At 42.9% G+C, this 279,984-nt stretch overlaps 6 protein-coding genes, 1 long non-coding RNA gene and 4 pseudogenes across 15 annotated transcripts; 7 read left to right on the forward strand and 4 right to left on the reverse strand.

The window, feature by feature from the left end:
• Nucleotides 1–3,686: 3,686 nt before the first annotated feature.
• LOC144322509 (ribosome biogenesis protein NSA2 homolog pseudogene) lies at nt 3,687–4,558 on the reverse strand (annotated as a pseudogene).
• A 5,737-nt stretch (nt 4,559–10,295) lies between these two features.
• On the forward strand, nt 10,296–19,729 carry LOC144322538 (uncharacterized). Its single transcript, XR_013388167.1, has 2 exons — nt 10,296–10,797; nt 19,452–19,729. It is a non-coding gene; the product is annotated as an uncharacterized LOC144322538 (long non-coding RNA).
• Nucleotides 19,730–20,417: 688 nt separating this feature from the next.
• LOC144322514 (mitochondrial import inner membrane translocase subunit Tim23 pseudogene) lies at nt 20,418–21,421 on the reverse strand (annotated as a pseudogene).
• A 5,379-nt stretch (nt 21,422–26,800) lies between these two features.
• On the forward strand, nt 26,801–41,200 carry LOC144322462 (uncharacterized). Its single transcript, XM_077912562.1, has 3 exons — nt 26,801–27,103; nt 29,671–29,797; nt 36,308–41,200. Exons 1-3 carry the CDS (start codon nt 27,071–27,073, stop codon nt 38,623–38,625), a joined length of 2,478 nt encoding a protein of 825 aa, XP_077768688.1. The 5' UTR covers nt 26,801–27,070; the 3' UTR covers nt 38,626–41,200.
• A 9,750-nt stretch (nt 41,201–50,950) lies between these two features.
• LOC144322452 (uncharacterized) lies at nt 50,951–78,180 on the forward strand. Of its 3 annotated transcripts, none has more exons than XM_077912532.1 (4): nt 50,951–51,181; nt 53,717–53,843; nt 67,071–75,876; nt 77,333–78,180. In XM_077912532.1, exons 1-3 carry the CDS (start codon nt 51,149–51,151, stop codon nt 69,866–69,868), a joined length of 2,958 nt encoding a protein of 985 aa, XP_077768658.1. In that variant the 5' UTR covers nt 50,951–51,148; the 3' UTR covers nt 69,869–75,876; nt 77,333–78,180. The 3 variants fall into 3 exon arrangements, with proteins under 3 accessions (XP_077768658.1, XP_077768677.1, XP_077768668.1); XM_077912542.1 differs by lacking the exon at nt 50,951–51,181 and adding an exon at nt 53,186–53,330; XM_077912551.1 differs by lacking the exon at nt 53,717–53,843.
• Nucleotides 78,181–82,597: 4,417 nt separating this feature from the next.
• LOC144322471 (uncharacterized) lies at nt 82,598–133,310 on the forward strand. 7 transcript variants are annotated; one of them, XM_077912589.1, is made up of 5 exons: nt 83,028–83,306; nt 85,002–85,144; nt 122,755–122,836; nt 127,682–128,000; nt 131,009–133,310. In XM_077912589.1, the coding sequence occupies exons 4-5, from the start codon at nt 127,751–127,753 to the stop codon at nt 132,289–132,291; spliced, it is 1,533 nt and encodes a 510-aa protein (XP_077768715.1). In that variant the 5' UTR covers nt 83,028–83,306; nt 85,002–85,144; nt 122,755–122,836; nt 127,682–127,750; the 3' UTR covers nt 132,292–133,310. The 7 variants fall into 7 exon arrangements, 1 of the variants encoding a protein (XP_077768715.1); XR_013388128.1 differs by lacking the exons at nt 122,755–122,836; nt 127,682–128,000; nt 131,009–133,310 and adding exons at nt 84,721–84,875; nt 87,895–90,558 and having other exon boundaries at nt 82,598–83,306; nt 85,026–85,144; XR_013388113.1 differs by lacking the exons at nt 122,755–122,836; nt 127,682–128,000; nt 131,009–133,310 and adding exons at nt 87,895–88,022; nt 99,809–100,382 and having other exon boundaries at nt 82,661–83,306.
• LOC144322525 (adenosine deaminase 2 pseudogene) lies at nt 91,764–93,619 on the reverse strand (annotated as a pseudogene).
• A 23,308-nt stretch (nt 133,311–156,618) lies between the features above and the next one.
• On the reverse strand, nt 156,619–164,576 carry LOC144322467 (uncharacterized). The gene is made up of 3 exons (XM_077912577.1): nt 164,322–164,576; nt 160,249–160,375; nt 156,619–159,014 (listed from the first exon to the last, which is right to left on the reverse strand). The coding sequence occupies exons 1-3, from the start codon at nt 164,352–164,354 to the stop codon at nt 157,528–157,530; spliced, it is 1,647 nt and encodes a 548-aa protein (XP_077768703.1). The 5' UTR covers nt 164,355–164,576; the 3' UTR covers nt 156,619–157,527.
• Nucleotides 164,577–190,679: 26,103 nt separating this feature from the next.
• LOC144295736 (uncharacterized) lies at nt 190,680–195,053 on the forward strand (annotated as a pseudogene).
• A 29,888-nt stretch (nt 195,054–224,941) lies between these two features.
• LOC144322503 (uncharacterized) lies at nt 224,942–231,881 on the forward strand. Its single transcript, XM_077912641.1, has 3 exons — nt 224,942–225,226; nt 229,391–229,490; nt 230,107–231,881. Exons 2-3 carry the CDS (start codon nt 229,451–229,453, stop codon nt 231,330–231,332), a joined length of 1,266 nt encoding a protein of 421 aa, XP_077768767.1. The 5' UTR covers nt 224,942–225,226; nt 229,391–229,450; the 3' UTR covers nt 231,333–231,881.
• Nucleotides 231,882–247,987: 16,106 nt separating this feature from the next.
• Nucleotides 247,988–260,650, forward strand: LOC144322569 (uncharacterized). Its single transcript, XM_077912757.1, has 4 exons — nt 247,988–248,226; nt 248,806–248,844; nt 249,466–249,592; nt 256,867–260,650. Exons 1-4 carry the CDS (start codon nt 248,194–248,196, stop codon nt 258,330–258,332), a joined length of 1,665 nt encoding a protein of 554 aa, XP_077768883.1. The 5' UTR covers nt 247,988–248,193; the 3' UTR covers nt 258,333–260,650.
• The last annotated feature ends 19,334 nt before the right edge of the window (nt 260,651–279,984 follow it).

A 279,984-nucleotide genomic window follows, 5' to 3' on the forward strand; every position in this document is an offset into this window, starting at 1 on the left:
TGGCCTGGGTGGCTCAGTGGTTTGGCGCCTGCCTTCATCCCAGGGCGTGACCCTGGAGACCCCTGATTGAGTCCCACGTCCAGCTCCCTGCATGAAGCCTGCTTCTCCCTCTGCCTCTCTCTCTGTCTCCTCTCTGTGTATTCTCATGAATAAATAATAAAATTAAAAAAAAATCAAAAATAAAACATCTGTGGTGGCATGTTGTGCTGATTGGCTATAACAGTATGTCTGTGAAAACTCTCTGTTATCAGTGTAATTCTCCATTTCCTTTATTATGGGCTGTGGGGAGTAGGATGTATTTTATTGCACCAGTAATTTCATCTCTGCGAAATTTCTGTGATCAGTGTGAAGTAAACTATATCGCCCACTTATTTTTTAAAGAGTTTATTTATTTATTTGCAAGAGACACCGAAAGAGAAACAGAGACATAGGCAGAGAGAGAAGCAGGCTCCGTGCAAGGCGCCCGATGTGGGATTCAATCCCGGGAACCCAGGATCATGCTCTGGGCCCAAGGCAGATGCTCAACCGCTGAGCTACCCAGGCATCCCTATATCCCCCATTTAATGAATTAGAAATCTCTCTCTCTCAGAGAGATTGCCAGGTTTAGTGAGGAGGAATAACCAGGGATTAAAGTGTGTTGATGTCTTAATGCCACTCTGACATGTAACCAGACTTAGAAATTTTTAAAAAAATTTTATTTATTTATGATAGTCACACAGAGAGAGAGAGAGAGAGAGGCAGAGACACAGGCAGAGGGAGAAGCAGGCTCCATGCACCGGGAGCCCGACGTGGGATTCGATCCTGGGTCTCCAGGATTGCGCCCTGGGCCAAAGGCAAGCGCCAAACCGCTGGGCCACCCAGGGATCCCTAGAAATGTTTTGATAGCCTGGGAACCTCTGCATCTGCCCCAGATCTGTTAAGATTTCTGAATTTGTCACCCCATTCAGTCATTGAGCATTGAAAACTTCATCTGTTCCAAGCCAGAAGACCTGTGGAGCAGGTATTTTCCTGTCACTGTGCCAGGAAGGAAAACTTAATCCCAAATTTAATTCCTAATTGTGCCTCCATAGAAAGAAAATGGTCTTTATTTTTCTATGGGTAACTGCTGTTCTGAAGGGCACCCAGATCCATAACCACAGCTGATCCAGGATTCAAATATTTTCTTGTTTGAAAACACTGACCAAAATTTTGTTGTTTTCCCTTTTACTCAGATTCATGATTTCTGAAAAGGGAAATTTAATTCCTACCTATATTCCTCTATAGGTAAGGTATTTTTTTCTTTCAGGACTTTTTTCTTTATCTTTGATTTTCTGTAAACTGAAAATAATACGCTGACATTTAGATTTTTTGGGCATTGATCTTGCTTAGTGTTCTCTGAGCTTTCTTTCCTTCCTCTCTCCCCTCCCTTCCTCTCCTCTTCCTCTTTCTACTGTTACCAGTACAGGATATTTGATGGTGTTGCACTTACTTACAAATTACATTGTTTTTACAGAATTCTATTTAACTGATAAAATTATTTGTTTATTTAAGGTAGGCTTCACACCCAGTGTAGAGCCCAGTGTAGGGTTTGAACTCAAGACTGAGATCAAGACTTGCTGAGATCAAGAGTCAGACACTTAATTGACTGAGCCACCCAGGCTCTCCAGTCAAATTATTTAAATATTGAAGCATTTTATGCAAGATAGTTGTTTCCCTGTGCATTTCTTTAGACCTTGTCTTAAGTTACTTTCTTGAAATATTTATTCCATATTTATTTAATTCTGTAGATCTGTCATTTTTTTTTAAAGATTTTGTTTATTTGAGAGAGCACGAGAGAGAGAGAGAGCACAAGCAGGAGGAAGGGCAGAGGGAGAGGGAGCATCGGACTTTCCACGGAGCAGGGAGCCCAACATGGGGCTCAGTCCCAGGACCGTGAGATCATGACCTGAGCTGAAGACAGATGCTTAACCTACTGCGCTACTCAGACACCATGTGGTTCTGTACATTTATACGCATTTTCTCAAAGCACTTTTTTCCCCATATTTTCAAATACAATACTATATCTACACAGAAACATCTATAAATTACTCATTTTACCTTAGCATTTGTATATTTTCTAAATCCATAAATATTAACTCTTTTTTTCCATTTACTAATTGCCTATTTATTCAGCAAGTAGTCAATTGTATAATCTCCACAGATTAAAAGGTAAATTTGTGATTGCCAAGAAATTCCGTATGGTTATACTTTTGCCTTGTCTTTGCTAGAGATATGTTAATCTTAAAAATGGTGGATTTCAACATTGTGGTCATATTTCTGGAAATTTTTCATATGCTGCTAGTTATAACTGCTCTAATAACTCTATACCGCTCTAATAATAATAAAGGATGCTCTTTATTTTTATTTATTGTAAATAAAATTTAATTAATATATACTGTATTATTAGTTTCAGAAGTAGAATTTAGTGATTCATCAGTTGCATATAATATACAGTGCTCATTCTATCAAATGTCCTCCTTAATGCCCATCACCCAGTTACTCCATCCCCTCACCAACCTCCCCTCCCACAAGAGGATGCCCTTTTTTTTTTAAAGGTTATTTATTTATTTATTTATTTATTCATGAGAGACACAGCTGCTCTGTTTATTTTGATGTTAAAGCAAAATTAAAAGATCTTAGTTTTTCCCACAGAACTTTTATATGTCAAAAGCCATATCGTCTAAATGTGATTCTTAAACAAATAGTGAATAATGTTTTAAATTTAGAAATTGGGTTTCTATTGTGGAAACATAGGAATGACTAATATTCTTTTTTAAAAAATAAGAGCATTTTGTAACATTTCTTGCAAGTCAGGTCTCCTGGCAACAAATTCCCTCGATTTTTGTCTGAGAAAGTCTTTATTTCTCTTTTACTTATTTTATTTTATTTTATTTTATTTTATTTTATTTTATTTTATTTTATTTTATTTATTTGAGAGAGTGAGTAAGCAAGAGAAAGAGAAAGAGAGAGCTAGCATGAGCTGGGAGAGAGGGAGAAGCAGGGAGCCCCATGTGGTGCTGGATCCCAGAATTCCAGGATCATGACCTGAGCTAAAGGCAAACATTTAACCGAGTCACTCAGGCACCTCTCTTTTACTTTTTAAAAAAAATGGTTTATTTATTTTAGGGAGAGGGAGAGAGATAGTTTAGGGAGAGAGAGGGAATCTCAAGCAGACTCCCTGCTGAGCATGGAGCTCAAGATGCTGGGCTCTTATCTGGGGACCCTGAGATCATGATCTGAGTTGAAATCAAGAGATGAACACTGACTGAGCCACCCAGGTCACTTTAATGATGGAAAGATTTATTTGCATTTTCTAAGCATACTAAGTGAAGGTCCTTTCAAATGGAAAGAAAAGCAATAGGAATATCCAGATTGTAGAGGCTTCTAAAGACTTCACAAAACTGAAAGGAGTTTAAAAATGTGTGTGTGTGTGTGAGAGAGAGAGAGAGAGACAGAGAGAGAGAGAGAGAGATAAAGCAGAGAAAGTGGTGATCATTTCCCTCTTAGGTTTTTTTTTTTATTTTAATAAATGTCTATTTCAACTTTTTTTACAGTAGAATAAATGTCTTGATGACTGTAGATATGTAAGGCTGTTTGGTAGCATCCAGAACCACAACAATGATGGTCTTCCTGACAGGTGTGTAGTCTTCAGTAATTATAAGGGATTACTTGTCAAACTGCTGTTAAACCAGCAGGACTGCATTTATGCATCCATCATTTTCAGGATTGTTGGTAACCTGGGCATGTTTTCCCCAAATAACTTTGCCTCCTTGTGTCACAAGGCCCAACTCACTCACGTTCACTTCAATGACAGTACCTTTGGTAATAACACCCAAAGTTGTATATAGTGGGGATGAGGGATTCTTTTTTACATCGAGTATTGGCAGGCAAAAGGTGGCTTTCAATTCAGGATGTGTTACATGGGCCTTTTTGAAACGTAAGCCCATTGGCCTAATGAATCTTTCGTATTTAGGTGGTTTTCTAGTAAAGCCATCTCCAACAAAGCAGACTTTAGTGACCATCCTCTTCCATGCTTTCTTTTTTCTCTTTCCTGTTCGAATGACTTTTAATACTTCTGTTTCTCCCTGAGCACGAACTTTGGGTAAAGGAACTTCCCACTTTCCTGCTTTCTCTTTTCACTTTTGTTTAATCATATTGGAAAGTACTTTATTTCGGGACTGCCCCTCCCTCTCCAGTAGATATGCAGGTACTGCTCCCTGTGGAGTCTTTTCATCATTCTTTTGTTTGGTGTTTCTCTTTTCATGCATCTTGATAGTCTTTTTCATTTGTATTTTCTCAGCATGGCGCTGTTTATGGTAGAGCTTAGCTTTCAGACCAATCATCTTTTTTGCTTTTTTTTAACGTTCATGAGCCTCTCGACCTTCTTTCTTTCTCTTTTTCTCATGGTAATCCAAACGATAGCCATAGCGCTTCCGGTGTAACTCAATATATTCATTTTGTGGCATGGTGACGGCCGCCGGGCCGCCGCGAGCAGCCGCCCGGCGCCAAGAGGCTCTCTAGCTTCGGGCTCCCGGCCCGCGAGCCCCTCTTAGGTTTTGATAGATATGCCAAAGATGAGAAACTTTACAGAGGAGACATGATGGGTCACTGAGTGTTTATTTACATAGGTGAAATGATTGGGTTTCTTTATAAAATTCAATTGAAATAAATTTATTTTATTGACTATTGCATTTTCCACCAATAAACTTCGATTTAAAATACTAAAGGTGGGGCACCCGGGTGGCTCAGCGGTTTAGCGCCGCCTTCGGCCGGGGGCCTGATCCTGGAGACCCTGGATGAGTCCCGCGTCGGGCTCCCTGCATGGAGCCTGCTTCTCCCTCTGCCTGTGTTTCTGCCTCTCTCTCTCTCTCTCTCTCTCTCTCTCTCTCTCATGAATAAATAAATAAATTAATTAATTAATTTAAAAAAATACTAAAGGTGGGGGCAGCCCAAGTGGCTCGGTGGTTTAGCCCCGCCTTCAGCCCAGGGTGTGATCCTGGAGACTGGGGATCGAGTTTCACTCGGGCACCCTGCATGGAGCCTGCTTCTCCCTTTGCCTGTGTCTCTGCCTCTCCCTCTCTCTCTCTCTCTTTCTCTCTCTCTGTGTCTCTCATGAATAAATAAATAAAATCTTTAAAAACAAAACAAAATCCCACTTTATCTAAATGTAAACAAAGCCCCACTTGAAGGATTGGTTTATGAAACTCTCAGAATCACTTTTCTTTTCCTCAAATGTAGGTTCTGGTTTTGGTAGAGCAACAGGGTCTGAGTGACACCCTGCACAGTAGAGAGCAGATGATGGGGTTAAGAGAGGAAGTAGGGGCCGAGAAGGACGTTCCTGCAATAGTCCAGGTAAACTGGTTATTGAGCAAGATGGTGGCTGTAGAAGTGAGGGAAGCGATTGGATTCTGGGTCCATTTTTAAAGAAGGGCCTAGTAGGGATACCTGGGTGGCTGGCTCAGTGGTTAAGCATCTGCCTCCAGCTCAGGGCGTGGTCCTGGGATCGAGCCCCTCATCGGGCTCCCTGCATGAAGCCTGCTTCTCCCTCTGCCTATGTTTCTCTGTCTCTGTGTTACTTATGAATGGATAAATAAAATCTTTAAAAAAGGGGGAGGGGGCCAAGTAGACTTGGATGTTGTAGGTGAGAGAGAGAAAGGAGGAGTCAGAAAGTACCCCAGGTGTTTTGGTTCCAGCATCTGAAGCAATGGAAGCTCTGTCAACCTGGATGGTGAAGTTGGTGAATGGTTAGTTTTCTTTGGGACTTTCAGGAGTTTTGTTTGGCCTGGTAAGAATCTGTGTTTCAGAGAATGGTGATTGAAGTCATCAAATAGCTGGGCACACAGGACTGGAAATCTGGGGAGCAGTTCAGGAGAGAGGTGTTCAAAAGTGGTGGCTCTGGGGACACCTGGGTGTCTCAGCAGTTGAGCATCTGCCTTTGGCTAAGGGTATGATCCCGGAGTCCCGGGATCCAGTCCCACATTGGACTCCTTGTGGGGAGCCTGCTTCTCCCTTTGCCTGTGTCTCTGCCTCTCATTCTCTCTGTCTCTCATGAATAAATAAATAAAATCTTAAAAAAAATGGCTCTGGTGTGGACCAGGGTGGATCTTTTTTATCACATGAAGGAGGGGAAATTCATGTTATGCTGTTGATGCTCTTAATAGGTTAGGAAAATGGTAAAGAGGACTGAGTCTGTTGCTCAGGCACATGACTGAGGGTGGTGGGCACACAAAGATAAAAGGCTTGTTTGGCAGGTGGCCAAGGCTTCCATGGAATGAGTGGACATGAGATGGCTATGGAGGCATGGGAGTCATTAAGACAAGAGGACGCTGAGGCCAGGCTCCTGCTTATTCACAGCTGTACAAAATTAGAATTTTGTGGTGAGATTTGGTGGGGCCTGGGGTGTTTCAGTCTTGCTGGTAGATAGGGTCTGGAGCCAAGGTTGTCCTCTGTGAGATCACTCTACTTGGCAGGAAGGTCAGCGGTGCTGGGAGTTTATTTTATTTTTTAAATTTTTATTTATTTATGATAGTCACACAAAGAGAGAGAGAGAGAGGCAGAGACACAGGCAGAAGGAGAAGCAGGCTCCATGCACCGGGATGCCCGACGTGGAATTCGATCCCGGGTCTCCAGGATCGCGCCCTGGGCCAAAGGCAGGCGCTAAACTGCTGCGCCACCCAGGGATCCCAGTGCTGGGATTTTAATGAAAACTTCTTAGAGAACGTGGATAATGGCTGCTGAGGGGAGGGCAAGTGCAGCACAGAAATAAAGAGGGAATGGGTATCTTAAAACTCACATGTAGGTCTGGGTAGTTAATATTGCAGAAAGGTTCAGAGGAAGGCTATGAGGCCTTCAAAACAGCATTCAGGGCTTTCCCGGGCCATGGGATCCATCAGAGGTCTGGGATTGTGCTGGATCATGTTTGAATTGGTCAAGCACTGCGGATGCCTTGTGCCGAGTACTTGAGTGAGTCCAGCTCTCCCTGATGAGTGGGGCAGGGGGAGATGATGGTGACTGTTAAAATGGGACTGTGGTGCCCAGAGATGTGAGATGTATGGTCCATAGAATGATGTGCCTATAGAAAGGAAGTGTTATCTGATGCTCCAGGGCCTTGCTGTTGGGGACTGAAGGTAGAGTTGTGAAGCCAGGTTTGGTTGTATCTGGGAGTCATGATCTTGGGGGCCCCAAGGTTATGACTGGCAGTAGGGTTTAGGCCCTGAAGGCCAGGTCCAGTGCTTAGGTAGCATCTGCCAACCTGCCTGTTGTTGTGAGGTCTGAGCTGAATATCAGTGTAACCATTTTTTTTTTTTTAAGATTTTATTTACTTATTCATGAGAGACACACAGAGAGGCAGAGACAGGAGAAGCAGACTCAATCCAAGGAGCCTGATATGGGACTCAATCCTGGGACTCTGGGATCACACCCTGAGCTGAAAGCAGACGTGCCCAACCGCTGAGCCACCCAGGTGTCCCTCAGTGTAACCATTAGGAGAGCACTGGCATCAATGGGACCAAGGACTGGTATTTCCTCTGAGATGTGGATCTCTGGAAGAAGATGATTTTTTTTTTTAAGATTTTTATTTATTTATTCATAAGAGACACCAAAAGAGAGGCAGAGACATAGGCTAAGGGAGAAGCAGGCTTCATGCAGGGAGCCCTATGCGGGACTCAATCCCGGGATTCCAGGATCACATCCTGGGCTGAAGGCAGATGCGCCCAATCACTGAGGTGTCCCAAGAAGATGAGTTTGTATTGTATTGTGGGACGTCAGAGAGGCTACTCCTGATTTCATCTGTCCCTATCATGACAGGTGCTATGAAATTTGAGGCCATGCTTGTATATTTGTGGGAGGAACGGGTTTCCTGGATGAGGTTCAGAGATGCCTGTACCACAATATGAATCTGAAGAACTTTGCACTTATATCCTGAAAGGGCAAGGTACTCATACCATCCCCAGTGCCTTGATCTAGGCTTCATATCGCCCCCCTCCCCAGCCTTACTTTCCCCAAAGGGTGCTCTGTCCTTCTCACATTGGCACCACAGACATTGTTTCTTTTTTTTTTAATATGTTTTTTTTAAAGATTTTATTTATTTATTCATGAGCAACACAGAGAGAGAGACAGAGAGAGAGGCTGAGACACAAGCAGGCTCCATGCAGGGAGCCCGATGTGGGACTCGATTCCGGGTCTCCAGGATCACTCCCTGGGCCATACGCGGCGCTAAACCGCTGAGCCACCCGGCTGCCTGACCTCTGCATAGCCTTAAATGTCACCAGCAGGTGGAAGAAGTTGTACATTTGCCTTGCTTCCCTGTGCCACACCCTGTCCTTGTGTTCTCCTGGTGAGGCCACTACCATTCTGTGACCTTATGGGTCCAGTAATACACAGCAGTCTTCTGCAACCAGAAACCCACTCCCATTTCTTGAAAAGCATCCCCTGGTTACATTTCAGTTGAGTAATTCAATTGATTCTAATTCAACAAATCAGTGTAGATGCATTCCTCCAGTAACATCAACACATACTATGTCAGTTTTAATCCGATCCGTAGTGAAATGAAATAGGCCAGGCAAAAGTTGGTCTAAACAGGCTTTTAATGGGACACGCTCTTGGGCAAGGTTCTGCGGTCCACCAGGAAGGGAGAGAGCAGAGGAAGTCTTGGGCAGGGGACTGCAAGCGGGCTTTTTTAGGGAGGGGTAAGGGGTTGTGAGCCTGTATGGGATGATAGGTATTAGGCATATTACTGGTGAAATCGGCCTGGGCAATAACTGCCCATGCCCTTATATGGGGTCTGGGTAAATTATGGTTCAGGTTTCCTGCATAGGTCCTGTCTCCCCCGATGACGTGCATGGAGCCTGCTTCTCCCTCTGCCTATCTCTGCCTCTCTCTTTTTCTCTCTGTGTCTATTCTCATGAATAAATAAATAAAATCTTAAAAAAAAAAAGCCTCTGTGGGTAGTCATCTGCCTGTTTGAATCTCATACATCTAAACCTCCATAAAGGGAAAATTCCCCATAAATTTCATTTATGTAGGAAGCATGTATGGCTATGTTGCACTTTCTAACTTGCCCAGGGCTTTTTGCATATTAATGTCACTTCCAGTGTCTGCAGCCAGACCTACTTCATCTCTGCCACCTGGCAGGTCCCCACAGTGTCAGTCACCACCACAGTGCACTCAGGGAAACTGACATCTGTCTTGTATTGGAGCAAAGTAGGAATAACATGATCCCTTAGAAGGTCCATGTTCCCTTCCCTCTGACTAGTTGGCAAGGACCTCACCCAGTTTTGGCCAAGAAACCAAATGAATTTTACTGGCAGCTCACTCAAAACTATCTTTTTCAGGCATGTTTGTCTCACATGATATACCTGTAGTGCATTTTTCCAGTTCCCAAGTCTCCAACCTGAGAATAGCCTACCACACTTTGGTTTGTACAGAAAGAAAGTCCTTATCATTTATTTTTTTAAAAGATTTTATTTATTCATTAGAGAGAAAGGGAGAGAGGAGCAGAGACACAGGTAGAGGGAGAAGCAGGCTCTATGTAGGGAGCCCGAGGCGGGACTCCATCCCGGGACTCCAGGATCATGGGCCCTGGGCCAAAGGCAGGCGCTAAACCGCTGAGCCACCCAGGGATCCCTGAAAGCCCTTATCATTTAAATCCTCTCTAAATTTGGGGGGTTCTAGTCACTATGCAGTGCTTTATAATAGGTTTGGGCCCTGCACGCATTATAATTTTTTGTCAGTATGGCAGAAAATGGCACCTCCGGACGCCTGGGCAGCTCAGTGGTTGAGCATCTGCCTTCAGATCAGGGCTTGATCCCAGGGTCCTGGGATCAAGTCCCGCATTGGGCTCCCCGCAGGAAGCCTGCTTCTCCCTCTATGTCTCTGCTTCTCCCTGTGTCTCTCATGAATAAATAAAAAATCAATAGAGAAAGAAAGAAAGAAAGAAAGAAAGAAAGAAAGAAAGAAAGAAAGAAGAAAGAAAGAAAGGAGAAAGAAAGAAAGAAAAGAGAAAGAAAAGAGAAAGAAAGAAAGAAAAGAAAAGAAAAGAAAGAAAAGAAAGAAAAAAGAAAAGAAAAAAAAGAAAGAAAGAGAAAGAAAGAAAGAAAAGAAAGAAAGAAAGAAAGAAAGAAAGAAAGAAAGAAAGAAAGAAAGAAAGAAAGAAAGAAAGAAAGAAAGAAAGAAAAGAAAACGCACTATTTTGGGCAAATTTGCATTGCTGCACAGGGCCTCCTGGTAGAGATTTGTCATTGTCATTCATGGCCTGGACGCCTAGGTGATGAGTCTCCAGATATCTGCATATGGCCCCTTTAAAGAACGGCAGCCAATCCTTAACCTTTGAGCAATGGCCTTCCATTTCCCAAAGCCCCTCTCAGTAAATGTTGGCCTTTTCTCCTGGGGCCAGATGGGGAACCCTCTTACTTAGACCTTGGGAATATATGGGAACTACATTTCCCAGAACGCCCTGCGTTGAAGGCAGCGTCGCTGAGCCAATGAAGGCTTAGAAAAGAGGTTTCCCATTCCCGAAAGGGTGAGGGTGGGGCTTCCGGCGTCCGGCTGGCTTCTTGCTGATTTCTTCACCGCGTGGGAGGTTGCGGAGGGCGAGGTCGGAGGCTAAAGGAGGCTTTGTCCCCACTGTAAGGAGGTGGGTCTAGTGTCGGGCACATTCACTGCCTGCTACGCCGGCCTGGAAACCTTGGTGCCCGGGACTGACCGGGTCGCTCAGCTGTCATCACTTCACTCCGCCCCCCGAGTCCGATGGGGGCAGTCGCGCCCAGGGCCCAGGCGCAGGTAAACGCTGGTCCCCCGGACCCTCCCACCCTGCCCCCAACCCAGATCCTCAAGGCCCGAGCGCGGGGCGCCTGCTCGCGTCCCTGCGGCTCCGGCCCGGGTGTCCGGGACAGGGAGGCGCCGGTGTGCGGGGACCCCGCGTGTGAGCGCGGGCGCCCTGGCGTGAGGGAGCCGGCTGCGGAGGAGCGTGAGGCGAGGTCACGCCGCGACTGGCGGCCCGAGATGTGCGGTACCTTCCGGTGAGGACTCTGAACGCCAGGAGTTTTGGCCAAAGGAGGGACAGGATCTCTGTGAGGGGTGAGGAGTGATGAGGACATTGAGGCCCTGGGAAGGTTAGTCTTTGTTCAAAGTCACACTACTGATAAAAGGCAAAATTAAGTACTTAGGCACAGAGAGTAGAAACCAGCCTGCGATAAGCTGGCTGATCAGAGTCAGGCAGAGATACAGTGAGTCTGTGGAATCCCACCATGGACACATTTCTTAAAGGCCTGCCTCAACAAACGTTCTCGTGGCTGGAGAAGTGCTTGGAACTTATAGAAGGAAGTGGATAATGCCCCAGTCCCTCACTGGCCCCAACCTCTCGCCCTCATGTTCTCTGGATTGTGGTGTCCTGGGGTTTTTAGTCCCATTCCTCCCTCCTTGAGTCTGGTGGGCATGGAGAATCCCTAAGCCCAGGGTCCTAAGTCTGTCAGCTGTTATATGCGGGCATTCCCTTTTCTAGTAACCATCGTATGTTCAAAAGCCACAGATCTCCTTTCTTTCAGGTAGGAATAAATAGCAAATGGATAGGAGTCCTGTCAAGAGCGACTGCCTGAGATGTTAGGTGTGTAATCTAGAAGTAATAAGAGTTTTCAGTCACAGGAAGGAGGTGATGTTACCAGAGTCTTAAAAGGCTTCATCTGGCTTTACAGTGGAAAACAGACTATGGGCTTGAGAGAGTAAGAACAATCATTGTGCAGGCTACTGCTATAGTCCAGGTGAGAGTTAATGGACCAGGGTTGTTGCTTAGGAAATGGTTGTATTCTGGCTGTTTTTAAAAGGGGCAGCCATCGGCTCAGGACATGATCCTGGGGTCCTGGGATCGAGTCCTGCATTGGGCTCCCTGCATGGAGCCTGCTTCTCCTCCCTCGGCCTATGTCTCGCCTCTAACTCTCTGTCTCTCATGAATAAGTAAATAATATCTTTTAAAAAATAAAAAAAGGGGCAGCTAGACTTTCTGATATGGACAGTGAGGGAAGGACAGAGATAATCAGGGATGATCTCAGAGCTTTTGGTCTTAAGTAGCTGTAGGAATGGAAGTTGCATCATTGTGTGTGTACTGGACTCCGGTCCTTGGACACAGTGACAGTAGAAACGAGGCTGGACCTACAATTTAAAAACAGACAAGGCTTTATTGGGGCAACAGCTGCAACAGAATGGAGACTTAGTCACAACAAAGGTGTCAGATTGGCTCTCCAAAAATAGGGAAAGTTTTAAGGACCTAGGGCAGAGGAAGAGTGACATCCAAGCATGTAGAGGTAATGAATTACAAGGAGTTAGGTGCTCAAGCATAGTTGTCAGAACATGCCTCTTCATACGTTGTTTCATTTGCAATTGTCTCCACCTCTGAGCATGATTTATATATAGCATTGTAATGAAGTAAAGTTAACTGCTGATCACTCTCTAGCCCATCTGCACAGGCATGAGTCCGGAGTTAAGCTCAAATTGGTCTGGGTGGTCTGAGCCACCAGAGAGGCCAGAACTCTTTAGTCCAGGCAGTTGTTATTACTTGAGAGGTAGTTTGGTTTCCATCCTGGGATGTTATGCCCCTTGGGTCTTTTGCCTGAGATAGGACATCAGCTAAGAGAAGACTAAGGAAAAATGTGGGACAAAGTTTGATGGTTAGAAGCAGGTGAGAAGTAAAGTTAGGTCTTGGGATCTAGCTGGTGGAAAATTCAAATGGGCAAGTCAGTATTCACTGAGGATATCAGGAGCTTTGTTTTGACCATTTTAAGCGTCTGAGGTGTTTCAAAAATCACTGATCAGAGGCATCAGATGAACAACTAATATACAGGGTGGGAAGTCTGGGGAGGGATTCAGGTTAGACACACCCAAAATGTGGTAACTACAGTGTGGACCAATATGAGTAAGCATTGAGGCAAATTTGAGGTTGTTGTGGCAAAGCTCTTCAAGAGCCAGGTGTAGAGAGTGGGGGCCCAGGCCTGGATCTCTTGCTTTGTTACCTGGGTTACCTTGGAGCCCTGGGTATGGGGCTTCACAAATGTAGGTAAGTGGACATGAAGTTTTGGTGTATCAGACAGGAAAGTCTGGTAGGTGGCCAAAGCTTCCAGGGGGAGAGTAGCTTTGCGATGGATGCAGAGACAAGGGGTAATGGACAAAAGATGACATTTAGGACAGAGCTGGTACTTCTTAGCCACTCTTTAGACTTAGCATGATATTGTGGGGACTTTGGTGGGACATGAAGTGTTTCAGCCTGGTCAGAGAAAAAATAGAATCACCTCTGAGAATCACTAGGCCTCCAATGGGCAATTAATGGGAGTGGTCTTGGAATGATGGTTGGGGGCAGAGATAATTTTTATTTGCTGAGGTGACAGCAAATGCATTAAGAAAATAGAATTGAACTATGCATATCTGAGATCCATACATAGTTCTGTGTATCTAAATCTAAGGCAAGGATCAAAGCCACAGAGTGAGGCCTTCATAAAATGATTTGGGACCCATGGGATCCTCTTTGAATTTGCCAAGTATACTGTGGATGCTATCTAGCAAATTGTGGCATAAGACCTAAACCCTATATGATGTGCTTCCTTGATGTTTGGTGATACCAAATGCTCTCAGATGGCCTGAGTGCCATCTCCCTGCACTGCTTCATGGGTAACATTTCCTAGCCTCATGACCTTTTTCAAAAAGGGAACATGGTGCTGTTCCTGGTCATCTCTTTGTAGCAGGTTCCAGTCCCCCACCAGCAAACAGACTTATTCAAAAAAACCAGTCACATCTTCCTGAGGGATTCAGAGCACTCCCAACCTTTTCATTCTTCAAGGAGAGCATCTCACATCCCCAGTTTGTTCACTCTTTTTCAGAATCCAGCTCCCTTGTGGGCCTTTATGGTGAGCAATATCCTATTCTTGGAGGTGTGAATTTATGTGATAAATAAACTACTGTCAGGCTTATCTTTCTAGTCTTAGGTGTCATGTGTTTGGCCATCACTATAATCTAAGAGTTGGGTCAGGAGGAAGCAGTAACATCTGGGTAGGTCAGGCAGATGCATATGGAAGAGGGTAAGGTGGCGGCAGCCGTGGTCAGTCAGCTGTAGGATATGGACATTGAGGGATATGCAGTCTAAAGAATGATGTATACTTGGAGAGGGAGCATTGTCAGATGGTCCCAGGGCCCTGCACTGATAGATACATGACAGTGACTGTATCAGGAGAATTGCTTGTCAGGAGGTCATGGATCCCTATATGCCAGGCCCACAGCTTAGATATGTATCTGTCCACCTGTTTCTTGCTGGTGGTTGAACCCAGTGTTCAATGGGACCATGGGACCATGAGAAAACAAAAACAGTGTTGATACCACAGCATGATTTCTAAGCTGAGAGGCTTGGGAGATGGATGGTCATTGGGTAGATGTGTGGGGGAAGGAATTATGGCTCCTCGGAAGTAGACTGTGATTTTTATCTGTCATCATCATAGCAGGACAGTGTGACCTTTCAAGATGTGGCTTATAGTTGTCTACACTATAAGCAAGATGAAACAGATTTACTATCACTGTTATTGAATTTTGAATCAAATTATCCTAGAAGACTAACTGACATGAAATGTGAGTCGATAAATATATAAAGTTGATTAAATAAATAGTAGGATGTTCTAGAGGGAACTTGAGCCTAGAGACTACTTGGAACATTTGTTTTTCTTACCCAGCAGGTAAAGCAGAACTGAGAGACCCATGTGTCACTGTCAAAGAGCATGAAGGGATGAATGTCGGGGAGCCTGAAGAGAACAGTGTAGAGGTGTTTGTCAGACCATGTTATAGGTTCATAACCAGGGTTATTCAAAAAGATAAGTGGAAGAAAGTAAAAGACCAACATATTCATCAGGATGAGATTGGCTTTTTTTTTTTTAAGATTTTATTGATTTATTCATGAGAGACAGAGAGAGAGAGGCGCAGAGACACAGGCAGAGGGAGAAGCAGGCAGAGGGAGAAGCAGGCTTCATGCAGGGAGCCCAATGTGGGACTCGATCCCCGGTCTCCAGGATCAGGCTCTGGGCTTAAAGGTGGCGCTAAACCGCTAAGCCACCTGGGCTGCCCGAGATTGGCTTTTGTTCCATTAATATGGTAATGGAGCTTGAGGCTTTGGTTTCACAGAAAGGTCTGGGGAAATAGCCATGGCTATGAATGTGTTGGGTTTGTGCTTGTGCATGAGCAGAACAAGGAGTTGGCGCCATTTGGTAGTTGAGGCCAGAAAATATAATGTCAATGGAGGACAACATACATAAATGCAGTGAGATACTATTTCTGGAATATCCGATGAACAGTACTGTATGTTTTTCATTAGTTTTTTGTTTGTTATTTTGGAGCCATTTGCTTTCATAGCAGTAAATTTATTTAATGGAGATGCAGGGTGCAGGAGAGGAAACAGCAGAAGCCAATGACACTTTGGGAACATCATTCTAAGCTCCATCCACTGCAAAGTATTGTGGCAATGCCTAAGGTTCTGAAAGCCACACAGAAAGCAGGTAATGCTGAGAAAAATCTGCCCTTTCTCTGAAAATAAAGATAAGTTAATATTCAACATCATTCCAGAAAATATTTCTGTTCAAAAGCTGCCATTGGCCGAGAAATCTAGTTAGAGGGAAATACGCAGATTTTAAAGTGAAATTGGCTTGGGGCATCTGGCTGGCTCAGTTGGTGGAACATAGGACTCTTGATCTCAGGGTCATGAATTTAACCCCATGTTGGGTGTAGAGCTTACTTAAAAAATATATTAATTAGAGACACCTGGGTGGCTCAGTGTTTGAGCGTTTGCCTTTGGCTAAGGGCGTGATGCCAGATTCCAGAGATCGAGTCCCGAGATCGAGTTCCGCATCAGGCTCCCTGCATGGAGCCTGCTTCTCCTCCCTCTGCCTGTGTCTCTGCCTCTCTCATGAATAAATAAATAAAGCCTTTAAAATATGTATATTATATATTAAATTAAAAATATTTTTGTAATATACATATTAATAAAATAAAATTGGCTTATTATTTCTTAAAGATTTTATTTAGGGATGCCTGGGTGGCTCAGCGGTTGAACGTCTGCCTTCAGCCCAGGGCCTGATCCCGGAGTCCTGGGATTGAGTCCCACATAGGGCTCCCTGCATGGAGCCTGCTTCTCCCTCTGTCTCTCTCTGTGTCCCTCATGAATAAATAAATAAAATCTTAAAAAAAAAAAAAGATTTTATTTATTTTAATAAATAAAAATATTTTATAATATATAAATATATAATAATAAAATTATATATTTTAATAAATCTTTAAAATACATATTTTATAATATGCATTAATAAAATAACATTGGCTTATTATTTTTAAAAAGATTTTACTTATTTATTCATGAGAGACGCAGAGAGAGGCAGAGACACAGGCAGAGGGAGGAGAAGCAGGCTGCATGTAGGGAGCCCAATGGGAGACTCTATCCCGGGTCTCCAGGATCAGGCCCTGGGCTGAAGGTGGCACTAAACCACTGAGCCACCCGGGCCGCCCTTATTTTGTATTTATGATCAATTTTTTACATTGCTAAGAAGATCATCAAATCCATATTATTATTTTTTTAAATTAGACTTTATTTTTTTAGGACAGTTTTAGGTTCACTGCAAAATTGCATGGAAACTACAGAGGTTTCTCATATATCCCTCCCCCACCTCCACTTAAACACAGACTCCCTTACTCTCAACATCCTACATCAAAATGGTATATTTGTTACAATCTATGAATCTGCACTGATACATCATTTTCACTCAAATTCCACAATTAACATTGGGATTCATTCTTGGTGTTGTGCATTCTGTGGATTTTGACAAATGTATCTACCATTACAGTATCATACATAGTTTCACTGTCCCCAAAATCAGTGCTCTGCCTGAATTCAGCTCTCTCTCCCTGCTGGCCCCTAGGAAACACCCATCCTTTTACTGTCTCCATAGTTCACCCTTTTCCAGAATGTCATATACTTGCAATTATAACAGTATATGCTCTTTTTAGATTGGCTTCTTTGACTTAGTAACATGCATTCAGGTTTCCTCCATGCCTTTTCATGATTTGGTAACTTCACTCCTTTCATATGTTTGTTTGCCATCCATATGTCATCTTTGGTGAGGTATCTGTTCATGGTTATGTTAAAAGAAACAATAACATAGTTTTAATAACCGCATTTAAGTTAATAGCACCTAAGCCATCTAAAATTTAGATGATTTCAGGGATCCCTGGGTGGCGCAGCGGTTTGGCGCCTGCCTTTGGCCCAGGGCGTGATCCCGGAGACCCGGGATCGAATCCCACGTCGGGCTCCCGGTGCATGGAGCCTGCTTCTCCCTCTGCCTGTGTCTCTGCCTCTCTCTCTCTCTCTCTCTCTGTAACTATCATAAATAAATTAAAAAAAAAAAAAGCAAAAAAATAAAATAAAATAAAATAAAATTTAGATGATTTCAGAGAATCAAATTAGGATTCATCATAGCTTCACTTACTTCAAATCTATAATAGTATTTTACTTGTTTAGAATAGTCAATAAATTATTAAATAACATTATTTTTTTTAAAGATTTTATTTATTTATTCATAGAGACAGAGAGAGAGAGAGGCAGAGACACAGGCAGAGGGAGAAGCAGGCATCATGCAGACGGCCTGACGTGGGACTCGATGCAGGGTCTCCAGGATCACGCTCTGGGCTGCAGGCGGCACTAAACCACTGCGCCACCGGGGCTGCCCCTATTAAATAACATTATTAATTGGAATTAGACGCAGGGACCATTAGACATGTAAACTACAGATTAGTTATTCTGTATGCTAACAAATACATTGGGGGCATGCTCAACAATTGATAGAATTTAACTCTTGCATTCTAGAGGATGAGGAATGGAATAGGAGAAAGGAAATACCATCTCTTGTACGTATATGCAAATAAATCTCAAAATTTTCCAAACTACTATTTTATACATATTGAAGAAAATAAGGAAAACTGATAAAATGTGTATGAAATTGACACATACAAATAAAAAATTATAGAGGAATTCTAAGAAATTACAAAATGAATTTAAATAATCAGATATCATTTAAATGGGAGTCGGAACCACAAAATGTGGGTAAATAATGGAGATCACAGTAGATCTTTGACTCTTGGACTAGTTGTGGTTGTGTCTCACCCCCATTTAGAACTGCAGTCATTTGCGAAAAAAATCAAGCTTGTCTCTTGTCTTTTTTTTTTTTTTTAATTTTGTTTATTTATTCATGAGAGAGAGAGAGAGAGAGAGGGCGGCAGAGACACAGGCAGAGGGAGAAGCAGGCCCCATGCAGGGAACCTGACTCCATCCCGGGACTCCAGGATCACACCTGGGGCTGGAGGCGGCGCTAAACCGCTGAGCCACCCAGGGCTGCCCGTCTCTGGTCTTTATCATACAGTTTCTGTGGAAGGACACTTAGGGACTAAACTGACACCTCTTATTTTCAGTGGAAGTGATGGGAGAATCCCTACCTCACAGCTTTGTAGTTTAAATTTTGGAGGTCAGATCAGACCAAGTTGTCAGTGCTCAAAGAATGGGGCAATTGCTTTAGAAATCCTAACAAATGTGGAGCAGGTGCTGATGTTCAGGGACCATCAAAGCACTTTTATATCTACCAGAGAAACACTTAGACCTTAATACCATTATACACCTTTATTATTCCTGCCTTCTAAGTTTGGCAATCTCATTCATTATTTTATCAAATGAAGTATTTATTTATTTTTTTAAGATTTATTTATTTGAGAGACAGAGAGAGAGGAAAAGAGAATCTCAAGCAGACTCTGTGGTAAGCATAGAGCCTGGCATGGGTCTTGATTTCAAGACCCTGAGATAACCTGAGCTGAAATCAAGAGTAGGACACTTAACCGAATGAGCCACGCAGATGTCCCTCAAATGAAGTGTTTATTATTCTAAGTGAGAAGCACATTTGGGTTTTGTTTTTTTTTTTTTTTTTTTTTTAAGATTTTATTTATTCATGAGAGACACAGAGAGGCAGAGACACAGATAGTGAGAAGCATTCTCCCTGCAGGGAGCCTGATGTGGTCTTGATCCCCGGACCTGGGACCATGACCTGAGCCAAAGGCAGACGCTCAACTGCTGAGCCACCCAGGCATCCCGAGAAGCACATTTGCAACCACTTCAGCTGGTCCTAAGGGTTAAGTTTCTTCAAGTTCACACATTCCTTACTGACTTGAGGTCCTTGATCTGTAACAGAACTAATGTATTTGAGATTTGCAGACCACTAACCTTGAGGAGTGAAGAGCCAGAACTTCCCAGGCCACAGAGGCCAGCAAGCCTGTTTGAAGCCTACCAGTTTTTTTTAGTATACTGTTTTCTTTTAGGTCATAGAAATGACTATACTGACCTCCATTTGTTCATCTGTAGAACTTGCCTTCCTTTGCAGAGTGAACAGAATACTCCTACATATCATGAACCAAGAATTGGACTCTTCACACAACTCTCGAGCACTGAGATAACATTTGTAACTGACACCATCAAGTCTGCCTGTAACTAAGAAATGTTGCAGGCCACAGCACTCCCTTTGCTTAATAACTACCTTAAAACCCTCTAAAGAACCCCTGGGCCAGGCAGAAACCTCAGAATTGGCTTTGGGACAAGAGTCCACTTTCTCTGCAGGTTGCCAGCCTCCTAAATAAAACTCAAATTCTTATCCAATCGAAACTTCTTTCATGAGTAATGGTCTTTCAGGTGACTGGCAGGTGAACTTGGGTTTAGTAACTCTTTGTACGGATCCCAGAAATTTGCTATAGACATTAAATTATTTTTTTTTAATTTTTATTTATTTATGATAGTCATACAGAGAGAGAGAGAGGCAGAGACATAGACAGAGGGAGAAGCAGGCTCCATGCACCGGGAGCCTGATGTGGGATTCGATCCCGGGTCTCCAGGATCGCGCCCTGGGCCAAAGGCAGGCGCTAAACCGCTGCGCCACCCACGGATCCCGACATGAAATTATTGATGAAATAAAGTATAGCCTGCTCCCCAGAACCAATAAGAAAGTACATGGGATGTACAGTTTTGTACTGATCATAGAGAGTTTTCAAAGACTATTCATCAGGGTTCTCCAGAATAACAGAACAAATATATAGACAGGGAAAGAGAAAATTGATATTTTTTTCCTTCAATAATATTGGCTTAATAGAGACACAAGAAAGAAAGGGAGAGAGATTTTTAATGAATTGACTTGCAAAAATGTGGAGGCTAGAAAGTCCAAATCTGGGGGGAAACTGGCAATCTGGAGATCCATGGAATAGAGGATATTCAGCTCTAGTCTGAAGACAATCTAGAGATGGAATTCCCTCTATGGAATTCCTGTCTATGCCCTTGTCAACTGAAAATATATTGCATATTGTTGTTTTTTTTTTTTCTATTTTCACCCTTTATTGGAAATACAAGGCAACATTACAGTTTCAGATCATTAAATAAATGTGGTGATACGGTACTGACAACAATCATGACCTGAATCCTGTAAGTAGTTTTCCAGTTCAGAGGGTAGGGAAGAACCACATTACTCAGCTACCAGAGGAGTTTGGGCTTCCACTCTGGCTAGAAGGAGGCATAGAACCTTACATGATCTTCACCACAGCAAACTGGAATCTCCAATTTTTAAAACTAATTGTAGGAAGAAAGAGCAACTCCAGACTGACATATAAATTGATCTGGATGACTACTAAAGTGTCCTCCACTCATAAGCTGGCGAAATCTTCAGAGTGACTGTTGGAGTAAGGAGCCTTTCATGTACTCCCAGTTGTTACATAGTGCATAGAGGCTGGTAAGCGTTAGTCCTGCTAGCCCACCTCGTGCTACCCCTTGTAGACCACCTGTACATTTATACAACATGCCTGTCATGGTTCCAGCTGCTACTGTGTTAAGGTCATCTTCTGCACCTCGTGTTTTCTCAATGATGACACCAAATGCACTATAAAGCAAAGCTAGAAAACCCAGAGTATTAGCCCAAAGTGCCCCTTGCCTAGTCACCATGTTCAAAATCTGTACATTTCTTGGTTTGGACCAGGACATGTTCTGGGTTTCCTTCAATCCTAGCCGTAGACAGTTCATTGTTCCAAATGCAGCCCCTGCCATACAACATCCTCCCATGGTAAAGAAGGCCAGTTCAAATCTGCCCCAGGTTTTATTAGCTCCAGTGGGTAAAATAAACTCATCAGTATCCTGTACCAGGTATCGTGGATCCACATTTAAATAAGGAGACAGAGGGTTCATACCAGTCAGCGGGACTCTGGCCAAATCCGTGTGCCAGAGTCCTGCCCCGCCGGCTCCGAAGAAGCCAGCCAAGCCCCCGGTGGTTTTGTTCCCGCTTCCCTGGCTGCTCTCCATGGTGTCGCAGCAAACTGCCCGTCTGCTTATCACCACTGCCTTAGGCCGGGTTCATCTGCTTGGCCCTTGCTCCCCTAAAACAGCAGGCATGGTGACCTTCCAGGAGCCCTATATTGCATATTGTATTTACGATTTGTTTTTCCTGAAGTTTGTCTTTCCTGATGATAACATCAGCTTAATAGAGTCAGGTTCTTTGTCAGATACTTTTCTTCCTGATACTACTCATATACAAGAATAATGTTTGATACACACATTACATGATTAATATGTACCTATTGAAGCAATGAATAAAAGTATAGCTACTTTGTCCGTGCTCATTTTTAAAAATATATATTTTTAAAAGATTTTATTTTTTTGACAGAGTGCACAAGCAGGGGGAGCAGCAGGCAGAAGGAGAGGGAAAAGCAGAGAGCCCTACGCAGGGCTCAGTCCCAGGACCCTGGGGTCATGACCTGAGTTAAAGGCAGACACTTAACTGACTGAGCCACCCAGGCGCCCCTCCAGGCATTTTAGATATGTTCTAACCTGGCAGTTTCTCTCTCAATAAATGACTTAATCACTTCTAATAGTTCTCAATAATGTGATCATTTTACAAGTGTCTCAGATCATCTCAAGTCCCGAAAACACTGCCATGGCATTGACATGAAATAATCTCTTCCCAGAAAGGAGATGACCTCCTGTTGTCCCAAAGCTTTATTTAAGGGGTAAAATGCTCCCTTTGCACATATTCAGAAATAGAAATTTGGAGGGTTAAAAAAAAAAAAAAAAGAAATTTGGAGGGTTTTGGCTTATAGTGGTATTTGTGCCATGACATTGGTTGAAATCACCAATAAAATGTGTATAGATTTTGAAGACAGAGATGACTAAAAATGGAGCCCTCAGGAATTCCATTACTACCGTTTGGGAGAAAAATGAAGAATCAGCAAAAGTAAGTTAAAAATTAAAATAAAGTTATTAAGAGTGTCAAGATCTGGTGAGAGGAGTTTTTAACCAAAATCTTTTTTTTTAACATTTTTTAAAAATTTTTATTTATTTATGATAGTCACACACAGAGAGAGAGAGAGAGAGAGAGAGAGAGAGGCAGAGACACAGGCAGAGGGAGAAGCAGGCTCCATGCACCGGGAGCCCGATGTGGGATTCAATCCCGGGTCTCCAGGATAGCGCCCTGGGCCAAAGGCAGGCGCTAAACCGCTGCGCCACCCAGGGATCCCTAACCAAAATCTTAAATGTGATTGTTCTGCTTAGAAGTTTGCTCATGACATTTGATCTGTGAAGATGAAGGTGTAAATAGAATTATACAGGAATTGAGATAACAGGGAAAAATACTCTTAAAAAGTTAAGTTGTAAAAAAAAAAAGAGTTGTAAAGGGAGTGAATGAGAAGTGGTAGAAGCAGGAAATGTACTGGATGGAAGAGTGAAGTGTAATTGTTTCCAAGTGTCCAACCTACGGGGGCCTGGGTGGCTCAGTCTTTTGGGCATCTGCCTGTGGTTCAGGTCCTGATCTCAGGGTCCTAGCGTTGAGCTCCAAGTCGGGCTCCCTGCTCAGTGGGGAGCCTGCTTCTCCCTCTCCTTCTGCCCCAGCCACTCACTTATGCTCTCTCTCTTTCTCAATGAATAAATAAAATCTTAAAAAAAAAAAAAAAAAGATGTCCAACAAAGTTATTTTCTTGTTTTTATTTGAGTAATTCTACACCCAACATGGGGCTCAAACTCATGACCCCAAGGTGAAGAGTTGCATGTTCTTCCAACTGAGCTAGCCAGATACCGCCAACATGAAGGTACTTTAAAAGATTCAAAGGAAAAAAAAAAAAAGATTCAAAGGGACTGAATACCAATGATACCTGTTAAGAGATTTGATTAAACAATTTGTTTTTGCCAACTCCTTAGGGCTTCTCTCCAAGGAGTTCCTTAAGACAATGGCATCTTTGGAAGGAAATATTTTCTGAGTGATGTTGGACATATACTTGTCCTTTATTTTCACAGAGGGCCAGAAGAATCTGTCTCAGGTGGCTTCCGGGCCAGTAGGCTTTGCCTCAGTATTATGAAGTGGGTGGAGCTAAGAATGATGTCCCCAAAATGCACTGGATTTTACTCTTTCCTCTGCTGGGTCCTGTAACTGCTACTAAATTCATGTATTGCTATGAATGGACTGGACCAATACAAAGGAAAAATACCAAAAATAAATTCATGGATATTGTCTTTCAGGCATTCCAGAAAGATGTATCATCACAGTATATGCATTTATGTTCTTTTAAGATTTTATTTATTTTTGTGAGAGAGAGCACAAGCAGGGGAGGGGCAGAGAGAGATGGAGAAGCAGACTCTGCTCTGAGCAAGGAGCCCAATGTGGGACTCCAACCCAGGACCCTGGGATCATGACCTGAGCAGAAGACAGACACTTAACTGACTGAGACACCCAGGCACCCACATTCATGTTGTTCTTTGTGAACATTTCATGTTCTTGCTTCATGATCTACCAAGTAGTCCAAAGTACTTCTGTACAGACACAAGCGGAGAACCCAACACATACATAACATCCTTTCCCCTAGACTTTCCCATAAGCAGCATTCTTATCCTGTGAGACAAAAGCCACTTAACCATTCTCATCCTGGTGAATGTTTGTTGTTTTATACTGTTCTATTTTTTTTTAATAACCCTAATAATGAACCTATACCATGGTTTGATGAATACCTACTCTTGTCTCTTCAGGCTCTTTAACATTCATTCCTTCATGCTCTTTGGCAGTGACACCCAGGTCTTTCAGTTATATTTTGCTTGCTGGGCAAGAAAACCAAATGCTTCAAGTGTAGTTCCTAAAGTTCTCTCTAGGACATCTGCCATTTTTTCAGTAAACTTTATATATTTGTGGGCTCAGACTTTATGTCATTTAATATTCTGGGATATTTTGGTGCGTGGGTGGCTCAGTGAATTAAGCATCTGCCTTGGGCTCAGGTCATGATCTCAGGACCCTGGGATTGAGCCCCATATCGAGCTTCCTGATCAGTGGGGATCCTGCTTCTCTCTCTGCCTGCCACTCCCATGCTTGTGTTCTAATAAATCTTTTAAAAAACATTCTGGGATATTTTGATTCAAAGGTGAATAACAAAGATCATGATACTGCTCTATATTGCTTATAGTGTATAAAACAGGAATGCTACTCATTCAAAAATAATTTTCTAAAATTGTATAATGTTATTCACTAGAGTTCAAGTAATTTTATGATACAGCATTGGGAATACTTAGAATATAGAACTTGAGAGTATAATACCACTTCTGATTAGAAATTTATGCTGACACTTAAAAGATTCATTCTAATTAACAAAGCATAGTTGGCAGGAAGGGGGGATATCATTTAGAGAGGCAAAAAAAGACCTGGGAATACTCTGAGTTGGAAGGGCACATATGGATTTCAAAGAGCTGAAGGAAGATCAGTGCATTCATAGTACAATGTATGGTGGGGACAGTGGTGAAAATAACATCATAGAAAGTAGTTGAGGCTTTACCAGGTATCAGAGTACACCTGAACTGTCAGAATGATCAAAACTTTTGGTAAAGGAGATGATGGGTTTGTGAAGGATTAATCAGGTGAGATAAACAGTACTGTTAATGATACAATTTTAAGTATTCAATTAAATTTATTAAACTACATTTTACCACTTTTTAATATCTGTTTTAATTGAAGGTTTGTTTTAAATCTTAAAAGAGCATTTACAGTATTTATGGGAAGTTTTTGGAAATTATATTTTTATCAAAGTCGATTTTAGTAATTATTGTGAACCACTGGCACCTGGATGATACTTTCAAAAAGTTGCTCTTTATTACATGCCTTTAGTAAGTCATTTGCCTTTCATTACCACTAAAACATTAACGTAATATTAATATGTTGAAACCCTAAGCCAGAATATATATTTGGAGAAAGAGCATTTGTAGAGGCAAAGTTAAATGAAATCATAAGGGTGGGGCATTATTTCATGAGGACCTATTTCCTTCTAAGAAGAATAGACACCAGGGGTATGTTCACAGGGAAGAAAGGGCCCTATGAGAGCACAAGAAGATGGTCATCCACAAGCCAAGGAGAGAGGCCTCAGGAGAAACCAAACCTGTTGACACCTTCAACTTCTAACATCCAGAATGTAAGAAAATTTCTGTTGATTAAACTACTTCAGTCCATAATATTTTGTTATAGCAGTCCTAGTAGACTAACACAATTGTCATTTAATGTGTTTTCCTCACCAAATAAAGTGGACATCCAAAAAGATACAGTTAGGGGACATACTTGATACAATTATAAAAAGGCTACAAGCACACCTACCTAGTTGGCTCAGTCAGTGGAGCATGTGACTTTTGACCTTATGGTTGTGGGTTCCAGCCCTACCTTGGGTGTAGAGATTACTTAAAAATAAAATTGGGATCCCTGGGTGGCTCAGCGGTTTAGCACCTGCCTTTGGCCCAGGGCATGATCCTGGAATCCCAGGATCGAGTCCCACATCGGGCTTCCTGCATGGGGCCTGCTTTTCCCTCTGCCCGTGTCCCTGCCTCTCTCTCTCTCTCTCTCTCTCTCTCTCTCTCTGTGTGTGTCTCTCATGAATAAATAAAATCTTTTTTAAAATAAAATATATTTTTTTAATCCCTAGCCGACTCCAGGATGAGAGTGAGCCCCAGTCAGGACTGGATCTCAGGACCCTGAGATCATTACCTAAGCCAACACAATAGCAGGGGATGTCAACCAACTGCCCTACCCAGGTGCCCCTAAAAAGAAAATCTTTTTTTTTTAAAGGCTACACAGTATAAATTAGCTTTTTACAAAATTTAGAGGATTTATTATAGAGCTTCTAATTTTGCTTCCACTTGTCAAAATCACTGAAGACGTAGGTAGTGGACTTTTTTGTGGGAACCAGAAATAAATCCTGTTTGCCCACCAGCGTGAGGGCAGCAGCCTAACATGCCTTTTCTTCCTCTTCTGTTATGGGCCTGGGTTAAGTCTTTTTTTTTTCCTTCCTAACAAACACAATACAAAACTGAGTAATGCTTCAGGCTATATACATTTGAAGAACAATACTAGAACGTTTCCAGCCACGGGTGAACTCTTAAAGTCTGAACGTCTGAACGATTCTACGGAATGAGATGTAGGTAGAGGATTTCGGAGCATCTTAAATATTTTTATCCTCTGGGATCAGGCTGAACTCTATAGAGTCGAAAAACGTCTCCAAGCCTTGTTTAACAACCAGCAAAATCCCTCCTTGCTTTGACGCAGGAGTACCACTAGCATTCTCAGGCTGCCTCCTGGAACATCTGGTAGAACGCCCTTTGCAAGTACTACAACTCCCAGAAGACTCTGCGATGGGAGGCCGCAGTCATGAGCCAATGAGGGACCAATATGAGGGATTTCCGAGCGTGCGCACCAATTCGGGGCGGGACTTCTGGCTTATCGTCATCCTGGTCTGCTTCTCGTTGATTCTTTCACTCGGTCAGAGGTTCTGGAGCTCCGGGTTTGGATTGTGGTAACGGGACCAGAGAAAGGGCGGGAGGAGGCGCTGTCCCCGCCTCACATCTTTGGGTCCACAGCTCGGCGACGCCGCCCGGGCTGCTCCGCACGTGGGCTCGGACAGGGATCTCCAGCCCCGGTGTCCGCCGTACCTCCTCCCCCCCCCACCGGCCCCGAGTCCAATGGCGGCAGCCGCGCCCAGGGCTCCAGCGCAGGTAAACTCTCGTCCCCGGGGCCCTCCCCACCTGGACCCTCAAGGCCCGAGCGCGGGACGCCTACTCGCGTCCCTGCGGCCCAGGCCCGGGTGCCCTGGACAGGCAGGCGCCGGTGGGCGGGGTCCTCGTGTGTGAGCACCGGCGCGTTGGCGTGCGGGAGCCGCCTGCGGTGGAGGGGCTGGCTGAGGCAGAGGTTGGGAGGGGGTGCTAAGGCGGGAGGACTCTGCAGTCGAACAGGGAGCGTGAGGCGGGGTCACCCCGGGCCTGGCGGCCCGAGGTGTGGTACTTTTTTCCGAGGACCCTGGAGAGTTGTGAAGAGAAGAGGGACACAGTTTGGGTGAGGCTGTAAACAGCTTTCCAAAAGCTGCTAAAGAGAGAGAACGGATTGGAATGGGCGTGATGAAGACAAGCAGGCCCTGGGAGTGGAGTCTTGTCCAAGGTCGCAGATCTGGTAGGAGGAAAACCGAGGCACAGAGGTTAGTCCATTAGCAGGTCAGCTGGTTGCCTTCCTCCTCCTACAGTTTCTGGAGGCTGAAAAGGCACTTATGGCACCTACACAAGGAGGGAGAGGGTTTCCCAGTCCTTCGCTTGCTCTGAGACCACCCGCATGATGTATTAGATTGTGGTAGCCTGAAACTTTCAAGTATTTTCCTAGCAATTGGGTCTGGGACCTTCGAGATATCCCGAGTTCAGGGTCCTGAATGCAGGCCAAGGGTTAATGGAGGTGTTCCCGGTTTGTCAGCCGATGTAAACAGGTGTAAAATGTTATCCCAGGAACAGATACCTGTTTGTAAATACTTGGTGTGCCTGAGTTAGAAATAGTATAGCAGGTCTTCATTCTTTCTTTTAAGAACAAAGAGAAGGAGATCAAGAATCAGGCCTGTAATGTGGGTGCCTGAGAATCTGAGCATCTGTTAGGGAAGTCATAAACTTAGGAGGAAAGAGTTGGTGATACCCAGGTTTAACAGGCTCCATGTGGCTGCACAGTGGAGAACGGATTATGGGGTTAAAGAAGGAGACAGGGATCCCAGGAGGAGACAATTGCTATAATCCAGGCGAGTACTGATGGATAGAAGTGGTGGTTGTGGAGGTGGAAGGAGTTGGACTTCTGTCCATTTTTTAAGAAGGGCCAAGTAGACTTTTGGATGTTGTAGATGAGGGAGAGAGAGGAGTCAGGGAGGATCTCTGGGCTTTTTGGTCCTAGCAGCTGAAGGTATGGAATGTCCATCAACTGGGATGGGAAGTTGGTGGTAGGTTATTTTCATTGGGAATATCTTAAAGTTTTTGGCTCTGTTCAGAGTCTGAGACATTTCAAAGAACTGAGTAAAAGCATCAAATGGGCCATTGAACATACAGGTCGGGAATCGGGGGAGAGGTCCAGGTTGGAGATGTCCAAGAATAATGGTTATAGTGTGGAGGAGGGTGGAGATTTGGATTACATATAGGAGGGATTATGCAGGTTCTGGTGTCATGGTGGCAATGCTATTAGTGAGTTAGAAAGAAGAGGGTGCATGTCAAGAGAGAAATTTGATAGTGGGAACAGTGTGGGAGAGGATGATCTGGCAGGCGGCCAAGACTTCCCTGGGATGAGTGGACGAGAGATGGCTATGGAGGCAGAGTAGAAATTGAATCAAGATGATGCTGCGTCCAGACCTGCTGTTTATTCACTACTGTTCAGGTTCACCAGAGTTTTGTGGTGAACTTTTATGGCGTCTGTGGTGTTCTAGTATTGCTGGTGGATAAGGTGTGGGGAAATTTGTTCATTTGTGAGGGTCTCTGTGCCTAGCATGGAGACCAATGGGGTTTTGATATGCTTTTAATGAAGGTTACATGAAGGAAGGAGGGTAATTGCTGCTGAGGGGACAGCAAGAGCAGCACAGAGGTCACAGGTATCTAAAATTTACTTGTGGTTCTGTGTGACTGATATAGAAATAGAAACAAAGATCACAGGTAGATGGGCAGGCCTTCAAAGCAGCCCTTAGGCCTTTCTTTGTCAGTGGGATCTATCGAAGGATAGGGGCTATATTAGATCATGTTTGAAGTTTTCAGGCACCCTGGATGCAGTGTGCCCAGTGCATGGGTGAGTCCAGGGTCATGCCTGTGGTGTGGGGTATGGAGAAGGCAGAGCAGTGAGAGTGCATTTGAGGGATCCAAAGATGTGAGATAGGTTTGGCCTACTGAATGATGTGTACATTGACAGTAAGTATGAGCTGAAGACCCTAGAGCCCTAGTATTGGGGACCTCAGGGTGAAGCATGAGCCCACATGGCTGTATCTTGCATGTATAATCTGTGAGATGTAGGGAAATTGGTTTGTAGAAGGGACGGAGCCCTCCAGGCCAGGCCCAGAGCTTACATGGCATTTCTCTGCCTCCTTGCCTATTGTTGCTGAGGGCTATGTACAGTGGTGAATTAGATCATGAAGAGAGAAGAGGCATCAGTGGTGATAGGGCCTGGTACCTCCTCTGGGGTAGGGAGTTCCAGAGGATACATGTGGAATAGATGTATGGGAGATGGATTATGCGTTCTCAGAGAGAGAATGTTCATGGTTTTGTCCCATTCTTGACAGGGTGGCATGACCTTTGAGGATGTTGCTGTGTATTTCTCCCAGGAGGAGTGGGATCTCCTTGATGAGGCTCAGAGACTCCTGTACCACGATGTAATGCTGGAGAACTTTGTACTTATATCCTCACTAGGTAAGACCCTCCCTTTCTCCAGTGATGTAAACGAAGTTTCACATTTCCCCAGACCCTTCTTTTCTCAGGGGTGCTCTGTTCTTTTCAGTATGTAGACCATAGATACTGCTTCCTTCAGCAGTTTCTTGGATAGATGCTGTCCTTTGTAGGGTTGTGTTTTTTGCTCTCCCCTCTTCTCTCCCCAACACTGTCTGTACTGAACCCTCACAGGAAGAATTTGAGTTCAGTAGTCTTGGAGTGAGACTAGTGGATGGCATCTTGTTTATCCCCTCCCTGGCCAGGTTATTTCTCTAGGTCTTTTGTGTCCCTGGTTTTGTTTCCTTTTTTTTTATCTGACATTTCATTGTGTTTCCCTGTGCTGGGAATTATCATGGTCATTACCTATCTGGGCCATGGACTGTCTTTTAAGACTATTCTGTACTGTTCTATTTATGGTGTTCAGATTTCTTTTTTTTTTTTTTCCAGCTCTATAAAGGTATAATTGACAAATAATATTGTATATATTTAAAGTATACAGTGTTATGACCTGATATCATATACATTATAAAATAAGTATTACAATGAACTTAAACATATCCATCACTTTACATAATTTACCTTTTGTGTATGTGTAAGAACACTTGCTATTCTCTTAGCAAATTTAAGTATACAACATAGCATTATTATTAACTATAATCATCATGCTGTACATTAGATTCACAGAGCTTAATCATCTTGTAACTGACCAGTATCTCCAGCCCCTGGCATTCCACTCTTTGCTTCTAGGTGTTGAACTTTTTTTTTTAATTCCACATATAAGTAATAACATATAGTATTTGTGTTTTCCTGACTTATTTCACTTTGCATTATGTTCTCCAAGTTTATCCATGTTATCATAAATGCATGATTTCCTTTTTTATGGCTGAACCATACTCCATTGTGTATATATACCAGGCTTTGTCTGTTCATCCATAGAAAGATACTTAGATTGTTTCCATACCTTGGCTATTGTGAATAATGCTGCAATTAACACAGGAGTGCAAATATCTGATTTCAGTTCCTTTGGACATGTACAGAGAAGTGGGATTGTTGAACCATATGATCTACTTTTAATTTTTTTTAAGATTTTTTACATTATTTTTAAGTAATCTCTATACCCAGTGTGGGGCTCAAACTCAAAATCCAGAGATCAAAAGTCACATGGTCTTCCAGCTAAGCCAGCCAGGCACCCCTATTTTTATTTCTTAAAGATCTTCCGTTCTTTACCAATGCCTGTACCAATTTATCTTACCGACTTTATATAAGGATTTCCTTTTTTTCACATTCCTCACCAACACTTGTTATATCTTGCTTTTTAGTATATGTGCTGCCGAAGCGAGCACTATATCTTGCTTTTTGATAATAGCCATCCTAATAGGCGTGAGGCATATTGTTATTTAGATTTGCATTTTTCTTATATTAGTGGTGTTGAGCATCTTTTCATGTACCTGTTGGCCATTTGTGTATCTTTGAATAAAGGTTTTTTGAGGTCCTTTGCCCATTTTTTTTTAGTTTTTTATTTTATTTAAGACTTTATTCATTCATTCATGAAAGACACAGAGAGAGAGAGGTAGAGGGAGAAGCAGGCTCCATGCAGGAAGCCCGATGTGGGACTTGGTCCCGGAACCCCAGGATCACACCCTGAGCTGAAGGCAGACGCTCAACCGCTGAGCCACGCAGGAGTCCCAACACTAGGATTTATTAAGCTGTGTCTTAGTAGAGGCTCTGGGTCTTGCCCATGGTGCTCTTAATGTATAAAGCCCAAATGTTCTGCCAATTCTTCTTGAGCGTTGACTTCAGAAAAGTGGCAGCTAAGTGGATGTTGTACACAAGCTCATATCTTCATATGGCCATTACCACTGCCAGACAAGGACCTTCTTCATCTAGAATTTTTTTTTTTTTTTTTTTCATCTAGAATTTGATTGTGGATTTAACTTCATCCACATTGGCCACCGTGTTCCCATTGTGAGTTAGCAAGGAAGGGAACTTGTTAGCCTTATTTAGGCCTCAGCCCAGGATTTGTGGGATCTGCTTGATCAGAGATTCTGAAGGCAAAAATGCATCATATTTCTAGGCCAGCTTCTTGGCTAATCTTTTATTCTTTTTTTAAAATTTTTTATTTATTTATGATAGGCACACAGTGAGAGAGAGAGAGGCAGAGACACAGGCAGAGGGAGAAGCAGGCTCCATGCACCGGGAGCCTCACGTGGGATTCGATCGCGGATCTCCAGGATCGCGCCCTGGGCCAAAGGCAGGCGCTAAACCGCTGCGCCACCCAGGGATCCCTAATCTTTTATTCTTGTTAAGCTTCTTCAGTGCCTCAGTGTCTGTGTGGGGAATATCGACAGCCTTGGCTTCATCACAGTGCTCTGGTCCCCCAAAATACATATGGAAATGTTGGTGGTGGAGTGAATGTAAGCCTAGAATGTCCACATTTACCAATAGGTAGTCTAGCTTCTCAAGTTAGCTGGGCTTGGCCAAGTTTTCCCTACACCTTCCCTCTTATTTTAAGAGCCAAAGTGGGGATCTCCTTTTTTCTTTTTCCATGTAGATACCCAGTTTTTCCATCACCATTTATTTATTTTATTATTGTTTTTTAAGATTTTATTTCTTCATGAGAAACAAAGAGGCAGAGACGTAGGCAGAGGGAGAAGCAGGCTTCCCGTGGGGAGCCTGATGCGGGATTCGATCCCAGGACCCTGGGACCACAACCAGAGATGAAGGCAGATGCCCAACCACTGGGCCATCCAGGTGTCCTGAGTATTTTACTCTTTTTGATACTACTTTAAGTGGGATTGTTTTCTCAATTTGTTTTCGGAGAGCTTTATTTTAGTGTATATAAATGCAGCTTAGTTTTGTATATTGATTTTTTTTTTTTTTTTTATCCTGCAACTATACTGAATTCATTTATTCTAACAGTGTTTTGGTAGATTCTTTAGTTTTCTATATGTAAGATTATGTCACTGGAAAAAGACAGTTTTACTTCTTCCATTCTGATTTGGATACCTTTATCTCTTTTTCTTCTTCTTTTTTTTTTTTTTTTCTTTTTCTTCTTTTTTTAAAAAAAATATTTGAGAGGGGGAGCAAGAGTACAAGTGAGGATGAGCAGGGGTAAAGGGGGGTAGAGGGTGAAGCAGATTTTCCACTGAGCAGGGAGCTGGACATGAGGCTTAGTCCTAGGACCCTGGAATCATGACACGAGCGGAAGGTAGATACTTAACTAAGCCCACCCAGGTGCCTTTCTTTTTCTTAATTACTCAGGGCTAGGACTTTCAGTATTATGTTGAATAAAAGTAAAGAGAGTGGGCACCTTGTCTTGTTCTGATGCTGGGGGTGGGGAGGTTTGGGAGGGATATCTTAGCTTTTGATAATAGAATATGATGCTAGCTGTGGGCGTGTCAGGTATGTTGAGGTTCTTTGCTTATTTGGTGGCTCAGTCTGTTAAGCATTTGTCTCTGGCTCGGGTCGTGATTCCAGGATCCTGGGATCTAGTCCCATATTGAGCTCCCTGCTCCACGGGGAGCCTGCTTCTTCCTCTGTCTCTGCCTCTCTCTCTCTCTCTCTCTCTCTCTCTTTCCTATTTCAAATGATCTCTTTATTTGGCATCCCATCTCTCTGTCTCTCATGAATAAATAAAATATTAAATATGTATCTGATTTGTTGATGATTTTCATTATAAAAGGATATTGAATTTTGCCAGGTGCTTTTTCTACATTTGTTGATATGGTTATATGATTTTTACCCTTTAAACCATTATTTACTTAAGGTGGTGTATCTTGTTTTGATTTGCACATGTCGATCTCTCCTTGGATCTCAGGGATAAGTCCTGATTATTGTAGTATATATTGTGTAATGTGCTTTTGGATTTGGTTTGCAAGAGTTTTGCATTTATGTTCATCAGAGATATTAGCCTGATTTTCTTCTTTTGTGTTGTCTTAAAATGGCTTTGATATCAGGCCTTATAAAATGAGTTTAGAAGTGTTCCCTCTTCAGTTTTCTTGTTGTTGTTGTTGTTGTTGTTGTTGTTGTTGCTTTTTGAGACCTTTAAGAAGGATGGTGGGGAACCTGGGCGGGTCAGTTGGTTGAGCATATGACTGTTGATTGCAACTCCGGTCATGATCTCAGGGTCATGAGATTGAGTTTGGCGTCAGGCTCCATGCTCAGTGGAGAGTCTGCCTGATATTCTCTGTTGCCCTCTCCCTCTGTCCCTCTTCCTGCTCATGCTTTCTTTCTCTCTCTAAAATAAATAGATATTTAGGATCCCTGGGTGGCTCAGTGGTTTAGCACCTGCCTTCAGCTTAGGGCGTGATCCTGGAGTCCCGGGATCGAGTCCTACATCATGCTCCCTGCATGTGTCTCTGCCCCTCTCTCTCACTCTCGCTGTGTGTGTCTCTTATGAATAAATAAATAAAATCTTTAAAAAAATAAAATAAATAGATCTTTTTTTTTTAAAGGATGAAAAAAAATAAAAAATTAAAAAATAAAAAGGATGGTGTTAATTCTTTAAATACGTAGTAGAATTCTCCATGGTTCTGTTTGTTTGGTCCTGGGCTTTTCTTTGTTAGGAGATTTCTCCTACCAGTTACGAGTCTATTCACGTTTTCTATTTCTTCATTATTTAGTATTGGCATGTTGTATGTTTCTTTCTTTTGAGAGGGAGGTGGAGGTTTGGCAGGTTGTATGTTTCTGTGAATTTATCCATTTCTTTTAGGTTATCCAATTTGTTGGCATGTAATTCTTCATTGTGGTCTCTTGATTGTATTCCTGCAGTATCAATTGTGATGTTTCCTCTTTTCCTCTTTCATTTCTGATTTTGAGTCTTTTCGCTTTTATTCTTAGTCTAACTAAAGGTTGTCAATTTGTTTATATTCTCCAAAACCCAACTCTTAGTTTCATGGGTCTTTTCTATTGTTTTTTGTTGTTGTTGTTGTTGTTTGTTTGTTTTTAAGATTTATTCATGAGAGAGAGAGAGAGAGAGAGAGAGACATAGGTTGAGGGAGTCAGACTCCTCACAGGTAGCCTGATGCAGGACTTGATCCCAGGACCCCAGGATCATGACCTGTACCAAAGGGAGATGCTCAACCACTGAGCCACCTAGGTGCTTCTTCTATTGTTTGTCTAGTGTCTATTTCATTTATTTCTGCTCTGGTGTTTGTTATTTTCTTCTTTTTGCTTTGACCTTAGTTTGTTTTTTTTTTTTTTCTCATACATTGAGATATTAAGTTGTTTTGAGATTTTTCTTTTTTCTTAATGTAGACGTTTATTACTGTAAGCTTCCCTCTTATAACTGATTTTCTTGCTTCTTATAAATTTTCATGTGTTGTGTTTCTATTTTTCTATTTTCATTTGTCTTCATATATTTTTTAATTTCTTCTTTGACCTGTTGTTCAGAATGTTGTTTAAATTCCACATGTTTGTGATATTTTCCAGCCTTCCTTTTGTTAATGACTTCTAGTTTCATATCTTGTAGTTGGAAAAGAAACTTGATATAATTTTAGTCTTCTTAAATGTTAAAAATTGTTTCATGGCCTAACAGGTAAGAGTCTAGAGAATCTTCTAGGTGTAATTGAAAAGAATGTATATTCTGCTACAGCTGAAAGGCATCTGTTTTATGTCTATTAGATGCCTTTGGTATTAAGTGCAGTTCAAATCCAACATTTCCTTACTGATTTTTTGTCTGAATCATCTGTCTATTGTTGCTACTGGGTTGTTGAAGTCCTCTACTGTTACTGCATTGCTGTCTATTTCTGAATTCCGATCTGTTAGTATTTGCTTAATAGGTGCTTGGATTTTTGGTACATATACTTATTATATCCTCTTGATGAATTTACTTCTTTATCATTCTGAAATGACCTTTTTTGTCTCTTGTGATAGTTTTTGACTTTTTTTATTTTAAATATTTCTTATTATTTTTAAGATTTTATTTATTTATTCATGAGAGGCAGAGACAGAGGGAGAAGCAGACTCCATGCAGGGAGCCCGATGTGGGACTCAATTCTGGGACCACGGGATCATGCCCTGAGCTGAAGGCAGATGCTCAACCACTGAGCCACCCAGGCGTCCCAGTTTTTTACTTTAAAGTATACTTTTTTTTTTTTTTTAAGTCTACTTTGACATAAGAATAGTTACTGTGGGGATCCCTGGGTGGCGCAGCGGTTTAGCACCTGCCTTTAGCCTAGGGCACGATCCTGGAGACCCGGGATCAAATCCCACGTCGGGCTCCCGGTGCATGGAGCCTGCTTCTCCCTCTGCCTATGTCTCTGCCTCTCTCTCTCTCTCTCTCTGTGATTATCATAAATAAATAAATAAAAATTATTATTATTATTTTTTTAAATAAAAATTATTTAAAAAAACAAATAAAAAGAATAGTTACTGTGTTTGTTTTTGGTTTCCTTTTTTTAATTTTTTTGGTTTTCATTTATATATTCATAATTGGGTTGCCCTCTTCCAGTAAAGTCAATGTGTTCTTCACAAGTGTTTCTTTGTATTTAGGTTGCTGCTGTGGAGTAGAGGATGCAGAGGCAATCTTTGAACAAAGCATTTCTGTAGGTGTGTCACAGCCTTGGACTCAGAAGGAACCTCGGTCTCCCCAGAAGACCCACCCCTGTGAGATGTGTAGTTCAGTCTTGAGAAATATTTTCCACTTGGTTGGGCACCAGGGAAAACAAAAGAGTCAGAAAATTTTCAAATATGGGACATGTGTGAAACAAATTTATTCCAGTGCAGACCTTCAGCAGCATGAGAAGCAGCAGGTGGGAGAAAAACCCTTTGTAAGCAGTGTGGACAGGGCATCATTTGTGAAGAGCAGCAATTTCCATGATTCAGGAAAGTCCTTCACCTGTGAGGTAGTTGAAGAGGACCTCTTGGCCCCCTCAGAACATCTCGAACACCAGTCCACTCATACTGGGGAGAATAAAATCACTGAGTCTGGGGTGTCTTCTCAAAGCTTAAAACATCATAACACCTGGGAAGAATGCAGGAAACCCTTTGGTCCCAAACACACACTTGGTCAGGACGAGGGTGTCCACACTGGAAGACAGTGTTTTGTGTGCCCTGAATGTGGAAAAACATTCAGGTACAAGTCCTCACTTATAATTCATCAGAGGGTCCACAATGGTGATAGGCTTCATGTGTGTAGTGACTGTGGAAAATCCTTTAGGGGAAGCTCAACCCTTAGTCAACATCGAAGAATTCATACTGGGCCAAGGCAGTACAAATGCAGCAAATGTGGGAAATCCTTTAGCCAAAAATTTGTCCTCATTTATCCTCAGAGAAATCACACTGAAGAAAATTGTTACGTGTGCCGTATATGTGCTCAGTCTTTTAGCCAGAACTCCATCCTTATTCGACAACGTACAATTCACACTGGAGAAGTGAGTTATGAGTGTACTGAATGTGAGAAATCTTTTAGACGAAAATCTGATCTTATTGAACATTGGAGAGTACATACAGGAGAAAGGCCTTATGAGTGTAGTGAATGTGGAAAATCTTTTACTTCTAGCTCTGCACTCCGTTATCATCAGAGAATTCACACTGGAGAAAAACCTTATAAGTGTAGTGAATGTGGAAAGTCTTTTACGTCTAGTTCTGGCCTCCGTTATCATCAAAGAATTCATACAGGAGAGAGACCATATGAGTGTAATGATTGTGGGAAATCTTTTACCCAAATAAATCACCTCATCATACACCGAAGAGTTCATACTGGAGAAAGGCCTTATGAATGTAGTGAATGTGGAAAATCTTTTAGCCACAAATCTTACCTCTCTCAACACCAGAGAGTTCACACCGGAGAAAGGCCCTATGAATGTAGTGAATGTGGAAAATCTTTTACCTCTGGCTCTGCCCTCTGTTATCATCAGAGAGTTCACACTGGAGAAAAACCTTATGAGTGTAGTGAATGTGGGAAATCTTTTACCAATGGACCAATACTTATTCGACACCGTAGAGTTCACACAGGAGAAAGACCTTATGAGTGCAGTGAATGTGGGAAATCCTTTACCCAAAGAAATCACCTCAATATACACCAGAGAGTTCACACAGGAGAAAGGCCTTATGAGTGCAATGAATGTGGAAAATCATTTACATCTGGCTCTGCCCTCCGTTATCATCAGAAGGTTCACATTGGAGAAAGGCCTTACGAGTGCAGAGAATGTGAGAAGTCTTTTACTTCTACCTCTGCCCTCCGTTGTCATCAGAGAGTTCACACAGGAGAAAGGCCTTTTGACTGCAGTGAATGTGGGAAATCTTTTAGGGATAGTTCCCAGTTGAATCAACACCAGAGAGTTCACACTGGAGAAAAGCCTTATGAGTGTAGTGATTGTGGGAGATCATTTAGTCAAAATTCATACCTCTCTAAACACCGGAGAGTTCACACTGGAGAAAGGCCTTATGAGTGCAGTGAATGTGGGAAATCTTTTACTTCTGTCTCTGCCCTTGGTTATCATCAGAGAGTTCACACTGGAGAAAGGCCTTACGAGTGTAGTGAATGTGGGAAATCTTTTACCAATAGCTCTATACTGATTCGACATCGCAGAGTTCACACAGGAGAAAGGCCTCATGAGTGCAGTGAATGTGGAAAATCCTTTACCCAAAGAATTCATCTCATTATTCACCGGAGAGTTCACACAGGAGAAAGGCCTTTTGAATGCAATGAGTGTGGGAAATCTTTTACCTCTCGTTCCACCCTACATTATCATCAAAGAGTTCACACAGGAGAGAGGCCTTATGACTGCAGTGAATGTGGGAAATCTTTTAGTCGAAAATCTAATCTTTCTCAGCATCGGAGAGTTCACACTGGAGAAAGGCCTTAGATGCATAGGAATGGAGTTTCCTTCTTCAGAGTAATGATACCAGAGGAAACTCTGTGAGGCACCATTTGTCTGAATTCAATCTACTACATCCAAATGCCAATAGTAAGGAGATTTCCCTTAAGTTTCAGTTATGTGGGAAGCATTGTGGCTATGTTGCATTTTCTAAACTGCCTAGGGCTCTTTCCAGATTTACATTACTGCCAGTCTTTGGCCAAAGCAATGTACTTCTACCATTTGGCATGTCTCCACAACATGCATCAGTCATCACCCCATTGTGCTCAGGGAAGATGACCTCTGCTTTCATTTGTTGAAGGAAATTAGGAGTAACCTGAGTCCTTAGGGGGACCCACATTTCCTTTTTTCTGACCAACTGGCATGGACCTGACCCATACTGTCCTAGAGAACCACCATATTGTCCTAGGACCACCGTTTGCAGGGACATGGTCTCCAGAGATATGTGTGATTAATTTTCCAGCTTCCAAGTCACTAACTCAAAAACTGCTAGCCCCTATTGGTTTGGTTTGTACAGTAACAAGTCCTTATTGTTTAAGTCCTCTTTAATTTTGGGTGTTCTCTTTACCATGTATGTGGTTTATTAAACATTTTGAGGTCTACAAGAATGCAGGAGTAAACAACTTTCATTGGGGAGGAGGGTCTCAAACTTTCGTATCTCAAGGTGTCAATATGGTGGCAGAAATTAGCTTACCAGTTTTTGCTAAATTTGTATTCCCTGTGGCTTCCTAGGGAAAACTGCAGGGTTTTCTGGTCCTGATTTGAGACCGGATGCAATGAGTTTTGGGAGTCTCCGAGGTCACCCCCAGGAGATCAGGTGTGAGAACCTCAGTTCCTTCTAGGAGCAGCATGAAAGTTTTTCCCTTGTTCACAGAGGATATCATAGAGGACGCCAGCACTGTTGAGGGGAACTTCTTCCCCAGGTCCTGCAAAGAGCCATTTGCCCTGATGTCCGCATTTCTGTAGGTGATGGTCACTGGTTGTAAGGCCATAAGGGTCAGGGGGAAACCAGAACTACTGCAGAAACACTGGCTTAATAGTGGAGGGGACTACAGCCAATTATATGGAATGTGCCTCTTCTAAAAGTGCACACAGAAATACTTCTGCAGTGAGGACTGCAGAGCTGGTGTGTGCACAAATCTGTGGACCTCCAGGTATATCTATTTTGTGTAGCTTATGTCATCATTGGAAAGAATTGAAAGGTATTTTGGATTCCTGTAGCCTAGTGATGTTCACCTCAAGACCATTGCTGCACAGGGAGGAAAACAGATCGAGAAAGCAGGGATCTGTAGTCCAGGGATGCGGCTTTCGTGACCCAGTCAGCAGTCTTTTTGGCTGTAGTGGAAAGTCTTTAATTGCTATATTTTCTTTCACTGAGCAAAACTGGCCTCCACAAGGCAAAAATGTGCGGTGAATGTAGGGTTGCAAAACCTATTTTCCAAAAAGAGTTGGACAGATTTTTAATCTTGAATCATTTTTTAAAGCTTTATTAAAGTATAATTTACATGTAATAAATTGTACATATTGGAAATGTAGTCTTCAGTAAGTTTTGACCTACTGATGACCCTGAAACATCATAGTCATGATAGTGAGCATATGTGTCATTGCATATTTACCTCATGTTCTTAGTAATTTCTCTACCTGTCTCCCCAGTCCTCTGAGTCACCATTGACTTACTTTCCATTGTAATAGAAAACTCTTATTTTCTATGATTTATATAATAGGAGTCTGAACTATTTCCTTCCTGTTTTTATGTTGCATAAATAATTGTAGAATCATCAGTGATATATAAGTAGCTTGTTTTGTGTTTGGTGGTTTGTGGTTTTTGTTTTGTTTTTTTGCTGAGAAATATTCTTGTTTTTGAGTATAACACTATTAGTTTACCCATTAATTTGTTAATGGACATTTGGGTATTTCTAATTTTTGCCTATGGAAAATAAAGATACAAACATTTGTGTGTAATTATTTATATGGACATGTGTTTCACTTAATCTTTTGTCAATAACTCAGTGGAAAGTCTGAGTCATAGAGTAGATCAGTGTTTAACTTAAATTAGTAAATTGTGATCTAAACGATTATACCTTTTTGCATTCTCACCAGCAGTGTATGAGAGTTGCATTTCCTGCATATCCTAGTGAATGGTTTAGTTTGATCAGTTGTTCTTAATTTTGACCCTTTTTATAAATGTGTAGTGCTGTCTTAGTGTTTGAACTGCATTTCTGTAAGGAGTCACCGTGACTATTTCAGATGTGCATTTGCTATCTATATTTTTGCTAAAATGTCTGTTCATATTTTCTGCCTATTCTATGAATTGTGAGTATTCTTTTACAAAAGAATGTGAAACAAAGATATGTTGGAATTTCACTCATTTTGTGACTTTTTTAACTTTTTGGAGTCCTTTTTAATACTGGAAGTGTATGTTCTCATTGTTTTCAGTTTTTTTATGCTATGTATAACGTAATGGACATATATATACTTTTAATTTTAATCTGCATTATTGACATTTTTGCTTTTAAAGTCCAGACATTTAAAAATACAATAAACCGTTGCTTTGTAGTGTTCACCCATTTTCCTGGTCTATTATGGAGGTTAGTGGGTTGGTTAGCAGGACTCTGGGGGCACCAGATAGACTCAAGATGGAGAAAGTGTTTTCGGAGTCCCAAACCCCAACAGAGACAGAAATAAAATGCTGATCAGGATCTTCAAGCCCTGGGTCCAGGCACCCTGGGCTTGAATACCAGATCCCCAGGACACACGGGCAAACTACCCACCCTCTGTGGGCCTCAGGTTCCGCCTGTGTAAAACGCATGTAAGGGGTAGTGTTTGGAGGTCAAGAGCTGAGGTACCCCTTCGCTGTGCAATGGCTGCACCTGTGGCCTCTCTAGGCCTGAGCAGCTTCAGTCTCTGCAGTGACGTGCCTAGGCCAAGCAATCTATTTCCCCAGTGCCCCAAAGGCCTTCTACCCCTGAGTATTTGAGAAAGAAATGGTGCTTCTTCAAACCTGCTGACCCACCCGTTGGGGAGGCCAGGGCTTCTCCACCAGGGAATCGGGGCAACTTGCTATTGTTCCCTAAGTCTTAGCTCCCTGACTGATGCCGAGGTGATGATGGTGCTTACACTGGCCCCCGTGAAGGTTACAAGGACTTGCACTCAGCACTTACTGGTGTCAGGACTCGAGGGTATGTGTTGTGAGCATCTTCTCTCATTCTCACAGCAACCTGAGAAGGTGGGAATAGGAATGATTATTTATTGTATTTCTAGGGAAGTCCAGGGTCAGAAAGATGAAGTTGGCTCCCCAAGGCCATACAAGAGACAGGCAATAGATTCCAGTAACCAGACTCAAACCTGAATGATTGGCTCCAGACCTGGGTGTTTAATCCTGTTAGCACAGCTCATGAAGCCCTCAGCCCAGGGAAGACGAAGGGCAAGGACCAAGGAGGCACTGCTGCTGTTGTTCTCTGTGGAATTACCATCATGAGCATATTCCCCACTTGCCCTCTGCCCACACAGTCCTTATGGGGAAGCCATGTTCATCTGCAGTGGCCTCCCCTGGGGGAGGGCTGTTCTCTTGGCCACAGCATTATGTACAGTGGCTGTGCCATGCTCCTCCTTGAGCCCAGCAGAGAGCCCAAACCTCAAGATGCCTTCGTGATTCAGGGTTCCATCTCTGCGTCGTTTATCAGCAATGGAGTGACAGCTCTGACCCCCACCCACCAACCCAAAGATCAGTATGATGTCTTAGGTTTAGTTTTTCAGGTGTTTATGACTTTAGCTCTGGTGAGCTGTACACAGCCCAAAGGATCTGGTAAGTGGAAGTGATGCTGGAGACCTTTGGGTTTCTGGTCTCGCTTAGGTAAGGGCTCACTTCTCCCAACGGGCATCTCTCTCCCTTGCTCCATCTCTGCTTTTTCCATAGGAGGCAGCACCGAGCTCTGGAAAGAACCAGAGGGGTAGCCAAATGAGTGAGGTCCCAATGCAGTCTCTATCTTTCTATAGCTGTGTGACCTTGACACACACTTGGTCCAGTAAAGAACTGGGCAGCAGCTTCTGAGGTTCCACCATCAGTAACTTGCTGTGCCTCAGAGCCTACAACACTGACATATAGAAGATGGAGGTCAAGGCTGTAATAGCAAAACATCAGGCCACAATGGCAGCAAGACAATACCCGGGGTAAAGTTGGAGATTATAAAATCAACAAATATTGGCTGTCACTTGCCTTAGATAAGGTTTGGGAAATCAGAAGTGCACAAGGGATACTGCAAGGGGTAGTGGAACCAAGTATAGAATCAAGCAGCAGATGACTCATGCCCTCTCTGGGCCATGCTGCTTGCTTGCTGTGTGACTGCAAGTAACTTACTTAGCCCCTCTAAACTTTGCTTCCTCATCTGCCCGGTGGAGATTATGCCTCTGCCCCCATCTACCTCACATGGCCATTATGAGAAAGTGAAGATGATGGTTGCAAAAGTTCCAAACCAGTATTAGTTATCCTTTTTTGCTACAACTTTGGTTTTAAGATCTGGTACTTGACCTGAAGGAGTTCACAGTCTCTTGTAAAAGACAAAGCATTTGCAGCAAGGAGAAAGCACAGAAGTCAAATCACTATGTTGTACACCTGATATTAAGGTAACATTGTATGTCAACTATACTCAGATTTTAAAAATTGAAAAGAAGGAAAGGAAGGACAGAATAGAGAGGAAAGAAGCAAGGGAGGGTGAGAGGGAAGCAGGGAGGGAGGAAGGAAGACAGACAGACACAGCACAGTTTCAGTGCCAGAGAAATGACATTGATAGTGTGTCCAACAGTTGCAGTCTGGGCCAGCGGGGTGATCCGGGTGGCTTAATGCATAACCTAACTGTAGTTTCAATCCCTGGAGGGATGTTACTTTTAACCAAACAGGAATTTCCTGGCCAGCACTAGGAATTAATCCCCTGATAGGTCCCTGTATTTCCCCTTAGAAGGGCAAGCTTTCCTAAAACAATGCATTCCTTGCTAATAAATTTCCATTTTCTGCACCATCTCTGCCTTTAAAAACTTGCCATTTTGTATATCTCCGGAGCTGCCCTCTACTTCCTAGATGGAATGCTGCCTCATTCATAAATCTTTAATAAAGCCAATTAGATCTTCAAATTTACTTGGTCAAAATTTTTAAACAGTTTTAACCCTATCAATATCTATTTTATTTTTAAGATTTTATGTATTTATTCATGAGAGACACAGAGGCAGAGAGAGAAGCAGGCTCCCTGCGGGCCCTGGGATCACAACCTGAGCCAAAGGCAGATCTCAAACACTGAGTCACCCAGGTGCCCCAATACCACTTTAAAATAATAATCCTGGGGGATCCCTGGGTGGTGCAGTGGTTTGGCGCCTGCCTTTGGCCCAGGGCACGATCCTGGAGACCCGGGATTGAATCCCACGTCGGGCTCCCGGTGCATGGAGCCTGCTTTTCTCTCTGCCTGTGTCTCTGCCTCTCTCTCTCTCTCTGTGTGACTATCATAAATAAATAAAGAAAAAAATATTTTAAAATAATAATCCTGGGCAGCCCCGGTGGCTCAGGGCAGCCTGGGTGGCTCAGCGGTTTAGCGCCGCCTTCTGCCCAGGGTGTGATCCTGGAGACCCGGGATGAGTCCCACATCGGGCTCCCTGCATGGAGCCTGCTTCTCCCTCTGCCTTTGTCTCTGCCTCTCTCTCTGTCTCTATGTGTGTCTCTCATGAATAAATAAGTAAAGTCTTTAAAAAATTAAAAAAATAATAATCCTTTTTTGTTCCATTCCTATCAATATTTGTTTTGTTCAAAAAAAAATATTTGTTTTGTTCACTTTATTCCTTAATAACTGTTTAAAAATTTCTGCCCTGCTAAAACGTCTACTGATTCTGTCTTCTGCTTTTTCCTACTTTTGTTAATTAATGTAATGTTTTTGTTATCGATAAGACCCACGAGGAAAAGCTGAAACAGCATTTTGATAAGGCTTCCTGACTTGTGCTTTGGTTTTAACAACAGTAGGTCTGTATGGGGTGTCCATATGAAAGGAGTCCCTTAAGCACAGCATTTACCATGACCTAGGCAACAGGCATAATTCAGTGTGTGAGTATCCCAAAGTCAGGCCCACATGGCTTGCATACCAAGTGTATCAGCTGCTTCACCTGGGTCGCTCCACTTGGCATTCATAGGAGGAAACAGACCCCTTCTCAGGACTAACACACCTTTCAGTGACTTATTCTGGTCCATCAGTTGGCTTTGCCCTAAGGAATACCTTCTGTGTCTCTATCACATACAGCCATCTGTGATTATTTCACAGTGAGCCATGGGTCCTGTATCAACAAAACATGCTCTTCCATTCTGCAGCATTCAAATCAGAGACATAGCCCCCAACTTATTCTCATCAGCCATTTAGGTACAGGTTCTCATGATACTGATCTATAAAATGAAGGAATTGGGGAAGCCCTGGTGGCGCAGTGGTTTAGCGCAGTCTGCAGCCCAGGGCGTGATCCTGGAGAACCTGGATCGAGTCCCACATCAGGCTCTCTGTATGATGCCTGCTTCTCCCTCTGCCTCTCTCTCTCTCTCTCTCTCTCTCTGTCTCTATGAATAAATAAATAAAATCTTTAAAAAAATAAAATGAAGGAACTTCTTTATATTATGCCCCCTTGGTTTCAAGTTTCTTGGTTTTGCCCCTCCACCATGATGATGAACATGGTGACCAGAGATCTTAGAATTACTTTGTTATCCCTGCACAATTTTTCCCTTGGGAGGCCGATTTGAGGCCAGGGAGCAGAGCTTAGACTCACTGAAATATGAGCTTGGTCTAGCATCGAAGTCTGACCCAGTATTCTCCTTTATTTTTAGTTTAACTCTATTTTGCCTGTTTCTTATTAGTTTGCACTTCCTTATGCATGCAATGAACCAATTCCTCAGGATTTGGATCCGTCTCTGAATTCCTTTGCTAAGTCTTACCGTTAGTAACTGATTACAGCACAGCTGCTGCTCCATATCACGTTGACCACTGTGACCATGTGTCCATTCAGGAATCAAAGGTTATTTATCCCTGACCCTTTCATCCTTTCTCTTCCCAAACCACATGTTTCCATGAGCAAGCACTGTGCTAGCAAATCCCATTTCATGACACCAACTACATTCTGCACCAACAGTTCCAATGAAAGGAACAAGAAGTCTCCAACACCAACTGGGTGTCCTAAAATTCAGCTCAATTATGACACTACCTGGAGATAACCCAGATCCCACAAGTTAAAGGCTCAGGTCCAAGGGACTGCCTCCCGCTTCAAATGCCAATTACAGGTGTAGTTTGTTACTTTTACTTCTGAGTGATCAGCTGTAAACCTGAGGTTCCTATGATGCCCCTATTCAAGTTGGATTAATTTTCTGGAGTGGCTCACAGAACTCAGGAAAACACATGTACCAGTTTATTAAAAGATGTGATACAAGACAAAGAGGAATAGCCAGATGAAGAGATACAGGGGATAAAGTCTGGGAGGGTTCCAAGTGCAAGAGCTTCCGTACCCATGGATATGGGATACTTCATTCTCCCAGGACATGGATATGCTGACTGACCTGGGAGCTCTCCCAACTCCATACTATTGGGATTTTTATGGAGGCTTCATCACATAGGCATGATCGATTATGAACTCCATTTCCAGCCCCTCTCTCCTCTCTGGAGAATGGGAACTCAGGCTGAAAACTCCAAGCTTTTGATTATGGCTTAGTTTTTCTGGTGGCTAGACCCCATCCAGGAGCCCACCAAGAGTCACTTATTAGAACAAAAGACTATCCTGATGCAAAGCTCCTAAAACCGTTATTACCAGGTAATTATAACGGTTTTAGGAGCTTTGCATCAGGAACCAGGGGCAGAGACTCTGTGTGTGTGTGTGTGTGTGTGTGTGTGTGTATTATTTTAGGTGTGAAGGTAGTATTGGATAAAGTCACCAAGAAGACATGACCACTAGGGATGCATGGGGGCTCAGCTGTTGAGCCTTTGCCTTTGGCTCAGGGTGTGATCCCGGAGTCCCAGGATCAAGTCCTACATCGGGCTCCCTGCATGGATCCTGCTTCTCCCTCTGACTGTGTCTCTGCCTCTCTCGCTTTCTGTGTCTGTCATGAATAAATAAAATCTTAAAAAAAAAAAAAAAGACCTGACCACTGATTGATGCAAGAGCTAGATCGGGGCAATCAGAGGCTTCTTACCCTCTCCCCTGTCCTTGGAATGTCCATTCTGCTTGCCTTCCCTGTACTAGAAGCTGCCCAAGGACACAGCCTTGAGATAATAAGGTGGTGTTGCTACCATCTGGATGGTATATCCAACTGAACCCAGTTAAAGCTTCTATGTAATTTTTTTTGCTTCTATATAAATTTTAAGATTCTGGCAGGCAGGTACAGAGATCTACTCATCTTGCAGTCACCCAAGTTAAGCTTCATATGTAAGTTCCCCTGCTTAAACCTGCCACCTACCAATGTGGAGTAGTTTGCCTCTGTCTTCCATGTATGGGGGCCAGTTTCAGATTCTACCCAGGAAGTTCCCAAAATAATGAATGAAAAGGTAGAAGCAATAAGTGTACTGGATGGAAGAATGAAAATGTAACTGCCTCAATGTGTCCAATATTATAAAGATATTTTAAAAAGAAACTCAGAGACCAAAAAACAAAACAAAACAAACAAACAAACAAAAAAAACCTCAGAGACAGAATAGCAATAATGGGGAGCTTACTTGTCAAGAGATTTGGTTAAACAGGGACCAGGTAGCTCAGTGGTTGAGCATCTGCCTTCAGCTCAAGGCTGGTCCCAGAGTCCCAGGATCAAGTCTCACATCGGGCTCTGCTTGGGGAGCCTGCTTCTCCCTCTGCCTCTCTCTCTGTGTCTCAAATAAATAAATAAATAAATAAATAAATAAATAAATAATTTTAAAAAGGTTTGGTTAAACAACTTGCCTTTGCCAACTACTTAGGGCTTCTCTCTAAGGAGTTCCTTAAGACAATGGCAATTTTGGAAGGAAATATTTTCTGAGTGATGTTGGACATAAACTTGTCCTTTATTTTCACAGAGGGCCAGAAGGATCTGTCTCAGCACTACCTGCTCTTAAGTGGCTTCTGGGCCAGTAAGCTTTGCCCCAGTATTATGAGGTGGGTGGAGCTAAGAATGATGTCCCCAAAGTGCATTAAATTTTACTCTTCCCTCTGTTGGGTCCTGTAACTGCTACTAAATTCATGTATTGCTATGAATGGACTAGACCAATACAAAGGAAAAATAACTACCAAAAAAAAAAATTCATGGATATTGTCTTTCAGGCATTCCAGAGAGATGTACTGTTCCAGGGTACACATTCATGTTGTTCTTCATTAACATGTGTTCCAACTTCATGGTTAACCAAGTGGCTTCAGGATCTTTGACCTGCACTGGCATAGGCAGCAAGGCCATCAAATTCACAGCAACAGCTTTTCCCCCAGCCTTTCCCCTGGGGCTGGAGTCCTCAGCACAGCTCTCATCGTGGTGGGTGTTTGTCTCCTTTTACTCTGTCTTCTATTTTATATTTTTACATAACCCTGATTATAAAGACACACCAGGTGTGATGAACAGCTCTGCCCTGGTGTCTTCAGGCCCCTTGACATTCATCCCTTCATGCTTTGGCAATGACACCCAGGTCTCTTGTTTTGCAAGCTGGGCAAAAAAACAAATGTTCTAAATGCAGTTTCTGGGCTACAAGTCCCCTCTAGAACACCCTATCATTTGTTTAGTCAACTTTATATATTTGTAGGCTCTCATTTTACATGATTTAATCTTCCAGGACATTTTGATTCAAAATTGAGTAATAATGTGGGCAGCCCGAGTGACTCAGCGGTTTAGCTCTGTGTTCAACCCAGGGCCTGATCCTAGAGTCCTGGGATCGAGTCCTACATCAGGCTCCCTGCATGGAGCCTGCTTCTCCCTCTGTGTCTCTGCCTCCCTCTCTCTCTCTCTCTCTCTCTCATGAAGATTATTAATAACTTTAAATTTTTAAAAATTAATTTACTAGAGAGAGAGAGCTTGAAGAGTGGCAGGGAAGGACAGGGAGAGGGAGAGAGCATTTATTATGCAGGCTCCAGACTCAGTGTGGAGCCTGATGACGGGCTCAATCTCACAACCCTGAGATTATGACCTGAGCCAAAGTCAAGAGTCAGATGCTTAACCAACTGAGCCATCCAGGCACCCCTTGATGATTATTTTTAAATAATTTTCTAAAATTGGGTGCCCGGGTGGCTTGGTGGTTGAGTGTCTGCCTTTGGCCCGGGTTTTGATCCTGGGGTCCTGGGATAGAGCCCCACATCAAGTTCCCCACAGGGAGCCTGTTTCTCCCTCGGCCTGTCTCTGCCTGTGTGTCTCTCATGAATAAATAAATAAAATCTTTAAAAAAAATAATTTTCTAAAATTGAATAATGTTAATCACTAAAGAGATTCAGGAAATTTTATGATAATGTAGGGAATCATTATACTAAATAAAACTGGAACAAACGAATTACTGGAAACTGAATTTATTCAGAAATAAGAAAGAAATGGAAATTCAGACACACAAAAGTAGCAAGATATAGGCAAGTCCATTGGGGGTTTTGAGCAGGCTGTATTTACCGGCATACTGTACAAAGACAGAGTCCAGCCAGAGTTCAAGCAGTAAGTTAATTGTCTTCAGGATGGAAAACATTCTTGGAGGATGTTCATTGGTCAGGTGATAAGTCTTCTGTAAATTGAACACTTACAGGAAACGAGTCTCAGTCGTTTTTTTCCTGGGTAGCTCAGCGGTTTAGTGCCGCCTTTGGCCCAGGGCGTGATCCTGGAGACCTGGGATCGCGTCCCACGTAGGGCTCCCTGCATGGAGCCTGCTTCTCCCTCTGCCTGTGTCTCTACATCTGTCTCTCTGTTTCTCATGAATAAATAAATAAAATCTTTAAAAAAGATAAACAATATTTGTTTTAAAAAAGATTTTATTTTTTTGACTGAGAGAGATCACGGAGGGAGAGGAAGAGAGGAAATCAGACTTGCCGCTGAACAGGAAGCCTGATATGAGACTAGATCCCAGGACCCAAGATCATGACCTGAGCTGAAGGCAGATGCTCAACCAACTGAGCCACTCAGGTGCCCCTAGTCTCAGTTCTTAAGTTCCATTCTCAGAGTGTGTACGTGAGATTCTCCATTTCATATCTTCCAGTTCCATTTGAAATTGAAATCCTTTCACAGAATGTTCATGATTTTGGAGCTTAGGGTGGAAAACCACTTCTGATTTGAAATTTATGCAGACACTTATACATAGACTTGTTTCAATTTACAGACCATAGTGGGGAAAAGTGTTTTAACACTTAACTTTCTTCAGTATCCCTTTATATTTCCCCAGAGGTATTTCTGACACTATCTTTAAACAGTATAAACATTATTACTAATTTTCTGAAATTTCCATTTCAAAACTGTTCTTCTAAAATAATCTTAATTCTCTATGCAGAACTGTACCGGCAGTCACTGATACGTGATGCCTCTAATCACTTACAGGCAAGGACATGAGAACATGGGGTTCAGTTGCCCCTTTGTCTGTAGGTTCAGACATTCTGCAACTGTGAAAGTTGTAGCCACTGACCCAAACTAAAATAGCATTAAGGCTGATCTCCATTTGAGATAGATGTCAGTGTGCTCAATAGAATTGAGTGTATCTTGGAGTACTGAGTAAGACATATTATATAAAAAAATGGGCAAGACACAATCACTGACCCACAATCAAGTGACACATTTTCTTTGGGAACCAGAGGCAGAGATCCTGCTTGTTCACCTGTATGAGGGCGGCCTAACAACTTTCTTTATTCTGAGTCATAGCCCTGCATAAAGTTTTTTCCCTTGCCCTTAGTCAATCATATTAGAACTCACAAAACTGACAAACTCATCAGGCTACACGCATTTCAAGAGGATTAAGAAAATGCCTTCAGCTATGCGTGGACTATTTTGTCTGAGTGACTCTACGGAATATGATCATTTAGATCAGTGGATCTCGGAGTACCTCAAAAACAATATTACCCTCTGGAGCATGCTGACCTTTACAGAGTATGAAATTAACGCCTTTTCACTGCAGTTCACAAGGAGCAAATCCTCTTCTCTGCATCCCGCCCAACCTTTAGGTTCCATCATCCCTTGAGGAGTCGCATGGCCAATGCTCTGATTGGTCAGAATAGAGAAACGCTCTTGCAGGGGCCACTAGAAAGCCGCCAACTACATTACCCAGAAGATCGTGCGCGGAATTGAGCCAATGGAATCATTTCCGCGGGAATACCTCGCCTAGGGGTGGGACTTCCGGCCTCCTCCTTGTGGCGGCCATTTTGCTGCTCTCGGGCGTGCCAGGGCGGGACCGAAGTGACGGAACTGTCAAGGCGCTGGAGTTGTCCCCCCCGGCAGAGAGGCGGGTCCGCGGCTGGCTACGCGGCCCGGGCTGCCCCGCACGTGGGCCAGGACAGGGACCGTCGGCCCCGGTGTTCGCCCCGCACCCCGAGTCCGATGGCTGCGGCCGTGCCCAGGGCCCCGGCGCAGGTAAACGCTCGTTGCCTCGCCTTCCCTCCTCCTCCCCCTCCTTCCCTTCTCCCCTCCCTCTCCCCCCTTCTCCCCTCCCTCTCCCCCCCTCCCTTTCCCTCCCTCACCCCTCTCCCCCAGACCTTCAAGGCCCGAGCGCGGGGCGCCTGCTCGCGTTCCTGCGGCCCAGGCCCCGGTGTCCCGGACAGGGAGGCAGTGGTGGGCTGGGGGGCCCGTATGTGAGCGCCGGTGCACTGGCGTGCGGGAGCGGGCTCCAGGGGAGGGGCCGGTTGGTAGAGAAGCTGCGGGGTGGCGGTGGGGGGCTGAGGCGGGAGGACTCTGCGTTTGCGGAACAGAGAGCGTGAGGCGGCGTCACGCGGGGCCTGGCGGGCGGAGGTGTGGTATCTCTGTTCCGAGGACCCTGGAACTCGTGAAAAAAAGAGGGACAGTCTGGGTGAGGGTCTTAACAACTTTCCAAAAGCTGCTTGAGGGAAAACAGGTTGAATGGGGGTGGTGAAACAAGGAAGCAGCGGGAGTGGAGTTGTTGGAGGTCGCAGAGCTTGTATGAGGAGCACTGAGGATTGAGACACAGGGGTTAGTTAGCCTGAGGTCACTGGGTTCCAGGCCTGGGCGGGATGCGGAGGAAGCCTGATCTCGTGGAACCCAGCCCTGGTTTCCTTACCTAAACCTCAAATTCTGAAGGTTGTGAAAGCACTTAGAAAACCTACAAAAGTATGGGGAGGTTGCCTCTGTCCCTTACTGGTCTGGACATCGCCAGTATGGTGTCTGGGATTGTGGTGTCTTAAGGCTCTTCCCTTGGTAGTTTTCCAGTTGCTGGGTTTGGGGACCCTGAGGATACCCCAAGCCCAGGGTCTTGAGTGCAGGCCAAGGGTTCCAGGCAGGTGTTCCTGTTGCTGTCAGCTAATATAAACAGATATGAGAAATTATCCCACAAATAAATACCAGAGTATGCAAATGCTTGAGATAACAGATCTTGAGGGTAAGGGAGGAGGCAGCTGCTATAATCCAGAGGAGTGTTGATGGACGAGAGTGGTCCCTGTAGAGGTGGGTGAAAAGTTGGACTCTGTGTCCATTTTTTAAAGAGTGGTAGATTTTTTGATGTTATAGTTGAGAGGGAGGGAGGAGACCAGGAATACCGCAGGGGTTTTGGTTCTAGCAGCTAAAGGGATGGAAGTTCCATCAACTGGGAAACTTTTTTTTTTGAGATTTAATTTATTTATTCATGAGAGGTAGAGAGAGAAGCAGGCTCCATGCAGGGAGCCCGATGCGGGATTTGATCCTGGGACTCCAGGATCATGCCCTGGGCCAAAGGTAGAGGCTCAACTGCGATGGATTGATTGTAGGTTAATTTTCTTTGGGACTAAGAAGAGTTTTGTTTGGTTCTGGTAAGAGTCTGAGATGTTTCAGAGAACAGTGAGTGAAGACAGCAAATAAGTAGCTGGATTCACAGGTCTGGAGATCTGGGGAGGTGGTTTTGGATAAAGATATCCAAAAGTGATGATTATTGTGTGGACCAGGGCAGAGCTGTGGATTACATTTATATTTGGAAATGCAGGTCATCATGACAATGCCTTAGCTTCAGAGGAAGATGCATGATGAGGAGTGATTGTCTTGCTGAGCACACAAATGCAGGTGAAGGAGAAAGGTGATCATGGTAACCATGTGGGAGAGAGAATGGTTTGACAAATGATCAAGGCTTCCATGGGATGAGTGGGCATGAGATGGCTATGGAGGCATGGGAATAATTGAGACAAGATGACACTGAGGCCAGGCTCCTCCTTTTATTCATTACTGTAGTTTCACTGGAATATTGTGGTGAGCTTTGATGGGGTCTGGGGTATTTAGTCTTGCTGGTAGATAAGATCTGGGGTCAATGTAGTCATTTGTGAGAGTCATGATGCCAGGGGAAACTCTAAGGACTGGGGTTTTAGGAAAAATTGAATGGAAGGTGGGGGAGTTGTGACTGCTGAGGGGACAGCAAGTCCACAGAAGTGGAAGTGGGTCACGGGCATTTGTAATCTGTATGTGCCTCTAGGTGTCTAGTATTGAAGCAAGGATCCGGTACAGAGAAGCCCTTAAGCAGCAATCAGGGCTTTGCCCAGAGTGGAGCTATGGGAGTGCAGCTGTGAGAACTAAAGATGTGAGAGAGGTACAGTTTACAGAACAATGTGCACAACAAGAGGAAGTGGGAGCTAAAGGCCTCAGGGTGTTAGAGGCTGAAGGGTAAAACAGGAGTCCACATTTCATTGTATCTTGGGAATCTCAAAGTAGAGACTCTGGGAGAATTGATGATGTAGAGGAGACCCTACAGGCCAGGACGAATTTGGATGACATCTCTGTTCCCCCTGCCTGATGTTGAGGGCAGAACACGGTGAATAAAGAGAACCTGAAGATAGGGTGGGCGTCAGGTGCACCTACTCCTGGCATTTCTGAAGTGGGGAGCTTTGAAGGAGGATGAGCATGGGATAGATGTGTGGTGAGATGGATTGTGGGATCTCAGAGAATGTTCATGGTTTCATCTGTCCATCATAACAGGATAGTGTGACCTTTGAGGACATTGCTGTGTACTTTTCCTGGGAGGAGTGGAGGCTCCTTGATGAGGCTCAGAGATTCCTGTACCATGATGTGATGCTGGAGAACTTTGCACTTATATCCTCACTGGGTAAGGCCCTCACCCTCCCCAGTGGCCTGAACTGTCTCTTTTCCCTCCCCACTCACCTTTTCTCAGTGTCTCTCATATGTGGACCATGAGCACTGCCTGCTTCTCAGCTTTCTGGGTAGTTGCTGTGTTGATAGGGCTGGTTTATTTGCACTGCCCTCTTCTCTCCCCTGCAGCCTCAAAACCTGGTATACTGAGCCCTCTTAGGAAAGGATTCAGGGTTAGTAGATTTTTAGTGAGCTTAATGGATTCTGTCATGCTTATTCTCTTTTTTGTTTGGGTCACTGTGTACAGATCCATGTCACTTCTGTATCCCAGGATTGGTTGGTTTGTTTGTTTTTAAAGTAAGCTCTACACCCTTGGGGCTTAAACTCACAACCATCAGATGAAGAATTGCATGCTCAGGGGCACTTGGGTGGCCCAGTCAGTTAAGTATCTGCCTTCGGCTCAGGTCATGATCTCAGGTTTCTGGGGTCGAGTACCACATCTGGCTCCTCTGCTCAATGGCAAGTCTGCTCCCTCTCACTCTCACTCTGATCTTTCTTGACTTCGCTCTCCCTCAAAAAAATAAATAAAATCTTAAAAAAAAGAATTGGATGCTTTACTGACTGAGCCAGCCAAGGCTCCCCTGTATCCCAGGTTTTGATCTCTCCTTTTAGCCAGCATTTCCTTGTGTCTGCTTGTGCCAGGTTTGCATGCATTGTCATAGTCACCACTTAACTTGAACCATAGGCTACTTTTCAACATACTCCTAAAGGTTTATAGTTTAAACATATTTTTTTCCCTCCAGCCTAGTAATATAAAATAATTAAAATGTACGAGGTGCACCTGGGTAGCTCAGTCAGTTGAGCATCTGACTCTTGGTTTCTGCTCAGGTCATGGTCTCAGGGATGTGGGATTGACCCTTGTGTGTGGCTCCACGCTTAGCACGGAGTCTGCTTGTCCCTCTTTTCATCCCTCACTTGTGTTCTGTCTCAAGTAAATATATAAAACCTTTATATTTAAAAAAATAAAAATGTACATACAGTGTGATGATTTGGTATATGCATCCTTTGTAATATAATTTTCACAATGGAAGTTCATGAAGTATCTACCACCTCATAAAATTACATTATTAATTTTTTTTAAAGATTTTATTTTAAAAAAAAGATTTTATTTGTTTATTCATGAGACACACACACACAGAGAGGCAGAGACACAGGCAGAGAGAAGCAGGCTCCATGCAGGGAGCCAGAGTGAGACTCGATCCCGGGACTCCAGGATCACGACCTGGGCTGAAGGCAGACGCTTAACCACTGAGCTACCCAGGTGTCCCTACGTTATTATTATTATTATCATTATTTTTTTTTTTTGTAGAAATACTTAAGATCTACTCTCATTTCACATATACAACATATTATTAACTGTAGTCACTATGCTGTATGTTTTATCTTTGTATCTTTTTCGTTTTATAACTGAACATTTGTACCTTTTGACTAACATGGTACATTTCCCCCACACCTTAGCTCCTGGCATTTTATAGGCATACCTTGGAGATACTGCAGGTTTGGTTCCAGTCCACCACAATATAGCAAACATCACAATAAATCAAGTCAAATGAGATTTTTGTTATCCCAGTACATATAAAAGTTAGGTTTATTACATATAGTCTTTTCTTGTTTGATTTTAGAGAAACCTCAAGCAGACAGGGAGGGGCAGAGGGAGCATCTTAAGCAGGCTCCACACACAGCACAGAGCCTGACACAGGGCTTGATATCAGGACCCTGAGATCATGACCTGAGCTGAAATCAAGAGTTGGACTCCTAACTGACTGAGCCACATGGTGCCCTGTTTACACTATAGCCTACTAAGTATGCCATAGCATTATGTCTAAAAAAAAAAAAAAAAAAAGTACACTTAAAAATATTTTAGTCCTGGGATCCCTGGGTGGCGCAGCGGTTTAGTGCCTGCCTTTGGCCCAGGGCACGATCCTGGAGACCCGGGATCAAATCCCACGTCGGGCTCCCGGTGCATGGAGCCTGCTTCTCCCTCTGCCTATGTCTCTGCCTCTCTCTCTCTCTCTCTGTGACTATCATAAATAAATAAAAATTTAAAAAAAAAAATATTTTAGTCCTAAAAAATGCTACCATCTGAAATTCTAGCAGGTTTCTTTTTGGTGGTGAAGGGTCTTGCCTTGATACTGATAGCTGCTGACTGGTCAGAGTGGTAGCTTGCAAGGTTGGGGCGGCTGTGGCAATTTCTTAAAATAACACAGTGGAGGGCAGCCCAGGTGGCTCAGCGGTTTAGTGCTGCTTTCAGCCCAGGGTGTGATCCTGGAGTCCTGGGATCGAGTCCCATGTCAGGCTCCCTGCATGGAGCCTGCTTCTCCCTCTGCCTATGTCTGTGCCTCTCTTTTTCTGTGTCTCTCATGAATGAATAAATAAAATCTTAAAAAAAAAAAAAAAAAAAAAGACAGTGGAGACGCCTGGGTGGCTCAGTGGTTTGGCGCCTGCCTTTGGCCCAGAGCATGATCCTAGAGACCCAGGATCGAGTCCTACATCCGGCTCCCTGCACGGAGCCTGCTTCTCTCTCTGCCTATCTCTGCCTCTCTCTCTCTCTGTGTGTGTTTCTCATGAATGAATAAATAAAATCTTTTTTTTTTTTCTTTAAGAAAATAAGACAACAATGACGCTTGGTGCATTGACTCTTCTTTTGTAAATGATTTCTCTCTAGCACGTGATGCTGTTTTATAGCATTTTACCCATAGTAGACCTTTCAGAATTGCAGTCAATCCTCTCAAACCCTATTGCTGCTTTATCAACTAAGTTTATATAATATTCTAAATTATCACTGTCATTTCCACAGTCTTCGCAGCATTTTCACCAGGAGTAGATTCCATCTTTTTTTTTTTCCGAATTTTATTTTATTAAGATTCTATCTACCTATCTATCTATCTCTATATCTATTTGAGACACAGAGAGAGAAGGGCAGAGACACAGCAGAGGGAGAAGCAGGCTCCATGCAGGGAGCCCTACGTGGGACTTGATCCTGGGTCTCCAGGATCAGGCCCTGGGCCAAAGGCAGTGCTAAACCACTGAGCCACCCAGGCTGTCCTTTTTTTCGAATTAAAAAAAAAAAAAAATTAACTCCAGTATAGTTAAATATAGTATTTTTTAAAACATGTTTGAATTTTAGGTTCCATCTGAATAAACAACTTTCTTTGCTCATCCATATGAAGTAATTTCTCATCCATTCAGGTTTTATCATGAGCTTGCATTCAATCATCTTCAGACTCCACCCACTTTTTTTTTAGATTTTACTTATTTGAGAATGAGAGAACAGGAGAAGAAAGAGAAGGAGAGGGATAAGTAGACTCCATGCTGAATGCAGGGCTCAATCTCAGGACCCTGACATTGTGACCTGAGCCAAAATCAAGAGTTGGATGCTTAACTGACTGAACCACCCAGGTGCCCCCAGGTTCCACTTCTAGTTCTAGTTCTCTTGCCATTTCTACCACATCTGCAGTTACTTTCTCCATGGAAGTCATGAACCCTTCAAAATCATCCATGAGGTTTGACATGAACTTCTTCCAGACTCCTGTTGATACTTTGACTTCTGGCACCCATGAATGCAGCTAGAATGTTGAATCCTTTCCAGAAGGTTCCTACTTACTTTGCCCAGATCCATCAGAAAACTCACTCTGGCAGCCCTGGCCTTACAAATTGTCTTCCTCCCTTCCTATTTGAGAGAGAGAGAGAAAGAGAGTGCATGCACAGTTGCATGTGAGGGGTAGGGGAGTAGAGGGAGAATGAGGTAGTCTTAAGCAGACTCCATGCTGAGCAGGGAGCCCGGTATGGGGCTCCATCCCAGGACCCTGAGATCATGACCTGAGCTAAAAGCAGATACTTAACTAATTGAGACACCTAGGCACCCCAACAAATTGTATTTCTTAAATAATAACACTTTGGAGTGTTGGGGTGCCTGAGTGGTGCAGTTTTTTCAGTGTCTGACTCTTAATTTCAGCTCAGGTCATGATCTCAGGGTCATGAGATCAAGTCCCATGTCAGGCTCTGTGCTCAGTTCAGGGTCTGTCCTCTACCCCTTGCACACAGGAACACACTCACTCTCTCTTTTTCTCTCTCTCCCAAACAAATCTTTGAAAAAGAAAAGAAAGAATGTCGAAATTACTTGGGCTACAGAATAGATGTTATGTTAGCAGGCATGAAAACATTAATGTCAGCGTGCCTGGGTGGCTCAGTCACTTAAGCATCTGCCTTTGACTCAGGTCATGATCCCAGGACCATAGGATTGGGCCCTGCATTGGGCTCCCTGCTCAACAGGAGTCTGCTTCTCCCTATCCTTCACGTGCACGCATGCACACTCTCTCTCGCTCTTGCTCTCTCAAGTAAATAAATAAAAATCTTAGCAAAAACAACATTAATGTCATTGTACATCTCCATCAGAGCTCTTGGGTGACCAGGTGCTTTGTCAATGACCAGTAATTTTTGAAACATTTTTTTCTGAGCAGTACGTCTCAACAATATGCTTAAAATATTCAATAAACCAGCACCAATAAACAGGGTGCTGTCATCCAGGCTTCGTTTTTCCATTGATAGCTCAGGCAGGATAGATTTAGCATAATTCTTAAGGATCCTAGGATTTTCAGAGTAATAAATGAGCACTGGTCCCTAACAAGAGAGTCCACCTGTCCTTTGAAGCCAGGCTTGATTGACATCTCTAGCTATGAAAGTGCTAGATGACATCTTCCAATAGAAGGCTGTTTTGTCTGCATTGAAACTGTATTGTTTAGCATAGCCACCTTCATGAATGATCTTAGCTAGATCTTCTGGATCACTTGCTGCAGCTTCTGCATCAGCACTAGCTGCTTCACCTTGTACTTTGATGATAGGGAGATGGTTTCTTTCCTTCAACCTCATGAAGCACCCTCTGCTTTCAACTTGTCTTCTGCCAACTCACCCCTCTCAGCATTCCTAGAATTGAAGAGAGTTAGGGCCTTGCTCTGGATTAGGTTTTGGCCTAAGGGAATGTTGTGGCCACTGATCTTCTATCCAGACTACTAAAACTTTATATCAGTAGTAAGGCTGTTTGCTTTCTTAACATTTGTGTGTTCACTGAAGTAGCACTTTTAATTCTCTTCAAAGACTTTTTGAGGGTTTTTGTGTGTGTGTGTGTGTTCACAGCTTGGCTACTTGGCTAGCTGTTGGGCTCAAGAGGCCTAGCTAGCTTTTGGCCTATCTTGGCTTTCAACATCCCTTCCTCACCAAGCTTAATCATTTCTGTCTTTTGATTTAAACTGAAAGATGTGACTCTAACTTGAACACCTGGAAACTATTGTAGGGTTATTAATTGCCATAATTTTAATACTGTTGTGACTCAGGGAATAGAGTGGCCCAAGAGAAAGAGATAGAGGAATGACTGGTCATGGAACAATTAGAAGAGACACAACTTTTATCATTTATTGATTATGTTAAATGTCATATGGGCGCAGTTTGTGGCGCTCCAGAACAATTAAATGGTAACAAAGGTCTCTGATCACAAATCATCATAACAAATACAGTTCTAACGGAAACATTTGAAATATTACAAAAATTATCAAAATGTGATACAGACATGAAGTGAGCAAGTGCCATTGGAAAAATGGCACCAATAGACTTGCTCCTTGCAGCATTGCCATAGACCTTCACTATGTTAGAAACACAGTATCTGTGAAGCATCATAAACCAAAATACCATAAAACTAAAATATAAATAAAAATGCCTGTACTCTCTGTTTCTGTGATTTTGGCTTTTTTATTTTTTATTTTTTTTAAACATGCCAACCTCAGTATACAAGGGTTCCTTCAACCTTCACCCTCACTAACACCTATCTCTGCTCTTTTTGAAGGTAGCCATCTTACCAAGTGTCGAGTGATACATTGTGGTTTTGGTTTGCATTTTCCTGTTGATTAGTGGGGAAGAACATTTTTTCACATACCTGTTGGCCATTTGTAGATTTTTTTTGATAAAATGTCTATTTATGATCTTTGCCAATATATATTTTTTAAGATTTTAATTATTTATTCATGAGAGACATACAGAGAGAGGCAGAGAGACACAGGCAGAGGGAGAAGCAGGCTCCATCCAGGGAGCCCGATGTGGGACTCGATCCCTGGACTCCAGGATCACACCCTGGGCGAAAGGCAGACGCTCAACCACTGAGCCACCCAGGCATCCCTCTTTGCCAATATTTTAATCTGATTGTTTCATTGTTACTGATTTGTATGAGCACCTATATATTTTGGATATTAACCATTATAAGGTAAAGCATTTGCAAATATTTTCTCCCATTATATTTTGTTGATTATTTCCTTTGCTGTGCAGAAGATTTTTAGTTTGATGTAGCTTGACTTGTTTATTTTTGCCTTTGTTGCCTGTGTGTTTTGTTTCCTGTCAGAAGACTCATTGTTGGGATCCCTGGGTGGCGCAGCGGTTTGGCGCCTGCCTTTGGCCCAGGGCGCGATCCTGGAGACCCGGGATCGAGTCCCACGTCGGGCTCCCGGTGCATGGAGCCTGCTTCTCCCTCTGCCTGTGTCTCTGCCTCTCTCTCTCTCTCTGTGTGACTGTCATAAATAAATAAATAAATAAATAAATAAATAAATTAATTAATTAATTAAAAAAAAAAGACGACTCATTGTTAAGACCAGTTTCAAGGGACCTTTTTTTCCCCCCAAGAAGTTTTACATTTTCATTTTCATGTCTACATTGAAACCTTTAACCCATTTTGAGGTAATTTTTGTGAGTGGTGTAAGGTAGGGTCCCATTTTCTTTTTTTTTTTTCTCTTTTTGGCATATGCATATCCAGTTTCCTCAGCACCATTTATTAAAGAGATTGTCCTTTTCCTATGTGTGTTTTTGGCACCCTTGGTAGTTGATTATATATGTGTTGGTTTATTTCTGGGCTTTTTATCATGTTTCTGTATGTCTGTTTTTATTCTAGTACCATAGAGTTTTGATTACTGTTTTGTTTTTTTTTGTTTTGTTTAAGATTTTATTTATTCATGAGAGACACACAGAGAGAGAGGCCGAGACACAGGCAGAGGGAGAAGCAGGCTCCATGCAGGGAGCCCAACGTGGGACTCAATCCCGGGTCTCCAGGATCATACCCTGGGCTGAACGCGGCACTAAACCACTGAGCCACCAGGGCTGCCCTTGTGTTTTTTTAAAGATTTAATTTATTTATTCATGAGAGACACAGAGAGATGCAGAGATACAGGCAAAGGGAGAAGCAGGCTCCGTGCAGGGAGCCTGATGTGGGACTTGATCCCAGGACTCCAGGATCATGCCCTGGGCCTAAGGGAGGTGCTCAGCCACTGAGCCACCCAGGCATCCCGATTACTATTGTTTTGTAGTATAGTTTGAAATCTCTAAATGTGATTCCTCTAACTTTGATCTTCATAATCAAGGTTTCTTTGGCTATTTGAAGTCATTTGTGGTTCAAATTTTAGGATTCTTTCTCTGTTTCTGGTAAAAATACCATTGGAATTTTGGTAAAGATTGCATTGAATATTAGGTTGCTTTATATAGTAGAAGTATTTTAATAATAATTCTTTCAGTCTAGAAATATGGGCTATCTTTCCATTTATCTGTGTCTTCAGTTTCTTTCATTGGTGTGTTACAGTTTTCATTGTACACATCTTGCATCTCCTTAGCTACATTTATTTGCAAGCGTTTTATTTTTTTAATGCTATTGCAAATGGAATTGATTTCTTAATTTCTTATTGAGATACCTCATTGTGGGGCAGCCTGGGTGGCTCAGGGGTGAGCGGCTCAGCACCGTCTTCAGCCCAGGGTGTCACCCTGGAGACCCGGGATCGAGTCCCACGTAGGGCTCCCTGCATGGAGCTTGCTTCAGCCTTTGCCTGTGCCTCTGCTTCTCTCTGTCTCTCTCTGTGTCTCTCATGAATAAATAAATAAAATCTTTTAAAAAAGAGATTTCATTGTTAGTAATAGGCACATCTAATTTTTTATTTTTCCTTTGGCCAATTGATTGGATAGGCATTTGTTGTTTAATGCCCACATATTTGAATGGTTAAGCTTCCTGATGCTTTTTTTTTAAGAGTATATTTATTTATTGAAGATTTTATGTATTTATTCATGAGAGACACAGAGGCAGAGACACAGGCAGAGGAAGAAGCAGGCTCCCTGCAGAGAATCGGATATGGATTCCCATCCCGGGATTCCAGGATCACACCCTGAGCTGAAGGCAGAGCTGCGGAGCCACCCTGGCATCCCCAGAATATCTTTTTATAGCATACTCACCCTTCTTGTGACGGTGTGAAGTGATAGAATGCCTACACGATGAAATGAAGTGACGTGAATGACATAGGCTTTGTGACATAGCATTAGGCTACTATTCCTCCTGACAATACGTTACAATGAAGAAGGATCATTTGTTTTTGGACCATGGTTGACTATGGTAACTGAGACCGTGGAAAGTTAGATAAGGAAGGACTCCTATATTTTGAATATGATTATACAATTGCATTTATTAGAGTATTCTATATTTTCATGTTACTAATTAGCATACTTTCATTTCAGTTTGAAGAACTGTGTTTAGTATCTTTTGTAGGGTAGGTCAAGTGGTGTTGAACTCCCTCAGCTTCTGTTTGGGAAAGTCTTTCTCCTTCATTTCTGAAGGACAACTTTACTGGTAAAGATTTTTGGTTTGCGGTTTCTTTGTTGCAGCATTTAGAACATATCATCCCATTTATTCCTTGTATTCAGTGTTACAGCGAAGAAAACTGCTCATATCCTTATGAAGGGGAGGGGAGTTCCCCCCCCCCCCATATGAGTTTCTTTTCTCAAGGCTGTCAAATTCTCTTTGTCATTACATTTAGACTTTTATCATATAGTTGACCTTTGAGCAACGTGGGGTTAGGGGTGCTAATCTCTGTATAGCCAGAAATCTGTGTATAACTTTTGACAGTCCCCAGAACTTAGCTACAAATAGCCTCTTCTTCACCAAAGCCTTCCTAATTAGAGTCAATTAGCCCATGTTTTGTATGTTATATGTGTACTGTATTCTTACATTAAAGTAAGCTAGAGAGGGACGCCTGGGTGGCTCAGTGGTTGAGCATTTGCCTTTGGCTCAGGGCCTGATCCCGGAGTCCCAGAATCGAGTCCTGCATCGGGTTTCCTGCGTAGGACCTGCTTCTCTCTCTGCCTGTGTCTCTGCCCCCCTCCCCGCATCTCTGTCTGTCTCTCATGAATGAATGAATGAATGAATGAATGAATAAATAAATAAATAAATAAATAAATAAATAAAATCTTTGAAATGGACAAGTAAGTAAGCTAGAGAAAATAAGATTTCTGTCCCTGCCCATCTGCCTTCTTCAGGCCCCCATAATGCAAATATTGCTCTGTTTCTTCTTTTTTTTTTTTTTTTTTTTTTTTATGATAGTCACAGAGAGAGAAAGGGAGAGAGGCACAGACATAGGCAGAGGGAGAGGCAGGCTCCATGCACCGGGAGCCTGATGTGGGATTCGATCCTGGGTCTCCAGGATCGTGCCCTGGGCCAAAGGCAGGCGCCAAACCGCTGCGCCACCCAGGGATCCCTGTTTCTTGATGTCCTATAGTCCACACAGACTTTCTTTATTTACCCTTTTTAAGTTGTCTTTTTTATAATTTGACTGGATGATTTCAAAAGGCATATCTTTAATTTCAGATTCATTTTTTTTGATTGATCAGGCTGGCTATTGATCCTCTCTTGCATTTTTCTTTTCTTTCTTTTCTTTCTTTTTTTTTTTTTTTTTAAGAAAGAGGATATCAAGCAGGCTTGGTGATATAGGGCTCCCATCTCACAACTCTGAGATCATGACTTGAGCTGAAATCAAGAGACATGTAACTGACTGAGCCACCCAGGCGCCCCTGCATTTTTCATTTCATTCATTGTATTCTTCACCATAACTTTTTCTATTAAGTTGTAATACCAGTATAATTAACATACTATGTTCTATTTGTTGCAGGTATACAGTACAGTTATCTATCGAAAATCTTGCATTGTTTATAATTGTTTTCCTTATTTCATTGAATTGTCTGTGTTTTCTTATAGCTCACTGAGCCCCCTTGAAAAATTATTTTGATGGGACGTCTGGGTGGCTCAGCAGTTTAGTGCCTGCCTTTGGCCCAAGGCCTGATCTCGAAGTCCTGGGATCAAGTCCCACATCGGGCTCCCTACATGGAGCCTGCTTCTCCCTCTTCCTATGTCTGCCTCTTTTCTGTGTCTGTCATGAATAAATAAAATAAAATCTTTAAAAAAAGTTATTTTGAATTCTTTAACAATTCCTAGATTTGCATTTCTTTGGGGTGACTGATCAATTACTGTGTTCCTTTGGAGGTGTCCTGTTTCCTTGATATTCTTGTGTTTCTTGTAGCCTTGCGTTGATGTCTGTACATTTCATGGAGTAGTCACTTTTTCCAGACTTTACAGAAAGGTTTTGAACAGGAAAATCTTTGTCTGTCTGTTGATGTGAATGCACCAGCTTGGTGGAGTGTGGCAAGTCTGAGTATAAGATGGTCAAGAGGCTTAGTGTCTGTGCAGCTGTTACCTGAGATCAGTGTCAGCAAAGATTGTAGGAATCCAAGGCTGTGTGTGTCCATAGTAGTAGAGAATGTTACTGGGAACCTCCTGATCTCTCTCTCTCACTGGAAGTGTTTTGGCTGTGGTGTTCCTTTGATGCCAAGTCCAGCTCTTGGGTGTCTTTGTGGTGGTTTTATTTATTTTTTATTTTTTTATTTTTAAAAGATTTTATTTATTTATTCATTAGAATACACAGAGAGGAGAAAGAAAGGCAGAAACACAGGCAGAGGGAGAAGCAAGCTCCATGCAGGGAGCCTGACGTGGGACTCAATCCCGGGTCTCCAGGATCATGCCCTGGGCTGAAGGCAGTGCTAAACCACTGAGCCACCGGGGCTGCCCTTTGTGGTGGTTTTAACATTGGAGTGTGATGTGCAGGCACCAGTGGATCAGGTAAGGGTCTGGGTTCTAGAATGTGAATAGATAGAGCAATAGCAGTTCTAGGATCCCAGATTCTGAATAGCCTATAGTAGTGATGACTTGCTGTGTGAGATGCAGTTGTACACTAAGCATTGATGGAGTCTGTGACTGGAGCATAGGTACTCTGTCTCTGGTCCTAAGGAGCTCACTAGCCCACAACAGCCATGGAACTGGTGCCTCGACCTGGGCACTCAGGTGACAGCCATGCAGTCAGGTTATGAAATATAGGCATCCATGGAATAGTTGCAATGCTGGCATCCAGGGTATATGCAGTGTTGATGTGAGTGGCAGCTCTGCCCCTGGAATGGAAAATGGCTCCCTTTTCGGGGGGAGAGGGCAAGTCAGCATATTATTCTCTGGCGGGTTTCTGGTGATAGCTTTCGATTACCTTAGTGCAAAAGCTGCTGGGGTCTTCTGCAGAGCAGGCATATGGGGTCCATGCCTATAAACACTTGGACCCCTCTGCTGTGTAATCTGTGATGTTCTGCTACTGTAGCAGGACTTATTGAGGTTCTCTGCAGCAAAGGATGCTGAAGTCCCCTGCATAGTAGGGGACTGTAATGGCATCAGCTCTTTGGCTGACACAGTCGCCATCCTTCTTATTTTCTGCCTATATCCATATGTCTTCACTAAGCCAGTGTCCCCATTGATCCTTTTTGTGTGGTGGTTATTATTGTGTGCTCTGTTGTGTCACTGTGTATTTAATATTTTATTTATTTATTTGAGAGAGAGAGAGCACATGCATAAGCAGGGAGAATGACAGAGGGAGAGGGATAAGCAGGCTCTCTGCTGAGGAGGGAGCTGGATGTGGGGCTCAATCCCAGGACCCCAAGATCATGACCTGAGCTGAAGGCAGGTATTAACTGAGCCACCACCCAGGTGCCCTTTTTAAAAATTTTTTTTTATTATTTATTTATTCATGAGAGAGACAGAGAGAGAGAGAGAGAGTCACAGACACAGGCACAGGGAGAAGCAGGCCCCATTCCATGCAGGGAGCCCAACATGGGACTCAATCCCGGGTCTCCAGGACCACACCTAGGACTGAAGGTGGCGCTAAGTCACTGAGCCACCCGGGCTGCCCTTAATTGGCCACTTAAACCTTCCAAGGGCAAAGGCTGTTATGCTGACATTACTTACCTTGCTCTTTTGTGCTGAATAGCCCTGGGGCGGGGCTGGCTATTCATTTGTCCTGTTTTTCCCTTAGGACTTGTATTGTCCATGTCCCATGTAGTTGTCCAAGGCTTATAGGGAAGAATCTTTTTTTTTTTTACAAACAAATTGTGGGGGTTATTCCTACCATTACCCCACTTATTGTCTTTTTTTTTTTTTTTTAAGATTTTATTTATTTATTCATGAGACACACACACACAGAGAAACAGACACACAGGCAGGGGGAGAAGCAGGCTCCATGCAGGGAGCCTGACGTGGGACTTGATCCTGGGTCTCCAGGGCTGAAGGTGGCACTAAACCTCTGAGCCACCAGGGCTGCCCAGGGAAGAATCTTTTATGTATCACAGGATGGACAGGACTCCAGACATGGCAAAGTAGACTCAGAGCAATGTGGTCCTGGTCAATGACTGGAAAGAGTGTTCAGGTCATACCAGATCCCCCATGGTGAACCTGTCTTTATTCACCCACACTTTCATGCCATTTCAAGTGGCCACACTTCATTGCTACCTTTTCTTCTCCATTTTGACATTTTGCCAATCCCCTGACTTCCAGCACAGGGATAATCTCCACTTCTCTGGACCCCACATTGTACCCATTTCTCCCACTGTTCTTTCTGTGTACTCCAGCATTGGCCATGAGATGTTCATGTATCCCTAAATTGACACTGAACAGTAGCTAATCTGTTGGCAGTTAGATTTTAATGGGCTTGGATGCATGCTTTTACCCAGCCTCACATCAGCAGTAGCAAAGGTCCTGCCAAAGACTGTTGACAGGGAAATCAGTTGTAATCCTTGCCTCTTTTTCTTGTCTCATACCCTGTCTTTGTATCCTTCCCCTGGTGAGGTCACCATTCTGTGACCTTTGGGGTCAAGTAATGCACAGTGGCTGCCCCTACAACTGAATTCCAACTACGGTGTCTGGAAAAGTATGCCATAGACTCATGCCTAAATGAGATGGATGTATATATGTCATGTGCTCATCCCCTCGCTATGATCACGTATCTCACCAGTGTATCTTTGCGTTCAGGTTGCTGCTGTGGAGCAGAGGATGTGGAGGCACCTTGTGAACAGAGCATTTCTGTAGGTGTGTCACAGGACAGAACGCCCAGGGCAGCTCTGACTTTCCGGAAGACCCACCCCTGTGAGATGTGTGGTCCAGTCTTGAGAGACATTTTCCACTTGGCTGAGCACCAAGGAAAAGAAAACAGCCAGAAACTGTTGAGGTGTGGGGCATGTACAAAAAGATTTTATTTCAGCATAAAGTTTCAACAGCAGCAGGAGGAGCATGTGGGAGAGAAACTGTTGAGAAACAGTGTGGACAGGGCCTCTTTTGTGAAGAGTTGCGGAATCTTTGATTCAGGAAAGCCCTTTACCTGTGGAGAGGTTGAGAAGGACTTCCTGCCTGGCTCAGGGCATCTGCAGCAAGAGGCCACTCATGCTGGGGAGAAGCCAAACACAATCACACAGTGCAGGGGAACTTTACAAAGCAGAAAAAGTCATTACACCTGGGGAGAATGCAAGAAGGACTTTGGTCCAAAACACACACTTGTTCAGGACCACTGTTTTGTATGCAGTGAATGTGGGAAAACATTCAGGTACAAGTCTTCATTTGCTATACACCAGAGATTCCATACTGGAAAAAGACATCATGAGTTTGGTGAATGTGAAAAATCCCTTCGGCAAAGCTCAACCCTCAGTCAACATGGAAAGACTCACACTGGGTCCAGGCAATACAAGTGTAGCAAATGTGGGAAGTCCTTTTGCCACAAATCTGTCCTCATTCATCCCCAGAGATGGCATAATGGAGAAAATGTGTGCAGTGAATGTGCAGAGTCTTTTAGCCATAGCTCAGTGTTGATTCCATGTAGAGTTCAAACTGGAGAGAGGCCTTATAAGTGTAATGACTGTGCAAAATCTTTTACCTCTGTCTCTGCCCTCAGTTATCATCAGAGATCTCACACAGGAGAAAGGCCTTATGAGTGCAGTGAATGTGGGAAATCTTTTATCTCTAGGTCTGACCTCCGTTATCATCAGAGAGTTCATTCTGGAGAAAGGCCTTATGAGTGCAGTGAATGTGGGAAATCTTTTATCACTCGTACTGCTCTCCGTTATCATCACAGAGTTCACACTGGAGAAAGGCCTTATGAGTGTAGTGAATGTGGCAAATCCTTTACTCGAAGAAATAACCTCATTATACATCTAAGAGTTCACTCAGGTGAAAGACCTTATGAGTGTAGTGAATGTGGGAAATCTTTTACCTTTAGCTCCAGCCTGCGTTATCACCACAGAGTTCACACTGGAGAAAGACCTTATGAATGTAGTGAATGTGGGAAATCTTTTAACAATAGGTGGACACTCATTCGACACCGAAGAATTCACACAGGAGAAAAGCCTTATGTGTGCAGTAAATGTGGGAAGTCTTTTACTTGTAGCTCTACTCTCCAGTATCATCATCGAGGTCATCTTGGAGAAAGACCTTATGAGTGTAATGAATGTGGGAGATCTTTTACCACTAGTTCTGCCCTCCGTTATCACCAGAGAGTTCATACTGGAGAAAGGCCTTATGAGTGCAGTGAATGTGGGAAATCTTTCATTTCTAGGTCTGACCTGCATTATCATCATAGAGTTCATTCTGGAGAAAGGCCTTATGAGTGTAATGAATGTGGGAAATCCTTTATCCGAAGAAATAACCTCATTTTACATCAGAGAGTTCACACAGGAGAAAGGCCTTACAAGTGTAGTGAATGTGGGAAATCTTTTAATAATAGGTGGACACTTATTCAACACCAGAGAGTTCACACAGGAGAAAAACCATATGTGTGCAGTGAATGTGGGAAATCTTTTACCTGCAGCTCCACACTTTGTTACCATCAGAGAGTTCATGAAGGTAAAAGGCCTTATGAATGCAGTGAGTGTGGGAAATCCTTTACCTCCAGTTCTACTCTCCGTTATCATCAGAGAGTTCACACAGGAGAAAGGCCTTACAAATGCAGTGAATGTGGGAAATCTTTTACCTTTAGTGCCAGCCTTCGTTATCATCACAGAGTTCACAGTGGAGAAAGGCCTTATGAGTGCACTGAATGTGGGAAATCCTTTAAAGATAGATCACAATTCAATAAACACCAGAGAACTCACACGGGTGAAAGACCTTACGAGTGCAGTGAATGTGGGAAGACTTTTAGCCAAAAATCTTCTCTGTCAATACACCAGAGAATTCATAATAGTGAACGATCTTATGAGTGTAGTGCTTGTGGGAAATCTTTTACATCTATCTCTGGCCTTGGTTATCATCATAGAGTTCATAAGGGAGAAAAGCCTTATCAGTGTAGTGAATGTGGGAAATCTTTTACCAATAGCTCAATACTGATTCGACACCAGAGAGTTCACACAGGAGAAAGACCTTATGTGTGCAGTGAATGTGGGAAATCTTTTACCAGTAGCGCTACCCTTTCTTATCATCAGAGAGTTCATGCAGGTAAAAGGCCTTATGAATGCAGTGAATGTGGGAAGTCTTTTACCTCCAGTTCCACTCTCCGTTATCATCAGAGAGTTCATGCAGGAGATAGGCCTTATGGGTGTAGTGAATGTGGGAAATCTTTTATCTCTAGCTCCAAACTACGTTATCATCAGAGAGTTCACACTGGAGAAAGGCCTTATGAGTGCAGTGAATGTGGAAAATCCTTCAGGGATAGTTCACAATTCAGTCAGCACCGGAGAGGTCACACTGGAGAAAGGCCTTATGAGTGTGGTGAATGTGGGAAATTTTTTACAAGAAAATCTACACTCTCTCAACATCAGAGAGTTCACACTAGAGAGAAGCCTTAGGTGTGCAGGGAATGTGCAATTTCCTATTCACTATAACAACACTGGAGGGAACTCTGAGGAGCCATCTCTCTGAACTAAAACTCAGCTAAACATGCAGTGGTATATTCCTTGTAAGTTTTAGTTCTGTAATAAATTTGTGTAAATATGTTGCACTTTCTAAACCGTCCAGGGCTCTTTTCCAGATTTAGCTCACTGCTAGATTTTGTAGCCAAAGCCTTTTCACCTCTCCCACTTCGGAGGTCTACAAAGTGTGCATCAGTCACCACTACAATGTATTCAGGGAAGCTGACCTTTGTTCTCCCATGATTTAGAACAAATTAGAAGTAACCTGAGCCCTGAGGGATCAGCTTTCCTGTCTCCTTAACTACCTTAGGCATGGACCTGAATCAGTGATGACCCAGAGAAAATGAGTTTGGCTGGCAGCTTACAGAGAATGACTACCTTTTTTCAGGGACATGTTGGTCTCCTGTGACGCGATGTTTTTCCAGCTTCCCAGTGAAACAGTAACTACTGCACATTGCTTTGGCTTATGTGATGTTCAAGGCCTTACTTTTTAAGTCTTAATTTTGGATGTTCTGCTTACTGTTTGGGGTAGTTTATAAATGGATCTGGGCTCAACAAGCAGTACTGGGTGAGCTTTTTAGGAGTCTCAAATTGTGCTTGAGGAGGGAGAGGAGGATGGCAGAAAATAGCTTGCCAGTGTTGATCAAATGTGCATTGCTGCCCCACAGCCTCTGAAAAACTGCAGGGCTTTCTGGTTTTCATTTGAAATCCTAGATGCTTCGTGTTTTAGGAGTCTCAGTGATTGGGACGCCTGGGTGGCTCAGCAGTTGAGTGTTTGCCTTTGGCTTACAGTGTGGTCCTGGAGTCCTGAGATCGAGTCCCACATGGGGCTCCCTGCTTGGAGCCTGCTTCTCCCTCTGCCTATGTCTCTGTCTCTCTGTCTCATGAAAAAATAAAATCTTAAAAAAAAAAAAAAAAGATGACTCAAGGAGGAGGCAAGTGTGAGACCCTCAGGTGCTTCTGAAAGCAGCATAAATTTTTTCTCCTTACTCAAAGGAGACATCACAGGGGATGTCAGCACTGTTGAGTTATCTTCCCTAGCTTTACAAACAGCCATGTGCCCTGATGTCCACAGCCTAATTGGGCTAGGGTCACTGGTTGTAAGATCACAGGGGGCAGGGGAAACCATAATTGCTACAGAAACACTGCTTAATAGGAAGTGGAGGAGACCGCAGCCAACTAGATGGAATATGCCTCTTCTAAAAATGGATCCGGACACGTTTCTGTAACAGTGATTTTGCAAGGTTAGTGTGTACACAAATCTCAGGACCTCCAGGTATGATTATCTTGTGTTAGGTATAGTTATTGTTAGAGAAAAAAATAAAAACTAAAATAATCCAAAGGTTCTGTGGTTTCCTCTCTGTGATGTCTGCTTCAAAGCCACTACCACTGAGTCAGGGGAAAAAAAGATAAAGGGTAATCTATATTCCTGGAATATGACACTTGTGACCCAGGAAGCATTCCTGTTGACTTGTATGGAAATACTCTGTTGTTCTCCACATTTGCTGCCACTAAGGTAATACCTCATAGGCATGAGAAAGAGGGATGGAATCGGTGTGGGGTGGCCAAACCAATTTCCCAAAAAGAGTGGGACATAGACATTTTGAGCCATTTTTAAAGCTTTGTTAAGTAAGGCATAGTTTATATTTTCTAGCCTGCATGTATTTACCGTGTGATTTGGTAAATTTTGACATAGTTATGAACTTCTGAAACCATCATCATAGTCCTGTTAATAACTTTATCTGTCACATGTTTACCTCCTGTTCTTTTATAATCTCCCCTGCCCCTCCTACTTCTCCAGGTAACTACTGATTTACTTGCTTTTACAATAGATGGATAGTTTTGAATTTTTTAAATTTATGTTTGGTATTGATACTGTTTTGATTTTTTGTTTTTATTGAAAATTACTTTGAGATTCATCAGTGATATATGAGTAGTGGGTTTTTTGTTTTTTGTTTTTTTGCTGAGTAATATTTTTGGATATACCAGTTTATCCATTTATCTGTGTTTGAGGATTTGGTTTATTTCTAGATTCTGACTATTGAAGGTAAAGCTAGTGTAAACATCTGTGTTCTTTATGTGAATGTATGTTTCTTTGATGTTTTGTCAGTAACTTAGTGTATAATGTCTGGGTCATAGAGTAGGTAAATGTTTTACTTTTTGATTGTATCGTTTGCCTTTTCCCAGCAGTGTAGGAGTTCCAGTTCATCCACATTCTGAACATTTGGTTTGGCTAATTATTTAATTTTAGGCCTTTTAATAAGTTTTTAGTGTTATGTTATTTTGTTTTAATTACATTTCTGTAAGGATTCACAATCATTTTTTCCAATGCTTATTTACTGTCTACACCTTTGGTAAAATGCATGTACCTTTTTCCTATTCTTTGAGCTTTAGCTATTTTCCTTTAACAGATACAACAATGAAACAAGTGTGTTTCTGCGTGCATGCGCTACTCACAATGGAATGGACAGCTGTATGCTTTCAAATTTTTTCTGCATTGTTAACATATTCTTTGTCACATTCTTTTAAAAAAGATTTTATTTGGGGAGAGAGTGAGCGAGCGGTGGGGGAAAGGGCAGAGGGAGAGGGAGAGGGAGAAGCAGCTTCCTTGATGAACAGGGACCCCAGCCCAGAGCTCAATCCCAGGACCCTAGGATCATGACCTAAGCCGACGGCAGACTCTCAACTGACTGAGCTACCCAGGCGCCCCTCTCCATCACATTAAGTCCAGTCATTGGGGAATGCATTAAAGCCTTGCTTTTTAGTGGCTACCTATTTTCCTTTTTTATCACCATTGGGGTTGGTGGGTTGGAGCAGATGGGGGACAAGATTGGATCAGTATGGGCTGGGTTTTCCTTTGAGTCCCAAAGCCTGCCTAGGGGGTGATGTAGAGGTCACTAATCAGATTTCCCAAGTCTTTGTCCAGGGTCCCTAGGTTTAATTCCTGGATTTCGGGCCACTGTAAGGACCCGCAGGCAAAAGCCCCTATCCAGGGCCTGTTTCAAAAACCCAATGTACAGTGGGATTAGGAGTGGCCCTATCCCTGATCCATTGGGAATTGTGAAGAGCTGAGGTATTCATTCCTATATAGCTGTACCTGTGGGGAACATCCTAGAGCCAGGCACCTGTAGCTCTCCCTGTTACCACCAGACTGCTATGCCACCAGGTGTGTCAGAAAGAAATAGAGCTGCTCAAGAGCCCCTGATCCAGGTCAGTCCCTAGGGGGAGGAGGGTCTGCACAGTAGGTCTCAGTGTGGTTTACTGGGAATATCTGGACAACTCTCTAGAGCCCCTTGAGCCTCAGTCTGCTATGACACAGAGGTGATGGTGTTTACCCTGGCCCCTGGGGCCATTAATAAAAATAAAACACTGAGCACTTAAAGAATTCCATGGGATTTTGAGCTTGTATACGATGTTTTTATATCAAGTTTTTAATATAAATATTTCCATAACTTTCCTTTTCACATTTCTCTTACTCTGCTTCACTCTTACTGGTGTTTGTATCACAATAATATCCTAGTGTTTGTTTTTTAAGATTTATTCATGAAAGACAGGCAGAGACATAGGCAGAGAGAGAAGCGGGCTCTTCACAGGAGCCCAATGTGGAACTCGATCCTGGATCCCAGGATCACGACCTGAGCCAAAGGCAGCAACCCAACTGCTGAGCCACCCAGGTGTCCCTAATATCCTAGTTTTGTCCATTCTATAGAGTACCACTCAAATCAATATATTTACAGTGGAGTTTTGTCCAATCCATGTGTGTATGACCTAGCTTATTTTCTCTTCTGAATCACTCTATAACTGAGACCAAGATCATGCTCATCAATTGGTGGATTATCACAAATATTTTGAATCATTTTCTTTTTTTAAATTTATCTGAGAGAACACCCCAGCAGGGGGTGGGGGGGATTGGGAGAAGGACAAATCTATAGTTAACTGACTGAGCCACCCAGGTGCTCCAATTCATTGTCTTATGTACTGGGAGAGCTCTTCTTATGGACCTCTACTTGCCTTAACTGCCAGATTAATCCTCTTCAGGTCCTCTTTAAACAAATTCGATTTATGATGCTTAATGCAAAACATTCAATACTATTAAGGTATGTTATTCCACACACCATAGATTCTTTTTCACCTACATAGTTATATTTTGGTTCATTAAGAGTCTTTCTTTACTAAAAATTCAACATGAGTTTTAAACTTAAATAGCTTAATATGTATGTAACAGAGGACTACTTACTATTTTAATGAATTCTGTTAGAGTGTACTGGAAAGTTTCCAAATATATTTTTAAAGAATTCAGTGAAAGTGGCTGATATAAAGTAGAAATGATAAATATATAACTATATACGTTTTCTACAATTAGAATGTTTTTGAAACATTTAAAAATTTCAGTCCACCTTAGTTCTGAATGGGCTAAAGGTAAATTTTGACATCAAAAATGAAATTTCCACAAATTAATATATTGTATAGTGTGTATCTCCATATGCTGGATAGTTTTCACAATAATTGCCTGTTTTAAATTTTTGCCTAATATTTTATGGCTTGTATGAGTGTTGAAAATATTATACTACTTTTTTACATTATATAAGTTATTTTTGTGATTTTTCTAGCTGTCTTTGTATTTTGCATATGTTTCTATTTTTTAAAAAGTGAAAAGCATATTTTGTGGTTTTAAATTGGGGTCTTGTTTTGTAATGACTTGCACATTTCAAGTGCAGGTTTGTTAAAATCTTTGTCTTCGGGTCACCTGGGTGGCTCAGCAGTTGGGCACCTGTCTTCAGCCCAGGGCATGATCCCAGAGTCCCAGGATCAAGTTCTGCATCAGGCTTCCTGCATGGAGCCTGCTTCTCCCTCTGCCTGTGTCTGCCTCTCTATGTCTCTCATGAATAAATAAATAAAATCTTTTAAAAATAATAAAATACATTTTAAAAAATTTTAATTGAGGTATAGTTGACGTGTAATATATTAGTTTCAGATGTACAACATAGTGATTTGACACATACATTGTGAAATGCTTACCATACATGTAGTTACCATCTGTCATACAGAATCATTACAATATTATTGACTATATTCCCTATGCTGTACTTTTTATCTCTGTGACTTCCATATTTTATGATGGGAAGTTTGTACTAATTAATCACCTATTTTGCCCATCCCCCTACCCCTTCCTCCCTGACATCCACTGGTTTTCTCTGAGTCAGTTTCTCTCCTTTGTTGTTTCAGATTCCACATGTAAGTGAAGTCACAGGGTATCTGTCTTTCTCTGACATATTTCACTTAGCATAATGCCTTTATGTCCATCTTAAAAAAAAAAAAAAAGCCTAGGGAAATGGAATTTAGACTACTAGGAAACCACAACCTTGAGAATACTCCAGCAGGGCCAATGACCAGTTCTCTCAGAAGCTGGGGAAGGGCTGGACTAGTGTCTTCCGATTCAAGATCCCGTGGCTCCCAAGGCCCTGGGAACAGAGGTCCGGCACCTGGGGCCACCAGTCCCTGACCCCGCCTCACGCTCCCTGTTCCCGAATGACAGATCCTTCCAGCCTCAGATCCTTCTGCAGCCTCTGCTCCAGCCCGCTCCCGCACGCCTGTGCAGGGGCACTCACAACGAGCCCTGGGCCACAGGGATGCGAGCTCGGGTCTTCTTGAGGGTCTGGGTGGTGGGAGGGCGGCGAGGGACCAGGGGACGAGCATCTACCGGGACCCTGGGCACGGCCTTCGCCATCGGACTCGGGAGGCGGGGCGGACACCCGGGCCGATGGCCCTAGTCCCAGGCCCTGTGAGGGGCAGCCTGGACGGCGACATCAACCTGGGGCCCGCCTCTCTGCCGTGGGGACGACTCCAGCACCTTGACAGTTCCGTCACGTCGGCCCGGCCCTGGCAGCCCGAGGGCAGCAAGAAGGAAGCCGCCAGGAGGAGACCGGGATTCCCCACCGTCAGCGGTAAATTACCACGGAAATGATTCCTTTGGCTCAACTGCGCGCTTGATCTTGTGGGTAATGTGTTGGAGGCCCCATAGAGCCCAATGGACGGGTTTTCTCCATTCTGACCAATTAGTGCATCAGCCAGGGCTTTCTCAAAGGATGCTGGAAACCTAAAGGGAGGGAGGGGATTTGCTTCTTGTGAACTGCAGTGAGGAGGCATAATTTAGAGAGAATACATGCCAGGGAGATAGATGATTATGAACAGGATAATTCCTCATGTTTGGAGTGCACTGTGGAGCCATGGTCTCTAAGACCCAGACCAAGAAGTCTGAGAAAGACCTTGTAGAAGAAGTCACCTTTTAAGCTACCAAGCGGATTGTTCCATGATCTGTAATTGAGTTTCAACTTCTGCAAATGTTAATCCAGGTACAATAGGTGGTGTTGGTCACAACAGCACAGATACCTCCTTGCTCAGCTAAAAGATTTAAGAACTCTTCTATTATTAACAACCACTTTGGGGGGACACCTGGGTGGCTCAGTCAATTAAGCATCTGACTCTTGATTCTGACTCAGGTAATGATCTCAGGGTCCTGAGATTGTGCTCCCCTCCCCACATGCTCACTCTGTCTAAATAAATAAAATATTTGAAAACAACCTTGGTCAGAGTCTAAAGATCTTTTTTTAAAGCTATTAGGAACAAATTCTATAATATCTTTCAGAGTTAAGGCGGGGTTTCTGATCATAATTCCCCTTTACATTTACTCCTAACAACTATGGCCTTGCCAAAGGAAGCAAAACCTGAGCCATGAATGCCTCCTGGTAGGTATGTCTCAACAATGTAAATCCAGCGGAATTGATTGATAAGATGTCTTAGTTTGCTTGCAAAAAGTTTTAGCACATATGGGAAGAAACTCTCCTAGCCTAAAGATTGAGTCATTCTAAATACCTTGCAAAGATGCTTACTGCTGGTTGAAATCTCTTAGTAAGGATAGATCTGATCTAGATAATCATGGGAGGGTGATGGTGCAAATGTACTAAGATATATGTTAAGTATTTGTGTCTAATTTGGTACATATAGTTATAATTGAAGAAAGGTAAAAACAAGGCACAGGTTGTTCTGGCCATAAAAGTGGAACTTGGTAAGAGACTTCTGCAGGGGCAGTGGAGGTGGGAGGATTGATTGTAGTTTGCATTTACATTGGAAATAGAAGAGTAGTTGGTCGCAGGGACGACCAAGGAGTCTTGAGCATCATGGGAAGATTGGGATCATTGATGGATCTAGAAGTCTGAAAGGTACCCCTTAGCAATGGCCAGGGAAATACTAAAGCCATTATTTTTCCAGTTCAATGCCACAGTAAAGGAAAGAAAATGAAAAAAGAAAAGATTTCATTCTTGAGTCTTGATCTGACATCTTTGGTGGAAGCAGTGTACCTCAGTGTCAGCTGCTTCTCTTATTTGTTGATTTTATTTGAAGGTCTCCAGCGTCTGTGCGGGACCAGAAGTCAGTTGGTGACCTTTGTGAGCTGCCTGCCCAACTGAGAGGAGTCTCCCCACTTTCCCTTGTTACTGCCACTTTACAACAACTAGATGACCAAGCACCTGTACTGAAGAGTCTTTTTTTTTTTTTCTTTAACTTCTTCTTCGATCTGACTAAAAGAAATGAGAACCTAAATAACATCTAGGTCATACTTTTCGAACCTCCTTGTTCCTCAAATGTGGCAGTGAGACTCAACCAGAATGTTTGTTGAACATAACAGGTTATCAGCCAACTATAAAATTCCCCTCTGAGCGGCATGGTGGACCCAAAGCAGGCTGCCAATCACTCCCACAATGAAATGGGACTATACAGTCATAAAATTGGTCATCAATGCTTTCCTGCCAGAAAGATCTCAACCAAGAGGATAAAATGTGAAAGGAGCATCAAAATGGAGTAAGCACTGCTAGTGGAATCACTCAAAACAGAGTCAGAAGGACATTGAGGAAGTAGGGCCTATGCAAGTCTCCTGTTTCTTGGAACATTGTGAACTTTTGACTTTTGTCAGTTGCAAACTTAGCCACCTCCTGGAATACATCCTTCTATTCTGGACTAAAACAGAGATAATGCAACGCCTGTTTGCCAACTTGCCAACCATCTATTAGATAGATTAAACTCTGCCAGCACCAATCATAATTCTTTCAAAATGACATGTAACTTTGTGGTTTTTGCTTTTATAAACCTGCACTCCCTCCTGGCAATTTGGAGCATGCTTTTGATTTTGGTTGACTGTGTCTTCTGGATTGTAATCTCTAAGCCCCCAAATAAATGCTCTTGCGTTTATCAGCCTCATTGTCTTCGTGGTCAACACTGCATGAGGTGAAATATTGGGTCACCCTGAAGCAGGAATATAAATATGGGTATATTTCTGTGGTTCCCACATATCTCCTCTGTATATCCAGTGACTGCATGTCTCTCAATGAGCAGCATTTTTATCCATTTAATATCTCTTACTTGAGGGGCGTCTGGGTGGTTCAGTGGTTGAGTGTCTGCCTTTGGCTCAGGTTGTGATCCTGGGGTCCTGGCATCAAGTCCTGAATTAGGCTCCCCACGGGAAGCCTGCTTCTCCCTCTGCCTATGTCTCTGCCTTTCTTTTTCTGTCTCTCATGAATAAATAAAATCTTGTTTAAAATAAAATCTCTTGGGGATCTCTGGGTGGCTCAGCAGTTTGGCGCCTGCCTTTGGCCCGGGGCGCGATCCTGGAGATCGAGTCCCACGTCAGGCTCCCGGCATGGAGCCTGCTTCTCCCTCCTCCTGTGTCTCTGCCTCTCTCTCTCTCTCTCTCTCTCTCTCTCTCTGTGACTCTCATGAATAAATAAATAAAATCTTAAAAAAAAATAAAAAATCACTTGAAGAGTGAAGAGTAAGACAGATTCCAGGGCCTGACTTCCAGAGTTACTGATTTAGTTGGTCTGCATTCAGAAATGAGAAGATGCAAAAAAAGAAAAAAAAAAAAAAAAGAAAGAAAAAAGAAAAAAAAAATAAATGAGAAGATGCATTTCCAGTAGGTTCCCAAGTGACTGTGAAGGCAAAAGTCCAAAGATCAAACTGGGAAAACCAAGGTTGTATGAAATCCAGCCTGGTTCTGGCCCAGAGTCCACCAAGGTGGGGAATTGTAGGCTTCAAGAGGTACACCCAAGTGTTCTTACCTGCATCCTCTGAGTATCTCTACAGTGAGGAAAGCAGATGAATGAACTGGGCTCAAGTCCTGCACCCTCCACTGCTGTTGAACCTTGTGAGGGCTCTACCCAGCAAAGCCAGTCACCTGCTTCTTCTGCTCCAAACTTATTTCAAAAACACCCATATGGTTCATTCCTTATCTCTTTAAAATGTTTTCTCAATGGACTTATGAAGAAGAATCTCCCCCCCCTTACTGTGTTATGTAATATTACATTCTATTGATCTCTTGTTTTCATTGTTTTACCACATGCTAACCTACTATGTTACTTCATGATTTTCTTTCATATTACCTGCCTATTTTATTTGAAGAATGTAAGCTGCAGCCCGGGTGGCTTGGCAGTTTGGTGCCACCTTCTGCCCGGGGCGTGATCCTGGGGACCTGACATTGGGTCCCGTGTCGGGCTCCCTGCATGGAGCCTGCTTCTCCCTCTGCCTGCATCTCTGCCTCTCTCTCTGTCTCTCATGAATAAATTAAAAAAAAAAAAAAAGACTGTAAGCTGCATGTAGACAATGGTTTTTGTCTCTGTGTCCCAATGTCTCCCATTCACGTATAGTACTACCTGAAACTGAGTACTTGCTCAATGAACACTTGTTGAAGCTGTGAATAAATAGGACACCTCAGCTTCTTATTCATTTTTACTAATCTGGCTACAGTAAATATCCCCTTCAAGTCTCCCTGCAAGCTGGTATTTCTCAATGTTTTCAGGAATAAAAGCCCTGATAAAAATTCTCCATGATCCTAACTTTCTTCAGACTTTCCTGATGTTTCCTCAGAGCTGTGTCTGACACTGTCTTGAATAACTGCATAAACCTTATAACTAATGTTCTGAAATTTGCATTTAAAAACACTTTTGAGATAATCTCAATTCCCCATTCAGAACGATCCCTGCAACCACTGGAAGATAATAATCACTTTGGAGCAAAAAGAGGAGATCATGGGATTCAGGTGCCTCATCTCAGAATTCAGATGCTCCCTTTCTACCTTGACCTTTACAAAATAGCAACATTAGAGTAAGAGAGGGTTTTGTGTTGGTCTCAGCCTATCAATAATGAGGCAATCAGCTAGGAATGCCTGAGGTTCAGTACTACTTGTGGCAAGCCCTCATAGATATATCTCTGGAGCTAATGTCGTGGCTGGACTACCCCTCATGATTTTTTATTATGATTGCAGGACACACCTCAGGGAAAACCACCAAGAACTTTGAAAAACCAAGATTTATTACTCACAGGTAGTGAAGGATACAAGGCACACACAAGGGCCACACAAGGGGGTCACCAGTAGAGATAGGGATGGGTGTGAACCTGGAGCTCTGCCTTGATTATGGCCATGTATGGGCTGCCAAGGGTTTCACAGGTCCCCTCTTTGTTGGAGAATTTAAAACATAAGAGTGGGAATTGTGTCACAAAGGGAAAAACAGGGTCACTTAAGTGATCGGTTATTTAGGCTGCCTGGGACTTTACACCAGTCATTTGACTAGTAGCTATGTTAAAAAGCCAGCAATATGGGATGCCTCAGTGGCTCAGCGGTTGAGCGTCTGCCTTTGGCTCAGGGCGTAATCCTGGAATCCCGGAATCCTGGAATCCCGGAATCAAGTCCTCCACAGGCTTCCTGCACGGAACCTGCTTCTTTCTCTCTCTCTCTCTCTCTCTGTCTCTCGTGAATAAATAGATAAAATCTAAAAAAAAAAAAAAAAAAAAAAAAAAAGCTGGCAATATGCTTTTTCCAGATGGATGTCTTTGAAATTGATGTCTTGGCAATCAAAAGTTTATTGTCAAGTCCTAGCACTACAGGGAGGGGTGAATAGGTGGAGCACAAAGAATTTTTGGATCAGGGAAACATCTCTATATGATATTATAATGGTGGATACTTGTCAGTATACATTTGTCTAAATCCATATACTGTATACCATGAGTGAATCCGTATACAACTGTGGGCTTTGGGTTATAATGATATGTCAGTGAAGGTTCATAAACTGCAACAAATACAACACTCTGGTGGAGGTATACTGGTAATGGGGGAGCTTCGGTTGGGGGAGGGGGCAGAGATATAGGGAAAATCTCTGTACCTTTTGCTTAATTTTGTTGTGATCCTAAAACTGGTATAAAAAAATAAAATCTAGGGGGGATCCCTGGGTGGCGCAGCGGTTTAGCGCCTGCCTTTGGCCCAGGGCGCGATCCTGGAGACCCGGGATCGAATCCCACGTCGTGCTCCCGGTGCATGGAGCCTGCTTCTCCCTCTGCCTGTGTCTCTGCTTCTCTCTCTCTCTCTCTGTGACTATCATAAATAAATAAAAATTAAAAAAAATAAAATAAAATCTAGGGATACCTGGGTGGCTCAGTGGTTGAGCGTCTGCCTTCAGCTCATGGTGTGGTCCTGGAGTCCTGGTATCAAGTCCCACATTGGGCTCCCTGCATGGAGCCTGCTTCTCCTCTGTCTCTCTCTCTCTCTCTCCTCTCTCATGAAAAATAAATAAAATCTTTAAAAAATAGGGGATCCCTGGGTAGCTCAGGGGTTTAGCACCTGCCTTTGGCCCAGGGCATGATCCTGGAGTCCCGAGATCAAATCCTGCTTTGGGCTTCCTGCATGGAGCCTGCTTCTCTCTCTGCCTCTCTCTCTCTCTCTCTCTGTGTGTCTCTCATGAATGAATAAAATCTTAAAGAAATAAATTTATTACAAAAAAAAGATAGCATTGGTTAAGTTGCTCTCAGATTGAGATGTTTCTCAGATTGCTAAAAGAATCGAGTGTATCTTAGTATATGGAGTAAAAAAGTGGATAAAAAGTGTTTTTCAGTATGTGGGTCACAATCCTTGATGATATAGGCAAAGGAGAAATTTTCTATGGGATTCAGACACAGAGCTTGTCCACCGGCTTCAGGCGGTCTAACATCCCTCTTCTTCCTTCCCAGTCATGGCCCTCTTTGGAGTCTTTTCTATTCTTCCTGACCAAACATAATGAAATGCTGAATAGCACTTCAAGCCACAGCATTTGAAGAGCAATAACATAACGTTTCCAGCTATTCAAGGACTCATTGTATTTATTTTTTTTTCTATTTTTTAAAAAAATTTATTTATCCATTCATAGACACACAGAGAGAGAGGCAAAGACACAGGCAGAGGGAGAAGCAGGCTCCATGCAGGAAGCTCGATGTGGGACTCGATTCCGGGTCTCCAGGATCACACCCCAGGCTGCAGTCGGCGCCAAACCTCTGCGCCACCAGGGCTGCCCTCATTGTATTTATTTTTAAAAGATTTTATTTATTTATTCATGAGAGACACAGACACAGGCAGAGGGAGAAGCCGACTCCATGCAGGGAGCGCGATGAGGGACTCTATCCTGGGACTCCAGGATCACGCCCTGAGCCAAAGGCAGCCTCTCAACCGCTGAGTCACCCAGACGTCCCATCTACGACTCATTTTATGACTGACTGATTATGGGATGATTAGGCCATTTATGTTAAATAGATCTGGGAGCATCTCAAATAAGATTTTTATCCTCTTTTTTTTAAAGATTTTATTTATTTATTCACGAGACCGAGAGAGAGAGAGAGAGAGAGAGAGAGAAAGAGGCAGAGACACACCAGAGGGAGAAGCAGGCTCCATGCAGGGAGCCCGACGTGGGACTCGATCTCAGGACTCCAGGATCACGCCCTGGGCCGAAGGCAGGCTCTAAACCGCTGAGCCACCCAGGGATCCCCGATTTTTATCCTCTTGAGGCATGCTGACTTTATGGAGTCTGAAACAATGCCTTTTCTCCGCCTTTGACACAGGCAAAGCCTCTACCTTCCTTGAGGTAGGAGAAGTACTACTTTCCAGCTTCCCTCCTAGTGCCGCGCAGTCAATGCTCTGGTTGGTCAGGATGGAGAACACCCTTCCCAGCCACCTCCAGAGCTCCGGGACTACATTACCCAGAAGATTCTGCGTTGAGAGGAGGCGATAACTGATCAGGACGACGCGTATCTGTGCTTGCGCATGGCATCGGGGCGGAACTTCCGGCTTTCTGCGGCTGGTTGGCGTAGTTTGCAGTTTTCGGAGATCCTTTCCGCAGGGCTGAGGAGTAGGTGACGGAGCCGAGTAGATGTGAAAAGAGTCGTCCTCAGGGCAGAGACTTGGCGCACGGCTCTGCGACGCCGCCCGGGCTGCGCCTCACGGGGTCGGGGACAGGGACCCCCAGCCCGGTGTCCGCTTCGTCCACAGAGTCCGATGGCGGCGGCCGAGCCCAGGGCCCCAGCGCAGGTAAACGCTCGTCCCCGGGCCCTCCTCGCCCTCCCCCGACCCAGACCCTCAAGGCCGGAGCACGGGGCGCCTGCTCGGGTCCCTGCGGCCCAGGCCCGGGTGTTCCGGACAGGGAGGCGCCGGTGGGTGGGGGCCCCGCGTGTGAGCGCTGGCGTGCGGGAGCGGGCTGCAGGGGAGAGGCGGGCTGGGGCAGAGGCTGCGGCTTCGGGGGTCGGGGGGCTGAGGCGGGAGGAGTCTGAGGTCTGGGAACAGGGAGCGTGAGGCGGGGTCACTCAGGAGCTGGCGGTCCGAGACTTGCGGCACCTTTATGTAAGGACTCTGGACGCCAGGGGGAGTTTTGGCCAAAGGAGGGACAGGATCTCCGTAAGGGGTGAGGAGTGATGAGGACATTGAGGCCCTGGTAGGTTGAGTCTTTGTTCAGGGTCACACAGCTGGTAAAAGGCAACACTGAGCCCTGAGGCCCACTGGTTAGACGGCCAGCCTGAGGTCACTTGGCTCCACGGCCGCGGGAGGGTACACAGAGGCATGAATTTCCCTTTCAATTTCCCTTTCCCCCGTGGTCACATTTTTAAAATTTTAAAATTTAAAAATTTTAAAGTTTTGCCTTTTCCCGCAAAGCCCCAGGACTACAGAAGTATACTTATGGAACCAACAGGGATGTATAAAGGGTGTCCGCGTCCCTTACTGGCCATGACTGCCGCTCAGATGTTCTCTGGATTGTGGTGTCCTGGGACTCTTACCTGCCACTTTCCCAGTCCTTGGGTCTGAGGACTCTAGAGAAACCCCGATCTCAGAGTTCTAAGTTCATGTCAGGGGTTATAGTAAGGCGTTCCCATTCCTGGCAACCAACATAAATGAGTGTTAAGGGTTAAGCCAGGAGCAGATACCAGGATATGCAAATACATGGAGGTAAAGCTGAGCTGGGGGTGTTTAGGAACCACAGCTTGCTCTCTCTCTCTCTCTCTTTTTTAAAGATTGTATTTGTTTATTCATGAGAGAGACAGACAGAGGGAGAAGTAGGCTTCCTGCAGAGAGCCTGATGTGGGACTCAATCCCAGGACCCCTGGATCATGTTCTGAGCCACCCAGGTGCCTCACAGGTCTCCTTTTATGATATGAATAAAGAATAGGAGGTTAGGTGTTGGGACAGGAATGACTGCCTGAAAAATTGAGTCTATTCAGGAGGTAATGGGAGGTTTGGGTCAGAGGAAAGGGATAATATTAGGAAAGTCGAAACAGTCTTCCTGAATGTAAAGTGGAGAACAGATCATGGGAAATCAGGGCAGAGGCTACTAACATAGGCTGGTGACGGTTAATCATCCAGGACTGTGATTTAGAGTGGTTGCGTTTCTGGATGCAACATGGGATGCATGTTTTAAAAATGGGAAACTAGATTTTCTTTTTTTTTTTTTAAGATTTTTATTTTTTTTATTATTTGACAAGAGCATGCACGTGCACGCACAAGTAGACAGAGCAGCAGGCAGAGAGAGGAAAAGCAAGCTCCCCATTGAGCAGAGAGCCCAACATGGGGCTCAGTCTCAGGACCCTGGGATCACCACCTAAGCTGAAGGTAGACGCTTAACTGACTTAGCCACCCAGGCATCCGAAACTAAATTTTCTCTCTTTTCCTTTCTTTTCTTTTGTTTTCTTTTTTCTTTTCTTTCTTTTTTTTCTTCTTTTCTTTCTTTTTTTTAAGATTTTTTTAATTCATTCATGACAGAGAGAGAGAGGCGGAGACATCGGCAGAGGGAGAAGCAGGTTCCATGCAGGGAGCCCAATGTGGGACTTGATCCTGGGACTCCAGGATCACACCCTGGCCTGAAGGCAGGCGCTAAACCGGTGAGCCACCCAGGGATCCCCTAGATTTTTATTTATTTATGAGAGACACAGAGAGAGAGAGACTGAGGGAGAGAGAGAGAGAGGCAGAGACACAGGCAGAGGGAGAAGCAGGCTCCATGCAGGGAGCCTGATGTGGGACTCGATCCCAGGACTCCAGGATCACACCCTGGGCCGAAGGCAGGCGCTCAACCGCCGAGCCACCCGGGGATCCCCGAAACTAGATTTTCTAATATGTGTGATGAGGGAAGAAAACAGAGGTATCAGGGATAACCACAGGGGATTTGATCTTTGCTACTGTAGGGATGGCAGTTCCAACTGAGATGAGGAAGTTGATAGTAGGAGTAATAATCACTGGGGATATCAGGAGCTTTGTTTGGCCACATTGAGAATCTGAGGTATTTCAGAGACCACTGAGTGGAGGCATCAAATTGGCAACTGGAAACACAAGTTGGGAAATCAAAGAGTGGTTCAAATTGGAGACCTTCAAAATGTGGTATTTACTGTGTGGACCCAATTAATCTGTGGTTACATATAAGAGGTATAGTCTTGTTAATGATTGTGAAGCTGTTTATAGGCCAGGATGTAGAGGGTAAGGGCTGAGCACTGGGTCTCTCATTTGGGTACCTTAGTGATGGTATTAGAATTCATAAATGCAGGTGAGGGTGGTATGTATCCCTAACGTAGGCTGTATCAGACTGACTAGTCTAGCAGATGGCCAGGGCTTCCAAGATAAGAATGGAGATGAGAAAGATTCAGAGATAAGGGGTAAATGAGGCAAGATGTCACTCAGGCCAGAGCTCTTGCTTATTCTCTATGATTTGTGAGGACTTTGGTGGGACCTGGGGTGTTTCATTCAGCCTGGTGGGTGTAGTTGGGGCAAATATGGTCATCTGTAAGAATCAGTAGGACTGGGGTGGGTGATAAATGGACTGAACTTTGAATGAGGGTTAGGTGGACAGAGAAGGTTGTCATTGCTGAGGGGACAGCAAGCACAACACAAGGTGCAAGAGGGCCATGGGTTTCTGAGATCCACAACTGGCTCTGTGTGGCTTAGTGTCAGGCATGGAACAGAGCCAGGAGGGAGGCCTTCATAGAAGGATTAGGTGTTTCCAACTCCCAACAGGAGCCATGGGAACTCTGGGGTAGTATTGGGTCCTGTTTGAATTTGCCAAGCAACTCTGGCTGTTTTCTGCTAAGTTGTATTTCATGGCCTAAAATTAAGACCCATTGTTATGTGCTCCCTTGACACCTCATGAAACTCCCAAGTGCTTCACATGGCCTGAGTGCAAGTTCTCCCCACTCTTAGATAAAGTTTCCTAGCCAAGCATCCCTTTTCATCAAGAGGACCAGAGCAGTTCCTGCTTATGCCTTTATTTTTATTTTTATTTTTTTAAATATTTTTTTAAAAAGATTTATTTATTTATTTATGATAGACAGAGAGAGAGGGGGGCACAGAGACAGGAGGAGGGAGAAGCAGGCTCCATGCCGGGAGCCTGATGTGGGACTCGATCCCGGGACTCCAGGATCGCACCCCAGGCCAAAGGCAGGCGCTAAACCACTGAGCCACCCAGGGATCCCCCCTGCTTATGCCTTTAAAATGGGTTTCACTTCTCTGCTAGGCCATGGGGTTATTCACACAAGCCATTCACATCATCCTGTGGGAACCAGATTGTACCCCACCTCTTGATCTTGTAAAACTTGCATCTCACAGCCCCTGGTTGTTTACTCTTACACAGTGTACAACGTTCATGTGGCCCTATAAGGTTGTGGTGTCCTCCTCTCCCTGGCTGTGAGTATATGTAATTAATAAACTACCTTTGACCTTGTCTGTCCAGTATTAGGTACTTTGTGTTTGGCCATCCCCTTAACCCTAGGATGGGAATTCTGCTCTTCTCGCAGTGGTGTAAAGGAGGGATGACTAACACAAGAGTGACTTATAGGGAGACCAGGGAGATGCCTGTGCTGTGGGGCATTGAGGTATGGCCATGGGCATATGGCTGTGGTGTCCAGGAATGTGAGGGCTGTGCATTCTAAAGAGAGTGTGTCTGATGGTTTCAGAGACCTAGTATTGAGATTTACAGGACTTTGATAACATCAGAGGAATAGCTTGACAGAAGTGTGTGGATTCATCTAGTGAGGGCAACAGCTTAGACATCCATTTGTTCACCTGCCTCTTTTTGCTGATGATTGGACCTGACCAGTGAGCCCATGAGGAGACAGCAGTGCAAGTTGTACCAAGGCCTGATTCATTCCCTGAGTTGGAGGGCTTGGGAGGAGAATGGGTATGGGGTATTCGTGTATGGATGAATTGTGGGTACTCTGGAGAAGGGCTGTTGGTGGTTTCATGTGTCACCATCATGATAGGGCACTGTGACCCTTGAAGACATGGCTATGTACTTGTTCTGGCAGGAGTAGGGTCTCCTTGAGGTTCAGAGACACTCATACAATAATGTGATGCTGGAAAGCTTTGAACTTATAATCTCAGGACGCCAGGGTGGCTCAGTGGTCGAGCGTCTGCCTTTGGCTCCGAGTGTGATCCTGGAGTCCTGGGATCAAGTCCTGCATTGGGCTCCCTGCAAGGAGCCTGCTTCTCCCTCTGCCTGTGTCTCTGCCTCTCTCTGTGTATCTCTCATAAATGAATAAATAAAATCTTTAAAAAGAAAAAAAAGGAACTTACAGTCTCTCTGGGTAAGGCCCTCATACCCATCACGGTACCCTTAGATGTTCTCTGCTCTTCTCTTTTTCCCCAGGCACTGGTCTCTCCTTCCCATAGCAGGACCATGGACACTGCTTGTTTCCCCAATTCCCTAAGCCTGTGCTGTGGCTGAGAAGTCTGAGGTGTGTGCACTGCCCTCTCCCTGAGCAGCCCCAACACAAGGTTAGGCATATAGTGGTCATTGTAATTGATTTTACTTTGCTTGCCCTTTCCCTGGCCTGGTGACTTTGTGCAGGTCCAAGGCACCTGAATACCAGTTGCTACTTCTTTCCTCTAGCTGACATTTTTTCATGACTGCTTGTGCCAGGAATTGCTAACACCAGCACAGTTACAGTTGTGTGGACCACGGTCTTTTTCTTGCAACTCCTCTACTGTTTTCTGTATTTTTTTTCCTCCTGTGTGCTATCACATGCTGAGTTGTTCTGACCCAGTACTGTCTGCTCTTCTCTAATGTGTTCTCCTTACATCATCCAGGTGCCATGTATTTGGTCATCTTGGGGGTAGGTTGTAGAGCCTTTATTTAAATGCTTCACAAATGGCTCTGATCAAGCCACAGCAAGATGGAGGATCCTGATCTGGAGGGTTGGTACCTGGAGAAGGACATAATATCAAGGTTGTGCTTAAATTGTAGCAGAAATCGGGGCACCCAGGTAGAGTTCAGTGGTTGAGCATCTACCTTTGGTTCAAGTCATGATCCCGGGGTCCTGAGATCGAGTCCCACATCGGGTTCCTGCATGGAGCCTGCTTCTCCCTCTGCCTGTATCTGTCTCTTTCTGTGTCTCTAATGAATAAATAAATAAAATCTTTAAAATAAATAAATTGTAGCAGAAATCTATTCTATTTGGTTAGTGTTCAGTGCCAGGGGGCACACCTCATTTCTGGTGTTTCTTCAGTCTTGATGCTTTGCCTACTTATCAACTCTACATGTCACTTCTATTCTTATGTTCTGTGCAGGACCAGTCCATACCTTTCTGGACTCCATGTCTTACCTACTTTTCTCACTCCTCCATCTGCAGTGTTTCCCAACATTGACTTCTACATGAGGTGTGCATATATCTTCAAATAGTCCTTGAACATGAGGTGTGCATATATCTTCAAATAGTCCTTGTCATGAGGTGTGCATATATCTTCAAATAGTCCTTGAACATGAGCTACTCTGTTGCAGTTGGATTTTCTTGGTCCTGGACTTACCTTTCTATATAGTGCTCATGTGTCACTCATAAACAAGAACTTGTTGGAAGTTATTTGCAGAAAAACGGGGCATAGGCCTCCTCTCCTCCACTTGTCATACATCAGAGTTGTGTCCTCCACCATTTGAGACCTTCCCCATTTTATGCTCTTCATTTCCCTGGAACAAAGGCTGTCTTCAGCCCAAACCAATCCTGGTTCTGCAGACAAGCCCATGGACTTGTCCTGAGTTTGTCAAACGCATTCTTGTGAATGGGTAGTTGACTCCAACCAGAGTCAACAGGGACTCCTCCAGCATTTTATTCCTTTCAGGTTGTTGATATGACTCTCGTGATGGAGTTTTCCAGCCTTCAAATAAAAAAGCTTGGAACAGCCTGCCTTCTGTGTTTCTGGTTTGTGTGATAATGAAGGCCTTATTTAAGGCACCTTTAACCTTGGGGATTCTGTTCACTGTGTATGTGGCAGTTTGAAAATAACTATTTGAGTTCTGCTAGCATGAAGGTGTAGCCAGCTTGTGTTGGGACCAAACTTTGTTAGGATAGGATAATATTATAATAATATTAGGTGGATCCCTGGGTGGCTCAGCGGTTTAGTGCCTGCCTTTGGCCCAGGGCATGATCCTGGATCGAGTCCCACATCAGACTCCCTGCATGGAGCCTGCTTCTCCCTCTGTCTGTGTCTCTGCCTCTCTCTCTCTCTCTCTGTCTCTCATGAATAAATAAAATCTTTTAAAAAATAAAAAGCACATAATAGATATGAACCAGGGGCAGCCCAGGTGGCTCACTGGTTTAGTGCCGCCTTCGGCCCAGGGCATGATCCTGGAGACCCGGGATTGAGTCCCACGTTGGGCTCCCTGCATGGACCCTGCTTCTCCCTATGCCTGTGTATCTGCCTCTCTCTGTGTGTCTCTCATGAATAAATAAATTTAAAAAAAAAAAAAACAAATAAGGAAAGGTTATAGATAGAAATAACTACATTAAGATAAAAGCTAGATCTCCAATAAGCAACCTTACTTTACATTTCCAGGAACTAGAAAAACAATGAACTAAGCCCAAAGTTAGTTGAAGAAAATAAATGATACAGATTAGAACAGAAATAAGTGAAAAAGATACTAGAAAGACAGTGGAAATGATCAATGAAGCCAAGAGGGTGTGTGTGTGTGTGTGTGTGTGTGTGTGAAGAAAAGCAAAATTGATAAAACTAGTTACCCAATGTAAAAAAGAGAAAGGATCCAATTAAAACTGTATAAAAAGTCTAGGCTTTACAGCGGATACCAGAGAAATAAAAGAATCACAAGAGACTACTGTGAACAAGCACAGTGCAGTGATTAAGAAAACTAAAGCTGAGTGAAGTAAGTCAGTCGGAGAAGGACAAACATTATATGTTCTCATTCATTTGGGGAATATAAATAATAGTGAAAGGGAATATAAGGGAAGGGAGAAGAAATGTGTGGGAAATATCAGAAAGGGAGACAGAATGTAAAGACTGCTAACTCTGGGAAACGAACTAGGGGTGGTAGAAGGGGAGGAGGGCGGGGGGTGGGAGTGAATGGGTGACGGGCACTGGGGGTTATTCTGTATGTTAGTAAATTGAACACCAATAAAAAATAATTAAAAAAAAAAAAAAACTAAAGCAGTAAGGTTTGGTGTTTTGAGGTCCATCTATTGACCGCAGTGACTGAGAAAAACCTACCCTGTGCTCTTGATGAGAGCTGTTGAAATCCTAGTTATATAGATAAAACCAAACACATTCATATTTTTCAAAAGTTGGGAAGACAGCTTTCCTTATCACAAATGATATTTGTGTGTTCTTGCGCATGCATGTTCTGTCAGGACAATTCCATGGTTCCTTAGGTGTTAGGTGGTTTTGTTTTATTTGAGACAGTATTTCTTCTTTCTTTCTTTTTTTTTTTTTTCCATTTTCACCATTTATTAAACATAAGTTGGCAGAGTTGGGACCTATATACTATCTACTGGGGTTGGTTAAGGCAATAAATCAAAGATTGTCAGAATTGGACAGGAGCTGAAAGGTCATCTTGTTCCATCTGGGTACCAGCCTGTGGTTGAGGACCTCTAATCACCAAGAGTTTTTCCAGTGTCATGAGCCAAATAGTGATAAACTACTAATGGAGAGAGGGTTGGCTGCGGCCTTTGAGCTCAGGTGCAGGTGATGGGTGATGAAAGAGCAGACACTTGAATCCTCTGGGGACTTCTAATGAATTCTTTGATCCTCCTACACTTCTTTTAGTCAAGTGAAGACAGGGCTGGCTTCTTGCCTTACTTCTCCTGAAAACCAGGTCAGGAGCCAGAATTTGATCACGGGAGGTCTTTTCTTTGGGGGAGACTCTGCTCTGTTCTCTCCTGCTTCAGCAACCAGCTCAAAACATACAGGTTATATCCATTCGTTCAACATATCCTTTATTGAGTACTGACTAGGTTTGGGGCATGGAGCAAGGCTCTGGGTTCACAATCATCAGTACTTGCCCACAGGGAGCTTACAGTCTGGTAGAAGTGAAGACTATAAACACAGAAATAAATACGTAATTACAAATTATGGTAAGATAATACCATATTATTATGGTATTTCCTTCCTTGAAGAAAAAAAGCAAGGTGCCATGAGAGATATTAACAGGTTAGGGGTCTAGGAAACTTTTCTGACACAGGGACATTAAAAGTGAAGCCTGAAGGGTGAACAGGAGTCTGTTAGGCAAAAGTGGAAAGAAAGACTCTCCCAGGCAATGAGAATGAGAAAAGACTCTGATGCAGGATAGAGTTTGAGATATTTGAGGAACAAAGGACCAATGTGGCCAGAATCTGGTGCTCTAGAGGAGCCTAGGGTGGGATGCTGCTGGAAGGAATCCAGGTTACGGAGGATGCTATATGCCCTGTTGAAACATTTGAGTTTTTCTAAGTGCACTGAGTAGTAAACAATGGAGTAATCTGAATTAATTTTTAAAAAGTCATTGCTCTGTGAAAAATGTAATGAAGTAAGCAAAGAGAAGAAAGGAGAGATCAACTAAGAGGCTATTATAACTTAGACAAGAAGTGATAGCGGCTTGAACTCAGCCAACAGCAATACAGATAGAGAGGTGTGCAGAATTCAAGGTACATTTTGATGTAGGGAACAGGGAAGAAAGCAGTATCAAGAATTTTGCTGAGAAATTCTACTTAGAGCAACTCGGTGGGATGGGATGGAGGTGCCATTTACCAAGATGAGAAAGACCAGGAAAAGATTGAAAGGAGAGATTGAAAGTTCAGAATTGCACATAGGTTTCTGAGATTCCTGTGAACCATCCAAGTGAATAAACTGGGGATCATCAGCAAATAAATGATATTTAAAAGCAAAGGAATGGATGAGACTACCTAGAAAAAGACTATTGAGTAGAGAGAAAAGTAGAGGAGAGAAGCAGAGATGTGAACAGAAAAGCAAAAAGCAGCAAAACTGAGCCCTGAAGAATTCCAACACAGAGATCTGATAGAGAAGACCCTCTGGAAAAGGGACCCTGGAAGGAATGGCCAGAGAGAAAGGAGGAAACCAAGAAAATTGATGGCCTGAGGTTGAGAGAAAATAATATTTCAAAAAGATGAGTTTGGTAGACTGTTTAAGTGTTTCTGAGAGTCAAGCAACGTGGAGGCCATTGATGACCTTCATGAGGCAGTTTTGATAAAGAAATGGAGATAGAAACCATACTGAAGTGGGTTCAAGACTGACTGACCGAAGGTGAAAACAGCTTGCAGAGGAAAGCAGAGGAATATGGTAATAAATGGCTATCTTCTCACTTTGGCCACCTGGCCAGGTCGGCTACAAACTTATCCCATCTCTCCTCCCAGGTTTTCATGGCAGCCTTTTTATCAATATCCAACAAGGTGCTGAACTTGATGGAGTTCATGGCCAGCTGTTTGTCCTCAGATCAGCCTCCATTCCCCCAATGCCCATGAAGGCCTCATAGAAATCATAGGATAAGCCTTTGGCACCAAAGATAGCTGGGTCATCAGAGCTGATCACCATGGGATACCCACTGGCCATCAGGACAGCAGCAGGGTGGTTTCGCAGGTCAGACACCAGTTTCAGAACCTGATTGGAGATGGGACAGACTTCTATGGGAATGTTCTTCTTCCGGGAGTCAGCCCAGACTGCTGGGTGTTTGGTCAAAGCAAATCCATGGCCAATCCTGGTAGAGTTCAGTATTAGAGCATCCAGAAGGTTTCTATCTATGGAAGTACCCAGCCAATCTGTCTCTCCAGGATGGAAAAAGTAAGGCAGTTTAACACCATGCAAGGTGGGAATCATCAAAGCCTCCTTGTAGTCAAACAAGGAGTAGCCAGTGTCTTCATGCCCCACCAGGTCAAACCCTGCCACCATCCTGGGGAACATGATTCGAAGCGCCATGGCTGTTTGCACGGATTTCATTATGAAGGACACATTTTTAAATCTGTGATCCGTATAAATGAGTTTGATTCCAATGAACCCAGGATGCTTTTTCGCAAACATATAAGCCACTTCTCTATAAGTCCTCACTGACCACTCTCGGCTATGGACGGTCCCATTCAGTTCATACACCACCAGTGTGATCTTGATCGAGCCCTTGGACCCTCTACGCCTCAGTTTCCTGCCTATACGGCACAAGCTTGCTATGCAGCCCGAGTGCTTTGTAAAGGTCAAGGTAGAGAAGGCCCTTGCTGCCAGTGTGCTCTGGGTCAGACCATCTGCCAGTATTTCTTCTTTCAAACACTTAAGTTTCCTACAAGATTTTAAATGTATAATTCATGACCACATACACCATTTGTAAAACAAATGAACTTTTAGCAAACATCAGTTGCCTCATCCACTCAGTCACTCAGACCAGAAGTAAAAGATTTAAGAGATATTTGTAAGTAGGAAGAATGGAAAGAGCAAACATGTCAAGAGACAGGATGAGATTAGATTAAAGCGGTTTAAGTTAGGAAAAGCATCTTAGGAAAACATTTGAATTTTGAAACTGATAAAACCACATACAACCTTTTACCTGAAATAACTAAGTCTCTTCCTTAAATTTATGTTTTCTCTGTTTAAGAGGGGAGGGAAGGTTTTTCTTTTTTTGCAGTTCATATAATTCTTCCATGGAAGTATAATCCTGATTTCTTAAGTGTGTCCTCAGAGAAACAGTCATATTCTGGATGGTGTCATAAGATTTGGAGTTTCTCTGAATTGGGAGCCTCCCACATACTGTGTTACATTTTAATTTTTATTTTTATTTAAGAGAGAAAGCACAGGGGTTGGGGAAAGCAGAGGGAGAAGCAGACTCTCTGCTGAGCAGGGAGCCTGATGAGCTGGATCTCAGGAACCTGAAATCATGATCTGAGCCAAGGGCAGATGCTTAACCAACTGAACCACCCAGGTGCCCCATACTGTTATCTTGCCATCATCTACAAGAGTTTAATTTTTTTTTTAATTTATTTATGATAGTCACAGAGAGAGAGAGAGAGAGGAGGAGACACAGGCAGAGGGAGAAGCAGGCTCCATGCACCAGGAGCCTGATGTGGGATTCGATCCCGGGTCTCCAGGATCGTGCCCTGGGCCAAAGGCAGGCGCCAAACCGCTGCGCCACCCAGGGATCCCATCTACAAGAGTTTTATAAAAATGTTCATGATTCTGCAGTGTGAAGAGGCAACGTGAGGATTTCGAACGGCAGGTGGAACAGCAGATAGAAGGCAAAAATAACAATCTAGCTATAGATTAGGTTTTGGGACACCTGGATGGTTCAGCAGTTGCGTGTCTGCCTTTGGCTCAGGTCGTGGTCCCGGAGTCCCAGGATCAAGTCCCGCGTTGGGCTTTCTGCATGGAGCCTGCTTCTCCCTTTGCCTGTGTGTCTGCTTCTCTCTCTCTCTGTCTTTCATGAATAAATAAATAAAATCTTAAAAAAAAAAAAGATTAGGTTTCATTACTACATCAAAACTCCTACGACTCCATTCTTGAAGATTCCACTAAATAATATAAAAGAGAAAATGTCCGACATCTAGGACCTGTCCTAAATTCAACTCAGTCATATTTCCTCTTCATTTGCCAGGAATAAATCCATATGAAGAATATTCCAAGTCTAGGAAGCCACTCCAGATGGCTCATCATTTTCCTGTGTCTCTCTTTCATAAAAGTTTAGTACATGGTCACTGCATACATTTAGTAAATTATCCTGTGGCTAGGGACACCTGGGTGGCACAGTGGTTGGGCGTCTGCCTTCGGCTCAGGGTGTGATCCTGGAGTCCCTGGATTGAGTCCCGCATCCGGCTTCCTGCATGGAGCCTGCTTCTCTCTCTGCCTATGTCTCTGCCTCTCTCTTTCTGTCTCTTGTGAATAAATAAATAAATAAAGTCTTGGGCAGCCCTGTGGCTCAGCAGTTTAGCGCTTCCTTCAGCCCAGGGTGTGATCCTGGAGACCCAGGATCGAGTTCCACATTGGGCTTCGTGCATGGAGCCTGCTTCTCCCTCTGCTTGTGTCTCTGCCTCTCTCTCTCTCTCTCTGTCTCTCTGTCTCTTGTGAATAACTAAAAAAAATCTTAAAAAACCCCAGCAATTATAGGAATGGCCCTGGTGTACCGTGCTCCTTATTGGGGTGTTCCTCTCTGAATCCCAGTCTCTTTTGGGTTCTAAACCTGATACTCCTCCTCTCATGAGGATAACATCCAAGGTTCTGTTGTTGGACAGGGCAGATGGCATGGCTATGCATTGAAAATCTTGATGTATGTGACTAGGATCCTCCTCCATCTTCTTTCTAGAATCATGTGCTAATATATTAAGACTCAGATTCAAAATATACTTGGATGATAGTCATTGATCAGTTTCTTGAATCTGGAGGTTCTGAATAATTATGAAGAGCTAAGAGTAAGTAGAGAAGACTTTTGTGGGCAGCCGTGGTGGCTCAGCAGTTTAGCACCGCCTTCAGCCCAGGGTGTGATCCTGGAGACCCAGGATCGAGTCCTGCGTCGGGCTCCCTGCATGGAGCCTGCTTCTCCCTTTGCCTGTGTCTCAGCCTCTCTCTCTCGGTGTGTGTCTCTCATGAATAAATAAAATCTTAAAAAAAAAAAAAAAAAAGACTTTGTCCTCATACTCTACAATCTAACAGTATGGTAGGTAATGCCTAAATTTTTTTCTTAAGTAACTAGCTCTAGGAAATTTTTACTATAAGCCTATTTTTGACTCATCTTTCACCCAGAGATCAAAGGGAAAAGAAGAGCTACTCAAACTCCTCTACATTCCATGCCTTTAAATGTATGTTTTCCTCTTTAATTATGTAAAAGCTTTAAAGTGTGATAATCTATTTTTAATTTTATTTTTTTAATTTTAATTAGGCTCCACACCCAATACGGAGCTCAAGCTCATGGTCTTGCAATCAAGAATTGCATGCTCTATCAACTGAGCCAGCCAGGTGCCTATTTTCACTTATTTGTATTTATTTTTAAGATTTTATTTATTTATTCATGAGGGATACACAAAGAGGCAGAGACACAGGCAGAGGGAGAAACAGGCTCCATGTATAGAGCCCGATGTGGGACTCAACCCAGGAACCTCTGGACCACACCATGAGCTGATGGCAGACGCTCAACCACTGAGCCATCCAGGCATCTCTATCTATCTATCTATCTATCTATCTATCTATCTATCTATCTATCTATCTACCTATCTATCTATATTTTTAAAAAGATTTTATTTATTCATGAGAGACAGAGAGAGAGAGAGAGAGACAGGCAGAGGGAGAAGCAGGCTTCTCACAAGAAGCCCAATGCGGGACTCGATCCTGGATCCTGGGATCACGCCTTGAGCTGAAAGCAGATGTTCAACTGCTGAGCCACCCAGGCGTGCCTATTTTTAATTTTTTAAAATAAACTTATTTGAGAGCAGTTTTAGGTTCATAGCAAAATAGAGCAGAAAGTACAGGGAGTTTCTGTATACTGTCTGCTTGTCCCCAGATGCACAGCCTTCCCAACTATGAGCACCCTATATTAGAGTGGTTCATTTGTTACAATCAATGAACCTAAGTTGATACATCATTATCACCGAAGTTCATAGTTTAAATTAGAGTTTGCTTTTGGTGTTGTACATTCTATGGATTTGGCAAACATATAATGATATCATTATCATACAGAATAATTTTGCTGCCCTAAAAGTTCTTCATGCTCTGCATATTCATCCATTCCTAACCTTAATCCCTGGCAACCACTGATCTTTTTACTGTCTCCAACGTTTTGCCTTTTTCTAAATGTTATATAACTGGAATCACACAGTGTGTAGCCTTTTCAGATTATCCTCTTTCACTTAGTAATATGCATTTTTGATTCCTTTGTGTCTTTTCAAGGCTTGAGAGTTCATTTCTTCTTAGTGCTGAATAATATTCCATTGTTAAATATACTAGGGTTTATGTATCCATTTATCTATTAAAGTGAATCTTGGTTGCTTCCCAGTTTGGCAACTATGAATAAAGCTGCTATACCATCTGTTTGCAGGTTTTTGTGTGGATGTGTTTTTAGCCCATTTGGGTAAATACCAAGGAATGTGATTGATTACTGAATCAATGTATTAAGAGTATGTTTAGTTTTGTTAGACACTGTCAGACTATATTCCAAAGTAGTTATGCAAGTGTGCATTGCTACCAGAAATGAATGATAATTCCTGTCGTGCCACCTTCTCCCCAGCATTTGATATTGTCAGTGTTTTTGATATTGGCAATTCTGTTAGGTGTGTAGTAGCATCTCGTTTCAATATTCATTTTTAATATTCATTTTAAAAGATTTTTATTTATTTGAAAAAAATTTTTATTTATTTGAGAGAGAGTAGAGCAGGAGAGAAAAAGCACAAGTGAGGGTGAAGGACAGAGGGAGAGGGACAAGCAGACAGGGACTGTTGAGCTGGAAGCCCAATGCAGAGCTCGATCCCAAGATCCTGAGATCATGACCTGAGCCAAAGGCAGATAGATGCTTAACCGACTGAGCCACCAGGGACCCCTAATTTGCAGTTTCTTAATGACCTATGATGTAGAACATCATTTCATATGCTCAGTGGTGGTATGTGTATCTTATTTAGTGAAGTTTCTGTTAAGGTCTTTTGCCCTTTTTTGTTTGTTTGGTATTTTTTTGCCCATTTTTTGAGTGTTTTGTTACTCTTGGGTTTTAAGAGTTCTTTGTATATTTTTGATAGCAGTCTTTTATCAGATGTGTCTTTTACAAATGTTTTCTTATGGTTTGTGACTTGTCTTCTTGTTCTCTTTACATTGTCATTTGCTGAGCAGAAGTTTTGAATTTAATGAAGTCTTTATCAATTATTTCTGTAGTGAATTATGCCTTTGGTTTTGTATTGAAAAAGTTATCAAGGTTATCTAAGTTTTCTTCTATGTTATCATCTAGGAATTTTTTTTTTTTTTTTTTTTTTTTTTTTTTTTTTTATTTATTTATGATAGTCACAGAGAGAGAGAGAGAGAGGCAGAGACACAGGCAGAGGGAGAAGCAGGCTCCATGCACCGGGAGCCCGATGTGGGATTCGATCCCGGGTCTCCGGGATCGCGCCCTGGGCCAAAGGCAGGCGCCAAACCGCTGCGCCACCCAGGGATCCCTAGGAATTTTTTTTTAAAGATTTTATTCCTTTATTCATGAGAGAGACAGAGAGGCAGAGACACAGGCAGAGGAAGAAGCAGGCTTCATGCAGGGAGCCCGATGTGGGACTTGATCCCGGGACTCCAGGATCACACCCTCAGCCAAAGGTAGATGCTCAGCCACTGAGCCACCAAGGTGTCCCTCATCTAGGAATTTTATAGTTGTTCTTGCTATACATAGGTCTGTGATCCACTTTGAGTTCATTTTTAAAGTGAAGGGAATAAAGGCTATGTCTAGATCCTTTCTTTTTTTTTTTTCACATGTAGATGTCCAGTTGTTCCAGCATATTTGTTGAACATATTTTTTTGTTGTTGTTGTTGAACATATTATTTGTGCTCCATTGCATTGCTTTTGTTACTTTGTCAAAGATCAGTTGACTATGTGGGTCTATTTCTTTTTCTTTTTTTTTTTTTAAGATTTTATTTTTTCATGAGAGACAGAGAGAGAGAGGCAGAGACACAGGCAGAGGGAGAAGCAGGCTCCATGCAGGGAGCCTGACGTGGAACTCGATCCCGGGTCTCCAGGATCATGCCCTGGGCTGAAAGCTGTGCTAAACCGCTGAGCCACCTGGGCTGCCCTGTGGGTCTATTTCTAAGATGACTATTCTGTTCCATTAATCTTTTTATCCTTTAGCCAGTTACACACTGTCTTCACTGTAGCTCTATAGTAATCTTAAAGTTAGGTAGTGTCACTCTTCAACTCTGTTGTTCTTCAATATTGGGTTAGTTAGCTATTTTTGCTCTTTTTCTTCTCCATACAAGCTTTAGAATCTGTTTGTCAATATCTGCACAATAATTTGCTGGGATTTTTTATTAAGATTCTGTTGAATATAGATAAATTTGAGGAAAATGCATCTAGACAATGTTGAGTCTTCCTGTTCATGAACATGGTATACCTCTCCATTTTTTTTTTAGTTCTTCTTTGATATCTTTCATCAGAATTTTGTAATTTTCCCCCATGTATATCTTCTACATGTTTTGTTAGATTGATACTTAAGTATTCCATTTTGAGGGTATTATGTAAACAGTAACTTTTTTTATTTCAAATTCCATTTGTTGCTGGTATGATACAATGATTTATAAGAAATATTGTATTATTATATAGTATATAATTTCTCAGATATATTTGTCTTCGTCCGCAGATCCTGAAAACACTTCAGAGCCATAAAGGTAAAATGAGTGTTTTGTTATTAATGAAGGTGATTTTTCCTTTCCAAACCCACCCAAGGTTCAGAGGCAATTTGCCAGGAGGAGCAATCACATGATGAACTTTCAGTCCCTATCCTTAGTCCCCCACCTCCAGGGAATGAGAGGGGCTGGAAGGTTGCATCAGCTAATGGCCAATGACTTGGCAATCATGACTGTAATAAAGCCTTCATAAAGACCCAAGAGGACATGTCTTTTGGTCATTTTGGAGAGGTTTCACACTTGGAGAACCGGAACATTTCTGTGTGTCAGGCCCTAAGCTCCATGAGAACAAAAGGGCCTCATTGAATGATGTAAGAATTCTCGAGATGGGTAGTCTTAATGGTTGCACAACAATGTAAATGTACTTACTGCCACTGAATTGTACACTTAAAATGGTTAAAATGGTAAATTTTTATTATGTATATTTTATTATAAAAATGTTTAAATAATTATTACTCAAAGATGACTTTCTAAAATGTTAGAAATGGATTTTAATTTTTGAAATAAACCTGTTTTATTTTTAGAAAAGATTTATTTATTTATTTATTCATGAGAGAGACAGAGAGAGGCAGAGACATAGGTAGAGGGAGAAGCAGGTTCCCTGCCGGGAGCCTGATGCGGGACTCAATCCCAGGATGCTGGGATCACAACGTGAGCCAAAGGCTGATGCTCAACCACTAAGCCACACAGGTGCCCCTGAAATAAAATTCTTTTAGAGCAGTTTTAGGTTCATAACTATGAAAGATCAGAAAGTACAGGGAGTTCCTATATGCCTGCCTGTGCCTATATGAACAGTCTCCCCAGCTATGAACATCCTATATAAGTGGTTCATTTGTTACAATGGATGCACCTAAATTGACATATCATTATCATCCAAAGTTAATAGTTGAGAGTTCACTTTTGGGGTTGTACATTCAGCATTTTGGAGTTCTGAGGTAGGAGGATCTACTGGGGAAACAAAATATCCTGCTTACCCAGAAAATCTTTGCACACAGTAGAAGAGAAAGAACAGTTTTATTATTAGTAAGCATTAAAAGAGATGTGATGTGCATCACAGGCAATCTAATAAAGATATTGTGAAGTCAGTAAGAAATCTCACCTTTTTATACAGTCAGGCAGATACAACCTATTACGTACATGTTCTCAAGAAAATGTGAACTAGTCCTCAAGTAAGAGGACTAGACAGCACCATTTACTAAATAGTGCATTAGAAATTCATTGGGGTGGGCATTTGCATTTGTTAAGTGCCTTTGTCTACGTGTACAGTAACACACCTGCCATAAGTAACTATAAAAAGGGCAAAATACATGGAGTTCCTGCTTCACATGTGGGACAGCACACAGCATGGGGCTGTGTTCTTTTTTTTTTTTTAATTTTTATTTATTTATGATAGTCACACACACAGAGAGAGAGAGAGAGGCAGAGACACAGGCAGAGGGAGAAGCAGGCTCCATGCACCGGGAGCCTGACGTGGGATTCGATCCCGGGTCTCCAGGATCGCGCCCTGGGCCAAAGGCAGGCGCCAAACCGCTGCGCCACCCAGGGATCCCATGGGGCTGTGTTCTTTGACGGAATGACAGCACAGCAGATGAGATGTCTTCTGCCAGGGCAAGGGCACTTTCTAACCCTATTATAGGGAAGTGGAGCCCAGACAACAGAGATGAGGGTAACAGATCAGAACCCAGTGCTCCAGAGGGAGCTAGAATCCTGTGTCTGTCTTTTCCGGGGAGTCCTACCCAGGAGGGTTCTGAAACCTCAGGCTGGCCTCTCTCAAACCTCAGCCCCAGAGGTGAAGACCCTCACTCTAGCATCAGAGGTCAGGTGTAGGCAGTTGCCACCAGCTAGCTGCTGCATCCCAGCTTCCTCCTACAGAGACAGTGTCCTTATTTCAGGCTCAGAAGCTGAGGTCCCACTCCTACTCAAGAAGTTGATACCCCTTGTGCAGTTGAGCAGTGCTAGCTCCTCTCTTGCACATGCAATCTTGGGGACCTGCCCTTGTGTCAGGATGCAGCCTCATGGACTCTGCATCAGGAATGTCTGCTAATTCTGAGAACTAGGACACAGCTGCCAGCCTCTGGACCTTCATGCTATCATTACTTGGTCTGGTGTTTCTGCCCACAGGGAACTTACAGAGGAGCTTGATCAGCACTTGGAGCACTCTAGTTGCCTCTGAGGAGTTTCTTTGGCCTTGGAGAAGGGGGCCTTGGAGAAAGGGGATTGAAAGGTGATGAATAGCCATAAGCCCTGCTCCCTCACAGCAGCTGGCCAGTTATAGTACATGCCAGTGCACAAAATGCAAAACAGTCTTTAAAAGAAGGCAGCTTTAGGTCTACAAAGTTTCAAGAGAAGGAAATATCAGATATTGAGTGTAAAATGAGAAAGTAGCTTTAGATGTATTGAGAAAAATCAAAATATGGATTGGTGTATAAAGTCTGACTTAATTTTTACTGAGAAAAACTATAAAGGAATGTATTTGAACTCAGACACAAAGTGATACATGTGCAGACACAATTCTGAAAAGATAATGCTGTACTCTAAATATTTTTCTCCAGGAGGTACAACTATTAGACTTTTCACATTGTATTTTTTAATAGACTTTAATTGTTTTAGAGAGAGCGGGGTGAGGGACAGAGGGAGAGCGAGAAAGCATCTTGAGATTCCGTTCTGAGCACAGAACCTGACAGGTGGCTTGATCTTACAATCATGACATGAGCTGAAACCAAGAGTTGGATACTTAACCAACTGAGCCACCCAGGTGTGCCTTTACATTCTATTTTGTAATTGTATATAATGTTCTTTATTAGGGAAAATAACCTGTACTGATCCGTTCTTTTTTTTTATATCAGTTCAAAAATCCTGCAGATTTTAGAGGATTTTCCTGTTATTTTCAGGAACACTGTGACCTGGTCCACAGAAACCACAACAGTACAGTGGAATGTTATATCAGAATCACCTGGAAAATTGTTAAAACATGGAAGCTAGGTCTTGATCCACAGAATCTCTGTTTCACTAGGTTAGTTTCTGAAATGAGAATGAATAGTTCAAACAAGTCACCAGGTGACATGAATGGTAAAGGTCTAGGAATCAAACTTGAAAACCAGGATCCTGTGAAAAATTAGGCTACCTAGTTCCAGGTCTTGGAGTCCACCACAGTGAAATATTGCAGATTCCCAGAGGCAGAGCCAAGGTTTCTCACATACATATGTCTCTGCAGTGAGCAAGTCAGGCTAATGGCCAACTTGGCTGGAGTCCTCAAATGCTTAGGAGCCCTGTGAGGGTTCCACCTACCAAACCTATCCAGTTCCCTGCATATTTTGCCTAGAACTTATTCTAAAAATACCCATATAGTTATTCCTCATATCCTTCAAGTTTTTGTTCAATGACCCTATTATCAGAGGTCCACCTTACTGTGTTTTGTAATATAAATACCATATTATTAAGTGCATTCACCTATGTTCTTCCCTTGTGCCTACCACATTCCAAGATGCTATATGACTTAGGCTTTTTTTTTTTTTTTTCCATGATTTCTGTGACCTCCTTGTATATAACATAACACCCAGGAGGGTAGAAGTCTTTTGTCTCTTTGTTTGGATGTCTCTTATGCATCTACAATAAGTTCTTGAAGCCGAATACTCTGATTATTTGTTAGAAAAGTGGATAAACAAGATATGTTAGCTTCCCTTTGTATTTTTATGATTCTACCTATTCCTTTTTTTTCTTTTCTTTTTTTTTTTTTTTTTAAAGATTCTGTTTATTCATGAGACACATGGAGGTAGAGACACAGGCAGAAGGAGAAGCAGGCTCTGTGCAGGGAGCCCAACATGGGACTCCATCCTGGGTCTCCAGGATCATGTCCTGGGCTGAAGACGGTGCTAAACTGCTGAGCCACTCAGGCTGCCCAATTCTACCTATTCCTAATATCCCTGTTCACTCTCCCTGAATGCTGGTATTGCTTAATTTCAAGAATGAATAAGAATCAAATTTGGAGGGAGAGTCTGCAGCATGATTTAGTCACGTGCTCAGGTTAATTGCATCTTTTCTCAGACATCACTTATAAAATTTCTCTACGATCTTCACATTTTTACCATTCACTGGTATTTCCACTAAGACATTTCTGACACAATCTCTGAATCATTATGTGGCCATTGTTATTATTTTTTAATATTTCATTTATTTATTCAGGAGAGAAAGAGAGAGAGAGAGAGGCAGAGACACAGGCAGAGGAAGAAGCAGGCCCCATGCAGGGAGCTCTACGTGGGACTCCATCCCGGGTCTCCAGGGCCACGCCCTGGGCCGAAGGCGCCAAACCATCCAGGGATCCCCTTATGTGGCTATTATTAATAGCTTTGTATAATTTGCATTTTACAACTGTGTTTCTCAGATAATACCAGTTCCTCATGTAGAATACTCTCTGTAATCAAAGGGGAAATGATAACCACTTTCCAGTAACGTGATGAGATCATAGATTTAAGTTACTTCCTACATTTTGGAAATCAGAGAGCCCTTTTCATACATGCTAACACCTGTGAACACTGAAGCCACTGTCTGGTATCAAAATAGCACATCTTTCACAGTTCTGTTTTTGAGATTAATGTCAGAGAGATAAATGTGTTGCTAAGTTGGACACAATTTATAGTCAAGGGAAATGTTTTCTGTGGTAATTACAGAGATCACCTTTGTATTCCTGCTTCAGAGTACCCCAACATCCCCCTCAGTATTTCCTGTCATGACCTGATCTATTTTTTCTCTCGTCCCTGATCAAACATAGAACAACTGATAAAACTGGCTCTAACACTTCATGGTGTATGGATTTAAACTGCAACGTGACATGTTAGCTTCTGCTACCCGTGGACACATTTTGAGCCCTCATGACTACGGATGATAAATGTTATTTGGATCTGTAGCCTTTGGGAGTATCTGAAATAATGTTTTTGCCTCTGGGAGCAAGCTGAACTTCACGGAGTCCAAAAGAACATGTCCCCAAACGCTTGGGTGAACAGCTACAGGCAACACACAACACTCCCCCAAAACTTGAGCAATACTTCTTTAAGAAGGGGCAAAGACAAAAAAAAAAAAGGGGGGGGGGGCGCAAAGACCTTTCTAATCTCTCGGACTCGCCGTCTCCTAGTGCAGCTCGCTGGCCGACTGCAGGTCCGTTGTGGAGAGCCCTTATCAACGGGATCCGAATCCGCAGGAACTACCTTACCCTGTGTGCTCCGCGTCTAATGGCCACCTCGCTGAGCCAGTGAAGGTCTAGAACAGAGGCCTTCCGTGTGTGACACCCAGCGCAAGGCGGGACTTCCGGCGTCCTCCTCCGGGCGGTCATTTTGGCTTCTCCCCTGTGTTCATCTGGGCAGAAGTTCCGGAGCGCTGGGTCTGCACGGAGGTGGCTTGCGGGAGAAGGACTCAGAGGAGTCGTTGACCACACAGAGGCAGGTCTGAGGCTCGGCGACGCCGCCCGGGGTGCCCTGCACCAGGGCCGGTCTGAGAAACCCCTGCCCGCTCCCGGCCCCGCTCCGCCCACAGGGCCGGATGGCGGCAGCCACGCTGAGGGACTCGGCTCAGGTAAATGCTGCGTTCTGCGGCCCCTCATCGCCTCCCAGACCCTGAAGCTCCGGGGGGAGTAGCGCCTGCTGGCGTCCTCGAACCCAGGTCTTACTGTCTGGGACGATGAGGCACTAGTAGGTGGGGTCCCGTTTCTGACAATAGCTCTGAATAAAGCTGACACCTCAGCTCCTCTGTTTAATTTTACTGATGTGGTGTGATTAGGTGTGGGGGGTGTTAGAGGCAGAGGAACCCCCTTGTACAAAGGCCTGGAGGTGCCACTGAGCCAGGAGTATTCGGGAAAGCTGTGGACCCTGGTGCCTTTGAGGAACCGTGTTCGAGGCGGAGTCACACCTGGAATAACAAGCCGAGGGTTCTGCTGGCATTCTCAGGACTCTGGAAGCTCTAGAGAATTTTAAACAAAAGAGCACTACGAATTCCGTTAGGGTGTTAAAAGCTTTCTAAAGGTTGTGGATTGGAAAAATGGACTGAAGAATGGTGCTGGCGACATTGAGGGCATTAAGAGGTTGAATATTTCCTCGAGGACACAGAACTAGTAAGATAAACAGCAGGCATAGATTTACCTGGCCTACCTACCAGGTATGAGTACACAGGAGCGCGAGCCCATTGAAACCGGACATTGTATTTATCTATAGACTGCCCGTTAAAACATGGTTACAGACGCACTTATGGAACCTACACAGGTACATGTGTATTCATGTATCCACTGGGAGAGTATCCCAGTCCCTCACTGACTCCTACTCCCACTCATATATTTTCTGTATTGTAGTGTTTGGGGACTCTTAAGTGCCATTATTCCAGACCTTGGGTGTAGGGACCCTGGAGAAACCCAAGGCTCCGCCCTGGGTCCATATCAGGGATTATACGGAGGTATTTTCATTTTTTGCACCTGATGTAATCAGGTGTAGAAAGGTTGTCGATACCAAGATGTAAAAATGCTTGGAGGTAGAGGTAATCTTTGAGCATTAAGGAAACCATAGATTCTCTTTCCTTCAGGTGGGGAAAAAAAGAGCAGTAAGATGGGATTCAGAACTGGAATGGCTGCTGGTGAAGTTGGTTATCTGTTCTGGAGGTGATGAGAATTTTGGATTAGAGGAGGGAGGTGATTTTAACCAGGTCTTAACAGGCTTCATCTGGCTGCATTGTAGAGAACAGATCCTAAGTATGAGGGAAGAGGAAGGAAAACTAGGGTGGAGTCCACTGTAGTGGCCCAGTTGAAGGTTCATGGGACAGAGTGGTGGCTTAGGAGAAGTGGCTGGATTCTGGATCTATTTTTAAGAGTCAACTAGATTTCCTAATGTGCAAGGGAAGTCACACTTGGTCTGCTTGTATTGCTGTAACAAAATACCACAAACTAGGTGATTTATACACCACAGATATTTATTTCTCACAGTTCTGGAGGCTAGAAGTCTAGGATCAGGATGCCTTCATGGTCAGATTCTGTCTAGTGAAGGCCTCCTTCCTAATTTCTGCCTAAAGGTCCCAGCTCCTAATATCATCAAGTTGTATGTGTGTGTGTGTGTGTGTGGGGGGGGTAGAGTGTCAAAATACGAATGGAGGGGGCGACATAAACCGTTTTTCTAGAACAGTGAGAAAGTGAAGCACAGGATTCAGCCCTTAGGGTTTTGATTAAAGCAACACGAAGAATGAAAATTTCAACTGATATGGGGAAATTGATCATAGAGTAATTTTCACTAGGGATATCAGGAACTTTCTTTTGGCTATATTAAGATTTGAGATGTTTCAGAGACCACTGAATGAAGGCATCAAGTAGGCAGCTGGACACTCCTATCTGGAATTCTGGGGAGGGCTTCAGGATGGAGACATCCAACATATTGTGGCTATTAGGTCAGTTGTATTTGGGAGGGGCATTCTGTAGGTAATGATGATAAAACTGTTTTCAGACTAGGAAAGGAAAGGTGATGGCTGAGAACTGGACCTCTTGCTTGGATATCTGGTTGAGGACATTGAGTTTCACTTACTCAAGGTAAGAGAAGTAAGTGGCATGGAGGGAAGACATGTCAAGGGCAGGGTAGACTCATAGCTGATGAAGGGTACCAGTAGAAGAGTGGATACAGAGGTATAGGAGTTGGTACATTAATACTCTGTCCTTGGAGCTAGTGTTTATTCCATTCAAAGGACTTCATGAATTTTGTGGTGACTTTGATGGGATCTGGGAAATTTCATTCAGTCTGGAGGATAAGGTTAGGGAGAAATCTTTGAGAACCACTAGGACTCAGATGGGTCACTAGTGGGGCTGGGCTTTGGATGAGGGTTAAGTCAAAGAGGAAATTTCTGACTGTATAGGGCAAAGCAAGAGCAGCACAGAAATGGAATGAGGTCATGGGTATTTGAAATCTGAAGGTCATTCTGCGTTGTAGAGGTTGTAGCAACAAACAGTTAAGCAGGGAGGACTACTTAGCAGGTTTCAGAGCTGCCTCTGACAGTGAAGATATCAGAGGACCAATTGGATCTTGATTGGATTTATAAAAACCTCTTTGGTTACTATGCAGCAGGTATGGTATGGGGAGGCGAGGGAGATGCCTGTGCCTTCCTGTGGGGGTAGGAAGTGGCTGTGGCTTCTAAGAAGAAGCAAGGGAGAGCCTCTCCAGGAAACTAAAAAATTTTTTTTTTTTGAAACTAAAATATTTAAAAGCAATCATATATGCAGTTAACACACACAAGCATTGGGAATGTGCATTCCCAGAAGAGATTTGAGTGACCCCAGAACCTCTAAGCTAGAGAAATTAGTGAAGGTCTTCCCCTGCACAGGGCCAGTTCTTAGTGACTGGAGGAGTTGGCTATTTTTTCAGATGCCCAAATCTCAACAAAAGATCGCAAAGCATACAGAGAAATGAGGAAACATGGCCTAATCAAAAGGACAAAACACATGTCTGGAAACTGGACCTGTAAAAATGTAGGCCTCTGAGTTATTTGACAGAAATTTAAAACAACTGCTAAAGATGCTCATGGACTTGAGAGAACACAGACAACAATATCAGAAAACAATTCATAGATAATATGAGAATATCAACAGAGATAGAAGCAGTAAAAGAAAACCAACCAGAAATGATAGAGCTGAGCAATTTTTCTAAACTGAAAAAATTTACTAGAGAGGCTCAGTAGCAGAGTTGATCAGGTAGAATAAAGAATCTGTAAAAAGATAGGTCATTTGACATTGTCAAGTCAGAGCAGCAAAAAGAATGAAGGAAAGAGCTTAAGGGACTTAGGGATACCAGCAGGCTGACCAATGTATGCATTATGGCAGACCCAGAAGAACAGAGGGACTTTATTTGGAAAACATATTCAACAGGGACACCTGGATGGCTCAGTGGTCCCGCGTCTGTCTTTGGCTCAGGTCGTGATCCTGGGGTCCTGGATTGGGCTCCCTGCGGGGAGCCTGCTTCTCCTTCTGCCTATGTCTCTGCCTCTCTGTGTGTCTCTCATGAAGAAATAAATAAAATCTTAAAAAAAAAATTCAACAGAGGACAAGCATCTAAAATATAGAAAGAACATTTATAACTCAATTTTTTTTTTAAAGATTTTATTTATTTCTTCACGAGAGACACACAGAGAGAGAGGCAGAGACACAGGCAGAGGGAGAAGCAGGCTCCTTGCAAGGAGCCCGATGCGGGACTTGATCCTGGATCCCGAGATCAGGACCTGAGCCAAAAGCAGACACTTAATTACTGAGCCATCTAGGTGTCCCTATTATCAATAGTTTTTTTTTCCCTATAATCAATAGTTATAAATAATTTTTAAAAAACAGTCAAAAGTATGAATAGATATTTAAAAAAGTTACGGCAAAAATTTACATAAAGAGAAGCTGGAGTCATTAGGAAAATGAAAAATTAAACCCACAATGACTTAACCACTGTGTACTTTTAGAATCAGTATTTAAAAACTCTGACCATACCAAATGTTGTCAAGCATGTAGAGCAGATGGAACTCTGATCCACTGACAGTAGGAATGGAAATTGTACAAGCACTTTGGAAAGCATTTGGCAGTGTCTCTATCATTAAACATAAGCTTTCATACAACCCAGCCATCCCATTCCTAGGTATTTATCCAAGGGAAATAAAAGCATATGTTTATGCAAAGATCTATGAAAAAAAAAAACAAAAAAAAAACAAACAAAGATCTATGAACAGAAGATCTATGAAAGCAGCTGTATTTTTAGTGGTAAAAGGGGAAAAAAACCAAAGTCCACCAAAAACAGTTGAATGAATAAACAAATTGTAGTTATCTCTATATAATGGAATACCACTCAGGAATAAACAGGAATTGTCTTAGGTGTAACAAAATATTATAAAAAAAAATACTATAGACTGGATACTTGAAGAACAGTAATTTTTTGTTTACAATTCTGGAAGCTGAAAAGGACGTCCAGATCAAGGCGCTTCCTGCTTTGGTTCCTGGTGAGGACTCTTGGTTTGCAGATGGCTTTCTTGTGTCTTAACATGACTGAAACACAGAAAGTGCAAGTTCTCTGATGTTCCCACCTTCCTCTTTTTTATTGAAGTATAGTTGACATTAATATCAGTTTTAGGTGTACAACATAATGATTTAACTATTATATGCATTACAAAAGGGTCACCTGGGTGGCTCAGTCAGTGTCTGCCTTTGGCCCAGGCCATGATTTTGAGGTCCTAGAATCAAGCTCTGAGTTGGGCTCCCTGCTTAGCAGGGAGTCTGCTTCTCCCTCTCCCTCCAAATGCTCATTGTAAGTATACTTTTTTATCTGTCACTAAACAGAGTTATTACAATATTATTGACGATTGTCTATGCTGTACTTCTAATCCTTGTGATTTTTTTAGTGCTAGAATTTTCATCCTCTTAATCTCCTTCCCCTATTTTGCCCATATCCCTCACTCCTCTTCTTTGGCAACCACCAGTTCTCTGTATTTATAAAACTGCTTTTGTTGTTGTTATTTGGTTGTTTTGTTTTTTAGATTGCACATATAACGGAAATCATATGGTATTTGTCTTTCTCTGACTTATTTCACTTAGCATAATACCCCATAGATTCATCAGTGCTGTGAATGGCAAGATGTTTTGTCCTTTTTTTTTTTTTTTCAAATAATCTCTATGCCCAATGTGGGCCTTGAACTCATGACCTGGAGATTGAGGTGCATGCTCTAGCAACAGAGCCAGCCAGGTGCCCCATGATTTCATTTTTTTTAAATGGCTAAGTAATACTCCCTTCCATGCACACACACCACATCTTTGTTCATTAATCTATCAGTGGATACTTAGTTGTGTCCATATTTTATCTGTTGCAAATAATGCTGTGGTAAACAGGGATGAATTAGTGTTCTCATTTTCTTCAGGCAGATTCTCAGAATTGGAATTACTGGATCATGTATATTTCTAGTTTTCTAGAGTGGCTGCTCCATTCCCCCCCTCCTCGCTCTCCCCCTGCACACACACAAAATGCAGAAGAGTTCTCTTTAATATACTTCATCGTCAACACTTGTTATTTCTCATCTTTTTGATACTAGCCATTTTGACTGGTGTGAGGTGATGAGACTCATTGTGGATTTGATTTGCATTTCCCTGATGATCAGTGATGTGGAGCATCTTTTATATCTGTTGGCCATTTGTCTGTCCTCTTTGGGAAAATGTCCATTCATATCTTCTGCCAATTTGTAATTGGGTTGTTTGGGGGAGTTTTTTGGTGTTGAGGTGTGTGAGTTCTTTATATATTGGATATCTTACTGGCAAATATCTTTTCTAATTCAGTAGATTGCCTTTTCATTTTTTTAAAAGGATTTTTTTTATTCATTCATGAGAGACAGAGAGAGAGGCAGAGACATAGGCAGAGGGAGAAGCAGGCTCCATGCAGGGAGCCCGAGGCAGGACTTGATCCCGAGACCCCAGGTTCATGCCCTGAGCCAAAGGCAGGCGTTTAACCACTGAGCCACCCAGGCATCCCATGCATTTTCATTTTGTTGATGGTTTGCTTTGCTGTGCACAAGTTTTTTTAGTTTTATGTAATTCCAGTTATTCATTTTTCTTTTGTTTCCCTTTTTTGAGGAAACATATCTAGAAAAATCTAGAAAAATGTTGCTAAGGCTGATGTCAGAGAAATTACTGCATATGTCTTCTTTTAGTTTTGTGGTTTTAAGACTTACATCTAGGTCTTTAATCCATTTTGGATTTACTTTTGTGTATGGTGTAAGAATATGGTCCCGTTTCATTCTTTGTATGTAGCTGTCCAGTTTTCCCAACATGATTTATTGAAGAGACTTTTGTCTTTCCCCATTGTATATTCTTGCCTTCTTTGTTGTTAACTAAATGAGCATATAAACATGGGCTTATTTCTGGGCTCTATTCTGTTCCATTGAGCTGTGTCTATTTTTGTGCCAGTACCATACTATTTTGATTACTATAGCTTTGTAGTATAGTTTGAAATCTGGTATTATGATACTTCAGTGTTGTTCTTTCTCCAGCTTGCTTGGCTATTTGTAGTCTTTTCTGGTTCTTTTTTTTTTTCTTTTTTAAAGATTTTATTTATTTATTCATGAGAGACACAGAGAGAGGGAGGCAGAGATCTAGGCAGAGGGAGAAGCAGGCTCCATGCAGGGAGTCCGATGTGGGACTCGATCCTGGGACTCCAGGATCATGCCCTGGGCTGAAGGCAGACGCTCAACTGCTGAGCCACTCAGGTGTCCCATCCCGTCTTTTGTGGCTCTGTACAAATTTTAGGATTCTTTGTTCTGTGGAAAATACTGTTGATATTTTGAAGGGGCTTGCATTGAATCTGCAGATTACTTGGGGTAGTGTAGACATTTTGACAATATTAATTCTTTCACTCCATGAACATGGTATATGGTATATCTTTCTATTTATTTGTATTGTCTTCAGAGTCTTTCATCAGTGTCTTATAGTTTTCAGAATACAAGTCTTTCACCTCCTTGCCTAAATTTATTACTAGGTACTTTATTCTTTTTGGTGTAGTCATAAAAGGAATTGTTTTTCCTAATTTCTCTTTATTTTTTTAAACGTATTTTCTTTTACTGCTGGGTTGTTGTTAGTGTATAAAAACAACAGATTTTTTTTTCTTAAGATTTATTTACCTTTTTTAAAAAAATATTTATTCATGAGAGATGCAGAGAGAGAGAGAGAGAGAGGCAGAGGCAGAGACACAGGCAGAGGGAGAAGCAGGCTCCCTGCAGGGAGCCTGACGTGGGACTTGATCCCGGGTCTCCAGGATGCCCTGAGCCGGAGGTAGGCGCTAAACTGCTGAGCCACCCAGGCGTCCCAATATTTACCTACTAAAAAAAAATATTTATTCATAAGAGACACAGAGAGAGAGAGAGAGGCAGAGACACAGGCAGAGGGAGAAGCAGGCTCCCTGAAAGGAGCCTGATGCGGGACTCGATCCTTAATCATGTCCTGGACAAAAGACAGACGCTCAACTGCTGAGCCACCCAGGTGTCCCTATTCACGTATTTTAGAGAGCACAAGAGCATGAGTTGGAGGAGCAGAAGGAGAAGGAGTGAATCTTAAACAGACTTTGCACTGAGCACGGAGCCCGATGAAGGGCTCAATTTCATCACCCTGAGATTACAACCTGAGCCAAAACCAAGAATTAGATGCTCAACTGATTGTGCCACCCAGGTGCTCTTCCCCCTCCATTAAAAAAAATATTTGTTCTTCTGTTTTATAGAGAGAGCAAGTATGAGCAGGAGAAGCAGAGGGAAGAGGAAACTCAACAGATTTCTGTATATTAGTTTTGTATCCTGTAACTTTACTGAATTAATTAGTTGGCATCTTTAGGTTTCTCTCTCTATATATAGTATCATGTTATCTACAAATAGTGACAGTTTTGCTTTTTTATTCCAACTTGGATGCCTTTTAATTCTTTTTCTTCTCTGAATTCTGTGGCTAGTACTTGCAGTACTATTTTGAATAAAGGTGGTGAGAGTGGGCATCCTTGTCTTGTTCTTGATCTTAGAGGAAAAGCTTTCAGTTTTTCATCATTGAGTATGATGTTAGCTGTGATTTTTTTCATCTATGGCCTTTATTATGTTGAAGTATTTTCCCTTGTAACTCACTTTGTTGAGTTTTTATTATGAACGGATGTTAAATTTTGTCAAATGCTATTTCAGCATCTCTTGAGATGATCATGATTTTTATCCTTCATTTAGTTAATATGTTGTATTACGGGGACACCTGGGTGGCTCAGCAGTTGACATCTGCCTTTGGCTCAGGGCATGATCCTGGAATCCCGGGATTGAGTCCCACATCAGGCTCCTTGCAGAGAGCCTGCTTCTCCCTCTGCCTGTGTCTCTGCCTCTCTCTCTGTGTCTCTCACGATTAATAAATAAAATCTTTAAAAAAAACATGTTGTACTGATTGATTTGCAGATAGTGAACCATCCTTACATCCCTGAAATAAATCCCACTTGATCATGGTGAATGTATATTGGATTCAGTTTGGTAATTTGTTGAAGATTTTTGCATTTGTGTTCATCAGGGATATTGGTCTGTAGTTTTCTTTTCTTTTCTTTCTTTTCTTTTCTTTTCTTTACTATCTTTTCTTTCTTTCTTTCTTTTCTTTACTATCTTTTCTTTCTTTCTTTCTTTTTTTTTTTTTGCAATGTCTTCATCTAGTTTTGAGGAATGAATTTGGAAGCACTTCTTTTCTATTTTTTGTAGTGGTTTGAGAAGGATAGGTGCTAATGCTTCTTTAAATGTTTGGTAGAATTCACCTGTGAAGCCATCTGGTCCTGGACTTTTGTTTGTTGGGAGTTGTGGGTTGTTTTTTTTTTTGGGGGGGGAGGAGTGGGAGGAGGGAGGGAGAGAGAATCTTAGCACCCTCCATGCCCAGCCTAGAGTCCCAACGTGGGGGCTCAATTTCATGTCCCTAAAATCTTGATCTGAACCAAAATCAAGAGTCAGGTGCTTAACCAATAGAGCAACCCAGGCACTTTTATTGGGAGCTTTTTTTTTTTTTTTTTTTTTTAAGATTTTATTTATTTATTCATTAGAGACAGAGAGAGGCAGAGACACAGGCAGAGGGAGAAGCAGGCTCTGTGCAGAGAGCCTGATGTGGGACTCGATCCCGGGACTCCAGGATCATGCCATGAGAGACACACAGAGAGAGGCAGAGACGTGAGGCAGAAGCAGGCTCCTTAGGGAGCCTGATAGGGGACTTGATCCTGATCCTGGGATCACTCTCTGAGTGGAAGGCAGATGCTCTACTGCTGAGCCACCCAGGTGTCCCTCCTGGACTTTTTTTTTTTTTTTTTATTGCTTTTTAGTCTATTTCACCTATTTTCACTCTGATCTTTATAATTTTTTTCATTCTACTAACTTTGGACCTTGTTTATTCTGTTTCTAGTTACCTTAGATATAAGGTTAGATAGTTTGAGATTTTTCTTGTTTCTTGAGGTAGGTTTGTATTGCTGTAAACTTCCTTCTGAGAACTGTTTTTGCTTCATATGAAAGATTTTGAACTGTTATATTTCTGTTTTCATTTGTCTCCAGCTGTTTTTCAATTTTCTCTTTGACTAATTCATTGGTTAGTCTCCATGTGTTTGTTTTTTCCCTTTTTTCCCCCCTTGTAATTGATTCCTAGTTTCATACTTTTGTGGCTGGAAAAGATACTTGATATGATTTCAGTCATCTTTAAATTTATTGAGACTTGTTTTGTAGCCTAACATATGATCTGTCTTGGAGAATGTTTCATGTGCATTTGCAAAGGTTGTGTATTATTCTGTTTCGATATAGAATGTTCTGTATATGTCTGTTAAATTTGTGTGATCTATCATTGATCAAAGTGACTATTATTGATTTTCTGTGTAGATGATTTATCAGTTGATATAAGTGAGGTATTGAAGTCCCTTTCTATTATTATTATTATATTTAAAGATTTTATTTATTCATGAGAGAGACAAAGAGAGAGGCAGAGACACAGGCAGAGGGAGAAGCAGGCTCCCTACAGGGAGCCCGATGTGGGACTCAATCCCAGGACACTAGGATCATGCCCTGAGCCAAAGGCAGATAGATGCTCAACTGCTGAGCCACTCAGGTGTCCCAGTCCCCTTCTGTTATTGTATCCTGTTAGTTTCTCCCTCTATGTCTGCTGAATGTTTGCTTTATGTTTTTAGTTGCTCCTGTGTTGGTTGCATAGATTTTTACAATTGTTATATCTTCTTGTTGGATTAATTTCATTATAATTATGCAATGGTTTTGTCTTTATTAAAATCTTTTTTAATTAAAGTTTTTTTTTTTTTTTTAAGATTTTATTTATTCATGAGAGACGCAGAGAGAGAGTCAGAGACATAGGTAGAGAGAGAAGCAGGCTCCCTTTAGGGAGACTGATGTGGGACTCAATCTCCGAACTCCAGGATCACTCCCTGAGCCTAAGGCACTCAACTGCTGAGGCACCCAGACGTCCCTATTACAATCCATGTTTTAAACTCTACTTTGTTTATTATAAGTATTGCTACCCCAACTTGTTTTTCACTTCTATTTGCATAGAATATGTTTTCCCATTCCTTCACTTTCAGTTTGTTATGTCTTTATGTCTGAAGTGAGTCTGTTGTAGGCAGCATATAGATGGGTCTTTATTTTTATTTTTTAAAAATCCATTCAGTCACCCTATGTCTTTTTATTTTTATTTTTTTAAGATTTTATTTATTTATTCGTGAGAGACACAGAAAGAGAGAGGCAGAGACACAGGCAGAGGGAGAAGCAGGCTCCATGCAGGAAGCCCGACCCAGGACTTGATCCCAGGTCCTCAGGACCACACCCCGGGCCGAAGGTGGTGCTAAACCGCTGGGCCACCGGGGCTGCCCTCACCCTGTGTCTTTTTTTTTTTTCTTTTTTTTTTTTTTAATTTTTATTTATTTATGATAGTCACACAGAGAGAGAAAGAGAGAGAGAGAGGCAGAGACACAGGCAGAGGGAGAAGCAGGCTCCATGCACCAGGAGCCCGACGTGGAATTTGAAGAATTTTTTTTTTTTTTAATTTTTATTTATTTATGATAGTCACACAGAGAGAGAGAGAGAGAGGCAGAGACACAGGCAGAGGGAGAAGCAGGCTCCATGCACCGGGAGCCCGATGTGGGATTCGATCCCGGGTCTTCAGGATCGCGCCCTGAGCCAAAGGCAGGCGCCAAACCGCTGCGCCACCCAGGGATCCCCTCCCTGTGTCTTTTGATTGGAGCAATTAGTCCATTTACATTTAAAGTAATTACTGGTAAGTATGTACTTAATGCATTTTGTTGATTTTTTTTTTTGTCCCCCCCTTATTTTTTTGGTAATTTTTCTGTGCTCCTTTCTTTTGTGCTTTTGTGATTTGATGACTTTTTAGTACTGTAGGTTTCTGCTTTGTGGTTACCATGAGAATCCTATAATATCCCAAGCATGTAGTTGTCTATATTAAGTTGATGGTCACTTAAATTCAAACGAATTCTAAAAGCACTACATTTATTACTCCTCTGCCCCAGTTTATGTATATGATGTCATATTTTACATCTTTTTTGCGTGTATTACTTATTTTTGAGGTAATATTGATTTTACTGATTTTGCTACTTCGTATTCATACTAGCTTTACAAGTCACTGATTCTACCTTTATTATATATTTATTTTTACCAAAGGTACTTTTTTCCTTTCATGGTTTTCTTCTAGTTATGTTTTTGTCTTTTCTGCTGAAAGAAATCCTTTTAATTTTACTGTAAAGCCAGTTTAGTGGTGATGGACTTTAACTTTTGTTTGTCTGGGAAATCTTTAATTCTTCAAAAAAATTTTTTAAAGGATTTTATTTATTTGAGAGAAGAAAGAGTATGAGCAGGGGGTGGCAGAGGGAGAAGCCAACTCCCGCTGAGCAGGGAGCCTAATGTGAGGCTTGATCCCAGGCCCTGGGATCATCATCTGAGACGAAGGCAGTTGCTTAACTGACTGAGCAATCCGGCACCCCATCTCCTTCAATTCTGAATTATAATCCTGCTGGGCAAAGTATTTCTTGGTTGTAGAGTTTTTTCCTTTCAGTACTTTGAATATATCATGATACTACCTTCTGACCATAAATGTTTCTGCTGAAAATTCTGCTGATATGTAACTCTTAGCTTTTCTTGATTTTTTTTTTTTTTTTTTAAGATTTTATTTGAGCAGCGTGGGTGGCTCAGCGGTTTAGTGCCGCCTTCAGCTCAGGTTGTGGTCCTGGGATCGAGTTCCGCGTCAGGCTCCAGGGAGCCTGCTTTACCCTCTGCCTGTGTCTCTGCCTCTCTCTGTCTCTCATGAATAAATAAATAAAATCATAAAAAAAGATTTTATTTATTAACTTGAAGGTGAGGGGGAGAGATCATGAGTGGGGGTGGTGGTGGGGGAAGCAGAGGGAGAAGCAGATTCCCCATTGAGCAGGGAGCCTGATGTGAGACTCAATTCCAGGATCATGACTCATGCTGAAGGCAGGTGCTCAGCCGACTAAGCCATGCAAGTACCCTCCTTTCTTGCTTTAAGATCATCTCTTTATTTAGTGTTTTTTCTATTTTATTTTTTAAAAGATTTTATTTACTTGAGAGAGAGTGGGAGGATGAGGGAGAGAGAATCTGAAGCAGACTCCATGCTGAGCAGAGAGCCTGACTCAGGGCTTAATCCCATGACTGCAAGATGATGACCTGAGCTGAAACCAAGAGTCAGAGGTTTAACTGACTGAGTCTCTCAGGCACCCCAGGTTTTTCTCTATCTTAATTATTATGTGTCTTATGTGGATCTACTTGGGCTCATCTTGTTTGGGGCTCTCTGTGCTTCCTGGGATTGGATGTTAGTTTTCCTCTTCCCAGGTTAAGGAAGTTTTCAGTACCCATTCTTTCTTCTGAGAGTCCTGTAATGAGAATGTTGCCCCAGAGTTCCCTTAATTTATTCCAGTTTAAATAATTACTTTTTTTGTTGTACAACTTGGGTGCTTTTCACTGCCATATCTTCTACGTCACTGATCTGTTCTGCTGCAGCCTCTAGTCTGTTGATTCCTCTAGTGTAGTTTTCATTTCATTTATTGTATTCTTCATCTCTGGTTCTTTTTTATATCTTGCATCTTGTTTTTGAAGTTCTCACTGAACTCATCTACTTTTCTGTCAAGATCAGTGAGCATCTTTAGGACTGTTACTTTGAACTCTTCATCAGATAGATTGTTTCATTTAGTTCTTTTTTCTGTCCTGTTTTATTTGAAACATATTCCTCTTTCCACATTTTGTCTGACTCCTTGTTTGTTTGTATGTATTAGGTCAGCCACAGGTCCTGGTCTTGAAGGTAGTGACCCCTTATGTGGAAGGCATCCTGTGGGTCCCAGGAGTGCAGTCCCTCCAGTCACCAAAACAATTCACTCCAGGGTGTGTCTCCTGTGTATGCTTTATGAGCTCTTTTATAACTGGTCTGGGACTGCTGTGGGTATGCTGGTGGGTGGGGCTGGCTCTCAGCCCATCTCTCTGCAATGACCAGCCATGATTACTGCAAACACACTAGTGGACAGGGCTAGTCCCTGCTGTGGCTGGCTGAGAGACCATCCTGTAGCTGCTGCTGGTATGCTGGTGGGTTGGACCAGTCTCTCCTCCCAAGGGTAGAAGTTGCTTTGGAGAGATGCCTGACCCAGCTGGAGCTGCCTATGGGCTGTCGCAGGACAGGAATTGCTTTGGAAGGGTACCTGCTGGGGATGGGTAGCTTAGGTGGGGTGGGTTTGCAAAGGAATGCTAGGGTGGAGGTGCTAGCAAGATAGAGGGAGAGGGTCAGAACTGGCTGTCACAAGCATCCAGCCAGTTAGGCTGAAGGAGAACCAGAAGAATAGCCCCTACTAGCACTTCTTTTCTTTGAGAAGGCTTCTACACATCTCTGCTCCTCTGGCACATGCTCCAAAATTAGTTAATCTTCATCTATGACTCAGGTACTTTTCAAACTGCTGCCTTTTGTGTTGGGTTTCAGACTGTGTGTTATAGTATGTTGGACCTTTAAGAATAGAATCTCAGTTTCCTATAGCCTTCTGGCTTTCCCATTACCATAGTTAAGCCCTGTTGATTTTCAGTAGGAAGTATACTTCTCTCTCTCTCTGCTCCCACCTCTTGTGCATACACTCTCTGAGGGAGAGAGAGAGAGAACACAACTGGGGAGTTGCAGAGGGAGAAGGAGAAGCAGGTTCCCTCCCCCACCAAGCAGGGAGCCCAACATGGGGCTCATTCCCAGGACTCCAGGATCATGACCTGAGCTGAAGGCAGACGCTTAACCAACTGAGCCACCTGGGCAGCCTAACATTGACTGTTTCCCTATTCTGTATCTTTCATCCTTGTGACTTATTCATTCCATAATTGGAATAATGTGCTTCCCACTCCCCTTCACCCCTTTTGTCTATTCCTCCACAACCCTTATTTCCTTTAAGTTAAAATGATATTTGGAGACAATAGATGTATAAAGGTATACTGATAAAGAAGCGGACAGCTCTAAGTAGATATATACATTAGAAAACAAACTGGGTTTTGTTTAGTGAGAAGAGAGAGAAAAGAGAGTGTGAGCAGAAGGAGGGAGGAAGTGAGGGCGAAAGAGAGAATGAATCTTATACAGGCTCAGCACAGAGCCCAGTCTCATGACCCCCCCGACCATGACCCAAGCTAACATCAAGAGTTGGACACTCAACCAACTGAGCCACCCAGATGCCCTGAAGATAAGTTGTTTTTTTACAACATTGTTAGGTAAATGTTTTCTATTTGGTGGTTAATATGAGTTATATTGTTGAATTAATTAATTAATTGATTTTTAAGTATTTTATTTAATAAATAAAGAGAAAAAGAGGTAGAGACACAGGCAGAGGGAGAAGCAGGCCCCCATAGGCAGAGGGAGAAGCAGGTAGAGACACAGGCATAGGTAGAGACACAGGCAGAGGGAGAAGCAGGAAACCCGACATGGGACTTGATCCCAGTTCTCCAGGATCACACCCTGGGCCAAAGACGGTGCTAAACCGCTGAGCCACCTGGGCTGCCCATATTTTTTAATTTAAAATTAACTTTTCTTGGGGTGCCTGAGTGGCTCAGCCGGTTAAGCATCTGCCTTTGGCTCAGGTGATGATCTTTGGGTCCTGGGCTATAGAGCCCCACATTGGGCTCCTTGCTCAGTGGGGAGTCTGCTCCTCCCTCTCCCTTTGTCCCTCTCCCCTACTTGTGTGCACACACACGTTCTCTCTCAAATTAATGAAAAAAACATCTTTAAGAAAAAAATCTTTTTGTAAAAGATTTTATTTATTCATGAGAGACACGAGAGAGAGGCAGAGACAGGCAGAGGGAGAAGCAGGCTTCTCACAGGGAGCCCAATGCGGGACGCGATCCCCAATTCTTGGATCATGACCTGGGCTGAAGGCAGGCGCCCAACCACTGAGCCACCCAAGTGTCCCTAGCTTTTTAATTTTATTTTTATTTTTTAAAGATTTTATTTATTTATTCATAGAGAGAGGCAGAGGGAGAAGCAGGGAACCTGACGCAGGACTTGATCCTGGGGCTCCAGGATCACATTCCCGGCTGCAGGCAGCACCAAACCGCTGCGCCACTGGGGCTGCCCTAGCTTTTTTATTTTTAAGTAAATATAGATCTCAGGAAATTACATAGTCTAAAAGCCCCATGTTCCCTTCACCCAGCCTCCCCAAATGATGACATATTAGATAGCTATAGATTTTACTTAGTTTTCACCATTTTTTAACTTGCATGTAGTGTTACAAAATTTTTCCCATACACAGAGATTCACTTTACCACCAATGCAATCAAGATACCAAACTGGGGATCCCTGGGTGGCGCAGCGGTTTGGCGCCTGCCTTTGGCCCAGGGCGTGATCCTGGAGACCCGGGATCGAATCCCACATCAGGCTCCCGGTGCATGGAGCCTGCTTCTCCCTCTGCCTATGTCTCTGCCTCTCTCTCCTTCTCTCTCTCTGACTATCATAAAAAAAAAAAAAAAAAAAAAGATACCAAACTGGTCTGGGACCGTAAAAACTTCCTCATGCTATTTGTATTCACACTAATTCACATTCTATCTCCTCCCTATCCTCTGAAAAGCACTGATCCAGTCTCCATCTCTATAGTTCTATGAATTTATTTTCTACTAAACCTAACATGCTTGAGGTCCATCCAGGTTATTGCATGTGTCAGTTATTCACTCCTTACTGTTGAGTAGTCTTCCATTGTACAGATGTTAGAGAATTTATTCAGTTACTCATCCTTGAAGTTTCTTCCTAGTGTTGTGCTATATATAATGAGTAAAGATTTTGTGAATATAAGCTTCATTTATTTTTTTTTTAGGAATTGTATTTTAAAATACTTCATCATAAATATGCAAAAGGAATCTTTCATCCTGTTTACTCTACTTTTCCCCCCTCCTCTCTTAGATACCATTCTTTTAAGTTTTTAAAAATCTGGTATATAACCATACATTTTCCATACAATTTATCTTCCAGTGTTGAGGAAAAAGAGCTAATTACAGATGATATTCTGATACCTTTTTTAATGTGAGATGATGACCTGAAATTTAAGCAGTAGGGAAAGTTTATTGATCATATCCACAACTGCCTAATGCTCATGAGGATTTATTCAATTCCTGGTTGATAGATACTAATTTGATTCTTTGATACTAATCTTTATTAAAAGCAATCCAGTGAAGTAGCTTTGTAATTATGAAAGACTTGCTTTTATGATTATTATTAGTTGAAACAATTTGTTATGTTCACATAACAAAGAAATTTTCTGGTATAATGATAATGACCCACTATTCATTCTTTGTCACTAAATTCTTATTCAACTAAAATTAGCTTTTAATCATGTTCTCTAAATTGATAAGGTAGTTTCAACTAACTTAAGTTTGAATATTATCTTTCTCACTTAGACTAGAGTTCAGATCTTTGGAAATTCCTCACCCTTCTTTTTAGACATTCCTATGAGAGTGCCAGTTGTGTTAAGAAGCAGAAATACTGGGATGCCTGGGTGGCCCAGTGGTTTAGTGCCTGCCTTCAGCCCAGGACGTGATCCTGGAGTCCCGGGATCGAGTCCCACATAGGGCTCCCTGCATGGAGCCTGCTTCTCCCTCTGCCTATGTCTCTGCCTCTCTCTCTCTCTCTCTCTCTCTCTGTCTCTGTGTGTGTGTGTGTGTCTTTCATGAATAAATACAAATAAAATCTTAAAAAAAAAAAGCAGAAACATAAGTATCGGGGGAAATGTAATACATTTTCCCTGGGATATTACAGACAGATTGAGAAGCTTAGGGAGGCATAGAAAATTTACAGCATCTGTGATATCGATGTAATATGTTTGAGCCTCATGGTGTGGGCTTGACTCCACATTGTCTTTGTTCTTTACAGATACAAGCAGTGGATTCAGTACCCTCTCAGCAGTAAACTCTCTTTTTGTGAAGCCAGAGCCATATACACCATCCTGATCCTGGTGAGAATGTTTGACTCCTTTTACTCATTCACTTTTATCCTTTTGGATAACCCTGATTATGAATCCAATCTGTCGGCTCACAACCACCTGTCTTCCCTTCTGTCTTCATGTTTCTCAACATTTCCTTCCTTTGTACTCATTAGCAGTGACAAACCCATTCCTTGGTTCTGTTTTGGAGGCATAGAAAACATCTTTTTCCAAATAGAGTCTCTGGGCTCTTAAATTCCCTCCAGAACACTCAATTGTATATTTAGTAACACTTTAAAAAATATTTATAGTCTCATAAACTATGGCAGTTAATCTGCTGGGAATTTTGCATTCAGTGTTGAATAATAGTTGTAGGATACAAAAGAAACCATTGTGTAAGCACTTACTCAAAGACAGAATTTCATGAAAATGTAATGTATGGCTTTTTCAGGTTTTGGGAGTTCTGACAGTAAATATCCCGTGCCGATCTGAATTTTAAGCTAGTACCCAAAATATGTATCTTATAAACATTGGGTGAAGGGTCAATGCATATGGACCATGGTGAATAAAAATGTCTAAATTGTCTAAGTATCATTTTTAATCTAATGCTATGAATGATAGAGAAAAGATTACATTTCTTGAGTAGGGACCTCTTTCCCTTTATACTCTTAGCAGAAGAGAGTAAAAATGTGAGAAAGCTAGAGGTTAGTTTGTGTAGTTTGATCTCAGTTCAACTTTCTGAAGGAGGGAAGATTGTCGATATTCCTCTTTTCTAAAAAGTTTCTGCTTGTATCATGTAATGTATGCTCCAGGAAAGCTTTTTTCTGCCTATGTTGATTCTTATGCCAAAGCAGCATATTTTAGTCCCATCACCAGAAACACTACAAGCACAGATTTGGTTCTAGACCACTGGAATAAAGCAAGTCAAATGAAGGTTTTGGTTTCCTAGTGCATACATAAAAATTATGTTTTTTAAAATTTTTATTTTTTAAAAAGATTTATTTATTCACGAGAGACACAGAGAGAGAGAGAGGTAGAGATAGGCAGAGAGAGAAGCAGGCTCTATGCAGGGAGCCCAATGTGGCACTCGATCCCAGGACTCCAGGATCACACCGTGGTCTGAAGGCAGGTGCCCAACTGCTTGAGCCACCCAGGTGTCCCTAAAAATTATGTTTAGTGTAGTCTTTTATGTCTAACTCCCCTTCCCCGCTTCCATATACAGACCTTAATTAAGAAATACTTTCTTTTTTTTCTTTTAAGATTTTATTTATTTATTCATGAGAGAAAGAGAGAGGCAGACTCAGTCAGGCAGAGGGAGAAGCAGGCTCCACCCAGGGAGCCCGATGTGGGACTCGATCCCGGGACTCAAGGATCACGCCCTGCCCCAAAGGCAGGCGCCAAACCGCTGAGCCACCCTGGGATCCTATTGTTACTTTTTTTACAGAAGTCTTAAATGAGGGTTAGAATCAACTTCTTCCAAACTCCCATTCATACTTTGACTCTGCCACCCATAAATGGCTGCTAGAATGGAATTTTCAGTTTAGTTTACTTCTCTGGTAAACTTAATTCTCTAGCCTTACACATTGTATTTCATAAACAATAAGACTTGAAAGTCAAAATTGCTCCTTGATCCAGGGGCTACAGAATGGATGTTGTGTTAGCATCGCCATCAGAGCTCTTGAGTGACGAGGTAGGTACACTGAGCAGTAGGTCTCAGCAGTGGACTTAAAATATTCAGTAAACCATATTATAAACAGATGCGCTGTCATCCAGGCTTTGTTTTTCCATTGATAGCTCAGGCAGGATAGATTTAGCATAATTTTTTTTAAAAAATATTTTATTTGTTTATTTATGAGAGAGAGAGAGAGAGAGAAGCAGGCTCCACACAGGGAACCTGATGTGGGACCTGATCCCGGGACTCCAGGATCATGCCCTGGGCCGAAGACAGGCGCTAACCTGCTGAGCCACCCAGGGATCCCCAGATTTAGCATAATTCATAAGAGCCCTAGGATTTTCAAAATGATAAATGAGCACTGGTCCCTAATGAGAGTCTTCCTGTCCTTTGAAGCAAGGCTTGATGTCTCTAGCTGCGAAAGTACTAGATGGTCGTCACTTTGACAGCACATTACTGAAAGTGCTAGATGGCATCTTCCAATAGAAGGCTGTTTAGTCTGCATTGAAACTGTATTGTTTAGCATAGCCACCTTCATGAATGATCTTAGCTAGATCTTCTGGATCACTTGCTGCAGCTTCTGCATCAGCACTAGCTGCTTCACCTTGTACTTTGATGATAGGGAGATGGTTTCTTTCCTTCAACCTCATGAAGCACCCTCTGCTTTCAACTTGTCTTCTGCCAACTCACCCCTCTCAGCATTCCTAGAATTGAAGAGAGTTAGGGCCTTGCTCTGGATTAGGTTTTGGCCTAAGGGAATGTTGTGGCCACTGATCTTCTATCCAGACTACTAAAACTTTATATCAGTAGTAAGGCTGTTTGCTTTCTTAACATTTGTGTGTTCACTGAAGTAGCACTTTTAATTCTCTTCAAAGACTTTTTGAGGGTTTTTGTGTGTGTGTGTGTGTTCACAGCTTGGCTACTTGGCTAGCTGTTGGGCTCAAGAGGCCTAGCTAGCTTTTGGCCTATCTTGGCTTTCAACATCCCTTCCTCACCAAGCTTAATCATTTCTATCTTTTTTTTTTTTCAACACAGTTTGACAAATTTATTTTTTTTAAAGGTTTGTTTGTTTATTTATTTATTTATTTATTTATTTATTTATGAGAGAGAGAGAGAGAGATACACACAGGCAGAGACACAGGCAGAGGGAGAAGCAGGCTCCATGCACGGAGCCTGATGTGGGACTCAATCCCTGGTCTCTGGGTTCACACCCCGGGCTGAAGGCGGTGCTAAACCGCTAAGCCACTGGGGCTGCTCTCATTTCTATCTTTTGATTTAAACTGAAAAATTGGGGATCCCTGAGTGGTCAGCGGTTTAGCGCCTGCCTTTGGCCCAGGGCGCGATCCTGGAGTCCCGGGATCGAGTCCCACATCGGGCTCCCGGCATGGAGCCTGCCTCTCCCTCCTCCTGTGTCTCTGCCTCTCTCTCTCTCTATGTCTATCATAAATAAATAAATCTTAAAAAAAAAAAAAAGATTAAAAAAAATAAACTGAAAAATGTATGATTCTTCCTTCCACTTGAATACATAGAGGTCGTTCTTAATTTATTTTTTATTATTTTTTTTTAAAGATTCCATTTATTCATGAGAGACACACATACACACAGAGAGACAGAGAGGCAGAGACACTGGCAGAGGGAGAAGCAGGCTCCATGCAGGGAGCCCGATGCGAGACTGGATCCCAGGACTCCTGGATCACGTCCTGGGCTCAAGGCGGGTGCCAAACTGCTGAGCCACCCGGGATCCCCGATAGAGGTCGTTTTAATATTAATTTTCATAATTTCAATGCTGTCGTGTCTTAGGGACTAAGGAAGCCTGAAGATGGTGCAGTCAGAACAGACACCACAGCATTTATCAATTCTAGATGGCCCTTGAAAGAGGGCTTCATTACCTGGAAATATCAAACCTGTTAATTGTTCCACAAGAGAGAGATGAGCTTTAGAGTATTTTCTAATTTAAGAGCCAAAAAAATTCTTGATGCACTTACTGTTTCTTACTCCCAATAATTTACTTGTTTGGGTAATGTTCTTTGTGCTTGTATGTATGCACACACAGACTTGTGGGAGAGCTTGTCTTTCCCAGGTGCCTCAATTTTACATAGAATCTTTGATGCGATATCATTTATATACCTGCAGATTAGCAAATCACTGTGACACAGTAAGTGTAGGTGTGCTCTTTGGCACCTCAACTCAGGAGTATGTCCCTCACAATATCTTTAATGGATATCTTCATCTGTTTAACCCCCCTAGGAGATAAGATATATGGTTTTATTTGCTCCTTTAATTCAGATGCACTCTGTAACTCCGAGCCATCTCTCCAGAAGTGAGAACTCATTTATTCTCAGTCCTTGCATGTGTATCGCTTTTACAGTGGGTTCTACGTAAAGCCATATAAGCTAGTGAGCCCAACTGATATGAGTGAATCTGGTTTGGAGCTTTACGTTTTATTTTATCTTATTTATTTACTTTTTAAAAAGATTTTATTTATTCATAAGAGAGAGAGAGAGGCAGAGACACAGGCAGAGGGAGAAGCAGGCTACATGCAGGGAGCCTGACATGGGACTCGATCCTGGGTCTCCAGGATCATGCCCTGGGCCAAAGGCAGTGCTAAACCGCTGAACCACTTGGCCTGCCCCGAAGCTTTACATTTTATAACCTACTCTCTTAATAGCCCTACCATTTGCAAAGTTTAGAGCAAGCTCTGCACTGAGAATATGGTTTTGAAAGCTTTAGAATCACTTTCATTTTTATCAAGTGTGTCCTTGCTTCTGGCTGTGAAGCTAGAGCAGTCTCCCTCACTCTCCTTCTGTAAGTGACTATAAAACTGGACCAAATACCAGTGGCTTTCTGATGTTGGACAAAAGCACTGATTGAACAATGAGCCTTGAGAAAACAAAAATATAGGAGATGAGGTCACATTATTCCCAGTTCCCTCCAGAGGTCAGACACACTATTATGAGTGACTCTATGGAGTGCCACATCCATTTGGATTTGTAACCTTTGGAGAGCATCTGGAAGCCTGCTATTGTAAAGTCTGAATTAGCATCAGTGTTGCTAAACATTCAAGTGATCAGTTGTCGGGAACTCCCTGGAATCTGGGCACAACCTCCCAACCCCGCACTCAGAGCCAGCACAACACTTCCCAGTGCCCCTTGTGGTGCTGCTTTGCCTGTGTTCCAGAAGGTTCTGATGTGCTGCGCCCTTTGCAGAAGCCTGCAGAGCGGTAGCAACTGCATTGCCCAGAGGACCCCGTGCCAAGTGACGCCATCGTGGAGCCAATGAAGGTCCAGGAGACGGGCGTTTCTGTGTGTGCCATCACATCAGAGTGGGACTTCCAGGGTCCTCGTGGCAGTTGTTTTGGCAGCTCTGGGGTCCATTTCCTGTTTGGAGGTTCCAGAGCACAGGGTCAGGACGAGGCAAGGACTGGTGCCGCTGGAGAGGAGGCATCCCTGCAGCACTGGGCTGCTCCTGGCCCCGCTCCACCCACCAAGTCTGATGGCGGCGGCCGAGCCCAGGGATCCAGCTCAGGTAAACACTTGTCTCATCTCTCTCAGGCCTTCCTGCCACCCACTTGCGGGCAGGGTGCCTGCTCCCTGCCCAGGCTCTGATGTCAGGGGGCCCTGTGTCTTGAGCGCCACTGTTGTGGCTCCAGGCTGGGGGAAACCTGGTGTCAGTTTTATGTCTACACGGTAAGCAGGGTGTGAGGCAGAGGCATGCCTGGACTCACAGGCAGAGAGGTGGTCACAGAAGCAGTGGAGACCAGAGCTCTACTGATGAAGTACTTTTGGAAGCTACCCATAAAGGGGAGGGTGTCCAGGACCCTGGAAAGACATCCAGGTGTAGCAAAAGCCAGTAAAATGAGGTTTTCATGGGGTACAGGTACCAGTATGGCTGAGCTTTGAGTATTCAGGGAAATGCAGGTGTTCTTTCTTTATGATGGTTTGGATCTTACCTTACCAATGCTTTGTTACTGCAGCAAACACAAAGGGAAGGTTAGGGGTGGGTGCAACATAGATGTAAATTACAGCCCTGGGGATGAGAGAAAATGTTGGATTTTAAATTCCTTTTTTTTTTTTTTTTTTAATATTTTTATTTATTTATTCATGGGAGACACAGAGAGGCAGAGACCCAGGCAGAGGGAGGAGAAACAGTCTCCATGCAAGGACCACAATGTGGGACTCGATTCTGGGAATCTGGGATCATGCCCTGAGTCAAAGGCAGTCGCTCAACCGCTGAGCCACCCAGGCATCCCTAAATTCCTTTTTTAAAGTAGAACCAGATTTTCTAATGTAGGAAATAAGAGACAGGGATGACCCCTAGGGCTTTTGTCTCAGCAACCATGTTGAGTCTGACATCTTTAGAAAACAATGCAGAGCATTAGGAGGGCAGCTGGATATAAAAGTCTGTAAATTTGAGTTGGGGTTCAGCATTAGATGCATAGGTGGACCTTTGTGTCACATTAGGAAGGCAAATTCAAATGATGGAGAGAAGATTAAGAGGCCAGGAAGAAGAGGGTGTGTACTGCATAACCTCTCAAACACACATAAGGGGTGGAAGACTTACAGAAGAGGAGACTGGAGCAGGATGTAGAGGCAAGAGGGGGCTGCTGCCTATTTGTGGCAACCTTACTTGGAACCTGGAAGATGAGCCTAATTCAAGGGCAGAGGTCATCATCTGTTAATTACTAGACCTAGTATTATGTTTACTTATTAATTCTCAATATTTAGAGATAGTGGATATTACAGTGAGGTTTTTCTTTTTTTTAAGATTTTATTTATTAAAAAAAAAAAGATTTTATTTATTGATGAGAGACACAGATAGAGTCAGAGATACAGGGGATCCCTGGGTGGCGCAGCGGTTTGGCGCCTGCCTTTGGCCCAGGGCGCGATCCTGGAGACCCGGGATCGAATCCCACATCAGGCTCCCGGTGCATGGAGCCTGCTTCTCCCTCTGCCTGTTGTGTCTCTGCCTCTCTCTCTCTCTCTCTGTATGACTATCATAAATAAAAAAAAAATTAAAAAAAAAAAAAAGAGATACAGGCAGAAGGAGAAGCAGGCTCTATGCAGGGAGCCTGACATGGGACTTGACTCAGGGCTCCAGAATCACACCCTGGGCTGAAGGCGGCGCTAAACCGCTGAGCCACGTGGGCTGCCCTAAAGTGAGGTTTTTCAGGTAGGCTCTAAATCCCATGTGATTAGTGTCCTTGAACACTGGAGACTTGAGGCTGCCCTAGGAAGTGGGGTGCTACTTGCCAAGAACTCTTGATGCCATAAAGGTATAAAAGAGGTATATGAGCTGATGGGCCCCAGATCCTTGGTATTAGGGACTTAGGAACAGTGGTTGAGGCTATGTTTTATGATACCTGGTAGATACACTGTGGAGGATTTCAGGGAAATTGCATGGTTGGGGACTGGCCATGAACTTAAGATTCTATCTGCCCACCTGACTGTTGTTGCAGAGGGCTGGACATAGTCATTACTGGCACCAGGGATTGGTATATCCTTTGAGTTGGGTGCCCTGGGAGGAGGAGGAACATGGGATAGATTGGGGTGGGGTGGGATGGTGGGGGGGGACTGGAATGTGGGTCCTATGGAGAAGGGATGTTTGTGGTTTCATCTCTCCCCATCATGGCAGGGTAGTGTGACCTTTGAAGATGTGGTTGTATACTTTTCCTGGGAAGAGTGGGGTCTCCTTGATGAGACTCAGAGATGCCTATACCATGATGTGATGCTGGAGAACTTTGCACTTGTGATCTCACTGGGTAAGACCCTCATGCCCACCCCAGTGCCCTGGGCTAGACTCTGCTCTTTTTCTCACATTTGGATTGTGGGCACTGCCATCACTAGGTCTAGGCTCAGCACTTGCCCTCTGGTTGAGCCTGCAAACCCCCCATGAGCCTGATGGATCAGCCTCCAGCACTCTTATCCAGATCCATGGCACTTTCCCAGGTTTTCTTCCTCCTCACCTGGAGGCCCAGGGGCTATTTTTAGATGTTCCTCTGTGGGTCTGCATATAGTATTTATTTGTGTTTCCTCTCCTGGGTCGTATGCAGAATTGCTCTGGGGCATGGCCAGTCCTCTGCCTGTCCTGTCGTTGTGTCATCCAAATCCCAGTTAATTCAACTGTGGTTTAGAGGAGTCAAGAACCCCTCACAGGATGGCCTACCAGTGTGTTGATGCCAGTGCCCACCCCTCCTTTCTACCTTTCTTTCCTTCTGCCTCAGTTTTTGATCCCTAATCAGTTGCAACTAGATATTCCTGGGCCTGGACCTAAACTTACATACAGCCCCAGTGAAGACCATTGGCAGAGGAATGAATTGGAGACCCTGCTTCTTCCTATGGGGCCTCCCCAAGTCTTGTGACTTTAGAGTCCCAGGACTACAGCCCTTTGATCAGCCTAACCCCAACACCCTCTTCTTGAAAACAAATGCAGTGACCTATTATTTAGTGTACCCAGCAGATGTTTATGATGAGGTCAGCTCCTTCCCCCAAAGATAATATAATATGCACATCACACTGGCATTTCTGTATTTCCAGGTTGTTGGTATGGAATGGAGGATGAGGCGGCAGTTTCTGTGCAACGAATGTCACTGGGCAAGACTTCAAGTCCAGATCCATCCATTTGGAAAGCTCAGCCCTGTGAGAAGTGTGTCTTGCTTGGGAGAGACATTTTGTACCTGGCTGAGGACCAAGAATCACATCATGGGCAGAAATCGTACACCTGTGAGGCATGTGGGAAACAGTTGTGGTTCAGTGCGAATCTTCGCCAGCACCAGAAGCACAATGAAGAGAAGCCATTCAGATGGGACATGGAGTTTGTGACAAGCTACAAATTGCATGTGTCAGGGAAGCCTTTCCCCTGTGGGGAAATTGGGAAGGACTTCCTGGCCATATTGAGTCTTCTCCAGCATCAGGCCACCCTCAAAGGGGCCAAACCGCCCAGCAGCTTTGAACATAGGGAGTCCTTTCATGGTAGGAAAAGTCCTCACACATGCAGTGACACTGGGAAATCATTCAGCTATGAACATAAACTTTTCCAGCCTCAGCAACTTCACACTAGAGAAAGTTATCATGACTGGGATGACTGTGAGAAACCTTTTAACCAAAGCTCCATCCTTAGTAATTGTCAGAGAGCTTACCCAGGAACAAGGTCTTATGAGTGTAACGAATGTGGGAAATCCTTTAGCCAAAGCTACAACCTCATTCAACACCACAGAATTCACACTGGTGCAAGGCCTTATAAATGCAGTGAATGTGGAAAAGCCTTCAGCTTCAAATTCAGACTTGTCCAGCACCTGCAGATTCACACTAGAGTGAGGCCTTATGCATGTGGTGAATGTGGGAAAGCCTTTAGCTACAGCTCTACTCTCATTAAACACCAGAGGGTTCACACAAGAGAAAAGCCTTACAAGTGTGGTGAGTGTGGGAATTCCTTCAGCCAAAGCTCCAACCTCATTCAACACCAGAAAATTCACAGTGGAGCAAGGCCCTATAAATGCAATGAATGTGCAAAATCCTTCAGCTACAAATGCAAACTGGTTCAGCACCTGCGCATTCACACCGGAGAAAGGCCTTATGAGTGTGGGGAATGTGGGAAATCCTTTAGCCACAGGTCCACTCTCAATCAACACCAGAGAATTCACACTGGAGCCAGACCTTATAAGTGCAATGAGTGTGAGAAATCCTTTAGCCAAAAGTCCAACCTTATCCAGCACCGGAGAGTCCACACAGGAGAAAAGCCTTACGAGTGTGGGGAATGTGGGAAATCCTTCAGCCAAAGCTCCCACATCATTCAACACCGAAAACTTCATACCAGATAACCTTGTGAATGCAATGAGTGTGGCAAAATGTTCATAACCCAGGTCTGTGTTACATATGTGCAGCACATATAGGTGGAAAACCTTCATCTACAGGCCTAACCTGGTTGGGTACCAGAAGACCCTGCACAGAATGTGGTATATTTCATAGAGCAAGACTCACTGTGAGGGAGCCATCTCCTGGAAATTGAACATCACATCTATGAACATCCAACACTGGCAGATTCCCCAAGACTTGTAGGTTTATGGGCAAGCTTTCTGGAGCCCTGCATAGCCCTCTGCTCTGCCAGGTTCCTCAGTGGGTGTAGTAGTCAAGGGAGGTGTTCTCTCTTGACCATCATGAATGATTGGGGATGGGGGTTACACAGCAATTTCTTTCTTCCTCATTAGGGTTCTGACCCAGTTTTGACAAAGCTAAGGGGTTGATAATACTTTTTACCTTCCAGGCCTAGAGTGCCATGAGAACAGTATATTTCTCTTAAGACCACCTTTAGAGCTCCTAGGGGAGTGGTTCTTTTTCTCCAGGGCTGTCAAATGTTGAGCACTATTGTGGGGGAGCTATTCCCCAAATACTGCAAAGAAATCATGTGCCTTCGTGTGTAGGTTCACTTTTCTGGTGTTATTGTTTGTAAGACTACTTATAGGGGCCAGGTGATGTGTACAGAAATAGGACTGCAGGAAGTGATGTATTTGTCTACTGAAACTTGCATCCCCAGGTGTTCCAGTGACCATGCCTGTGGTTCAGTTTATACACTCCACGTGCATGTTCTTTCTGTAGCTGAGGAACTTGAGGCCATTGTCAATCTTATTTTTCTAGTCTGTCTCAAGGATATTACTGCACGGGCAAGAAAATGGCAATAGGATAGAGATAAAAATCCTGTTGGTGGGGCCTTGCAGCTTTTTGATCAGCTGCAGACCCAAATAGAAATTATCTTGAAATTTTCAGTGATGCAGGGCATTGGACTCCTTGTGCAAAAATAAAATAAAATAAAATAAAATAAAATAAAATAAAATAAAATAAATTGGGGGACCCAAGACCTCGATTTGATTTTTAAGTAAAGCTTTATTGAGGTTAATTAACATGCTGTAAAACTGCACATATTTAAAGTTGTATACAAAACTGTGGATGGTAAATCTATATAAACTCCTTTTCCTTGTGCCCTTTAAAAAACTTCTCCCCCACAGTAAATTATTTTGTATTTTTTACATTAGACTCAAATGTTTATTTTTTTTAACTGTGGTTTCCTTTACACTGAGTAATTGTTTTGAAAGAACCAAGATGTTTTTACTCATCCTACTACTAATCTATGCTGCTCACTCACCACAAATAAAACTTCAAATATATATATAACAACCCTCCCCCATGAATCCTTCCCCCATGTAGTCATTGTCTTTCCCTTACTGTATTACCCTGTAGCCCCTTTAACCACTTAGAAATCACTCTTGATTTTTACAAATGTGTGATGGATATAAACTTTGGAGACTTCTCTAAAATGAATGTTGCTGCTAAAAATGCTGCTTTGTGTAGGGTAAAAAGTTGAAAAACTGTCTTATCCCCAGACCCATGAAATGGCAGATTTGTAAGTATATATAAGGAAAAAAAACAAAAAAACCCCACACTACAATACGCAAACTGGGGAATCCATACCACATTCACTGCTCCCTTTCCCCAATTTGTAGACATTTTGGTAGCATTTCTAAAACTAACATCACTGCCCCAAGATTGTGGCTGAAACACCAAGACAGATCTCACTCAGAAATCCTACACAGATGGGACACCTGAGTGGCTCAGATGTTGAATGCCTGCCTTCATGCCCAGGGCATGACCCTGGAGTCTCAGGATCAAGCCCTGCATCGGGCTCCCTGCATGGAGCCTGCTTCTCTCTGTGTGTCTCTCATGAATAAATAAGTAAAATCTTAAAAAAAAAAAAAAAAAGCCCCAGCTCACTGCACGATATGAAGATGATAGCACACCCTAGAATTTGGTTCCTAGTTTAGACCCTGAGCAGGAAATTCTGCGTTTGTCTAACCTCATCGTTCAACAGCATGAGTGTTATATTATCGCCTTCAACTTATAAAAGGCTAAGCTTTCTTTGGTTTCCAACAGCACCAAGGAACAGGGACACCTGGCCCTTTTGGGGCCAAAGAAGTCTATTTGCTTATTTTTTAAGTTACTAAAAAAGATCCATTGGGCCAGCAGCAAACATTGATCTACACCCCCTTTTTTCCTCGCTGAAATTTACTCTGTAAAGAGTAAAACCTACCAACCTACCACACTCCATTCTCAGCCCCTACTTACATGCTGTGTGTCCCACACCATGAACCTAAGGACCTAGAAAAATCCTCTTGCTTCCCTCCTTAAAGATGCAACACAGGCTCAAAAATAACCAACCCAAGCCAGTCCACCCCCAATCCCCTTAAACCACTGGTGTAGGAGGGGGAATTGTCAGAGTGGCATGTTTATGGGGCTTCCTCAGAGCCTGGGCAGGTACGTTGTAGGGATTTAAAATAATCAAATAGGGCAGCCCTGGTGGCGCAGCGGTTTAGTGCCTCCTGAAGCCCGGGGTGTGATCCCGGAGACCCGGGATCGAGTCCCACGTCAGGATCCCTGCATGGAGCCTGCTTCTCCCTCTGCCTGTGTCTCTGCCTCTCTCTCTCAATCTGTGTGTCTCTCATTAATAAATAAATAAAATCTTAAAAAAAAATAAAATAAAATAATCAAATATATACATACACTTTTTAAGAGCTTAAGTACTTGGGAAACAATTTGTAAAAATCCTTCTGTCTTGTTAATTGATTTCCCCAATTGATCTGTTCTCTTGCATTAAAAGTGGAAGGAATTTATAATTGACCCATATCCAACCCAATGTATTGATCATAAGAACATAACATTATGTGTCCTACCTTGTTTTAAAACGAATACCGTTTTTAAAAAGTTTTATTTATTCATTAGAGGTAGAAGCAGGCTCTCTGCAGGAGCTGGATGTGGGACTCGATCCCAGATCACACCCTGAGTCAAAGGCAGAGAGGCTCAACTAAGCCACCGAGGTGTCCCCCTAATACCAGTACTTTCACGTGTTCTCTAAATTGGGTCAAATAAGCAGCACTAAAAGGGCAAAAATAGCAAGGCATATTCTTTAAATACCTGTAATACATTAAGCCATAAAAAAGCTTTGTATGCAAGCTTCCTTTAAAGGAGCTAGTGGTTTACAGAATCCTAAAGGTGTATTTGCAAATAGACTTCTGGTGAGAACATTAAAAAAATGGGAAAGAAAACCAAAATGAAGCGAAAGCCATCATTTTTTTTTTTTTTTTTTAAGATTTAATTTACTCATGAGACCCAGGGAGAAGCAGGCTCCTGGCAGGGAATCTGATGGGGACTTAGATCCCAGGATCCGCGACCACTCCCTGAGCCAAAGGTAATATGCTCAACCACTGAGCCACACAGGTGCCCCCGCCCCCGCCCCCGCCCCCGCCCCCGCCCCCGCCCCGGAGAGTTCGTTTTTACTGTCCATGTCAAGTTTGTCAAATTTGTCAAATGTAAAGTTCCCAACGAAGCCCTAGGGCGTCGCTAGACCAAACTCTCTGCCTTCCCACGCCCAGGTCTGTCCTTCCGCTCTTGCGTCCTAACCCCGGGCGCTCACGTTCAGTTCCACAAACTGGGGGGTGCTGCTCCCTGGGCTGGCTGTGGGAGCCTTGAGACCCCACCTCCCCAGGCAGCGTCCCAGCCCCCACGGCTTCCCAGCGAGGCCCTGACTCGCTCACATGGAATGGGCTTGGGCTTCCAAGCTGGCCCGGTGTGAAGCCACCCCGGCCCTCCAACACCCTCATGTCACCTGTAACAATCCCCAGGACCCAAACGCCCAAGGCCACCTTCCAACATGCACCCATCACCGCGAACGCCCCTTGGTGAGCAGCAAGCACCATGGGCGGGGCGCGCCTGGTGCCCTGCCTGCCCGAGCCCCTCCGCCGGGAATACGGGACGGGCGCGGGGGGTTGGGGGGGAGGGGGAATGCGCTTGGCTCTAAAAGCGCTTCACGCTCTCAAGTTCTCTTGCAGCAAGTGCTTTCCAGCTTCCCCACAAGACCGTTTTTCACGATCGGCTCTCGCGCTAGCGTCGAGCCTCAGCCGGAACCTACACACCCACACCACCAGGCGCTGTGGGCCGCATTCCCCAAGCGCTCCAACTCCGGAGGGCGCAGCCGGCTCGCCACAGTCCGGTCTCCCCCCAACTCCCGACTTCCCCTGGGCACACCGCTCCAACTGGAGGCGGAAAGGGGACCACCAGGCCTCCAAATTGCCATGTCAACCTAAACTACACAACACCAGGCGAGGCCCCTCCCATGCCCCCCTCGACCGGCACCAGGCTGCTTCTGAGGTCGACTCCCGGCGTCCTCTCCCTGCACCCGCGCCCTAGCCTCTCTACCGGGAGGGTGCAGGGCTTCGGTGGAAAGCCGGGAGCAAGCAGACACGGCTGGGGTGCGGAGGAGGGCTGGGGTGGGGGATGTCCCGCCGGGGCCCCAACGCGTGGAGAGCTTCGGGGGAATCCGGGCAGATGGATGGAGACGGAACCACGGGGGAGAAGGGAGCGCCCTGCGAGCCTACGCTTCAGGACGCACCTGCGGTATGGACGACCCGGTTCGCAGGGGCAGGGATGACGAACGTGGGAAACTACACATGCCTCGTGGGGTGACACAGCAGCCAGTGACTGCAGAGGCGGGAAGAGCGATGACTCGCCCCTGCGGCCGCGGACCGCCCGGGGTCGGGCGGGGGAGGCCTCAGGCACAGCCCAGCGATCGCTCCCGCCCCTTCAAGGTTCACCTACAGAAACTGAGACCTCTCCTACCTCTCAAGGTCGACTAGGTTAGCGCTCTGCCACGGCCGCGGCCCATCTGGGGGGCTCCCTAACCTGCCCGGGCTGGTGTACAAAGGGCAGGACTTGTGACCCTACGCACCGGGAATTCGGATTCGACAGCCAGAGGCAGTGGCACTTCTCGACCTAAGGGCTCAGCGAGTGGAGCACGAGCAGCCCACCAGAGAGCATCCCGCACATGTTAGGGCTCAAGCTGGGGGGAATGGGCGACTACACCACTTGTTCCCCTAAAAAGTTGCCGCATTCCAGTTGGCCGCGGGGGTCACATCTAGTACTCATTCCAGTCTCCAGTATCTGGATTAGCCACTCCATCCTCCAAGCACCACCCCCTAACAATGGGGGGAGAGCAAACGGCCAGTGCTGCCCGTGTCCAGCCTGGGTGTGGCCCCCATGTTAGGCCAAGCCACCAGCTCCACCCGAATGCTGACCATGCGTCGGGTCCAGCTTCGCAGCCATGCACGCCTGAAGGGCAGAGAGCTGGTTCTCCCTGCAGGTGCCTGGGTGGAGGGTTCACGGGGTCACCGTCGCTTTGTCCGAGGGCATCATTCAGGACAGAGCGAGGATGGGACTGCCGTTCTCAACAAACCGTTTTGGCAAACGTGCTCACTCCAGTCCTTCCTCGAACACTCCAGTGTCCCTCCTCTGGGAACAGAAGATGAAAGTCCCCCACCCCTCGTCGACCACAGTCTGGGGTCTCACGGTCCACAGGCACCGGCTTCGAGATGCAGGGCCGGCCTGGTGAGTGTCTACGGAGGTTCGGGGGGCGGCGAGGAACGTGGCTGGGGAGGGGTGCAGAAGCAGGGGTTGGGGGGGGAGGCGCACAGGGGCCAGGGGTGGGGACGGCAGCGGCTCCCTCCGCCCTGCAAGGCCACCTCGGAGCTGGTCGTCCTCCACCGCCCAGAGCGGCATCCCCACGGCTGCCGGCTCCATCCTCGCCCGCCTGCTGAAGGAGCTAAAAAGCGGCCTCGCTCCCAGTACACGGCCCCCCAAACGTCCTCCACGACGTCACCCCAGGTCTGCAGCTGGGAGCGGGGTACGTGAGCCCCCGCTGCGGCCCTCCGACTTGGTGGCAGTTTTTTTTGGCTCCCTCCCCGGATCCCCCATCACCACCTCGAGAGAGTTACAAGAACTGCCACCACGATCTGCAATAGGAGGGAAGGGGCCTGTATACCCGGCGCGCTAAGCCCTAGAAGACGCTCTTTTCCAGGGGAGAAACAAGCAACCAGGGGAACGAGATTGGGGTTTCTCGCGCCTTTACTGAGCACCAGCACACCCTCCTCCCACGAAGCTGCCCCGACAGCGGCGCAGAAGCCATGGGGTGCCGGGCGATCCCGTCGAGGCCAGCGTCTCGCACGGACGAAGGTCAGCCCACGGCCCAGTCCCGGGAGCGCCGGGCCCTCGAACCAGGACGGGTGGACAGGACTCCACCCGCGTTCCCTCAGCAGAAGGAGCGGTGAGAGAAGCGTCCTTGCCGCCCACACATCGCCGCTGTCGAACTGACAGTAGACCGACACGGAGGGAGCCTCGGGGGGCAGGGTAAGATGCCCTGGACCGCGGCCTCAGGTGGGCAGCGAGGCGGGAGGGACGGGGCGGTGAGGGGACAAGGGGCCTCGAGCCACACCCGCGGATTGGCAGCACCGCGGCTGTAAGTCGGCCACTGGGCACTCGAGAGTTTCAGGCCTTAAAAGGCTCTAGGACGAAGGGGTGGGGGCTCTGAGCACCAAGAACACCCACATTGGCCTTTGTGACCCCTGCACGTCTGGAGGCTCAGCCCTTCCCCCAACCCCAGCCGCCACCGTGCCCTGGAGAGCTCTCCCGACCACGTGCACCTCGCCCGCAGCGCGGGGCCCACCCACATCATGCCAACCGCACCCGGGATGCTACCAGCCGGTGTGTGTGGGGGGAAGACCAGGGTGACATCCGCGCGCCAGGGCTGGCTGCGGGAGCAGGCGGGGTTCACGCGGGTCCTTTGGCAGACGGAGAGTCAGCGCTGACGGGCAGGAAACGCACAGGAAGACTCAGAGGAACGGGCGCACACACTGAGAAGGCGGAGGAAGAACCTCCAATTCGGTTGCGCTCTGGCCAACTTGGTCTGAACAACAGCCACGGGAGCTGTCCGCGGATGCCTGGGGCGCACGCCCGCCTCAACGGCAGCCGCTGAAGCAATCCGGGGATACCTGGGGCGCACGTCGGCCTCGGCACCCTCCTTCCCTGCCTGGTGGCCCCGCTGTGGGGCCACCCGGAGCTCCGCTCTGGGACTGTGTCCGGGAAACACCCCCAGCGAGGTGGCCCGAGCTGGGCTCACTAGCCATCCGCCAGGTCAGGGGCCAGGAGCAGCCGAGAGCAGGGGTCAGGGTGCTGGAGACAGACTCAGGGCCCCGAAAAGGAGACCGGTACGCACGGCCCTTGCTGGTCCAGCTTCGGCAGGCCATGCCCGGCCTTGGAGGCGGCTTCACAGTTCACGACAGGGAAAGCTGTGCTCGGCCCCCACCGAGGGCCCTGTGGGGTCAACGGCGGGAAAAGGCCTTTGCCCACTCGCAACGGCGTGCCCCCAAGTGGTACTCGGCATGGGGGTGGTGGCCGCAAGGGTGTCAGGGCCCTGAAAGTTGGGGGGAATGGTCTCTGCGCATCCCCCCAGGTCAGCGCCGGGCAGGGCGGCAGAGATGTCCAGACGCACGGGCTGGGGACTCCCTGTTGCCGGTGAGCGCACTGGGGCCTTTCAGCGGCTGAGGAACTGTGCTGCCTTGGGAGCTCATCCGTTCGCTGCTCAGACTCTATTCCCAGAAGCGGTAAAACTCCGGAACAAGGCTGTCGAACCCCACATCGTCGCCTCCGGCTTGCCACCGGTGCAGCCAAGCGAGGTGCCCACCCCACATGGGAATGGCGCATCTTCCTCGCCCACTCGATTCCCGATTCCCGCTCAGACGCACGGGAGAGCAAGTGGTTGAGGGGCCACTGTGAACGGCCCCCTGGTAGTGGACCTCGGGGAGCACACAGGGCAGCAGGTTGGCGTCTCCACCGCGGAGATAACCAGGAAACGAAGGGAAGTATCTGCTGGTACGAGGCCCTGACCCGAGTGTGGCCGAGAGCAGAGCGAGGCTGGCTGGGCCCCGCACCGCCCCTACCCCGGCGGGGAAAGAGGAAGAGTGTCCCAGGCCGCAGATATTCCAATATTCGTCTCCCCTCCGCCTGGAGCTGGGCTTAGTGCGGAAGAGCCGCTCCCCACCGCGGCGGGCTCCAGGAGCCTGAAGGGTGCCCAGCAGAGACAAGCGTCCTGGGCCTGTTTTGGCCCCCAGCCCTGTGTCGTCGAGAAAAGATCGGTAGTCTGGAGACGGTCACCTGACAGCCCTGAACCATGAGGGATGGCAGAGCAGGTTTGCGAAGGCAACCAAGTACCTGCAGCAGGACATCACCCCCAACCTCCTGCACCACGTTTGGGAGGCCTGAGCTCACGGATGACTCAGGCGAACAGCTCAAACAGGAACAAAATCAAGCCTCAAAGCTCCCACACGCGATCTGAGATCTAGCTTCTTTTGCTAGCTGCCGAGACCCCTGACCCCGGCTACACAGCCACAAAAAGTGTCAATTTCACGTGAAAAAAAATTACTCTGTTCGGAGATGGAGCGGACTCACAGATTCCGTGGGTTTCTTGTAACCGTAGGTCAACCACTGGTCCCCAGCAGGACCCCATCTTCACAACTCCAGATGCGGCCATCTGGTTGACCCTGGAGCATGGGCACAGACCCCCCAACGCTATAGAGGTTTCAGACCTTCTTCCCAGCTGCCCGTGCATTTGGGGCCCATCCACTGGGGTCCTGGATCGGAGCGTGAGTCCCACGGAGGTACCACCGACCTGGAAAGCTTAGGTGATCCCCTTCCCTCGCGGGATGCCTGCGAGTCCCCGCTTCCAGATTGGGGCCTGAGGAGAACCGCAGAGGCACCCCCAACTCCCCGACCCCACGCAGAGCCGCGGGCGGCCCTGGTCCCTCAGCCTGGCCACCCTGCACACCCCGTGACCGTCTTCACTTCTGGATCAAAACAAACCTCGGAAAACCGAGCGTAACCGCCTGGAACCGACGCGGGTACGTGCACCGCCAAGGCGTGCCCTCTCCCCAGCCGTGTGGGGTGTGGCCGTCCATGCACGTCTACCCGTTGGGACCTGGAAGAACTTCCGCAGAAGCGTCCCCAACCACCGGACCCCACGAGGAACCGCAGCCGGGCCCTTGGCAATTTATCCCGGCCTCCCGGCAGGGTCCCCGCCTGTATCCACCTCCAGGAGCAGCCGGCCCTGGGTGCAGGTCTCTCTCTCTTGTTCCCCCGCGGGATCGCAGCCAGTTCCTGGGGGCGAAGGACCCGCAAGCAGGGGCTGTTCGAGGCCCCTGCGGCCCCACAAGTCCGTTCTTCACCGCAGCTACGACTCCGTGGAGCTGCGCATCCAATCTCCAGCGAATAGATGGCGACGACGCGCCGGCGAGACCCGGAGGATCCGGCCAGCGCCGCCGGCCTCCTGTGACCCTACCTCGCGTGTCGCAACCGAATCCCGTCCCTCGTCGATTTCGCCGGCGCTCCGGAGGGAGGAAAGTCTAAGCGCGGGCGGCCCCCACCAGATGGCGCCCGAGAACCGCGCGAACGTCAGCGGGACGGATCATCACCGCCGGCCGTCGAGGGAGCACTGCCTGCCGCACCGACGTCTGAGCTCCTTCCGCCCCATCTTGGACTGCGTTTTTCCAGCCCTGCCTCGGGCGTCCGCCTCAAAGTCCCCAGACCGCACGCCGGGAGCCCTAGAGGCCCCGCTGACGGGCGTGGTCTTCCCTGAGCACCGGAGCGCTTCCGAGGCTCCCGAGAGGGCTTAGAAAACTTTTGCGGGTGGGCATTGTAAAACAAACAAACAAACAAACACAAACACGCAAGTGCTTGCAGAGTGACCAGGGACGGTTGAATCGTTTTAGTTCTATCATTTCCGGCGGAGGAAATGATAAAGCATGAAGACAAAGCCCAGAAGCCTCGAAGTTGATTGATAGACGACACCTTAGAAGATCTTTCCCTGCGTATACAACGAAATCCAAAGACACAAATACATGTTTGGAATATCAGTGCAAATGTAGTTTAAAAACATAAATTTCGGTGTTACTTACCATAATAATAAAAAAATTAAGGAGCATAAATAGCCAGTTTACTAAATACAGTACTTACCCATCCATGCAATGCAACACTATGTGTGTGTGTTTGAAATGAAGGGTTGAACTATTCTGTGAATAAAAAACGTAGAACTTTTTTGCTGTAAGGAAACAAAAAGAAGTATTTCTCTTAAAAATGGGTGTGCCAAAGTAGAATCACTACAGTAATTTCAAAAGACAAGAATAAAATTAGCAGACAGACACACTGATCAATAGAAAAGAAGAAACTCAAATAAATAGACTGTTGGAGAAGGTCTGATTTACCCTTGAGTTGAACCCCAACAATTGGAGTTTCCTCACTTCTCCTGTCCTTGGAATGTATGCTGTGCCTACTGTCCCCAGTGGGAGCTATTTCAAGGACACGGCCTTAGGGGGAATATAGTGTTGTTGAGACCATCTGGATGGTATATATGACTGAATGCAGTCAAGATTTGGTGGATGGGTAAGGAGATCTACTCCTCTGGTGGCATCCAAGACAAGCCTCATATATTATTTCCCTTGCTTATTAAACCTGCCATCTACCCATCTGGGTGGCCTTACCCTTTGGTTGGTCTCTTCCTGCCCTCTGTATATAGGGGCTCGTTTCAGATTATACCCAGGAAGCTCCCAAGGAGCTTGCAAATTGATATTTGCCCAAGCCCAACTGATTTTTGGCAAATATGCAAAAGCAATTCACAGAGGAAAGATGGCTTCTCCATAAAATGGGATTAGGGCCATCAGACATCAACAGGAAAACATGTAAGCAAGCAACCAACCAAAACCCTCTTGACCTAAACACTCAGCCTCCTACACACAAACATAATCTCAAAAATGGATATTGCAATTCAATATGTATTGAAATGTAAAACTAGAACACACTTAGGGAGAAAAGTTCTAAGAAAAATTTGTGATATAGGGTCAGGCAAAGAGATTATAACACTTGCCATAAGATGATCCATAAAAAGAATGGAGACAGAGGAAGTCATCAAAATTAAAAATCTAGGCTATATAAAACATCTTTGAGGAGGACAAAACAACAAAGTACAGAGGCTGTGAAAAAATTTATAAATCAAACATTCACTAGGAATGTGTAAAGAACTCTCAAAACACATCAATATTTTCTTAAACAAAAAACCCCTTCAAATGCAAAATGGACAAAAGACACAGAACAGACATTTCACCTGAGAGGAAAAGATCCAGTTGGATGACAAATGATCACATGAAAAAATGCGAGCTGTTTCCAGGGAATGCAAATAAAAATCATAGCAAGATATCAGGACACATCCATCAGGATGCCTTAAACAAAATGGGGGAACAGTATCAAAACGCTGGTGAGGTTGTACAGATATTGTGTCACTCATGCATCACTGGTGATGTAAAATGGTACAGCTGCTCTGGAAAACAGTGTTGCAGTTTTGAACACACAACAAAAACAAAAACTACAAACTTATTAGTGTCTTACAACCCAGAATCTCAACCTCTGGGCTTTGATCCCAGACAAATGAAAACAGATTATGCAGTAAAGGGTTGCCTGAGCAGGTCTGGGATATTCAGAACCTACACATTCCAATGAATCATCTGATCTCTCCTGGCTCCTGGGAGGAAACCCCTAAACTGTTGGAATGTCATGCCTAGTGACTGTCTTGTTTAGCTGGGCTCTTGGGTACTTAAGGCTAATAATGTGATTTTATGGTGGTGGCCCTGGGCCATGTATCAGTTTGACCTCCAGGAGGTCAGCTTCTGTGGAGTCCTAGAAGTCCTTCTAGGAAGTGAGGCATCAAACCCAAGGCTGGTCTGGAGGACTCCATCTCTGGGCCTGACAACACATGTTCACAGAAAATCCTGGACATGAATGTTATTAGCAGCTCTGTTCACCACAGCCCTGAACTGGCAACAACCCTGATGTCCTTCAGGATCATGTGGTTAAACAAATAGTTGTGGGGAGTAGCCACAGAAATGGAAATAAATGTTTGGGTATACATATCAAGGGAAGAAACAGGCAGGACTAGGCAATGGATTATCTATGGTATGGGGAGATACAGGATAAAGAAACACTTCCAGAGTATGGAACAGGGTCACTAGGTAAATAGTACTAAAAGCCATTCATATGGGAAATCTGGGACAGCCAAGGCAAGGAAGGAAGAAGGCCATGATTTTATATCTGAACCATTTTTAATATGTGTGTTATGACGCATCCAATTCAGAAAACCAGTCAGGTGGTTGTATATCCAAATCTGAATGGAGATGGAATCTGGGGTTTAGAGAGTTCATTATTAATGTCTTACAAATGGACTGGATCACCTAGAGATTGCTTTTAAAAAATAAATAACAATGACAGACTCTGGTAAGGCCCTGGGTTGAGCTATGGATGCACTTTAAATTTTAACACCCAGGCAGAGGAGCCTATGCCAGCAAACAGTGCTATGGAGGGGCATCAAGAAAGGCAGGAATTAAAGGAGAAGCTTTTGGTTGTCAAGAGCCAGCGATGAGAGTGTCCTAAGGAAAAATAAGATGAGTGGGCCATTTACCTGGACTCTTCTGAAGGAAACCAGAACGTAACACTCCAAAAAGGTGCCTCTTTGGCACATGGAGTCTTTCATATTCATGAGCCTTAAGATATAGAAGATGCAAGAAGAATGCTCTGAAAAGATACCCTTCGTGTACCACAAAGGAGGAAGAAATCATTAGTCACCAGAGATGGCAGATGGATGCAGGAACTGGGATGAACAATTCATACCAACAAACCTTATTAAACTAGCCTCTATCTTTCACTTCTTCACCATGAACTACCCCAACCCTTTGTCTTGTCAGATCTTCACAAATTTATTGATTATTTGTCTTGAAGGTATAAATATTTCCTGCTCTGGTCACTTCTTCAGGTTTTCATTCTCTTCTGAAGGCTCCCTCCTTTGTACCTTAACACTTACTAAAATGTGTATGCTTTTCTCCTATTAATGTCTTAAGTCATTTCCTATCTTAGGTCCAACCAGAGTCTAAGAGGGCAGAGGAGACGTTTTCCTCTCCTACAGGTGCTAGAATGTCCAGTAATCTGGTAAATAGGAAGTGGGCATTAGATGTTCGCCACAGAACTCATTGGTGTTTATGGCAAGAGAGAGCAGTTTTTGGAGCAATCTGGTGGATGACTTGAGTGTAGTGAAGAACGGATGTCAGGTGAAGAGGTTGGAAGGAGCCATGCTGAAAAGGCAAGTAGTCACAGAGGTTTGACTTTGAAGTGGCTCAGACAAATTGGGATCTCAAAGAGGACCAGCTATGTGGTAGTACTGGAATTTTTAAAAAGATTTATCTATTTATTTTAGAGAAAGTGTGAGGACATGGATCAAGTGGCAGAAGGAGAGGGAGAGACAGAATCTTAGACTCTGTACCAATCAGGGAGCCTGATGCAAGGGCTCGACCTCATGATCCTGAGATTACAACCTGGGCCAAAACCAAGAGTTGGACATGCAACCAACTGAGCCACCCAGCTGTCTCTGGAATAGTTTTTTAAAAACCCATAGGTTTGGGCAGTCCTGGTGGCCCAGCAGTTTAGCTCCGCCTCTGGCTTGGGGTGTGATCCTGGAGACCCAGGATCGAGTCCCACATTGGGCTCCCTGCATGGAGCCTGCTTCTCCCTCTGCCTGTGTCTCTGCCTCTCTCTCTCTCTCTCTCTCTCTCTCTCTGTGTGTCTCTCATGAATGAATGAATGAATAAATAAATAAATCTTTAAAAAAAACACATAGGTTTTATTATGGGTGTGTTTTTTTATTTTTTAAAAGATTTTATTTACTTATTCATGAGAGTCACAGAGAGAGGCAGAGAGAGAGGCAGAGACAGGAGAAGCAGGCTTCATGCAAGGAGCCTGATATGGGACTCGAACCCAGGACTCTGGGATCACACCCCAAGCTGAAGGCAGACACTCAACCACTAAGCCACCCAGGCATTCTTTTTTTTTTTTTTAAAGAAAGATTTTATTTATTTATTCATGAGAGACACAGAGAGAGAGAGAGAGAGAGGCAGAGGCATAGGCATAGGAAGAAGCAGGCTCCATGTAGGGAGCCCAATGCAGGAATTGATCCCAGGACCCTGGGATTATGCCTTGAGCTGAAGGCAGATGCTCAACTACTGAGCCACCCAGGTGTCCCTGTGTGTGTGTTTTAAAGAACAGTTTTGGGTTTCTAGCAAAACTGAGCAGAGAGTACAGAGATTTCCCATATGCTCTCTGCTCTGCCTTCACTGCTCCCTGCCCACCAAATACACACACACACACACACACACACATGCACTCAGAGCCCCATCCCACCCCCACATGAGCCTATCAACATCCTCCACCAGAACAATGTGTTGGTTCCTCCTGAAGGACATCTTGGTTGCTTCCAACCAAGTTCTGGCAGTTATGAATAAAGTTATAAACATTGGTGCACAGGTTTCTGTGTGAACATACTTTTTTGACTCATTCGGGATCAATAAATACCAATTTATTGCTGGATCCTATGGTAAGAGTATGTTTTATTTTGAAAGACACTGTGATAAAGGACTAGTACCTAAAATCTTTTTTTTTTTAATTTTTATTTATTTATGATAGTCACACACAGAGAGAGAGAGAGAGGCAGAGACATAGGCAGAGGGAGAAGCAGGCTCCATGCTCCGGGAGCCCAACGTGGGATTCGATCGCGGGTCTCCAAGATCGAGCCCTGGGCCAAAGGCAGGCGCCAAACCGCTGCACCACCCAGGGATCCCTAGTACCTAAAATCTATGAAGAACTTACCAACTCAACACCCAAAGAACAAATAATCAAGGGGGCAGAAGATATGAAAAGACATTTCTCCAAAGGAGACATACACAAGAAAAAATGTTCAACATCACTCTGCATCAGGGAAATATAAATCAAAACCACAATGAGATATCACCTCACACTACTTAGAATGTCTAAAATCAACAAGCAGGAAATGACAGATGTTGGTGAGGATGAAGAGAAAGGGGAACCCTCGCATACTGTTGATGGGAATGCAAGCTGGTTCAGCCACTCTGGAAAACAGTATAGAGGTTCCTCGAAAAAGTTGAAAATAGAGCTACCCTATGACCTAGCAATTGCACTACTGGAGATTTACTCCAAAGATACAAATACAGTGATTCAAAGGGCTGTACAGAATTTTCTTATTCTCAGCTTCCTGTCTTTGACAGGAATGTCACTCTCCTGACATAAGGAAGACAATTTCCCATGGATCTCAGGGTCCTGTGATGTAGTCTCACTTTGGGCTCCCTGGTCTGTGAGGAGCTTGCCTCTCCCTCTGCCTCTGCCTCCCTTTCTCTCTCATGAATAAATAAAATCTTAAAGAAACAAAACAAAATACTGCAGAGCAACTAAAGCTGCTGTCAAATCTTCCATCAAGGCCCACGTACTTAGGCTGTGTGTAACCCCAAGGATGTAAAGAAAATTGGTGAGGGGGTAGGGAAGACTTTTTTGGTGTTATGTCTACATTCAGCAGGTGTAGGGAAAAGAAAAATGATGTTCCTTCTATTACCCTTCTGTGTTTTTGGCTGAGGTCCATGTAACAGAAAGACATATTAGAGGGAGAGAAGGAGGAAGGGGGAGAAAGAAAGAGAGAGAGAGAGAGAGAGAGAGGAAGTTTAGTAGGCCATGCAGTGCACATCTCCAGGAGAAACTTAAACCAGAAGTAACTCAAAATGGTGGCTCAAAATTCCAGTTTCTATAGCATCAACAAAGAACAATTAAGTTGTAGAGAAATGTCAAAAGAAAAGCAGCTTTAGGGTTCCCAGGTTGGCATTTTTTTAAAAGATTTTATTTATTCATAGAGATGCAGAGAGAGAGAGGCAGAGACACAGGCAGAGGGAGAAGCAGGCTCCATGCAGAGAGCCTGATGTGGGGCTCGATCCCGGGACTCCAGGATCATGCCCTGGGCTGCAGGTGGCGCTAAACCGCTGCGCCACCGGGACTGCCCCCAGGTTGGCATTTGTGAGAAGGGAAATATATGGGAGGAGACTAATGTAAGGTTTTGAGTATAGGTTTCTCTGGTGCTTTCTCTAGGCTGATAACAATATCTTCTTTCTTCCTGGTCCAGAGAGGGTACCCTTTTTTTTTTTTTAAAGATTCTATTTATTTATTTGAGAGAGACAGAGTGAGTGCATGAGTAGAGGGAGGGGGTAGAGGCAGAGCAGGGAGCCCACAGCGGAGTTGGATCCCAGGACCCCAAGATGATGACCTGAGCTCCACCAACTGAGACAGCCAGCTAGATTAATTTTTAAAAAAGATAGCTGAGCCAGTACACAGTTTATAAACATACATCTCTATAAATTATTACAAAATTTAAGTTACTATAAGTGCTGGAAAGTCAACTAGGTGAATATGATAAAGTATAACCAGTGTACTTGACCTAGCCTGAAGGCTCAAGGAAACAATTCTTGAGAATATATTTTTTATGTCTGGAATAAATATTGTGCAATGATCTACAAAATGTAGAGTGTTGGGAAGAGTATTCCAAAAAAGAGAAAGTGCCTGAGAAAGAATGGTGCTAGGAAGCCATGTGAACATTCTAGAAACAGAAAGGTCCAGATGGAATGAAGGATACTTCATGTGCACATTATCAAGCGTCCTTTGTAAATGTTTCAAAGCATTTTTAGTTCTTTTATTTTTTAAACATTTTTTCTTTTTTTAATTTTATTTATTTATGATAGTCACAGAGAGAGAGAGAGAGAGAGAGGCAGAGACACAGGCAGAGGGAGAAGCAGGCTCCACGCAGGGAGCCCGATGTGGGACTCGATTCTAGGTCTCCAGGATCACACTCTGGGCTGCAGGCGGCACTAAAACACTGAGCCACAGGGGCTGCCCTTTTTTTTTTTTTTAAGATTTTATTTATTTATTCATGAGAGAGAGAGAGAGAGAGAGGCAGAGACACAGGCTGAGAGAATCAGGCTCCATGCAGGGAACCCAATGTGGGACTCAATCCCTGGACTCCAGGATCACACTCTGGGCTGCAGGCGGCACTAAAACACTGAGCCACAGGGGCTGCCCTTTTTTTTTTTTTTTTTTTTTTTAAGATTTTATTTATTTATTCATGAGAGAGAGAGAGAGAGAGAGAGGCAGAGACACAGGCTGAGAGAATCAGGCTCCATGCAGGGAACCCAATGTGGGACTCAATCCCTGGACTCCAGGATCACACCCTGGGCCAAAGGCAGGCACTTAACTGCTGAGCCACCCAGGCATCCCTAAACATTAAAGTTTCATTAATCTTGACATATTTTAAAGTCAGGCCTACTGGACTCTTTCCAACCATGTTTTTGCATCTCTTGGCTCAATCAGAAGATAGATTGATTCCTGGAGAGTGTATGCACAGAAGAAGAATGACTTAGCCAACTTCTTCTACTTGGGATTTGGGAAGTCTTTGACAATGCGACAGATTTTAACATAACCAGGTTGATGTCCATTTTCAGGAATGTCTCCTCTATAAGGAAGTTACAAACTCAAGGGACATGGAGGCATTTCAGCCAATTCAGAATACTGTAGAGGGAAGGAAAAGAAAGGAAAGCAGGGGTAAAAGTAGGACAAAGAGGGACAGGTTTAGGAGGATTCACCAGTGATGAAGGTTTGCGCTTATCATAAATTACCTAATGCCAGAGTTCCTAAGTGGCCCCTGCAATATTGTTTATTTGCAGGACAAAAAGGAAATAAAATTCTGATTAATTGATGACCCTCTTTCTATACTTGATATGGAGAGGCTCCAAAGCAGTTTACACTCAAACTTGCCTCCCTGAAAGATGTTTAGATAAGGGTACATTCTTAGATAGATCCATTGCCAAAATGTCAATAACCTAAGATGAAAGTGAAAGGCAACAAGTAAACTTAACACTATTGCTAATAAATCCTTGTAAAAAAGTCACAGTCAAAATTATTTTAAATCAATTTACAACATATATTTTGAGGACGATATCTAAGAGCTATGGAGAATAGATGAACCAACCAATGAGAACTTTCAAGGGCTTTTTATTCAGACCTTGCTGCAACAAGGTTGTCAGGACCCATCACTTGCATTTCGGCAGGTTCTCAAAGGCAAGCAGAGGAGTGGTAAAGCCTTACAGTTTAAAAAGGTAAGACTTCAGGTATGCCTTGATTGGGAAGCTGTAGGTGGGCTAAATAGAATATGCATCCTACATGTTTGGTTAAGGGTACATAATTGGTCTTCTCTGGTCGGTATTATGTTGCAAACAAAAATGAAGGAATTTGTCCATCATTAATTATGTCCTGGCTCTGACACCATTGTTACTGGGGTCATCCTTTGGCGTCCTGAATTGTTGTTAGGTATAGTGGTATAATTTCCTATAGGTTTCACTTCTAGATAGCTGACATCTCAGGCTGGTCATATAGATAATGAGTTGGTTTTCTGTGCTGGTTACCAGCAACTGTAGGTCTGAGTTCTATTTTTCTATGTGGTCTGGCAATTGTCTGTTTCCATATTCTCTCAGTCCCACTCTGGTCAGAGAAGTTGACCAATTTGGGGAAAATGCGAGATTCAAATCTTCACTGCTTAGAGATTGTTCATCTTCATAATGGTATTGCAAGATTGGCTTAACCTTTTTATTGATGCATCATCATGGTGATCATCTGACAACAGTGCAGTTGCACAGAAGCATTTAAGACTCTGGTCAAGCAGACTAGTATCATGATCACTAGGACAAAAGCAAGCAGTTAATAGTCCCTTGTCTGTTTCATAGATCCAAGTACAAAAAAGTATTAGCAATAGCACAGATTCCACCATGACTAGTCAACAAGAAATCTAGAGCAATGAGACTGTCCATCACTTGTGTCAATGAGTTGAGATAAATGTTTACTACATCTAGAGCAGAAGTGGTGTCATTTAAAACTTCTGCCAAGGCTAGTGATAGATTTATTGGTCTTTTTTTAAAGATTTTATTTATTTATTCATGAGAGACACACAGAGGCAGAGATAGGCAGAGGGAGAAGCAGGCTCCCTCCAGGGAGCCTGATGCGGAACTCGATTTCAGGACCCCAGGATCACGACCTGAGCCAAAGGCAGATGCTCAACCACTGAGCCACCAAAGTGTCCTAGGCTTATTAGTTTTTCCCATTTGTAGGATTCCCACTGATGGCAACACTGCTCACATTGTTCATATAAATAATGAATTAGTAATTGCCTCAGTGTGCTGAATAATAGAATAGACCTCATTTTGGAAATTACATGAGTTGGATTTCCAACGTTGGTGATTTATAGAACTAGGGTCCTTCATGTATGGACAAGTCTCAGGATATTATTCCTACAGTACACGAGGTGGTAGTCTGAATCCTACGGGTCCCGGCCACAAAAGAAGTGATTATCTGTCATGGGCACAAAGACATCTGAGAACAAAGGATTTCATGACATAAGGTCAGAACTAGGCGCTTACATGACTGTGTTACATTTTTGGATCTCTATCGTTCTCTTCCAGGTATTAAGTATTGGGGACATTGCTCTATGAAGATTGTTGAAATCAAACTTAGAATCACCTGGGGTCTGATAAATAGATTGAAATAATCAGTTATTTTTCTGGGAGAGAAGGACACTAGCAATGTCACACATTGATTTATGTAAAATTAACCTTCATGTCTGTTCAAGTGGAAATGTCATCCACTGTAATTCCCTATAGTCTCATTTGATGCAACCTGCATGGCCCAGAGGTTTTATTATGGCAGGCTGGTGATGAATGGCATATTCAGCAGTAAGACTGAGGGCAGTGGCTACTGTTAGGGATAATCTAATAAAGGTGTTAGAATGAGTATGTTCTGACCTAACCTAAACTTATAATAGAAGAACGAATAAAAGGGCCATTAGTGGTGATGACAAGGGGTCTGTGGAAAATGAGAAGAGGAACAATTATAGGCAGGCAGATTAAAAAACTAAAACAGTAATTTATTAAAAAAATAAAACAGTAATTTATTAGATGTCTTGCTCTGAGATATTGAGTGGAAGCTGGCATCTGTTTGTTCTGAAAGTCTTGAGTCACCTGTCTGCTTTTGAAGATCAGCTTAGAATCCTGTTTGCAGTCTTGGATTGGAGGAGACTTCCAACTGTGTGGAATTCCAAAATTTGTGAAACATGAACCAGAGTGATATCCCGGAGTTTCACTGCTTTATTTGTTGTGAATAGCACCTGGTAGATTCCTTCCAATGAGACTTAAGAGTAGTTACTCTCTGAGGTCTATTCTGATAAATGCAATCTACTAGGTGAAGATCATAAAAAAGCTCTTTAAGACATATTTTCAGGAAGTGGCCTTAATCAGTTCGTGATAGCACTAGATATAGTATGTGAACACCTGGTAATATTTTGCCATGTCTGCATGTAGCGGAGCAGCGACTAGTATTGGAAATGAAATCCCTCGACACATGCATGGGTCTTCCACATTAGTGATTCATAGGAGGATAACTGAATGAGTGGACTACATGGCCATAGGTCTAGAGGGAACACTTTTGGCCAAGGGAGCTCAAAGGTTTCTGAAAGTTTTGCTGATGTTAATAATGCCAGTGGTCTGTTCAACTTTTCTAGATTTTGAGTGATAAAAAGAAGTGCTGTTTTTGAGTCAGGGCAACTGCCTTATAGAGTTTTTTTTTTTTTTTTTTTTTTAAATGTTTATTTATTTATGATAGTCACAGAGAGAGAAAGAGAGAGAGGCAGAGACACAGGCAGAGGGAGAAGCAGGCTCCATGCACCGGAAGCCCGATGTGGGATTCGATCCCGGGTCTCCAGGATCGTGCCCTGGGCCAAAGGCAGGCGCCAAACCGCTGCGCCACCCAGGGATCCCTGCCTTATAGAGTTCTTTTTTTTTTTTTTTTTCCTTATAGAGTTCTTATATAAAGTTTCCCGTAAAATGTGTGACATGATCACTTGATGTAGATGTAAACATTGGGATGACCCGGGTTTGGAAACAAAATCAGCTTTTCAGTGACTAGAAGAGCTGTAGCTTTTCAGCAAAGAAATGCTTTAATCCATTCTGCAAATAGACATAAAATAACCAAAACATTTAAGTCCCATGGAGGGTAGAAAATCCATTTGAAAGTGTTCAAAGGGCCCTTGAGGTGTGGCCACCACTTATCCAGGTCTCCATGGTGATGTTTGCCTGGTCCAAGCCATGCAGTCGCTATTTGCCACGCCAGTAGGGACCAGAGCTTCAGGAAGAGCCAGGTAGGAACCTTACCCACCCCCTTATGTCAACCTCAGCCCCTGCAAGTCCCCCTCAGGTATAAATATCCCAACACTGGGATGCCTGGGTGGCTCAGCGTGAGCATATGCCTTCGGCTCAGGGCCATCTGCCTTCAGATTCCCAGGATCAGGTCCCGCATCAGGCTCCTTGCATGGAGCCTGGTTCTCCTCCCTCTGCCTATGTCTCTGCCTCTCTGTGTCTCTCATGAATAAATAAATAAAACCTTAAAAAAATAAATATCCCAACACTCTCCCCCAGTGGTCTTTTGTCCCCCTCTCCAAAGGCACTGGTGCACTGGCTCCCCACCCTTAGGACAATCATCGCTCTTCAAAGACTCTCCATCTGAGCCCCTTTCCTAGGCCATGAGTTCTTTACACCCTCAAATAGCCCCACAGGCAGGTTTGCTCATCATCTCCATTTTATACAGCTGGAAGCTAAACCCAGGCAGGGCAGAAAGCTTCTCTTTGTGATCTCCAGTGAAAGGTGGGGATGGAGGAATCAATCCCAAGCCCATTCTTCTTTCTGGGTTCCAAGTACTCTAAGGATCCCAATCAGCTTCCTCCCTCTGTCCCTAGGGCACCCTGCAGACCCTCTCCTTCCTAGATGCTGATGGCCCCCATAAGACTTTGCTAAGGCCACCATAACACATTACTTCAGACTGGGTGGCTTTAACAACAGAAATGTATTTTCTTACATATTCGGAGGCTACATAGCTGAGATCAGGGTGTCAGCAGCACTAATTTCTCCTGAGACCTCTCTCCTTGGCTTGTGGGTGGGCATTTTCTCCTTGTCTTTTTTTTTTTTTTTTTAAGATTTTATTTATTTATTCATGAAAGAGAGAGAGAGAGAGAGGTGCAGAGACACAGGCAGAGGGAGAAGCAGGCTCCATGTAGGAAGCCCGACGTGGGACTCAATCCTGGGACTCCAGGATCACGCCCTGGGCTGAAGGCAGGTGCTAAACCACTGAGCCACCCAGGTGTCCCTCTCCCAGTGTCTTCACATGGACTTTCTCCTGTATGTCTGTGTACTAATTTCCTCTTAAGGACACTAATCACACTGGATTAGTGTCCACAGAATTGCCTTTATTTTTACTTAAAAAAAAAACCCTATTTCTAAATACAATGACATTCTGAGGTACTAGAGATTAGAACTTCAACATGTGAATTTGGGAACATACAATTCAGCCCATAACGAACATCTTTTCATAGGGAACTAACAGGGAGGAGTTTTCATGATGATATCCTCGTTTAACAGTCCTCAAATCACAGCCCTGTAATTCAGGTATTGCATTCTGAGGTTAAGTTAACACAAGAGAATTAAAACATATCCATATGAAGAATCGTAAATATCTATACAACTGTTTGATAAAGCCCAAAACTAGTAACAGCTCAAATATCTGAAAAGGATGTATAGTGGTTTATCCATAGAACATTACATTTCTTGACAACATTAAAAGAATGAACTAATTATATAGACCCATCAACAAATCTCAAAATAAATATACCAGATTAGGACACCCAGAGAAAAAAAAACTAAACATTTTATTTTCATGTAAAATTACAGAAAATACATATGAACCATAGAAGAAAGTAAAGCCACATTTTCCTGGAGGGCAGAGAAAAAGAGATAATTAAAGGGCATGAGTGAATATGGAGTGACATATGCACATTGTTGATTGTGAAGATGGTTTCATGGGTTTACATGAATGTCAAAACTCATCAAATGATACAGTTTACATATGGACAATTTATTAACTATACCAAGAAGACATTAACAGAATTATAAAAAAAATTCTTTGGTTTCAAAAAATAAAGTTTGGCAAACCTATATTGACCCTACCATATCCCTTATAATGCCGAGGTCAGCACCTTGCCTCAGTGGCAGCAAATACAGGGGAGTAATGAAACCCATTTCCACATGAGTCCTCAGGAATTCAGGCTAGGTAACAAAGCCTGCACTGTTGGACTCAGATCTTCCTTCTACCTTTGTTTTCCTTCCTGTGCAGCAATGGCCTGATGGTGAACAATGCAGATAAACTACAGGAATCTGTAAAACTCTTAGTTTTTTTTGTGGGGGGAGCAGGGGAAGAGCGCACATGTGAAAGTGTGAATGAGGAGGCAGGGAGCGCACAGGGAGGAGAGAGAATCCCAAGCAGGCTCCATACTGAGACTTGATCTGTACATAGAACTTGATCTCACAACCCTGAATCATGACCCAAGTGGAAACCAAGAGCCAGCCGCTTAGCCAACTGAGCCCCCCAGGCAGCCCCCCCACCTCCCAGATTATTTCCTGACAAGTCCCTCAACTACACAAGACTCACAGCTCAGGAGAATCTGAGAACTGGACCTGCTTATCTTTCACAGCCATACTGACTGAAACAAGCAAATGCCTATTCATTCATTCATTCATTCATTCATTCATGAGAGACACAGAGAGAGGCAGAGACATAGGGAGAGGGAGAAGCAGGCTCCATGCAGGGAGCCCGATGTGGGACTCAATCCGGGGACTCCAGGATCATGCCCTGGGCCGAAGGCAGGTGCTAAACCGCTGAGCCACCCGGGCTGCCCACAAGTGCCCTTTTAAAAAAGGCACATTTCAACCAGTTTGGTGCAGTCTCCTGTACTCTCTATTCATCTACTACTTGCGTACAATTAGGATTCCTCCTATAATCTTTCAGCCACTGGCACCACCACACAGAATTCTGGACATTGGTGTCCATCACTCCTCTGCAGGACCTGGGAACAGATTTCTTCCCCAGTGCTGAGCACAATGCCATATTCCCAGCAAACCAAAGAACAATTTTATGTTGTTCCCAGAAGTACTGGAGGTTGTCACCATTGCACCCCTTCAGGGGGAGCTCTGACACCACAAAATGTCCTGCCACCCAGGCTACAATTTAAAATTTTTTTTTTTTAATTTTTATTTATTTATGATAGTCACACACACACAGAGAGAGAGATTGGCAGAGACATAGGCAGAGGGAGAAGCAGGCTCCATGCACCAGGAGCCCGACGTGGGATTCGATCCCGGGTCTCCAGGATCGCGCCCTGGGCCAAAGGCAGGCGCCAAACCGCTGCGCCACCCAGGGATCCCCAGGCTACAATTTAACCACAAAATCCAATGTAATTTCCTTTGAGGCATGGGGCAACAACACAAACAAGAGCCAAACCAGAGAGAGGACTACCACTCTTCCAGCCCTCTGATGCACACAAACATTGGGGTGCTCACAGGAGCTGTTTCTCCTGTCTTTCTGTTGCTCCAAATCCATCCCATAGAGTGAATAACTCTCAAAATAAAGGTGACTTACACAATAAGGGCTTTGTTATAGCACAAATCAGATTAATGGAGGAAGGCTGTTCCTGGGTTGGTGACTTGGGGGCTAGAAATGCCATCACAAGAGTCACCAGACCAATAATATCCCTAAAAAAGGTGACTTTTCAGGTCATCAGCAGAACTCAGATGGTGTCCTCTGGACCACAACTGGGCCATCCATGCCTTAACTAATCAGAGAGAAAGGAATGAGTACTCTGGCTTCCCACACGTTTACCAGTGAATGGGCAAATACCAAGGTTAACTTCCCTGAACAGGTCAGGGTAGATAAATGATGCACGTGTGGACATCTGCAGGTGGTAGAGGTAAACGGGTGCTGCTACAGAACCAACAGTAATAAAAATCTGACACAGGACTATGCTCAACATACCTGGAATTTTTTTTTAAGATTTGATTTATTTATTCATGAGACACAGAGAGAGAGAGGCAGGGACACAGGCAGAGGGAGAAGCAGGCTCAATGCAGGGAGCCCCATGTGGGATTTGATCCCAGGAGCCCAGGATCACACCCTGAGCCGAAGGCAGACGCTTAAGCACTGAGCCACCCAGGCGTCCCCATACCTGGAATTTATTTTGATGTTTGGATGTATGAGACTCAATTTAGGCAGATGGCACCCTCAAAAGAGATCTCCTTGAGTGTTGTTATACTGAACAAGGAAATACATTTGCTACACATCTAAGTTGTTTTTCCCATGTGAATTTTGTGGTAATCAATGAGGTAATAAGGCCTTTGGCTAATGGCTTTCTCATTCAAGACATTTATGATGCCCAAACCAGTATGAATTCTCTGGTGTCGAGTGAGGCCAGAGCTTTTACTAAAAGATTTCCCACACTGGTTACACTTATAAGGCCTTTCTCCAGTGTGAACTCTCCGATGGTCACTGAAGTTGGAGCTTCGTCTAAAGGACTTCCCACACTCACTGCACTCATATGGCCTTTCTCCAGTGTGAACTCTATGGTGTTTAAGGAGTGCAGAGCTTTGGCTAAAAGATTTTCCACATTTGCTGCACTCATAAGGCCTTTCTCCAGTGTGAACTCTCAGGTGTAGAACAAGGCTGCAATTCTGGCTAAAAGATTTCCTACATTCACTGCACTCATAAGGCTTTGATCCTGTGTGGACTTTCTGATGTTTTAAGAGACTGGAATTGTAGGTAAAGGATTTCCCACATTCATTGCACTCATAGGGCCGTTCTCCAGTATGAATGGTATGGTGCTGCAAGAGTGCAGAGCTTTGATTAAAGGACTTCCCACATTCACTGCACTCGTAAGGTTTTTCTCCAGTGTGAATTCTCTGATGTTGAATGAGGTTAGATCTTTGACTAAAGGATTTGCCACATTCTCCACACTCAAATGGCCTTTCTCCAGTGTGAACTTTCCGATGGTTATTGAGGCTGTAGCTCTGGCTAAAAGATTTCCCACATTCACTGCACTCATAAGGCCTTTCTCCAGTGTGAACTCTCCGATGCTGAAAGAGGTTGGAGCTTTGGCTAAAGGATTTCCCACATTCCCCACACTCATAAGGCCTTTCTCCTGTGTGAACTCTTTGGTGTTTAATAAGGCTCGAGTTATGGCTAAAAGATTTCCCACATTCACTGCACATGTAACATCTTTCTCCAGGGCGGACTCTCTGGTGATGGGTAAATGTGTGCTTGTGGCTGAAAGCTTCTGTGCAGTCTCCCCAGTGGTGTTGAGTCTTTCCCTTGGGGAAGGCCATCCTGCATTCAGTTCCACTGTTTGACTTCTCTCCAGTGTGTGTGGCTGGTTGCTGGAGGAATCCTGAGCTGGCCAGGAAGTCCTTTCCAACCTCCCCACAGATAAAGAGCTTCCCTGAAACTTGCAATCTGCAACTCTTGACCACCACTGAAGCTCTGCTTATGTTGCTTCCAAAGGGCTGATCTCTCACGTGCTGCTTTTTGTGATGAAGGTTTTCACTGAAATAGAATCTTTTCCCATGTGTCCCATTGGTATATAGTTTCTCACTGAATTGTGTTTTCCAGTGCTCAGCCAAGTGAAAACTGTCTTTCAAGATTGGACCACACACCTCATAGGGGTTGGCCTTCTGGGAAAGAAGACCTGTTTTGGGAATCCTGACCTGTGATACTCCTTCTACAGAAACGCTCTGCTCAGAAGGGGCCTTCTCATCCTCTGCTCCATGCTCACAACCTGAAAGCAGGAAATGCTGGTGAAGTGCACAGTGACTTTCATGGGTAGGCAGCTGGTACACAAGTGTGTCTAACAAACCCAGAAATGAGTCCACAAGACTGTTTACAGGATTTGAGGTTTGAATTCAGCAGCCTTGGGCCACTAATGATCACAAAACAGGGGTACAGGAGCATTTGTGAGGTGAAAGAAACACACTGGGGAGAGACAAGGTCTACACATAACTTTCAACAGGACCTAGTCTGCTGTGCAGAAGGGTGTGTTCAGGCCCAGGAGAATTCAATAGTGAAAGAGAGGCCAGAGTTCAAGAATGTACATACACCTCATGACACAATACATAGGAGCCAATGAGAAGAGTACCCTAAATGGAGTAGTGACTAAAATGGTCCAGATGTGGAGTCCAGAGAGGTGCAGATTAGGCCTGGACAGGAAGTAAGAGTATAAGCGATGAACAGCAGTTGACTAGTCACCTAAGTGTGAAGAATGGGGAAGAAAAGGCAGATATGAAGTGTGGGGACCATTCTCATTACCAACAAAAGACCAGTCATGTGGGATAAGTTTCTGGTGTTATGTGTACACAGCCCTGTTCAGAGCCAGGCTTCCTCTGAGCCCATCTTGCTGCAGCTGGGTTCGTATCTAATGTGTGAACCACAACGGACTCTCCACCACAACCACAAGACAAGCAACTACGTGGTCCTGGGATGATGCAAGTACTAATAAGAGAAAGACTGGGGAGATAACCGAGCACTGGCCAAGAACAGCTCAGCACATGCAGCATACAGGAAAGAAAACTTCCAAAGAGGGTCTTGCAAGAACAAACTGGTCTATGTAACAGTGATGGTCAGTGATGGCAATTTATGGCACGAAAAGGAATGAGGATATGTCAGCCAGAGGAAGAGAGTAGAAAGTGGAACCTTTGGAGAAATTGGATACTCAGGTGCTTTGTAACTGAATGTCACCTGGAGGGGAGAAAGCACGAAAAGTGGGATCCCCTGGGCCGACTGGAACACTCCTGACCCCGGTTCCTTTTCTGAGAGGTTTAGGAGTAGCTGGTGTCAGGGCTGTTCAAGGAGTAGCAGTGCACACACATCTCAGCCCAGCCCAGTACACTGCCTACTTGAGGAAGTGGGGAAAGAAACAGAGACCATGATCATGATGGGAGGACAGACCTGCCCTTGGCAAAAAAGGAAAAGGGAGAGAATCGTTCAGGGCAGAAAGGTGGGGTTGAGGGTCTTACCCAAGGAGGTTATAAGTGCTAAGTTCTCCAGCATCACATCCTGGTACAGGTGTCTCTGAGCCTCATCAAGAAGATCCCATTCTTCCCAGGAGAAATACATGGCGATATCCTCAAAGGTCACAGTGCCCTGTAAGATGGAGACAGATGAAACCATAAATAGCCTTTCCCTAAAAAATGGCAATCCATCCCCTCCACACCTGCCCCTCACTCACCCTCCTCTTAAGTATCCAACACAGAAGAGAAACCAGGCCCCAGCACTGCTGATGCCGCTGTCTCCTCACAGGCCCGTTGATCATAGGCACCGGCCATCAGTGACAAGACAAGGCAGGTGGATAAAAAGGTATCAAACAAAGGTCTGGCACAGAGGCACTCACTCATTTCTTTTCGTTTCATTTTTTAAGATTTTATTTATTTATTTGACAGAGAAAGAGAGCATTGTAGGTAGAATAATAGTCACAGGGAAATAGAAAACAGGCCCTCCACGGAGCAGGGAGCCTGATGTGGGGCTGGATCCCAGGACCCTGGGATTGTAACCTGAGCCAGAGGCAGATGCTTCACTGACTGAGCCACCCAGGCACCCCACTCAGTCCTTTCTGCTAAGCAATTCCCCTAGTATGGACAAACCATGCAATTCTCAATACCAGGGCCTGGGGCATCAGGCATACTCCCTCTATAAGTACACATCATTCTTTAGATTGCATATCTCCCACTTTTCCAGACACTGCCATATGCCCATGGCTACCAACAGCTTACTGCCCTGCATATCTTAGGCATCTCTTTGGCTTTACAATTATACATAACTGTACTTCAATCACCTCCTCTTCACCCCACTAGTGAGGATGGGATTGAGTGCTAGGTTTACAGGGATGGCCAAACATAGACACCTAACACTGGACAGATGAAATTGACAGCACTTTTCTAACCATACATATTCACAATGTGGGAGAGGAGGATGCCACAAGCCACACAGGGCCACATGGGGGTTCCACTCTGGGAAAGAGTGAACAGCTAGTGGTTTTTAGACCCAAGCTTTGTAATATCAACAGAAAGAGGGATCCCTGGGTGGCGCAGCGGTTTGGCGCCTGCCTTTGGCCCAGGGCGCGATCCTGGAGACCCGGGATCGAGTCCCACATCGGGCTCCCGGTGCGTGGAGCCTGCTTCTCCCTCTGCTTGTGTCTCTGCCCCTCTCTCTCTCTCTCTCTGTGTGACTATCATAAATAATTTAAAAAAAAAAAAAAAAAAAAAAAAAAAAAAAAAAAAAGAAAGAGGTCCTCCTGTCTCCCCTGGGAAGATGCTGCTGACTTATCCTAGTAACTCCATGAGCAGGTAGAGAACTGAAACCAACTACAGAGGGATAAGCAGGAACTGCTTCAGATCCCTTTGGTAAAAACGCTGTTTGGTTAGGAGATCTTATTTCTGGGAGCAGAGTGGGAGGAGAAGCAGCACTGTGGCCATTTGAGATCCTCAAGGTTTCTAGACATCAGTGCTGCACATAATATTGGGACTTAATTTTAGACCTGGCACTGAAACCTGACAACAGCATCCACAGGACTCCTTGCAAATTCAAACAGGACTGAATGCTACTGACTTCCCAGGATGCCCACTAGCAGTCACAGCCCTAAATCCTTCTACGAAGGCTTCACTTCTGGAGTCTGTTCCTTGCCTCAGACATGAGGATCTCAGAAAACCATGGCCCTATTCCACCATATGCTGCACTTTGTGTCCACCCCCCGCTCCCCAAAGCAATCACAACTTCCTTCATTCAAAGGCTAGCTTCATCAGTGGTCGACCCCAAGCCTTACTGACTCTCACAAATGACCACATTTGCCATTTGCCCTTGACCTTATCTTCCTGGCTGAATGAAACAGGGCCCCAACAAGTCCTCACAAGGCTCTGGTGACTGCACAGAGTGATGAATAAGCACCCAATCCAGTCTACACAACATCTTGCCTCAGTTATCTCTTGCCTCCTTGTCCACCTCATTCATGCCCACCCTTGCCTTGGAAGCCTTGGCCATGTGCCAGAATATCCTATCCCTGACACACACACTCCTTTCAGGGCCATTTACCTGCCTCACTTGTGTTTTTTTTTTTTTTTAATTTTTATTTATTTATGATAGTCACACACACACACACACACACACACACAGAGAGAGAGAGAGAGAGAGAGAGAGAGAGAGGCAGAGACACAGGCAGAAGGAGAAGCAGGCTCCATGCACCGGGAGCCCGACATGGGATTCGATCCCGGGTCTCCAGGTTTGCGCCCTGGGCCAAAGGCAGGCACTAAACCACTGTGCCACCCAGGGATCCCCTCACTTGTGTTTGTGAAGCTTCAACCCATCACCAAGGTACCTAGGCAAGAGGACCAGTCCACAGTCCCCACTCTCCTGCACCTGGTCCCCTAATAGGTTTACAATCATAACCCGACAATTACCCACCCCAATCGTGAACACTCTGAACCCTTCCCCAGACTCCTGGATCTGTATACAACTACCCCCACCATGCACCCATTCAGTGGTTTCTGAAACACTCCAGACTGTCAATTACCTCAATCAAAGCTCCTAACATCCCCTTCCCCACAAAGAGTATTACTTCTACTATATTCTTCATCTTAGATAATGGACCTTCCACTTCTACAACTGCTCAGACCTAAAACACTGGGGTTATCCCTGAGTCCTATATTTCACTCCTCCCTCATCAGAGAATCTAGTTGCCCCTTTTAAAACATGCATCCAGAATCCAACTACTTTTCTGAAACCACAACTCCGGGCCTTTAACTCTCACCTGAGCTTTGGCAGTAGCCTGATCTTCCTTCCTTCTTCTGTCTCACAGTCTGTTCTACACTCTGCAGTGAGGTGGGGTCTGGTAAGACCTTGTAAGATCACTTTCTGCCTCCAATTCACACCTCCCCATCACCTCCAAAAGACACACCCAACTGCTGAGTCATTCGTCTTGACTCCTGTCCCCCTGCTCTTTGTTCCCACCTAAAAGGACACTTGTGGTTTTTTTCTTTTTTTAGACACACACACACACAGAGAGAGAGAGAGGGGCTGAGCCACAGGCAGAGGGAGAAGCACGCCCCCCGCAGGGGGCCCGATGTGGGACTGGATCCCGGAGCCCGGGATCACGCCCTGGGCTAAAGGCAAACGCTCAACCACTGAGCCACTCAGGCATCCCAAAAGGACACCTGTGTTTTTCTGCACACTCTCGGTTCAGTTACACCTCTAGGCATCTGCATATCGTGGAACCAGTTCCTGGTGCAACAGTTGCCAGAAATAGGAACATTTCTATATAAAGCCTGCCATGGACTTAGGGCCCTGTGCTTGGGGTTTCCCCAGGACCCCCAGACCCAGGCCTGGGGGAATGACACTTAAAAGCCCCAGGACACCATAATCCAGAGATCATGTGGGTGGTGGCCAAGGCCAGTGAGTGGTTGCGACATTCTCCACCGACCTGTGTAATGGGAGCCCCTCTGCCACAATGGGAACCTGTGCAGAGGCTGGCAGTGGGGGAAAGGGTGCAGGGTTTGTTGGGCTCATGTTTCCCGTCTCCTTCCCTGGCCCTGGAGTACAGGTGACTTCATGTGGCTGAGCCTCAATGCTGTGTCCCCTCTTGCCGACTGTGCCACCTGAACTAAGATCCAACCTCCCACGGCCTCAATGCCCTCTTCAAGGCCATCCGGTCTACTCTTCCACTGAACCGCCTTCGGGAAAAGTTTAAATCCCTAACGGAGACGGTGTCTCTCCTTTGGACAAAACCCCTCCTGGTATCCAGAGTCCTTACCCGAAGGTACCGCAACTCCGCCCGCCAGTTCTGACATGACCCGCCTCACGCTCCCTGTTCCCCGACCTGAGTCCTCCCGCCTCAGGGCCCCCTGCAGCCTCTGCCCCAGCCTGCCCCTCCCCTGCAGGCCGCTCCCGCACGCCAGCGCGCTGGCGCTCAGAACGCGGGCCCCCGCCCACCGGCGCCTCCCTGTCCGGAACACCCGGGTCTGGGCCGCAGGGACGCGACCAGGCGCCCAGTGCTCGGGCCTTGAGGGTCTGGGTGGGGAGGGCCCGGGGGACGAGCGTTTACCTGCGCCGGGGCCCTGGGCGCGGCCGCCGCCATCGGACTCGGGGGGCGGGGCGGACGGACACCCGGGCTGGGGGGTCTCTGTCCTGGACCCCGTGCGGGGCAGTCTGGGCGGCGTCGCCGAGCCGTGGACCCCAGTCTGTGCGGTGGGGACAGCGGCTCCCTTAGCACCTTCTCGGTTAGTCACCCGGACCCTGAACCTGCGCTCCAGAACATTAGCAGATGGACAGCTATGAAAGAGGCAAAAAGACCGCCAGGGGGATGAGGCCGGAAGTCCCGCCTCGACTTTAGGCGCATATGCAGAAACGATTCTTTTTCTTTACCTTCATAGGTCAGGGATGTAGTCCATCGACGTGCGCTCTTCTGGGTAATGTAGTTCGCAGACACACAGGACGAGGATAGGACACTCCCATTGACCTCTGAGAGGAAAGGCCACGCCCCCAAGAGGGCTCTGGCAATTGGGGTCTCACGTCCCAGGCCAGAAGGGCTTGGCTCTTCCGTCAATGATCCGTACCCGGATTTCTGGAGAGTGGTTTAGAGACATTATTTCAGACTCCTTGATGCTCAGCGTGGTCCCAAACTAAAAATATTTTATATGCTCCCAAAACCTACAGATCGAAATGCACATATCATTCTATAGAGTCGTTTACATACAAAATGTGTTCCTGGAAGCAGAACCTAGGTAACGTCAAAGTCAAGTACACCCAGAAGCATTAGAGACAGTTTTGTTAGTCTGTGTATGTTTGGTCAGGAACAAGGCAAAAATACTTCATATAGAGACATGACAGAGAAGATATAGAATGGATGTGAGGCAACCCTGAAGCAAAAGTTTTAAAAAAGAAATGCATCCGTAGAAAACATCTTTCTAGTCTAATTATTAATTTTTGTGTTTAATTCATTGAACAAGACTTTTATCCATTTAATATCTTACTTTACATCCTAGCATAAACCTAGTTCCTTTTATGAAGCTACCATCCATCAAAAAAAAAAATAATTTTTTTTGGAAGGGAACAATGGCTGCAGTGTACAAAGATGGGGCATGTATGCAAAGGTAGCTCTTCTTTTCCAAAGAATTGGGGTACTTAAAACCCTGATTTCTGGACGCCTGGGTGGCTCAGCGGTTGGGCGTCTGCCTTCGGCTCCGGGCATGATCCTGGGATGCCGGGTTGAGTCCACATCGGGCTCCCACTGAGGAGCCTGCTTCTCCTTCTGCCTATGTCTCTGCCTCTCTCTCTCTCATGAATAAATAAATAAATCTTAAAAAAAAAAAAAAAAAACCCCTGATTTCATCTCATTGTTTGGAAGTGATTAATCATTTCTCTTGCAGGGACTGGTCTTTTTTTTTTTTTTTTTTTAAGATTTTTTTTTTTTTTTTATCTGACAGAGAGAAAGAGAGCACAACCAGGTGGAGCAGCAGGCAGAGAGAGAGAGAGAGAGAGAGAGAGAGAAAGAGGAAGAAGCAGGCTCCCCTCTCAGCAGCCAATATAGGGCTCCATCCCAGGACCTTGGGATCATAACCTGGATGGAAGGATGACACTTAACCGACTGAGCCACCCAGACACCCCGCAGGGACAGTTCTGCATGAAGAATTGGTTTTACAGTATTACCTCAGAACTATAGTTGCAAAATGAAAATTATAGAAAGCTACTACCAATGGCTATGTAGTGATTCAAAGGTGGTGGCAGCCAGAGCATTGGTGAGACATCAGTGGATGGGGAAAAAGTTAAGACCTCAGAGAAGATTTAGCAGTGATGTCTTGAGAATAGGAATATTTAGGTTGAATGCATGACTAGAATGATCACTCTGAAGATTTTCTCCAAAATGAACTCTTTCTTCATTCTTGAAAACATTGTGCAGTATCAGTGGAGGAAAGAAACAATGTAGACAGAGTAGACAGAATTACAAAAATATACAGAAAAGCTGAGGCTTACTGTATAGTGTTATCCTTTTAGAATTGTGTCTGCACATGTGTGTGTCATTCTGTCTGGGTCCTTAATTCAATTTGTTTTTATAAAAGTTGTTTGTTGTGGCAAAAGTAAAGACACACTTTGTATACCAATCTGCACTATGCTTTTCTCACTTAATATATATCTTGGACAACCTAAAGCCACTTCCTCATTTTATATCCACACTTCCTTATTTCCACATATATGAGACCTAAATCTGATTCTTTTAAAGGACTGCTGTGCAGTTCGTGGTCCTTTTGTTCCATGGCTAGCCAGCTGGCTCAGCTACGAATCTCTCCTATGGGTCCCAAGATCCTTCTTCCAAGCCCACAGAAAACTCTGTGAAGACTTCGACGGTAGTCCCTTGTCCATCTGGCCACTCTCAGGGGTCTCCTGTACTGAGAACTGGAGCAGGTATTAAAGGTATTAAGGCCAGGAGGTTGGTGACACTGACACAGGCCTTAGCTTCCAGATCCTTATGTTTGGGGTGCTGCTTGGTTGGAGTGCCTTCCTTAGGGTCCAGAAGGCAGAAGCAAGGACCACATTATACTGGCTGCATCCTGTCCATAAGAGAGTGTAGCCAAACCAAAGGACAGTTCATCTGCCAAATGCACAGCAAGCCAATAAAAGTTTCCAAAGTGAAGAAAAACAGGTCTTTTATTGGTGTGGCACCACCCAGGAGAACAGGGAGCTAATGCTTGAAGTCCTGAACTCCCTAATGGGAAGAGGGGTCTCCAGAAAAGGTGGATGCTATTGACTGGAAGCCCATGAAGTCATGTTAACAGATGTTACTTCTGGTGCCCTTTCATCTGGTCCCACAGAGGTCTGTTCTATCTCACAAGACTTAAAATCTGAAAAATATATTAATTTCTTATATTACAGATTTCATTAGGTACATCTGGTGATTATGTGTTTAGGATAGTGCTGATCAGCTGCTTGTATGTGCCTAAACTAACCATTTATCCATGCCTAAGTTAGCAGGGTTGCATTCCTTTATGTTCTTTTGAATGATGAGCAAGTATTCATACCTCTTGGGCCTGTGTCTACATGTTCTATGACCAGTCCAGTTGTGCATGGAGACAATATGACTTACAGTGTTCCTTCTTTCATCCAAACTAACAAGATGGATGCTAGCTTCAACAGGTGCTCAAGATTGTCCCACATGCAAGGACACTGCCAGGTGTCACAGTGGAGTGACACTGGAGGGAGTTAGCCTCTAGAGTGAGAATTGAGGATTCAGCCTCTGGAAGAGGAACATGGAATTCAGTGGATGGTGTCACCTGTCTGCACCTGACCTCTGAGCGGAAAGAGTGATGGTCCCTACTTCTGTGAAGGGGACCTAAAGAGCCCAGACTGAGTTTACACATCAGTCCTGTCCCTGGGAATCTCCTCCCCCAAGCACTAAGCAGTGGGATTTACTGTTGCCTTCATATCCCTTGGCTATGATCTCTGTTGCCTCTATCCTCTACTCTCTTGCTCCCCACCCATGTATAGCTTTGGGAAATGCCCTGAAAGGAGGATGTGACCTCACCTTTCTTGCTTTCTCTCTGCCAGCCCTCTCTTTTAATTACATTTAACTATTACATGTAACAATAATCAAGGGATTGCATACTTTTTCTTATTCCTTTCCATATTTAAAAATGTATCCATAAAACCAAGTCTCCAGCAGTTGGATCCCCTTGTAAGTTCCATTGGTAGCTTTACCTTTAGTAACTGAGTGCAACACAGCTCTGCTCCATACCATGGATAACCAGGGGGTCACCCAAGAATTCGTTTCTTGACCCCTACCCTTACACTTTTTATTTTCCCAAGATACGTGTTTCCGTGAGCCAAGGCTAGTCTCACAAATTCCACTTCTTCAGCATCAAGGAATGACCTTGAGCATCTGCACACAGTTTTCCATGGCTGTTGAGGAGGGACCTTGATAGGACGGAGGGAAGATCAGTAGGTAGGCCCAGCTCCCTCGTGCAGCTGGGCAGCTATGGAGCATGCAGTGAGATACAAACAGTCTTCAGAGTCTAAGTGTGGCCTTTAGGAGGTAGCAGGTGTAAAAGGTTGAAGTAGCTTTCAGTTGTCCAAGATACATTGTTAAGTGAGACAGCAGAGTGCTGATATGTATACAAAATATGACTTTATTTTTACTAAGGAAAACAGCTTGTACAGGAACACTTTTTAACATATAGACATACACACAGTGGAATCCATGTGCAAAAGCCATTTTAGAAGGATACCATACTGCAAACTTTGTTTTCTTCAGGAGATTTGATTATCTGAGATCTTTGACATACTACTTTATAATTGTATATGGTATAGGACTCTTTCAGTAAAAGATAAAAGACATTTTATACCTTCGTTTGTATTAGGAAAACAAATATGTATTTTTTGTTTTTCTCTATGTTTTTTTTAAGATTTTTAAAAATTTATTTATTCATGAGAGACCTAACAAAAGAGACAGAGACATAGGGAGAGGGAGAAGCAGGCTCCCTGTGGGGACCCAAATGTGGGACTCAATCCCAGGACCCCAGGATCACGACCTGAACCAATGGCAGATGCTCAACCACTGAGCCACCCAGGCACTCTTTTTGTTTTTGCCAACTTCAGTTAAAAAACCCTACAGATTTAGACAGAATGTCGGTAATCACAAGAAATGCAGGTACATGTTTCTGCATGACACAGTGGAATGGTGGAGATTTCTTGAATATGTATCAGAATCACTTGGAAGCTTGTTACAATACAGATACTTGGGCCTGATCCACAAAGTGCTTGATTCAGTAGATCTGGGTTCTGGATTCGGAATGTAAATTTCAAAAGAGTCCCTAGGTAACACCGTGGGTTAAGGTCTAGGGATCAGACTGAAAATCAGAATTCTAGGAAAGGTGACGTTGACTGGTTCCTTGTCCCAGTCCAACATGGTGGAGATTTGCAGGCTCTGAGAGACAGAACCAAAACTTCTCATCCACATGCCAGGAGTAGAACTGTAGTGAGCCAAGGTAAAGGAATGGCCAACTGGACTCGAGTCCCATGCTGTCCACTGCTAAGAACTGTGAAGCCTGCACTGACTGAATAACCTAGACAACTGGTTTATTCTGCCCAGAATGGGGTTGCAAACATATCCACAAAGCTCATCTCTTAAAATTTCAAGTGTTTTCTCCTCTTATTAAGGAGGCCTCCCTTATTAGGCTGAGTAATATTACATTCCATACTTGACTTCTCAGGAGACTCACCTTGTTTTCCCCTTCCACTTTATCTGCTCCATTCTAGCATAGTACATATTTCTGTAGTTACTATTTTTTCTGTTCCTGGTCTTTCTTCCTTGACAACACAGATCCCAGAGTGCAAGGGTTTTTGTCTCTCTTAGGACTCAATGTTTCCCATGCACAATAAGTGCCTAAAACCAAATTTTTTCATTGATCATCAGTGAGACCAGGAATAAACAAGACATCTCAATTTCCCTATAAATTTTACAATTCTGGGTACTCTAAATGTCCCCTTTAACTCTTTTTTTCTATGTTGATATTGTTCAGACTTTACAAGAATGGAGATTTGTATTTTGGAGACAAAATTTCAAAATACCCATTTTGGTCCTTGCTCAGCTTAATCTGATCTCACACATCACTGTTAAAACTTCTCCGAGGTCATACATTTTCTCATCTTCTACAGATATTTCACCAAAGCTATTCCTGCCACTACCTTTGAAGCACTACAAGGACGCTGGTAGTAGATCTTTGTAATTTGTATTTTATAGCTGTTTTTCTGAGATTATATCAATTCTTAGTGCAAAACGCTCCCTGCATCACAGGAGAAACAATAATCAGTTTGCAGCAGTAAAATAATGAATTTAAGATACTCCCAGTATCTCCAGGTAGAAAGAATCCCTCGCATACAACTTCAACGTGGAACACTGGAGCCACTGTACCATAGCAAAATAGCATTTTTTGCATTGATCTTATTTTGAGATTGATGTTGTATTCTTAAAGGAATTTTTTTTCTTAAAGGAATTGAATGTAATCAGGATATCAAGTAAGACATATTAAATGGATAAAAGTGTTTCTCAGTGAATGGGACAGAATAATGAACTCTACAGGCAAGGGAAATGTATTCTTTGGAATACACAGAGTGTTAAAGAAAAATTTTACTGTGACACTTGTAGAAACAGTAACACAGACTTTATTCAGGACCATCCCACAGGTGCTGGGATAAGGGGAACTTGCAGTAGGGGGGAAAGACATTGGACTCAACTTCAACTTTTTTTTAAGAGTTGGGATTTATAGCCAAGGAACACAGTTGTGGGAGGAGGGTCAGTGGACAGAAAACCATAAGGAGTTTAGGGAAATTCCTCCCAAGCTAAACTAAAAGATCCTTGCTGAAGGACAGGTCATTATGATCTGATCACATTGCCATGGTGCCCACAACTGTCTGAACTCTACTAAATGGAAAAAGATTGAGGAGATGGGAGAGAGCTTTTCAATTCTCACTGGTCATCTCCACCAAAGTTATCAATCTCCCTTTCCCGCCTGTTCTGTCTCAGACTCTGTCCCATCTGCTTCATTTTATATGAGCTGCACCATTTCCCAGTGTGGAAATTCTGGCCTCTCTCTGCCACTCCTGCCACCCTCTGTACATACATCCTCTGGTCACATCGTCATGGTACCCACAACAATGGTCACCTGTACATCCCTTGTTCTTGTCCCCTGATTCACACATAGTGTGCGTCTTTCTGCCTCATCCCTGAATTTCTTCTACCACCTCCTCTCACATGCCTCAGAGTCCAGCAACTTCAGGATCTCGTGTCCAGGCCCAACTTAAACCGCTGAAACTCCTACCCATGTGTTTTCTGCTGGGTCATCACAAAAATTTCTCCTCTTTTGGGGACTACTTGCATCTAGATCTTGGTAACTCTCATTTTCTTTATGTATTCCGCAATAATATTTAGTAGCATTACGTGTTAGCCACTGATTCAGAAGCATAAAGCAGAAGAATATCCCTTCCCACAGTTGGATCATGACCTTTCCTCTTTTTTAAAAAAAAATATTTTATTTATTTATTCATGAGAGACACAGAGAGAAAGAGAGGCAGAGACACAGGCAGAGAGAGAAGCAGGCTCCATGCAGGGAGCCCGACATGGGACTCAATCACGGATCTCCAGGATCATGCCCTGGGCTGAAGGCGGCACTAGACCACTGAGCCAGTCATACTGCCCAGACCTTTTCCTCTTTTATGCTTTGACTTGATTCTTGTATCCTTTGCCTTTCAGATATCATCTTCAATCTTATCATCTGACTCACTAGTTAATTCTTTAAATATCTCATTCTCCTATTTATTCTACCTAGTCCTATCTTTATAAACATTTTCCATGATAAATATTTTCCTATTTTTTTAAACATATCTTCTTCTTCCTATGGTCTTTGTTTCTCTTCATCTCCGTGATTTTTAAAAAAGATTTATTCATTTATTTTAAAGAGAGAGCAAGCAAGCGGGGAAAGGGGCAGAGGGAGAAAGAGTATCCTGAAGCAGACTCGCCACTGATTGTGGAGCCCAACACAGGGCTTGATCTCACAATCCTGAGATCATGACCTGAGCCAACACCAAGACTTAACCAACTAAGCCGTCCAGGCAACCTTCTTCGATTATTTTATCTGCTTGTTTGAATTTCTTTGTACTTGTCTGACATCACTGTTTTCCAGATGTCATATTCACTATGGTTTTTTGTGTTGTTCCCATATCTATGTATGTATGAGTTGTTCTGCCTCATATGTGCATGGAGGAAAGGCCTAGGTCAGGCAAGTGCTCTGGCAGATGCAGTGAGTATGAAACAGGGGGAGGGGGGAGGGAAAGGAGCCCTGCTCCCAGTATACTAGGTCATCCGTTTGCAGCATATCTTGGCCAGGGTGCAGGCATCACCTAAACTGTCATCCCAAGGTCTGTGGGCTGAAAGAGGATGGCACAACAGCCCAGGGGCAGCTGGTCAGCCTGACTGAATGCTCCTCAAATCCTCTTGCCCTGATATTACTGCTTACTGCAGCACCACAAAAGGGAGGTGGTACAGGAAAGTATGACTGTCCTGAGGCCCTGTAGGTGGTAAATGAAGCCACTTTCTTTAGCTTGTCCTCAGCTCTGGGCTCTCATCCAGACAAGTCTGAGATCAGCTCGACTTCCCCATATTTTGGAACAGGACTCTGGAACTTGCTGTCATCTGTGCTTCCCTATAACTTTTCATTTCTCTACCTTGAAAGATCACCACCCCTCCTGGACCCTGAAGGCGTCTTGATGTTTCTGCCCTATATACCCTTCTGCAGTTCAATTAATTCTGCCCTCCCTGCAGCTGCCATGTTAGTTTAAGCCACACCCTCTCACATTTGGAATATTCATTTCAAATAGACACACAATTAGTGAGAACTTCCAAGGGCCCAGATCTATATAAACCACTCAAGATACAGTATAGACAAAAACAAAAAGAAAGGAAAATTTCATCTGTGAGTCAGTTAAACTCTACGGAGAGTGACAGATAAGAAATAAGACAAGTAAGAATAATATAGTTTTTCTGATGAAGGTCATTTCTATGGAGAAAAATAAAGCAAAGAAAGTGACTAAAGACTGCCTGGTAGGAATGAGGCACTGAGATGTGACGAAACACATCCAGTGCAGGCCTGGAGAGAAGTGAGGAGAACTATGGGTCCCTTTCCCATGGACAAAGGGAAGGGAGAATAAAGATGCAAGGTGGGAGTGAGGCTGCCAGTGGGAGCTATGGGGGGAGCTGTGAGGCTGTGGCAGAGGGGGCTGCTGAGGCAGACAGACCACTGGAGCCAGATCAACAGGTCTCTAGGCCACTGTCAGGAAGCTGGTTTCACACTGTGTGTGTGACACTTAGAGGGTGGTCCAAGGGCACTGCCCTTCTCCACACTTGCTCCTGTCTTTGGTGAGGAAAGTACCTAAGCAGAGAGTAAGTATATAAACTCAGAGCACATTACAGATGTTTCACGTCCTTTGAATCTGATGACATAAAAGCCCTTGCACTTTGTATGCCTTTGTTTTCTTGTTGGTTTCACATTTCTGTTCATTCATTTTTATTGTATTTTGTGAAACTGTGAGTCTGTGACATTTTGAGGAGTGGGTAAGTCCTTCACCAAGGGTGGTGTGTACTCTGGCAGAATGACTTTGGAAGCCACCAGGGAGCTTCTGCAGAGGAGGGATGTGGTCAGACAATTATAAAAGGGTCCTTGTTGACAGCTGCTTTGAGGATAGAAAACTGGCAGGAGGAGAGGAGGCCAGGCAGGAGCCAACCCCACCATGGGATGATAAGAGCTGCACAGTAGAAGGTGAAAGTGGTGTGACTCTGGATATGACTTGAAAGTGAAGGTCAGACATGATGTTTGGATTGCTCCACAGGTCCCTTCCTTAAAGAAACCCATTCGATCTGCTTCTCCAACTCTCTTTCATGTTGTACTGGGTGGTCATTTCCACTACAAAGAGTCAGGAAACAGAAATGCTGAGTTTCCCAAAATCTATTCCTGCCACTTTTCCCTAGTGAGTACAGGCTGGCCCTCCCAGCCACATTTCAAAACAGGGGCCTCTCACCATTGTAATTCTTCCCTCTCTGACAGATGGGTCTTCACAATTATAGGATCTAGTTTTCTAACACAGAGACCAAAATACACATAGGATCCACTGTACTGCTATGTTCTGTTCACCTGTCTGATTATATTCTCTCTCTCTCTTTTTAAACTTTTTTTTTTTATTTTTCAGCTTCAGGTCTCTTCTGATTTGTTTAGAATATATTTCTCTGGGGCTGTTGTTGCCTTTTTAGTATTTTGTTCTCTTGTTCATCTATTTTTTCTCCAGACAGAACTACAAGATGGAAAAACTCACCTCAAGAAAGAGAACAAGAGGCAGTACTGACTGACAGGGACCTAATCAGTATGGATATAAGATGTCAGAAATATAGTTCAGATTAACAATTATAAAGATATTAGCTGGGCTTGAAAAAAGCATAGAGGACACTAGAGAATCCCTTTCTGGAGAAATAAAAGAACTGAAGTTTAATCAAGTTGAAATAAAAAAGGCTATTAATGAGAAGCAATAAAAATGGAGGCTCTAGCTACTAGGATAAATGAATTAGAAAAGAGAATTAGTGACATAGAGGACAAAATGATGGAGAATGAAGATGAAAAAAGAAAGATGAACAACTACTGGATCACAAGGGGAGAATTCCAAAGATAAGTGATACCATAAAGCAAATCAATATTAGAATAATTGGCATCCCAGAAGAAGAGGAAAGGAGGGTATGCAGAAGGTATATAGGAGCAATTTATAGCAGAGAACTTCCCTAATCTGGGGAAGGAAAGAGGAATCCAAGTCCAGGAAGCACAGAGACCCCCCCCCCCACAAAAATCAATAAAAGTAGGTCAACAGCTCCACATATAATACTGAAACTCGCAAATCTTAGAGAAAAAGAGAAAATGCTGAAAGCAGTTCAAGACAAGAGGTCCATAACCTACAAGGGTAGAAACATTAGACTGGCAGCAGACCTATGCCCAGAGACCTGACAGGCCACAAAAGACTGGAATGATATATTCAGGGTGCTAAATGAGAAAAATATGTTGCCAAGAATACCTTATCCAGCTAGGCTGTCTTTCAAAATAGAAGGAGATACAAAAAAGCTTCTATGACAAAGAAAAACTGAAAGAAGTTGTGAACACTAAACCAGCCCTACAAGAAATATTAAAAGGGATCCTTTAAGTGAAGAGGTAAGATAGACCAGAATGAGGCAGAGACTATATCCAGAAACAGTGACTCTACAGGTAATAAAATGGCACTAAATTCATACTTTCAATGTTACTCTGAATGCAAATGAGCTAAATGCCCCAATCAAAAGACACATGGTAACAGATTGGATAAAACAGCAAGACCCATGGATGCTGTCTGCAAGAGACTCACTTGAGACACAAAGACACCTGCATATTAAAAGTGAGGAGGTGGAAAACCGTTTATCACGCTCATGGACATCAAAAGAATGCTGGGATAGCAATCCTTACACCAGACAAATTAGATTTTAAACCAGACTGTAATACAAGATGAAGGACACTATGTCATAATTAAAGGCTCTATCTAGGGACATCTTGGTGGCTCAGTGGATGAGCATCTCCTTCAGCTCAGGGCATGATCCCAGGATCTGGGATTGAGTCCCACATCAGGCTTCCTGTGGGGAGCCTGCTTCTGCTTCTGCCTCTGCCTCTGCTTCTGCCTCTGTCTCTGTGTCTTATGAATAAATAAATAAATCTTTAAAAAAAGGTCTACCTAACAAGAAGATCTATCAATTGTAAAAATTTATGCTCCTAACATGGGAGCAGCCGATTATATAAACCAATTAATAACATAATTAAATAAACATATTGATAATAATACAATAATAGTAGGAGACTTTAACACCTGACTCACTGCAATGGACAGATAATCTAAGTAGAAGATCAACAAGGAAACAAGGGCTTTGAATGACACACTGGACCAAATGGACTTCACAGACATATTCAGAGCATTCCAACCTAAAGCAACAGGATACATATTCTTCTTGGGTTAACATGGAACATTCTCCAGAATGTGACTCATATCTGGGTCACAAATCAGGTTTCAACTGGTACCAAAAGACTGGGATCATTCCTTGCATATTTTCAGACCATAATGCTTTGAAACTGGAACTCAATCAAAAGAGGAAATTGGAAAGAACTCAAATAAATGGAAGCGAAAGAGCTTCCTACTAACGAATGGGTCAACCAGGAAATTAAAGAAGAATTTAAAAAATTCATGGAAACGAATGAAAATGAAAACACAACTGTTCCATGAAACATAACCTTTGGGATCCAGGAAAAGCGGTCCTAAGAGGAAAGTATATCGTAATACCTTTCTCAAGAAACAACAAATGTCTCATATACTTAACCTAATCTTACACTGAAAGAAGCTGGAGAAAGAACAGCAAATAAAGCCTAAATCCAGTAGGAGAAGGGAATTAATAAGGAGTAGAGCAGAAATCAATGAAATAAAAACCAGAAGAACAGTAGAACAGATCAAGGAAACCAGGAGTTGGTTTTTTGAACAAATTAATAAGATTGATAAACTCCTGGCTCAACTCATCAAAAAGAAAAGACAAAGGACCCAAATAAAATACAATCATGAATGAAAGAGGAGAGATCACAACCAACACTGAAGAAATACAGTTATAACAACATATTATGAGCAACTATATGCCAACAAATTGAGCAATCTGAAAGAAATGGATGCATTGCTAGACATGTATAAACTACCAAAACTGAAACAGGGAGAAACAGAAAACCTGAATAAGAACCGTACCAGCAAAAAAATGAAGCAGTCATCAAAAATCTCTCAAGAAACAAGAGTCCAGGACCAGATGGCTTCCCAGGGGAATGGTTTTTTTTTTTTTTTTTTTAAGATTTTACTTCTTTATTCATGAGAGATACACAAAGAGAGGTAGAGACATAGGCAGAGGGAGAAGCAGGCTCCCTGAAGGGAGCCTGATATGGGACTGGATCCCAGGACCCCTGGATCATGCCCTGAGCCAAATGCAGACGCTCAACCACTGAGCCACCCAGGCATCCCTTCCCAGGGGAATTCTACCAAACATTTAAAAAAGAATTAGTACCTATTCTTCTGAAGCTGTTTCAAACAACAGAAATGGAAAGAAACCTTCCAAAGTCTTTCTATGAGGACAACATTACCTTGATCCCAAAATCAGACAAAGACCCTATCAAAAAGCAGAATTACAGACCAATATCTCTGATGAACATGGATACAAAAATGCTCACCAAGATATTAGCCAGTAGGATCCAACTGTACATTAGAAGGATTATTCACCACGACCAAGTGGGATTTATTCCTGGACTGCAGGGGTGGTTCAACATCTGCAAATCAATCAGCGTGATGCACTATATTAATAAAATAAAGGACAAGAACCATATGATCTTCTCACAGATGCAGAAAAAGTATTTGACAATGTACAGCATCCTTTCTTGATTAAAACTCTTCAAAGTGTAGGGATAGAGGGAATATACTTCAATAGCATAAAAGCCATTATGTGAAAGTCCACAGCAAGTAGAATATCATTCTTAATCTCTTTCAAACTAAGAGCTTCCACCCACTAAGGCCAGGAATGGCAGGGATGTCCACTATCACTACTGTTGTTCAACATAGTACTAGAAATCCTACCCTCAGCTATCAGATAACAAAAAGAAATAAAAGGCATCTGAATCAGCAAAGAAGAAGTCAAACTCTCACTCTTTGCAGATGACATGATACTGTATTTGGAAAACCCACGGACTCCACCCCCAAATTGCTAGAACTCACACAGGAATTCAGCAAAGTGGCAGGATAGAAAATCAGTGCACAGAAATCAGTTGCATTTCTAAACACTGACAATGAGACAGAAGAAAGAGAAATTAAGGAGTCTTCCATTTACAATTGCACTCAAAGCCTTAAGATACCTAGGAATAAACCTAACCAAAGAGGCAAAGGATCTGTACTCAGCAAAGTATAAAACACTCACGAAAGAAATTAAGGAAGGCACAAAGAAATGGAAAAATGTTCCATGCTCATGGATTGGAAAAACAAATATTGTTCAAATGTCTATGCTACCAAGAGCAACTATACATTCAATGCAATCCCTATCAAAATACCATCAACTTCTGTTACAGAATTGCAACAAATAATCCTAAAATTTGTATAGAACCAGAAAAGACTCCAAAAAGCCAAAGAAAAGTTGGGAAAAAAACATAAGCTGGTGGCATCACAATTCCACACTTTAAATTCCATTACAAATCTGTAATCATCAAGACAGTACGGTACTGGCACTAAAACAGACATATAGATCAATGGACCAGAATAGAGAACCCAGAAATGGACCCTCAATTCTATGGTCAACTAATCTTTGACAAAGCAGGAAAGAATATCCAATGGAAAAAGACAGTCTCTTTGAGAAACAGTGTTGGGACAATTGGACAGCCACATGCAGAAGAATGAAACTGGACCAATTCCTTACACCATACACAAAAATAGATTCAAAATGGATGAAAGACCTGAATGTGAGACAGGAATCCATCAAAATCCCAGCGAAGAACACAGGCAGCAACCTCTGTCACCTTGGCCAGAACAACTTCCTACTAGACATGTCTCCAAAGGCAAGGGAAACAAAAGCAAAAATGAACTATTGGGACTCTATCAAGATAAAAAGCTTTTGCACAGCAAAGGAAACAGTCAACAAAACCAAAAGAGAATGGACAGAATGGGGGAAGATATTCACAAACGTCTTATCAGATAGAGGGCTAGTATCCAAAATTTATGAAGAACTTCTCAAACTCAACACCCAAAGAACTAATAATCCAATCAAGATGTGGGAAGAAGATATGAACAGACATTTCTCCAAAGAAGACATACACATAGCCAACAGACACGAAAAAATGCTCAACATCACTCGGCGTCAGAGAAATACAAATCAAAACCACAATGAGATACCACCTCACACCAGTAAGAATGGCTAAAATTAACAAGTCAGGTAATGCAAGCTGGTGCAGCCACTCTAGAAAACATTACAGAGGTTCCTCAAAACGTACTACAGACCAAGGACATAGTCTAGGTAAACTATGTGCTTCCATGATAAGGTCTCTTCCAAATTTAATATCAATATTAATGATTCTTCAGACCTCAGAGAACCATCCTCATTCATGATGTGGGCAGAAAAATAGAATCTTACAAAAGAACCAGAAAATGAGCTGTTGATAGATAAGGGGGGAAAGGAAAAATGGGGGAGTGAAGAAAGAGCCTAAGGGCATCAAAAAGGTACTAGAGTGGGGATCCCTGGGTGGTGCAGCGGTTTGGCGCCAGGGCGTGATCCTGGGGACCCGAGATCGAATCCCATGTCGGGCTCCCAGTGCATGGAGCCTGCTTCTCCCTCTGCCTATGTCTCTGCCTCTCTCTCTCTCACTGTGTGCCTATCATAAAAAAAAAAAAAAAAAAGGTACTAGAGTGGCTACTTTAAAAAGACGTGGAAGTGACCATCACATTTAGTGATCATAAACTTTCGCTTCCCAAGCTAACAGTAGGCCTGCAGGACTTGTAGGAGGAAGCCCATTAGCAGTAGGTGGCAGCCTGCCATGAGACAGGGGCAGAGTGCAGACAACCACTTAGCTATTGAAGGAAAAGGCATGAAAATCTCTCCCTCAAGTCCAACTGGAAAACAATAAGTTTTCAATAAGAAATGTACAAGAAGTGAAGACAGAAAAAAAATGGTCAACTCTTCAACTCACCAGTCAGCATTACTTTGTCAGTGAATGAGTCAGAAAATGTCAATCTTTTGGTTAAAACCTTGCAATGTTTCCCAGCTTTTCTGAGAAAACGCAAAATCCTTGCAGAGTTCTGAGGACCTTCATGGGACTTGGCCCCATGTCGTTTCCCTAACATCTTCTCTGGTAAGTTCCTTCTGCTCTCCTGCTCACCTGTGCCCTGGCTGCTTGTTTCCTCCCCTTTGATCTCACCTCCCCAACTACCCTGGTGAGCCTCCCCCCCTCATCTTTTCAAGTCTTGCCTAACAGATCTCCTCGATATGGCCTCCCCTGATCATCTCACTCAACACCTCCTTCTATTCCCACCCCTGCCCCATTCTTTCCCCCGATGGTTTGGTCCCAGTTTTCTAGTTTTCGTCCGTGATCTTTCTCACATGCTGCGAATAATGGGTGATGCATTAGGTACTGTGTAGAGTTGATGCAAAGGGTGCCTAAAGGTTTCTCCACGTTCATCTCTAACGCCGGCAGTTCCTTTTAATTTTCCCCTCATTATTCTCCTCTTCCAGGTTGTTATTGCACGTGGTTCTCAGAAATAAAACATAATCCCATTTGGGAGACACAACCCTCAGCTTGGCCACAAACACAGTCCTGCCTTGTTCTCAGCTTCCTTCTCCCCCTGCCTAGGTCTCGCTGCCCTCATCTTCCCCTGTTTCTTTCATCTGGCCATTTCAGGCACAGTGATGCCTTGCTCTCGCTGCTCCTGTCTCAGTTCTCTCTGGATAAGTTAATCAGTACTTATTAACCACATACAGCAATTTACACACTTCACAGATATTCTCAGAAGATTATCTCAACTCCCTATATAGGCATGGTCAGTGCAGTTACAGATGAGATGATAATTACTTCCCAGGAAGGGGCTGACCTTATGGTGGCCCAAACCTTTATCCTGAGGAAAAAATTCCCCCTTTCCATATGTGCTCTGTGTCCATGATGGCCACTGTTCCTCCAAGGAAATGTAATTTAAACAGACCTTCTCTTTAGGCAAAACACAGAAATAGGGTATTTGCTAGAAAACCTAGTACACCTGAAACTAATATAGCACTGTATGTTAATTACACTAGAATTTCTTTTAAAAAGGAAAAAGAGAAAAAGAAAACCTAATAAATACCATGTGAAAATTTAATTATCTTGTTTCTCCTGAGGTTGCAATATGAACCCTGATAAATATTAGTAGGAAGCATATTTTCTAAGGGTTCCTGAAATGTTCAGTCCTTACCTTCCTGTCCTTAGGGTGCCTGATACTTAACCTCTGTCTTCTCTACTATTGCTGCATCTGGAGTCTTCTTCCTAAATAAATGCACTGAACTCAAAGTCTTGATCCTCTTACATATAAGGTGTGTAAGAGCATGCTCAGCTCGTAATTTATGAGTATACATCTATTGTCCTATGATAGGTGAATGAATCAGTGTGTGTATGTGTTGTCAATGGGATAGTAAATACCCCTTGTGGGAACTTTAAGGATCACTCCAACAGTGTTGCAGAAATTATACTTGGGGAGGCATATGAAAGTAAGGGATTTATTTATTTTTATTTTTTTTAAAGATTTTATTTATTTATCCATGAGAAAGAAAGAGAGAAAGAGACAGAGACACAGACAGAGGGAGAAGCAGAGGGAGAAGCAGGCTCCATGCAGGGAGCCCAATGCAGGACTTGATCCTCGGTCTCCAGGATCACGCCCTGGGCTGAAGGCGGTGTTAAACCGCTGAGCCACCCGGGCTGCCCAAGGACTTATTTTTAAAAAAACATTTATTTGAGATGGAGAAAGAGCATGCACATACAAGCAGGGGGGAGGGGCGGAAGAACAGGGAGAAGCAGACATCCCTCTGAGCCAGGAGCCCCACATGGGACTCAATCCCAGGACCTTGGGATTGACCGACTGAGCCACCCAGGTTGTGGCTTAGTAGAGGATTTATTATACTCACAAGTCCTAGAGGAAGGAGGCACCATACCCTATTCAGGAAGCCATACGGGGAAGTACCCAGGGAACCAGCTCAAGCAAGCATGTGGAGCTCAAGCAAGCAGAGAGTGAGGACCCCTAAGCAAGTGCCTTAATTGGGGGAGAAGGGAATACACAAGCAAAAAGTCTCACACTTTTTGGGATTTCACTGGTGTGATTGTCCCTAGGTCACAGCTGGGGGAGGGGAGCAAGAAGAGGAACAGTGACCAGGCTTATTATCCTGGTGCAACTTGTCATTTGGGGGGTGCTCATAGCTTGTTTGTGGGGATACTGAAGCATCAGAAAAACTTGTGGTTTTATCAATTTACAATGCAATCTATTCTGTGTTGCCTCAACATTATTAACAATTCTAATTAGGGTGGATGCTACTTGCCATCTGGGTTGTGGAGATATTAAGAGTGAAGGGGCACTTGCGTGGCTCAGTTGGTTCAATGTCTGACTCTTGATCTCAGCCCATGTCTTGATCTCAGGATTGTGCATTTAAGTCCCACATTGGGCTCCCAAGAGTGAGGGAAGTCTGGTCAAGTGTGCTGTTCCTTAGTTCTACCTTTGTCAGGGACAACCTAGCTAAGGGGTGGAAAGCGGCGACGTTCCACTGGGCTTCATCACCTATGATGGTTAGCAATGTCCTTCACATAGTCTACCAAGTCCCATGTCTGTTCATGCAGTCAATCCCAGGGGGTTCCCTGGGTGGCTAAGGGGTCTAGGGGAGAGTTGACCACTAGCACTCTGGAATCTGGAAAGGGACTGAGGATGGAAGAGGCCACCCCCTTTGACTAATGGAATATTCCAGATGGCCCAGGTTTGGTTCCATCCTATCTTAGGGAGGCCTCTGTAGTTGCCCAGTGCTTCCTAGAACATAATGGGAAGCTGATTTTTGGAGGGTCAGAGGTTCTCCTGTAAGAGTCTCTATTTCCAGCAAAGCTCAGTAGGTAGCCAGTTATTTGTTGTTTTAATGATGTATATCCCAAAGCTGAGAAGGATGTTTTTTTTTTTTTTTTTAATCAGAGGCTCTGGGACAACTAGTATCTATCATACTGGTTCAGACACTCCAAGAGGCATGAAAAGAGGTTGCCAAAGCCTCTTAGTGGAGTTTCTGAGGGCACTAGCCAAAGTGGCTGTTGAGTTTAACTTACAAGCTAAATTTGTAAATGAGGAATATGTTGTCACCAAACCCCAAGAACTAAAAATGTCAGACTAAAGTGTCATTAATAAGTGCATCAACTAGGCAACCAGGGTGTCTCAGCGGTTTAGCGCCGCCTTCAGTCCGGGGCGTGATCCTGGAGTCCCGGGATCGAGTCCTGCATCAGGCTCCTTGCATGGAGCCTGCTTCTCCCTCTGCTGTGTCTCTGCCTCTCTCTGTGTGTGTCTCTTATGAAAAAATAAATTTAAAAAATCTTTTAAACGATAAGTGCATCAACTGAATCTCCTTGGAGGAGAATGTCATCAGTGTAATGTCACATCTGTGCTTGTGGAGAAAGGTGGTTGTGCACAGATTATGTGTGATGGTAAAGCTGTTGTGATAGTCCAGGAGTGGATTGGAAAAGGTGTATTGGGTCCCTTTGGAAGTGAAAGCAAACTGCATTTGAGAGGCTGTTAAAATAGGCTGAGCTAAACAAAATATGTTAAGCAAATCTATAAGTGCAAAATATCCACCAGTTATTGATTGAGTAGAATTGGTAATTTTAATAATACTGGGTATTGAGTGTGGGCCCTTGATAGATGGGACCACAGCTTCAAGGTTGTAGACATCCACAATGAACGTCCTCTCCCCTCAATCAAGATTTAATAGCAGGCAATTCTGGATTGGGGGCTCAGTGGAATAATGATCTCTTTATTAATTAGGTTTCATATAATAAATCTCAATCCTGAAGGCACTGGTTTAACTTATATTGGGCCATATTAACTATTTTAGCTGAGTGTTCATGGGGTCTCATGTGTCCCGTCAACTTATAAGTGTGAAAAATGCCTTTAATTTAATGTTTCTATTTATTATGTAGAGCATTCTGCCCAATATGAAATAATTTACAGCAATGGATACTATAACCTTGGAAAAGACTACAGCTAAAGTGAGGCATGGCCATTTAAAAAATTTTCTATTTAGTTACTTTCTTTAGTTTATAGGGGTACAATGTTTAAACTGAATGGGACCCTCAGGTAAAACTACAATTTGAGCCCCAGTAACGATTATGTCCATAATGTTTTGTCTATTGGTGCATTTCAGCAAATTTTAATTCTATTTTAGAGCGTAGATTGGGCAGGAAAGCCAATCTGCACCAGGTCGATCTGTTTTGTTATAGAAATTCTATAGTATGTAAAATTTTGATCCTATTAGGTCAGATTATGGAAACTTGTTTTAGTCATATATACATGTGCATACAAAATTTATTTAATCACCTTTTCTTTTTCTTCCCCTGCATTTAGGGGTCTGTTTTTAAACCAATAAGTAATCTAGAGCTAGCATTATGCTTGGCACACCTGCATTTGCTTAGTGCCTGGAGTGTAAAGTTCTTTTTTTTTCTCCATCTTGGGCCTCCTAAAAGTGGCACACTCCCCCCCCCCCTCCCCCGCCACCTCCTCCCCTCGCGCCGCCCTGAGGCTTTGCTCCTGTCTCCGGTTAATAAGCTGAAAACGGGAGGAGAAAGAGCCTTGGTCTCTCCAGGCAGTTGCCTCCCCTGGGAAGGCCCCAACCGCGGAATAATCAGTCCTTTCTGCCTTTTTACTTTTTCTTTCTTTTCTTTTCCTTCTCCTCCTCCTAGCAAAACCTTTTAGAATGGCTCTTATCTATCTGTAAGCAGCTAGTTGGCTGTCCATCTGACCATTTCTCCAAGCGGTAGGTTCCCTCTCTAGGGCGTCCAGGTCGGCCTCAGAGGGGCTGGGACCACGAGCGACCACGTGAGGGATGCAGGGTGGGGTGGGGGAGGCCCCGGGCGAGGCCCCGGGCCCTTGGGTAGGATCTTGCGAGCTACGCGCCACCGGCTCCCAGGGGAGGGGCGAGCGATCGTCCTCAAGGGTTACTGTAGAGCACAGAGCGCTGCGCATCCGTCTCCCTCCCGTCCAGCTCCAGCCCCGCGAGCGGTGTGGCTCCGAGGAGGTGCGTGCTCCTCGGCCGAGACATCTCCCGAAATCACCCTCACCAGAGGCGGGCTGAGAAGTATCGCTTCACCTGCCGGGTGGCTGGGAGTCCGGGAGCCCGAGGATCATGACCCCGAGGATCATGATCGCCCCTGGAGAGCCGCTGAATCGCCGCTGGAGAGCCGTATCCTGGATGCATTGTTGGGACCGGGACACCGTCCGCACTATGAGACGCAGACCTGGCTGCACTTGGAAGGAAGGGGCATCTCAGAGCAGCGACAGGCAGCGCCCTGAAGGCCGAAACAGGGAGCGTTCCCGGACGGTGCAAACAGTCGGGGGGCGGGGCGGGGGTGGGGTGGAGGGGAGCCGAGCAGTAAGTGCGCCTCAAAGACATTTCTTGGGGACTTTCACCAGAGTTCAGAATCATCAAATGGAGAAGTAATTCCCCTTGTGGAGTCTTTAAGGATCACTCCAACAGTAATTACACTTGGAGTACATGAAATTAAAGAATTTATTATACTCCCAGGTCCTAGAAGAGGGAGGCCAGGTACAGACTAGGGGCCATATGGGAGGAGAGCCCAAGAAGCCGGCTCAACCTAGCAGGAGGGGAGCAGAGAGAGACAGAGACACAGAGCAGAGAAAGACCCAACAGGAGTCAGGGGCAGGAGAAAGCAAGAAAGGGAATTTGTGTCGGGGGCCAGCCTTATCAGGCAGGTACGTTTAGTCCCCTGGTGTGCACAGCCTTTGTGGGGATGTTGAAGCTTCAGGAAATTATGAAATTTAAAAATGCTGGCATACAGAATGTGTGCATATGTTGTTTGATTGTTTTATTTTATGGACCATGTTGTGTTTGGGTGTTTGTAATAGCATGTCTCTAAAAAAAGTGAGTGATTAAGCATGAGACTGGAAACCTCCACTTTCTTTCTCTTTTGTTTATGGGTATAGGATTCTCTTTATTGTGCTTGTGACATTACATTTGTAGTAAATATCTGTGGCCAGTGCAAAGTAGATTGAACTTCATCTCCTGTTTAGAGAAATAGAAGTCATGTTAAATAAAAAGTAAAAGAAAGGTTGCACAAGTTGGAATGAGCAGGAATTGTAAGTAGGTTAAGTTCTCCATGCGACCCTGACATGTAATCACGTGTAAAAGTGCTTTGATAGATTCTGAATTCAGCACTTACTTTGGATCTGTTGAATTCCCAGCTTAGACCCTAGTTGCCTTCACAGTAAGTACTTTGATGGAGGAAATGAGATAGGACTTTATTTGTCCGTGAATGACTGCAGTTCCTAAATAGCGTGTTAATCTAGGATTCACTGAGATTCACCAAATGTAGACTCAATTCACCTTTTTTATTTTTACGTTTTGTAATGACTTTCATCTTAGGGAAGTTGTATACTTTTATCTACTCTCATTTAATCAAGTTATTTTTAGTTTCTATTTTTGGCATTGCTTACTAAGTATTTGCCATAACTCCTGCGTGAAATACACACACTTTTTTTTTTTTTTTAAATACACACACTTCTAAGTGCTCAATACACACTTGGTAGAGCAGTGAGTAAACATGACACCTCGGATTCCCCATTTATGTTTACTCTTCTGGCTACTCTAAATGCCCTCTTCACCTCTCTCTCCATGCTGGTATTGCTCAATGTGTTCCTGAATGAAAAAGAATCACCTTTTGCAAACAAAATCCTCAGTGTGACCAAGGTTCCAACACAGACACATGCTTAATGGATTCCCTCATACCTAAGTGACTTCTCAAATTCACTGAGGTCTTAAATTTTTTCTCCCTTCCCTGATGTTTCTCCAGAGCTTCCTGCCACAATTTTTAAAGAACTACATAAACATTATCAATAACTCTGTCATTTTTATTTCACTACTGTCTTTCTGAGGTAATCTGAATTCCCCTTGCAGAATTTTCCCATTCAGTAACAGCAGAAATGATCATTATTTCCCAGCAAGATGATGAGACCATGCAGTTCAGGTGCTCCTTTCCTTCTGAGATTCAGATACCCCCATAATATTAGGGTTCAGATGCCCCTTTTGCACTTGTGCTACAAGTGTGAAAACGGCAGCCACTGTCCCATACCAAAATAGTGTTTGTTTAGTTGCTCTCCATTTGAAATACATGTCACATTCCTGAAAGGACTTGGATACCTTGGAATATGTGGAAAGAACTATCCTGTGGATTGAACTGTTCCTCACTGGGTGGGACACAATCACAATATATAGGCAGGAGAGAGGTTTTCTGTGAGGAGGAGAGACAAAACTTTACCCTTGTGCAGTTTCTTCAGGACAGCCCCATATCACTCTTCTATCTTTCTGTCCTGAATCTGTCTAGGGTCTTTTCCTCTTGTTCCTAACCTAACATATAGAAACTCACAAAACTCACTTTAACGGTTGATGTTTCATGCATGTGAAGAACAGTAAGATGATGTTTATTAGTTTACAGCTAAGAATGTACATATTTTATGTCAAAATGACTTTATGGAATATGTCCACTTGTATCAGTAGCCTTTGGAGGCACCTAAAATATTGGGCTTTTTAAAAGATTTTATTTATATATTCAAGAGAGACAGAGACATAGGCAGAGGGAGAAACAGGCTTCCTGGTGGGAGCCTGTGGTAGGACTCTATCCCAGGATGCCCAGGATCATGACCTGAGCCAAAGGCAGATGTTCAACCACTGTGCCACCCAGGTGCCCCTAAAATATTGTTTTTAGTCTCTGGGAGACTGCTAAATTTCATGGGGTCTGAAATCATGTTTCTTCTAAGAATTTTTGATCACTTGCAGACAGCACTCCCTCTAAGTCTGCATAAATCCCTTAAGGAAACCTCTGGAACCTAAATAGACCCCTTGCAGAATCTCTGAGCCTTTGGATGGTTCTGGTGGGGAACATCTTTCCTACCGCCTCTACTGCATTACCCAGAGGGCACGGCTCCGAGAGGCTGTGGATGAAGCCCATGAAGGCCAGAGATAAGAGCTCTTCCGGCCTCTTATTTTTATTTTCTTATTTTTGTTGTTCCTTGTGTTTTTTATTTTAGCCATTCTGACAGGTATGAGGTGATTATCTCATTGTAATTTTGATTTGCATTTTCCTTTTTTAAATTTTATTTTATTATTTTTTTATTGGAGTTCAATTTGCCAACATATAGCATAACACCCAGTGCTCATCCTGCCAAATGCCCCCCTCAGTGCCCATCATCCAGTCACCCCAACCCCTCCCCCCCTCCACTTCTCCTTCCACTACCCCTTGTTCATTTCCCAGAGTTAGGTGTCTCTCATGTTTTGTCACCCTCACTGATATTTTCACTCATTTTCTCTCCTTTCCCTTTATTCCCTTTCACTAACGGTCTTGGGGCCTAACAGCGCTTCGGGAGTTACTTCCAGCGTCCGGTTGTGAAGGTGCTTTTGGGTGTTTCTGGGTTTCCCAGCACCTTCAGGCGGGGTCGGGACTGAAAAGGCACGAGGGGAGGCGCTGTTCCCACCGCACAGACGGGGGTCCACGGCTTGGACAGAGACCCCCCAGCCCGGGTGTCCGCTCCCCTGTCCCCCGAAGGAAGGCGGCGGCCGCGCCCTAGGCCCCGGCGCAGGTAAGTGCTCGTCCCCCGGGCCCTCCCCACCCTCCCCCGACCTAGACCCTCAAGGCCGAAGCGCGGGGTGTCTGCTCGCGTCCCTGCGGCCCAGGCCCGGGTGTCCGGGACAGGGAGGAGCCGGTGGGTGGGGGCCGTATGTGAGCGCTGGCGTGCGGGAGCGGGCTGCAGGGGAGAGGCTGCGGAGGCGCCTGGGCGAGAGGGCTCTGCAGTCGGGGAACAGGGAGCGTGAGGCGGGGTCACGCCGGGACTGGCGGGCGGAGGTGTGGTACCTCAGTTACGAGGACCCTGGAGGGTTGTGAAGAGAAGAGGGACACGGTCTGATTAGGGTTTTAAAAGTTTTCTCAGGGCAGCCCGGGTGGTTAGGCGGTTTAGCGACGCCTTCAGCCCAGGGCCTAATCCTGGATACCTGGGATGGAGTCCCATGTCAGGCTCCCTGCATGGAGCCTGCTTCTCCCTCTGCCTGTGTCTCTGCCTCTCTCTCTGTGTGTGTTTCTCATTAATAAACAAATACAATCTTTAAAATAAATAAATAAAAGTTTTCCCAGAGCTGCTCAGAGGGAGAACAGACTGGACTGAGGGTGATTGAGTCCAGGGTCATAGAACTGGGAAGAGGGAGCACTGAGAACTGAAATACAGTTTTTAGCCTTTCAGCCCAAGTTCTGGCCTCCAGGGCTGGGCAGAGGTACAGGGGAGGTTCGAGCGCATTGAAATACACTATGGTGCGCAGCCTCCATGACTGGCTTCTGCCCACAGGACCCATAGGCTGAAGTAGCACTTAGGGAACACACAGTGAAGTGGAGGGTGTCCCTGGCCTGCACTGGTTGGGATCCTGCCCATGTCATCTTTGCGATTGTGGTGTCCTGGGACTCTTCACCTGCTTTCCTGACAGCTCTTTTGGTTTGGGGATCTGGGAGAGACCACAAGGCCAGGGAGTCATCTCCTAGATTCATTCTGAGTCCAGGCTGAGGGTTATATGGAGTTCTTATTTCTGGCCACCAATGGAAAGAGGTGTAGACACTTATCCATGTGCAAATGTTTGTTAGTGTGGGAACAGGGCACAGTAGGTCTTCTTTCTCTTAGGAACAAAGAGCAGGGGGACTGGAGTTAGTTTTGGAAATGGCTGCTGGAGAAGTTGGGCAACTATACTGGATTTAATGAGAAATTTGGAACAGAGGAGGGAGATGATCTTATCCAGGTCTAAATAGGCTTCATCTAGTTGTAGAGTGGAAAACAGACGTTGGGATTGAGGGAGGAGGAAGGATGACCAGGGAAGAGGCTACTGCGATAGTCCGTGGACCAGAGTGCTGGTTGGAGATGGGAGAAGTGGTTGGATTCTGAATCTAATTTTTCAGGAAGGGCTGATTTTGAGGGTGAGAGAGAGAAAGGAAGGAGTCAGAGATGACTCTAAAATTTTGGTCTTAGCAGCAAGAAGGGTGGAAGTTGGACCAACTGAGATGGGAAAATCAGTAGTCAGAGTGATTTTCACTGAGGATATCAGGAGCTTTGTTATTGGCCATGTTAAGATTCTGAGATACTTCAGAGAACAAATGAGTAGTGGCATCAAGTGGGCAAGTGGACATGGGTCTCAAAATCTTGAGTAGGGTTTAGGATGGAGGTTAGTGTGTGCACCAGGGTTGAGCTGTAGATCATATTTAGAAAGAGGAATTCAGCTCATGGCAGTAATGTTACTAGTGGGTCATAAAGAAGAGTAAGGGGGCACCTGGGTGGCGCAGTCGGTCAAGTGTCTACTTTCAGCTCAGGTCATGATCTCAAGGTCGTTGCTTAGCAGGGAGCCTGCTTCTTCCTCTGCCTCTGCTTGCCACTCCCCCTGCTGCTCTTTCTATCAAATTAATAAATAAAATCTTTTAAAAAAAAGAATAAGAAGAGTAAGAGTTCTGAAGGTGGGATCTATTGCTTGGGCACCCGGTTGGGGTTATGGGTATCATAAACTCGGGTGTAGAAGAAAAGTGGCCATGAAGGGAGTATGTGGGGAGATTGGTCTTGGCAGACGGCCAAGGGAAGAGTGGACGTGAGATAGATGTGGATGACTTACTGAAATAAGATGGGTTTACTGTTATTTTGTGGTGAGCTTTGGTGGGTTCTGGGGTATTTTCTTGGGGGGGAAGTTCTGGGGCAGTATGGTCATCCGTGAGAATCACTCTGGTTGGTATGAGTACCAGTATGGCTGAGCGTTGAATGAGGGTTAGGTGGAAAGAGTGCTGTGGCTGCTGAGGGGCTAGCAAGTGCAGCACAAAAGTAGAAGAAGGTCACGGGTCTCTGAAAGTCACATATAGTTCCATACGACAAATATTGAAGCAAGGATTAGAGACAGGCAGAGAGGCCTTCAAAGCAGCATCCAGGGCTACCCCTTGTGTTGGGATCCATTGGAGGTCTGGGGTAGTACTGGATCATGTTTGAATTTGCCTAGTTCTTTCTGGACATCATGTACCAAGTAGTGTGGAGCAAGTCCATGAAGATGCGTATGGTGTGGAACAGGGAGTTCGCAGTGACTGTGGGGATGCAACCATGGGCTCTAAAGATGTGAGAAGTGAGGAGAGAGGGAGTAGTCCTGGGCCCTAGTACTGGAGACTTAAGGGTAATGGTTAACCCCAAATTTTATTGTGGAGCATGATATGGAGGACTCCAGGGAAATTGCCTGGCAGTAAGAGATGCCGCCCTATAATCCAGTTCCTGAATGTAGATGGTGTCTCTTTGCCTACTTGCCTGCAGTTGCTGAGGGCTGGGCACATTGGTTAATAGAACCAAGAGGAAAGCGCAGTACCAGTGGCTTCAGGTCCTGGTTTCTCCTCTGAGGTGGAAAGCTTGGGGAGGGGATGAGCATGGGGTAGGTGTGTGTGGGTGGATTGTGGGACCTCAGGAGGGAGACCGTGGTTTTATCTCTCATCAACATGACAGGACAATGTGACTTTGGAGGATGTGGCCGTGTACTTCTCTTGGGAGGAATGGGGTCTTCTTGATGAGGCTCAAAGACACCTGTACCACGACGTGATGCTGGAGAACTTGGCACTTATAACCTCTCTGGGTAAGGTCATCACACCCACCATAGTGACTTGGGTAGCAACTTTGCCTTTCTGCTTTTCCCTAGGGACTGCTCTCTCCTTCCATCCAGACCATGGGCACCACATCCTTTCTTTTTTCCCTGGGTAGGTGCTCCTGTTGCTAGGACTGAATTGTTGGCACTGCCTTCTTCTCTCCCTGCTACAATACCTGCTGCCCTGAGTTCTAGTAGGAAAGGATTCTATGTAATCCTTCTAGATAGTCTTGGCAATCAAGCAGATGGATCCCACCTTGCCTGCCCTCTCACTGGCTGGGTGACTTCTACAGATCTATGGTATCTACTTACATCAGGTTTTCTCCCTTTTTCTGGTAGTTCTACATATCTGCATATGCCAGGAATTACCATTACTGACATGGACACTAATTATGTGCTGTTCTTGTGAGACCTTTATGTGAGGTTCTTTTTGTAATGTTTAGCTTTCTATGATTTGTCATGCGATAAGTTGTTCTGGGCGAGTACTGGCCACTTATATGTCCTGTCTTTCCCTTTGGACTTGCATTATCCAAGTCTCATATAGTTGCTCAATTTGCATTGTCAGGGAGAGTTCTGGGTACTTCATAGGATGGTATCATTCTTGCCATGGTAGGAGGGGCTAGAAGGGGGATGGCCCTGCTGAGTGGCAATTGAGGCAGGAATGACATCAGGGCTATGTCCACATAATATCAGGAGTTTGTTCAAACTAGTGATATATATATATATATATATATATATATATATATATATAATTGGAGTTCTATAGCCAACATACAGCATAGCACGCAGTTGCTTATCCCATCAAGTGCCCCCCTCAGTGCCCATCACCCAGTCACCCCAACCTCCCTCCCACCTCCCTTTCCACCACCCCGTGTTCGTTTCTCAGATTTGGGTGTCTCTCATGTTCTGTCACCCTCACTGATATTTCCCACTCATTTTCTCTCCTTTCCCCTTTATTCCCTTTCACTATTTTTTATATTCCCCAAATGAATGAGACCATATAATGTTTGTCCTTTTCCGATTGACAAACTAGTGTTTTAGTGCCATTTCCAAAGGCCACGTGTCATTTTCACCTTTTTCTTCCCTATTCTTGATACTTGACTATTTTGTCATTTTTACTCTGACCTCTAGTCCCTGGCTGCTGCCAGCTTCCCTGCATCTATCATTTGCCCATTCCTTTCCACTGCTGCCTTTGCAGTGTTCTCAGCATTGGCTCATGATAATAGCTGGTGAGCACATATCCTCAATAGTCTTTGAACACCAGCTATTTGCTAGCAATCATTTTTCTATTCCTGGACAAAAACTACTCACATGTGAGCAAAAGCCCTTTCGGAGGTCATTCTCAGAGGAGTGAGTTGGAAACTGCCTGCTTCTCACTGTGCTGCATCCCATTCTTAACTTCTTTCATCTTGCAAGGCTTCCCTATTTCTGTGACCCTTTAGAATTCCAATATTGCAGAGCAGTCCCTTGCTCGTCTTGCCTTCCAACTCCTTCATCCTAAACAGTCTGCTTTATTCATTCTATGGTATGTCAGGCACATATGTAAAATGTGGCTGCCACCTGTCCCCAGAGATAACATGTAATTCTCGCATTTCTCTGTTTTCAGATTGTGTGGCATAGAGAATGAGGCAGCACCTTCTGGACAGAATGTTTTTCTGGGAAGAATGCCACAAATCCTAACTTCAGATCCATCTACCCAGAAGGTTCATCTCTGTGAGATGTGTGTTCATGTCATGAAAGATATTTTGTATCTGGCTGAGCATCAAGGAATACCTACTGGACAGAAATCTTACACATGTGTGGCATGTGGGAAACAATTCTGTTTCAGTGCAAATTTTCACCAACACCAGAATGAGCACAGTGGGAGAAAACCCTGTAGTAGGGACATGGACAGGGCTTCCTTGGTGAAGAACTATAGAAGCCATTCATTAGGGAAGCCTTTCATCTGTGAGGAGGTTGAAAAAGGACTTCTTGGCCAGTGTGGGTCTTCTCCAGCATCAGGCCACTCCCAAAGCAGTACTGAATGTACACAGCAGTACTACATGTGAGTGGGCCTTTCACAACAGAAAAAATTCTTACAAATGTGAATGTGGAAAAGCCTTCTGTTGCAAATGTACACTTGTTCAGCACCAAAGAATTCACACTGGAGGAGGACTATTTGAATATGGTGGATGTGAGAAAACCTTCAGCTACAAACATACATTTGTTCAGCATAAGACAGTCCACACTGGAGAAAAGCCTTTTGAGTTCAGTGAATGTGGAAAGGCATTCAGGTTCAAATATAAACTTGTTCAGCACTAGTGTACTCACACTGGAGAAAGGCCTATGTGTATAGTGAAGGTGGGAAAGCTTTTGGGTGCAAATCCAAACTTGTTTGGCACCAGAGAATTCACACTGGAGCAAGGCCTTATGAGTGTGCTGAATGTGGCAAATTCTTTAGACAAAGCTCCAGCCTCATTCAACAACGGAGAATTCACACTGGAGCAATGTGATAAATGTGAGAATTCTTTTAGCCAAAGCTCTATCCTCATTCAGCACCAAGGAGTTCACACTGGAGAAAGGCCATATGAATGCGGTAAATGTGGGAAATCCTTTAGACAAGGCTCCAGCCTCATTCAGCACCAGAGAATTCACACAGGAGCAAGGCCCTATGAGTGCAGTGAATGTGGGAAATCATTTAGCCAAAAGTATAGCCTCATTCAACACCATAAACTTCACACTAGAAAAAGGCCTCAGGAGTGCAGACAACATGAGAAAGTTTTCAGTTAACAGTCTGCTCTGATTCAACACCAAGAACTTCATAGTCCACATTAAGTTTTATGAATCAGCAAATGTGGAAAAACCTTCAGAGAATATGCTATCTCTTTGTTCAGTGAGACAGCATTAGAGAGCCTCTGTGAGGAGCCCTCTACATGCATTCCAGTTATAAGAAATTTTCAGCAGCTGGAGTACCTGGGTGGCTCAGTTGGTTAAGTGTCTGCCTTCAGCTCATTTTATGATCCCAGGGTCCTGGGATCGAGCCCCAAATGGGGCTCCCAGCTCAGTGGGGAGCCTGCTTCTCCCTCTCCCTCTGCTCCCCTCCTGCTTATGCTCTCTCTCTCTCTTTCTCAAATAAATACATTAAAATACTTTTAAAAAATAAGTTTTCAGGAGCTGCATTTCATATTCCTTTTTTTAAAAAGAATATTCCTCATCTTCTTTTTTTAAAGATTTTATTTATTTATTCATAGACACACACACACACACACACACACACAGAGGCAGAGACACAGGCAGAGGGAGAAGCAGGCTCCATGCGGGGAAGCTGGATGTGGGACTTGATCCGGGGTCTCCAGGATCACACCCCAGGCTGCAGGCTGCGCTAAAGCGCTGCGCCACCGGGGCTGCCCTGCATTTCATATTCTGACTAGCTCAGACCTTGCCAGAATTATATCACTGCCTTTGGTGGCAGAAGTTATCTTGCCTCTGACACCTAGCAGGTCATGGCATGCATGTGACTTCAGCATGCTCAAAGACAGATATTTGTGCTCTTTCCCAATCTCTAGTGGAAATCATAGTCTGAACCCATGCGGGGGGGGGGGGGGGGAATTCCCATTCCCTTTTGTCTGACTAGTTATGGCATGGACCTGACCCTCTTTTTGCCCAAAGAACCCAGTCTAGGAACCACTAGTGTTATGTAAGTTTTACCTTCTTTATGGCATTGGTGTCTTCTGCAATATTTTTTTATGGATTTTTCCAGCCTCCAAGTCACTGATCTGGGGCCTGTCTGCCTCACATTTGCTCTGGATTGTGCAATAATAAACGGCTTATTCAGTCATTTTTACCCTTAAGATTTTTATTCATTGTGCAGGGTGGGCTGAAAACAAAATTGGGCTCTGCCACTGTGGAGAGGTAGACAGCTTTCTTGAGGACCTCTAGGGGACAGTATAATGTCAGAGACTACCTCTCACTATAGTTTTTACCTAATCTACATTCCTATCTGTGGTTAAAAAAAAAAAAAAAAAAAAAGAATAAATATTTGGTGTCTGTCCCTACTTCCTGACACAGAGCTTCTAAAACCCTTGGGATTTACTGAATAAGAGTCTTTTGTATGATGGTGAAGTGGCTCAAGATGGAGGCCAATAAAGGAACTTCAGGATGGGAGCTGGTTATCAGACTTTGGAGGGCTCAAAATGCCATCTGGCCAGAAGGGGGTACACATGGATTCCACTGCGATAGAAGTTCTTACTCTTGGGGTTCTTATGGAACTTACCCTATGTGCCTCTTCATCTCTTTGTTGATTTGCATCCTTTATAGTAAACTAATAGTAAATGTAGCATTTTCCTTAGTTCTACGGTTATTCTTGCAAATTATCAAACCTAATGCGGACTCGAGGCAACTCCAAATGTGTAGTCAGCCTGGTAGAAGTGGGGGTAGCCTATGGACCCCATTTGCAGCTGGCATCTGAAGAGACAGTTGTAGGACTAAATCCTTAACCTGTGGGGTCTGTGCTAACTCCCAAGTAGCTACTGTCAGAATTGAACTGAACGCTCAGTATTGAAACAACATATTTTGGTATCAGAGAAGGCCATATATTGCATAAGGAAAGACTACAGGTATCTGTGGTCCTATTTTGTGGCCTGGATGCCAGGATTTTTGTAGGCCCAAAGATTACCCTGAGGAGGATGTGGCAACCAACAATGTTTTTGGAAAAGACTAAGACATGCTAATTTCTTCCAGTTATAGTGGTGGAAATCAGCAGCACTTGAATTATGGTGAACATGACATTATTAAGCCCTGATTATCTAAAATTAATTAGGAAAATATAAAGTGCTTATGTTTTCTCTGACTGAAATTATTGAGATACCTGAGTATTAAAACCAGCTTTTAAAAAATATTTAAGAGGCACCTAGGTGGCTCAGTGGTTGAGTGTCTACCTTTGGCTCAGGGCATGATCCTGGGGTCCTGGGATCAAGTCCCACATCAGGCTCCCCGCAGAGAGCCTGCTTCTCCCTCTGCTGATGTCTCTGCCTCTCTTTGTGTCTCATGAATAAATACATAAATAAATACATACATACATACATACATACATTTATTTGAGAGAGTGTACATGCAATCAAGAGGAGGGGCAGAGGGAGAGGGAGAGGGAGAGAGAATCCCAAGCAGACTCCCCACTGAATGCAGAGCCCAAAATGGGGATCAGTCTCACAACCCTAAGATCATGACCTAAGCCAAAATTGAGTCAGATGCTCAATCGACTAAGCCACCCAGGGACCTATTAAGACCAATTTTAACACTCTTCATCAGTGATGGAAATTTTAATGATATCCCTGATGATGACTTCCTCATTATACAACATCCACCTACATTTTTATCAGCCTAGAGAACTTTTGTTGTATTCTCCATTTTCCATTTGCTCAGTCACCATATGAAAAAACAAAAAGTGACTCACTAGTTCCCTTTGGTTTTAAGAACACACATTGCAAAGCAGAGCAGAGGTGTTTTGTTGTTTTTAATACCCTAAATCTGCAATATAATCTGACATCCAGATGGTAAGGACTTCTTGAAATCTTATTTTTTGCTTTGTACACTAACCTCACTTCAATTCTTTTTTTTTTAAGATTTTATTTATTTATTCATGAGAGACAGAGAGAGAGAGAGAGAGAGAGAGAGAGAGAGAGGCAGAGACACAGTCAGAGGGAGAAGCAGGCTCCATGCAGGGAGCCGGACTTGGGACTCGATCCTGGGTCATCCAAGATCAGGCCCTGGGCTGAAGGTGACGCCAAATGGCTGAGCCACCCGGGCTACCCCCCCACTTCAATTCTTATATGGAATCAGTAGTATCTTTATTATGTCATAGGCTATTTGTAGCAGAATACATAATTCCTATTTATGATTCTAATGAAAGCTTTCCTTACAGCAAAACTACTAGATCCAATCAATTAGAGAAGTGTACTTGCACCCTACTCCAATAGACGTAGGCCCAGTGGCACATGGCTGCCATTTACACATGGAGCATAAGCTGGTTGAGGAGCCAAATCCACCATCTGGGACACAAATGTGTTATTTACTCTTTAGAGCCGTGTAACTCTCTGCACTCAACAATTACGGCTCTAACATTCCACTGTTGTCATTGTCTAAAAAAGACTCCATATTTTGATTACTTATTAGGCTTGTTGCCACCACCTTCAAACCTCACATCATTTAGTTGGGGAATCCAGAAAATCAAGAACCCCTCTTCCATCCTGAATTATCCTAATAATTATCTATAAAGAGGTCAGTCCATCTACTCAAAGAGCTGTCATTACTGACCTGTCACTTAAAAGCTTCCCAAATCCTGCTCAAGGACCTAACCTGAATCCTCCAATATCCTCTACTCTACATCAGTAGCCTCTGCCTCTACTCCAGTAGCTGCTTTTGCTCTTCTGTTACTTGTCCATCTTGATATTCCTAGCTCATTATATTCACTAAAATCTCAAGAATGCCAAATCTACTTTTTACTTATAATGTTCCTCCAGGATTACTTTTGTCTATGTTAATACTCTGCCACCTTTATACAGAGAATAGAAAAATCATTATTTGGTATTGTTTGAAAACATCCTCTGTCTCTCAAATCTAAAACAAATCTCTTATGGGCTCCTTGTGTTGAAATGGAAATGATGCCTCCCCTCAATTTAGAGTCAATCCTTCCATCCCACTCAAGGATGGCTTTCCCATGTCTTAGCTTCTGAGGGGTTTTGTTCTTGATTTATCAAATCTCTTGATGGGTAAACCACCCATCACTGATCTTTAGTCTCTTAATCTTGACAAGAAATACCAATAAAATTTGTACACTTCATAAAATAACTACCCTTCACTCTGAGCTAGTACATTTTCTTTTCTACCATTTCTTTCCCTCACCCTTTATTGCTAAACTTTTACAAGCATTTTTTTCTCTCTTGTTTCTATTACTTCAATTCCTATGTAGTTCTCTACTCATTTGTATGAAATTTTCTGTCTTCAGAACTCCATCCCTTTAATGAATTTAAAAGCAGAATAATGACATCTAAAATTTTCCTTGCTGTTTCTTTCAGCAGCTTTCGCACCATGGGGTTTTGTTGTTGCTGCTGCTGCTGCTGCTTTGAATTCTTAACTGAATATGCTGGCTAAAGTAAGAAAGCATTCTTTTAGTATTGTAATGAATAAGACCCCAGTCAGCAGTTATTTCTTCACAATCCATCTACATTCTGTTGGTGATCTTATGCAGTGGCATGGTTGAAAATATCATTATAAACTTAAAACCTTTAAGCCTGTATGTCCATGCAAAAATCCTATAATCCTCTATCTAATGATCTTCTTGCAGCCTGTTCCTGGACATCTAGTAGACATCACAGACTCAACACCTTTAAACGTCTCCTGAGGGATCCCTGGAGGCGCAGCGGTTTGGCGCCTGCCTTTGGCCCAGGGCGCGATCCTGGAGACCCAGGATCGAATCCCACGTCGGGCTCCCGGTGCATGGAGCCTGCTTCTCGCTCTGCCTGTGTCTCTGCCTCTCTCTCTCTCTATGACTATCATAAATAAATAAAAATTAAAAAAAAATTCTCCTGAGCTTTCTTTAAAAAAATTTTTTTAACAAATCTTATTTTTTTAGAAAAGTTTTAGGTTTGCAGCAAAATTGACAGCAAAGTACAGGATTTCACATACATCCTATGCCCTTACATATGCAGTCTCCCTCATCAGCATCTCCTACTACAGTGGTACATTTATTACAATTGATAACACTACAATGACTCATTATCATCCAAAGACCATGGTTTTTATAAAGGTTCATTCTTGATGTGCATTTTATGGGTTTAGGCAAATGTATAATGACATGTGTCCACCACTAAGTTCATACCAATTAGGGTTTTTTATTTTATTTTTAAATTTAAAAAAAAATTTTATTTATTTATTCATGAGAGACACAGAGAGAGAGGCAGAGACACAGTTAGAGGGGGAAGCAGGCTCCTCACAGGGAGCCTGATGTGGGACTCGATCCCAGGATGCCGGCATCATGCCCTGAGCCAAAGGCAGACGCTCAACCACTGAGCCACCCAGGTGCCCCCATACAGATTAGTTTCACTGTCCTAAAATTTCAATTTCACTGCCCTAAAAATTCTCCACTAATTGTCTCTCCCTTCTGCCTAGCCTCTGGCAACTACAGATATTTCTATTGTCTCCATAGCTTTGTCTATTCCAGAATGGTATGGACTATGTAGCCTTTTCAGAATGGTCTCTTTGACTTAGTAGTATGCGTTTAAGTTTCTTCCATGTCATTTCATGACATGACAGCACTCTCTTTCTCTCTAAGTGCTGAATGATATTCCATTGTCTGGATGTACTAGAGTTTATTTATCCATTCACTTACTGAAGGACATCTTGGTTGCTTCCAAGTTTTAGCAATTGTGAATAAAGTTGCATGTAAACATCCATGTGCGGGTTTTTGTGTGGATGTGTTTTCAATGCCTTTGGGTAAATACCAAGGAATGCAATTGCTAAATTGCCTGGTAAGCCTATGTTAGTTTTGGAGGAAACTGCCAGACTGTCTTCCAGAATGTGCCATTTTGCCTCCCTACCAGCAATGAATTCCTTTTGCTTTACAATTCCAGTTCCTTTTGCTCTACATCCTCACCAGCATTGGTGGTATCATGGTGGGCATTATTTTCACTCTGCGCTGACCATAGCTTTTGCATTCTCAGTTGATATCAACTCCATCCTTCCAGTTGCTGAGACTAAAAATCTCAGGCTCATGGTTGACTCATTCTTTTCCTCATACCACAGAACCAGCCATATAGGACATCTGATTAAGTCTGCTTTCAAAACATATCATAAATCTGACCCCTTTTCATCACCATGCCTGCCCTTAGCCTGAGAAGAGCCCACCATTCTGAATTCTGCAATGGTCATCTAACTGATGCTTATCTTATGCTGCTTCTTTTCCAATCTTTTGTCAACTCTCCCGCCTACATGACTCTTTCAAAGTATGAATCAGGTAATGTCCATATTTGACCAAAATCCCAGAAGCACTCCTCATTTTACTTGGAAAAAACTCAAAATTCTTACAGGACCTTGAGAAGCTTCACAGATCTTTACCCTGTGTTCCTCTCTGACTACTTTAAACCTTCTGCTTCACTCATCTACTTCCATGACCATAGACAGCTTGCTTTGCTTGGCACATGACATTGGTCAATACCTGTGCTTTGATCATATGTTTGAAACTGCCACATGGCTTAATTGATCTTTATTCAAGTATTGCCTGAAGTTTCCATTTGCCATGAACTCTCCTTTCCTAGTCTATTTAATATTGCACCTTCTTATTCCCTGTTAATCCCCCCAAGTCCAGCTTACTCCCCTCCAGGGCACCTATCATCATATAGCATAGCGAATAATTTATTTATTACTCATTATTTACTAATATCTTTCTCAATACAGGTAAGTTCTTTGCTAGCTTTCCCCTTCTTCTCATCCCCTATAGAAAACTTACACCAAGAATGATGTGTGACACACTTCAGCTGCTTAACATCTGTTTATTGAAGCAATGAATAAAAATTGCTTTGGTAGTTCCTGGCTGGCTCAGTAGGTAGAACGTGTGACTCTTGGTCTTGGGTTGTGGATTCCAGCCCCACGTTCAGTGTACAGATTCATCAAAAATAAAATCTTTTTTTAAAAAGTTGCCTCACTTTCTTCATGTTCATTTTTAACACTTTAGTGATTTTCACTTTATGGTTCTTTCTTTTCCTCTTTCAGCATACGATTGGGCAGTGTAAGAATCATATTTGTAGGCAAAATTCTCAGGTTGGCTAGAAACAGAAGCTTCATTTCATTCTTTCACTTCATACATACATGAGACCATTTCCACCTGATAGTTTTCAGACAACTTAGCTTTGTTTTCCCCTGGCTTCCTGCTTTTCTTTCTTTCAAAAGCATTAATTAATCATTACTAATAGCTTCTAGTTATTTGTCTATGTTACAATTTTTTTTTCAGAGATAATTTCAACTCTCCCTGAAGACACTCTCACTGCAATTATAGGTGAAATGATAATCACTTCCGAGCAAATGGGTGAGATCATAATGTCCCAACCCTTTTTTTTTTTTTTAGATTTTATTTATTCATTCATAAAAGACACACACACAGAGAGACAGAGACATAGGCAGAGGGAGAAGCAGCCTCCATGCAGGGAGCCCAAAGCGGGACTTGATCTCAGGACTCCAGGATCACACCCTGAGCCGAAGGCAGACACTCAACCGCTGAGCCACCCAAGCATCCCATGATGTCCCAAACCTTTATCTCAGGGGTAAGATATCCCTTTTGCACAAATGCTTCAAATATGACCACAAAAACTGGTGTTTCATGACATTTGGCAAGTAGAACTACCTTTTAGATAAAGAGAGATTCTTAGAGAAAAAATGATATTGCTAAGAAAACATTTTAAGAAATATGAGGGATCCCTGGGTGGCGCAGCGGTTTAGCGCCTGCCTTTGGCCCAGGGCGCGATCCTGGAGACCCGGGATCGAATCCCACGTCGGTCTCCCGGTGCATGGAGCCTGCTTCTCCCTCTGCCTGTGTCTCTGCCTCTCTCTCTCTCACTGTGTGCCTATCATAAATAAAATAAAATAAAAAATTAAAAAAAAGAAATATGAGTAAATATAATCTTATTTTCCTGGGGTGAGAGCATGGACACAAATGTATGCAGGAGAAATATTTTCTGAGGGTACCCAAGAAGTAGAGACCCAATAGCTGATGTCTGTCCTCTGCGTCCTCTGTCATGACCCTCTCTGAATTTCTGGGGTTAGGGAGCAGGAATCATCAGGTAATATTACTCTGTTAAAATCTCCATGTGACTCTGACTTTTAACCAGATATAGAAGTCCTTTGATATTCCCTGAACTTTTGCAGTTATTTGAATCTGTTGTGATTTCTAGAGTTATTATTCCTACTCAACCACACAAGCAATAATAACTTGGTCTGTTCTAACCACCAAGATCCTAGTCAGAGGAGCTGTTGGTAAGGGTTAGAATGCCATTATTCAGGAAGTAAAATGTGCCTAATATAGTTCCTAGTTGTGCCTCTACAGAAAGCAGTTTGCTCAAATAAATAAGATGGGGCTTTATTTGTACATGAATCTCTGTGTTTCTTAAAGAACATGTAGGACCAGTATTTACAGAATGTTAGTGCTACGTTATTTACCCAAACGTTCTTTTCATTCGTGCTCAATTAAAATACCTAATTGTTAAATTCATTTTTATGATTTATTATAAGTTAATCTTTAGGATAATTATGATTCAAGGGCAATCCTCCTCTCCCTCGAACTTGGATTTTATTGTATGTTTGTTTGTTTATTATTTATTTATTTTTAATTATTTATTTATATATATATTTAATTTTTTAAAAAGATTTTATTTATTTGAGAGAGAGACAGAGAGAGAGAGAGAACAAGCAATGGGAGGGGCAGAGGGAGACAGACTCCCCGCTGAGCAGGGAACCTGAAATGGGGCTCTATCTGAGGACCTTGATATCATGACGTGAGCCGAAGGCAGACACTTAGCCGACTGAACTACCCAGGTCCCTTATTTTTTAATTTATATTCAATTAATTAACATGTAATGTATTATTAGGTTTAGAGGTAGAGGTCAGTGATTCATCAGTCTTATTTAATACTCAGTGCTCATTACATCACATGCCCTCCTAATTTCCATCACCCAGTTACCCCATACTCACACCCCTTTTCCCTCCAGCAAACCTCAGTTTGTTTCCTATGATTAAGAGTCTCTTACGGTTTTTCTTCCTCTCTGCTTTCATCTGGTTTTGTTTTTCCCTCTTTCTTTTTTTTTTCCCTCTTTCTCCCTATCATCCTCTGTTTTGTTTCTTAAATTCCACAGATGAGTGAAATCACATGATAATTGTCTTTCTCTGATTGACTAATTGTGCTTAGCATGTTTACCCTTTAGTTCCAGCCACATTATTACAAATAGCAAGATCTCATTTTTTAAAAGATTTTATTTATTTATTAATGAGAGACACACAAAGAGAGAGCCAGAGACACAGGTAGAGGGAGAAGCAGGCTCCCTCCCACAGGGAGTCAGATGTGGGACTTGATCCTGGGACTCCAGGATCATGACCTGAGCTGAAGGCAGTCGCTCAACCACTGATCTACCCAGGCGTTCCAAGATTTCATTTTTTTGTGGCTGAGTAGTAGTCTGTTGTATACATATATCACATCTTCTTTATCCATTCATCTGTTGATGGACATCAAGGCTCTTTCCATAGTTTGGCTATTGTGAATATTGCTGTTATAAACATTGGGATGTAGGTTCCCCTTCAGATAACTACATTTGTATTTTGGGGGTTAATACCCAGTAGTACAATTGCTGGGTCATAGGGTAGCTCTATTTTCAACTTTTTGAGGAAACTCCATACTGTTTTCCAAAGTGGCTGTACCAGCTTGCATTCCCACCAACATTGTAAGAGGGTTCCCCTTTCTCCACACCCTCATCAGCATCTGTCATTTCCTGACTTGTTAATTTTGGGCATTCTGATTGGCTTGATGTGGAATCTCACTGTGGTTTTGATTTGTATTTCTCTGATGCTGAGCGATGTTGAGCAGATTTTCATGTGTCTGTTGGCCATGTGTATGTCTTCTTTGGAGAAATGTCTGTTCATGTCTTCTGCCCATTTCTTGATTAGATTATTTGTTCCGGTCAACTAATATTCGATAAAGGAGGAAAGACTATCCATTGGAAGAAAGACAGTTCTTCAATAAATGGTGCTGGGAAAATTGGACAGCCACATGCAGAAGAATGAAACTAGACCACTCTCTTTCACCATACACAAAGATAAACTCAAAATGGATGAAAGATCTAAATGTGAGACAAGATTCCATCAAAATCCTAGAGAAGAACACAGGCAACACCCTTTTTGAACTCGGCCACAGTAACTTCTTGCAAGATACATCCACGAAGGCAAAAGAAACAAAATCAAAAATGAACTATTGGGACTTCATCAAGATAAGAAGCTTTTGCACAGCAAAGGATACAGTCAACAAAACTAAAAGACAACCTACAGAATGGGAGAAGATATTTGCAAATGACATATCAGATAAAGGGCTAGTTTCCAAGATCTATAAAGAACTTATTAAACTCAACACCAAAGAAACAAACAATCCAATCATGAAATGGGCAAAAGACATGAAGAGAAATCTCACAGAGGAAGACATAGACATGGCCAACACGCACATGAGAAAATGCTCTGCATCACTTGCCATCAGGGAAATACAAATCAAAACCACAATGAGATACCACCTCACACCAGTGAGAATGTGGCAAATTAACAAGGCAGGAAACAACAAATGTTGGAAAGGATGCGGAGAAAAGGGAACCCTCTTACACTGTTGGTGGGAATGTGAACTGGTGCAGCCATTCTGGAAAACTGTGTAGAGGTTCCTCAAAGAGTTAAAAATAGACCTGCCCTACGACCCAGCAATTGCACTGTTGGGGATTTACCCCAAAGATACAAATGCAATGAAACGCCGGGACACCTGCACCCCGATGTTTATAGCAGCAATGGCCACGATAGCCAAACTGTGGAAGGAGCCTCGGTGTCCAATGAAAGATGAATGGATAAAGAAGATGTGGTTTATGTATACAATGGAATATTACTCAGCTATTAGAAATGACAAATACCCACCATTTGCTTCAACGTGGATGGAACTGGAGGGTATTATGCTGAGTGAAGTAAGTCAGTCGGAGAAGGACAAACATTATATGTTCTCATTCATTTGGGGAATATAAATAATAGTGAAAGGGAATATAAGGGAAGGGAGAAGAAATGTGTGGGAAATATCAGAAAGGGAGACAGAACGTAAAGACCGCTAACTCTGGGAAACGAACTAGGGGTGGTAGAAGGGGAGGAGGGCGGGGGGTGGGAGTGAATGGGTGACGGGCACTGGGGGTTATTCTGTATGTTAGTAAATTGAACACCAATAAAAAATAAATTAAAAAAAAGATTATTTGTTCCTTGGATGTTGAGTTTGATAAGTTCTTTATAGATTTTGGATACTAGCCCTTTATCTGATAAGACATTTGCAAACATCTTCTCCCATTCTGTCCATTTTCTTTTGGTTTTGTTGACTGTTTCCTTTGCTGTGCAAAAGCTTTTTATCTTGATGGAGTCCCAATAGTTCATTTTTGCCTTTGTTTCCCTTGCCTTTGGAGACATGTCTAGCAAGAAGTTGTTCCAGCCAAGATGACAGAGGTTGCTGCTTGTGTTCTCCTCTGGGATTTTGATGGATTCCTGTCTCACATTCAGGTTTTTCATCCATTTTGAATCTATTTTTGTGTGTGGTGTAAGGAAGTGGTCATTTTCTCACACCATAAGGATGCAGTTCCATTCTTTTGCATGTGGCTGTTCAAATTTTCCAACATCATTTGTTGAAGAGACTGTCTTTTTTCCATTGGATATTCTTTCCTGCTTTGTCAAAGATTAGTTGGCCATAGAGTTGACAGTCTATTTCTGGGATCTCTATTCTGGTCCACTGATCTATGTGTCTGTTTTTGTGCCAGTACCATACAGTGTTGATTACAGCTTTATAATCATCAAGAGCTTGAAGTGTGGAATTGTGATGCCGCCAGCTTATGTTTCTTTTGCAACATTCCTTTGGGTATTTGAGATCTTTTCTGGTTCCATACAATTTAGGATTAAAATTTGTTTTAGCCCTGTGAAAAAAGTTGATGGTATTTTGATAGGGATTGCATTAAATATATACATTGCTCTAGGTAGCATAGACATTTTAACAATATTCGTTTTTCCAATCCATGAGCATGGAATGTTTTTCTATTTCTTTGTGTCTTCCTTAATTTCTTTCATGATTGTTCTATACTTTTCTGAGATGGATCCTTTTCCTCTTTAGTTAGGTTTATTCCTAGGTATCTTATGGCTTTTGGGTGCAATTGTAAATGTAAATTTCTCTTTCTTCTGTCTCATTGTTAGTGTATAGAAATGCATCTGATTTCTGTGCATTGATTTTCTATCCTGCCACTTTGCTGAATTCCTGTGTGAGTTCTAGCAATTTGGGGGTGGAGTCTTTTGGGTTTTCCAAATAGAGTATCATGTCATCTGTGAAGAGTAAGAGTTTCAGACTTCCTTGCTGATTCAGATGCCTTTTATTTGAAAGCCTGTTTCTCTCCCCAGATTAGGGAAGTTCTCTGCTATAAATTGGTCCTATATACCTTCTACCCATCCCCTCTTTCTTCTTCTGGGATCCCAATTATTCTAATATTGTTTCACTTTATGGTATCACTTATCTCTGGAATTCTCCCCTTGTAGTCCAGTAGTTGTTTATCTCTCTTTTTTTTTCTCAACTTCTTTATTCTCCATCATTTGTCTTATATATCACTAATTATCTCTTCTAACTCATTTAGCCTAGCAGTCAGAGCCTCCTTTTTATTGCATCTCACTAATAGCCCTTTTGATTTCAATTTAATTAGATTTTAGTTCTTTTATTTCTCCATAAAAGGATTCTCTAGTGACTTCTATGCTTTTTGCAATACCAGCTAGTATCTTTATAATTGTTATTCTGAACTCTACTTCTGATATCTTACTTATGTCCATACTGATTAGGTCCCTGGCAGTCAGTACTACCTCTTGTTCTCTTTTTTTTTTTTTTTTGAGGTGAGTTTTTCCATCTGTCCAGAGAAGAATGGATGAATGAGAGAACAAAATATTAAAATGGCAACAATGGCCCCAGAGAGATATATACTAATCAAGTTAGCAGAGACCCTAAACAAACAAACAAACAAACAAACAAAAATTTAAAAAAAATTTTTAAAAAGTGAATATAATCAGACAGGTGAATAGAATAGAGTAATACACTAGATGCTGTGTGTATTTTGGTCTGTTTGTTAGAAATCTAGATCCCAAAATTGTAAAGATAAACTTATACAGGTACAAAAATAAAATTAAATACAACGAAAGGATAAAATGTACCTGTAGAAATGAAAATTAAAACACAAAAAAAAGAAGGAATATAAACAGACTGGTGAATAAAGCAGCAATACACTATATTGTGAGTGTATTTTTTTGGTTAGAAGAAACTACATCCCAAAATTGTAAAGAAAAACAGACACACACACACACACACACACACACACATATACAAAAATAAAATTAAGTACATTGAAAGGATAGAATGTAACTATAAAGATGAAAATTTTTAAAGTCTTTAATACGGATCCCTGGGTGGCTCAGCGGTTGAGCATCTGCTTTCGGCTTAGGGCCTGATCCATGGGTCCCAGGATGGAGTCCCACATCAGGCTCCCTGTGTGGAGCCTGCTTCTCCCTCTGTCTGTATCTCTGCCTCTCTCTCTCTCTATGTCTCACATAAATAAATAAAATCTTAAAAAAAAAGTCTTTAACAAAACGGAAGGAAGGAAGGAAGGAAGGAAGGAAGGAAGGAAGAATGAACAAACAACCAGAAGAGAACATGATCAGACAGATTAAGAGAACAGAGCCATACACTAGATTCTGGGTGTATTTTGGTCTGTTAGAAGAAATTGCATCCCAAATTGTAAAGAAATAAAAACTTATTTATATACAAAAATAAAATTAAATACAATAGGATAGAATGTAACTGTAAAAATGAAAATTTAAAAAGGTTTTTAAAGAATTGATAAAATAAATTAGTTGAAAACTGAAAGAAAAAATAAAATTGAAAGACTAAAGAATCATGTGGAAGAAACCATGAATTCTATATGCTATATTCCCCTAACTCTGGAGTTTTGCAGTTCTCTATGATTAGTAAACTTGGTCTTGGCTGGATGTTCTGGCTGATCTTCTGGGAGAGGGGCCTGTTGCATTGATTCTCAAGTGTTTTTGCCCTGGGTGGAATTGCAGCATTCTTTTCAGGCAGGCAGACTAAAAAAGTGGCTCCAAATTGCTCTCTGTGGCTTTTGTTCCCTGAAAGCTTTCTGTACCACTTTAGAGGGTGAGAGTGAAAATGGAGTCCTCCCAATCTCCAGCCCAAGAGAGAAAGTTCAGAGCCTCACTGCTGGGAAAGTTCAGTGCACCCTCAGGGAAAAGTAGTCAATCACTCCTGTCTCCCTGTTCTCTGACTAAACTCCATGCTCACCTAGCCTGTGAATAAGTGTTCCTATCTCAGGCATGAGACCCGATTGGAGTCTCCAAGCCCCGAGGACTCTTGTGGCCACTCCAGTGCCACTCCTCCCCCGGGAGAAAATGGGTTCCCACCCATTCTGCTGATTTTTGGGCCCCTGCTCAGAGAGCAGTCACTTGACTGTGTCAGGATTTGTGGTTTATGGCAATCCTAAGCTAAAAGCCCAACCCTGGGCTTGCTGATTGCAGCCAGTTTCCCTGAACGGATGCCTGGGAACTCTGCTGCATTCAAAAACCCCTGGTCTTCCTGTGACCCCGAGGACCCTGGGACCACACTGTCCCACCCTTGCTTCTGATTTTGTGCTCTACTGCTGTATCAGTAGCCAGTTTATGGAGGCTTCCTGGCCCCAGAGTTTATCTTCCCATATATCACCTCAGATTCATTTCTCCACATCTCCTACTTTGTAGAAAGTGGTTGCTTTTCTATTTGTAAAGTTGCAGCTATTTTCTTAGAACTCCAGTTGAGTTCGCAGGTGTTCAGAATGATTTGGTAGCTATCCGGCTGAATTCCTGGGACCAGACGAAACTAAGATGTCCTAAGCCTCCGCCATCTTGGACTCTCCTCTCTTATTTGGATTTGTTAATCAATTTGTAATGTGTGTTTTATTTAACTTTACCTGTGATTGCCTAAATTTTTCAACTAGTGTTATAAACCTTCTACCTTTTCCTCAAGAAATATATATATATATTTTTTTCAAATGGTCTTTTTAAAAAATTATTTATGATAATCACAGAGAGAAAGAGAGAGAGAGAGGCGCAGAGACACAGGCAGAGGGAGAAGCAGGCTCCAAGCACCTGGAAGCCGACGTGGGATTCAATTCCGGGTCTCCAGGATCGTGCCCTGGGCCAAAGGCAGGCGCTAAACCGTTGCACCACCCAGGGATCCCAAGAAATATATTTTTAAAATTTATTTATTCATGAGAGACAGAGAGAGAGAGAGAGAGAGACGGAAAGAGAAAGGCAGAGACACAGGCAGAGGGAGAAGCAGGCTCCATGCAGGGAGCCCAATATGGGACTCGATCCCAAGACTCCAGGATCACGCCCCAGGCCAAGGCAGGGGCTAAACTGCTGAGCGCTGAGCCACCCAGAGATCCCCTCCCCAAGAAATATTTTAACAAATTTGTATGCATATGCATAAAATAAATATTTTTTCTTCACTCGCCCAATTCCCTAAGCTCACGTCACTGAGTTTATGATTTATTATTAGTTATTGTGTATCCTTTCAGAAATGGTTTGATTCATTAGCATTTACTTTTCTTTTTTAATCCATGCTTCACAAAGATTCCAATGTTTCCCAAATTTTAATGTCAGTTACATAATTAAATTTGATAAATTATGGCCTATTAATATTAAACAACTGAAATATTATTGCAAAAATAAAGACAGCTCTTCTTTGATGAATCCTAATCTAATTCTGTGGAAAACATCTAACATTTAGAAGGTTATAAAGAATTGCTATCTAATTAAATGTGGAGAACAGAGCTGAACATTTTTACCTAATAATATTTTATAAATGTAAAAAGATCCTACTTTTATACCATTATACAAATTTTCAAACTGATGGGTACCTGGGTGGCTCAGTCAGTTAAGTGTCTGCCTTCAGCTCAGGTCATGGTCCTGGGGTCCTGGGGTCCTGGGATTGAGCCCCACATTGGGTGCCCTGCTCAGCGGGAAGTCTGCTTCTCCCTCTCCCTTTGCCCTCTCCCCTGCTCGTGCCCTCTCTCTCTCTCTTTCTCTCTCAAGTAAATAAAAATAAAATCTTAAAATTTTTTTTCAAACTGAGAAATCATAATTCATTTTGTGAGGTTATATGAGATTATCATATGAGTATGTAAAGTGAAGATGAGAGCATGAATTAAATATTTGGCAAATGAGTATATTTTTATATATAAATGGTGTCTCCTTTTAAATGATTATGCATTTGCATGATAATTTCTAAGAAAAAAAAACATTTAAAAATGATGTAAGAATTGCTTTTTTATATAACTTTCAATGTTAGAAAATATATAATCATTTATCCTACTGATTAGAGTGGGCATCTAGAATATGATTGATTGAGACGCCTGGGTGGCTGAGCAGTTGGGCGTCTGCCTTTGGTTCAGGGCATGATCTCTGGTACAGGGATCCAGTTCGATGTTGGGCTTCCTGTGGGGAGCCTGCTTCTCCCTCTCTCTGTGTCTCTGCCTCTCTCTCTGCCTCTCATGAATAAATAAATAAAATCTTAAAAAAAAAATAGAATATGATCAATTGTCTCTCCTTTCCATTGTTCTTATGTAAAATATTTTCTATTATTTTGTCCTTCATCTTTGATTTTTTCATGCCTTTTGTCTTATATAAATTGCACATTTTCACATATTCCAATAAGTTTAAATTACTGTAGGCTTCTATTTTATGGATTGCCTACTAAATATTTATCACAAGCCATTATTTTCAAAAAAATATATTCACTCCCATATGGTTTATCTGTTAGATTTAGATTTTTGTATTTATATACATGTTTTTATTTTTAAGATATCAAGACACTTAAGAAATGTTATATATATGTATATGTTTTTATTTGTCTAAATGGCATGTGGTAGAAATTTAGCTTTATTTTTTAAAATAGTATGCAAAGATTTTAATAATATGTATTCAACAAACTCTTTTCCCCAACTCTTTTTAATTTTATTTATTTATTTATTTATTTATTTTAGATTTTATTTATTCATAGAGACACAGAGAGAGAGAGAGAGGCAGAGACACAGGCAGAGGGAGAAGCAGGCTCCATGCAGAGAGCCTGACGCGGGACTCGATCCAGGGTCTCCAGGATCATACCCTGAGCTGCAGGCGGCGCTAAAACCCTGCGCCACCAGGGCTGCCCTCCCCAACTCTTTTTTAAATTCATTTTTACACACACTAAGTTTCTACTATTTTTCATACTGAGAAATCTTTCTCTCTCTATTTTATATACAAAAAGATCTATCCAATTTTATTTATATTTGTCTGCCCACCTCCCTTCCTGTCAAATACTTTGTAACATTTTATAGTCTCTGTTTATAATGTATTTCATAACCTCCATTTTAGTCTCTGGTTATTGACTAAAACCAAGCTGTAATTGCATTAAAAAAAATAACCAACAGAAACAACTCTCTCATTAAGTAATTTCATTTGGGGATGCCTGACTAGCTTAGTTGGAAGAGCCTCTCTTATTCTTAGTTTTGTGAGTTTGAACCCTATGTTGGGTAGAAATTACTTAAAAGAAAATCTTTAAAATAAAATAAAATCCTTTAAAAATAAACAATTTCATTTGTTTTTCTTCTTCACTAGCATAGGAAACTTGTATACATTATTATTTGGTTGTAAATAGATTTCAATGAACTCATATCTGAAAATGATAGGGTAAATATGCAAAATAAGAAAGTATGGTGTTGTAGACAATAAAAGAACAAAATTGTAGCAAAGAAAACAAATTTAGTATTTGCTGGTTATTGCAACAAATACTTTCCCACTTTATATTTTTTTAAGATTTTATTTATTTATTCATGAGAAACACACACAGAGAGAGACAGAGACACAGGCAGAGAGAGAAGCAGGCTCCATGCAAGGAGCCCGATGCAGGACCTGATCCTAGGAATCCGAAGGCAGATGGCCCTGAGCCGAAGGCAGATGTTCAACCACTGAGCCACCCAGGCATCCCAGTGTTGGGATATTTATACCTTCAGCCCAGGATCAGGCCCTGAGCTGAAGGCAGATGCTTAACCTTTGAGCCATCCAGGTGTCCCTGCTTTTTCTTATCAGGTTGAAACTTCTACAAAAAGAGAAACTTTATATAGCAAAAAGGTCTGAATCTTTTCCCTTTTTTTTTTCCCCTTTAGAGTGTGTTGATTTTAGCAGGCTCTATAGCACAATGGATAGCACTTTGGACTTCTAGAATGTGTTGATTTGGTCTTCTATCATCATCCAAACATAAGGTTATTTTTTTTAAGTAGTGATAAAAATGCATCTTTAAAACATGTTTGTTTGTTACAATTACTATTTGATGCTGAAAGTGTCTGACACTTTGTCATTGGGAATCCTTCCTGTCAACTCTTATATCCTGTTTACATAATCTCAGTAGTTTGGGGTGGCTTTTTTGTTTTCTTATATCAGAAGAAGTTCTGAGATAGCTTTCTATAACTTCAATCCCAGATGTGGATTCATTCACACATACTATCCTGGCCCTGGTGAGCATATTCATCTCCTTTTATTTTCTCTCTCTCATTTTGTTTTTGTAGGTACCACTTATTGTGAACCCAAGCCACTGGTTAATGAATATGTCTGCACTGGCATCTTCTGGCTTCCCAACATTCAACCCTTTTGTGCTCCTTGGCAGTGACACTCCTACCTCTGTTTTTCTCTGCTTTCTGGGGAAGAAAATAATTTTTCCAAGTATGGTCTCTGGACAATAAGTTCCCTATGGGGCATCTGTCATTTATGTATTTAATTATCTATTTATTTAATCACTCTTTTGTGTGTTTACACATAAAACACTCATGTTGTATGCTAGATGATCTGTTATCACATAGGGATCAGTGTAGAATAACAGCAAAAATAACTCTGGCCTCATATTGCTTATATGATTGCTAAAAATGAACACAGTGTAAATATAATGTTGACTTTCTAAAAGTACATAAGCTATTCATTGGAGAATATCAGGCAACAGTGATAATGACATGGGGGAGATTTTCAGTGTTTAGGTGTTCTGGAGTGGAAACTCACTGTTGATATCAACTTTGAAGTGACATTCAAAAAATTTATTGCAATGATAAAGCATATGGAGTGAAAAATGTTTCAAGGGAAAAGAAAATGACTGAGGAATACCCCCAAATTGGTACAACACAGGTGGACTTCAAAGAATTAAAAGAAGTTCATGGGGATCCCTGGATGGCTCAGCGGTTTAGTGCCTGCCTTCTGCCCAGGGAGTGATCCTGGAATCCCAGGATCGAGTACTGCATCGGACTCCCTGCATAGACCTGCTTCTCCCTCTGCCTGTATCTCTGTCTATCTCTCTGCCTCTCTCTCTCTCTCTCTGTGTCTCTCATGAATAAATAAAATAAAATCTTTAGAAAAAAATTCATGATGTTTAACTAAAAGTATGTAGTACACAACGTGGCAAGGCAGGAAATTAAGTGATATCTTCTGGCAGGTGTTGGAGGGTCTTGTCAATGATCAAAATCTTTCACAGGAAAGATCATGGATCTCTGAAAATTTTTGTCCAGTGAAATAATAAAAATTCTCTGTGATAAAAATAAAATATAACTTAATTAAAATAAAAGTAGTATACATTATAGTTTAGCACTCTTTTACCTTAGTTTACAATAGTATTTTCATTAAAAAAATAAATGGTAAAATAATGCGTATCCAATTTAGCAATATTTAGAAGTCAAAGCTGAGAAAGAGTCTCTTTGTGACCAAACTTTAGCCAGGTTCCTCCGAATCCCATTCCCAACTAGACCTCAATATTTGGACTTCCATGCCCATCTTTGCATTGCCCAATTTTATCAAATTATCCATCCCTACTTAATAGGTGTTCACTCTTGTTATCTGATCAAATTGCTCATCCTACCATCCCCCAGATGGTACTTACTGATCATCCTTGCCTGTTTTTAGCAAGAATCCCCCTTACTCCTGAGGTTTCTTCTTAGTACTTTTACATCCACTGACCCCCACTCTGCTTCTTAGCTATGAACCTCTGAGTGTTCATGCTATATTTGGAATTGAACCAAGTTCTTTACTGCCATCTCTTTCCCCCCATTACAACACTCCTGATGAAAATCTGCTTTTACTGCTCTAACTATTGTTCAGTTCTTGTTGAACAGTAGTTCTGGCTTTCTTCTTTTTAAGATTTTTAAAATTTATTTGAGAGAGAGAGAGAATGAATGGGGAGGGGCAGAGGGAGAAGGAGATGCAGGCTCCCCACTGAGCGCAGAGCCCGACATGGGGCTCCATCCTTGGACTCCAGGATCATGACCTGAGCTGAAGGCAGATATTTAACCAACTGAGCTACTCAGGCTCCCTTCTGGTTTTAATCGATCTTGAAAGTTTTTATTTTTATGAAATGAAATTGATTTTTAGAAAATTTTGTCAGTTATTGATACTTAAAGGAAACTTTCAAAAGGTTTCGTTTCTATTTCACCTTTATTTTCCATCTTTAAATAATCAACTTGACTTTTATTATCACTAACTTCATAAATATATTTGGTCATTGAAAATATATACTAACTGTACAATTCTGCATTTTCATGATGTCTACCACTAAAATTGTATTAAAATTAATTTTACTTATTATATAGATATATATTTTTTCTTTTTTAGAGAGGGGATGGGAGGTGCAAAGGGAGAGAGAGAGAATCTTAAGCAGGTTCCATATCCAGCACAGAGCTCGACATGGGGCTCCATCTCATGACCCTGAGATCATGATCTGAGCCAAAATCAAGAGTTGGACGCTTAACTGACTAAGCCACTCAGGCACCCCTATTATATTTTTGAAAGTGTCTCATGTAAAGTGCAGTTTAATGTATATAAAATAAAACGTGTACCTAAATTATCTAAATACTTTAATCCAATATATATAAGCAATTTGTTTGTTATGAAGGATAAATCATAATGAAATAAATTTCTAGCTTCTAGTCAACTCAAGAGAAACACTATGTCTCATAGAAAGAGCTGTTCTTTTTCTTCATTAGCCCACTGTCCTCTAATTGAAAATATGCATGTTTTCTTTAAGGAGTTTAACTTGTGTTAATTTGGGCTCAAGGTTTTATATAAGTACTCAGTGGCATACCTTGAATGGGAAGCTTCACTGCCTGGGAATGTTGAATCACTTAAGTGTTTCCCAAAGAAAACTGCCTACCTTATATAATTCCAGGGCTAGGTACTAGGCAACAAGAGGCCACTCCTGGAACCCAAAGCTCCCTGGAATTGTTCAAACCAGCCAATTCTCAGCTGTTTGCTCTGCTCTGCCTTGCCTTTCCTATAGAAAACACAGTAAAGTCTCTTGGCTCCTGCTTTTGTGTCCTAACCAAAACCTGGTGTTGCATCTGTAGCCTTTTGTGTTATGCTGTGCCTCTCATTTCTAGGGAAATGGTAACATTAAACTTTTCTCTCAATGGCATTGACCCATCTATGTTGTCACTAAGTCACCTTTATAAACTAAGACATGGGCCCAAATCAACCTCCCTTGGCTATATAATACTATATCTCATATTCTATTTCTTGGCACCCTCATCTTCTCTTTTTTATTGTGCCTACCACATTTTAACATTGTACATAATTGAGTTTATATTCATATTTCTTCCTCTGTCTTTTTTGAATACTGTACAGTGTAAGCTCTTTGATGGTTGGGGTCTTTGTCTCTTGTTTGCAATTTGTTTCATGCACTTAAGATAGTGCCTGAAATGCAAGCGGTGTTCATTGAATGTTTGTCATAGCTATGAATAGGCGTGGTATTACAGTATCATTGTTCATCTTCATCATTCTGACACTTTCTAAATGTTTTAATTCTCCCTCAAAGTAGACATTCAGCATTTTCAAGAATGGAAAAAGATCACATTTTGGAGACTACACCCTGTTGTATTCAATGTTTCAGCCTCCGTGTGTATTCAGCTTCATTCTCTCACTTCTCAGACTTTGGTGTCTCCATCTCAATTTTTGCTGACATCTTAACCATTTTCACTTGTCACAGATATACCCCCTGGAGCCATTTTTGAGTATATCTATGCATAACTACAGAATTATATTGACAGCTTTCAGTAATTAAATAATTCTTTTTATTCTTCCTTTCTTCCTTGCCTTCCTCTCTCCTTCCTTCCTTTTTCTTTTCTTCCTTCCTTTCCTACCTCTTGTTATATCTAGAGCAGCAAGTTATACATATGGACACCATAAACAGAAGGCCAAATTAAGGAGTCTTTATTAAAAGCCAGCGGCTGCAAGGTGGTTCATGCACTCCAAAATCTCGCAGCCCTGAGTAAGCTCAGGGATAGGTTAATAAAGGCATAAACCTATCCTGTTGACAGTTTCTGTTGAGTCCTAGTAGCTTGCTAAGCATTGTACAGAAGCCAAAAAGCTGGGTGAAGCAAATGTCTATGGTATACTTCCTGAAACCTTGGGTATTGGGTATTGCAGTTTAAACAGACATAAGGTCATAAAAACAGCAGCTATCTACAAGAAGGTGTTTTTTATGCTAAGATTCTGGTATCTCATTCCCCACTGGTTTCAATATTATGATTCAAATCATTGATTCATCAATGCTTGGTAACAGGTCATATGTTGGCTTTACTATTAGTAGTTTTACTGAGTTAATTTGTCTTTTGATAAAATTTACAATCCAATTGATGATACAAGATCCTACTGTTATGGCTAATAATAAGAGGATGAGGGGTCCCACAGTGGCTGACACAAAGGTGGTGACCCATGGTGACCAGTTAAACAATTTTTTTAAAAGATTTTATTTATTTATTCATGAGAAACACACACACAGAGAGAGAGAAGAAAAGACACAGGCAGAGCGAGAAGCAGGCTCCATTCAGGGAGCCTGACGTGGGACTCGATCCCCAGTCTCCAGGATCACACCCTGGGCTGTAGATGGCACCAAACTGCTGTGCCACCGGGGCTGCCCTAAACAAGTTTTTAAATGCATCCATTTTTTGTAGCCCTTGTTTAGCCTTTTAATTCCATATTTTTAAGGTGCCCCTCATTCTCGTCCTATACCTATTTTTATGTAATTTTTTTAAAAAAGCATTTTATCTTTTGCAAGTCTTTTTCTTTTTTAAAGATTTATTTATTTATTTTTATTTATGATAGACACTGAGAGAGAGAGAAAGAGGCAGAGACACAGGAGGAGGGAGAAGCAGGCTCCATGCCGGGAGCCCGACGTGGGACTCGAACCCGGGACTCCAGGATCGGGGCCCCGGGCCAAAGGCAGGCGCCAAACCGCTGAGCCACCCAGGGATCCCTATTTTTATGTAATTTTAAAACAAGGAGCAAAGGTCTGGTTTTAGATTAGTCTCTCCCCAAACAGCTTGTGTAACACTTGTAAATATTTCCTCTGTAATCCCATTTCTGAGTTTCCATATAGTTTGGGGTTTAGGTTAGTGGGGATTTACAGATTTACTTGTACAGAACATGGTAAGAATTAGGATTAGGGAACACTCGAGAGTCTTATCTTTAGAGGATCCTGGGTTTCCTGGACCTTTTGTGTTGTTTTGTCCTTTTTTGACATGGGAGTGGTGTAGCCAGGTGAGGATGCTGCTGACTTTAATGGCTGTTGGTGTGGTTAAGACGACCGTGTATGGTCCCTTCCAAGTGGGAATTAGTCCCTGGGTGGTAAACTTCTTTATCCAAACTGAGTCTCCAGGCTGGAAAGGGTGTACTGGATCTGTTGATGATATAGACTAAGCTTCTGGACTTGTTTATGAATCACCTCCTGGGTGAGTTGTAGGGCCTATAAAACCTTGATTAGAGAGTGATTATGAATTTCAGCGTTTAACTCCTTTTGGAGTTTGGGGAGAATGGGAGGGGGACTGCCAAACACAATTTTACAGGGGGTGAACTCCTCCTGATAAGGGGTACATCTTGCCCTCAGGAGGGCAAGGGGGAATAAAGTAGTCCAGTTTTCACCAGTTTTTAGAGTAAGTTTCGTCAAAGTTTTTTTTTAATTTTAAATTTTTATTCTTTTAAGATTTTATTTATGTACTCCTGAGAGACATAGAGAGAGAGGCAGAGACACAGGCAGAGGGAGAAGCAGGCTCCATGCAAGGAGCCCGATGTGGACCAGAATGTGAACCTGGGAATCCAGGATCACGTCCTGAGCCAAAGGCAGGCCCTCAACTGCTGAGCCACTCAGGCATCCCAAGGTTTGTTTGTTTGTTTGTTTTTTTAGAGTTCTATTCATTCACTCTACCTGCCCCGAACTTTGGGGGGCAGTAATGTAATTTCTAATTAATATTTAGGGCTTTAGCAATGTCTCGGGAGATTTTAGCTGTAAAAACAGGGCCATTATTTTTTTTAAGATTTTATTTATTTATTCATGAGACACACACACAAACACACACAGAATGAGAGAGAGAGAGAGAGAGAGGCAGAGACACAGGTGGGAGAAGCAGGCTCCATGCAGGGAGCCTGATGTGGGACTCGATTCTGGGACTCCAGGACCACGCCCCAGGCTGAAGACAGGCACTAAACCGCTGAGCCACCCAGGGATCCCCAAGGCCATTATGTGAACCAATAGTTGTTGGTAGGCCAAATCTAGGAATGATTTCCTGGAGTAATTTTTTTACTGCCATTGTTGCCGTTTTCACCCTTGTGGGATAGGCTTCTGCCCATCCAGAAAAGGTATCTACAAAGACCAGGAGATATTTATATCCTGCTGCTGAGGATTTTATTTCTGTGAAGTCTATTTCCCAATGTTCCCCTGGGGAGACTCCCTTTAACTGAATTCCAAGAGGAGCTTTCTTTCCCTGCTTTGCATTTACCTGTGCACAGATGATATATCTAGAGACAAGGTGGTCTATTAAGCTACTTAGGTTAGGAATATAATATCTATATTTTTTTTAACAGTTCACTGAGCTTTGTTTGACCTAAATGTGTTGACTGGTGCAATTGGTTAATTAAAGTCTGACCTAGAGTCTCAGGGACCAGTAACCTTCTGTCTGGTAGGATTCACCATCCATTTGTTTCCAGGCAGGCGCCTTTCTGTGTGGCCAGATTGTTTTCTGCTTCCATGTAAGTAGATGAGGTAGGTAGTTCCAGATTGGGTACAGTCATTAAGATCTGTAAAAGACCCACTGGTTTTTGTGCTACCTCTCAGGCTACCTGGTCTGCCATTCAATTTCCTCTGGCTTCAGTTGAGCCCCCTTCTGATGTCCCTTGCAGTGGACTATGGCAACAACCGCCTTGGGCAGCCATATGGCCTTTAGCAAGGCTAGGATTTCTTTCTTGTTTTTAATGTTATCACCTGTTGAGGTTAGTAGCTGCCTTTCTTGATATATTGTGCCATGGACATGTGCTTGGCAAATGCACACCTACTATCACTATAGATGGTTATAATCTTTTCTTTTGCATTACAGAGAGCCTGGATGAGGGCAACAAGTTCAGCCTTTTGAGCCAAAGTTCCTCTGTTAAGGGATTGCACCCAGATGACCTGATCCAAAGTCACTACCACTGCCCCCTCGTACCTGATTTCTTCCTGGACATACTTGTTGCCATCAGTGAACAACACCGCATCAGAAGCAGGCAGCGGCACATCCTTCAGGTCCAGGTGAGCAGTCTGTACTATATCAATCGTTTTCAGGCAGTTGTGTATCAGTTCTTCCGGGTCATCATCTGGAAGCAAGCTTGCAGGGTTTATAGCCAGAATTTTTTTTTTTTAAGATTTATTTATTTATTTATCTATTTATTTATTATAGATACAGAGAGAGAGAGAGAGAGAGAGGCAGAGACACAGGAGGAGGGAGAAGCAGGCTCCATGCCAGGAGCCCGACATGGGACTCGATCCTGGGACTCCAGGATCGCGCCCTGGGCCAAAGGCAGGCGCCAAACTGCTGAGCCACCCAGGGATACCCTATAGCCAGAGTTTTTTGAAACTTAATGTGAGGCTAATCTAACAGAAGGGCCTGAAACTGAGTAACCTGAGCATTTGACATCCAATGCTTTGGTGCCCCTTGGAGTAAGTTTTCGACCCATTGGGTGCTGTTAATAAGAGTTCTTGCCCCAATGTCAGTTTTTCCACTTCTTTGATCAACAGGGCAGCTGCAACCACCACTTGGAGGCATGCTGGCCATCTGGCTGCAGCTGGATCCAGTCTTTTGGACAGATAGACCACGGGTCTCTTCCAGGGCCCCAGTGTTTGGATTAGGACCTCTTACACTATTCCCTGCCTTTCATGTATATAGAGATGGAAAGGCTTTGTGACATCCAGTAAGGCCAGTGCAGGGGCTGAGGTCAGAGCCCTTTTTAACTGTTCAAACCCCTGTTCATGAGTTTCAGTCTATTCCAGTGGCTGGGTCCCCCCTGCCCCACCTTGCTGGAATATAGGGGCTTAGCAATCTCAGCAAACCCTGGAATCCATAGGCAGCAATATCCAACCACCCCCAGGAATTCTTGTATCTGCCGCTTAGTTTTAGGTGTGGGAATTTATAGAATGGCTTTGATTCTACTAAGAGAAAGGGTCCGTTCACCATTGCTGATATTGTATCCCAGGTATGTAACAGAGAGGGAGCATAGTTGTGCCTTTTCAGCTGAGGCATGTAGCCCAGAGTCTGTAAGGTTTCTAAGAGATCCTCAGTAGCTTTTTGACATTTAGCCTCATTATCAGAGGCCAATAGGAGGTCATCCACATACTGAAGTAGGGTGCATTTAGGATGTCCTCGTTGGAACATGTGGAGGTCTGAATTTAGAGCCTCGTCGAATAGGGTGGGAGAATTTTTGAATCCCTGTGGCAACCTAGTCCAAGTCAATTGTCCAGAGAAGCCTCCTTCTGTATCTGTCCATTCAAAGGCAAAGATAGGCTGACTGATGGGTGCCAAGGGAATGCTAAAAAAAGCATCCTTTAAGTCCAGAACTGTATAGAATTTGCACTCTGGAGTTAGGAGGCTTAATAAAGTATAAGGGTTAGGGACTGTGGGGTATGTAGTCTCTACCATTTGTTTATTTCTCTGAGGTCTTGTACTGGCTGATAGTCATTAGTTCCTGGTTTCTGGACAGGAAGCAGAGGGGTATTCCAAGACAACTGGCAAAGGACTAGAATTCCTGCTTGTCTCAGTCCAGAGATATGTATAGTGATGCCTCTTCTTGCATTCAAACTTATGGGGTATTGTTTTATCTGGACAGGAGTGGCAGCGGCTAATAGCTGCATTATTACTGGGGTCTGATGACTCATAAAACCCTGCGGTTTTATGAGAGGTCAAAGGTCCCATCGGCCCGGAGGGTTGTCTTCTGCCCATACCCAGGGAAACTTTTCTTGGAGTTTGGAAAGATATTTGGAAGGCTCTGGAAGGCCGATATTCACCCTTTCTTGTAGCATATACTCTTCTGATAGTGGACAGGTGAGGAGGATCCGCGTTGGGGGTTGAGGAGTTTGTTCTGTGGGTTCTAGTCCTTGCCCGATTGATCATCAGGATGGCCTTTGTCTTTTCTAATGAAATAGTAGCTTAAAGCTTTTGGAGGAAGTCGCACCTGAGCAGGGGCTACGGCATCCTGGAATAACTACGAATGAGTAAATGACTGTGTTTTTTTCCTAGATCCACAGTCCATAGAGTGGTCCATGGGCATGAGACAGATTATCTGGTGGCCCCTTGAATGGAGGTTTTATGAGAGGTCAAAGGTCCCATCGGCTCGGTCAAGACTGAAAGAGCTGCACCAGTGTCTACTTTTTGGATTTCAGCTGGCTTCTTTTCCTTTTTTCAGATGTGAAAAGAGTGACTAGGAGCTGTTGACAGTCATCTCAGGTAGGCTGATGTGTATGAAAAACTGATTCTAAGAGGCTAATCAGAGTCTGTGGTTTTTCTGAGAAAGGGGGATTTGGGGCTTTTCAATTGTAAAGGTCACTCATGGAGAATGGGACAAATACAATGTCAGTTGTCAGTCGGGGGAGCTTCCCTGAGGGGAAGGAGAGCTTCCCCTCTATGGTTTTCTTGTTTATTTTCTTCCTGAGTGTGACTTTGGGTGTGTGTGGGTGAAATCACAGACTCACTCCTGTCATTTTTTTCTTCCCCCTCTGGGCCTATCCCTGGTTGTTTGAGGGTTGTAAGAGGGCAGGAAGTCAGCCTCATCAGGAGACAACTGGAAGACGGGGGCTCCCTCCCGTGGGCCCCTCCTAGTTGTTGACTTTTGCTGCATTATGAGGACATGGGTTTCAGTTTTTAGAGCGCATGTTTTTAATCAAAGAGGTGGATTTTGGACCAGAGCGAGCCATTGGTCAATAAATGGGAACTGGTCTGGGTGGTCCAGCCTTCCTGTCACAACATTCCAAACAGTCTGTGCTAGATGGGGATCAAAAGATCCCACATCTGGCCAACCAACTCCAAAGATGGGTCACTCAAGTTCGCATAGTGTTCTCAGAGTTCCCAGGGTTAACTTAACCCCATAATCACAGTTTTTCTTAAATGCTTTTTTTTTTAATGTCTTAACATGTACCCCAGTTGGGTTTTAGCCGTGCTGGGGCACCCCCCCCCCATAAAGACTGAGATCAGAAGGAGAAAGAGTTTGAGGTTTGTGGGGAGAGCCAGACTAGTTGGTCATCCAGCACAGGCAGAACAACGTCCTGCAGGAATTATATTAAAGTTTTGATAACATTCATAAAGAACCAGAAGAAGAACCAAAACAAAGATCAAGAAGATTTCAATAGGCTCAGTCAGTTCATGAATAAGGAGAGACAAAAGAGGAGAGAGAACAGAAGGAGGAACTGGGTTCAGGTAGGGCCAATATTCCCTTCTGGTGGGAAGGGAGATTGAACCCTTGACCAGAAACCTGTCACCTGAGTCTTAAGACTGGCAGCCGTGCTACTCACTTTTAAATGGCTGACAGGTGCCCGATGTTTTTTTTGAGGTTGTTCGTGTGTGTGTGTGTGTGTGTGTGTGTGTGTGTGTAAAGATGTCAGCTGACAGAAGAGAGTAGAGGAATTGGCCAAAAAGTGTAAAACTAGGAGGGACCCCCACTGGGTCCCTTAACCAGAAACCAGGAGGGACCCTCCCTGGGTCTCCCAAACAGAAACCAGGAGGGATCCCTGCTGGGTCCCCCAAGCAGAAACCGGGAGTGACCCCCCCACCCCCCCCACCCCCCCACCCCCAGTCCCTTAAGTACAAAACAGGAGGGACCCCCTCTGGGTCCCTTAACCAGAAGCCCCTTCCTAACATCTTCGGGGGAGCCTGTGGAGGGGAGTTCAGACTAGGTCTGGTCCTCCAGCTTCCACCCAGATGGACCAGTCTCCAGGTAAACAGGTGACACCTCAGGAATTTACAGGTGACTCCGTGGGTATTTTGGGGGTTGGACGTCCTCGTTTCTCTTGTCAGGCTGTCATAGCCTCGAAGAGAAGCCTCCGGGCCCTGGAACGTCTCAGGGGGCGCCTCCCCTAGAGATTTCTCGCAATCCCGGCAGCACTGGCAGAGAGGCCCTCAGCCCAATAGGCGTCAGAACCGAGCGACAGAGATCACTTGGGGATCTCGCTGGGGCCTCCAAATGTTATAGCTAGAGCAGCAACTTATATAGATGGACGCCATAGTCAGAAGGCCAAATTAAGGAGTCTTTATTGAAAGCCAGCGGCTGCAAGGTGGTTCATGCACTCCAAAATCTCGCAGCCCTGAGTAAACTCAGGGATAGGTTAATAAAGGCATAAACCTATCCTGTTGACAGTTTCTGTTGAGTCCTAGTAGCTTGCTAAGCATTGTACAGAAGCCAAAAAGCTGGGTAAAGCAAATGTCTATGGTATACTTCCTGAAACCCTGGGTATTGGGACATTTTGCAGTTTAAACAGACATAAGATTACAAAAATAGCAGCTATATACAAGATGGTGTTTCTTATGCTAAGCCCCTGGTATCTCACTCTTTCCTTCCTTCCTTCACTTCCCTGCCCACTCCCCATCCTCCTTCTCCTGTGCTTCATCATTTACCAAAAATAATCTCAACTCCCAATTCAGACACTGTCCCTCTAATTGCAAATGAAGTGAAAAGCACTTCCTAGCAAAGAAATGAGATCTTGATGCTCCAAATCCTTATTTCTGGGTTTGGATAGTCACCTTTGCACATTTACTGCCACCAGTCCTGGCACTTTAGAAAGCATTTATAATGACCCTTTTCAGATAGTCGGCATATTCCTAGAGCGAAATCAATATATCTTAGCTTTGGGCTAAGAAGGATCATTTGAATTACAGGGTGCTACATGCTGGTTTTTAAATCCATATAGATTGGGACGCCTGCATGGCTCAGCGGTTGAGTGTCTGCTTTAGCTCAGGGCATGATCCCGGAGTACCAGGATCAAGTCCCATATCAGGTTTCCTCCATGGAGCCCGCTTCTCCCTCTGCCTTTATCTTCTCTCTCTCTCTCTCTCTCTCTTTTTTTTTTTTCTATGTCTTTAATGAATGAACAAAATCTTTTAAATATTTAAATAAAAAAATAAAAACTAGCAAGGAAATATACGTGGACTGTGAGTGGACTCAAAGTAGTTTGACAAGATATGTCCATGTGGTTTTGTGGCTTTGGGGAATACCTACAAGAAAGTTACCATTCTTGCGCCCTCCCGCAGACTACACAAGCACGGAATCTGGGCGTGCGCTCTTTAAGAGGACTGAAGCCCCGCCCAGTCCTCTGACCCTCGAGGCACAGTTTCCCAGAGCCCAACGCTGGAAGCCACAGCCTTAGCACCTGCAGGGAGCAAGTCCAAGAATCACTAGGGCCGATTGGTCAGGGAAACTACATTACCCAGAAATCCCTGCGCCGCGCGGTGGCGGCATTATTAAAAGTGCGCGGAAGACGCTGGGCGGGACTTCCGGTGTCTTCCTCGCGGCGGACATTTTGTCCGCTCCTGGTGTAGCTTTCGGTGTAGAGCTTCTGGAGCTCTGGTTGGGTTCGGAGTGACAGACGCCGGAAGGCGCGGGAAGAGACCCTGTGTCTACCGGGAAGAGGCTTGGCAGTGGCAGCACCCGCGAAGGCTCCGCGGCCAGGGCCTAGCCACGGCAATGCTCGGGTCCCGAACTGGGACTCTTCACAGCTCCTTGTGGTCCAGATTGTGATGGCGGCGACCGCGGTGATGGATCCCGCGTAGGTGGGTACTCTGTTCGCCGGACCTTGACGCGTTTTGGGGTTCTGAATCACGAAGCCCTGAAAGAGGGGCACCAGTTGAAGTCGTTGCAGCCCAGTCTCCGATGTCCTGGGCCACGGGGGCGTTTGCAGGGGGGGAGCCCCCATTTCTAACAGCCGGTGGGATGAGCCGTCGAAGTGCCTGTTCTTGGCCGTTCGACTAGCACGAGCACAGGCTTGGAGGCGCCACTGAGCCGGGAGGATTCAGGAAACCAGAGTGCTCGTGTTTGCAGGGAGCATGGCAGGGGAACCTTGTGCCTTCATGGCGAGGACTCTTGGAGCGATGGAAGAACAGATGTGGTCTGGCTTGGGGGAGTACACATTACGGCCGAGTGGGTGGTGGACTTGGAGGCGAGGAGGCCGCAGACTTTGGAGGTTTTGTGGTGCTTGGATTGGAGCCATGGCGAGCAAGTTGGAGGGGGAGAAATGGAGTTTTAAAGGTGAAACCAATAGGGTTTCCCGCTGTCAGATAATGGCTGTACGTGAACGAAGGAATGAGGGACCTTCACAGTTTTGTTTTCCCTTTTTCCCCCCTTGAACTTCGGTGGGAATGGGTCCGTTGGAGCAGGAAGCTCCTTTGAAGGAATCAGGAGTTGTATTTTGGATGTGGTAAATCTAAGGTGTCCCTAGGGCATTTGGCCATGCAGGTCTGGACTTCCAGGGAAGGAGCTGTGTTGGAGACCAATGAGGGACGAGGCCTCAAGTCAAAGCCTGGAGAGCAGATTCTGAGGAAGAATTTTAAGGATGTCTTTATCTCACGTAGTCCTTGAGGTGAGATATTGGAGGGCAGGGAAAAAGAGGTGACATTCTTCATTACCTTCAGAAGGAAGCATGTGAAAGAGTTCTGGCTGGTCTTAGCTGGAGGAAAGGGCTGTAGGGTATAAGGAACCTGACATGAGATGCAGAGGCAGGAGCGAGGTGCTATAAATTTGCCACTCTGTGGGCTCAGCAAAGGCACTGCCTGAAGAACAGAGGAAAAGTCAGCCTGGCTAGTGGAGCAGCCTCAGCCAAATCCAGGACGCTGGCACATCAATTCCCCAACTCTTAAGTAAGAGAGATTGTGAACATCTCTAATGAAGGGCCTCCAGCAGGCTCACCTTCAGAGGAGTATGTTACAGTTAGGCTGCTTTGGCGAAAGGCCAGTGTGCACATGGCTGGTATACATAAGCAGATGTATGGATATAAGTTTCTGTTAATGCTTAATAATTTGCTTGCCTCTAAGTATTTGATTATGATGAAAGTCTTAAATATCACATCTTCTTAAAAGCTTAAAGCTTAAAAATAAATAGTATCAAAACCTGTCCCTTCATTTGTACCACAACCAATTGGAAAAATGTGAAGCTTGTGGAGAGGAAAAACTAATTCAAAGATCCTTGACATGTATTAACCTGTTGCTACAAACTGTAGCCCTGTTAGGTGTCTACTGCTGTTATCCCTGCTTTACAGATGAGGACACTGCAACACATCTTTGTTCATGGACACCCAGCTGGTAGAAGGCAACACTGGAGTCTTCGTATTTGAGATTAGACATTCAGAAATTATCCTCACCAAAGGGAAAGGGATAGGGGAATAGTTCAGTCCATGATACCCCACTCTGGTTACCTGCCACTCTCAGCTTCCTCCTTCTGCCAGGTTGCTTTGATGGTAGAAGCACTTAGGATCTCTGCATAGGTGAGTGCAGAGTATGCAGGTCCTGATTCATCATGCCCCACTTGGCCATGATCTTGGCAACCCACTATGGGAAATGGTGGTGTCTCAGGAGTCTTCACTTATCCTTCTACTTGCCTTTGAGTTTGGGAGTGCCAGTGTTACTAATGGTCTTTTGCCTTGAATCCAGTGCAGTGGGATGAAGTGTGGAACGGTGCTCCAGGCACTAGAACCAGCAGGTGCAAAAACATCACTTGAGGCTGAACTAGGAGTGTTTAGGGAGCCTCAGGTCTCCATTATGTCTGGTGTGATCAGAGAGCAGGGGACAGGCAGGATTCAACCCCAGAATGGCAGCCTGTGGAGCTGGGCTTCTGTTGGGAGCCATGGAATGTTTGGAGCAGAGGAGGGAGTGAACTGACTGGTCTTGACAGGCTTTCTCTGGCTGCATGGTGAAAAATGACTGGGGTCAGGAAAGATCACTTTTGATGATGGCTAGACTGGACTGGTGGCTCTGGAGGTGAGGGACAAATGCTTGGATTCTGGATTTTTTTTTTTTTTCTTTAAGTAGGGCCAACCAGATTTTCTGATGTGGATGGTAAGAGAAAGAATGGGAAGAGTCAAGGATGACCCCACAGCTCCCATAGTTTTTGGACTGAGAAAACATAAGGATGGAAAAACCCTCAATTGAGATGGTGAAGTTGGTGATGGGAGTAGCTTTCAGAAGTAATATCAAGAATTAGGCTTTGACCATGTTGAATCTGAGTGGAGGTACAGGTAGAGAGCTGGACACAGACGTTTGTATTTCAGAGGAGGGATTCAAGTCTCAAAGGTGGCAGCCACTATATGGATTAAATAGAGCTGCTTATCAGATTTATAGAGAGAATCTTTACATCATAGTGGCAGTGCCATTTAGGGTCTAGAAGGGGGTGGACACAGAGTGGGATAGGAGTCACCCAAGGGACAGGAAAAGGGAGGTTAGTGTGCATGGTTGGGAAAGAGGAGGATCTGGCAGGTGGGGAAGTCTTCTAGAGAGAGCATATAGACGTGAGATGGATGTTGGTGTAGAGTAGTATTAGAGATGAGATGAATGTGAGGCCAGAGCAAGTGCTTTTCCTTTCTCTGTGTGGTTCCCACATGTTCGTGGTGACCTTTAATGGGATGTGGGGAGTTTAAGTCACGGTAGATTACCTCAGGGGCAGATTGGGTCAGCTGGCAGAGTAACTATGATTGAGGTAGAAGGACAGTGGGTGTGGGCTTTGCATGAGAATTTAGTGTTAAGCCTATGACTATTGAGAATATAGCATCCTTAGTATGTAACAGCAAAGTGGGAAGGAGGCTGGGTTTATCTGACCTATATGTTGTTCTGGATTGCTGAAGTTGAATCAAGGAATAGGGCCTGGAAGGAAGGATTTAAAAATTGGGTTCAGAGTACATGGCGGTGGGGACCATCAACTGGAGCCAGGTAGGATCTTGGATGCATTAACCAAGAATTCTTTGGGTGCTGTGTGCAGATTTGCATGTGGGAGATGCCTATGTTGTGGATATGCATAGACATGAGGGAGCTCTGGTCTAAAGAACAATATGTACTAGAGATGGGATCTGAATTCATAGCCTGGGGGCTCTAGGGAGAATTCCAAGCTCAAATATGTATATGAGATGCATGATCTCCAGACCCCAGGAGAACTAGCTGACAGAAGTGTCTATCTGTCCCCTGCCTGTTCTGGGTTGGACAAAATGATGACTAGAAAGTGGGAAAAGAGTGGGTGGGCACCAGTCACATGAGGGCCTGGTATCTGAGTTGGGGAGCTGGGGAGGAGGGTAAATTGTGGTAGGTAGACCAGGAGTCCTAGGGAGAACTGCTGCCTCTGTGTTCAAGTTGTTGACTTCATACAGGGTCATGTGACTTTCAAGGATGTGTTTGTGTCTTTCTCTTGGGAGAAATGGGGGCTGCATGATAAGGCCCAGAGATTTGTGTCATAATGCAGTGTTTTCTGTGCTTTGCATTTACGGTCTTGCCGGGTAAGGCCCTGTATGCCCAAGTTTTCTGGGCTGTGCTCTACTCTTTCTTCCCTCAAAGGTTGCCATTTTCTTCCCATAGCTGCCTGGGCACTGCTATTTTCCCTCACTAACCTAGGTTTTCTTAGGTACTGAAGCTCAGCTGTGTATTGCCTCCTTTATTCCTTGTGGTCAGCCCAGTGGACTACCTTGCTTGCCCTTTCCCTTACTATATGGCTCTGCTCACATTCATGATACCTCTGCTCCACATTCTGCCCCTTTCTTATAATAGGCATATTCTTTGGATCTACTTGTGTCATGAATTGCCATAATAGTCACTGCCATGGGGCCCAGTGCGCTGATCCTACAAGATGCTTCTGATACTCATTTTGTAATATTTAGTTGTCTTCATCACTTGTGGATGGGCTGCTCTAGGTCACTGCTTTCCTACTTGCCCTGTCTTTCCTCTATGACTTGTTTCTTCCAGATGCTTTGTGGTTGCTGAACTTAGCAGGGGAAAGAACTCTGAGTGCCTGACTGAGAGGTCATGACTCTAGCCATGGCAGGAGGGACGTGGACAGGCCCTGGTGAGTGGGAGCTTGAAGTGGGTGTGACTTCTGGGCTGGGTTCAACTAGCACCAGAATCCTGTTTGGTGCCCAGGTTGTAGACCATACTTATTTCTATCTTTTTCTCCTTGTTCTTGTCTTTTATGTTCTGACCTCTGACCCAGGGCTGTCCATGCCCACTTTACTAGTGCTCTCTACTATTCCTTCTGCAGTGTTCTTTATTGGACAATGCTAATGTGTCATGACATACATACATCCTTAAATGATTCTAGGATACCAGTTGCTCATTTTAAATCAGATTTTACTGGGCCTGGACATACATTTCTGCATAGCACTCACCAGTAGCCAAGGCCCTTCTAAAAATCATTTGCTGAAGAGTAAATTGGACATCCTGCCTGTTGGTTCTCCCTGAGCTACACCTCATTCTTGTGTATGTCCTTTGTGAAGGCTTCCTCATTCTGTGACCCTTCGGGACCCAGTATTGCACAGCAGCTTTTTCTTTAACCTGATCCCAAATCTGCTGTCCTGCTAATAGCCCCATGAACTAAATCCTGGGTATGCTAGACACATTGGTGATGGGGTTGCCCCTTCCCACCAAAGTCATCATGCACTTCAACAGCATTTTTCTGCCTTTAGGTTGTTGGTGTGCAGTGGAGGATGAAGAGGCACCTTCTGAACAGAGTATTTCTATAGAAGTGTCACATGATAGTATTTCCAAGGCAGGTTCATCCACCCAGATGGCTCACCCTTGCGACATATGTGGCCCTATCTTGAAAGATATCTTGCACCAGGAAACACGCCAAGGACTGAAACCTTACACATGTGGGGCCTGTGGGAAACAATTCTGCTTCACTGCAAACTTTCATCAGCACCAGAAGCAGTACAATGTAGAGAAACCCTTAAGAAGAGACAAAGGGAAGACCTCATTTGTCAAGAACTGTAGAGTTTGTGAAGAACCTCACCTGTCAGAAAAACCTTTTCAATGTGAGGAGGAGCAGACCCTCCAGGTCAGTTTGGGCAGTCACCAGCAAAAGGCCATTCACAGCAAGAAGAAGACAAGGAGCACCAGGAGTGGGGAGGCCTCTCACAGTGGCCAGATGCATTACAGATGCAGCGAATGTGGGAAGGCCTTCAACCGCAAAGACACACTTGTCCAGCACCAGAGAATCCACACTGGAGAAAGGCCTTATGAGTGCAGTGAATGTGGGAAAGCCTTCAGCCGTAAAGCCACCCTTATCCAACACCAGAGAATTCACACTGGAGAAAGGCCTTATGAGTGCAAAGAATGTGGAAAAGCCTTTAGCCGCAAAGACAACCTTACTCAGCACAAAAGAATTCACACTGGAGAAATGCCTTACAAGTGTAGTGAATGTGGAAAATACTTTAGTCATCATTCCAACCTAATTGTACACCAGAGAGTTCACAATGGAGCGAGGCCTTATAAGTGCAACAATTGTGGGAAAGTCTTCAGGCACAAATCCACACTTGTTCAGCATGAGAGTATTCATACTGGAGAAAATCCTTATGTTTGCAGTGATTGTGGGAAATCCTTTGGTCACAAATATACCCTCATTAAACACCAGAGGATTCACACTGAGGCAAGGCCTTTTGAGTGCATTGAATGTGGGAAATTCTTTAGTCGAAGTTCTGACTTTATTGCACATCAGAGAGTTCACACAGGGGAAAGGCCATTTGTGTGCAGCAAATGTGGGAAAGATTTCATCAGAACATCCCACCTTGTTAGGCACCAAAAAGTTCACACTGGAGAAAGGCCATATGAGTGCAATGAATGTGGGAAAGCCTATAGTTTAAGTTCCCACCTCATTCGGCACCAGAAAGTTCACACTGCAGGAAGGCTTTAGGAGTGCTCTCAACAGGACTCATACGGAGAGGAGTTCTATGATTGCCCTTTGAGAGGAAGACATCAATCAGATGTTGAAACTCATATCTGAACATTAACACTGGGGAGATACCTTATGAATGCCAGGTACAGGGAAGGTTTCATGAATTGTGTTGCACTTTCAGACCTACTCAGGTCTTTGCCAGATTTGTCACTCAATGCCTGTGGCTGAAACCATGTCTGCTCTATCAGCTTAGTTACCGTTATGTCCTCAGGGAAGGTAGAACTTTGTACTCTCCAGTCCCTAGAGGGAAATAATAAGAATCCTGAATTAAATGGGATTCCTCATTCCCTCCCCACTGACTGGTTAAAAGTGTGGACCTTACATACATCTTTAGCCAAGAGAATCTGAGCTGTGTTCTGGTGGCTTACAAAAAAGGTTTACTTTCTTCATAGTGTTGGTCTCATGTGGTACTTATAACAGATTTTCCAGCCTTCAAGTCACCCAACCTGGAGAACTACTTACTTCTGTTGCTCTGGTTTCTATGATAATAAAGACCTTATTATTTAAGCCATTGTTAATTTTGGACATTCTTTTTACTGTTTGGAGTGGTTAGAAAACAATTAGGCCATGCAAAACTGAAGAGATAAACTGGGAGGGGGGTGCTCCTGGTTTCATGTGCCTCAACTGAAAGAGCAGGTTGACAGGGAAACATTCTCAGTCTACTTCTGGTATTGCTGACAAAAGTTTCTCAGGGGTTTGTGGGCCTGATGTCTGGATTTTAGAGTTATTTGAGAGCCCAGACATCACTTTGATGGTGATGTTGAGGGAGGTTGTGACAGCCTTCAATATGTTTGAGACCAGCATGGATTGAGTGTCTTATTTCCAGCATATGTGCCATATTTCACAGCACAGTTGAGGGGAAGCTGTTTCTGAGGACCTGCCAAGTGCCATATGCCATGAAGGCCAGAATCTGATCTGGTACCCAGGTCTCTGGCTGCAAGACTTACCAACCCAGGAAGGAAACAAAACTGATGCCAAGACACAGTGTGAATAATTGGGCCTGGGGACTGGCAAATGAGAGTGGATGTTCCCATTTTAAAAAGACATCCACAAACATACCAGTCACTATGGCTGTATGAGATTGGGATGCATGGCAATTCTTAGCATCTCCAGAGCTTTGTCACTCTGACCAAGGTCAGTGACAGAGCAAAGAATGTAAATTTTATTTCGATTTCTGTACCTCTCTGGGCTCTATATCTAGTGTCTTTGCTGCATAGGCAAGAACTCTGGGGTATACATTGTGGTCCAGGGATGTAGATTTTGTGACCAGCCAGAGATTCTGGTGACTCACTGGGAAACAGCCTTCACTGCTTGCCAGTTTTTCTTGCTGCAGAGGCAGAGGTTCTCTACCAGATGTTTGGAGAGAGAAAATAGAGTCACTATATTGATAGTCTGGTTTTCTAGTAGAAGTGGGAGACCCAGATGTTGCAGTGGAATCATCTTTTATAGTTTTACTGATGTGTAGTCAACATGGAATACACTGCATATACTAAAGTGCAATTTGGTAGGCCTTAATATATGTATAAGAAATTACCCAGCTGTAGTATTGAATATAACCACCCCCAAAGTTCCCTCATGCCCCTTCCTAATCCCTCTCAATGCTCTTCCAAATACTTCCCATCCCTTCCCCAGGCAACCATTGATTTACTTTCATTATAGATAAATTTGCCTTTTCTAGAACCTTATTTAAATTGAATTTTAGAAGTTTATTATTGTCCACTGTCTTTCATGCAATTATTTTGTGAATCATCCATGTTGTGTGTATAAATAGATGAGTAATACTCGATGGATATACTGCAGTTTATCCCCTTATCTTAATTGACCTGTTCTTCCCCCAAATTCTAAATATTAAAAACAAAGCTGGTGCAAATATTAATGTACAAGTCTTTATATGGACATTTAGCTGAGGAAATTCTTAAAGTGTTGAAAGTGTGGTCTTCTTTGTATTGTTCATGGTAAAATGTGACACGGAAGAGATAAACATAGAGAAGAACTATTATACAGAAAAGACCCAAGATTTGATGATTTGGGGAATTCTTATCCTGTCTTAATTGCAAAAGACATTGAAATGAAATGATTCATGATCAGGAAAGCATGTTCTGGAGAAATAGCCATGGGTGTGACTGTATAGTCTCTTGTAATATCTCAGCAAGATCAAAAGAGCAGAGTATTCAGCCACATAGAATTTCTTTGAAGAGATTTGACTAAGCAGGTCTCCTCAGTATAAGCAGAGACCATCTTGGAAGCTTAAAGGCAACCCTTGGCCATCTCAGCAAAAGCAGAAATTGATATGGGATCATCCAGGGGGGGAAAAATGTGTGGACTAACCTCTTGTCTAGTGGAGTGAATCTCTGTGTTATATACAGAAGAGCCACAAAGTTCTTGAAAATTTTGTGGTAGAAACACTTTGGATCTTAAAAGGACAGAATATGAAATTAGGACCTCCGATATTCTGCACATATGAAACTGGCTGGGAAAATTACTAAGTTGCAAACCTTTGTTACCTGTCATAGAAACGGAGGACTTAAAGGACAGAGTAGAACCCAGGATGGGGAGCTGAGAGCCCAGTGGCCAGAGCCCTGAACCTGGGTATTCCCAGACCTTGCTATTTAATGTAGTTTGCTAAGCTTGATTTCCAAATTTCTTGGAACTTGTGGCTTTCCCTTATTCTTTCATTTTCTCCCTTTTGAAACAATGTGTATAACTATTACCCTAGGTCTATCCCACCATTTTATTTTGGGAGCAGATGCCTTGTTTTCCAGTTTTACAGATCCAGATGGAGAGGATTGTGTTCCAGGATGGATTATATCCAGAGCCTCAGACATATCTGATGTAGACAATATTTAGATGAGATTTGAGTGTTGAGTTGATATAGAAATGGAAGGAGACATTTTGTGATCTTGGGATTGGTGGAATATATTTTGTAAGCAGGACAGATACGAATCTGAGGACCAGACAGCAAACTGTAGTAGATGGAATTGTTGCTGCCAAAGATGTCCATGCCCTTATCCTCAGAACCTGTGAATGGTCCTGTAGATGACCAATGGAGCTTTGCATGTATAATACACTTTGTGATGAGACTTCCCCAGCTGGGCTCGATCTAATCCCATGAGTCATTAAAAACAGAACCTTTCCCAGCTATAGGGAGAAAGAGGCAGAAGAGTTAGACATGGCTGTATCAGGCCCTTTGTTCCATTGCTGGTTCTAAGATAAAGCTAGGTACTAAGTTGAGCACCACACCTATGATAGCCAGCATCTTCAGTCCTGGCTCAGCAAGATCAGGTCAGAGCATTGAGTGACACAGCCCTTTGAAGAAATTGTGTGACTTTGCAGATGGTCTCAATACAACCAGAAGGCCCCTCGGAAGCTTAGAGACCTCAATCCTACAACCACATGGAACTGAATTCTGCCAACAAAGCATACGAACAGGAATCTGATTTCCCAGAGCCTCCAGAAAGAAACAACTTGCTAACTTTAAGTGCAGCTGGGGCCCCAGGGATTGGGGGAAATCACCGGCTGGTGCACTGCATCAAAGGTACAAAGGAGTTGGGGCTGCCAGGGTAGGACTTGCCTGCAAAGAGGCTTTGGTTTAGATGGGAAGGAAGCCACAGCCCTAAATCCTAAACTGCTGGCTTAGAGGTAGGGTGTTAGGTGTGTACTCGGGCAGAGTCCAGAGAGCTGTGGTCTAACTGGCTGTACCTCTCTGGGCTCTAATCTCCAAGCACCAGGTTCTGCTGCCTCCCACCTCTGCAATCCCTAGCAGCTCAGCTTTGGAGATCTCCATGTGCCTATTGCCCCAGCCTAGGAATTCCCTGCTCACCTAATGGCTCCTTGGTGGCAGCATTGACTCCCTGGACCTCTTATGCTATCAAGACACCCAGCCCTGGTGGCTCCCCAGGCCTTGTTCTGCACCCTTGGCAACCTGCTCCCTCCATGGCCCAGCTGGCTTCTGACCCTAATGCTTTCCTCTTGCCTGCCCGCTGTGTCCTCAAGGCTATTTCTCTCACCTGCTTCTGCACTGCTGCCTGCTCTGCCCTAGCCCCTATAAACCACCTCCTACCACTTAGTCTCAAGCTCAGACCACTGCTGCAAGCCTCTATGCCCTATCCCTGGCACCTCAGGATTTTAGCTTCTCTCTGTCTCCTGAGCCTGCTGCAAAATCACTCCCTCTCCCTCACCCTATTTCACAGAGGAAACACTGAAGTAAGTGTAGATCTATTACGTCAGGGTATTAAGACTAATGTGACTAGACTTTAGGTGTGAAAGGGTAGGAGCTAGGGATGGGGGTGGGTGCACAGGGAAAGAAGAAAGGCAAAGAATTGAGGAAAGATCACTGAATTGTTGACTATGTCCAGTTCTATACAAATGTGAGGGTAAACTATCCGAGGTTTAGAAAAGTACCACTAGAAGACAGTATACCAAATAATTCCTGCAGCTCGTGTAGGGCTGGCAATTATTTATGTTCTTATCTACCAATGTAGAAATACCTATTATAGTATACAGAACAACACTTAGAAAACTCAGAAATATATCGCCTAGATAGTGAAACTTAACACAGATTAAGATTTGCTCTGGACACCCTGAAAAGAATTAAAAGCAAACATTCAAGGGAAGGACTGCTAACAGGTACCTTTACCTGAAAGCCAAGAAAAATCTGACACTGAAGGAATACAAGCAAATGCAACGTTCAACAATGTAAGGTTTATCTTGTCTGGCACCCAATAAGCAATTTACTGGGCACACGAAGGAGCAGAAATATAAGGAAAAACATAAAAAATGACTAAAATGATAAGACTATACAAGTACGTTTAGAAAGCTTTTATAATTTTTTTTTTGTAAATATCCTGCATTTGTTCTTGGAAAGATAAAAAAAACAAGAACTTTATTAAAAGAAAAATAGATGTAAAAACAGTTATAAAAATAGATCTATGTAGAACTTATGGTAGAATATAATATCTAACAAAAAACTAGTATGAAAATCAGATGAGATATTGCAGAAGAAAATGTCAGTGTGTTTAAAGGTAAAGTTATAGATAAGCAAAATGAACCACATAGAAAGGGAAAAAGTGAACAAAGAATAAACAGCATTAGTGACTTGTAGGAAAATATCAAGTGGTCTAATATACATGTATTTGGAATACTAAGAGCAAGAGCATAACAGGAAAGAAAATATCTGAGTGAAATGTCTATTTAAAACAAAACAGACTGTTTTTTTATGCCAGTACCATACTGTTTTAATTACTACCACTTTATAGCATAACTTGAAATCTGGAATTGTGATGCCTCCAGTTTTTTCTTTTTCAAGATTGCTTTGGCTATTTGAGGTCTCTTATAGTTCCATACAAATTTTAGGATTGTTCTAATTCTGTGAAAAATACTGTTGATATTTTTATAGGGATTGCTTAAATGTGTAGATTGCTTTGGGTAGTATGGGCATTTTAATATTTTTTTCTTCAACTCAAAGCATGGAATGTCTTTCCATTTCTTTGCATCATCTTGAATTTCTTTCATCAGTGTTTTACAAAGTTTTCAGAGGTCTTTCACCTCTGATTAAGTTTACTCCTAGGTATTTTATTGTTTTTGGTGCAATTGTAAATGGGATTGTTTTCTTGACTTCACTTTCTGCTCTTTTATTATTAGTGTGTATGAATGCAACAGATTTCTGTACATTAATTTTTTATGTTGTGACTTTATTGAATTCATTTATCAGCTCTAATAGTTTTTTTGGTAGTCTTTAGGGATTTCTATATATTGTATCATGTCATCTGCAAGTACTTTTTCCTTACCAAGTTGGGTGCCTTTTATTTCCTTATGTTGTCTAATTGCTGTGGCTTGGACTTCTAGTACTATGTTGAATAAAGATGGTGAGAATGGACATCCTAGTCTTATTCCTGACCTTAGGGCAAAAGATCTCTGTTTTCACTATTGAGTATAATGTTGGCTGTGGAATTTTCATATAAGGCCTTTATTATGTTGAGATATGTTCTCAATAGATCTACTTTACAGAGGGTTTTTTTTTATCATGAATGGATATTGTACTTTGTCAAATGCTTTTTCTTCATCTCTTGAAATGATCATATGGTCATTATCCTTTCCCTTATTGATGTGAAGTATCATGTTGATTGTTTTGCAAATATTGAACCACCCTTGCACCATAGGAATAAATCCAACTTGATCATGGTATAAGATTTTTTAAATGCATTATTGGATTTGGCTTGCTAATATTTTGTGGAGGATTTTGCATCTTTATTCATGAAAGATATTGACTTGTAATTCTCTCTCTCTCTCTCTCTTTTTCTTTTTTTTTTTTTTTTGGTGTCTATCTGATTTTGGCATCAGAGTGATATTGGCTTCACAGAATGAATTTGGAAGTTTTTCTTCCACTTATAATTTTGGAATAGTTTGAGAAGAAGGGGTATTAGCTTCTCTTTAAATGTTTGATAGAATTAATCTGTGAAGCCATCTCTTGTAGGCAATGTATAAATGGGTCTTGTTTCTTTTATCCACTTTGTCACCCTATGTCTTTTGATTAGAGCATTTAGTCCATTTACATTCAAAGTAATTATTGATAGGTATGTGGTTCCATGTTGTTACTTGTTTTGTGGTTGTTCCTCTAGATTTTTTTTTTTTTCAGATCCGTTCTTCTGCTCTTTTTCATGGTTTGTTGACTTTCTTTAATGATATGCTTAGAATTCTTTCTCTTTGTTCTTTGCACATCTATTATGGGTTTTTGATTTGCAGTTATCATTAGGTAACTTGTGTATAACATCTTCTGCATATAGCAGGCTATTTTAAGTTGATGGTTGCTTAAGTTTAAGTTGCTTAAGTCCATTCTTCTCTCCCCCTCACATTTTGGGTGTATTCTCTCATATTTTGTATACTTTTATTTTTTGGATCTCTGCACTGATTTTATAGAAATATTTATTTTTGCTGCTCTTATGTTTTTTATTTTTCATACTCTCACTTATGGTCCTCCTTTCCAGAGTCCCCTTTAATATTTTTATATTTGATTTAGTGGTCATGAACTCCTTTAGTTTTTGTCTGAGAAACTCTATCTCTCTTTCTATTCTGAATGATAGTCTTGCTGGATAGAGTATTAGCTGTAGATTTTTCCCTTTCAGCACTTTGAATATATCATGCCACTCTCTTCTGTCATGCAGTTTCTGCTGAAAAGTATTCTGATAGTTTTATGGGGTTCCCCTTATATATAACTATCTTCTTTTCCCTTTCTGCTTTTAAATTTTTTTTTTCTTTTTGGCAAGATTGTGGAGAAAAAGGAACTCTATTGCACTGTTGGTAGGAATGTAAACTGGTACAGTCACTGTGGAAAACAGTATGGAGGTTACTAAAAAATTTAAAATAGTATAACCCTACCATCCAGGAATCACACTGCTGGGAAAGTGAAAGAGTACACTTATGATGAAAAATAAATAAAATAAAATGATTTTTAAACTATCAGTAGCTAGGAAAGAGGCAAGAAAGGAATCTTCCCAAGAGACTTCAGAAGAAACATGTCCTAACTGACATCTTGACTTCAGATTTCTAGCCTTCAGAGCTGTGATAGAATAAATTGCTGTTGTTTTAAGCCATTTGTGGTTTGTGATAATTTGTTACATCAACGATAGGAAACTAACCTACAACCATCAACCAACTTGGTCTAATTGACATTTAGAGAATCTTTCTCCAACAATAGCAGAATATATTTTAAGGTCCACAAAAGGATGTTCATCAAACTAGACCATAGGCCATAAAATAAATGTCACTAAATGTAGATTGGTTAAATCCATGAAACTATACACTCTGACCATAAGGGAATTAAGCTAGTCTTTATAAAGGAATATTCTGGGGGGAAAAAAATCCCCACATGTTTGGAAGTTAAAGAAAACACTTAAACAATGTTTGCATCAAAAAATAAATCACAAGAAAAAGTAGATAATATTTTGAACTGAGTAAAATGAAACCCAGTATATCAAGATTTACTATAGCTGAGATTAGAAGAAAAGGTATAGATCTAAATACTTATTTTAGAAATAAATAGGAGATGAATAGGGATGCCTGGGTGGCTCAGCGGCTTAGTGCCTGCCTTTGGCCCTGGGCGTGATCCTGGGGTCCTGGGATCAAGTCCCACATCGGGCTCCCTTCGTGGAGCCTGCTTTTCCCTCTGCCTGTGTCTTTGCCTCTCTCTCTGTGTGTGTCTCTCATGAATAAATAAATAAAATCTTTAAAAAAAAAAGATGAGTAAATATTTTGAATACTCAAGGTAGGACACTAAATATAAAAATAATTAAAAACAAAGTAGACAAAAGGAAAAATATTAAAGAGAAGAAAATAAAATAGATCATAAAAATAGAGAAAATTAATGAACTCCAAAGCTATCATTTAACTAGATGAATATAGTTGATAGATCTGTATGTAGCTTGTTCAGAGACAGGACGATTTACCAATATAAGCAATGAAAGATGGTATAGCACTAGATATATTAAAGACATTAAAAAGATTATACATAATATTTTAAACAACTCTCCAACAACTCTGGAAACTAGGAACTGACCAAAAAAATTTCCTTGAAATGCTTCACCTACTCAGGTTCACTGAGGAAATGAATAATCTGAAATGCCCTCTATTATATATGTAGACATTGAATTGGTAGTTTTCAATTTTCCCACCATAATTTCATGCCAAGATGGCTTTACTAGGGAGTTCTAAACATTTAGGGAAGGAATAATTCCAAACCCAGTAAAATTATTTTTTTAAAAAGAGAGTGGAATTCTTTCCAACTAGTTTTATGATTTTAGCTTTAATTTGATACCAAACACAGGTAATGCCATTCATAGAAAACTGCAGACCAATACTCATATGAACACAGATGCAAAACATCCTTAATAAAATTTTAGGAAATAGAATACAATGATGATACATAGATAGAAATTACATTATAACTTGTGAGGTGATACACACACATACACATGTATATACATATATATAAAAATATATTTCCTGGGATCCCTGGGTGGCACAGCGGTTTGGCGGCTGCCTTTGGCCCAGGGCGCGATCCTGGAGACCCAGGATCGAATCCCACGTCGGGCTCCCGGTGCATGGAGCCTGCTTCTCCCTCTGCCTGTGTCTCTGCCTCTCTCTCTCTCTCTCTCTATGTGACTATCATAAATAAATAAAATTTAAAAAAATATTTTAAAAAATATATATTTCCTAAATAAATGGAAACTATCATAATTTCAATATAGTGATCAAAATGAGAAAACTTAATGCTAATCCAACAGTATTATGTATTTCAAAGATTATATTAAAATATCAGTTATTTATCTTATTTTTTTTCAAGTCCAGAATGAAATCCACTGTCATTAATTTTATTTATTTCTCATCTCAATTTAGATAGACAAATAGATTTGTTCTAGAGATTTTTTAAAAACAGCAATATAGGGTAGCCCCAGTGGCTTAGCGGTTTAGCGCCGCCTTCAGCCCAGGGCATGATCCTGGACACCCAGGATCAAGTCCCACGTCAGGCACCCTGCATGGAGCCTGCTTCTCCCTCTGCCTGTTTCTCTCTCTCTCTTTCTCTCTCTCTGTCTCTAATAAATAAATAAAATCTTTTTTAAAAAGTTTAAAATAAAAATAAAAACAGCAATATATTCAGGCATTGTTTTGTTTTTGTTTTTAGATTTTATGTATTTATTTGACAGAGAAAGAGAGAGAGAGCACAAGCAGGAAGAGCAGCAGACATAGGGAGAAGAAGGCTTCCAACTGAGCAGTGAACCTGATGCAGGACTTGATCCCAGGACTCTGTGATCATGACCTGAGCCAAAGGCAGATGCTTAACCAATTGTGCCACCCAGATGCCCTCGGGCATTGTTTAAATGATTGTTATTATTTTCTATGATTACTACTATAGTTACTTATTATTTACATTATTTACTATGATTAAATGTTTCCTAGAGTTGATGAAGAATTATATATTCAATTATGAAAGCAAAACAATTCTAATAAAAACAAAACAAAGTACACTGAAAGGCACACCCTTATCACATTGCACCCCAGTGAAGAAAAAAAGGAAGATTGTGGAATAGCCAAGACGGAAAGATAGATTACCCAGAAAACAATGTCTTTAAACTGAGAGTGAAATATTAAAAGAAATGATGGAAAATAGAGGAGAATCACATAATGTTTTGAAGATTAGAAAGAACAGTACCACCCACTCAGGGTTGCATATAATTTTAAATGACCCTACAAGAATGGGACCATCAGGGAAGCCCCTGTGGCTCAGCGGCTTAGCACTACCTTCGGCCTGGGGCGTGATCCTGAGGACCCGGGATCGAGTCCCACGATGGGCTGCATGGAGCCTGCTTCTCCCTCTGCCTGTGTCTCTGCCTCTCTCTCTCTCTCTGTGTCTCTCATGAATAAATAAATAAAATCTTTTTTTTTAAATTTTTATTTATTTATGATAGTCACAGAGAGAGAGAGAGAGGCAGAGACACAGGCAGGGGGAGAAGCAGGCTCCATGCACCGGGAGCCCGACGTGGCATTCGATCCTGGGTCTCCAGGATCGCCCCCTGGGCCTAAGGCAGGCGCCAAACCGCTGTGCCACCCAGGGATCCCTAAATAAATAAAATCCTAAAAAAAAAAAGGACCATCATGAAAATACATGTAGATAAACACACAGTGTCTTACTACCAATGATGCTATCAAAATGGATTTCTAAAGTTGTACTTAAGAAAGAAAAGTTTTGCTGGACAAGAACAGGATATACATATGAATAAAACAAAAGCATTTGAAATAAAAGCATTCTGAAGCTTTGAAGAGTTTAAGAAAAGGGGTTTAAATAATTACTAATTTTAGATACTGACACAACAATGATGAAAGTTAAACTATACAAGGTAACCTCCAAGAAAAGTAGCAAAAGGGTTTTCTATACAGGTGGGGATTAAATTGATTTTAAACAAAAGGCAGAGAGAAAGCACAGAAAGAGGTATATAAATTTATGATTATGGAAAAATACAAAAGTTAGAAATTAATCCAATGCTTAAACATTTTAAAATTTAAGTAGATTGACTTTTTATTTTAAAAATCTCTTGTTAGACTTGTATGACCGCAAGTGGTGATCAGATAGGGTTTAATTGCTAAAGAAGCCTCAGAAGATTCAAAATGACTGATACCAAACTGCAGTTTATTGCAGGGAAAAGAATACAATATAGCAAAAACATTTAAGTAATATCCATTCCAAGCAAGGCCTGTCTCAGCAAAGTCTAGAGAAGCAAAGTCTAGAGTAGCTCTGGTAGTCTTCCCTCTATAAGTAGCTCTGCATGACTTTACTCTCAAATCAGGAACAACATGTAGACAGAACACCTGGGAAGCAGGGAACTCAAATGAAGTTTGAACCCTTCTGTTCCTATAGGCACATTCCCTCTGTATAATCAGCCTCAACAGCAGAGAACCTCAGGCACTCCCAGACCCCTAGTGAAAATCATCAATGTGATAAGCATCAATAAGTGCCATCAATAAACTTGTATAAAATGCCCCAATACTAACCTCTGAATAAAATCTTTTTTTTTTTTTTAAAGATTTATTTATTCAGAGAGAGCGCGAGAGAGGCAGAGACACAGGCAGAGGGAGAAGCAGGCATCATACAGAGAGCCTGATGTGGGACTTGATCCAGGGTCTCCAGGATCACACCCCGGGCTGCAGGCGGCACTAAACCGCTGCGCCACCAGGGCTGCCCTAAAATCTTTTTTAAAAATCTTGAAATAATTAAAAAAATAAAGAATGATTGTCCTGTCATAAAAATGCCAATGGTTACAATGGTAGACCGTTCTGCGAATTTTGTCTAGCTGGTCTAGAACCAGCCTGAGCTGTTTTGTTGAGAACAGTGAATAGCAGTGACTCATGGTCAAAGCATGCCACATACTGATAATTGGTATTGCTTTGTACTTACAAATTCAAGGTTAGATTCATTTATTCATGAGAGAGACAGAGGCAGAGACAGAGGCAGAGGGAGAAGCAGGTTCCATGCAGGGAGCCCTGGGACTCGATCCTGGAACCACGGGATCACACCCTGAGCCGAAGGCAGATGCTCAACCACTGTGCCACCCAGGTGTCCCAAGATATTTTATTTTTAAAGCAAGTCACAATACTAAGCTTTTGGCCCATTCTGCTAATGTACAAGCTACAAATGGTTGCTCAGCAGCTGAGGGGCACTCTTTACTAGCATGTTTGTAAAGTGAATAAAAATCCATATAAAACAAATACTCAATAGTTTCTATAGGAACACAGATAAGTGACCCTATCTCCTAGTCCTCCATATTGCATCCATGCCAACTTTACTTAGAAAACATTTCAAAACTACCAGTAATTAAGTTAAACAGTCCCCAAAAAAAATCCATAATTCAAGCTAAACTCAAAGTTAACAGCTACAGTACTGGCACCTACATGTTAATGCTAGCTGAAGCAGAGAGAACAGAGGGACACTTCATTCCTCTCTTCCAAGCACAGGACACAGAGTACTGACATCCTGCTCCTCCACCTCAGGTGAGAAGTCACTTGCTGCATCAGTTGCCATGTTGGCCCTGATATCACATAATGGAAGTTGACCTCTGGAACCCATTTAAAGTAGAAGCATCAGCAACAACGTAAGCACCCATTTTTCAAAGAGCATCTCATCGTCTACATACATCTCAGGCAAATCACAGCACTCAACAGTGCATGCAATCAAGGCTGTCACATGTCAGTCTCCATATGCTGGTTGAATAATACTTCTCATCTGGTTTGAGCATAGATATAGATCTATCCTAAACTTCAGTGTCTTCTGCTGACCTTCCATGATACCTTATTTTTTTAGACACCTAAAGTAAGACTCCTTTAGTTATTTCTGTTCACCTCACCCTCTTGGATAACTTTACTAATAAATGTTAAGAGCTGTCAGTGTTATGCACAAATCACAGGTGTTTTTCAGAGATAATCTCAAATCCCTTGCAGATAGTGTCAATGCAGTTACAGATGAAATTATAATTATTTCCGGACAACGAGGTGAGTTCATGGAATCTCAAACCTTTATCTTATTGTCCAGATGACCCCTTTCTACACCTGTGTGGATGTTGCCCCTGCAGTCGCTGTCCTGACATCAGACAGCAATTTGGTAAGTAGCTATTCTTTTCAAATAACTATTAAACTCTCAGAAGGAATAGAAGCCACCCCATCATCCCCTGTGTCCCGTAGGAAACAGTGTATAGATGAAACCATTCTGCCTGCTGAGGCTGGAACACCAACACACATAACCAGAGGCAGGCTGTTAGTGTTCTAAGGGATTTTGAGAAACGCTGTTGCCCTGTCCAGCTTTTCTGGGACTGCCAGACATTACCCCTCCATCTTTTCTGTGTCATGTGATCTCTACCTTGTTACTGACAAACCCACTGACCCTGAAAATATTTTCCTTAAGACTCTTCTCTGTAGATACATGAAGGGCAAAGAGATAACATTTGTCAGCTTCCACCCACTAATACTTGGTGGTGCTGGCATTTGCTTTCTTCATCTCTGGGAACTAGTGTGCCTAACTGGTCTGTAATAGAGCATCTCCAGAATTTCTACCCTCAGTAAACAGTAGGAGACTTCTAGCTCCTCTGTACAGAAATAAGTCTCTTTAAAGGAAAAGTGACTCAAAAACTGCACTTTTAAAAAGCGCTTGATATTCCTGTTCATTTAGTGATATATTAACCTATCTGTGCTCACAGGGCCTCTGCATCAAAGGGCACTCTGGCAGTTACCCCACCTGCCCACCCATAATTAATAAGGTGGTTTAGGGATCCCTGGGTGGCTCAGCAGTTTGGCACCTTAGGCCCAGGGCGTGATCCTGGAGTCCCAAGATCGAGTCCCACATTGGGCTCCCTGCATAGAGCCTGCTTCTCCCTCTGCCTGTGTCTCTACCTCTCTCTGTGTGTCTCTCATGAATAAATAAATAAAATCTTAAAAAAAAAATAAAGTGGTTTATTACTCCAGCATTCAAAACTCTAACCAGCTGGGTGCTTTTAATTAAGTTGTCCATAGAATACCTATGAGCAGAGAAGAGCTGAGCTTTATTCTCTCTGAATAACTGCAGTCCTTAGTGGACAGATGGGATCAGTAACCACAGTAGTTTTAGGATTCTCAGGCTCAGTTGAGGTCTAGGTAATACAAACTGTTCATTTTCACATAAAGTCAACTGATCTATTAATTCTCTAAATTCATTTCACAATTTAAAATAATTTGGCTCTTTCCCTTCTCTCTTAACTTAGTTTGCTTCATTGATTAATTCAATTTACTTTTACCCTAAATGTGCTTCCCTATATTTTTAAATATTTTATTTATTTATTTGAGAGAAAGAGAGAGAGAGAGAGAGAGAGAGAGAGAGAGAGAAGGGAGGGATCAGCAGAATCTGCCCTGAGCACAGAACCTGATACAGGGCTCAATCCTACAGCCCCAAGATCATGACCTGAGCCAAAATCAAGAGTGGGAGGCTCAACAAACTAAGTCACACAGATACCCCTCTTTTTATTTTAAGTGCTATTGTGTAAATTAGAGTATCTTCCTGGAAAGTTCTGTAGAAGCTGTGTGTGTGTGTGTGTGTGTGTGTGTGTGTGTGTGTGTGTGTGACACTGAAGTACACATTGCTCTCTGAAGCTATCTGCTGCTCCCCATATCTCCTCTATATCTATGAGGTGAGCACTCTTGTCAGCAGTGTGGGCTCTCTGAGAAGCATTTGGTTTACTTAGAAATATACGGTGCCTTCCCTCTTACTTGCCCTCCTGTCCTAGTTAATCATTTTCTCATTAGCTCTATAAAATACACTCACTGAAGTCCTCAGAATGCAAATCATTGCTTGGAGGATGTATTCTCTCATAACCTCTGATCCCACCAGAGGGTTTTATGTTTATCAAAATTCAGTTAGTTTTTTTCCCAAATTCTTAATTCCAATGTTACTTTAAAATTTTATCATTTGCTTAAGATAATGTTTACCAGTGGAATGCAATTGCAGGAAAAGTTTCTATTTAAGAGATTCCTTAAAAAATAGTGCTCACTTTGGCAGCACTTATACTTAAAATATAAACAAACAAATAAATAAAAATAAAAGATTCCTCACTTTAAAAATTTTAGGCCCTAACAATAAAATTCAATATGAGTTAAAAGTGAGGGTTAAACTGTAAATGATTAGAATATAATATATAATCTTTGACATTTTATACTTAGATTTATGAAACATTTTGAAATTTTTAGTTCACTTACAGAACTCTAGTAATTAAATAATAATATTAATAATATTATAATATTATAATAATAGTAATTGTATTTAATTCACTTTTGTTTTTTATAAACACAAAGGATGATAAAATATTTATTGGGAGATCCATAGTAAAAATTTGACCATATAAGAAATTAGAGAAAATTATGTGCCTTAATGGTGAAATATCAAATATCACTTAACCTGAGTTTTCATAAACATATATGAGATGAGCATTTAATATGTGTTTATGGTTGTTTTCCTCCTAAAATGCTTTTTCATAAAATTTGCCAGAATTTTTGTCTGTTATCAAATTAATAGGGATACTGAAAATTGTCAGGACACCTTCCTCTATATAATTTATGTATTAAATATTTTAATTGGGCTGCATTAAAAATATTCAGTATCATTTTTTAAAAAGGTTTTACCTATTAGTTGAGAGAGAGCATGCACTGCACAGGAGAGCACAAGCAGGGGTCAGGGAGAGGCTGAGGCAGAGGGAGAAGCTTGTTCTCTGCTGAGCAGGGAGGCGAGGGTGGGCTCTATCCCAGGACCCTGGGAACATGACCTCAGCCAAAGGCCGATGCTTAACCGACTGAGCCACCCAGGTGCCCCTCAAATGATATATTTGTGACCGAAAGCTTCAGAATGCAATTTTATTGACAAACACCAAAAACGGTCAAGTACTTTTCTTTGTCCCTGAGCCAACCAACTGAAGCTCACAAAAGTGACTTTAACACTTCAGCCTGCATTCGTTTAAAGGGCAGTAAGATAATGTTTATTCGCTTCCAGCTATCAGTGGCTATCCACTAGAGTTGGCTTCATAGAGTCTGAAATGCGGAAACACCTCAGTAATCAGGAGCACCAAAGACGTTGAGGGCGCTTAAGACTTCCCAGAAGTTGGCCCACCCCTTTAAGAAGAAGCGAAGTCGGGCAGTCCCGGGTGGCTCTGCGGTTTAGCGCTGCCTTCAGCCCAGGGCCTGATCCTGGAGACTCAGGATCCAGTCCCATGTCAGGCTCCCTGCATGGAGCCTGCTTCTCCCTCCACCTGTGTCTCTGTCCCTCTGTTTCTCATGAGTAAATAAAAAAAAAAAAAACTTTAAAACAAAAAAAAAAGGAGCGAAGTCCTTCCCCCACCCTAGAAGTATAGGAGGGTCATTTCCCGTAGGCCCCGCTTTTGCTGTGCGACCATTGCTCTGGGAGTTTTTGGTGTTGGGCGCTCCTCTTTCAGACCTGCCCTGCCATTGGAACTACATTACCCAGAAGGCTTTGCGTTGAGCGGCAGCGGTAATACTCCAATGAAAATCCAGAAAGGGGACGTTTCCGTCAGGACAACGTCTTGAGGCGGGGCTTCCGTCGTTTCCGTGGCGGTCATTTTAGCGGTTCCAGGGTCTTTGGGCTCCGTCCGACGATCCGGAATACGGGTTGGGACTCAGGCGACGGACAGGGAAGGCTTAGGGTCGGGAACATTCGCTGCCTGCGAGGCCGGCCTGGAGACTTCGGTGCCCGGGACGGCCGGGTCGCTCAGCTGTCATCATTTCATTCCGTCCCCCGAGTCCGATGGCGGCGCCCGCGCCCAGGGACCCGGCGCAGGTAAACGCTAGTTCCCCGGGTCCTCGCCGCCATCCCCCCACCCAAACCCTCAAGGCCCGACCGCGGGGCGCCTGCTCGCGTGCCTGCGGCCCCGGCCCGGTATCCGGGACAGAGAGGCGCCGGTGGGCTGGGGCCTCGTGTGTTAGCGCGGGCGTGCTGGTGTGCGGGAGCGGGCTGCAGGGGAGGGGCAGGGGCTGCGGAGTGGGGGCCTGAGGCGGGAAGACTCTTCGGTCGGGGAACAGGGAACGTGAGGCGGGGTCACGCCGGAACTGGCGGGCGGAGGTGCGGTACCTCTGTTCCGAGGGTCCTGGGACCAGTGGTCTCCGTTAAGGTTTGAGATAGCTTTCAGAGTACGCTCAGTAGAACCGATTGTAGGGGTGATGGGGACATGGAGCGGGGGTGGGGATGGGTAGGCAGTGAGTCGTTTTCCAAGGACACAGCTAGTTGAGAGCCAGCACAGAGGTTGGCCAATCTGCCCGAGGTTACCTGGCTCTGGTGCCCCGCAGGGACACAGGGAAGGCCTGAGCCCCTGGAAAGTCGCCATGGCCACACCCCTTGAAGACCTGCCTCTTCCCACAGGTTTCCATGGTTGCAGAAGTGTTTTTGGAACCTACACAGGTAAGTGGAGGTGTTCCAGTCCCTCGCTGGTCCTGTCCCACATTTTGTCCAGATTTGTGGTATCATGAAATTCTTCATCTGACATTCTTCCCAGCGCTTGATTTTGGGGCCTCTGAAGAATCCTAGCTTAGGGTCAAGTCTAGGCCTGAGTTTTTTATGGAGGGGTTCCCATTTGGGGCCATCAAAGGAAAGAGATGTGAAAGCTTATTACAAAAACAGGTGTCGGTATGTGGAACTGTTCAGAGATGAGGCTAAGTCCATTCAGGTAACTGCAGGCCTCCTTTCTTTCTGGTGAGAACAAACTGGCAGTGGGCCAGAGTCGAGCTTAGAATAACTGCCTGTGAGGTTAGGCATCTATCTGGAGGCAAAGCAAGGTCTGGATCAGAGGGAGGTGATCTTACCTGGATCATAAAACACTCCATCTGGTTAAAGAGTGGGAAACAGAGTGAACACAGCAGTTAATGAGAATATAAGGAAAGAGCAGACATCAGTGACACTAGAGTCTGGTATGTCTTCTGATTTGGGGGTCTTGGGAGGAAGAGGGACATGGGGTAGATGTGTAGGGATATGGGTCTTCAGGAGTGAGGCCATTCCTGGTTTCATCTGTCTCTATCTTGGCAGGGAAGTGTGACTTTTGAGGATGTGGCCCTCTATTTCTCCTGGGAGGAATGGGATCTCTTAGATGAGGATCAGAGATGCCTGTACCATGATGTGATGCTGGAGAACTTTGTACTCACATCCTCCCTAGGTAAGGCCCTCACACCCGCCCCTGTGCCTTGGGCAAGTTTCTTCCTTTTTCTTTTCCGCAGGGACAGTTCTGTCTCCCATCTGAACAATAGATACTGCTGCTTTCCCCAATCCCTGGGTAGGTGCTATGGTTTCTAGGGCTGGACTGAGTGCATGCCTATTTCTTTTTATTGCCACACCACCTGCTGCTTCAAACCCTCACAGGGAAGGATTCAGGATCAGTAGTCTTAATGTCAGCCTAATGAATCTTCCCTATTGAATGGTCTTGGCCTCCTTGTGGAAAATCATTTGACCATATATGCAAAGGTTTATTTCTGGGGATCCCTGGGTGGCGCAGCGGTTTAGCGCCTGCCTTTGGCCCAGGGTGCAATCCTGGAGACCCGGGATCGAATCCCACGTCAGGCTCCCGGTGCATGGAGCCTGCTTCTCCCTCTGCCTATGTCTCTGCCTTTCTCTCTCTCTCTCTGTGTGACTATCATAAATAAAAAAAAAAAAAAAAAAAACAGTTTATTTCTGAAGGGTTTATTCTATTGCATTGGTCTATATTTGTCTTTATGACAGTATCACAGTGTTTTGACTATGATAGCTTTGGAGTAAAATTTTAAATCAAGAAATGTGACTCCTCCAACTTTATTTAGTCTTTTTCAATATTGTACTGGCTGTTTGGTGTCCTTGAGATTCCATGTGAATTTTTCTATTACTACAAAAAAAAATTGGAATTTTGGTAAAAATTGCATTGGATCTGTAGATGGTTTGGGGTAGTGTTGACATTTTAACAGTATTAAATCTTTCTTTTTTTTTTTTTTTTTTTTTTTAGTATTAAATCTTTCAGATCTCGAATCTAGAAGTCTTTCTACTTAGTCTTCTTTAATTCCTTTTAGCAATGTTTTATAGTTTTTTTGTGTTCATATTTTTTACTTTTTTTGTTAATTTCTAAGTATTTTATTCTTTAATACTATTATAAGTGGAATTGCTTTCTACATTTCCTATTTAGATTGTTCATTATTGGTGTATAGAAATACAGTTGGGTTTTTTATGTTATATTTGTATCCTGTTATTTTGTTGTTTTATTTTATTTTATTTTATTTTTTTAGATTTTATTTATTTATTCATGAGAGAGAGAGAGAGGCAGAGACATAGGCAAAGGGAGAAGCAGGCTCCATGCAGGGAACCCTATGTGGGACTCCATCCCGGATCCCGGGATCACACCTTGAGCCGAAGGCAGAGATGTTCAACCACTGAGCCACTCAGGCGTCCCAAATTCATTTATTTTAAAAGTTTTTTAATTCTTTAGGCTTAGTTTTTTGTGTATAATATATTCATAAGGAAAGGTAATTTTACTTCTTTCGTTTAGGGTGCCTTTCTTCCTCCTTTTTTTTTTTTTTTTTTTCCTTCTGTCTAGAGCTTCCAATACCATTTTGAAGAGTAGTAGTGAATGTTGGCATCCTTCCTAACCTTGGGAAAAAGCTTTCAGTCTATCACAGTTGAGTATATTAGCCATGTTGTAATCTTTTGCTTTTACTATGTTTAGGTAGTTTCCTTCTGTTCTTCATTTGTTGACTATTTTCATCATGAAAGGGTGTTAAATTTTGATAGATATTTTTTTTGCATTAGCTGAAATGATTATATATTTTTTTCCTCATTCTCTGAATGTAATGCATTACATTGATTAATTTTTGTATGCTGAAGCATCCTTTCTTCTAGAAATAAATCCCAGTGGGTCATGATGTATAATCCTTTACTATGCTGCTGAATTCAGTTTGGTAGTATTTTGTTGATTTTTTACGTCGATGAATCATCAAGTATATTGGGCTGTAGTTTGCTTGTAGTGGCTTTGTCTGTTTTTTATTAAAAAATGGTGTTAGTTCTTCATTAAGTGGTTGGCAGAACTCAGGAGTGAAACCGTCAAGTCCAGGGCTTTTCTTTGTAAGGAGGTTTTTGATTAGTGATTTAGTCTCCTTTTGGTATTCTCTTATAATCTCTTTTATTTCTATAGAATTGTAGTCATGTTCCCAGTATAATTTTTCATTTTACTATTTTGAGTCTTCTTTTTTTTTTTTTTAAGCCAATCTAGGTAAAAGTTTGTCACTTTTAGATTTCATCTTTTATTTATTTGAGAGAGAGAGCACGAGTGAGGTTGGAGGAAGAGCAGAGGGAGAGGGACAAGCAGACTCACTTCTGAGCAGGGAGCCTAATATGGGGCTTGATCCCAGGACCCTGAGATCATGACCTGAGCAGAAGGCAGACATTTAGGCAGACATTAGACACCAAGGTGCCCCTTATCAATTTTTTTTTAGAGATTTTATCCTTTTAAGTAAGCTCTAAACTCAACATGGTGCTTAAACTCACAACCCCAAGATCAAGAGTCATGCATGTACCACTGACTGAGCCAGCCAGGCACCCCGAAAGTTTGTCCAAATTTTGATAGCTTTTTGAAAGAACCAGCTTTCAGTTTTGTTGATTTTTCTTTATTGTTTTTTCCTGTCTCTGTTTATCTCAATTCTAATCTTTATTATTTCCTTTTTTTTTTTTTTTTCCTGCTGGTTTGAGTTACTTGGCTCTTTTTTGTAGTTCTTTCAGTTGTAAAGTTAAGTTGTTGATTCAAGATCTTTCTTCTTGGGACACCTGGGTGGCTCAGTGGTTGAATGCCTTTGGCTCAGGGTGTGATCCCAGGGTCCTGGGATTGAATCCCACATCAAGCTCCCTGTAGGGAGTCTGCTTCTCCCTCTATGTCTGCCTCTGTCTCTGCCTCTCTTTGTCTCTCACGAATAAATAAATTAAATCTTAAAAAAAAAATTCTTTTTAATGTGTTTATGGCAATAAATTTCCCCCTTTAGTGTTGTTTTTCCTTCTTCACATAATTTTTGCTGATACTGGCTTTTCATTTGTCTCTAAAATACTAAAGTATTTTCTAATCTTTCTTGTGAGTCTTCTTTGACTCATTGGTTGTTTAAAAATGATCTGATTAATTTTCATAGATTTGTGACTTTTCCAGTTTTCCTTCTGTTTTTGATTTCTAACTTCATCTATTTTGGTTGGAAAGATACTTTGCCTGACTTCTGTCTTTTTAAATCCAATAACATTTCGTTTGTGGCTGAGCATATGGTTTCTCCTGGAAAATGTCCCATGTGCAATTGAAACAAATATATATTCTGTTGCTGTTGGACGGAGTATTATGTATATTCTGCTAGGTCTGGTTGGCTTATTGTGTTGTTCAGGTCTTCTATTTGCTTATATTCTATAAGCAAATTATTGTTCTATATTATTGAGAATGGGGCATTGATGTCTCCAACTATTATTTTAGAACTGTCTGTTTCTCCCCTCAATTTCATCAATTTTTGCTTCATAGGTTTTGATGGTCTATAATTTAACAGAGATCTTTATTTGGTTATAGTTGCATAAGTGTTTATAACTGTTATCTTTTCTTATATATTGAAACTTTTATTAATATATAATATTTTCCTTTTCTCATAACCTTTTTTAACATAAAGTTTATTGTCTTATACTAATATAGCCACCCTACTCTTTGGATTACCATTTGCATGGAATGTATTTTTCCAAGCATTCACTTTCAATTTACTTGTGTCTTTGGGTCTAAAGTGAGTGTCTTGTGGACCACACATAGCTGGATCATGTTCTGTTATCCATTCTACCAATTTTGTCTTTGGTTTAGAGAGTTTGGTCTATTTACATTTATAGTAACTACTGATGAGGTACTTGTATCATTTTGCTCTTCGTTTTCTATTTGCCTTGTAGTGTTTTTTTTGTTTTTTGTTTTTTTTTTTGTCTCTCATTTTCTGCATTACTGTCTTGTGTTCATTTAACTTTTTTGTAGTGAAATGTTTTGATTTGTTGGGGTTTTCTTGTATACTTTCTAGAGCACTTTATTTTGGGGTTTTTGTTTTTTTGTGTTTCTTGAGGGCTTTTTTTGTTTTTGTTTTTAGTTAACCATGTGGTTCATTTAACATATAAAATTATAACACATAATTTGAATTTATACCGGCTTAGCTTCAATCATATTTTTTTAAACTCTGCTCCTGTACAGCGCTGTCCCCACCCCTTTTAGTTATTGATGTCAGGAAATTACATCTTGTGTGTGTTGCGTGTCCAAAAATTTAGACCTGTAATTGTTATTTATGCATTAATTTCTTTTTTTTTTTTTAATTTTTATTTATTTATTATAGGCACACAGTGAGAGAGAGAGAGGCAGAGACACAGGCAGAGGGAGAAGCAGGCTCCATGCACCGGGAGCCCGACGTGGGATTCGATCCCGGATCTCCAGGATCGCGCCCTGGGCCAAAGGCAGGCGCTAAACCGCTGCGCCACCCAGGGATCCCATATGCATTAATTTCTTAAACATAGAAAACAAAAAGTGGAGTTATAAAAGCCAAGTTACTAGCTTTTATAATTGTATATTTAACAGAGATCTCTATTTGGTCAATTGGCTTTTTTTTTTTTTTTTTTGAAGATTTTATTTATTCATTCATGAGAGACACAGAGAGAGGCAGAGGCACAGGCAGAGGAGAAGCAGGCTCCATGCAGGAAGCCCGACGCGGGACTCAATCCCAGGACTCCAGGATCATGCCCTGGGCCGAAGGCAGGCGCTAAACCGCCGAGCCACCCAGGCATCCCTGGCCAAATGGCTTTGAGTTACTATCTAGTGTCCCAAAGGACCCCCATTAGCATTTCTTGCGGGACACATTTAGTAGCAAAGAACTCACTTGGCTTTTATTTATCTGCAGGGTTTTAAGTTTCTCTCTCATTTTTGAAGGACAGTTTTGCCTGTTATATAAGTTTTTTTTTTTTTTTTTCTTTTTTCTTTTTTTTTTAAGATTCTTTTCTTCCTTCAGTACTTGGATATATACCCCACTGCCTCTGGCCTCTGTGGATTCTGATGAGAAGTCTGATAATCTTTGGAGATCCTTTGTATATGATGAGTCATTTCTGTCTTGCTGCTTTCAAGATTCTCTCTTTGCCTTTTGCTTTTGAAATGTAGAGTATAACGTGCCAACTGTGAGTCTCAGTTTTTATCCTGGTTCGAGTTCACTGAGCTTCTTAGATGTTAATGTTTGTATCTTCTGTCAAGTTGGTAAGTTTTCAGGTATTATTTCTTCAAATAAGCTCTCTGTCTTTTTGTTTCTCTCTTCTAGACAAACACATTGCATATATTGGTTTATGATGGTATCCCACACGTTCTTATATTTTGCTCACTCTTATGTTTTGCTCACTCTGGTCAATGCTTTTTCTTTCTTTCCTCAGATTTGATATCTTCAAGTTTACTGGTTTCTTCTGCCTACTCAGAGCTGCTTTTGTACCCTCTAGTGACCTCTTTCATTCAGTTATTATACTTTTCAGCTCCAAAATTTCTTTTTGATTATTTTTTTTCCTTTTTCCATTGATATTTCTATTTTGGTCATGCAACATTTTCTTGACTTTGTCCACTTTAGCTCTGAGCATCTTTTAGACAGATGTTTTAAAGTCCTTTTTGAGGACTTGTTTGTTTTTTCTTTAGAATGGGTTAAACTTTCCTGTTCTTTGTATGTCCTGTGTTTTGTTGTTGTTGTTGCTGAAACTTCGACTTTTGGAGATGGTTATTTGTTTGTTTAATGGTTGTAGGATTCTCTACTGGACATGAGTCTGAGGTGTAAACTTAAAGTCTTCTCTGTTTTTTTCTGAGACTGTGCCTTTCCCTGAAGGGGAAAATCATGTATGATGATTTTTTTATATTCCCCCATATATGTGATTTTGAATATCCTAGTCCTTGAATTTCTGCTTCCCACAGGGGAATAAGAGAAACATGAAGGGAGGGTGGTGAGAGGGGATAGATGTCTGCCCTTTAAATCCCCTGTAAAATTGCCTGTGTCAGCGAAGGAGATGTTTTGCAACAATGGCTGCCCACCGGTCACATCTCCACCAGCAGAAGCAGTAATCAGAGCACAGATCTGTGTTACTTGAAGGACAGGGTCCTTATTTCCCACCCTGGCTCCAGCAAGCTACTCTAGGAAAATGTGCATGACTACCTGCTCTGAGTTATACAAGTTGGGAGATGGATAACTTATACAATGCTGAGAGCTGAAATTGACAAAAATGAAAGCAATTTAGCATGTTGCAAGCCTTCACTAGACTCTAGAGTTGCAAAATAGTTACATCAGACTGATTCTGTCAGTGCATTTGTGGTCCAGGTGAGGAGACAGGCTCCTGGTGCTTACTGTCCCACCATCTTCATTCTAGCTGGGCCTTGAGGTACTTTTTATAGTATCTTTTCTGATTTGTTGTGTGCTGAGTTGTTCCAGGCCAATATTAACCACTGACCTGTCCTGTCTAACCCTTAGAATTTGGATCTTCCAGATCCCATGCTGTTGCTCAGCTGGGGTTAGGGGAAGAGTCCCCTGTGCTTCACAGCATGGATATAATTCCAGTCTCCACAAGATGGGCCCAGAGAGGGCCTGACCCAGGTGAATGTCAGCTGGAAGAGAATGTGATGTCAGAGCTTTGTTCAAATCATACCAGAACCTGTCATATTTGACTTGTGTCTTGGTGCCATTGCTGGTGGCCACAGCTGACTTCTACCTTCCTTTCTCTCTTCTTGACACTTTGCTGACTTATCATTTTTATGCTTTTTCCAGCCCCAGGCTAATCCCCACCTCTCTGAACCTTTTTTCTCATTCCTCACACTCTTATCTCAATAGTGATTTTCAACACTGTTGTGTTCTAAGTGTACACATATCTTTCAATAATTTTTTTTTTTTTTTTTAAGAGAGGGATGGAGGGGAAATAGAGAATCTTAAGCAGTTTCCATGCCCAGTGTGGAGCCTGATGTGGAGCTTGGTCTCAGATTGAGATCACAACCTGAGCCAAAATCAAGAGTCAGATGCTTAACCAACTGAGCCACCCAGGCACCCCATCTTTTTTTTAATTCTTAAAACCGGTTGCTTTGTTCCAGTCAGATTTTCCTACGTGTAGACATAGACATCTACATAGCACCACATGTCACCAGCAGATGTAATCGTGCAAAAAGGCATTAACAGTAGATGATGTGTTCACCCCAGCCCAACCCTTTCCTTGTATCCTGTGCCTAGTGAGGCCTTCCCAATTCTGTGACCTTGAGGACCCAGTAGTACAAATCAGCTGCTTCCAAAACCTAACCCCAACTTCCTTTTCTTGGAAACAGTTCCTTATACTGGTTCTTTAATTTGTCTGATGTACATTTGTAATGGATTTTGCCCCTTCCCAATAAAGTTGACATGTATTTCATCATCACTTCTTTGCTTTCAGGTTGTTGGCATGGAGTGGAAGATGAGGAGGTACCTTCCAAAGAGAGCATTTCTGTAGGAGTGTCACAGATTGGGACTCTTAGGTCAGGTTCATTTCCACAGAAGGCTCAGCCCTTTGAACTGCATGGCTCGATCTTGGGAAACATTTTGCATTTGGCTGAACACCAGGGCACATATCTTGGGGAAAAACCATATGCATGTTGGAAACAATTCTTTGTAGCTGCCAACCTTCAACAATACCAGGGTCAGCACACTAGAGAGATACCCGTTAGAAGTCATGTGGACAGAGGTTCATTTATAAAGAACTGTACAGTCCATGTGTCAGGGAAGCCCTTTCCCAGTGAGGAGACAGGGAAGGACTTCTTAGCCAGCATGGGATTTCTCCAACAGGTCACTCCTACTGGGGAGAAGCCAAACAATGAGTGTGAGACTGTCTTTCACAGTGGAAAAAGTCATCACAGCTGTGGAGAATGCAAGAAAGCCTTCAGCTGCACAGACATACTTGCTCAGGACCAGAGAGTCATCACTAGAGAAGGACTTTATGAATGTGGCAAATGTGGGAAAGCCTGTACCCGAAGATGTAACCTCATTCAGCACCAGAAAGTCCACACTCGAGAAAGGCCTTATGAATGTAGTGAATGTGGGAAATTCTTTACCTATTATTCCAGTTTCATTATTCATCGGAGAGTTCACACAGGAGAAAGGCCGTACGAGTGCAATGAATGTGGGAAATCTTTTAGCCAAAGCTACAGCCTCAATAGCCATAGGAAAGTTCACACTGGAGAGAAGCCTTATGAATGCAGGGAATGTGGAAAATCTTTCAGCCAAAGGTCCAACCTCATTCAACATCAGAGAGTTCACACTGGAGAAAGGCCTTATGAGTGCAGTGAATGTGGGAAGTCTTTTAGCCAAAACTTCAGTCTCATTTACCACAGGAGAGTTCACACTGGAGAAAGGCCTCATCAGTGCAGTGAATGTGGGAAATCCTTTAGCCGAAGCTCCAGCCTCATTCACCACAGGAGACTTCACACTGGAGAAAGACCTTATGAATGCAGTAAATGTGGGAAATCCTTTAAGCAGAGCTCTAGTTTCAGTTCGCATCGGAAAGTCCACACAGGAGAAAGGCCTTATGAGTGTGGGGAATGTGGAAAATCCTTTAGCCATAGCTCCAACCTCAAGAACCACTGGAGAGTTCACACTGGAGAAAGGCCTATTGAGTGCAGTGAATGTGGAAAGTCCTTTAGCTGTAAATCTAACCTTGTTAAACACCTGAGAGTTCACACTGGAGAAAGGCCTTATGAGTGTGGGGAATGTGGAAAATCCTTTAGCCAAAGCTCCAGCCTTATTCAACACCGGAGAGTTCACACTGGAAAGAGGCCTATTGAGTGCAGACAATGTGGGAAATCCTTTAGCTCCAAATCTGACCTCATTCAACACCAGAGACTTCATACTAGAGAAAGGCCTTAGATGTACAGAGATGTGCAGTTTCCTTTAAGATAATTACACTGGAGGAGAGAAGTTGTGAGGAAGCCATCTACCTAAATTTAAGCCCATACTACTGAAAATCCACAGTGAGGAGATCTCCCTTTAGTTGAAGAATGTGTGAATCTGTAAGGAGTTGTGTTAAGCTTCCTAACCTGTCCAGGGCTCTTGCCAGATTTATGTCAGTCTTGGCTTTTGTGGAAGTGTTTTGTCACATCTGCCACTCAGCAGGTTCACAGTGTGCATCAGATACGTTATATACCCCTGCAATGTGCTCAGGGAAGCTGACCTCTTTGCCTCCCCTTTTGCTGGAGGAAATCATGTTAGTCTTAGCCCTTATAGGGTCTTCATTCTCTTCTCTTGTAGAAGTTAGGGCATGGCTCAGTGGACCCAATCTGAGTTCTGCTGGTAACTTGCCAAGAAGGACCACATTTTCTAGGATGTGCTAGTTATGTGTGATACTCCTCTTGGATTTTCCTATCTTCCAAGTCACCAACCTGGGAACTCCCTGCCTAATATTGCATTGGACTTTGCAATAATAAAGAGATTATTTAAGCCACCTTTGATCTTGGAGTTCTATTCACTGTGTGAGGTGAATTGGAAACAGCTGGGCTTTTCAGCATTAAAGAGCAAACAGCTTTATTGGGGTTCCCAGTGTTTTTGTGCCTCAGAGATGACCATCTGATGAAAGAAAATAGCTCTTTCCAGCTTTGGCTTAATTTACATTGTTGCCTGAGGTCTCCTAGGAAAGACAGCAGGGCCTTATCCTAATTTGTGGACTGGCTATCAGGATTTTTTTGTGTGTGTGGGCTCAGAGAACACCGTGAAAAGTCAGGAAGTTGTGACAACCTTCAGTGCTTCTGAAAACTACATGAATTTTCTTTTTCACAGTGGATGTCACATAATGGTCAGTAGTGTTCAGGGGAATCTCTAGATCCTATGAATGAGCCATGTCCCCTAATTCCCAGAATTCACTAGGCTAGTGTCATGGTGAGAATTCAAGGCCCCGGAGAAACCATAATTGGTACAGTAACACTGCAGCGGAGAAGACTCCAGCAAAGTAGATGGCACGTGCCTCTTCTAACATTGCATCAACAAATGATCCAATGACTGTGACTGCAGGATCAGTGTGCACAGAAATTCTCAGGATCTCCATGTATGTGCATCTTTTGTGGCTGAAATCTTTGTCAAAGAAAATAAACTATCGGTTTTGTGGATTCCCATAGCCTTTCTGGTATGTTCACCTAAAGGCCATTTCTACACAGATAGGAAAACAAGCAGAGAAAGGAGATCCCTTAGTTCCTCAATGTGGCTCTGTGACCTAGCCAGCATTCCCGTTGACTTTGAAATAGATTTAATTGCTCATATTTGCTACCAAGGCAAGGCTGCTCCTCCAAGGTTATTAGGAAAGAGAGTCAATATGGGGCTACCAAACCTGATTTTATGAAAAGAGAGAGAGATACAGGGTTTTGTGGTTTTTTGGGGGGGTTTTTTGGAACTATCTTACAGAACTTTATTCAGGTGTAGTTGTCATGCAAAATAGTGCACCTATTTGAGGTGTACAGTTAAGTTTTGCCATACATATAAACCCACAAAACTTGATCATAATCATGATTGTGAACATGTCTGTCACCCCTAATTTGCCTCATGTAATTTTATAATGTCTTTTCTCTCTACAGGCAACCTTTGACTTACCTTCATTTATAATAAATTTGTATTTTCTAGAATTTTATATGATCTGAGTCATAAAATGTTCATTTTTTTTTCCTGGTTTCATGATTTGTAATTATTTTGAGATTCTTCAGTGATGCTTACATAATTATTTTGCTCTATTGCTGCATAGTATCTTTAACATGGATATACCATTTGTTTATCCACTCATCTGTTAGAGGCCTTTAGGTACCTCGTCTTGGCATTGCAAATAAAGCTGCTAGAACATTTGTGTATAATTTAATATATATATATGTATTTTTCTCTTTTCTTGTGTTATAACTCAAAGTAAAATGCCTGAGTCATAGGATAGGTGAATGTTTGAATGTTTAACTTATTAAGAAACTACCAAACTGATCTAAAATGATTTTTTTGCTTTTGCATACCCACCAGGAGTGCACGAGTGTTCCAGTTTTCACACTCTTGCCAGCACATGGTATCAGTCTTTTCATTCAGTCTTTTGAATTTACCCTTTTAACAAGCAAGAAGCAATTTTAACTGCATTTCCCTAAGGATTTATGATGTTGAAAAATTTTTTCTTCTGTTCATTTGTCATCTGTGTATCTTCTTGATAAAATGTCTGTTCATATCTACTGCCTGTTTTCTTTTTTATGAATTGTGGCTGTTTTCTTTTTTATTAACAAAGAGACCATTTATTTTTGTTTCTCTGGTGTTTTTTATTATGTACAATGTAATGATTATATACACCACACACTTTTAAGTTTAATCTGAATTATTTACATGTTTTCTATTGTGTTCTTAAGTCTGGACTTTCAGTAATATATGTAAATCCTGGTTTGTAGTGTCTTTCTTTTTTTTTTTTTTTTTTTTTTTGTAGCGTCTTTCAAGTTCTCTGGTGTAAGTACTCCCACTATGGCCAATTTCAAACTGTCAGTGTGATGTCACTGAGCACAGTTGGGAAAAATTCCCAGAGGCACACCATTCTATTTTCCACACTTCTGATCCAGTAACTGCTAGTAACCTGTAGAACATAGATGATCATAAAGCATACTAAAATCATGAAGAAGTGACAAGTTTTAAAGATTTGTTTAATAGAGCTGTAGTTGGCAACTATAAACTGCACATAGTTAAGATACACATTTTAGTGTTTTGAGACATCCTTAAGACCCTTGAAACCAAAATTTCATTGAAAACGTAAAGATCTATGATACTGACAATAATTAGGTTAAATACTTCAGTTCAAGAAACAAAAACAAAGCAGGCAAGCTATTTGAAATACAGGAAATTCTTGGGAAAAAGTAAAACTTTGGTGTTTTTTTTTTTTTTTCACAAAGGATCAGCAATTACCAATTGAGATGCAATTTGCCAACATTTTATTTTGGGATCAAAGCCTGTTTTCATTATGAACCCTCTGGAAATTTAGATCTTCATTTTTGTTTACAGGAAAACTGAATAATCCAGCTAATTCTCAGCTTGGGGTTCCATAAAAGGATTGGGAAATCTCGATTTGAAAACATTCCAAAGGAACATTTAGAGTTTAAAGTGCTATTATCCTCTCAACATTCTTGATATTATCACCCATATTTAACTGAGGAGCAAGGCTTCGCTTCTAATTTCTAAATTTTTCCAGTGCAGATAAATTGTTTATTGAAATCTCTAATATTTCAGTTGCCCATGTTTGGTATGTTTTTTTTTTTTTTTTTTTTTTTATTTATTTATGATAGTCACACAGAGAGAGAGAGAGGCAGAGACATAGGCAGAGGGAGAAGCAGGCTCCATGACCGGGAGCCCGACGTGGGATTCGATTCCGGGTCTCCAGGATCACCCCCTGGGCCAAAGGCAGGCGCTAAACCGCTACGACACTCAGGGATCCCGGTATGTTTTTTTAATAACAATATAAGCAGCACTCATGTTTGGAGAAGATAATAGCTGTCTATTGTCTCCCTGCCTCAGATCCAGGGCTAGGTCTCAGAGAACACATCTCACTAGCTGTAATCACAGCTGTCCCTGGGCATCTGGCAGGGGCTAAATGTGTTTGTGTAAATTTATCATGTATTTATTTTTTAATTTATCATGTATTTAAATGAGAACTTTAAAGTAAATTCAAAAATGAAATAAAAGGAAGCAGTAGGCAAAACCACAATTGAATCTTTTTTTTTTTTCTTTTTTTTTTCTTTTTCTTTTTTTTCACAATTGAATCTAATAAGAGAAAAGAAACAAAAAGGGCCAGGAATCATTTTGAAGACATACCAAGAATATAACATACAAATTAGGTAAGGTTCATTAACTTGTAGGAAGTAGCCATTTTGTTTACATCTGAGAAACCACAATAGATATTTAAGAATCCTCAGAGAAATGTCATCTCATGGTAAGTTACTGCTACCTTGGTCCCATCCATTAAAGTTCCTATACTCACATAATTGAAACAAATGAAGCCATTCAGTCATCTGCTGGCAAATATTTTGTTCTATATGTTCCATTCAGTGCCTAGTTCAACAACCTTTCAATCACATTCACTCTCAATGATGAATCCAACAGTTTATCAGTTTACTCAGTTTTCCATGGGATACCTTTGAAGTTCAGCCATCACATACAGCCTCTACTGGCAAAACCCTAATTAGTTTTAGCTGTCCTGAGGTACCCATATATAGCAGTACATTGATGACATCCTGCTGTGAGGGAACTTACTAGGCATACAAGACAAACAATCACTGTTGCACTTACAGAGAGTAGATGGTCTGTTGCCCCCATCCCCATAAAGTTCAGGGTTATGCCACTTCAGTGAGTCTTAAGTTCATCTAGTATGCCTAAGGGCCACTCTATTCCTGATGTTGCTAAAAGGCAACATCTAGTCAGGAGTTGAATGCTCCAATCAGTCTCAAGCAGGCCAACCTACTGAGTCTGGCTTCTGAAGGCAAAGTATTCTCCATTTACAAATACTACTAGTTTATTTGTGCACTCACCCACAAATCAGCCCGCTTTGGGGACCTTTACAACAAAAGGCCCTGGATTCAAGTCAGATGGCCATACAGCAGCTCACCTTTTACTTGCCTCCTGGCAACCATGTGGTGGAAGTTCTGGTGCTCACCTCCTATGTTTGTTAGAATCTGTCCTACTCATGCTGGCAGTAAGTTACCTGTAGGCTTTTCTGATAGAGAAAGCTGCCTTTTTTTTTTACTCCACATTACATGCCCTTTGAGCAACCACTGTTGGCTGCTTACTGAGCCCTTTTGGAGATGGAGGCTTTCAGAGGACCTGAACCTGTGGCACTCTGCCCTCAGTTACCAATTATTTTCTGGGTTATGAAGGCTATACCCCACAAGCTCAGCATGAACATCAAGGTTTTGATAAGGGATGGAGCCAAACCTAGACCCACTGGTGTATCCCACCTGATGGAAGAGGTGGTCTTACCTGTCCTCAGTCTCTAGCCAGATGCCACAGTGATGAAGGAGGGCACCCTTCTGGGTATGATCATCTCACTATCAAATGCTCCTTTGGCTCTCTGCCAGAGTTATTTGGCACCCTGCTAAATGCTGATTTGCTTAGCCTACACCACAAGCTTAGCCAAATATTCCTGGCTATAAAAAATACTTAATTTCTAATGCCTATAATAATCTTACTCAATAAATAGAGATTATGTGTCCAAGACTCACACACAGCAGTGTGAATAGCAGAGAGGTCAAGGAGAACTAAAACTGGACATATCTAATAAGATATTCCACTAAGGAATGCAGGTTCCCTCCAACCACATAGACCTGAAATGGGAACATCACCCAGTCCACACTAAGCCCATGTGGTTAGTGGGCCCTTAGTGCCTCAGGTTAAAGCACTCATACAAAACAAATACTATTGCCCAGCCTTCTGGCTTCTCATAGCTTGACTATACCTACTTTGAGTAGGTAATAGCATGGGCCTGGAACCCTGCAGGCCATAAGCAGACCCCATCTGGCAATGCAGCAGCCATCTGGTTATATTTTGGCACACTGACACCTATGGCCTCTTAAACACCACTGCTCTACCAACCACTAGTTAGCACCATGATTTTGTTCCCATCTCAATGGCAAAATGTTGTACAGTTGGACATGCCATAAGTTTCTCTTTCAGCTGACCAAACATGCTGAAGCCTATTCAGATGATCTTAAAGAAACGTTGGCCATAGCACTACCCACACCCTATTGATCTCTTTGGATGGATACATTTCCATATCTAAACCTTGATTGTTCTAGTGGCCTTTCCTTTTAAAACCAACTCAAACTAGTCAGGATGGAAAAAAAAAAAAAAAAAAAAAAACTAGTCAGGATGGTCACTATAATGTCATGACCAAAAATGCTTACTGACAATATAGAAATTCTTGGTTGCCCATGTCAAATGCTAAGCTCAAAATTTTAGCTCCCAAGGACTATTTTTACCCATTTCTGCAGGCATATATTGCTCCACCTCGGATTTCTCTTAATTTGACTTGCACCATCTCCATTTGGGTGCTAAATATAACCTTTTGACCCCCTGCCAAAAAAGTTCTGTATCTTTATTGTGGAGGTAGTTAATGAATCCACACATATAAAATTGCACAGGACTACACACACACAAGTACATGTAAAATGGTAACTTTGGGAAAGATCCAAAGATTAAGTTCCTGATTTTGATATTAAGATTATGTCCGATGTTACCATAGGGTAAACTAAGTGAAAGATATTACAACTTCTTGTGAATCTATAATTATTTTAAAATAAGGCATTTAAAAAAAATCATGTGTTTATTGTGTTAAATCCTTCCCATACCTTCCCAGATCAGTCAGAATAAAATCCAGATTTTCATTATAGCCTATGAAAAACCATGTTCATCAGTCCCTTTCCCCTCATCCCTCCAACCATCACTCTCCTCTTCCAGCTCTACTGGCATTCACTTGATTCCACAAACAAGCCAAGCTCTCATTGACTTTGGGGTCTTGGCACATGCTTTTCTCTTTGCCAAGAATTTTCCTTCACCTTTGCACTGGGATGGGGTCTTCACTGGGCTGTATAATATCATCTGTTATTTAATGTCTGCTTCACATTCTGTGCTGTACAATTTTATGTTCATTATTCTGATTTTACAGACATGAATCTTGAAGCCTAGGGAGAGTAGACATGACCAAGGTCAGCCAGTTGGTAATGGGCACAGCTGTACCCACCATCAAGCACTTAGCTATTAGCCCTCTACCCCTCTTCACACATGAACTAGAAGAAAGTAAGATAAAGAGCCAAGAAATCCAGTTCTAAGCTTCATCTTTAGTTAAGACATCAAAATCTTGAAGTTAGGTTTACTTCAAAAAATAATGGAATAAAACATACGGAAATGCAAAAGACCTATAAGAGTCAAAATGTTTTCTTTAAAGTAGAACAAATCTGGACCTTAAAAATCTGATTTCAAAACTTAATATAAAGCTATGGTAATGAGAGTGTGGCATTATTCTGAAGAAAAAAAAAAAAGTGTGATATCCTCAGTCACAAAAAAACCCACAAAAACCCCTCAACTCTACCCTCAGAATATTCACAGATAACCCAAAATGGAACATAGACCTTGATATAAGAAATAAAAATATATACCATCTCAAAGGTAACATCGCAGTAATGCTTTTTCGTCCTTGCTTTAGGCCAAGATTTTTTTACATGGGAAAAAAACAAACACAAACCATAGAAGAAAAATATAAACTAGACTTTAATAAAATTTTAAAATTCTTGTAGTTCAAAAGATCCTGTCAAGAAAAGGAAAACCAGCTACAGACTACAAAAAAAAATATTTGCAAAACCTTTATCTGATAATAGATGGGTAACCAGAATATCTGATAAGACAAACATTAAAAATTAGGCAAAATATGTGAACACATATTTCACTGAAGATATATGAATGGTAAATAAGCATATGAAAATAAATTCAGCATTATTAATATTTAAGGAAATACAAATGAAAACCACAATGAGATACCACTACGCATATTCATTTCATGGGAAACATTAAAAGACTGACAGAACATTAAAAGTTGAAGGTATAGGGATCCCTGGGTGGCGCAGCGGTTTGGCGCCTGCCTTTGGCCCAGGGCGCGATCCTGGAGATCCGGGATCGAATCCCACGTCAGGCTCCCGGTGCATGGAGCCTGCTTCTCCCTCTGCCTGTGTCTCTGCCTCTCTCTCTATCACTGTGTGCCTATCATGAATAAATAAAAATTAAAAAAAAAAAGGTTGAAGGTATAAAAAAACCAGGACTTTCAGACACTGCTGGCGGGATTGCAAAATAATAACAATACATTTGGAAAACACTGGCAGTTAACAAAATTAATCATCCACTTATCATTTGATGTGAACTTCTACCTAAATATAGCCACAAGAGAAATGAAAACTTGTATTTACATTTTCCCAGAAACTTTATTCTCAAAGCCAGACACTAGATAACAAAAACAAACATCCATCCACAGATGAATGGTAAAAAATTATGTTATATTTATAAATGGAAAACTCCATCAAAATAAGGGAATGAATTACGGATACAAGGAAAAAAACCATGAGTATCAAAAGCATTATAATTAGTATGAATGTGTGCATCATCTTTATCAATAACTGTCAGATCAGAAGCCCTCCTACATCTTTATCAATAACTGTCTTAGAGAGTACAGAAGCCACCCTATTGCAACGGGATGTTTACATCTAAAGAAAACCACATGAAGTTTGGGATGTGGCCCTGTGTGCCCAGTTCTGATGGGCCAACCTATCAGAAAGGAATACAAAATATTTTCCTCTTCCTCTGAACTGACGGCAGGAAGATTGAGGGCGCGACTAGGAAATGGGAGAGAAAAACTGATTCTTCTGTCTGAGCTCTACTAAATGCAAAAAGATTGAGGAGATGGGAGAGAGCTTTTCAGTTCTCACTGGTCATATCCACCAAAGTATCAATCTCCCTTTCCCGCCTGTTCTGTCTCAGACTCTGCCCCATCTGCTTCACTTTATATGAGCCGCACCATTTCCCAGTGTGGAAATTCTGCCCTCTCTCTGCCACTCCTGCCACCCTCTGTACATACATCCTCTGGTCACATCGTCATGGTGCCCACAACAATGGTCACCTGTGCATCCTTGTTCTTGTCCCCTGATTCACCCATAGTGTGTGTCTTTCTGCTGCATCCCTGAATTTCTTCTACCACCTCCTCTCACATGCCTCAGAGTCCAACAACTTCAGGATCTCATGTCCATGCCCAACTTAAACCACTGAAACTGCTACCCATGTGTCTTCTGCTGGGTCATCACAAAATTTTCCCCTCTTTTGGGGACTACTTGCATCTAGATCTTGGTAACTCTCATTTTCTTTATGTATTCCACAATAATGTTTAGTAGCATTACGTGTTAGCCACTGATTCAGAGGCATAAAGCAGAAGAATATTCCTTCCCACAGTTAGATCATGACTTTTACTCTTTAAAAAAAAAAAAAAGATTTTATTTATTTATTCATGAGAGACAGAGAAAGAGAGGCAGAGACACAGGCAGAGGGAAAAGCAGGCTCCATGCAGGGAGCCCGACATGGGACTCAATCACGGGTCTCCAGGATCTTCAGCCTGGGCTGAAGGCAGCACTAAACCGCTGAGCCACTCACGCTGCCCAGACCTTTTCCTCTTCTATGCTTTCTACTTGATTCTTGTATCCTTTGCCTTTCAGATATCATCTTCAATCTTATCATCTGACTCACTAGTTAAGGCTTTAAATATCTCATTCTCCTATTTATTCTACCTAGTCCTATCTTTATAAACATTTTCCATGATAAATATTTTCCTATTTTTTTAAACATATCTTCTTCTTCCTATGGTCTTTGTTTCTCTTCATCTCCGTGATTTTTAAAAAAGATTTATTCATTTATTTTAAAGAGAGAGCAAGCAAGCAGGGAAAGGGGCAGAGGGAGAAAGAGAATCCTGAAGCAGACTCGCCACTGATTGTGGAGCCCAACACAGGGCTTGATCTCACAATCCTGAGATCATGACCTGAGCCGACACCAAGAGTTTTTAACCAACTAAACAGTCCCGGCAACCTTCTTTGATTATTTTATCTGCTTGTTTGAATTTCTTTGTACTTGTCTGACATCACTGTTTTCCAGATGTCATATTCACTATGGTTTTTTGTGTTGTTCCCATATCTATGTATGTATGAGTTGTTCTACCTCATATGTGCATGGAGGAAAGGCCTAGGTCAGGCAAGTGCTCTGGCAGATGCAGTGAGTATGAAATGGGGAGGGGGCAGGGAAAGGAGCCCTGCTCCCAGTATACTAGGTCATCGGTTTGCAGCATATCTTGGCCAGGTGCAGGCATCACCTAAACTGTCATCCCAAGGTCTGTGGGCTGAAAGAGGATGGCACAACAGCCCAGGGGCAGCTGGTCAGCCTGACTGAATGCTCCTCAAATCCTCTTGCTCTGATATTACTGCTTACTGCAGCACCACAAAAGGGAGGTAGTACAGGAAAGTAATGACTGTCCTGAGGCCCTGTAGGTGGTAAATGAAGCCACTTTCTTTAGCTTGTCCTCAGCTCTGGGCTCTCATCCAGACAAGTCTGAGATCACCTTGACTTCCCCATATTTTGGAACAGGACTCTGGAACTTGCTGTCATCTGTGCTTCCCTATAACTTTTCATTTCTCTACCTTGAAAGATCACCACCCCTCCTGGACCCTGAAGGCGTCTTGATGTTTCTGCCCTATATACCCTTCTGTAGTTCAATTAATTCTGCCCTCCCTGCAGCTGCCATGTTAGTTTAAGCCACACCCTCTCACATTTGGAATATTCATTTCAAATAGACACACAATTAATTAGAATTTCCAAGGGCCCAGATCTATATAAACCACTCAAGATACAGTATAGACAAAAACAAAAAGAAAGGAAAATTTCATCTGTGAGTCAGTTAAACTCTACGGAGAGTGACAGATAAGAAATAAGACAAGTAAGAATAATATAGTTTTTCTGATGAAGGTCATTTCTATGGAGAAAAATAAAGCAAAGAAAGTGACTAAAGACTGCCTGGTAGGAATGAGGCACTGAGATGTGACGAAACACATCCAGTGCAGGCCTGGAGAGAAGTGAGGAGAACTATGGGTCCCTTTCCCATGGACAAAGGGAAGGGAGAATAAAGATGCAAGGTGGGAGTGAGGCTGCCAGTGGGAGTTATGGGGGGAGCTGTGAGGCTGTGGCAGAGGGGGCTGCTGAGGCAGACAGACCACTGGAGCCAGATCAACAGGTCTCTAGGCCACTGTCAGGAAGCTGGTTTCACACTGTGTGTGTGACACTTAGAGGGTGGTCCAAGGGCACTGCCCTTCTCCACACTTGCTCCTGTCTTTGGTGAGGAAAGTACCTAAGCAGAGAGTAAGTATATAAACTCAGAGCACATTACAGATGTTTCACGTCCTTTGAATCTGATGACATAAAAGCCCTTGCACTTTGTATGCCTTTGTTTTCTTGTTGGTTTCACATTTCTGTTCATTCATTTTTATTGTATTTGTGAAACTGTGAGTCTGTGACATTTTGAGGAGTGGGTAAGTCCTTCACCAAGGGTGGTGTGTACTCTGGCAGAATGACTTTGGAAGCCACCAGGGAGCTTCTGCAGAGGAGGGATGTGGTCAGACAATTATAAAAGGGTCCTTGTTGACAGCTGCTTTGAGGATAGAAAACTGGCAGGAAAAAAAAAAAAAAGAAAGAAAACTGGCAGGAGGAGAGGAGGCCAGGCAGGAGCCAACCCCACCATGGGATGATAAGAGCTGCACAGTAGAAGGTGAAAGTGGTGTGACTCTGGATATGACTTGAAAGTGAAGGTCAGACATGATGTTTGGATTGCTCCACAGGTCCCTCCCTTAAAGAAACCCATTCGATCTGCTTCTCCAACTCTCTTTCATGTTGTACTGGGTGGTCATTTCCACTACAAAGAGTCAGGAAACAGAAATGCTGAGTTTCCCAAAATCTATTCCTGCCACTTTTCCCTAGTGAGTACAGGCTGCCCCTCCCAGCCACATTTCAAAACAGGGGTCTCTCACCATTGTAATTCTTCCCTCTCTGACAGATGGGTCTTCACAATTATAGGATCTAGTTTTCTAACACAGAGACCAAAATACACATAGGATCCACTGTACTGCTATGTTCTGTTCACCTGTCTGATTATATTCTCTCTCTCTCTTTTTAAACTTTTTTTTTTTATTTTTTCAGCTTCAGGTCTCTTCTGATTTGTTTAGAATATATTTCTCTGGGGCTGTTGTTGCCTTTTTAGTATTTTGTTCTCTTGTTCATCTATTTTTTCTCCAGACAGAACTACAAGATGGAAAAACTCACCTCAAGAAAGAGAACAAGAGGCAGTACTGACTGACAGGGACCTAATCAGTATGGATATAAGATGTCAGAAATATAGTTCAGATTAACAATTATAAAGATATTAGCTGGGCTTGAAAAAAGCATAGAGGACACTAGAGAATCCCTTTCTGGAGAAATAAAAGAACTGAAGTTTAATCAAGTTGAAATAAAAAAGGCTATTAATGAGAAGCAATAAAAATGGAGGCTCTAGCTACTAGGATAAATGAATTAGAAAAGAGAATTAGTGACATAGAGGACAAAATGATGGAGAATGAAGATGAAAAAAGAAAGATGAACAACTACTGGATCAAAAGGGGAGAATTCCAAAGATAAGTGATACCATAAAGCAAATCAATATTAGAATAATTGGCATCCCAGAAGAAGAGGAAAGGAGGGTATGCAGAAGGTATATAGGAGCAATTTATAGCAGAGAACTTCCCTAATCTGGGGAAGGAAAGAGGAATCCAAGTCCAGGAAGCACAGAGACCCCCCCCCCCACAAAAATCAATAAAAGTAGGTCAACAGCTCCACATATAATACTGAAACTCGCAAATCTTAGAGAAAAAGAGAAAACGCTGAAAGCAGTTCAAGACAAGAGGTCCATAACCTACAAGGGTAGAAACATTAGACTGGCAGCAGACCTATGCCCAGAGACCTGACAGGCCACAAAGGACTGGAATGATATATTCAGGGTGCTAAATGAGAAAAATATGTTGCCAAGAATACCTTATCCAGCTAGGCTGTCTTTCAAAATAGAAGGAGATACAAAAAAGCTTCTATGACAAAGAAAAACTGAAAGAAGTTGTGAACACTAAACCAGCCCTACAAGAAATATTAAAAGGGATCCTTTAAGTGAAGAGGTAAGATAGACCAGAATGAGGCAGAGACTATATCCAGAAACAGTGACTCTACAGGTAATAAAATGGCACTAAATTCATACTTTCAATGTTACTCTGAATGCAAATGAGCTAAATGCCCCAATCAAAAGACACATGGTAACAGATTGGATAAAACAGCAAGACCCATGGATGCTGTCTGCAAGAGACTCACTTGAGACACAAAGACACCTGCATATTAAAAGTGAGGAGGTGGAAAACCGTTTATCACGCTCATGGACATCAAAAGAATGCTGGGATAGCAATCCTTACACCAGACAAATTAGATTTTAAACCAGACTGTAATACAAGATGAAGGACACTATGTCATAATTAAAGGCTCTATCTAGGGACATCTTGGTGGCTCAGTGGATGAGCATCTCCTTCAGCTCAGGGCATGATCCCAGGATCTGGGATTGAGTCCCACATCAGGCTTCCTGTGGGGAGCCTGCTTCTGCTTCTGCCTCTGCCTCTGCCTCTGCTTCTGCCTCTGTTTCTGTGTCTCTTATGAATAAATAAATAAATCTTTAAAAAAAGGTCTACCTAACAAGAAGATCTATCAATTGTAAAAATTTATGCTCCTAACATGGGAGCAGCCGATTATATAAACCAATTAATAACATAATTAAATAAACATATTGATAATAATACAATAATAGTAGGAGACTTTAACACCTGACTCACTGCAATGGACAGATAATCTAAGTAGAAGATCAACAAGGAAACAAGGGCTTTGAATGACACACTGGACCAAATGGACTTCACAGACATATTCAGAGCATTCCAACCTAAAGCAACAGGATACATATTCTTCTTGGGTTAACATGGAACATTCTCCAGAATGTGACTCATATCTGGGTCACAAATCAGGTTTCAACTGGTACCAAAAGACTGGGATCATTCCTTGCATATTTTCAGACCATAATGCTTTGAAACTGGAACTCAATCAAAAGAGGAAATTGGAAAGAACTCAAATAAATGGAAGCGAAAGAGCTTCCTACTAACGAATGGGTCAACCAGGAAATTAAAGAAGAATTTAAAAAATTCATGGAAACGAATGAAAATGAAAACACAACTGTTCCATGAAACATAACCTTTGGGATCCAGGAAAAGCGGTCCTAAGAGGAAAGTATATCGTAATACCTTTCTCAAGAAACAACAAATGTCTCATATACTTAACCTAATCTTACACTGAAAGAAGCTGGAGAAAGAACAGCAAATAAAGCCTAAATCCAGTGGGAGAAGGGAATTAATAAGGAGTAGAGCAGAAATCAATGAAATAAAAACCAGAAGAACAGTAGAACAGATCAAGGAAACCAGGAGTTGGTTTTTTGAACAAATTAATAAGATTGATAAACTCCTGGCTCAACTCATCAAAAAGAAAAGACAAAGGACCCAAATAAAATACAATCATGAATGAAAGAGGAGAGATCACAACCAACACTGAAGAAATACAGTTATAACAACATATTATGAGCAACTATATGCCAACAAATTGAGCAATCTGAAAGAAATGGATGCATTGCTAGACATGTATAAACTACCAAAACTGAAACAGGGAGAAACAGAAAACCTGAATAAGAACCGTACCAGCAAAAAAATGAAGCAGTCATCAAAAATCTCTCAAGAAACAAGAGTCCAGGACCAGATGGCTTCCCAGGGGAATGGTTTTTTTTTTTTTTTTTTAAGATTTTACTTCTTTATTCATGAGAGATACACAAAGAGAGGTAGAGACATAGGCAGAGGGAGAAGCAGGCTCCCTGAAGGGAGCCTGATATGGGACTGGATCCCAGGACCCCTGGATCATGCCCTGAGCCAAATGCAGATGCTCAACCACTGAGCCACCCAGGCATCCCTTCCCAGGGGAATTCTACCAAACATTTAAAAAAGAATTAGTACCTATTCTTCTGAAGCTGTTTCAAACAACAGAAATGGAAAGAAACCTTCCAAAGTCTTTCTATGAGGACAACATTACCTTGATCCCAAAATCAGACAAAGACCCTATCAAAAAGCAGAATTACAGACCAATATCTCTGATGAACATGGATACAAAAATGCTCACCAAGATATTAGCCAGTAGGATCCAACTGTACATTAGAAGGATTATTCACCACGACCAAGTGGGATTTATTCCTGGACTGCAGGGGTGGTTCAACATCTGCAAATCAATCAGCGTGATGCACTATATTAATAAAATAAAGGACAAGAACCATATGATCTTCTCACAGATGCAGAAAAAGTATTTGACAATGTACAGCATCCTTTCTTGATTAAAACTCTTCAAAGTGTAGGGATAGAGGGAATATACTTCAATAGCATAAAAGCCATTATGTGAAAGTCCACAGCAAGTAGAATATCATTCTTAATCTCTTTCAAACTAAGAGCTTCCACCCACTAAGGCCAGGAATGGCAGGGATGTCCACTATCACTACTGTTGTTCAACATAGTACTAGAAATCCTACCCTCAGCTATCAGATAACAAAAAGAAATAAAAGGCATCTGAATCAGCAAAGAAGAAGTCAAACTCTCACTCTTTGCAGATGACATGATACTGTATTTGGAAAACCCACGGACTCCACCCCCAAATTGCTAGAACTCACACAGGAATTCAGCAAAGTGGCAGGATAGAAAATCAGTGCACAGAAATCAGTTGCATTTCTAAACACTGACAATGAGACAGAAGAAAGAGAAATTAAGGAGTCTTCCATTTACAATTGCACTCAAAGCCTTAAGATACCTAGGAATAAACCTAACCTAAGAGGCAAAGGATCTGTACTCAGCAAAGTATAAAACACTCACGAAAGAAATTAAGGAAGGCACAAAGAAATGGAAAAATGTTCCATGCTCATGGATTGGAAAAACAAATATTGTTCAAATGTCTATGCTACCAAGAGCAACTATACATTCAATGCAATCCCTATCAAAATACCATCAACTTCTGTTACAGAATTGCAACAAATAATCCTAAAATTTGTATAGAACCAGAAAAGACTCCAAAAAGCCAAAGAAAAGTTGGAAAAAAACATAAGCTGGTGGCATCACAATTCCACACTTTAAATTCCATTACAAATCTGTAATCATCAAGACAGTACGGTACTGGCACTAAAACAGACATATAGATCAATGGACCAGAATAGAGAACCCAGAAATGGACCCTCAATTCTATGGTCAACTAATCTTTGACAAAGCAGGAAAGAATATCCAATGGAAAAAGACAGTCTCTTTGAGAAACAGTGTTGGGACAATTGGACAGCCACATGCAGAAGAATGAAACTGGACCAATTCCTTACACCATACACAAAAATAGATTCAAAATGGATGAAAGACCTGAATGTGAGACAGGAATCCATCAAAATCCCAGCGAAGAACACAGGCAGCAACCTCTGTCACCTTGGCCAGAACAACTTCTTACTAGACATGTCTCCAAAGGCAAGGGAAACAAAAGCAAAAATGAACTATTGGGACTCTATCAAGATAAAAAGCTTTTGCACAGCAAAGGAAACAGTCAACAAAACCAAAAGAGAATGGACAGAATGGGGGAAGATATTCACAAACGTCTTATCAGATAGAGGGCTAGTATCCAAAATTTATGAAGAACTTCTCAAACTCAACACCCAAAGAACTAATAATCCAATCAAGATGTGGGAAGAAGATATGAACAGACATTTCTCCAAAGAAGACATACACATAGCCAACAGACACGAAAAAATGCTCAACATCACTCGGCGTCAGAGAAATACAAATCAAAACCACAATGAGATACCACCTCACACCAGTAAGAATGGCTAAAATTAACAAAGTCAGGTAATGCAAGCTGGTGCAGCCACTCTAGAAAACATTACAGAGGTTCCTCAAAACGTTGAAAATAAAAATAGAGCTACCCTATGATCCAGCAATTGCACTACCAGTGATTTACCCCAACGATACAAATGTAGTTATCTGAAGGGGCATCTGCACCCCAGTGTTTATATTTATTTATATTATTTAAAAAAGAATTAGGCAGAATAGCAATCTCCACAACAGTCAAACTACAAAAGAACCCAGATGTCCATCAACAGATGAATGGATAAAGAAGATGTAGTGTATATATACAATAGAGTACTACCCAGCCATCAAATAAATAAATAAATAAATAAATAAATAAATAAATAAATAAGAAAAGAAAAGAAATCTTGCCGTTTGCAATGACATGAATGGAACTAGTGGGTATTATCTAAGTGAAATAAGTCAATCAGAGAAAGACAATTATCATATGATTTCACTCATATGTGGAATTTAAGAAACAAAACAAAGAGGATCATAGGGGAAGAGAAGGAAAAAATGAAACAATGAAATCAGAGAGGGAGACAAACCATAGGAGACTCTTACTCAGTGGAAACAAAGTAAAGATCGCTGGAGGGGAGGGAGATGGAGGGACGGAGTAACTGGGTGAGGACATTAATAAGGGCACATGATGTAATGAGCACTGGGTTATATAAGACTGATGAATCACTGAACTCTACCTCTGAAACTAATAATACATTACATGTTAATTAATTGAATTTAAATTAAAAAAAAAATTTAAGGGATCCCTGCTTGGCTCAGCGGTTTAGCACCTGCCTTCGGTCCGGGACGTGATCCTGGAGTCCCGGGATGGAGTCCCGCGTCGGGCTCCCTGTGTGGAGCCTGCTTCTCCCTCTGCCTGTGTCTCTGCCTCTCTCATAAATAAATAAATGAAATGTTTTTTTTTTTTAAGATTTTATTTATTTGACAGAGAGAGAGAGCGCACACAAGCAGGCAGAAGAAGAGGGAGAAGAAAGGAAAAGGAGGCTCCTGCTGAGCATAGAGCCAATGTGGGGCTCAATCCCAGGACCCAGGGACCATGATCCACGCCAAAGGCAGATGCGTAACCAACTGAGCCACACAGGCGTCCCTAAATAAGAGAAAAAAAATTTTTTTAATTATTTATTTATTTATGATAGTCACACACACACACACAAACAGAGAGACAGAGACATAGGCAGAGGGAGAAGCAGGCTCTATGCACCGGGAGCCCGACGTGGGATTTGAGCCGGACGTGGGATTTGAGCCCGACGTGGGATTTGAGCCCCTCCCGACGTGGGATTTGAGCCCCTCCCGACGTGGGATTTGAGCCCCTCCCGACGTGGGATTTGAGCCCGGGTCTCCAGGATCGCGCGCCCTGGGCCAAAGGCAGGCGCTAAACCGCTGCGCCACCCAGGGTTCCCCAGAAAAAATTTCTTAAAAAGAAATATCAGCTTGTTTGATTGTGGTCAATTGTCCCAGAGATGTTTGGGGATCATTAATTTATTAAGGATTATTAATTAGTTTATTTGAGAGAAAGAGAGAACATGAGTAGGGGGAGGGGCCAAAGGACTACCAGACTGCCAGCGAAGCCTGGAGGGGTGTGGGGGCCTGAGACCTGGAGGCTGGCAGGGGCTTCATCCCTGGACCCTGAGATCATGACTTGAGCTGAAGTCAGACACTTAATCACCTGAGCTATGCAGGTGCCACTCCAGGGTTGTTATGTAATAACTATTGGAGAGCTGGAACTGGAGCCAGATCGAGATTCCATCAAGGATTTCAGCAGTGAGCAAATTTTATCCAATCATGTCTGTAAATGCATCATTGACTCCACACCCTATAAAAGGGAGGAGACTTAGGAAGGCCTGTCAGATGAATCCAGTGTGGATAGTGAGTCACACAGCGGCCCAGCTTTCAGCCCAAAACTGCCCAGTTTGAAGTTCAATCTTCCTGAGGTGAGTTTCCAGGATGAAAGGAAAATTTCTGATTTTGTGTGTGTAAGTGTGCATGCGTGTGAATGTAAGCATGCCTCTGGGAAGGAAATTCCTCGGTGCAAAGTTATGGAGGTCCCTCAAGTGTGGGGATGGCCTATTGTGTTAACTTCTCTATAAAAACCTTGCCTGATTGCAAGAGACTTCTTGAGAAAGTCTTTTTTGTATGTTTCTGTTGTCTTGTTAATTTTATGTTTCTAGTAATTCACTTTTATTACATCTTGTGAATGTGTTGGCCCACAATAGATTGGGATGAGTGGGTAGGAGCTAAAATTCAAAGGAGGGGTATCAGGTATTTAGCAGACTTTACTGAATTGCTTATGAGCCAGCAAATGCTCCAATAGTCTTCCTAGGTATTAACTCTTTTAGCTCATTGAAACTCTGGGTTCTAGGTGTCATCAGAGATCAGAGCCCCCATGACATAGACAAGAACCCAGTGGATCATGTGCCTGTGGTCACACAGTTGGTAAATGTCCGACTCCAGGTTAAGCCTGGGCTTTGTTTCATTTTGTTTTGGGATATAATTGATGTATAACATTGTTAGTTGCAGATGTACAACATATGATTCTATTTTTATATATATTGCAAAATGATCAATACAATAAGTCTAGTTAACATCCATCATCTTACATAGTTTCATTTCTTTTTTTCTTGTGATGAGAGCTTTTAACATGGCAGTCAGTTTTTAATTCCAAGGTTTTGGCTGTAATAATACTCCAAAGCTGTGTCTGTGTGGGATTGAGAGCATGTGTGCAAGTATGAGCATGTGGCTCCTGTGTGCCTGGAGAAATACAGAAAAAGAACTTGTGGGGAGGCTCAAAAGAAGAAGAGGGCATGGATTCTACAGTAGAAAGGAGAGGGAGGGAGGGAGGGGGGCTGAGGTACCTGGATATAAAAAATCAGCCACAACACCTAAGGTGAGGATGGAGGGGTGAGATGCCTCTGGCAAGGCTTCCTGAGACAGGGAAGGACTTGGTACTTTTCTTGAGGAAGAGGGAGTTGTAGAGGGAGTAAAGTGGAGTCTGACCTGAGCAGATGAGGATGTTGGAAAGGTTGACTAGAAGCTTTGTGATAAATGGATTAGGAAGAAGAAAGAATGTGCTCAACTTTCTCCTATGGGGTTTTTCCAGAATCCACTGCCTCATTAACTGATGGGATCAGGGTGGCTAGTCTGAGCAAAGCTTAACACAAAGCATGAAACAAAATCGACTAACAGCAATTAATTAGGTCTTTGTGTGCCCACGTATCAATCCTACATTTCACATTTTTCTGATTTTTGTGGCGTGAAATTTCCTTTTTTTTTTTAAATAATTTTTTTTTTTATTTATTTGTGATAGTCACACAGAGAGAGAGAGAGGCGCAGAGACACAGGCAGAGGGAGAAGCAGGCTCCACGCACCAGGAGCCCGATATGGGATTCGATCCCCGGTCTCCGGGATCACGCACTGGGCCAAAGTCAGGCGCTAAACCGCTGCGCCACCCAGGGATCCCTCCTTTAAAAAAAAAAAAAAAAAAAAGATTTTACTTATTTATTTGAGAGAGGGAACCTGTGGCAGGGAGGGGCAGAGGAAGAGGGAGAAGCAGACTCCCCTTTGACCAGGGAGCTCAACGTGGGGCTTGATCCCAGGACCCTGAGATTATGACCTGAGCCAAAGGGAGACACTTAACTGATTGAGCCACCCAGGCACCCTGTGCTGCATTTTAAAAAAATGAATGAATGACTTTACTTGATGAATACTACTTCTCGTTTTAATGTAGTCCAGTGTGTCAGTCTCCTCTGTGGAAAAGGAAATTCCTGTTGAGTAAAGAATATCTTTTTCTACTACAAGGTATTAAATATATTCTTCCAGGTGGTCTTCAAGCTTTATTTTACATTTCTGAGATTTTTAAAAACCCATCTATAACTATTTTTTTAAAGATTTATTTATTTATTCATGAGAGACACACAGAGAGAGGCAGAGACACAGGAGAGGGAGAAGCAGGCTCCTCACAGGGAGCCTGATATGGGACTCAATCCTGGATCCCAGGATCACGCCCTGAACCACCCAGACATCCTTAGAACTAATTTTTGTAAATGGGGCAAGACTGGGACGCCTGGGTGGCTCAGCGGTTGAGCATCTGCCTTTGACTCAGGGCGTGATCCTGGGGTCTTGGGATGAAGTTTTGCATCAGGCTCCCCGTGAGGAACCTGCTTCTCCCTCTGCCTATGTCTCTGCCTCTGTGTGTCTCTCATGAACAGATAAATAAAATGTTTAAAAAAAATTAAATGAGGTAAGATTGGGGTCAGGATGAACTTTCTCCTTTATGAATGTTCAGTTGACCTAGCACCATTTATTGGAAGAAAAAATTAAGCTTACCTATCAGCACATGCACTTCAGTGTCGTGTTTATAGAAAGCCAATGGCAGTATAGCCGTCAACCAATATCAGGATAACATTCTGTTTGGTTGCCTTATTTGTCTATCCTTGTGCCATCGTCACAGTCTTAATGAATATAGTCTCATAACTTGTTTTGTTTTGTGATTATATAAATCCTGAAATTGTTATTATTCTTCAGGATTGTATTGGCTATTCTTAGCCTATACATGTCAATGTAATTTTAGAATCAGCTGTCAATGTTCACACACACACACGCATACACTTGCTGGATTTCCAATGGCATGGCATTGAATTTATCCAGCAACTTGGGGATAAATGATGTTTTCCAACTGGAATTGAGTCTTGCAATTCACGAACATAGCTATCATTTATGAATATAATATTTATTAATATTGTTTTTCCATAGAGGGCTTGTACATTTTCATTCGACTTTTTCTGAGATATTTGATGTTTAATGGTAATACAGTAGTTGAGTATTTTTTAAATTTAATTTTCTAGTGTTATAATACAATCCAACCGATTTTGGTAAATTAGTCTTGTATCAGACATCTTGCAAAAATTCACCTCGTCTAATATTCGTAG

Source organism: Canis aureus, chromosome 1, assembly GCF_053574225.1.
Source record: "Canis aureus isolate CA01 chromosome 1, VMU_Caureus_v.1.0, whole genome shotgun sequence".
Taxonomy (NCBI): Eukaryota; Metazoa; Chordata; class Mammalia; order Carnivora; family Canidae; genus Canis; species Canis aureus.

What these genes read in the sequence shown, in the direction of transcription:
- LOC144322462 (XM_077912562.1), top strand. Translation starts at nt 27,071, where the DNA reads ATGGCGGCAGCCGCGCCCAGGGCTCCAGCGCAG. An exon ending in CGCCCAGGGCTCCAGCGCAG is followed by an intron (nt 27,104 to 29,670) that starts GTAAACTCTCGT and finishes CATTCTTGACAG; the next exon opens with GGTGGCATGACCTTTGAGGA. An exon ending in TGTACTTATATCCTCACTAG is followed by an intron (nt 29,798 to 36,307) that starts GTAAGACCCTCC and finishes CTTTGTATTTAG; the next exon opens with GTTGCTGCTGTGGAGTAGAG.
- LOC144322452 (XM_077912532.1), top strand. Translation starts at nt 51,149, where the DNA reads ATGGCTGCGGCCGTGCCCAGGGCCCCGGCGCAG. An exon ending in TGCCCAGGGCCCCGGCGCAG is followed by an intron (nt 51,182 to 53,716) that starts GTAAACGCTCGT and finishes CCATCATAACAG; the next exon opens with GATAGTGTGACCTTTGAGGA. An exon ending in TGCACTTATATCCTCACTGG is followed by an intron (nt 53,844 to 67,070) that starts GTAAGGCCCTCA and finishes CTTTGCGTTCAG; the next exon opens with GTTGCTGCTGTGGAGCAGAG.
- LOC144322471 (XM_077912589.1), top strand. Translation starts at nt 127,751, where the DNA reads ATGAAGGTCCAGGAGACGGGCGTTTCTGTGTGTGCCATCACATCAGAG. An exon ending in AGCCCAGGGATCCAGCTCAG is followed by an intron (nt 128,001 to 131,008) that starts GTAAACACTTGT and finishes CTGTATTTCCAG; the next exon opens with GTTGTTGGTATGGAATGGAG.
- LOC144322467 (XM_077912577.1), bottom strand. Translation starts at nt 164,354, where the DNA reads ATGGCGGCGGCCGCGCCCAGGGCCCCGGCGCAG. An exon ending in CGCCCAGGGCCCCGGCGCAG is followed by an intron (nt 160,376 to 164,321) that starts GTAAACGCTCGT and finishes TCCATCTTACAG; the next exon opens with GGCACTGTGACCTTTGAGGA. An exon ending in AGCACTTATAACCTCCTTGG is followed by an intron (nt 159,015 to 160,248) that starts GTAAGACCCTCA and finishes TCCTGCTTTCAG; the next exon opens with GTTGTGAGCATGGAGCAGAG.
- LOC144322503 (XM_077912641.1), top strand. Translation starts at nt 229,451, where the DNA reads ATGACTCTAGCCATGGCAGGAGGGACGTGGACAGGCCCTG. An exon ending in AGGGACGTGGACAGGCCCTG is followed by an intron (nt 229,491 to 230,106) that starts GTGAGTGGGAGC and finishes TTCTGCCTTTAG; the next exon opens with GTTGTTGGTGTGCAGTGGAG.
- LOC144322569 (XM_077912757.1), top strand. Translation starts at nt 248,194, where the DNA reads ATGGCGGCGCCCGCGCCCAGGGACCCGGCGCAG. An exon ending in CGCCCAGGGACCCGGCGCAG is followed by an intron (nt 248,227 to 248,805) that starts GTAAACGCTAGT and finishes CTCTTCCCACAG; the next exon opens with GTTTCCATGGTTGCAGAAGT. An exon ending in TGTTTTTGGAACCTACACAG is followed by an intron (nt 248,845 to 249,465) that starts GTAAGTGGAGGT and finishes CTATCTTGGCAG; the next exon opens with GGAAGTGTGACTTTTGAGGA.